This window comes from Rhinatrema bivittatum, chromosome 11 (assembly GCF_901001135.1).
Source record: "Rhinatrema bivittatum chromosome 11, aRhiBiv1.1, whole genome shotgun sequence".
In the NCBI taxonomy this organism is placed as follows: Eukaryota; Metazoa; Chordata; class Amphibia; order Gymnophiona; family Rhinatrematidae; genus Rhinatrema; species Rhinatrema bivittatum.
Window position 1 is genome coordinate 39,906,406 of NC_042625.1, and position 211,394 is coordinate 40,117,799.

The window sequence follows — 211,394 nt, forward strand, 5'->3', positions numbered from 1 at the left end:
ATATATTTTATTTTAATTTTATTTTTTTTTTAACTTACCAGAGCTCAGCCATACCTGGCTGAACACAGACTTCTCCAGCTGCAGGGGGAGAGGGCATGTGCCGTCACTGCCATGCTCAGCTTCCTGCACCCGCTGCCTTCCAGCTGCTCAAGCAGCTAAGTCCACGCCGGCTGAAAAACCAGTTTATCAGACCAAGGGACCACAGAAAATCATCTGGGGAGGGACCATTTGGTAACATTGCAGGAGAGCGGGGCATTAGTTTTCTTTCCTGAATTCTCCTTCTTAAAACTGAAAACAATCCCCACTGGGGAGATGCACGTCCACCATCTGCTAGAGATGGAGAATACTGGCTGGCTGGGGTCACTGCAGGGATATATACACTGTGATGTCAGCCTGCTCGTCTCCATCTGCTATTAGGAGTGCATAACCCACTTGTTCTGCATTCATCTGACTGGACGCTCAGAAAATTATCCATGCTGAACTGCCTTCTAGGCAAATAAGATAATTTACCTTCCCCTCCCCCGACTCCAAGGCTGTGCACATTCAAGTTTGCTAATTTAATGTCTGATGTACATTACATTTTGAAACTTAATTTCAGTAAATAAAGGTGGTATTAAAATGTTTAGTGGAAGTTTATTTTTACTTAATAGCAAATTAAGATTGTCAAAAAATGTGTAATTAAAGTGATGTGTATCAAAGTCTAACAAATATAAAAAAAAAAAAATAAAACCTATTGCCATGGCTATGCTGACCAGATTCAACAAAGTGAACACATCACGACAATCTGACTTTTTAGGAAATGTTTTTAATCAGAAAGGCGATTAATCCCACTGCCTTCAAATAAAGTGGAAACTCTGAAAGGAGAGGACCTAGAGAAAGAACCAGCATAGCCTTTGCAGTTAGAGACCTTATCCCTCTGATGAGAAGTATTACCTAAATAGTCATAAATGGTCATAATTACTTGTGCTAGAGGCTCAACCAAGTCATTAAAAAAAAACACCCCACATTTTTAAGTTACAATTTGTTGTGTCTGTTCGGTCATCTTGATTGCTGCAGAGAACCAAGGCAAGCATTCATTATTTCTGTACACCACAGCATACAGGTGGGAAACCAATTTACTTCTAGAACAACCAATACTGCATCCTGTGCTATTTGCCCTCTCAGATTTACAACTGAAAAGTTGTTACTCAGCTCCATGTTACAAAGCAACACACAATTGTTACTGATACCATTAAGTATAGGATACATGTACAGAACAGACTAAATTCTTCATATCTGAATTATACCTTTCAGACAGCCATGCATTCATTTTATAGAAACTAAAAAGATGCTTCTCCGGGGTCTGTGACAAGGAAGGCCACATAGAACTAGCCCCCCACAGCTCATGCCTGAAGTGTGGAGGCTGTAATTAACTCTGTTAATGCACCTATTGTAGAGATCCCCACCCCTGCTCAAAAAGGTAAAATGAATCCCTTGCAAGCCACCCCCACCTAGATCTGGACACGAATCCTTACAAAAGCTGTGCACAGCCGTGGCATCAGATTGTTTAGGGAATGCAAAAAAGAAAAGAAACCAAAAGCTCTCTCTCTGGCTGAGTGGCCAATTTTTGAAAGTTTCCTTTCAGCTGCACAGGGGTAGGCTTGACCCATACAGCAAGGCAGTGCTGCACTGCCCCTTCTGAGCACATATCCCCCCCCCCCCCCCCAATGCATGCAATAAGTTAATATATCACAGGAAGAACTGGACCAGGGAAAGTATTTTCTTCCCCCTTAAAAATGGATGTGAACTTAATGAAAATTATTTTAAAAATATGTAAGATAAAATACACAAAAAAAACCTTAAATATAAGGGAAAAAACAAAAGTCACTGATGCTTTAAAGATCCTACTTTAATACAGTTTTTTTTTTTGTTTTGGCAGTCTTCTCCAACACCCTCCCCCCCCCCAGTTTCCCCCCTTTGGGCTTGCAGCTGATTTGGAACCAGCCCCTATCAGGGGCTACAGCACCATGAATTTACATTCACAGGGTTTTGGTTTTTTTTTGGGGGGGGGGGGGGGGGCAGGGGTTGTCCTCTTTTATAACCCAAGTCTCCTCCCATCCCCAAGTCACCCAATTCAAGTAAAATTCTTGAGCAAGGCAGTCAGGCTGGAGATTAACAGAACAAAACTGTGCTGCTGATAAGAAATTAATCGTATTACAGCACGAAAACCACTTCAGCAGGAGCAAATCATTATCTACCCGAGGGGGGGGGGGGGGGGGGGGGGGAGAGACACGACCTGTCTGAATTTAAGAAGTGTATCTTATATTCAGAAATTTCAGTAAAATATCACTATATTGTGAAACTTTTCTAATCTTTTCCCATAATATTTCATGTTATTTCTATTTACTTTGTTGCAAAGTATCCCTTTTGTATCTTTCTTATTCATGCCGGTCATTCAACATACAGAACCTATGACTGGAAATGTCCTACATTGGAGAATTTTGAATGAGAGCAACTTCTGAGAAAAATGTACTGAAAAACAGTCCTAGGAAGCAAACAGATCCTCACCCTGACTAGCAAGGGGAGTCAGACCCTTGGGTATCCAGTTCTCAGGCAACAGCTGAAAAGCCAGACAGGATGGAAGGGTGTGCACATATTCTCTTTCCATGGACCTGCCTGGGACTCGGCATTTTGGCTGAGAGATGGTGACCCATCCAGGCTAAGTAACAGTGAATGACTGGCCAAGAGCTTAGCTGAGCTAAAATCACTGAAAGCTGAGACTGAAGGGCTTGAATCACTGAACGTTACCCAAGCCAGGAGCCCAATGGAGCTGTAAAACCCTCCTACTAAAGGGAGAAGAACCAAAGGACAGCAGCAGATCCGGAGGTGAAGTGGTCCCCCAGGAAGGTGTGGACCCCAGCAAACCCCCCCCCCCCCCAGGCCAACACTGCCAATCAGCCCAGCTGCATCTTTTCACATTGGTGAGACTTGGGGGAAAAAGGGGGGAAGATAACACTTGATTAAGCAGGGATCAAGAGGTCCCTTCTATTCTACATGGTGGTATACTGTGAGGACCAACAACCTCAAATTGCCAAATATGAAATGTTCTTTTTACCTTGTACAAATGTATATAGCTGCATGGCCTACGAGTACTAACCACAAGTAGATAATTATGCTGTTTGACTTCCTATTAGCAATGCACAATGTCATGAAGAAGTGTATATACTTATATATAGTCTAATAAACCTGTATATATTTGTAGATACTGCTAGCCTTGGTCACAGTCCCATTTGTTTTTTTAAGGTGAAGGAAGGGAAATCTCACCCACTAATACCTTCTTCCCCAGGTGGAAGAACCAGGCACCAAGAACGTGAGGACTGAGGGAATCTACCCTGGAGAGGGGGCTCCCGCCAGGTTGGCTCTGGCCCCAGGAATGCCCTACAGGGTAAGCAGTCAAGAGGACATTATATAATTTTTGGAGGCACCACTAAGAGGGATAACCAATCATTTTCTACAACCTGGGAGTAAGATTTCATGGAATGAGGAAAGCTACAGGAGACCAGGACCATAGAGAAGGCTCTCAGCCCTCACGTACCAAGTTACTGCGCAATCTAACTCTCACTACTAACTTTACCCATCTTCTCTTCCCACTAGAAAATCATTAAGGAAAAAGCAAACGGGCAGATCTAGATCAACTCAACATCCATCCGCAGCTTGAAAGAAAGATTAAGAGTTCTGTTCCGGTGTGGGCAAGGTGGAGGGTACAGGGATAAGGAAATGGGGCAACCTACAATACTGGTAACTGCATTTATTATTGGAAGCTGTTTGACTTTGTACCATGGTTTGTAAAGGAGTCTTCCACACCCCACCCATGCTGTTTCCTCCCTTTTTAATGAGAATTGTATTGCATACGGTTTTTCCCACTAGCGTCGTTGCCTTTTGACCTGCACATAGGCCTTCATGGAGATCAAATCCATCACCTCGTGCTTAGTTTGCACCGTGCACGTCTAGTAGCACTATAGAAAAAATAAGCAGCACTTGTTGATTGGGGACATCAGAGACTTATATACAGAAAAGAAATAAAACGTTTGTGCACTCTTATACCCAAAATATTCTTTAAACAAACCAAAAAAAAACCAAAAAAAAACCCAACCAGTTTATAAATGGCTAACTATTGCACAGTCATATGCATACCACTGAGCTGGCTGAAATTTTGTTTAAAAAAGGTTTTAAAAAGGAAAATCCATAATTCGTCAACAATCCTGAAAAGGTTAGCAGTCTCATTTAGCTTTTTCACTGCTGGTCAGAAATACTTTCAGGTTCACGATTCTCCTCCGTAAAGGAACAGTAGTGCAATATTGATCTGACCCATGAAAGCCAGTAAGGCACTTGCCTGTATTAAAAAGGACAAAAGGACACGCTGAAAACTGTCAGGTTGCACGCAAGCTTAAGGGTCTGGCTCCTAAGACGGGTTCCTTCAAGAACAGCTCTAAAATGGAGTTCATTTTATTCGTCAGCGCGCTGCCAGCTAGTTTACTCCTCAGCAGGGTCAGGTCCTTCCGGTGGCAGCCCCTTCATTAACCCGGGCTTTCTGGCGTTCATATCTCACAGAAACAATGAGGAAGAGTATGAGCGTCACTCCCTGAATACCCGCCAGCAGGAAAAAATAGTTGTCCAAAGAGCAGTCATTGATATTGCCTAGAAGAGAAAAAAAAAAAAAAAAAGGAAAAATGTTTTACGACATTACATAGGGATTCTCTCGTTTATTTCAAATCTGTACTTGCTAAGCAATATCATTGCCAGTGTAAAAGTCAGAGAAAACACCCAATAACCCATTCCCGTTTCTGGAACGGCAACATTTTTTTTTTTTTGTAGAAGAAAGATGTTTGTCTACCCTGTACTGCTCTTCCCTCAAACATTCCCTGCCAACTGAGAATTTTCTCCTCCCACATCCCATGTACTCAGCAATATGAGTAAATAAGATATCTTCCAAATCCAATTCTATCGGAATAGTAATTTCATACTAAATTTAGCGTCCCTGTGGGGGTGCAGTGAGGTTATTTAAAAGGAAGAAGACTGGTGGACCGTAGTAAAGACTGCAGTGAAACTGCACCTGTTTCAATAAGTAATGTTAGCTTCCGAATGCTCTGGTTCACTGCACCCTCTGATGTAGTCTAAACTTTATCTTCCAGTATAAAATTTCATTGTTCGCTTATGTGCTTCCAAGCTAGGGATATGTGAAAGTACTTGCAGAAAAAGTAAAAAGAAGGGGTGAAAAAAAACCTGTAAAAAAAAAAAAAGGTCTGAGCTAAGCAGAAGGCATCCGTAGCTACAAACGTAGTACAAGGAAACACCAGAGATCAACTGGGGGGGGGGGGGGGGGGGAGGGGGGGTCTGTGACACTGCACCAGGACACAGGGTAGATAGACTACAGAAATTAAAAAAAAAAAAAGAAAGGTTGCATTTGTAGCCATAGGATTTCAAAATGGAGAATTAAAAAAAAAACCCAAAACAAAAAAACCACACTTCAAGTTGCTCCTTACAAATGCCCCATCAAAATGGGACGTCATACACAGAAACATGGAAAACAGAATATGCAAATGGCACCAATATGTGCTCACACAGAAATTAGCTCTCTGTCCAAACAAGTTATAACAAACTTTCACATTAAAAGACTTTCAATACTAACTTGACATTATTACACGGCATCACTCGAGGACTTTTACAACCTTTTTAAACTTTGGGGGGGGGGGGGGGGGGGAGTTTATCGAGTACTTCTTGATAGCATTTTATACTAAAGGAGAATGCATTTTCAAAACAAACTGCACCCGGTATTCTGGCCTTGCGTTCCTGCTGGACAAATATCAGGGCTTTGCTGGAACCCGGCACCTGCTTCATGGAAGAGCACACACCGGGTATATTTATGAACTGAAAAAAGTTCGGGGGAAGATTACGCCATAGACTTAGTTTGTGAGAGAGACTTCCATATTGAAGGACGCCATCCTTCTTCCATGCAAGCCCTCCACTGCTATCCTGTACCATTCTAACAAAATAATGAAGCCCCCTGGACTCAAAATTTACATTAAACCAAGCGCTAAAGAAAAAGAAACAATCTGAACTTTGTTTTAGTGTAAATGAGTAGTCCCCTGCGATGCAAGACTAATTACTTCTGAATTAAGAAAATGTTGCTGATAGGTCCAGGGGACAACTCTCCATTATTAAATGAGCTTTCAGCATTGCTACACGTAGACTACAACATGGCTCATTTCCAACACATCACAACACACACACGCAGGCAGGCAATTATGCCATTAGGGTTATTATAAGAAACGAGAGGGGGGAATGAGGGAAGGGGCGCCCGTCTCACCAGCTGAATGCAGATAGGTTTCCAGACATAACTGCTTTAATTATTGAAATTGAAGGCAATTATAATAAAAAGTACAAACGTTCTTCCCCCATTTAAAAATGCAGCACACATTTGAAACCCCCCATTTATAAATAATTTATAGTCTTGCTTATTTACCAGACCCTGTTCTAGGTGGATTCCAAAGATAAAACATAACAGAGCATCTCAAATAAAACAAGGTTCCATAAACAGATGAAAAAAAACAAAACAAAAACAAATAAAAATGCACAAAATTAAGAATGCAAAGGTCAGCTTCAAAGTTTCCTAAAACTCTAGTAATCCATCATCGACCTTGCGAATAGCCAGAGAAAGGCCATCCACAGGCAAGATAAGGCCTGGCCACAAGTTTCCTTTAAATGGATTTTATTCGTATCGTGCTCAGCAGACCTCAAAGTTCTCATCAGGCGATACCATATTAACCACTCCGTAAGGTATTCTGGGCTACCTTTGGGAAGTGCCTGAAAAGTAATGGAGAGGATCTTAATTTGTATACTCTGCTTCACTGTGAGCCAATGCAGCGCCTTCAAAATGGGGGTGATGTGGTGCCGTGAGAAACTTCCAGAAACTAAAAAAAGCGCACAGCAGCAATTGCAAAGCCTTCACATGGCATTTAGGAAGGCCCAGATATTACGGTATCTAAGAGAGGCACAGGAGCTCCATCTATTACCAGTTGTGGTAGTTGGCTGGCTGTACAGGAAACCAAACATGGCCTCCATGTTTACTAAATTTCAAAGAGCATTTTCACTCACCCATTGTTTAATGGTACCCAACGTTTGTAGCACTAGAACATATATGTTTGATAGACTGTTAGTACCTGGAAATATCAACTGTGCATTATCGACATGCATCTTAAAAATAATCCCCTTCCTGTAAAACCATATATAAACATTCAAAAGGGAAGCAGACAGGATCCTTGCAGACCCCCAAAAAAAAAAAAAGATGAGTGCCAGCTGGAGGTCCTTCAACCAACGGTCAGCAAAGAAAGACCAAAACCAGTCCTAACACCAAACCCGCATCCCAATTTGTTAGCAATGCAGTTTTATTGCAATATCTAACTGAATCGAAAGCTGCCGATACATCCAAGAAATGTTACCACCAATTGCCAAGTGGATGGAAATTGTTTTAAAAAAAAAAAAAAAAAAAGAGTGATGTTTACCCAGCCCCATCCTGGCAGGAAATGTGTCAGCATTTAACATCTGCAGCTAATGTTCGACGAGGTTTCATTTCTTTAGACTGCACAGCCCGTGAGTGGAGATACGGAAATCAAAAGACTCGCACACAAGTTAAAAGAAAGGGAAATAATAAAATAAGGTTCTGGCTGGCATTATTCACTCAACCAGTGGATATGGATCCAGCACACCCCGACAGTTTTATCAATCCATTAAAGCCGGAACACAATACCACAATTACAAGGCAGGCAATCAGAATAGCCAACAGACCTTATTAGTATGCAGGTCACGCCTATCTCTTTTTCTTTATATTCACAATCTGAACATAGCACTCTGTTTTATGATGCACTTAAGCCTGCAAAACACATTATAAAGTTGGAACACTTTACTATTTTTATTGTGTATACATAAAAAGGCTGTTTCTCTTTGTAACTGCCTACACAATACGCATTTTAAGAGGAGTAAGCTTCGATCTGGCTATCAGCTTTGCATTTTTCTTTTCTACCTGCTTCAACCTTATCCTCAGCACCTGCTGCCACATCTCACAAAAAAAGTACAAACTGTCCCTACTTAATAACCCTCCTTCCTTACCAGTATCCTTCAATAACTTGGAGTATGCCGATTTGTGGCTAGAGGTATTTCTTTTTAATTCAACAGGGATAAAAAGTGGATTTCAGTAGACGTTTATTCATTCATCAATGTGGCTAGCAGGCTTAATGTGTCTGCAGGTCTAGGGAAAGCATTTCTTCTATGGCCGTCTTCTCCGGTGGTGAAGATGGGGAGTTGCTGGAGGCTACAGTCCCAACCAAAACCTTCCAGGAAAACTGGATATTTTTCAGAGCATGTAAATGCCGTTTTAAAAGCACAATCTTGTCAAAAACTCTCCCTTACCTAGGTATCCCATTACTGTGCACAATAAAATACCACGTTAAAAAAAAAAATGTAAAAATTAAAAACAAACACAATGAGCATTTTGTCTCACAAATGTATCAAACTATCTGAAAGAAAAGCAAACTATAAACGTGCCAACCTCCTCATCCATTTCCTGTCGCGTGGACAAATGTTAACATGATATAGTTGTAATGAGCTAATTTGTTTCCTAGCCATTAAGTTATCCCATTGGAATGGGTTTACAGGTTGTGTGACAGCTAAAGAGTCCACAGAGACTTGGACAGCTACCAAATTCACTCATCCATTACTCCTCCCTACCCCTTGGGTGCTGTCCTGTCAGCACCGGAGGGATGCTAGGACTCCCCAGGGGCTGCAGCAGATAACTGCTCAAGAAACATGGTCTTTTCCGCTGCTACCCAACAGCATTTGCACAACAGCAATTTTCTGGTGATTTACACATTATTCTGATTACCCAGCTGTACATTCATTTCTTAGAAGAGGCTGCTAACCACAAAAAAAAAGCACAAAAACCCACCACCATAAAAAAGGATCCCAAATGAATAACCTCTAATGATGCTTACAAAAGGCAACACTACCATGCAAAGAAAGGGTCCAACAAGGGAGGTCAACACTGCACACAATTACTTCTCTCCTCTATCAACGATCATCCCACAAGATCTATTTCATGCAAGTACCATCACATGGATTCAATTCTTGCTCTTATGGCGTCCTAAATATAATCATAGATCCAGTGCCTTCCCCACTCCTTTTCCTAGGGGGATATGATTTATTTTATTTAACATTTTTTATATACCGAGGTTCTGGTAACAATGTTATCAATCACTTCGGTTTTGATGAGTGACATACAATGTCACTCATCATGGTATATGATATACCATGATGAGTGACATTGTATGTTGTATAAAGTATTTGAACTGCATAAGAAAAATAATTGTGGGGGTGGGGGGGGGGAGCTTTAGGAGGGACACTGGACCTATGATTTTATTTAGGGCTCAGTCCGAGGCAATATATGCCCTATGTATGATGGTGCCTATATGAAATATCTTTTGTAGGGTGATCGCCAATAAGACAAGTGGCATTTGGGTACTTACTAAAAAGTCATAACAGGCCAGTTGAAAACAAGGCAAAGAGTCCTAAATACATTTAAAAAAAAAAAAAAAAAAAAAAAGGTGTCAAACATGTCCAAGATAAATCTCACACTTACTAGATTAAGATCCTTTTTCTTTGTAGCTCAAAATACAAAAAACAGAATCCTGATATGAAATCCAATGATTGTTCTTGAAATGGTGCCCCTAAGTCAGTCAATTCTTAAATAAGAATCAGCAGATTACATCTGGGAAGGAACCATCTGCTTCTACAATAAATTGTTAGATGTTCTGAGCTTTGTCCCATATGTAAGTGACAAATGGTAACTAAATATAGCGTAAGCCAGCCTTAGAAACTGCCCCGAAGACACTTCTGTTTTAAATTACATCCTGACAGCTAAATGTGACAGACAGCATATGCTTTTGCTCAAGAGGTATTCAAATTTTACATAATATTAAAAAGTTAAGTTTTACACTACTGTCTTTGTAGAAATAAGAATCAAACAAGTGTTAGTCCACACAGGTCTCCTCTACATCCTGCTTGATGATTCATTTTTTACACAATCAAGTGAATTAACACAAGCATGGCATTTTGCACCACTGTCTGAAAGAGTGGACAGGCCTAGCCACTTATACTCTCAAGTCTGAAATAGTAAAAAAGTGTAATTGCAAACCATCTATCCCTGGTCCACAAGGTCAGCTGAAAAGAACAGGTGCACACAAGGACTGTTGCAAAGGCATATAAGATACATGACAATTAGCAATACACAATCTCAAACAGTCTGAGGACACGGCTTCCCTCCTCATTTACTACATTTGGATCTTTTCAATTCAGCTGGAATCCATGGTTTGCATATTTACAAACCAATTCAAAGACCTGTATATAGCCTACAAAACCTGCAAATATTTACACTGAATTAAATCCTAATTCTGCATTGCAAAAAAAAAATCCGATTTCAGTTGAGCCATAGCTAACAAACGTTTTGGAGAAAAATGTACAGATCTGAACCTGGTTTCCAGCAGGATCAAGGGATGTACACTCACCCCCAGTTTCCAAAACAGTTATAATGCGGATGGAGCACGTAGAAGCAACTCTGCATAGACTGGTCACTAAATGCCCCTATTCATCTGTGATTCTGACTGAAAACATGGAGAGAATGCAGAAAGAAGGATCAATCTTGTAGACAAGCACTAAAACACACATTGGTGACTGCTTTTATCAAACTCCCTAACTGCCATCTACTGGTACCCATAATTAAATCTCAGTTCTAACCACAAAACAGGGCCTTTGAAGGCATGCTTGTAGCTGTCTTTTATATCTTGCCCAGCTTCAGTATACCTGCATTATCCTGCAAATGAACTCCACCAGTTCAATCACCTTGTGTACCTGGAGCAGCGGAAGGGGAACACAGGACTCATTCGAAAGCAAAATGTCGAGATCCTATTTCACAATGGAAGACAACTCTTTTTTTTTTTTTTTTTTGGTAAAAATGAGCTATGCGACGATTTTCGATGCTTAAATTTAGCTGGTCCCAAAGGCCAGCTCTTAAAAAATAAATGTGCACAAAAAAACTACACACTAATTCTAGAGAAAATAAAGTGTTTGACACACACAGATCAAACTGTATTAGAAATCCAAGAGACTGGAAATCACATGCTTCCAAGAAAAATGAACAGTACAATGTAGTAATAATTACAAAACTATTTTTTTTAAAATCACAGATTAGCTAGGATTTCTCCATTATCTTGACTACCTCCAACAAGAAGCCAGTTTTTAACCTACTTTCCCCAAAGGTGAGCCACCTTACGAGAGTCCCCAATAACTTCTGCGCGGAACTTCATTGTATATTAAAAAAAAAAAATGCATCTGTTTTAAATGCATGGGCTGCCTTCTACTGAAGATGGTCCACAAGTTCTAATTATACCAATCATCTCTGATTAGTATGTCAGCTTTTCCCTGACACTGGAACACTAATTTACAGGTGTTGCTTTATGTTCTGATTTTCCAAAATATCTAAAGTGGTCAAAACATTGTAGAGTAAATTCTTTAAGCCATTTATTTTTACTGTAAACTAAAATGCTTTTCTTACAGCATGTATTTTTTTTTTTAATTCCTATTTATCTTTACTAATTTTTTCTGGAAATTCATCTACTTTTATATTAAATTGTACCCCCCTCTGCCAGGGAAAAAAAAAAAAGATTCCATGTTTAGAATCACGACTGTAGAAAAGACCCTATGGCCCATGCAGTCTGCACATCCATCCGATTAGTTTAGCATTACAATTTCCATTACTTCCTTAGAGATCTCCTGTTTTTATCTCATGCTTTCTTGAATTCAGATATAATCAATGCACTTAAAATCTAGGAGTGCGGCATCAAAATCAAGTAATTAAAACCTCATTTGGAAAAAATGACTTAAGAGATCTATAATCCATCATTTCACATTCTATTACTAGCAAATGAAGTGGTTTGAAGGCCATATGAGTTATTGCTTTGCAGTTGGGTACTGTCCAGTAATAACTTACAATATCAAATACAAACTGATTTTTAAGAAGGTTGGCAAGCGAGAGCTGAAAGCTTTGCAGATCCTAGCTGGCTATCAGTCACGGTATCAGGGTGAAAGAAAGAAAAAAAAAAAAGACGCAGGATGCTTCAAACTGGGGCCAGAAGTAGCCAAAACATGACAGAAATGTCATGCCAGTCTCCTTAAAAATCAATCTGCAGTGACATAAATAAGTTACTAGGCAGAACCTGGCTTACAGTAATAACAGGTTTTCCCTCAAATACTATCAAACAAGGTGGCACTAATTTAAGTCCTTAGACTGTATTTATAGAAATACCGCAATGGAAAAAAACCAGAAGTGCTTCAGAACAAGCCTTTTTACAGAAAGATATACAAACATAAAAAAAATCTGAAAAAGTCAAACTGGGCATCGCTACCAGATTTGATGCCCTGAGACACAAACTACAATTTTAATTCATCACTAGCCCTGATAAAACTGCTTCATTTTATTTCCATTATGAGACGATGTTAAATGTTGGACATTATAATATTCTGGATAATCTTTTAGTCATTTATTGAATATGAGTGACATCTTTGATGAGCAATAAGCTGTAAATGTTTTGTTATGTTGGTTATTTGTAGTGCCATAAATTAGTCAATCTTGTTTTTATGAGTGTTTGATTTGGAAGTTGGCTTGTTAACCACCTAGAACTGGCAATTGTGCGGGATACAAATAATTTTAAATAAATCTGAAAACAAGCATCATGGAAAAAATGTTCCCAAAATCCAAAAGGGTCTTGCGATCACTGCATGCAGATCTCTCTCTCTCATATGCATATTTAATGCAGACATCCTGAAAATCTGATCGGTTTGTGGCCCTTGAGGGACAGAATTGCCCACATGTGCACTACCAGCAAGCATCAAAAGCCTACGTAGCTGGATTTGCCAGTTTGCACTGAAAATGGGTAACACTGGATTTTCATGGGCAAGGCATTTTGTGCAGCTCAATATTCCTTGCAGGAGAGGTCACAGAATCAGTGAAAATGGTTTATTTCCAACTATAAGATACATAAGCATTCAAATTCTGACCCTAGAATCCCCTCAGTGTGTCAAGCTACATTCTAAGCAGGCAAAAGGTTTGCACTAGAAAACGTAAGGGTCAGTGCGCATTCATGCTAATGCAGGCACTGAACATGCACTAAGAGCGTTAACTACTTGAGAGAGTTAATGCAGTTTAGTGTGTTAGGCCACATTAACATGGTTCAATGCAAAAAAAACAAACAAACCGCATTACAAAGCATGCAAATACATGCTGCGCAGCTTGTGAATAAATGCATATTAGCACAAATTACGCTAAGCACTGCAATTTTCCATTAAACCTTGGGGAGGTGACAAACTTTAGCATTAACCTTCTGTAGCTATCACAGATCTCCAATCAGCATCCCACCCTCCAAGTACTGCAGACGAGGGGATGCCATGGTCCCCTTCCCCTCTCCCCTCCAAATGGTACAGAACAGAGCGCCAATCCACTCAAAGGCAGTAATCCTGATCGCTCCCCATCCTGAGTACTGCAAACATGGGGCTCCCTGATGCAGCGCCTGCCTATCCCTTCTGAGGTCTTCAAAACAGAAGCTGGAGGCAGGAGAGTGTACTCTCCCCCCCCCACCACCACCACCACACACCTTCTAACCCTGTTGCTACCACCGAGATCCAAAATGGCGCCACGTGACCGTTGCCCCTTAAATAGCATTAACAGTATTTTAGTGCTACTTGGTATATTGGCCCCATAGTGGAAGCACTTCTAATAAAAGAGGACCAAAAAAGGGCTGCGTTAGTTTTTAACAGCTGCATTTACCGCAGTATTAAAAAAAATGGTTTTCCCTCCTGTAATGCTTGGATTTGATCTCCAAGATAAAGATTCCGCATATTAGGAATAAGCAAACAGCGATGACTCACCTAAATCAGCATGACTACTCATCCATCCAATTGCTGGAAGGGATACCAGCGCCAAGAGTCCAGATCCAACAAAGGAACCAACACCAGAAAAGAAAAAAAATAATCCCATAATGGCACTCTGCATGGATTTCGGGGCCGCTGAATATGCAAATTCTAGCCCTGCATTTCAAAAGGAAAGAGAAAAGTTGCATGAGATTTTTTTTTTCTTTAAACCACAAACATGCACCGTTGATAGTCTACAAGCTCTAACTCTGTGGCATCCCTCCTATGTGCGGAATGAAGCTGTCTTCATTAATTTTATTTTAATTTTTAAAAAATAGTAGAATACAGCTGTTCATCGCACAGATAGTCCACAGAGCGGAAACCTGTGGTACAGTCTACAATTATAACACAAAAAAGGTAGAATGATAGAAAGCCAGGATCAGCTGACCGGATAAACATATACTACAATAATTACAAAAATCGACAACAGGAGTCTGCTCTTTGAAGCAGAACGCCCCCAGCAGCATTTAATCTAGCGCGGATTATGGAGGACTTTAGTTTGTAGCTAGACAGGTTCTAGTCCGCTGACAGCTATTGATAACAATTTCATGCTACCTCAAGCAGGCCGACTGGAAATTAAACCCTCAAGCTGGTAAAGTCGTTTGAGATTATGGTCACTGCCTAAATAAGCATTCTTTGCAGAGGCTGGGGGGGGAATGTTACAAAAGATTCATAAAAGGATCTTTTTTTCCCCACACAGGGACTTAAAGTGGAACAACCGTGGTATGCGAAAAAGTATTTTCAGCATTTCTATAAATGGAAACCAAGCTTCTGCTTTTCTCTACATCAGACTTTTTTTTTTTTTAAGCAAGAAATGCTTTCAAATATTCATAAACTGGTACTAACATCTTGACACATCAATCTAGCACAAAGTTATTCAAATGTAGCAAGCTATGGATTTCAAATGGATTGCAATTTAAGCTTTCCAAAATGTTCCATAACTTAGCTGCAAATATTTTGTTTTGATTTATCACTCATATTTCACATATACACAAACAGGAGGAATCTTAAGATAGTGATCATCTGACATACTCTATAGAACATGTGGGCAAATTACAGGCTAGAGGCCTGTTCTGGCCCTCATGGATGAGAGCATGCCAATTCTGTCCAGTAGAACCCACTGTCGGACCTCCAAGGACCTTCAATGCCTCAGACTGTGAAGGAAGACACCGCCCCCCCCCCTCCCCCGGACCAGACCCCCTGCTGTGGTCCTCAAGCCAACAAGGTTTGCCTACCCCTGAACAAGAAAGTGGTTGAATGAAAACCAAGTCTGACTTGAACTGAATAAAGTAGCTCATTAGATGGAACCAAAGTGGACAGAAGTTACCCAATTACTATGTTGCAAACCAAGTCTTTTGGAGGCTCTACGTCACTTCCAGTTTTACACTCTACTCTGAAGCCCTTTAGCTCTACTGAAGAGGAGCATAACAGGTCCCGGATGAGCAAGAGAAGTACAAAGAATGTTAGCATTTTCTTTTTAAAGCAGTATGCAGGAAAAAAAAAATGCAGGCCCGGTAACTTTTCTGCAAATGGAAGAATAGAGCAGTCTGTGGCAGAACTTTACACCAATGGCTCTGGCTAAAGTAAATGCTTTACAAATTATACTAATTCTTGCCACCTCATAGGTATCCTGCCAGACCACATGTCAATATCTCCAACTAAAGACACAAAAACAGTTGTAGGGGCTTGTGTATTATGGAAGTCTATTCAACAACCACCAAAGAAAAATCTCCAGACCAGACAGCCAACAGTGGATTTCTCCAAAGCTTTGCTTCAAGGGAAGGGCAATTTTGAGAGCCATGTGTGCTGATAATCTGCACCAATTTGCACCAGTGTGGGCAGTTAGATTATTGCATTATCTTATTAACGCAAAGAGGGTAAGTATATAATCAATTTCAAATAAACTAAATACATACATTCAAAGAAATTTGTATTAATTTACACAAGTCATGTGATAATTTATACTGATCAAATAAAAGATTTTTATATATTTGTTTCACTCTTTTCTATACAAACATTCATGATCAAAACCATATCACATCGGTTTACAATGAACAAGGGGTTATAACTTTAACAAACCATTTAAACAGGAAGCAAAGTTACAATCAACAAGGTGGAATAAACTTGGGGGCCAAGATAACTGGGAAGACAGTTAAAGTAGAACTAAAAATTAAAAAGTTAAACAATTATAAAATTAAACGTTTTAAATACTTAGTAGATGGGGTTCCTAGCTGCATAAATAGCGAAGTATGGCTAAAGGACCATTTGCATGTTTCATAAAGTTTACGGGAAGGCTTGAAGGAATAGCTAGGTCTTGAGTTTTTTTCTAAATGTTAGATGGCAGGGCTCCAGTCTGAGGTCTGTAGGCATATTATTCCAAATGGCCGGGCCCGCTGTCGAGAATGCCCGTCTTTAGTCGTTGCATGGCGTGTGGCTTTGGTTCGGGGGGGGGGGGGGGGGGGCTTGCAGAGTTCCTTTGTATGCTTCTCTGATGGGTCTAGTAGGGGTGTGGAGTCTGAATGGGATTTCGAGGTTGAGCTGGAGTTGTTTGTGGATGGTTTTGTGTATTATGGTGAGAGACTTGTGTAGGATTCTGTAATTTACAGGAAGCCAGTGTAAGTTCCAGAAGATGGGTGTGATGTGTTTTCCGCGATTGGTGTTAGTCTGAATTCTGGCCGCGGCGTTCTGGAGCATCTGTAGTGGTTTGATGGTGGAGATGGGGAGTCCAAGGAGGAGAGCGTTGCAGTAGTCTATTTTGGCAAAGAGCATGGTTTGAAGGACTGTCCTAAAATCGTGGAAATAAAGGAGGGGTTTGAGCCTTTTTAAAACTTGTAGTTTATAAAAGCAATCTTTGGTTGAGTTGTTAGATTTCTTTAGGTTTAGAAGGTTGTCAAGGATTACTCAGAGGTCTTTTACATGTGTGACCTGGGTGTTGGGGTGGGTCTGGGGGAGATGAGGAGTTCGGTCTTGGCAGCATTCAAGGACCAGGTTCAAATTGGTGAGGAGGCGGGTGATGGATTGGAGGCAGTTTTCCCAGAAAATGAGTGTTTTTGAGAGGGATTCTGTTATGGGGGATCAGAATCTGCACGTCATCCGCGTAGAGGTAGTGTATTAATTTTATGTCTGTTAGCAACTGGCAAAGGGGGAGGAGATAAATATTGAAAAGGGTAGGTGACAGAGGAGCCTTGGGGTACACCTAGCGATGATTTTATGCTGGGTGATTTTTTATTGTTGATTTTGACTTTGAAGCTTCTGTTGCTGAGGAAGGAGTCGAACTATCTGTGGACCGATCCTGATAGACCAATGTCTGAGAGGCGATTTAGAAGGATGGCATGGTTCACGGTGTCGAACGCCCCCGAGATGTCTAGAAGGACTAGTAAGAATGAGTGACCTTTGTCTAGGCCCATGATGATATGGTCTGTTAGGGAGATAAGGAGGGTTTCTGTGTTGCGCGATTTGCGAAAGCCATATTGAGAAGGGTAAAGGATTTTGTGTTCTTCCAGGTACTCAGAGAGCTGCGTATTAACCAGTTTCTCTGAGTTTGGTCAGAAATGGGAGATTGGAGATAGGGCGGAAGTTGGAGTGTTCTCTCGAGTCTAAATTAGGTTTCTTGAGAAGGGGTTTGAGGGAGGCAGTTTTTAGTCTGTCAGGGTAGATTCCTTGTGCTAGAGAGCAGTTTATGATGTTGGCCGACGGTCTGGAGATGGTGTCCGGGATAAGTAACAGTAGTTTTGTTGGAATCTGTTATTCTGGGTGGCTGGAAGGTTTCAGTCTCTTAAGTAGGGACTATCTTTCGGGATGAAGTTGGTTTGAATGCGTCGAGATTGGCTCTGGAGTGAGTGGGGATGTTGGAGGTTGTGGGGGGAGAAAAGTTGTGTTGGTAGGGAGGAGTGCTAGAGTTTCTGCTATATTTGATTTGCAGATGTTCCCCTGAAGCAACCTCAGTTTGAGAGGTGAAACTTGGGCCCAGGTCAGGATTTTGTTTCTAATGATAATCCACACTTTAGGATGAAAATTTGGGGATTATCCCTTATATGAAGATCTGTGGTTTGGATTGAAGATTTGGCTGCCTTTTCAAGAAATACTGATGTATTCAGAAGTTGAACTGAAGTTTTTGGTCCTCTTTTCAAGGAGGATCTATGCCTTTTGAGTCTAGAACCCTACTGTAAAGTTGCATTTATTCAGATTCTATTTATTTTATTATTTGTGTGGATGTGGGTGTGTGGTTAAGTATGATAAATGGTAGAATATTTTCTGTCTTACCTCTATTTGTATGTCATTCTTCATATTTTGCTTTACAAATACTGTATATATAAAAATGTTTACATTTGATTGTTCAGTATAAATTTGAATGTTGGTATAAGTTATCATGAGTTGTGTAAATTAATAAACATTTTTTAATGTATATATTTAGGATTATTTGAAATTGATTATATATTTACCCTCTGTATTAATAAGATTGTTTCTAGGGGAGTAATATTTTTAGCCAATATAAAACTCTTACACAGTTAGAATAACTTATTTATGAGGCAATAATTAAGGAAATCAGAGTATTTCAGCTGTGACATTCTATTATATCAATTTTATACAATTATTACATACCCATAATAGAAATTCACTTTATCTAGATGATAAAATAAGATATATGAGTTGACCAGGGTGGAGTTTGAATCTTAGGGCAAGAAACTTCTCTGTCTTTGTGAACCTAAGACAGCAGAGTTAACCCTTAGACCGGACACAGACTGCAAGACATTCATTTATGGAAGTAAGGTCATGCTGGGTCAGACCAACGGTCCATCGAGCTCCGCATTCCCATATCCAACAGTGGCCAATCTGGGTCACTACTTGGGAGGTATACAGTTCAGGTCCCTGTTGCTCACTCCCACACCTCTATGACTAATAAGGATGGATCATAAGAGACTGCATGTTCAAGGTTAATCTTGTTCTAGTGTTCATGAAGAGGGCTGCGTGGGTAGTTAGATTACAGAACAAATTAACAGTTCCTTGCACTTCAAGTTCCCATCCACTCACAGAAATGAACCTGTGGGTTCCAGTTAGACACTGCCCAGAAAGATGCCACTTTCTCCTCCTCTTGTATCTTAGCTATTATTTAAAGCACTAAAATCTGGCCATCAAAACTACCTGTAGGTGCTCAAATCTAGGACTCTGACATGCTCCAATCATATTGCACGCCGATCTTGTTTGGAGGAAGGGTGCTATGGATAAGCCCAAATTATTATTCCTACTAAAGACAGAGCACCACTGTCAACCCTGACTTAAGTGCTCATGCCAATATACTGTAATTCTGCCGATATTTAAAAATTATCAACAAGACAAAACAACTGTGACAATTATCAAGATATACTGGAATGATTCATGAATTAAAAAAAAAAAGAAACTAAAAAATTCTCACTTAAACAAGTTAACAAGAACTGTGCAGCTGTGATGGAAAGTAATATACATATATTAAATGTGTTTCTGTATGCTGAATTTTCTTTACAAGCTTCTAGAAGTCCATTCTAGCTGAAAGCTCTTACACAGAGCAAAGCATAGAATTTTGGTGGAATTATCTGTAAACTTGAATGACTTACCTGCTTATTTGGTATAAATAAGATTTTACAGGCTTTTCCTTCAGTAAAAATATTTTAAAAAGTTTAAAATCTGGGATAAAAGATTAGGAAAGTGACTTGTTCAACAGAATCATGAATGTGTGAAACCTAGATTTTAAGCTTAGGACTTGCAATCAAATCTCAACAATTTCAAGTAATTGTCAGCAACATAAAAGTTCCGATTGTTTTTCCAGAAATTGCAGTTCTCGGATTTCTTTTAAATGCTCAAACAATTCAGTTTTCTCTTCCAAATGCAACTTGAAGGTATTTTTTTTACCTGTCCCATCAACATTTTTCTTCAGCATTTCTGCAATGAACAGCTAGGTTTCAGTTTTGCAGTACACATCTTGGGACTTCATTATACAGGCCGCCCTCCCCCCCCCCCCCCACATCTAACCTGATCCCACAATCAACACACCACCGCCTTTTCAAAAAAAAAAAAAAAAAAAGCTCATTAAATGCTTAGAGAATGAGAGCTTTCTGGCCCGAGGCAGGGCCTTCGGTCAGTGGTGGCATTAGATTCATCTTCAGAAGAAAAACTCGGTAGCAGGCAGGGGTTGAAAACAACCACAAAATGTTGCTAGAGCCGACCAGGGCCTTCTTTCTTCAGGAAGCCTAGGGGGTTGTCTTCAGCATTCTGAATTACATCACAAAATGATTTTATGCCAACATCAGCAGAGAAACTTGGCTTACTGTCAACACAGACCTAGCTCCTTGAGTCCCGAAGGACGGAGTTCATCCTTCTACAAAAGGGAAGCCCATGGGCCTTTCAATACACCCACATTTTTTTTTTTTTAGAAGATATTATCACATCACCATGTGGGTTTTTTCCCTGTAGATGTTACTATGATTAGGGGAAGGGGAAATCCCCACCCATTTGTAAGACTATCCAGCACTCTCTACTGGCCAAATATATCATCAAATGCTAGTGGGAGGAGAAAACACATGGGGGACTTAAAGAAAAAAAAAGTAGATATTTTACTGAAAGTTTGATGACTAAAATAAGCAATGTTAAAAGGAACATGACAAAGCATTGTACTTGGTAAAGAGGTCTCAGGAGGGTCTGAGTTCTTGGAACTGCTGACCACGACCACCAGATGATTGCACACCAGTGGCACATTACTGTGTGCTATCGCCACCAGCCTGTGTGGCAAACAAAAACCCCCACGGGACTCCAGACATCCCCTTTGTTTGATGCAATATGTCCATAGCATGAAGATGTCTTAATCAACAGTGACGCCTCTAACTGCTGATGTACTTAATTGAGAAGCTAAAAAGTGCAACTCGGAGATAAAATTCAAAATTCAGAACTCCGATCAGATCACCTAATCTCACCTTAAGTAAAACAACGCCTGCCAGGTTGGTTCACTGAATATGTCAGAAAAGGACCATAATGGCCATCTAGTCTGCCCAATTTCACTCCTGTTGTATTACCACTGGCCCCATCTAATCTCCGCAACTAAAGATCCTCTGTTTTGATCCTTTACTTTCCTATGTTCTGTTTTTGTCTGCACCACCTCCCCTGGGAGGCTATTCCATGCATCCACTACCTTCCCTGTGAAAAAATACTTGCTAATGTTACTATCCACCTTGTATCCTAATTTAAGTCCCCTGACACTCCCGGTTCTGGGGCAGGCACAGCTGATTATGCTCTATAAGCAGCGAATATTTTGATCTTGTTTCATACCAGCTGTGTTACTGGTAGACAATAAAGCTCTCTGCAGGGTTTGGACAGATCCATCCAAAAGGCAGACAGCAATAGTCATTTGAGGTGAACAAACATCTATAAATTGGTCAAGATTTATTAAAACAAACCAACTGAAAACAAAAGACTCCTTATACTGAGGTCTTGTTGCAAGACCCCAGGTGGAGGAGGGGGGAAGAGTGGTAGCTGGGCTGTCTCGGGACCCATAAGCTTGACTGATCAGAGCCCCACACTGTACAACCTTCCTGCCATCTCCTATTCTGCAGCGCTGTGCCCTGCAGACCCTTACTGGGCAAACCCGGTAATTCAGGAACACCGCACACAATCTGCAAACTTGCAAGCGGCATTCTTGATAGTTTGTTTCTATTTTAATACTTAAATATCAGTTATATCCTTAAATACCAACACTGAAAAAGGGACACCAAACAAAAATGTATGATTTGTTATAGAACTTAGCACTTGCAGAAACTGAGGGCAATCCCCACATGACCATTTTAACCCATATTTTTCTTCTAGAGCCCCACCCATTAATCATGTCCTTCTTAAGAGGAGGAACCAAGAAACAAATCGGTAACCGATCCAGTAAGCCGTATAGCAGAAACAGTAATGAGAATCGGATAAAAGAAAGCCCTTTATTATACCGCCCGACTCTGGCCGAGTTTCGCTCTTTTATCACAGAGCTGCCTCAGGGGCAATTCATTCAAGCAGGACTTGGAAAAGTCAATATCGTATTAGTTATCAGCGCGGATGATTTCACTCCAAAGCAGTTAGATTTTCACGTAGCGATGCTGTGTGAAGTCAGTAGCAGAATTGAATGCATTAAATCCACATAGCGAGCAGTCTTACAGCTTTGGAGTGAAATCATCCGCGCTGATAACTAATACGATATTGACTTTTCCAAGTCCTGCTTGAATGAATTGCCCCTGAGGCAGCTCTGTGATAAAAGAGCGAAACTCGGCCAGAGTCGGGCGGTATAATAAAGGGCTTTCTTTTATCCGATTCTCATTACTGTTTCTGCTATACTTCTTAAGAGGAGAGCACGAGATTGGAACCTGTATAATACTTAATGAAAAGGCTTATACGATCCACACCATACAGCCAGTGCTTGCATTCCTGCATACAAATCACACTGAACTAGACAATGCACACTTTGGGGTATGAATTGCAATGAACCTACATCACCACAGGAGGAAAAAGGGCTTTATCATCTCTCATATTTCCACATCACGTGAAGTTTCAACATTTAAATTGCTTGATTGATGTAACTCTTAATGCTTTTTTTACCCAAGCCACGCTATCAACTTCTTTCAAAAGTATTTACCATGACTGTAATTCAACACTATTTCAGAGCATCCTTATAATTTACATTTTTAAATCTTTTTCACCCCCTAAGAGAATGTCATTTCTTCCTGCAGTTACCAACTAAGAAATTTTTATGATCTCTACAGCAGAGTTCAAAGCAACCTGTTCTAGGATGCCTCCCGGGTTTTAATATGTTTATCCTGCCATGAATAAATTCATGATCAGAAGTGGTCCTTGAATATAATTGGTAAAATGTCAAAACAATTAAAGGCAATGTGCCAGTCTTCTGACCCAAGGAGCCCTACAATAATTTGGTTTCACTGTCTTGGTAATTTATTGCATATTATCTTCCTGTGTTGCAGGCAACTTATAAATAATTCCAAAAGAAGAAAAGTTATGTTAGCATGAAAAAAATCCAAGATGGCATCCATTAACAGCCATATACATTTACTTACCTGTCCCTTATATTGCCACAATTCAGTTTGTCCCAAAAGCAGAATACTTTCATAGGGTTTATAAAATTGTTTGGATATGAACCATGCAGACACATTCAGGTCCAAGGAGTACCTGCTCCCAAGTGCTTACCATCTTGGAGGAAGCTTGAGACAACAGGAGGTAAAGTGATTGCCCAAGGTCACAAGGAGCACCTGAGTAAGTGGGATTTGAACCCTGGTTTCCCTGGCTTTTACTACACTGCTCTTAACTACTAGGCTTCGCCATTATAATAGTGCTACCATCCCAACACCCCCTGAGGTAGGGGGAAGAAAATATTTCTAATGCATGCTAGTGAGAGAGGAAGAATTAATTCTCCGGTATTTTTTCTGCCTGCATCTCTCAGATGGAATCCATCTGAGCTGAGATGATATCCACAAACCTAGAAAAATCCCATCCCTTGAGAAATATGAAATATGAAAGAATGCAGTCCTTAAAAAGTTGTGCTTTAAAAACCAAAGAACAAAACAAAAACACACCCAAACTCACACTTACCAGCTATACTTGCAAATATCTCACTGATTCCTATCAGCACATACTGGGGAACCTGACACCATACCGGCAGATCAGCAGCATAGTATGTGACATTCCCGATCTTCTGTGTGATCTTATCGGTCTTTACTATCATCAGTCTCTTGTTTTCCAGGATTCCTAGCACAAAAATTAAAAAATAAATACATTTTGATTTTCTAACAGTATAGGCCCCACGTTCCCAAATTAAAACTATATTGGGATATCATTCCTAAATGGCATATCAAGCCTCATCCCGCCCCTTGTAGTTCATATTTCAGTGATACCAACCTTGAATCAGAAGTATACCAGGGATGGGAAATAGGTACGTTTTTACATTTACTGTTTAATTCTGACCCTCTTTCTTCCAGTTTCAAAAGGTCATGTTCCAAAAATTTGGAAAAGCTCATGGAAAACCGGACTGGGTCATTTCATGTTCACATTTAACCTCTCAGATATGTGCCGTTCTGACTGCTGCTGCTGCTAAGTTTCACCTCCGAACAGTTTCCATAATAGTCAGGCTAAACTTACCTCGTCCCTTCTCACCACCCCTCATCCACCATTTAAGAACAATTCTGATTGATAGGGATGGGGAGCGGGTGATAAGAGTGCTGGAAGGGAGGAGTTCAGAGCTAGAGAAGGGTAGGAAGGGCAAAAAATGATTTGAGAAAAAAACAAAAAAAAGCTGTAAAGATTAAAAGGAAAATCCACCAAGAAAACCAGGGAAAAAAAAAACAACTGGCGGAGCCTGGGAAAGGCAGCGTGTGGCTGACTGCACTGAACCAGCGGTCCATTCCCATTCCAAGATGTTTAAGCGACTAGAAAAAAAAAAAAAAGATACACCCTTATATCACAGTGCAGTATTGTTGCCTGGCATTGTGCAGCAATCTCTTAACCACACATTTCATGTGCTAGCGAGGCAGGCACTTCCTGAATACCCAAGTAAGATATCGCCATTAATCACAAAGAACTTTTTTTTTTTCTCATCATCTAATATGCTGTGGTTGAAGATGAAACAAAAAAAAGCCTTAGTTTTGGGCTAGGAACACAGAAGTAAACATCATTGGCAGTAACATTACATATTTACAGGTCTGAGGTTTGAGTCAGCCACAGTGAATACTCATGAGATAATTGCATATATTCATTGCATGAACAGTTAATTTGCACAGTTTAGTAACACCGAAAACAGTGTGTGTGTGTGTGTGTGTGAGTGTGAGTGTGAGTGTGTGTAGACCATCTCCCTTGCCTAGTCCAACTGTTTCTGCAGAGAAGCTTGGGGCAGGGCCTACTCCTTCAGCCTGCAACCACAGCTCTGAGATCAGGTCAAAAACCAGAGACAGTGGGACAGGAAGATCAAGTTATGGCAGCTGATAAAGCTGGATAGAGGCCATTAGAAAAGATGGAAAAAAAAATTTTTTTAAAAGCAAATGGCAAATTTTGCCTTCTAAATCCAAATGTTCGAATGACAGAAGCAGATAATGCTTCCTTGCAAAAAGCACCCACAAAAAAAAAAAAAAGTTCTAATTAGGGAGTCGCTCATTTGAAAGTTTCCAGGGCACATCTGAATCGCACAAATGAAGACTGGCATCTCCTTACAGCGTTCCCAGTAATTATCCCGCACGCATGCAACTAGCAGACTTTAGTTACCTGCTGCTACAACTAATATACATTATCTTTGAAAACATCTAACGTGAACACTTAAATAGCTGGAATCAATAAATTCATTAAAATCTCATTTCAATGTAATCCGGTTAAAAGAAACTTCAGAGGCAATTTCATTTAACCAACTAAACAAAAGTGCAGCCAAGAATTTAACCTCTTAAAAGTCTATAATCTATGGTCTATCATTTTCCAGTTGAGTAACCTTAAACATTGCCAGGAATTCATAACAGTGTGAAGTAAACATACCAGATGCTCATTACATCCAGTTACAGTTAGGGTCTTGTTTGATAATTATGTATTTTAAATAATTTCAAACTAGCAGGTCCTCCAGTACCTATGCAAAAGCATTTCTATCTAGCAAAATATTATGACGAACTTTATACAGCAGTTGATTAATCAGAGCACCAAAGAGCAGTAGTACACAAACAGAATTGCAGTATCATGGGAAAGGGACCATCATACAAAATAAGGGGTCGATTTTAAGAAGTCCACATGTGTGCCCATGTGCACCCGGTTCCCAGCACGCCCAACATGGACAAGCCGATTTTATAACATGCGTGCGCATATTATAAAATTCGATGGCTACGTGGGGCGGGGGGAGTTTATAACCTATGCACGGCCACACAAATGGGCCTCCCCCAGTTCCCTCCCAGTCTGCTCCAATTAAGGAGCGGGCTAGGAGGGAACTTCCCTAACCCTACCCTTCCTACCTCTTCCCCTTTCCTCCCCGACCCCCAACCTATCCTTAATTTTATTTTGTTATTTACTGCTCTCCTCTGGAGCAGAAGTAATCTGCGCGTGCCGGCCGGCTGCTGGCACCCGCTGTCCCGGTCTGCACCCCCCCCCCCTGCAAACCCTGGTTTTTACACACTCAGCCCTTTGAAAATATACTTGTATGTGTAGATCACCTCAGATTCTATTCTGAACACACCTCTTGGGAGCAAAGTAGGCGATACCAGTTTTTGTGTGTGTGGTGTCAAAAAATAAAACACACCCCCCCACACAGACTTTTCTCAAAAGATATATAGGTAGGGCCTCATGCATGAATACACATATGCCAAATAAATGTTGCCCCCTCACTATCTACATAAATTAGAAATATCTTTGTATTATATCAATATGTATAACATGTTTTCCACAATGTTCAACCCCCCTGCTAAAAGCACTAAAAGTCACAACATTCACCTTTGCATACCACACTCACTCAGATTTGAATAGAAGAGCAGGCCTATGAAAGCTCCACAACCACCTATTGTACTTAAAGACCCAGTAATTGTGTTTAGTTAACAATAAGCACTCTACGGTTTACTCTTCCATATAACAAAAACTTGTCCTAAATAACTGCTCCTATCAGCATAAAAAAAAAAAAAGTCCAGTTCATCACATGAAATCCCTCGCCAGTATATCCACAAGGGGACATACCGGGCTACACTGACGAGGGATTTCAATATATTTAAAGGTGAGCAATCAAGTTTGAGGATTTGTGTCATTTAAGGCCTAGATTCAGCAATAAACTTGAGTGCTTCTTTGGGATCATCCTGGTACAGTTTCTGGATTGTGTCATGTGGTGAATTGGACTTATTTTTAGATTGATATGAGCAGCTTATTTAGGACAAGTTTGTGTTACATAAACCATAGTGCGCTCTTATTATGTAAATTAAAAATAATTACTGGGTCTTTAAGTTCTATAGGTGGTTGTGGGGCATTCTCTTTTATTGAAATATACGAGTGAGTGTGGTGTGCAAAGGGGAATGTTGTGACTTAGTATTCTAATTGTGTAGATAGGGACTGGGCAAAAGTGACTGTGTGTGTGTGTGTGTGTATAAGAGTGTGACTGTATAACTCAGCACTTTGGTTGCCTGGAACCATGCAAATACCATGACACTCTGCTGTGTTTAGAATACATTTGTTTGCTGTATGCAGATCTTATCTTTTACCAGATGAGATAAGTGCAATCTGCTCACTAACTACTTCATGTAATACAAGTCTTTTACTATGTTTCTCACCATCAGGGACTTCCTTTTCTACTTGTGGGCATCCATCTTTGCCGGGTCTGCTAAGATGGCAACTACATAGCCTAATTAGCTGTTCAGCAGCTTAGCTTTCCCCAAACCTTGATAACCGTTCTCCTGGTCTCTCACCAATATATACTTCTGCTACAAAAACGGCCACTATTGTACGACAAACTCACAACCATAGGAAATGCTTATGGAACACCCAAGAACACAATTTAAAGTCTCACATCCGAATGTCTCAAGACAGCTCAGACAAGACAAATCACTTTTGGGCCAATACAATAAAAGTCGCGGGAGAGCGGGCGAGTGCCCGCTTTCCCGGCGTGCGCACAGGCCACTCTCCTGTACGCGCGATTTAGTATCGGCCCGCATGCAAATGAGGGCCCGCAGTAAAAAGAGGCGCTAGGGACACTAGCGCGTCCCTAGCGCCTCTTTTTTGACATGAGTGGTGGCTGTCAGCGAGTTTGACAGCTGACGCTCAATTTTGCCGGCGTCTGTTCTCAAACCCACTGACAGCCACGGGTTCAGAAACCGGACGCCGGCAAAATTGAGCATCCGGTTTTCAACCCACGAGCTGATTAAAAAAAATTTTTTTTTATTTTTTTTTTTTTACTTTTGGGACCTCATACTTAATATTACCATGATATTAAGTCGCAGGGTGTACAGAAAAGCAGTTTTTACTGCTTTTCTGTACACTTTCCTGGTGCGGGCAGAAATTATCGCCTACCTTTGGGTAGGCACTAATTTCTGAAAATAAAATGTGCGGCTTGGCTGCACATTTTACTTACTGAATCGCGCGGGAATAACTAATAGGGCCATCAACATGAATGTGCATGTTGTGGGCGCTATTAGTTTCGGGTGGGGGGGGTTTGGACACGCGTTTTTGACACGCTATTACCCCTTACTGAATAAGGGGGTAAAGCTAGCGCGTCGAAAACATGCGTCCAAACACAGGTATCGGCCTGTTTGTACTTTACTGAAGGTTTCTGAACCTTCAGCATAATGTACACTTTGGTTAATCTGTGCATTATAGTTACATATAATTACAGTTTAACTCTTAGTCCTACAAAGAGGAACAAATTAATCAAATCCCCAGTTTTATAAACATCTGTTCCTATTTTTGACACAGAGGCAGGTGGTACCAAATAGATTTAGATTTGTTGAGGCAAAAGCTTTAGAAGCACAAGAACCCGCTTCATCAAAAGGCATCCAATGCCGTGGACTCTTACCCTCAACAGCTTTAGTCTATAAAAGGTGCCACCAAGCCTCTCTCTTTCTCATTTCTGTTCCCTACAAATTCACCTGGCTGCTCCTGTGAAGTTTTTTCCCCATTTGTGTGTGGGAAGCTCTGTGTCTCATCGTGCAAAAGCACTGCAAAAAGTGAAGGTATTTGATACGTGCATTTGCATTAGCAATGTTGAAAATTCAAGTTACAAATGTGACAAAGCTTGCTCAAACAGTACTTTAAAGAGACCATGTAGGGTCAAACCACCACAACAGAAACCGATACATTCCAGCAGCTGGAGGACATCTTCATCCCAGACACTTCCCACTGTCTCATGCAAACCTTAGTCTTTTTTGGTTTTTTTAATATAAAAGTATCATGCCTTCATGCACCAGCATACAAATGGAAGATTTAGGTCTTGGCTGGCATTTCATTTCTCTGTACTCTTCCTTTTGTAGCAATTTTTTTTTATATTTAAAAGCAATGGTGCTCTTCCAATTATGTAGGAAGCAGCACAGAATTTCATATTGGCCAAGACCAAAGATTAAAAAAAAAAATAGGGATCTGAAGGATAAGCCCAAATCAGATATCTAAAATAACAAAAATAATCTGCTTAACGGGTCTGGTTCATTATGTACTTGACTGGTAAATGTGGCTAGTAACACTTTTAAATGAAGGCGATATTTGGCTCATGTTTATGGGTCCCCAGCCAAACCAGGCTGCCCCAACCCATAAGCAATGATGCAGCTGGGAAAGGGAGGAGTTCATCAAAGTCAACGGCCAGGACATCCCAGCAGTTTCTGTCCCAAGAAATATTTCCTGACTTGCACCGGTTCTACTCATCCGAGGCCCTACCCATGGTGGCAACACTCCTGGCCATGTTTCTTGATGTCCGGCGACATGAACGCCTACCAAATCCAGGGATGAATAGCGAGACAATCATAAGCAAGTCAGGAAACCTTTTGCTTGATCTTGCTCACTCCCCAGCTGCCTCAGATTCCCACTCTTACTTCTACAACATTCTAGAAGGAATCCAGGAGAATATCACTTCTAGTGTCAGACACCACTGGGCCTGCAAAATTCTGCACTTTTTTGGTTCATGAGGCTGTGGACCATCAAACTGAAGCTCTCCCAGTTTACTTATCAGTAGCCTTGGGGCAGGCTGCCCCTTGTCCCATACTACTACATGATATACGCACTGTAAAAACACACACACAAAAAAAAAAAAAAAAGAGAGAGAGACTAAGCTCTATTGAGTAGGGACTACCTAATAAGACAAACATACAAGACAAGAGACTTGGGGTATTTCATAAAGCAAGACAATGGTTAAAAAAAGAAAAGAAAGTTAGTTAATGAGGCTAAAAGCAGACAATTCCTAAGATTTAAAAGCAGCTTCAAAAAGGTAGGTTTTTAGATAGGGAAATTAAACAGTGAGAGGGGGAGCACGATGCATCAGTTCATGAAAATCATTTCCAGCGCATGGCACAGCCAGGGGGAAAGCATGAAGTCGGGAAATGGCAGTAGAGAAAGGATAGGAGTGACTTGTCTGATTAGCAGAGAGCAAGAGGAGGGGGTATAGAGATATTAAGTTGGAATGGATAATCTGTCTCAGCGCAAATTCAGTCTTCCCTCTTCTACTTCTTCTGGATGATCGGCTTCTTTGTTGACCACTGTACAAAAGATCACAACCACCCAGGTTTACCAGAATTATGGCAAGTGGGACACATTAATACTTCCCTTCCAGCAGGGCTGGTGTCACATAATCCCCCTTCTCCCAAATCAAAAGGCTCTCATTTTGAGGTGAGGCAGAGGTATTCACCTCAGCAGTTGCTCAGACCCGTTTTCTTGGCCCAGATAAAAGATCACGTAAGTGCCCAAGACTTGGATGTTACTGCTAGGAGACACAAAACCTAAAAGAATGCCTTGCCAGAGATGAAGTATGAAAATGCGATGAACAGAGCTGCCTCTGCTGGGGAGGCACTGATTGAACTGGCTGCTTTCCATAGCACAACAAAAGGTGTCATTAAAAAGATGAGTTGTCAAATTTGATTAGGTATGCGAAACCTGACTGCTTAACAAGGCCATGCGCTAGATTCTTAAGACAGATTTGGACAGGTCAGTTTGACGACTCAGTTTAAGATTTAAAAAAAAAACAAGATAAATGTGATTCTAACCATGCTAGTGCGCATGTAGTGAGGAGATGTGCCTGTCCCAATGCACAAGATGCACAGGTTTGGCTGTCCCGGCTGGATTCAGGAATGCATTCATAGAGCCAGCACATCCTCCAAGTTTCAGCAGCAGGAGTCCCCTTTGGGATGGCATTCCAGAGATGGAAGCATGCTGGAGGGGTGATCTGCTTCTGGAACGAGCATCCTGAAACAAGACCACTACGTAAGGAATAAATCAGCTAGATTACAGACAAGAAATCCCCAAAGCTGGTCCTCAAAAGCTATAACCTATTCAGTTTTCCATGACGACTATGCATGAGATATTTGCATACAAGGAGGCATTGCATGAAAATAGATCTCATGCATATTCATTGTGGAAATCCTGAAAACCAAATCAGTTTGCAGCCCTAGAGAACAGAGTTGGAGGGGACGTATTATGAATGCGCTCAGGACATTCTGTGCCAAGACTCTTCCCACACCAGACCAGTAGTCCTAAGGGGCCTTAAGGCCCTCCGATATTTTGCCATCTGCTGGGTAATGGACTTGACAATCCCACTACTGTCGGTGGTAAGATCCTCTTTATATTCACAGTTATTACACACTGAGAAGCAATTCTATCCACCTTACAAATAAAAGTAACCCTGAAGAAGCAAATGCAATACCAGTGAAGTCATCAAATTTGCAGATAAAAAATTATTCAGAGTACTAAACCACATGTGGATTGTGATAAATTGCAGAAGGACCTTGCAAGACTGGAAGATTGGGCATCCAAATGGCAGATGAAATTTAATGTGGACAAGTGCAAGGTGTTGCATATAGGGAAAAATAACCCTTGCTGTAGTTACACAATGTTAGGTTCCATATTAGGAGCTACCACCCAAGAAAGAGATCTAGGCATCATAGTGGATAATACTTTAAAATCGGCAGCTCAGTGTGCTGCAGCAGTCAAAAAAGCAAACAAACTTATTAGGAAGGGAATAGTGAAGAAAATGGAAAATATCATAATGCCTCCATATTAATACATGGTAAGACCACACATTGAGTAGTGTGTATAATTCTGGTCACTGCATCTCAAAAATGATATAGTTGTATTGGAGAAGGTACAGAGAAGGGCGACCAAAATGAAGAAGGGAATGGAACAGCTCCCCTATGAGAAAAGTCTAAAGAGGTTAGGGCTGGTCAGCTTGGAGAAGAGATGGCTGAGGGCAGATATGATAAAGGTTTATAATGGGTAAATGTGAATCGGTTATTTACTCTTTTGGATAATAGAAGGACTAGTGGGCACTCCATGAAATTAGCAAGTAACACGTTTAAAACAAATTGGAGAAAATTCTCACTCAATGCACAATGAAACTCTGGAATTCGTTGCCGAAGGATGTGATTAGGGCAGTTAGTATAGCTGGGTTTAAAAAAGGTTTGGGTAAGTTGCTGGAGGAGAAATCCATTAACTGCAAGTTGATTTAGGGAATAGCCAGTGCTAGAACTGGCATTAGTAGCATAAGAACCACTTGCTGCTTGGGTACTTGCCAGGTTCTTATGGCCTGGATTGGCCTCTGTTGGAAACAGGATGCTGGGCTTGATGGACCCTCAGTCTGACCCAGTATGGCAACTTATGTCCTAATGGTTTGGAGGTCAGAAGCATACCTCTGCAAGATGCAGAGCCTGTTAAACTCACTCAAACCTGAGCCATATATAATCTGCTTTCAATCCCCCGAGAAAGGATTCTACCTGATAAGATTACATAAGTAATGCATCTCAAAAGACAAGGGCATGCATTCTAAGGGCTGTTCTCAGCTTGATCATGAGAACAGCAATGGAAAAGCATTTTTTTTTTAAACCCCACACTGGTTAGTGGAAAGAAATACTAGCAACAGTTTTTTTGCACAATTGAATGACAGTAACAAAGCCCAAATTTGATTCTAATTTTTTATTCCTGGGATTAATATTTAATGTTCAAAAGCCCTTTCCTCCCCCCTAAACAGGGTGTTGCTGTGCTGAACTTTATCAGATCACGAGTACAATTTGATATTAAAGTCGGTAACTCTGGTGTCATTTCCCTGTGCTCAGGTTTTCCTCTTTCACTATGGACACACGTTGCCAGCACTTGACCAATGCTTTGATGTTAACGCATGCCGGACCTGCTGTCTGGTTTTCCTACGACTTTTGCTTTTTATCTTGCTGTCCGAGGCTCAGTGTGTGTTCCAGTCGATCTCCTTTTCCTTTTGATCAAATCTTTGTCAGGATCTCCCACCTCCCATGCACCTGATTTGACAGAGCCCTTCCAGCTAACCCCCAAAAGTATTACATTTTTAAAATGTGAGCATCTGCTTTATAATCTCTCAGTCACTTCTGTTCTCTACTATAGAGATATATGCACTCACCTCCCCCCCCCCCCCCCCCAAAATATGAATGCAACACAGTGGGGGGGAATCTTAAACAAGATGTGGAGCCATAAATTCATAAGTAATCCCAAGGGCTAGGTATGTCAAGTTGATATTTTTAATAACTTAATATTGCTACTTAAAAGGCGTCTGGTTTTCTGAAAGAAACCATCAAAGCCAGAGAGCAACTAGGGTATACACAGCATGCACCAAGAGATAAACTGGGCAGGCTAGATACAACACAAGAGCAGATAAGGGTCCATGTTTCTATGGAGAGACTTATTTTTCAAGTCAGTGATAACACCATGCTCGAGATCTAGAACCAGAGGTTATTTTGTAGTACATGGCCTTCAGAGGAGTCCCTGCCATGCTGAGCACTTGCTTTGAAGATACTTCATTCCTGATCAGTAATTACATTTTTGGTCTCAGTCTCTCACACACATTTTTCAGAGTTTAAAAAAAAAAAACCTACACAGACTGGAATCACAAATCCATCTTCTGAAAGCCTTCATTACACAGAATGATTTTCTTCAGTACTTCATGTAGCAAAAGCTAATGAGGACCTGAAAACAAGGACTGCTCCTCTCGTCTGAGCATCCTGCGGTACGGCATGTAGCAGCTTGAATAAAATATTACAATCACAGAGTCTACACTTTCCACTTAGATGCAACAATATGCTCAAACCATCTAAGATGATTTGCCACACGAGCTCAGAGGAAATGACAGGCAATGCAGTTAAGTCAGTCTAACTTGCTCCTCAGAGGCAACAAAAAAAAAAAAAAAGGTTAAAAAAAAAAAAAAAAAAGGTGAAAGTTTCCACATCTTGCAATTTCTAATTAGAACAAGCTAGCAAAGGGTCACAAAATTACTCCATAGCATAGCACATCTGTTTTACGCGCACAAGACATTAAAAACAGCTATCTAGGGGCAGGATTCACTAATGCCTCAAGGCATAGCGAATCCCGCCGTAACGTAGGGCTGGGGGGGCGAAGCGGGGGGGGGGGGGGGGGGGGGGGTCGGAGGGGCGGTTCTGCGCTAGCCGGCAGCGATCGCACCGCCGCGGTGCGATCGCTGCCGGTGTCGCGCCAAACACCACTATAAAAGGTGTAGTTATTCGGCATGAAACTGACAGCGATAGAGGTGCTTACCTTTCGCTGTCGGCGCAGTCTTCGCGGCGTCAGCCCCGACGACTCCTCTTCCGGGGCTGACTCCGCCCAGAGCTAGCTAACGCACGCGTGCGCTAGCTTTAGAAAATAACCCTCTACAGCCTAAGTTCCCTACAGCAATTTGCAAAGCTCTGACGAAACATGCTGCCCCTTCAAATGAAGCTGCAGCCGAATTGATTTTAGAAAGATTTATCCAGCATCAAACAAGAGCTGGGAAAAGTGAGCAGAACGGAGGTTAAGTAAGATTTGCTCAGGATCACATTAACCCAAGCAAGAGTAAAACTGGGTCCCTGGAATATATCGCCGAGAGCTTTTAACTGCAAGGCTGCACCGCCAGCCTCCGGAGCAATTAGTTAACCTTTGTTTATGCCGTGTTAAAGAAAATCACATCAGATCTGATTGGAATAACACGCCTCAGTAATTCAAGTAATTAGAAGGAACGGTTTTATAATTGTCTACAGTTACTACGTTGTATACAGAACTATGCACGCCGATCTCAGAAGAAAGCGGTGGCATTTAAGCCCTGTGCAGTGCGCTTGGCAAGACTTAACGAGGCATCTGTTCTGCAATGTCGTAGTAAGATGCCCCAGCAGCTGCCATGCAATGCCCCAGAGTCTTGCCATGTTTGAAAGATGCAAACCGCATACAATTCAGTGGTACGTTGCTGGTTCATGCAATACATATGGATCATTTGTAACTTCATAAGCAATATGGACCAATTACATTAAGAAATGTAGAATTAAAAAAAAAAAAACCCCCAAAATCCCCACAATAAACAGATTTAAACAAAAAAGAAAACACCACCACATTAATATGGCTGCTATAAGTGGTACATAAAATTTGAAAGTGTCAAATTAGGCTTATAAAAAAAAAAAACGAGTTCATTTTAAATTGATACAGAAAGCGCATTACTATTGTGTATACTTTGTAATACTTTGCAATATGGAAAAAGCTGGAATTCTCTTTTAAACCAACTCCAGACTGATCTGCTCAAGACTGGTAACAGCATCGTTCAAGAGAAGTGTTTCATATGTCGACAGGCAAAGATAACTAGTTTCTCTCATTCCCACTGGCCACAGTGTGGCAATGCTGATCCGCAAAGGAGTCTCCAGCAGCACGCAGGAGAGATGCTCATCAGATCACATAATGAAGGGTGGCTATGCAGAAAATACCACAGAGAAGAAGCTATTCAGTCTCTGAACAACTCTAAATTAAGCAAAATAAAATACAAATCCTCAAAGGGAGGCCTGGATCAGAGTCCTCTTCAGCAATTCAGACCAATAGGATTCAGAAGTATTTTGACTTCCAACTCCTATTAGTCAACTAGGGGGAGAAACCGGCCCAGGAGAAAGAAGACTGCACTGAAAGGACCAGGTATTGGCTAGAGTGTAAACTCGCTTGTAATCAAAACCATGATGGTGCAACTCTTTATGCCAGACTGGCTGATGCAGCCCTCACAACAACCTGCATTGTTACTGCTGCACAGAGCAGCATCCACTATAGTGCAGATGTGCCCAGTGTCTGATGTCAGGCCTGGAAAGCAGGTGAGTGGGGGAGTGAGGTGGGATCAGGTCATATGACACACCCAATCTCCAGCACCCCGAGGCTCAGAAGGCACTTCCAAAGTACCAGCACTGCGGCCCAGTTCAGTGCGAAATACAGGAACCACCAGTGAGATAGCTCGTATGATGCAAAGGCTCTCTTGAGGAAGGGGTTAATCAAATATGGTGCATCACCTGTGAGAAAGCTCAAACATGGTAGGTTAGTGAGCCTTCACACAATCACTTTGGAGGTGGATAACTTCTACAGGGAGCATTGAAACATCAAGGCTTCTGCTTGAGGTACATATTTTTCGTCCTTCAAATCACTCAAGCAGAATGAGAACAAACAGAAATGATGGCAGAAAAGGACCAAATGGTCCATCCAGTCTGCCCAGCAAGCTTTTGTAGTATCTGCTACGCTATGTAGGTTACCCCCATACTTATCAGTTTCCCAGACTGTAAAAGTCAGGGCCCTTGTTGGTTGAGTTCAAATCCAATTCCCCATTACCCCTTACTGTTAAGGCAGAGAGCAATGTTGGAGTTGCATCAAAAGTATCTGGCTTATTGGTTAAGGGTAGTAACTGCCGCATCAGCAAGTTACCCCCATGTTTGTTTCCCCAGACTATAAAGGTCAGGACCCTCGTTGGTTGCTATTTGAAGCCAATTCCCCTTTTCCCCCTGCCGTTGAAGCAGAGAGCACAATGATGGAATTGCATCAACATCATCAAGGTTTATTGGTTGAAGGTAGTAACCGCCGCACCAGCAAGTTACTCCATGTTCTCTTTTCTTCATTTCCATCCTCTAAGCCTTTAGGGATCCACAATATTTATCCCATGTTTTTCTGATATGTGCGCTTGCTCCATATCAAGAGCTGTTTGAAAAGGGAAGCCTGAATACCACAGAAATTGGACCTGGTACCCTCTCACGCTTCTATAGCTCATTTTAAGCTTGCAGAGGCATAAAGACTCCTGCCAGGCCTGAGCTGCTCAACACAACATCCTTGAGCAGCTGTTGCATTCACAGAGATGTGATCTTTCCTGAGGGGGCTACACCACTCTTAGCGACATCCAGTTCAGAGCCTCAGAACATCTGTTGAAACTGCGGGCCCTACTTCCTAGACATGTTCCAGCAGAAAATAACTGAAGGGACGCTGAAAAAAAAAAAAAAAAAGAAAAAAGTGCTTTAGCTTAAAAAAAAAAGTGAGTGAGCCATGGACCTGTCAACACGGTGCAAAGCAGCAGGTCTGATACAATTCACATCACTGTAGCTGCACCCTCAACACACTACGACTTCAGAAAGGAGGCAAAATGCCCAACTAAAGACAAAGAAAAATTAAATACACCTTACTGTGTTTTAGCCCCCCTCCCCCACCTTCAGCTTTTGCCCGTGTTAGTACTTCAGATGCTCCTTAACCCGTGTCTGATTCACTCAAAGTTTTATAGGCTCTTGATGCTTTTACTGGAGTGAAATATTTATGCGAGTGAAATAATGCAACTTGGGAGATTCTCCACCAGACTCAGCTGCTAATCAAAAAAAAAAAAAAAAACCTCTCAAAAATCCAATACAAAGAAAAATAAAAGCCAGAATTCCAATAATTTAGGACAAGAAAGCAGTAGAAAAAACAAACAAACCTATTACTTCATATTTTTGAGCAATAAGACTGCAACCCCCTCACACTTAAAAGTGAATTAGTACTAACAGGACACTGTCACGAGTTCAGTGTTCACAAAGGACCTTGTGTTACAAGGAAACTAGCAATACGAGATGCCTCTCTATAGAATACAGCAGATTATATTTAATGCTGAAATGCTCTCTCAATATGCCCACTGTGGGGGATTACAGATGAAGGATACCGGTTCTAGAAAGCACTGCTGAAAGATTTTAACTTCCCACCTCCGCTGAGCTTTGCTTCACAGCACTCATAGGAGGAGACGGATGTGTGGCTCCCTGCTACAAGTCAAGATTCCTTCCTTACTACTTCCCAAACAGCAGACATCATTCAAGATGAAGGGCACGCACACACACACACACACACAAAAGGAAAATCTTGCTGAATAATTTGAGTATTAGTTAATACTGGGGAAATCACAGTAAAACCTGTCACAATGACCAGGGCCATCAATGTTTAGCACTTGGACAAAACACTTAAATCTGAATGTTTAAAAAAAAAAAAAAAAAAAAAAAAAATGTAGACTCGAGTTTACTCACAGGAAAAAAAATCCCCAAACTACCTATTTTTATGTGGTGTATCTTGGTTAGCAACAGCAGATCTGTTTGTCAAATCTGCATTCTTATAACTGAGCTGGGAAGGTTCTTCTTCCCTTTCATTAGAAAAGTCCTCCCAACTTGAAATTTGGCTTACACACATAGGTCCTGCTTTAACCAAACCAGCCAGGGGTTTCCACTGTACAAATAAAAAACGAAAATGCATCGTTATGCTACGTGCACTAACCTTCCAGCCTCCCCCCCTCTCCCCAACCCGGAAACCCGCCCCCCCCCCCCCCCCCCCCCCCCAACTCCCTGAAAAATCATGCGTGTGTCTATAACTATGCCTCAGATACAAAACGCAGACACAGCTGGATTCCTTACCTGCTGCAAAAGCAGAGCACATGACAAAGAACATCCCAACGGCAATCCTCTTCAGAGAGGACGGGAGCAGACCTTTCCTCTTCAGAATGGGATCCACCAATTTATCTTTTAAAGGTATCAGGAATATAATAAGTAAAGCATCGAACATGGTCAGCCAAGCAGCTGGAAACTGAAAATGTAACACATGCATTATCAACACTTAGGTACAGTCGCACAAGATGTGAAAAAAAGGTTTAAGATGCCGTCACCTAAGACAGGACTGTTGATGCTTGCTTTCCTATGAAATTACATTAAAAGTGAGCGATTTTCTTATAAAAAGGCCTTCTAGAATTATGCATGCCCCTCCCCCCAAGCCCTTCATAATGTTCTGCTTCTTTCCAACCTTGATCATCTCAGAGCGAGAAGTCTGAGAATAAGTTCAGTAGAACAGTCAAGGCAGTAAAAGTCCGGCAATGACTTGTGCTAAACTGACCATTAAGACAAGCTTTTTAAAGCTCTCTCAAGACTTGTAAAGCACTGTTTACTAATGACACTCACAGAAAAACCATTACTTTTCTGCGTAAAATGACGGCATTAGTATTACACAGATTCCAAGGAACCCAAGCCGTGGCTGCTTTGGGCAACATTTGCAGGGAAAGGTTTTGTGGCAGTAGCAAGTCTGGTATACAAAAAGAAAAAGAGGACAGAGGCTTCCGACACTGCTGCATTTCACAGCCCAGTCCAATTACAATTTTCTAAATCAATGCCTACATAGTATTTAGCCCCCTGGGTGGCTGCAAATCAGGAAAGCAGCCCAAAATAGTTCCCTTCGATATTCAGGCTTGCTGCCTGCGAAAACAACCCTCTCTCCAGACTTGGGGGGAAGCGCACTTTGCTCTCTGTTGCTGACATGGGTTCTTCGCACTCTGCTTCTGCACTCAGACACAGCAGGGCCATCTGGCAGACCCGCCGACCAAGAGGAAAACCCTGACAGGCTAACGAGACGGCTCGCTGGAAAAGGGAGCATGAGATGCAGTGGTGGCAGAGCACAAGGAGGGAACCAGCAATGCCACGGCTACGGTGACAATTAGAACCAAAAGCTGATGTGTTACACATTCTGAAATGCAGTAAAGGCGGGGCATGGCAGTGCGAATTCAGGTTTAACATGAGGAATGCATTTAGACAGCACTTCTATTACTAGCTAAACTGCCTGCAGCCCCCTTTCATCTGGTTATTCCCACCATATTCCCACTCCCTCACCATTTTCCCTTTCCTGAAGGAGGGGAATTAGGGCACCCAGAGAGTCCATCTTGAAATTTTTTCTTTTTAGGAATCTGTTCAAGGCTCTCAAGTCTAGAATAGGATGGAGTCCGCCTGTACTCTTTGGAATCAGGAAATATTTGGAGTAGAACCCGCACCCCCGCTGGTTCAGCGGAACAGGCTCGTCGGCCCTGGCAGCCACAGGGGCAGCGAGCGCCTCCAGAAGTATTTCCTGACGAGAGGTCTGAACCCAGGAGGAGCAAGGGGGAGGGTCCAGAGGGACACCCAGGAAGTTCATTTGGTATCCTCGACAAACAATGGACAGAACCCACTAGTCTGAGGTCACAGTGGGTCAACAGTCCCGAAGAACCAAAGCCGGCGCACGTTGAGGGGACAGATAGTTGGCTTACTATTCCCTCGCAGCCAGTCAAAACCCTGTAGCAGGGCTAGACTGGAGTGCCAGCTGAGGCCCGGGGACCCACACTTGCCTGGGGCGAGCCCTACAGCTCACTTGCTGGGAACGCCTGTGAGAAGCAGGGAGGTAGTGTTTCCTCTGGTGGTAGAAGGGCTTCCTTGGGCCCAGACACGAGGAATTCCTGGCCGAGGATGACGGGTCTGTCTGAGATACTGGTAAAAAGGTGCTGGAAAGTCTCATAGTGATCCTTCAAAGGAGCCACAGCATCTCTCACCTTATCACCAAATAAGGTCTGAGAGCTTCTCTTGAACCTCTGGCCGGAGTTCAGAGGCTCAGAGCCAGGCCATCCTGCGGGCGCCTATGCCACTGCTGCTGCCGTTTCAGACACATTTGTTGGTGGAACACACCTCATATTTGCCACATTCCAGGCTTTGTTGGACATCCTGCTGCTGTTGGGGCAGGCGCCCGGACAGCTCCTGGACCTGTTTTCCATAGGTTCCAGGAATACCGTGTGTCATGTACAGCTGGCAGGAGGCAATACAGGCAAACAGGGCACCCTGAAACACCTTCCTGCCCAGTGCATCCAATGCCCTATGCTCTCGACCGGGGAGGGAGAAGGGGGGAGAAGGCGTGGATGCGGGAATGCTTGGCCTTCTTTAGGGCATATTCCACAACAACTGATGTGGGAGTTGATGCCTCTTGAACCCCAAGGCATGCTGTACCAAATACACAGTGTTCGCCTTCCAGTTGACAGGGGGTACAAAGGTGGGGTGTTTTCACATTCTAAGGACCCGGCGTAGGAGAGTCAAAAAAAAAAAACTGACAGTAGAAGTTTCCCCACAGAAAAAAAGCACGAGCTCCACAACTGCAAGATGATAGCTCTGCGGAAAAGAAGAGACTGAAGAGGGACCCTGTGTAGACATCCTGTAAACTATTTTCCTAGATATTAGTATTGCTAGTCTGTATTAAGGAACTGTGTATATTTAAAAAAAAAAAAAAAAAAAAAAAAAAAGTTGGGTATTTCTGCTTTGGGGCAGGTGACTCAGTGCATTGCATGGGGCCATTAATAACTCCTCACTCTGATTTGGATTGCAAGGAGACAGCCATAACTACAGATTTCTTGTGGCCAGTTAAGTAAAAAGATAAAGTTAGCCTTATTTTAGGCTGCTTTCTTGGCGATAATCTCCTGCATTTCTGTAATCTCACCATTTTTCTAGGTAGTCAGCTTAACTGGGGGAAGGGCTCTTCAAACTCAATAGCAGACACAGAGTCCAATGAACAGCCGTGAGCAGGTATTAACTGTTTAACTCCCTCCTGCCCTACCCCTCTACCCATCCACCCCTGGGTTTGTTCTTCTAATATAGTCTCTGCCTGGATACATAATTGGAAACAAGATAATTTGGAAATTTGGTAATTCCTTAGGTGTCCTCCATCAAATCAATTGTGCAATCTGAGAACTATCCAATATAACAATTGTGGAGCCTAATTTTGAGACAAATCATTTAGAAGCTTATGGGCTTGCCCCATTTGTTTGGAACTCTCTTCCCTGAAAAAGGAGTTGGCTCAAGTTAAAAATGAATTAGCTGCAATAAACAAAGTATCAGAAGCCACCAAGAAATCCTCACCCACTTTATGGGATTCGGGAATCATTTCCCCATTACCACAGAAAAATTAAAAGCCCAGAAAAAAAGGGGTTTATAGTGGGCTCAGGTAGGATAAGATCTGTGACCCAAAGACATCACAATTGTGCAGCCCACATGTCCCTCCCCCTACACACACTTACACAGAGTGTACAAGAACCCAAGAACGCCAGGATTCCAGTGGGCTCTGGTAGAGTAAGACCTGTGATGTGGAGACACACGCTCAAGTGAGAAGTACAAAATGCCTTCTCTATATTAGATAATGAAGAAGCTCTTGCAATAGAGATTAAAGTGGTATCTGAAAAGAAAGAAGAAATCCAATGCACACAGAAATTCCATAATACAATCAATAACCATATGAAAAAGCTCATTGTGCTGGGTGACTCAGTCACCAGAGGCACTAATTTGGGAACTCTTGTCGAGGGAAATACTACAGTTAAAAGCCTCCCAGGACCATCGGCTGATAGAAATGCTATTCAAATCGTCAAAGCGATCAAAGAAGAAAGCAGACTCTAAAATTGATATCATCCATCTGGGAACCAACGACCTTGCTAGAAAGAGCATCCAAGTGGTAGAGAGAGATTTCCAGTCTCTGGAAGGGGAAAGAGAGGCTAAGCCATAGAGATAACTTCAATGCATGGCTCAAAACTTGGTGTAAAGAGCAAAGTTTTGGATATATTGGGGGCTGGGGCCATGTATGGAACAGTAAATGCTCTATGTCAAAGATGGCTTACATCTGTCTGTGGCAGGAAAAAGGATCCCAAGAGATAAATTCAAATCCTAACCCACAAGGCATTTAAACTAGAGAGGGGTGGCAGAAGGAAATTAGAATGTCACCCCCAAATACAAAGGAAATGGGTGACGTGGATAACAAGAGTCATCTGAATAAGAAAACAAGTCTAAGAAGAGCAGTAACCTGAACGAGAAAAGCTGGAAAGCTATGAGCAGAAATGCTTGTGGTCTGGGCACTAAAATCCCAGACCTGCAAGCCTTAATAGTGGAGGTTGTTGCTGTTACGGAGACATGGTCCACAGAATCTCATGATTGGGATATGGCCAAACTGGGCCATAAATTAAGGAAGGGCAGAGGACAGAAAAGGAAGAGTAGCAGCTCTTTAAGTCAAAAATATCCAAGCAATTGAGCTGCAATGAAGATGAGGTAAAGAAGCATTATGGGCCACTCTAAAAAAATAAATAAATAAATAAAAAAGATGGTGCAGCCATTTTTACTGGAGTGGTTTACAGGCCTCCGAATCAAAACAGAAGAACTAGACAGATCTTTTTGATGTCTTCAACCAGCTGGGAAAGAAGGGAGAAGTGTTGATTGTCGGACATTTTAATCTGCCGGACGTATATTGGAGAATCCCTTCTGCGGAATCTAACAGAAGTAGAGAGATAGTGGATGCCCTGCAGGGGGCTCTGTTCAAACAAATGGTAATGGCACCCACGAGGGAGGGAGCTATACTCGATTTAGTGCTCACTAATGGGGATAATGTCTCTAATGTCCGGGTGGGTGCCCACCTCAGCACCAGTGATCATCAAACGGTATAGTCTGATATTGCAAATAGGATACAGAGAAGTCACACGAGACCCAAGTTTTGCAATTCAAATATATGGACTTTGTTGAAATGGGGATGTACCTGGAGGGAGAACTAGAAGACTGGGAGAAAATGAGAGGGGTGGAACAGTGGGCCAAACTAAAAGGAGCAATTACAAAGGCAACTAATCTATATGTTAGAAAAGTGATGAAAAGCAAGAGAAATAAGAAATCTATTTGGTTCTCAAAGGTGGCGGCTGATAAAATAAAAGCAAAATGAACAGCATTCAAGAAATATAAACATAGGAACATAGAAATGAGGGCAGAAAACGACCAAATGGCCCATCCAGTCTGCCCAGAAAGCTTTCACACTTTTTTTCTCCTCTCTCATACTTATCTGTTACTCTTGGCCTTTAGTAACCCTTTTGGTTCTATTTCCCTTCCACCCCCACCATTAAATGTAGAGAGCAGTGCAGGAACTGCTTCTAAGTGAAGTAAAGGATCCCAAAGGGAGGAACACAAGGAAGAATATCTGGTGAAACTGAGGGAGATGAAGTAATCAAGAAAGCAAAAAGTCAAATGAAAGAAAGATTTGACAAAGAGGTAAAGCAAGGTGACAAAACATTTTACAGATACATCAGAGAAAGGTCCAAAGTGGTATAGTGAAATTGACAGGGATGACCATGGAGAAGGACCATCGCTAGTTAACAAGAAAATGGAGGGGGGTGGAGTTACTCCTGGGAGAATTCTGCACTACTGCAGAACACAGAATTTGCGCAGAATTCCCCCCCCCGCGCAGAATTTCCAAATTCAGTGCAGAAAATAGAGGAGACCCTGGCATGCCGCGAATATGAAGGCCCGGCGTGCCGTTCTCAGCGAAAAGGGAAGGCCCCCGTGTGCCGTGCTCCATTCACGGTGAAGATAAAGGCCGGCATGCCGTTCGCGCACACGGGGGGGGGCCTTCCCTTTTTGCTGAGAATGGCGCGCGGGCCTTCATCTTAGCTGCGAACGGAGCGCGTCCCTTGGCATGCCGGTGACAGAGAATGTGTGTCGGGGAGGGAGAGAGCATAGGGGGGATGCCGGTGAGAGAGAATGTGTGTGAGAGAGAGGGGAGGGTGACAGAGAGCATGGTTAGTAAAAGGGGGATGGGAAGGGTGAGAGAGAGCATGGGAAGTAAGAGAGGGTGGGTGGGGGGATGCTTGAGTGTAGGTTTCAGAGAGAAGGAGCCTATATGAGGGGAGGGAGATGCCGGTGAGAGAGAATGTGTGTGTGTGTGTGTGTGTGAGAGAGAGAGAGAGAGAGGAGAGGGGGTATGGGGGAGAGTGAGAGATAGCTTGGTTGGTAAGAGGGGGGAGTGGGGGGGATGCTTGAGAGTGGGTTTCAGAAGTAGCCTATATGAGGGGAGGGTGACAGAGCAGGAGGTTGTGAGAGAGCATGGGAGGTAAGAGAGGGGGGCTGGGGGATGCTCGAGTGTGGCTTTCAGAGAGAGGGAGCCTATATGAGGAGATTGTGAAGGAGTGTGTATGTGTGTGAGAGATTGGGAGCTCGTGTATATGGGAGGGTGCTAGCCTGTGTGAAGGGATTGTGTATGTGTGACAGCCTGTGTGAAGGGCTGCATGAGAGAGCGACACTGGTAGCCTGTGTGAGGATGTATGTGTGAAAGAGAAAGGGAGCTTCTGTGGGTGCGTATGCGAGAGGGCCCTGTATGAGGGGATGTGTGTGTGTGAGGGAGCCTGTATGAGAGTGTGTGTGTATGTGGAAGGGACACTCTTACAGTGAATTTCTAGGGAAATTCTGCAACTTTAAATAATAACTTTTTTCTGTAATAATTTAAAATGTAATTAAAGACTGTCATGTAAATTGTGTTATTTTGACCAATATAACGTTTGCAGAATTTTGCAGAATTCAGTTTTTGTGCGCAGAATTCTCCCAGGAGTATAGAGTAGACGAAACTCCATTTTCAGAAGAGAATGTATGGGAAAAGTTAGGAAAACTGAAAGTGGACAAAGCCATGGGGCCTGAGGTGGTACACCCCAGGATACTGAGGGAGCTCAGAGATGTGCTGGCGGGTCCTGCTGCGTGACCTGTTCAATAGATCCCTGGAAACAGGAGTGGTGCCGCAAGATTGGAGAAGAGCAGTGATGGTCCTGCTTCACGAGAGTTAACCTCACCTCAGTGGTGGGAAATGTTAATGGAGACGCTGCTGAAGGAAAGAATAGTGAATTATCTACAGTCAGAAGAATTCTTGGGGGAGCTCCCTCATCAATCACCTCCTAACCTAAGCCCCACCAATACTGAATCTACGGCCAACTTTATGATAGAGGCATGTGTGAAGGCAAACGAAAAATCAGTAGAGTGGAAAGAGGGATGAACTGATAATTGTGCACATTTCCTAAGAACGTTCAAAGATATTTGAGAAAATTGGCAAAAAATATCATAAATTGATATTCAACCTTTTTTTTGGTGTGGCACAGAGACTATATGGAACAATACCCATAAATGATGGCCCCCTACAAGTCCCTCAAACGTGTGGTGTGCTGCTTTTTGCTTTATTCTGCATTTAACTAATGCGAAGTGCAAAAGTCATGCACACTGCAAGCAATGTAACCAAGCCAACATTACCCCGGGACAAGAAGAAATCCAGGTCAGTCAAATGGCCTGAGAATTAGAAATTCAGGGCACACCTGCAAGGGCTGCTTCCTATCAACTTACTCTTTCGGTACTACTCAATGACAGAGAATCTGTTTTTAGTCATGTGATATCAAGAGACGTGTCATGACCACATGAGCAACAACTGTACACAATCTCCTCTTTCATTTCTATTTCGCAAGAGAGTGCAGCTTGCTATTAATGGTAAACACTTCCTCTTGTACCACTAGAGATTCTGCAAAAGCTTCCTTGAGAAATGTCGTTCCCTAATTGCTGGTTTCAGTACATAGTCTGAAAACAGCGATCGGATTGTTTTATTTCTGGAACTTACCAATAGTTTTGTATCTGTGGCCACTTCTGCTTACAGGAGGCTCTTTTAAATTTGCTGATCAAAGCACAATCAAAAGGGAAAATTAAAAAAAATATATATATTTTAAGCTTACCGTATGTTTCTTATTGAAGATTTGTGGGATTTTTAAATGAAGACTCTGAAGAACATATGTAGTCTGCATCTGTAAAAGAAATTGGTACATCAAAAAAGGTATTAAAAAGCAATGCATCACTCTAGATTATAATAAAGTCGCAAGCTGCAGGGGTCACATAGATTTGCAAGCTTCTAAGCAAACGGTTTTTGAAGCTATTCCTCGATAAAAGACACTAAATCAATCACAGAAAACACACGTGATGGTTATGTTCTGAATGGATCACTTTTTCCTCAGTGTGATATTCGGACCTGCTAGCAAAATGAGTCTTTTGTTTTTATTTTTAGAAGCTTCAAGGATTTTGACAGCCATGGATTAAGCATCTGCTTAGGTGTAGTAGTTACATCTGTGGAGTAAGAGCCGACCTCCAGCATACAGGAGGCAAAAGAATGCCTAAATCTAAATGTACCCAAACTAACAAGTCTGCTAAGGGAAAGAGTGGACCAGGTACGAATTAACGGGCCGATACAGTAAAAAACGCACTCTCCTGTGCGCGCGATACAGTAAATAAGTTTATTTAAATTAGGCCTGGCGGTAAAAAGAGGCACTAGGGACACTAGCGCATCCCTAGCGCCTCTTTTCGGACAGGAGCGGCAGCTGTCAGTGGGTTTGACAGCCGATGCTCAATTTTGCCGGCATCGGTTCTCGAGCCCACTGACAGCCATGGGTTCGGAAACCGGACGCCGGCAAAATTGAGCGTACGGTTTTCAACCCGCTAGCTGCGGGCGAATTTCAAATTTTTATTTATTTATTTATACTTTTTTTTAACTTTTGGGACCTCCAACTTAATATCGTCATGATATTAAGTCAGAGGGTGCACAGAAAAGCAGTTTTTACTGCTTTTCTGTACGATTTCCCGGTGCCGGCACAAATTAAACGCCTACCTTTGGGTAGGCGCTAATTTCTGAAAGCAAAATGTGCGGCTTGGCTGCACATTTTACTTACTGAATCGCGCAGGAATAACTAATAGGGCCATCAACATGAATTTGCATGTTGCGGGCGCTATTAGTTTCGCGCTATTACCCCTTACTGAATAAGGGGTAAAGCTAGCGCGTCCAAAACGCGCGTCCAAATGCCGGCTAACAGTGCGCTCCATCGGAGCACACTGTACTGTACCAGCCTGTAAGAGGATATGCTCCCTGACAAAAAAAAAAAAAAAAAAGAGTCAAGTTTACCACAAGCCCCTGCTGGGGTTCTGACACCACGCCTTGTTCATTTACAACTAGCCAGGGATTCTCACCCTCTCCCCCCCCCCCCCCCCATTTTAATAAGTTTCCACTCTCCCTCCCAACAGCAGTCCTGAGGCTCCCTCCAGATCTCTGTATCCGGGGCTCTAAGCCCAGACACCAGATGCCCCCCTGAACAAGGGCCACGACTCCCTCCCCCTCACCACCAAGGGGCGGGAATGGTGCTGATTTGGGGAAGCAGAAGATGACCCGGCTCTGGGATTGAGCTGGGAACATTCTGCATAGCAGCGTGCAGTCCTGCAACTGAACCAGCAGTCCAGCCCAGACGTCGCCTCTCTATTACTGACCAACTGCTTTAAAGAGATCAAAGCCTCATATACTGCAACAACTGAGATCTCAGGGCTTCTGGAGTCCCTTAAAGCTCATGCACATCTTTATTTTTTTTTTCCTGTTGGGCCATTAAAGAGGGGCAACAGCTGACAACGAATCCAGATATCTCACATGACCAATAAGGATACTGGCACTCCACACATCTATCAGTAGCAAAAGGAAAGTGTTAAGGACCGGCAGAGCATGAAGAGAAAGAAGCTGAATTCTTTGGTCAGCCATCTGACGTGCTTGCAAGAAAGCCTCACCTTTCGTCAGACCTAGGAGCTGACGGCTAAAGGTTTGCAGCAGGAATTCCTCAGCCTACTCCTGACCATGGGTTACAAGTTGCAGAAATGCTGCAGAGGTTGACCCACATGGACATTTTTTTTTTTAACACATCGATCACAGTTCCCCACTCCATTGGCATTTTAAACTAAAAGCAAATAACTTTATACAGCTGCTAGTCCGTTATTTTATAGTGACATATCGTACTACAATACTAAAAAAAATAATCTCAAAATCGCCAGTAATCATAATCAAGGTACCAAGGTATCTACTGCTTTACAGCACAAGTTTGCCATACGAATTATCACGTTTACATTCAAAATGAGGAATATGAAGCGGACAGCTTGTGCCCGACGCGGTTTCTAACCTGAAAATACACTGTCCAGTAGGGAATGAGTGCCAAAAAGACTGGGATGATCTTCACAAGGGCTTTCAGGTCCTCCACCTTCTCATCCCTGAAGAGGCCTCCATTGGACGACTTGGCCATGTCCAGCAGACTGTGCTTGGGAGCTTGTCCATATAATCCATTGCTTTCCCTTTTGGAAACGAAAATGCTCGAATCAACTGACAAAACTAGGAAACACTGGTTTAGATTCACTTTGAAGCATTTAAAATACCATCTTACTAATACAATTATCTCCAGCGCAGTCGATTAATGGCGATAGGCTTCCTAGCAGAGCCAGACGCTTTGCACCTAATTTGGCAAAACAGATGTATCCATATTAATGCAAAATTTGTATAAAAGTATAAAGCAGAGAAGGGATACTCCCCTCCCACGTAGTCAAGACACAAGGCAAATAAGAGATTAGAAGTTACAGGCTAAAAAGGAACCATCTGAAACCAGTACGGTATTGTGGTTGTAGCACTGGGCCACATCCACAGGAAAATACAGCCAAAGTGCTGGCAATTTTTTTTTTTTTTTTTACTAAAATTGTTAAGCAGCTTTCAAAAGTCTCTTCCTCAGATTAGTGCAACCTGCAGTCTAAATATAGCAGTAAATTTAGGTTGGACTATAGCATCAGTGCTTTCAAAGGTGTAAAGTGGGAGCAGTGACGAGTTGCTCACAGATTTGAAAAACTTGTTTGTTGCCATTTCTACATACAAGAGCAAGACAAAAATCTGAGGAATCAAATCCCATGTGTTGACAAAAAGCCAGATGGCTAACTTGCTGGAATATTTGTCCGCTGCAACTAGCCACTCTCTAAATCGGTAGGTACAATACAGCAGGCAATTTTCAAAGCAACGTTTGTCTGACAAGCACCCTTTCCTGCTACAGAGGCTTGCCCATATTTTTAGCTGAATTAAAAGGGGGTATTCCAGGGCTGGGCGTGGGGCTTGCTGGTTTAAATTCCTGGCTCTGCTCCCCTGAGTCAGCCTGGGGGAGGCCCCTCAGACAGCAGTCACAGCTCCCCTGGGAGGTGGGAGTTTCTTCTGGCAATGACAACTAATGGAGAGGTTTAGGGCCACGCGTGCAGGGTTCTAGAAGGAGCTTTGGTGCATGGGCTCTGGCCGAGGACTATCACTGAATGACGGGGGGGGGGGGGGGGGGGGGGGGGGTGTCAAATCCCTGGACAGTTATGCATGAAGGCTTGTCCTAACAGAAACTGGTCTTCATTGAGCTGGAAGTCCAGAGAGGAGGAGGAAAGTGCCAGGTCAAAACTAAGAGGCATTCCCAGGGGCGTGTTTAGTTCAGGAGAAGACGGCAGCGTGTGTGCATGGCATTTCAGAAGCACGTGCATGATTTTTACCTTTCTTTGGCCACCTGCCCAGATGCTTTATGCCAGCTCATTTTCAAAGGCAAATCACCCTAATTCTGTCTTTGAGAATGAGCTGCAGGTACGCACGGCAAGAGAACCTGTGTACATTTATAACTACACGTGCTAAGTAACCCCCCATAAAAATCCAGCCCCGGAGTTCAACTTAATTTTATACCCAGAAGCATGAATCTAGCAGCTAAACACTACATACCCCGCATTAACTTAAATGCATGACACTTTTTCACTAAACTAAATTATTGCTAAAACTAATTGAGATTGCCCATCACTAGTCCATACAGGTAAATATTTGAGGCAGATTAATTTCAAGATGTAATACAATTTGGGGCGGATTTTCAGAGCCCTGCTCGCGTAAATCCGCCCAAAACCGGGCGGATTTACGCGAGCAGGGCCCTGCGCGCCGGGAAGCCTATTTTACATAGGCCTCCCGGCGCGCGCAGAGCCCCGGGACTCGCGTAAGTCCCGGGGTTCTCCGAGGGGGCGTGTCGGGGGCGGGCCCGGTCGTCGCGGCGTTTCGGGGGCGTGTCAGCAGCGTTTTGGGGGCGGGTACGGGGGCGTGGCTACGGCCCGGGGCGGTCCGGGGGCGTGGCCGCGCCCTCCGTACCCGCCCCCAGGTCGCGGCCCAGCGCGCAGGAGGCCCGCTCGCGCGCGGGGATTTACGCCTCCCTCTGGGAGGCGTAAATCCCCCGACAAAGGTAAGGGGGGGTTTTAGACAGGGCCGGGTGGGTGGGTTAGGTAGGGGAAGGGAGGGGAAGGTGAGGGGAGGGCAAAGGAAAGTTCCCTCCAAGGCCGCTCCGATTTCGGAGCGGCCTTGGAGGGAACGGGGGTAGGCTGCGCGGCTCGGCGCGCGCCGGCTATACAAAATCCATAGCCTTGCGCGCGCCGATCCAGGTTTTTAGCAGATACGCGCGGCTCCGCGCGTATCTACTAAAATCCAGCGCAAACAAAAGTAGGCTATTCGCGCGCCTTTTAAAATCCGCCCCTTAGTCTTTTGATGTAATACAATTTGTCTTTTATAATTAAATGAGCTGGTTTTCTCCTAGAAGTTAGAAAACAGAATTAAATCATGAGGGCAAGTCGGGCTGGTGGCATCTGGACCAGGACTCTTCGCCTGACCAGCCAAACCCGCAGAGGCAGCGATACTCTGTGACCACCTTCCAGTCTGTGATCCCTGGCCAAGGACTGTTATTGCAGTGGTTGGGCTAAATAAGCTGAAAGAGGATATAATAAATAGAGGAATGCGCCAACAGAGCTGGAAACCCAGAGCAGTGAGAGAAAACTGCGGGCCAAGAGGATCCTCCATGCCCTCCCCCCCTGCCACCCTTTATAAAAGGTTGTACCATACAGCACACTTTGAACAATGTCACAAGAGAATGCACTCACCTTTGAGAAAGACGTATTATGTCCATGTAAACAAAAAAACAATGAAATCCAACCTGGAATGACTTAATACTGTTTTAGAAGGGTTAGATTCTGTTGATTTTACATGATGCGGCGGTTACTACCCTTAACCAATAAGCTTGATACTTCACTTTTGATGCAACTCCAACATTACTCTCTGCATCAACGTCAGCTGACAAAAGCCAAAAATGGAGTGAAATGTAACTGCTGCGCACATGTCAGAAAAACAGCCACATACAGCAGCCAAGGGATGGCTGGCTTGCGAGTTACAGCTCTTTGTGGAACCAAAAAAAATGCTCTGTCCCTTGCAACATTTTACTTTAAAGAGAGAAGCAAATGCTATGGGTTACAAGGACAATTTAATTAAAATTGTACTTAGGCTGCAATCTATATACCTCAAATGGACAACTGTTTCAACTCATTGTTTCTTTAAAAGCAGGTTTAAATACATTAAAAAAAAAAAAGTCCCAAACGCATTAGAGAGCACTGACATCCACACCATATTTCTGTAATTCTGAAGCAACAAAGTGAACAGGTAGAGAGGATTATTTTTCCTCCATCATTACAAATTGGTGATATTTCTAGGCTTCAGGCACATGGGCTACTATAGTCTAAAGCTTTTTACACATCACAACTGAAGGGCAAAAAAATACACACTCCTGTACTGCAATTCAAAACTCGCCAACCGCATAAAGTAATATTTAATATTGGGCATTTATGCAAACTGCACACAGCTGCAAGCACACAGGAACTGGGAAGAGACCATAAATTTCCTTTTCAAACCAGCTTGAAAACACTACAACATAATGTAAATATTTAAATGGCTTATTTCAGAGTTTGATTTTAAATAAAAACCACTGCGTTCCATTTGCTTGGCATTTAATGAGGCCAGTATTCATATTTACAGAGCCGAGAAAAAGGCTGGGGGAGGGTCAGGCTATTATGTAGATACCTTCTGCTCGATGGCTCCACGTTTCGCTTCCGTGAACAACAGGAGTAGGCGAGAATCCGGACCATGTCCGTGAAGGCACTGCCATCTGCGGGTTTCATGATGAAGAAAGTCTGTCCGCATAAAAACACCAGGAAGGACACGCCAATGCAAACCGTGGGCACGATGTACCCGATAAAGAAGTTCACGTTCTGCTGAATATAGCCAACGCCACCCAGTGAAATAATGGCTCCCACATTAATGCTCCAGTAGAACCAGTTAAAAAATCTGCGCGTGGCTTCCGGGCCTCGGTCTTTCACCTAAGGAGAAAGAGAGAATTGTGAGATTCTGAGGCAGTCTAAATCCAAATTCTTACACAGAGTTAGAAGCATGGAACAAAGCTTCAAAGAAAATGAATACAATCAGTACATCATAAAATTATAATGCAGTGCACCTTTTAAGAACATAAGAAAGGACATGACATACTGGGGCAGACCAAGGGTCCATCAAGCCCAGCATCCTGTTTCCAACAGTGGCCAATCCAGGCCATAAGAACCTGGCAAGTACCCAAACACTAAGGGTCTGATTTTAAAAAGCATTTACTCGAGCAAAACTGGTTTTTGCTCGAGTAAATACACTTTACTCAAGTGGGCTTTTCAAAATTGCTACAATATATGCCATTGAATTGTCCATAGGATTTACTCAATAAGTGCACTTTACTCGAGTAAATAGCTTTTGAAAATTGCTACAATAGTATGTCACATTTACATGCGTAACTCCTTTGAAAATTACCCCCTAAGGGGTAGATTTTAAAAGGTGCGCGCAGGAGTAAATTTGTTCACGCAACCTGATGCGAACAAATCTACTCCCGATTTTATAACATGCGCACGCAGGGGGTCGAAGGGGCAGCTTTTCGAGGGTTACCACCCTTTGAAAATCTGTCCCTAAGTTTATTCCATGTTACTGTTGCTATTAATAGCAGTGGCTATTTTCTAAGTCAACTTAATTAATAGCAGGTAATGGACTTTTAATATAACACTTTCTAGCTCCAATAAGATTTTGCAAACAATTTTGGGTTTATATGTAACCTAAATACTGAAGGGAAAATGCCACGAAGATTCTGCCCATTTCTGGCCGCCCCCCCACCACAAAAACAAAACAAAACAGGGTGGCCCATGGAAAAGCAGCCTGAATGCACTGGTATTGGAGGCGGGCTACTTTTCCATGGGCCACCCTAGAGAACACAAAGCAATACACCAATTGCAGAAAAATCGGATAAACCTGAGGTTCGGGGCCTCTGGAGCCTCCTGTGGTTTCACTAAAGATTCCATGGTGTCATCCCCCCCCCCCCCCAAAGAAAGATACTACAAAATAGAAACAGCCATGTCCAATTGTTTAGCATAGAGAAAAACATTCATGTTGCTGTGCCAAGTAGGGGGAAATGGGGTGCGAGGCCTTAGAAGCAAAAATGCAGACACTCCCTGGGCTCCCTTCTTACTCCTGAGTAGTGAGGTCTCTGCATTTGCTCATCTAAATTAGCAGAAACAAAGGTCAGCAAGGTAAATACAAGACCACCCCACCCTGTTCTACACAGGGTCTGTAATTCCAGAATTGACACATCAGCTAACTTCGTTTCTCGTCGATGCAAGTCAAGGTCCCACATTGAGTTCCAGTATGTATTTCACTTGAGAACTGAAGCTTAGGAGAACTCCAACACAAATAGCAGGTGTGTCTGCTGAAGAGCACAAACGTACTCGGTCCTGGCGCCATGACCACAGGGTTTGGAAAGGAGCTCTAGAGCCCGGCCCTCTTGGCTGAATTGGGAGTGTATGTATGGGGGATGTAATCTCTTGTACTTCTGAAGGAAGGAAAATGGCCCAGGACTTGAAAACTCCTGGGAGCCAGATCAGCTAAAATTCGGAAAACCAAAAAAAAAACAAACCAAAACTGAAAAAGCAATAAAGTTGTTTTTTTTTTTTTTTTTGTCCTGGCTCCTTAGTTTTCAAAATATAATTCTGGCCTTATTTATGTAGATCGGTTTTGACTGTGTTGGAAGCCCAAAAAGAACAAGGGAACAAAGCAGAGCCAAAAAAAAAAAAAAACAACCTTAGTGGAGACGAAGGCCATGGCGGAGGGGATGGGATTTTAAAATTCTGCCACCCATCAGTCTTCTCATAGATCTTACAAGGTCAGAAAATCCATAGTTCATCAATATTCTATGCAGAGAAATGTTTTCCTGTCTCCAGGTTTCTTGGTAGGAAGATGAAGCCTCGTGATTTATGATCCCACCACCTCCTTCCTTCCTCCAATCTTCACTGCATGCACCAACATCATTTATAGGTAGGGGCTGCATGAGGACACAGCTTTGGAAGGGAAATGCAGGACGGAGATGGATTTTATCCAAACATTGGTCTACAACTAAAATGCCTGTAGTCAAGCTTTACTAAATCTGGATCACCGAGAATGTTTTCCCGCAATAGAGAAGCTTTATTTATTTCAGATCTCGTATTTTCCCTGATGTTTCTAGATCAACAGGTTAAAAGGAAAAGGATTTCACGTTACAACCTGGAGTTTTACAAACTGGTGCTTGCTTTTGGTTGATTTTCCCCCTGTAAACGTATTGTAAAATTCCAAGGCACAAAATATATATTTTTTGATCCCGCTTGTCCGTTCTCCTTAAGGAAGGACAACATCAAGGGGGCAGCCCTGAAGTCACCTCTCCCCCCAACTACTTAGTTCTTTGGTATATAAAGATATTCATCACAAAATCAGAAGCAAAAATAGACCCCCCCCCCCCCCCAAAATAGCGGGCTGATGTAACATTGGGGGTTTGATATTTACTTTATTGTATTTTTCTCATTTGCATTTTCTATTCCTCATTACTTTATCATATTTGAAAATGATAGCTAAAAATGGATAATTGGCTCTAGTTTGAGATATGCCACTGGGTCAAGTAAGTACAACCTTTGACTTGGGAATTGCGGAGGATAAGGGAAAATCTCAAATTAAACCACAAATAACTCTTACACATCTTGGACTGAATCTCTGAATAAATCTAGGACTGGGTTTGGACAAAACTTGCTTTTGGAGCACAACAATGAATGATGCAATGTGAAGCTTGTTCTGCATCACACATACGCATTGCATTGTATTATTACTAGAAGTCATGGATAATGCAATCGTAACTCAGTTTTGCAATCACTCTGCTAAACAAGCTGCCCTAGATCAGTGCTAGAAATCAGTGTAATGTGTCAGCGATTGATTTTGATTTCTGCCTGAACAGGATCAGAGATGTCTTACTTGTGTGAACCATGCAGATAACGCCTGCTATGTTTGTTGGGAAGTGACTCTTGCATCACTAAAGCTCAGTATAACCACTGTGGTCAAGAAAGCCTTCCACCTGTATTTTGGCTGCAAAACTGGAGATCAGGACAAGAGCTGAGCACCACCCATATGCTGCCACAGTTGTGCAACAAACCTTTGCCAGTGGTTGAACAGGAAAAGGAAATCAGTGTCTTTAGCAGTGTCAACGATTTGGAGAGAGCAGACATTTAATATGAACAATTGTTACTGCTGCATGGTAAGCCCAGAACACACACTCTCCCCCCCCCCCCCCCCCACCCCCCGGCGGAGGACGGCCGGCTCCTAATGTGCAAGATTCATTCTCCTTTGAGTCAGCCGAGGAAGAGGATGAAACTTGTGGTCCTGAATCATCGAGGTCACGAGCCAGATTTTCTGCCATCCTCAGATCCACACCTCATAACACAAAGTGAACAGAATAGCCTTGTCAGGGATTTGGAGCCACCAAAGAGTAAGGCAGAGCTGTTGGACTCCAGACTATAGCAGTGGAATGTCCCATTCCTCATGGAAGGTGGCCTTGTAGCCTGCACCAATGACTATTGCTGGACAGTGATCAGAGATGTCCCATTTAATGGATACAAGAGACAAGCCAAGAAGAGCTGAGTTGCCACTGAATAAGGGCTAAACTATGTACTAGGGATGTGTATTCATTGGTTATTAGTTTCATGTTGCGTGTAAGCTTTTCATTCCACGAGTATGGACACAGGTGCGAAATGAATGGCCAAGGAATGACCATCCATAGTATACATGTAATCGTTTTTGGCCTTTTGTTTCATAGTAACATTTCTATAATTCTTGTGCTGATTTAATTTTTACATGAAGACAGGAGAAATATGGAACCATAAATTCACAAAAAGACAAGTTTACAATTTATGATTAAAACTCTATGCAATACAGACAAAATATACAAAAAAAACCCCAACCCCTTAGTATCATGGAAACAGTAGCCAAGCAGCTAGTTTGTCATATTTGAATTCAGCACATCAACAATAAAATGGCACATACCAGTGTAATTTAAGAGCTACAAAACAATCACATGCAAAATCTTCTAAAATAGATCTAATTAGAATATAAATTTGTTTAAAAACACTTTTCCCCAGACATTTTTGATTACGATGCCCAGCCTACCTCAGTAGCCCAATTAACTTTTATGCTATACTTTTGTATCATCCAGGACAATCTTGTGTCATTCTGTTGTATCTAGGTGTGCTAGCAGTTTGCTTACTTCAAGATATGTTTGAACTGCAAAGTTCTGGGGGGCTTTTTGACACAAGAAGTTCTACTTGTCACAGCTCTGGTGAGAAGCGTACAGATGCCCATGGACAGACACTTGCTGGTCAACATCCTTAAGGGATCCACAAGACAGCATATGTCAACAGGCAGCCTGCTCCACCGTTGTGTTGATAATGCGCCTACTTAGATAATAATCAGCAGACACCGAGCCACAGCCAGGCGTTTTAGCATTCAGGGCATGCAAGCGTACCTGTGCCCCCATCCACACTCGATCACCAGTCCCCTCTCTGCTCCACGTAAGCTCAATAGAGTAGGCCTGGCAGCGTGATGCTCTGTTCACTTTTACATTTCAGTCCTTTTTAGCTGGCCCTATAAGGCTTTGCCCTCTGGGGGGGGGGGGGGAGGGGGGCTGCCCCTCCCTACTCACAACCCTGAACAATGGCACAGCAGAGGCTTTAGTTTAAGTTTCAAAATTCAGGATTTCGGTCAGAGACCAACTCTTTAGCATCCAGAGTGAGTCAAACAACAAAACTGCTGACTGTAGAAAAGTTTCAGATTTCTACTTTAATAGCAAAAGCACTTTTCAGTTAATTGCATTTTACTAGGTTTTTTTTGGGGGGGGGGGGGGGGGTTTGTAATTTTGAATTGAATTTTTGTGCAAGAGACAACACATACATCTTGGTTCTTTTTTTTTTTTTTAATCCTTCTGCGCCGAGTGAAATGTAAGAAACTTTTGGGCAGTGCAGAGAAGACAGCAACTGACAAACTGCTAGGCTTGTGACAGACAAGAAAAGGAATGAAACCAGTACCTAGTGCCTTGTTCAATAAAGATATTTTCCCAACAGGCACAAAAAAAAAAAAAAAAAAAGTCCTTTTAGGCACGTTTCACCAATGTCTGTTATTGGGGGTTCTCTCTCTGAACAGATTTTACTGAAATTTGCTATGTCTGTCTCTTCCTAAGGGGCCAGCACTTCTGCCAAATCAATGCATCAAGGAAGCCCTCTCACCACCCCAATAAATGTGGTGGGGAGAACGGGGCCATCCAAGCAGCGGGCGGAAGCAGACGCTTATGCATTAGTGCAACTGGGTGCCAGTCGGCCAACGCGATGTCCAATGGCTGGAAAACCACAGAAAGAGTTCCACCTCAATCAATCATCAACGTATGGCCTGGTAAGCAAACTAGGACTATGAAAGCACACCTGTTACATGCGTCAAGCATTCATCATCCTAATAGTAAGAGGTACTATACATCCTGCACTGTATAACCTTTATAGTATAACCTGACTCTCATAGCATTGCATATTCTGCTCTGACTAACTAGCATACACACACCTCCTAAATCTTACAACCTGCACCCCACCCCCCCACCTTATATCCTAAACTGTATTAACTGCATTGTCCAACCTGCACGGAGTATTACCTGCACTGTCTATCAACATTGTTTAATCTGCATTAACCCATATCGTCTAATCTGTACTTATCTGCTTTGCTGGTGTTCCAACTGTACCATCTGCGCTATCCACACTGTTTAACCTAAATTGTCTATTCTGTATCAATCTGCTTTGTCCAATCCGTACTGTTTAATCTGCATTGTGCTCTTTCCCTCAGCAACACACACTGAAACCTCAATCCCGTCCGTGTTGGCCTACTCCCACGCTGTCTCCTCCTGCCTACCCCTCTCCCCCTCACCCCCTTCCCTCCTCAACCACAATGACCACACAACACATCCGCCGCATTCACCTCCCCCACAACAGACGCCCCCATTTCCTCCCCCTCCGACCACCCCCCTCTTACAAGTCCCTCCTCCCCATCCTCTCGACCCCCCCTCAACCAATTTCTAGGACTCACTACCCTCTCCATCATTTTGTTCAATGCCCAATCACTCTCTAAAAAAAACCCCCATTCTAAACGACCTCCTCACTGATGCCAACCCTGACGTCTGTGCGATCACGGAAACCTGGCTCAAAGAAACTGACATAGTCCTCTTGAACCAGCTACAGACTCACTCTTATGAATTCTTATCCATTCCAAGACCTAAGAAAAAAGGAGGTGGCATCCTCCTAGCCTTCAAGAAACACCTCAACCTCAAACTTACCCACTCCACCTCACCCACCAAACTAGAAATTGGCCTCTTCAAGTCTCCGTCGTTACAGATCTGTCTTATATACGCTCCTCCGGGCTCCATTGAACGGGATCCCTCCCCCTTAATCGAATTCCTATCCGCCAACATCAACTTTGAAATACCTTCCATCATACTAGGGGATTTCAATCTCCATGTTGATGCCTCCCCCCTTGCCCCCTCTTGTGAGATATTCCTCACGGCACTCCAAGCATTAGGCCTTAGACAAATCGTTGCCTCCCCCACCCATCAAGCTGGACACTCCCTAGACCTTATATTCATCAACCATTGCTTCCTTCCTTCCCACCCCCCCACCTGCTCTCCGGTACCCTGGTCGGACCACTACCTCATAGAAGCTTTACTCACTCTTAACTTCCCCACTACCCACACCTCTACAAACAACACCACCATTACCTTTAGGAAACCCTGCTCAGGAGATGAACTAGCTCTTGCTATCTCCAATGCCTCCACTAACCTTGACTGCTCCAGTCCAGAAACTGCCATCACATCCTGGTTCAGTATAACCCTTGAAATCGCTGACAGTCTATGTCCCATCTCTAGGCGCAAACTACCCCAATCCACAAAAAACCAACAACCATGGTACACGACAGAATTAAGATCCCTAAAAAATACCCTTAGGCAGCGAGAGAGAATCTGGCGTAAAGCCCCCTCACCCCAACTCGCCTCAAGCTACAAAACCGCCCTCCACCATTATAGAATAACCACCCTCAAAACTAAACGAGACTTCTATGCCTCCAAGATCCACCAGTACATGTACAACCCGAAAGCCCTCTTCAATTATGTTGCCAACCTCACTAAGTCCGCCCAGCCTGCTATCCCTGAAAACGAAGCCACCGCCAAGAGTGAAGAAATCGCCCAATATTTCCTCGCAAAAATCGCCAACATCCTCTGCAGATTTCAACACCCATCTCCTTCAACCCCTCCTTCCCCCCCCCGCTTCAACCTTCCCCCTCTACACCCACACCTTCCATGGTACACTCTACACCTTCCCCCCCCGCCTCAACCTTCCCCCTCTACACCCACCCTCCAAACCCTCGACCTGACTTCCTCTAAAGAAGTGGAATCTATCCTTAGAAAACTCAAACCCGCATCTCACCCTTCAGATACCATTCCCACAAAATCCCTCCTCTCCATCCCTAATTCCATCTCCAAACCTATTGCAGACATTATAAACTCCTCCCTCTCTTCAGGCTCTGTCCCAGATGCCCTCAAACAAGCAATCGTTAAGCCCCTCCTAAAAAAACCTACATTAGACCCCAAAGACCCCGCCAACTTCCGCCCTATCTCTAACCTGCCCTTCCTCTCCAAAATTTTGGAAAAGATTGTGAACATCCAACTTACTGAATATCTTGAAGACAATAATATACTGCATCCTGCCCAATACGGCTTCCGTAAGTACCTCAATACCGAAACACTCCTCCTCTCTCTCACGGACCACCTGCTCATAGGCATGGACCAAGGCAATTGTTACCTCCTCGCCCTCCTCGACATCTCAGCTGCCTTTGATACTATCAATCATAACCTCCTCATCAACCGTTTAACCGAAATAGGCATCTCAGGCCTAGCCCTGCTATGGTTCAAATCCTATTTATCTAACAGAAAGTTCTCTGTCAAGATAGGAAACGCCAATTCCACACTCTACCCCCTGTCCCAAGGTGTCCCCCAAGGCTCCTCCCTCTCTCCTCTACCCTTTTCAATATTTATCTCACACCCCTATGCCAACTCCTCACAGACCTTGGCCTCAAATTCTACCTCTATGCTGACGATGTGCAAATCATCATTCCCATCCACAACTCTCTCTCAGATGCCCTTGCATTCTGGAACACATGTCTTGCCAACATAAACGATTTCCTCACCAACATCCACCTCGCCCTAAACTCCGCTAAAACAGAACTGCTCCTTATCTCTCCCCACTTCCCTCCCAAACCCCTGATCGCTAACGACCCAGCTTTCAACACCATCACGTCCCAACCCACTGTAAGAGACCTTGGGGTAATTCTTGATCAACAATTCAATCTAAAAAAACAGATCAACTCCATCCTCAAAGAAGGTTTCTTCAAGCTCAGTATTCTGAAGAAACTCAGACCCCTCCTCCACTATCATGATTTCCGTACTGTCGTCCAAGCTACCCTTTCCTCAAAGCTTGACTACTGTAATGCCCTCCTCCTCGGCCTACCCTCCTCCACTACCAAACCCTTACAAATGTTCCAAAATGCAATCGCCAGGGTCATCACCAACTCTCGGAAAGCTGATCACATCACCCCCATACTCAAAGAACTCCACTGGCTCCCTATTGCATCCCGTATTCTCTTCAAAATTTTAACTATAGTACACAAATCCATCCACTCTCACAATTCTAACTGGCTTGATGAACCCTTTCGTCCTATATGCTCTGTACGACCCATTCGATCAGTCAACATAGGCACCCTCTCCATCCCCCCTTTGAAAAAAGCCCACCTCTCCACCACTAGAGACCGCGCCCTATCCATTGCAGGCCCCAAACAATGGAACGCCCTCCCCACCACGCTCAGGCTTGAGCCATGTTATTCCAAGTTCAGAAAAAAACTTAAAACGTGGCTCTTCCGTCAAGCCTACCCTGATTAATCCCTACCTCCCCCCCCCCACCCTCCAGTTCTTACCTTCTGATCTTACTTGTATATAGACTCCAGTTAGTAACCTGCTTAAGCCTTTATATATAAGCCTTTATTTATAGACCTGTATATATATATATATACCTGTAAATAGCCTGTTACAGTTGTTTGATTGCTTTAATTTCTTTGCCCTCTGCTCTATGTATATTCCTCCCTGTTTCCCCTCCCCGTTGATTGTAATTTCAGCCTTTCAGTTACAATGTGAACCGGTATGATGTATGCTTACTAATGCCGGTATATAAATGTTTCAAATAAATAAATAAATCTCTCCAGCTCCTTTAAAAATAAGGCCTTGTGAGTAGTGTTTCTGCCAGTGTTCGAGGAATGACAAAACACAATTGCATCCTAGCATTCAGATACAGCTTTATTCCTAATCCACTATTCGAACAGTTGCAGACAGCAGCTCACGAAAGCTTTCAGTCTCTTTTCTGCAATGAGTATGGTTAAAAAAAAAAAAAGTTATAAAACACTGGAAAAAAAACAAACCCCCAACAGAAAGAGTAATAACCTAGGCAGCCTTGGTTCAATCTCCGATGCATTTCTTAGGGGGAAACTGCCAGCTCTGCCAGCTCTGCCCCTCTTCCCATGCAAACCCCTTTCCCAAAAATCACTCGCCAGTTTTGAAAAGGCCTCCAAAAGGCCCAACCACACAAATTATGGTTCACTTCGGTCCAGCTGTTTAGGGATTAAAAGAGGTGCGCCAAGACATATCTGACAATCTGATAAGGCTCTATTCCTGGAACTGTTGACTAATAAAACCACCACCACATACACGACTCTAGATAAGCCACAAACTGAATGCTCAGACAGTTCTGAATAGTTCCATTGACGTTCTCCTAATTCACACATGCCAGCATCTTCACATGGTCTGGTACACAGAATAAGCATAACCAGGATTGCAACAGATTCCCACAAGCAATTCCTCACAATACACCAATACAGCAGAATACAGGCGCAGACTGATTTTTCCCCTAAAACACTGCTTTATATGTCCACAGAAGGCACAGCAATAGCTTTCAGATCCAAATCAAATATCCACTAAGCTGCCCCTAATATCATTAGCGAGATAAAATTATATTGCAGGTCGTCTCTCCCCAGAGAGCTGGTCATTTATGCATCTCAGAAAGGTTGCAGAATGACCGCTCCCTCTCAGCTTCATAGCCCAATAGACGACAGCACTCAGAGATCAAATGGCCCGTTCAGTCTGCCCAATAATCCCTGTCCACACCGCCAAGGATGTATCCTAGCTGCCAGTTACTCCTTATCCGTGTCAGTTTTTGTCATCTACCTACTGGTTCTCTACCCACCCTGGGAAGACTAGCAGATAAATTCCCATTCCTAATTCACCAACCAGAGCCCTCCTACCTTACCAGGAAGGTTTCAAAATTAAAAAAAAAATGTTTTAAAAAAGTGAAGCTGTTCAAATATCTGGATGCTTAAGTTCCCCCCGGCCTTAGGGGACAGTATCCTGCTACCAAAAACCTGCTACCACCAAATAATTTCTTTGGCATTTGAGCCTGTTGGTTCCAACCTGATTACCCTGTAACCTACAGTATTGCCAAATTGTGCTTCTTTCATATGCCACTCATTTTCTCCTCATCTTGCTCATCAGTACCTGGTCTCAAAAACGGCTAGTTTTGCTTCCTTAAGCAAGAATATATTGGGTATGATTTTAATCTCTTAAATTTACCAATAATGCCCACATATATACACACACACACACACACACACACACACACACAATGTGAGGTGAGCTTGGAAATTCTAATCACTGTGGCACCTAAGACAAATGGTACTTTTTCCTGCATCTTTCAACCACACTGTCCTCAACTCCGATAGCATTTCTTCGTGCTCGACCTTCTGTTTCTCCAGAATATAGAACAGTCACTTGGCACAGGCACTTCTACTAGCAATTCTGGTCTTGTGTGTTCTGCCATCAAGCCTTTGATCCTATTGGTATGGGAATGCCTCATGTGGTCACAACGTCTCCGTTCGGTGAAGGCAATTTCAAATCATTTCAACCTTTGGAAAAGTGTATCAAGTCTAATCAGAAGGAGGTGCAAACTTCAAGGTGCTTTTCCCAGAGAACTGCTACCAGAGGAGATGCAAATGCTTCCAATGAAATCTGAAGCCAAATACATATATATGATTCACTTAAAGCAATAGGAAACTAAGAACCCAGTCCAGTTTGACCTTCTATTAGAAGCATCATCAGGGATACTATTGTTTTGCTTCATCTTTTTGTTTCTCTTTCATTGTTCAGCAGAACAAATGGAAGTTAATGGGGAACCTGCTGAGAAGTAAAACTCTGGCAAACATCCATTTTACACATTAATTTTACTCCTTTGACTCAAAGTGCATGTGAATACTACTACTATATATGCATTGGCAAATTCATCAGGTATTTAAAGTGTGCATACATAAATATATGAAATATTTTGAGTTTGGAGGGGTGGGGGGTCATTTTTCTGTATAACACTGCAAAGGAAATCAGGCTGGGAGGGAAGAGGAATATAAAAAGTCACAGTCCAACATTGCTCTATGCTTCAATGGAAAGAGGAAATGTGGAAAAAAAGGATTTGCATTCACAAAAAAGCAGGAGGGGGGGTAGCTTGCTTGTTGCGGCGGTTACTACTCCAAACCAAATAAGTCTGATACTTCACTTTCAATGCATATCCAGCATAGCTCTCTGCTTCAATGGCAGGGGGGGAGGGGGGGGGGAAGAGGAAAAAGAGGATTTATATTCAGGCAACAACCAACAAGGACTGAATTACATACAGATCGATACTCTAAGGCCGCAGTAGAAAACAGTGCGGCAGTGTCAGGCGCACCCTCGTTCCCCGCACGCACAGTTCTCTTCACCTACCGCTCGATACTCTCTTCAAATTGCATGCAAATGCATGCCACGGCTGCGAAGCCTTAGGCAAGCGTTAGGCCCGCGCAACCCATTTTACTGTATAGAGCGCCTATACAGTATCATGGGTTCGCGGGCCTAATGCTTCACGGCCGCGCTGGTATCTGTCATTTCAAATGTCATTTCAAATGACATTTGAAATGACAGGTACCAGGAAGTGTACAGTTATGTTCCCCGATGCTCAACAAACTTTCCCCCAGCCCCCGCTTACCTGCCCTGGCCCCGTCCGGTCTCCGGTGCAGCCCCAGTCCTGTCCCCTCCTCCCGAAGCAAAAAAAAAAAAAAAAAACGAAAAAGTAGCAAGGCTTGGGCCTGCTACGGTAGTCCCTTCTCCTCTCCTCCCGATTTCAGCGCTCAAGGCGGCCGGGTGGGCGTGCATTCATCCAGGCAGAGGGAGCCGGCGGCGAAAGCAGCCTCCGGCTCCCTCTGCCTGGATGAATGCATGGCCCCTGCCGGCAGTGAATGAATGCCTGTGCGATTTCAGCGCTCAAGGCAGTCACATGCCGTGACGTCAAGCGTCGTGACATCACGCCTTGAGCGCCGAAATCGCACAGGCATTCATTCACTGCCGGCAGGGGCCGTGCATTCATTCACTGCCGGCGGGGGCCATGCATTCATCCAGGTAGAGGGAGCCGGAGGCCGCTTTCGCCGCTGGCTCCCTCTGCCTGGATGAATGCACGCCCACCCAGCCGCCTTGAGCGCCGAAATCGCACGGGCATTCATTCCCTGCCGGCGGGAGCCTTGCATTCATCCAGGCAGAGGGAGCCGGAGGCCGCTTTCGCCGCCGGCTCCCTCTGCCTGGATGAATGCACGCCCACCCGGCCGCCTTGAGCGCCGAAATCGGGAGGAGAGGAGAAGGGACTACCGTAGCAGGCCCGAGCCTTGCTACTTTTTCGGTTTTTGTTTTGCTTCGGGAGGAGGGGACAGGACTGGGGCTCCACCGGAGACCGGACGGGGCCTTGAGCGCCGAAATCGCACGGGCATTCATTCACTGCCGGCGGGGGCCGTGCATTCATCCAGGCAGAGGGAGCCGGAGGCCGCTTTCGCTGCCTGCTCCCTCTGCCTGGATGAATGCACGCCCACCCGGCCGCGGCCTGGATCGAACACGCGCCCACCGCCCGCCAGCTCCCACCGCCGCCTGGATCCAACACGCGCCCACCCGCTCGCCGGCTCCCGCCACTGCCTGGATGAACGGGCGCCCATCCGCCCGCCGGCTCCCGCCGCCGCCTCGATGACCGCACGCCTGGGGGATTTGGAAAGTGACAGGTATTTATACATATATATAAACAACTTACGCTGCAATGTTTTTTACACTTTACAGTTTTACCCCCATTTTTTACACTTTATTCCCATTTTAATTTTCGAACACCACACTAACACCAAGTAGAGGGTAGGCGGTAAACTAACAGGTTAAGAAAATAGCGGGTTACAAAGGAGATAATCTGAGAGCGCGTCACAGTATCGGAGGGGAATAGCTAATTCCTTCATTATACAGCTAATTTGTTCATTTACATATCATATACATGCTGCGTGCGGAAAGGGTTATGCGTCTGTTTTAAGAAGTGCTAAGGACGCGTGAAACTGGAGACTGTATCGCTGGATCGCCTTACACGTCCGAATTGTGCGCTCCCAGCACGTTACAGACGGGAAATCTTCAACCGCACGTTACAGTATCGACCTGATAGTCTGGGTAAACAAATAAGTATGGGTGTAGTTTGCTTGTTATGGCGGTTACTAGGGATGTGAATCGTGTCCTCGATCGTCTTAACGATCGATTTCGGCTGGGAGGGGGAGGGAATCGTATTGTTGCCGTTTGGGGGGGTAAAATATCGTGAAAAATCGTTAAAAATCGAAAAATCGAAAAACCGGCACATTAAAACCCCCTAAAACCCACCCCCGACCCTTTAAATTAAATCCCCCACCCTCCCGAACCCCCCCCCAAATAACTTAAATAACCTGCGGGTCCAGCGGCGGTCCGGAACGGCAGCGGTCCGGAACGGGCTCCTGCTCCTGAATCTTGTCGTCTTCAGCCGGCGCCATTTTCCAAAATGGCGCCGAAAAATGGCGGTGGCCATAGACGAAAAAGATTGGACGGCAGGAGGTCCTTCCGGACCCCCGCTGGACTTTTGGCAAGTCTCGTGGGGGTCAGGAGGCCCCCCACAAGCTGGCCAAAAGTTCCTGGAGGTCCAGCGGGGGTCAGGGAGCGATTTCCCGCCGCGAATCGTTTTCGTACGGAAAATGGCGCCGGCAGGAGATCGACTGCAGGAGGTCATTCAGCGAGGGTTCCGGCGCCTCGCTGAACGACCTCCTGCAGTCGATCTCCTGCCGGCGCCATTTTCCGTACGAAAACGATTCGCGGCGGGAAATCGCTCCCTGACCCCCGCTGGACCTCCAGGAACTTTTGGCCAGCTTGTGGGGGGCCTCCTGACCCCCACGAGACTTGCCAAAAGTCCAGCGGGGGTCCGGAAGGACCTCCTGCCGTCCAATCTTTTTCGTCTATGGCCGCCGCCATTTTTCGGCGCCATTTTGGAAAATGGCGCCGGCTGAAGACGACAAGATTCAGGAGCAGGAGCCCGTTCCGGACCGCTGCCGTTCCGGACCGCCGCTGGACCCGCAGGTTATTTAAGTTATTGGGGGGGGGTTCGGGAGGGTGGGGGATTGAATTTAAAGGGTCGGGGGTGGGTTTTAGGGGGTTTTAGTGTGCCGGCTCACGATTCTAACGATTTATAACGATAAATCGTTAGAATCTGTATTGTATTGTGTTCCATAACGGTTTAAGACGATATTAAAATTATCGGACGATAATTTTAATCGTCCTAAAACGATTCACATCCCTAGCGGTTACTACCCCAAATCAATTAAGCCTGATACTTGGAATACATATCCAGCACAGCTCACTGCTTCAACAGCAAGGGGGGAATAAAGAAAAGAGGATTTACATTACAGACAACCAACAAGGACTAAATTGCACAGGCTGTGTAAACAAATAAGCATGGGAGTAGCTTGCTTATTGCAGCAGTTACTACCCCTAACCAATTAAGCTTGATACTTCACTTAGATGCAGCTCCAGCACTGCTCTCTACATCAATGGTTGGGGTGGAAGGTAACCAGAACCAAAAAGTTACTAATAAGGGCCAAGAGAAACAGATAAGTATGAGAAAAAAAAATAAGTGTGAAAGCTTGCTGAGCAGAATGGATGGACTGTTTGGTCTTCTTCTGCTGTCATTTCTATGTTTCAATACAATCAGCATCAGGTTTGGAGCAAATTCACTACCTGGTTCCTTTATTCATAAACCCAAAAATCTTTACTATACCACAAAACTGCTACAATTTAACACACTCAAATTTCCCTCCACCTACATGCACTGTATGGAAATTTTGTTTTTAAAACTAAATTGGATCATGTGCTTACTCACTGGCAAAATCTGCTAAAGTGCTTTAAGAACCACAAAACTGTAATAAAAGTGTGTACAATGACCATGTTCTGACACCTGGATCCAAATACTTCCCCTTTGTGCGCAAGGGTGGGGACAAGGAGAGGAGAGAGAGGAACTCTCAAACATGTCCAGTCTGGCAGCCTAGCTCCACCACCTACTCCCTTCATGCACAGACTGAAAAGAAGTTCCCTTTCCTGCACAAATGCAATTAGGAAGCTTGTTTTCACAGGATAGTGATATGCTCTGGAGGAGAGACCAACATTTAAATATTTTTTGTTATGATACCCATACTACCTCAATGACCCAATTCTTGCTTTCATGCTGTACTTATAAATAATCACCAGCAGAAATTGCATTATCCAGAACAGTCTTGTGTCCATTTATCTCAAGGTGTGCCTACCATGATATTTTTAGCTACCACTTTTCAACCCAACTTCTGATAATATCCCTTCTCATGTTTGCTTTTATTTTTTTTTTGTATGGCCTCTGCCCCATTCTCCATCTTTGATGCATTTAAAATATTTACCATCAAGGAATAGGAGGTTAAATATACAAGGGCCTACATGCCCAGCATTACCTGTCTAATTCTTTAATACTTTCACAGTCCAGATAGCAAAACGTATTCAGAATCCTCCATTTTCACCCTTATCAGGTCTCTGACCTGACTTGTAGGTCTTATGTTCCCAGTTTCCCCCACTTTTCTAAATCCCATCCACTCTGTGCTCCATCGGTGGTGGCAAACCTCTCTCTGCAGCTGCATCCTCGTCCCTGCTGTGCCTTGCTAGTATCTGGGTTCCACCGTCCATTTGATCCTCAACCCTTGCCACACGAAACCCACCGTGGCTCTGTTGTGTGAAGGGTAGAATTTGTTTGAACTCTCCAACTTAAGTAATGCTATGCACTAAAAGAAGAACATGTATGTAAATATAGACTTCCTTCTACATCGCTGGTGGAGGGGCAGGCACAAAGACCTTTAAATCCAACTGGAGGGATAACCCTCCCTTTCCTTTGCCTTCCCTCCCGGTTGCCACTTTACCTGATCGGCCCCGAAGGGTGTGATGTTGGCTTTGACAGTGCCCACGCCCAGGCCGATAAGGACCAGGCCGAAGTAGACGGCCGTACGGCAGTACTGGTGGTTGCTGGGGACGCAACTCCCGTCCGCGGTCCGGTTGTCGAGGGAGGAGCAGTTCTCGATGGGGGTGAGGGGGATGTTGCCGCAAAAGGCCACCCTGCTGGCAGGAGTGGCGAGCAGCGGCAGGGCGAGCATGCCCGCCAGGTAGAGGGCCATGCTGAGCAGGATGAGACCGAAGCGGCCCAGCAGCGCGTCGGCCAGCCAGCCGCTGAAGGGCGACACTAGGTAGGTGACTCCCATGAAGATGAGCAGGGCCTGGCTGGCCTGCGCCCCCTCCCAGCTGTAGGGGGGCCCGTTCAGGAAGAGCACCAGGTTGGCGGTGACGCCGTAGAAGGCGGCGCGCTCCAGCAGTTCGGCCAGCAGCACGGCGGCGCAGGCCAGGCGCCGGCCCTGGAACACCGAGGCCCGGGTCTGGGGCGGCTGGGGGGAGCCGAGCAGCGGGGTCCGCTCACTGCTGCTGGCCGGGCCCGCCATAGTGAGAACGGAGCGCCGGCTTCACCGGCAGGAAGCAAGGGAAAGCATGCACCGCGGAGGGAGGCTCCCGGTCCTCTCTACCCCCTCCCTAGGAAAGAGCCGAGGCCTTACAAATAAAAAAACCAAAAAAAAAAACCACTGCACACACAAAGGAAAAGGGAGACCGCGAGCACTGCCGGAGCCCTAAGTCATCGCGCTCGCGACTTCCTAGCTTCGGTGACTTCTCCAACCCCGTGATCCCCGCTAGCACCGCCTTCCCGGCTACCTCTGCGCTGATTGGCTACAGGGGGCGGGCGCTGCCGCCGGCCTCCACTGGGAATCGCCGCTTTCGCTGTCCTTCGGATTGCGTCCACGGGGGCGCTTCCGGTACACACGCCTTCCACGTGCTAGCTTATTCTATTTAAAAACAGGGGAGGCGTTTCGATGTGAGCGTAAACGCGGATCGTAGACTAAAATCTATAGAGCTGAGGTTTAGGGCAAATGGAATATAAACTTAGTATGTCAGGTGGGTACTGATAGGTTTAAATTAGTTTTCTGTTGAAGTCTGTTAGGTTCTAGTTCTAAAATTATTGAAAAACATACACCGGATCATCTTTGAGATATCCTTTTTTTCATTAAACCCTATTTAAAAATAAATCTAAATATAGTTCGTGAATAATAGTCATGCACTTTCTCAAGGCTATATTCGTTTCGTATTTATATTGTGGATGAAGTAATGATTGAAGACAACAACTGCATTATTTCATTGTTCCGACTTTGTACTAGTATCATGACGATCCCGAAGTATTACTACCGAAATAAACATATTATGTCGGATGCTGGAGTTATGAAAAGCGGTGCGTGTTTTAAAGTAATACATAAGGAATGCCATGCTGGATCAAATAAATACCATGATGGACCAAGGTCCATCGAGCTCAGTATCCTGTCTCCGACAGTGGCCAGTCTGGGTCCCAAGTGCAGGCCAAACCCACAATAGTTGGATCTATTTCTTGACCCTCACTCCCAAGGATAAGCGCTGGCTTTCCCAAGTTTACTTGGCCAATTACTGTTGATGGACTTTTCGTTCAAAGCAACAGAGTCTATAACTTTATAATCCGCGGGGTGAAAAATATTTCCTACGATTTGTTTTAAATCTGCTGGTTGATAGTTTCATGTTCCCTAGTCCATTTTTTTTTTTTTTGCAGCACCAGATCATTTCTGTAAACTTTTCCTCAGGCTTGTTTGCAGACAGCCTTTACTTCTGTAGCGGCTTAGGAAAAAGCTGTAACTTAAAATGACAGGAACAAAACGCAACAAATTATCTGCTGCCCTTTGTTTCCTTTTACACTAACCAAAGTCACAGGGCTTGCTAATGCAAAAAAAAAAAAAAAGTTTCCTTTCTGTCTGAATGACTAATATTTTACTACAGACTTGTGGGTGTTCCCAAGAGGATATGAAAGTAGGCTTTAAATTGTCATGTGATTAAGTGAGAGTTTTGATCAGAATTACTGAGCGGCTTTCCCAAATTGTTAGAAGAGCTGTAAACGTGCACTCGAGTTTGTATCTGTCTGTAACGACAGAACTACTTCCCTTCCCTAAATTTTATTGGTTGATTTTGTTAAGGAGGCAAGGATGCATAATTAGTCTGTATCTTGTGGAACAGTAAACCAACCATACATCCTTTTTTATTTCATGTGTAGCAAAAACAAGAGAAGCCCCCCCGCCCCTTGCGGCAGGAACCCGCTCTCGCCGTCGCTGGTTTCTGCCGGAGCTCTTTAGCGGGGAGACAGGTAGGGTGTACGGAAAGGGTAAAGGGCTGGGGGCAGGTGGCCCTCCCTCGAGGGTGGGGGCTGGGCGCGGTAAAAGCCGCAGGAGGTGCGCGCGCCGGTTTCTAACCACGGGAGGAGCCGGATCTTGGGAGGGAGGGACGAGACCTCTGACTTGGGGACTATTCTGCACGTTCCGCTATGAAAATCCTCTTTCTGGCCCCTCTCCGAGCCCAGACTGGCAACTGCACCACGGCTGAGAGAATCAAGTAGGTGCCTGGCATTGGAAAGCGATGCCACCTCCCTAGGGACCTCCGCAAGTGGCTGTTGTACCGCTGGGCGTCTTCCCCTTCTGTATTTCACACTAGCAGGGTTCCTCTTTTCGTTTTGGTCTGCTTTTATCGAGGCTTTTTATCTTGCTCCAGGCCTCAATCATCAGTGATTTGGGGACAATTTTGTGTGTGTGTGTGTGTTCCATTTATATTCTTTAATATTTTTAATGATCTTGCTAATAAAAATATTTGCATATAGAAATGTACACAAATAAGCATGTGCTTTTCTTTATTAATAGAGGTGGGGTGTTCCCAAACTAACTTTCGGGTCAATGCAATATCGGTGCATGCTTTAAAGGGGCAATCATGATTGAGTGCCCACTCCCTTAATGTGCGCGGATCCACCTGTCCGAGGTGCCCAATGTTACGTGTAAGTGGGCTGCTGTGGTAAAAAAAAGGAGACACTAGGGGAAATTGCATGACCTTATCGCTGCCTCAGCACCGGGCACCCGGCTCTAAAACTGAGCATCTGTTTTCCTAACCTGACCATCCGCACACTTTTTAAACAAAAAAAACCAACTTTTTTTGGGACATTTCTAGCTGCCCCCCCCCCCCCCAACCTAATATTGCCACAATATTAAGTTGTAGGACGTACAGAAAAGCGTGCAATAGTACAAACGTTTTAGGCACACTAACCCCCATTTTGTATCGGGGGATATGATTGCGCATCCGTCGTGGGTTAACCATGCTCTGCAGCCAGCAAACGGTATAGCCTCGGCCCATTTGTCAGTATGAGTGCCACCCTGTTTTGATTTTTTTTTTAATTCAATTTTAAAGTTATCAAACATTGCACTCTTACACCAGGTGTATAGATCTCATTAACAAAATTTACAATGTTTCTCTGCCCTCCTAGAGTCTGAGGATAAATCCGTTGGACATCTATGGAATTTATTTTTATTTATTTTCAATTTTATATTCTGCAGATTCCATTAAAAACAAGTTCAATCAAATACCCAAGGTTACAAGGGGCATTAATGGAGATGAGATTTGAACCCTGGTTTCACTTTTCCTCAGACTGGAACACTGTGGCTGAAAAGCTACAAAATATCCCACTGTGCTGATGCAAATTTTGCACATCCTTATTCCAGAATTGCTTACAAATCCAGAAGAATTAAAAGGAGTAAGAAGCATTTCCGCTGGTGTTCCAGTTTCTGCATGCCAGCCCAATCCATGCTGGGAAACTTTCACCAATCCTACGTTCAGCTTTCTTCTTACCACTTTTTATATTGGTAATGAATGATTGAGACACTTCTTTAAATTTGCTGTCAGTGAAATAATGAGAGAACCAGAGGGTGCTCCCATGAAAAAATATTCTCCCGCTGCCACTCTGTAAAGATCAGCCTTTCCAAACCATCTTCTCTCAGAACAGAACCTGGCCCTGTCCATTCTCTTCTCATCTCCAGCCTACCCCAATCATCTGTCACAGACTATAGCTCTGCAATGACAACAATTCTTTCCTGGCCTACTCTTGTGAGTTTGCTGATACAGCAGGGTCCTCTGTTCAGTAGTGAGGAGGAGTGGCCTGGTAGTTAGAACAGCAGGCTGAGAACCAAGGAAGCCAGAGGTCACAAAATGGGAGGGGAGGATGACTCAGAATCAACATCAGGAAATATTGCTTCACAGAGAGGGTGCCGGATACCTAGAATGACCTCCTAGAAGAGGTGGTGAGGACAAAAACAGTAAATAAATTCAAAAGAGCATGAGATAAACATTGCAGATCCCTAGAAGCCAGAGGTTGGAAATGAAGAAAAGGGTGCATGGAGTGGCAGTTCCAGTCTGCCCAGCAAGCTGCTTTTGGCTGTATTGGAGCACTTGGTCTTTTTAACCGCCATCATTTATTTATTTATCAATTTTTGTATAGAGTCATTCGGTGTAACCATCACAATGGTTAACAAAGCATGAGACATGCAATTTCTAGTAGAAATAAAACCGTGCCTAGTAAAAATAAAATATGACAACATTCATGATAAAAATAGGTTACAATTAAACACTAAAAGAAAAAATATTAAAAACATAGAAAAAAGAATAAAATCTTAGGATGTTAGTGCAGGGTAGGTAGGAGGGTGCGAGAAATATTACGAAGCATGGTATGTCTTAGCAAATAGCCAGGTCTTTAGCTCCTCCTTAAATGTTTTTAGACTCTATTGTAGTCGTAATTTGGTGGGAAGTGAGTTCCATAATTTTGGGCTGGCAAGCGAAATTAAACATTCGCGAACTTGCGCGAGTTGTGCAGAATGTACTGATGGAATTGTTAAAAGGCCTTTATTGGCTGATCGTACCATGGTATGTTACTATGTATATATCTTTTAATTCTACAATTCCTAACTTCTACAGGACAGCTGGGCAGCTTATTATTAAGTTGTTAAAACAGAAGAAAAGCAAGCATCACCAGCTGACCCACATGAGCTCTTTCGACTCTGCAGAGGGCCCTGAGGAGTTTTGGATGAAGGCAAAACAAAAGTCCACATCTTGGTGTGTTCAGATAAATGTATTTTTCCTTTAATTCATCACTGAAGCAGACGTGAAACAGCTCTGTTGGTGTGCATAGCTGTATGGGGGTGCATGATAACCTTAAACATACTGTAACACTCTTGAGGAGTAAAAAGCATTTTAAACAGAATAACATTTAGTGGTTATCCGGGTTATCTTTCTGCTCCTAGCTAGACTTGGCCAGACAGCTTAAACATAGAAATGACGGCAGAAGAAGACCAAATGGCCCATCCAGTTTGCCCAGCACGCTTTTACACTTTTTTTTCCCCTCCTCTCGCATACTTATCTGTTACTCCTGGCATTTAGTAACCTTTTGATTCTATTTCCCATCCACCCCCGCCATTAATGTAACCTTTTAGTTCTGTTTCCCTTTCACCCCTGCCATTAATGTAGAGAGCAGTGCAGGAACTGCTTCTAAGTGAAGTATCTAGCTTAATTGCTTAGGGGTAGTAACCACCTCAATAAGCAAGCTACTCCCATGCTTATTTGTTTACCCAACCTGTGTAATTTAGTCCTTGTTGGTTGTTATCTGAATATACATCCACCTTTCTTCATTCCCCCCCTGCTGTTGAAGCAGAGAGCTACTCTGGATATGTATTGAAAGTGAAGTATCAGGCTTTTTTGTGAATGCAAATCCTTTTATCCACATTTCCTTTTGCCGTTGAAGAATAGAGCACTGTCGTTGTCACATTAACCTTGTGTATGTCTATTGAATAAGGGTATTATCTCCAGGTATTAGCTGTCTTTCCCACAAGCCACCCTCTCTTCATTCACATCCTCTAGACTTTATGGATCCACAGTGTTTATCCCACACCCCTTTGAAGTCCTTCACAGTTTTGGTCTTCACCACTTCCTCTGGAAGGGCGTTCCAGGCATCCACCACCCTCTCCCGTAAAGAAATACTTCCTGACATTGGTTTTGAGTCTTCCTCCTTGGAGTTTCAAATCGTGACCCCTAGTTTTGATTTTTTTCCAACGGAAAAGGTTGTCGTTTTCTTTGGATCATTAAAACCTTTCAAGTATCTGAAAGTCTGTATCATATCACCTCTGTTCCTCCTTTCCTCCAGGGTGTACATATTTAGATTCTTCAATCTCTCCTCATAAGTCATTCGATGAAGACCATCCACCTTTTTGGTCGCCCTTCTCTGGACCGTCTCCATCCTGTCTCTGTCTCTACGGAGATACGGTCTCCAGAACTGAGCACAGTACTCCAGGTGAGGCCTCACCAAGGACTGTACAAGGGGATAATCACTTCCCTTTTCTTACTCGATATTCCTCTCTCTATGCAGCCCAGCATTCTTCTGGCTTTAGCTTTCGCCTTGTCACATTGTTTGACACTATCACCCCAAGGTCTCTCTCCTGCTCCGTGCACATCAGCCCTTCACCCCCCATTGAATACAGTTCTTTTGGATTTCTGCAACCCATTTGCATGACTGTGCACTTCTTGGCATTGAATCTCAGTTGCCATATCTTCGACCACTCTTCCAGCTACCTTAAATCCCGTCTCATTCTCTCCTCTCCTTCCAGCGTGTCCATTCTGTTGCAGATCTTAGTGTCATCCGCAAAAAGACAAACCTTACCTTCTATCTCCGCTATGTTGCTCACATAAATATTGAACAGGATCGGTCCCAACACCGATCCTTGCGGTACACCGCTTATCACAGCTCTCTCTTCAGAGTAAGTTCCATTTACCATCACACACTGCCTTCTGTCTGTCAACCAGTTTGCAATCCAGGTCACCACCTTGACACTCACTCCTAAACTTCTCATTTTACTCACCAGCCTCCTGTGCGGGACAGTATCAAAAGCTTTGCTGAAATCCAAGTAGGTGACATCGAGTGCTCTTCCTCTATCCAATTTCCTAGTCACCCAGTCAAAAACGTCAATCAGATTTGTCTGACAGGATCTTCTCCTGGTGAATCCATACTGCCTCTGGTCTAGCAATTCTCCCGACTGTAGATAGTTCACTATACTTTCTTTCAGCAGCGACTCCATTACTTTTCCCACCACCAAGGTGAGGCTATCCGGTCTGTAGTTTCCAGCCTCCTCTCTGCTCGCAATCTTGTGAAGCGGGACTATCACCGCTCTTCTTCAATCTCTCGGCACCACTCCCATTTCCAGGGATCTATTGAACAGGCCACTCAGCGGAGCTGCCAGCACATCTCTGAGCTTTCAGTATCCTGGGATGAACCTCATCAGGCCCCATGGCTTTTTCCACTTTGTTTCCCCAGCTCTTCCCATACATTCTCTACTGTAAATGGAGTTACATCTTCTCCACTCCCCTCCAGTTTCTTGTTAACTAGCGACTGTCCTTCTCCAGGGTCCTCTATAGTGAACACCGAACTGAAGTATTTGTTTAGTATTTCTGCCATTTCTTCGTCTCTCTCCACACATTGATCTTTTCCACCTTTCAATTTCACTATACCACTTTGGACTTTTCTCCTTTCTCTGATGTATCTGAAAAATGTTTTGTCACCTCACGTTACCTCTTTGGCAATCCTTTCTTCCGCTTGACTTTTTGTCTTCTTGATTGCTTTCTTCGTGTCCCTCAATTCCACCAGATAGTCTTCTTTGTGCTCCTCCCTTTGGGATCCTTTATATTTCTTGAACGCTGTTCTTTTAGCCTTTATTTTGTCAACCATCTCCTTTGAGAACCAGATAGGTTTAATTTTTCTTTTCTTCACTTTTCTAACAGATTAGTTGCTTTGGTAATTGCTCCTTTTAGTTTGGTCCACTGTTGTTCCTCATCTCTCTCATTCTCCCAGCCTTCTAGTTCTCCCGCTAGGTATTTCCCCATTTCCTCAAAGGTCCGTGTTTTTGAACTGCAAAACTCGGGTCTTCGTGCTTCTTCTCCATATCCTTTGTGTGATATGAAACCATACCGTTTGATGATCACTGGTTCTGAGGTGGGCGCCCACTTGGACATCAGAGACATTATCTCCATCAGTGAGCACTAAATCGAGTATAGCTCCCTCCCTCGTGGGTTCCATTACCATTTGTTTGAACAGAGCCCCCTGCAGGGCATCCACTATTTCTCTACTATTATTAGATACTGCAGAAGGGATTCTCCAGTCTACATCCGGCATGTTAAAGTCTCCAACGATCACCACTTCTCCCTTCTTTCCCATCTTTTGGATGTCTTCAACCAGATCTCTGTCATGCTCTTCCTTTTGATTTGGAGGCCTGTAAACCACTCCAATATAAATGGACGCTCCATCATCTTTTTTTTTAGGTCGGCCCATAGTGCTTCTTCATTGCCCCATCTTCCTTCTGGAATATAGGCCCCCTGGTGGGGGTGGGGGATAAGAAACAAATCGGAGGCAAAGAAATAATGGAGAATGGGGGGGATTATTATTCAGGTAGAAGTAAGTGTAGGCGACACCCCTGTCTGCATGCTTTCAGAGGTTCGGGCTCTAGAATTGAACACAACACAACACTGTTTAAATATGCTATAAACTGCTTATATAAGAGGCATGATCGCCTCCTATTTTTCTACTGGTTATACCTATCCCTCTGCACCCTGAGGGGAGGAGGAGAGGATTGCACTTGGCATGGATTTGGGAGTGGAGGAGGAAAAGAGAAAGAGGATGCTACCTAGGCAAGGGTGGCGAGAAGGAGAGTTTAGGAAGGAGGAGTGTCAGAGGACTGCCATCTGGTTGAATTGGGGTGGGGAGGAGTAGTGAGAGAGGTTCACCAGGAAGGGTGGGGGGGTGGTAGGGAATACACATGTCCTCAGGTTAAAATGCATTTACCTTGTATTCCTGCAGCGCCGCAACCCCCCCCAAAAACCCAATTTCATCATGGGCGGGAGGGCAGCAGTGGCGAGAGTGGCCTGGTGAGGAAGTCCCGAGGAAGTTTTTTGGGAGAGATGCACAACAAGCAGGGATTCAATGCTGCGCTTTGAGCTCCAGCAGAGCTGCCCTCCTGACTTGGGTTTAGCCGTTCTGTCGCAGGTGATGCATTGTTGCTTTTACTCATAAGTAGGGGCCATCTTTGGGACTGTTTGTTTCAATTGCTCGGTGATAGTTTATACGTTTTAAATGAGGTCACAGAGAGACCCAAAGTAGCGCTCGCAGATCCCAAGGACGGCTGTGAAATGAAATGCATTAAGACGGTAGCAGTTCATCCATCCTTATGTTCCTTGCGTGAGGGAGCTCATTCCATTACAGAGTTCGTTTTTTGTCCTTTCTTGAGCAGATGGGTAAATAATGGCTGGCGCATTGGATCCAGGCCTGAGGGAAAGGCCAGAGGGAAACGGGGAGGGCTCAGTTCTTTCTCTCCTGGCAGGGAGGGGACCCCAAGCAGAGAGGACAGAGACTTGAAGTGCCCCTGAAGTTCTCCATTTAGCTGCTAATGGCAGTGCTAAAGATTAATAATGGATGACTGACTCGCAAATTAAAAACCGTTAATGCCGGGCTGGCCCAGCGACTCTGCCGTGCACTGCAATTCCTGCTCCGAGTGTTCTGCTTTCTGGCTCGGCCGGGGCTGGGGGCGCTGTGGTGGCAGTGTTGATTTTTGAGGGGGGGGGGGGGATCAGTCCTTGCCTTCTCTAGCACAACCACGCGAACGTGTGCAGTGCACTGCCCAGAGGGAGGGCTCCCTGAGCCGTTTTACGTTGTGGGGGATGGGGGTCACTCATAGGTAGAGACCCCCCTAGGAGTTTACCTGCTTGATCATTCCAAGCTGTAATCCCCAGCTCAGAAGGTGGAGCTGAGCAGCAGGTGGGGAGGGTAGAAAGGGGAACCAGTTAGGGATGACTATGGTTTTTTTGTTTCATGCGGTTACTTTTTCTTATGCACAGGAAATTGAATTTGTGCATACGTGAACATGTGTTAAAAATGCCTTTAATGCCTGTTAAGTAAAGAAAAGAAAAAAAAAAAGCAACAATCTCCCCCCCCCCCCCCCCCCAAGAAAAATGAAGCAAACTGAGTTTTTCCTTTGCACACTCCTAGTGTTGGTTAGGGAGGCTGCGAGTCACATTGCTTACTTTTTGGCCCACCAGTCTGACCTTTCGTCCTCTGCCTATGCATCGTTAGGTCCTTAAATCTTACTTCATTAGAGCTTATAGGCTAAATCCTGTACTATTTTCATCTCCCCACTCTCCTCTGCATTGTTTCTGCTGTGTCTCTCTAGATCCCCCTTGGAAACATGCTTTTCAGCATTAGGTACTTCCACGGCTGCTATTTGGTCATAAGAACATACTGGGTCAGACCAAAGGTCCATGAAGCCCAGCATCCTGTTTCCAACAGTGGCCAAGCCAGGGCACAAGTACCTGGCAGGATCCCAAGGGGTAGATAGATTCCTCCAGGAACTTGTCCAAACCTTTTTTAAACACAGCTACCCTAATAGCTTTCACCACATCCTCTGACAATGAATTCCAGAGCTTAATTATGCCTTGAGTAAAAAAAATATGTTCTCTTATTAGTTTTAATTGTATTACCCAGTAACTTCATTGTGGGTCCACTGATCTTTGTACTTTTCGAAAGAGTAAACAATGTTTACTCTTTTCATTCCTCGTTATTTTATAGACCTCTATTATATCTCCCTTCAGCCATTTCTTCTCCAAACTGAAGAGTCCTAACCTCTTTAGTCTTTCTTCGTAGAGGAATTCTTCCATCCCCTTTATCATTTTGGTCATTCTTCTTTGTACCTCTTCTAATTCTGCTGTATCTTTCTTGAGATGTGGTGACCAGAACTGCACACAATGCTCAAGATGAGGATGCACCATGGAGCGATACAGAGGCATTATGATATTCTCTGTTTTATTCGCCATTCCTTTCCTAATAGAATGCTAGGGATTATTTGCTTTCTTGGCGGCTGCTGCTGCTGCACACTGAGCAGAAGATTTCAATGTATTTTCAACGATGGCACCTAGATCCTTTTCCTGAGTGGAGACTCCTAATGTGGAACCTTGCATTTTGTAGCTATAAGCTGGGTTTCTCTTCCCTAAATGCATCACTCTGCAAATGGCAAATGAAATTGAATGTAGACATTTGCATGCCCAGTCTCCCAGTTTTGTGATGTCCTCTTGCAATTTCTCACAGTCCTCTTGTGATTTGACAACTTTGAATAATTTTCTATCATCGGCAAATTTGATCACCTCACTTGTTCCCATTTCCAGATCATTTATAAATATATTAAAAAGCATTGGTCCCAGAACAGATCCCTAGCATTCCTCTCTTCTCCTTTCTCCAGTGGGAAAATTTACCGTTTAGCCCCACTCTGTTTTCTATCTTTTAACCAGTTAGCAATCCACAATAGGACGCTGCCACCTATCCCATAACTTTCTAATTTCCTAAGAGGTCTCTCATGAAGGACTTTGTCAAATGCTTTCTGGAAATCCAGATACAGTGTGTCAACTCTCTCACCTTTATCCACAGGTTTATTTAAGTCTTTAAAAAAATGTAGCAAATTTGTGAGGCAAGACTTCCCGTGGGTAAGTCCCATGTTGGCTTGATCCCGTTAAGCTGTGCTTATTTATATGTCCAGCAATTTTGTTCTTTATCATAGTTTCTACCATTTTGCCTGGCACAGATGGTCTGGCAAAACTGTAGAAACTACCATTTGATGTCACCTTTGAAGGCAAAATCTAGGCCAGAGGTTCTCAAGGCCCACAAATGAGACTGCAAATTAACCCTGCTCTTGGAAGAGGATCTGCAAGCTCCTCTGAGCATTCATTGTGGACTTCCTGAAAACCTGGCCTGTCTGCATTCTCCAGGACTGGCATTGAGAACCCCCTAGGGCAGTGGCTCCCAACCCTGTCCTGGAGACAAACCCCCCCCCCCAGCCAGTTAGATTTTCAGGATATCCACAATGAATATTCAAATTTTCTCTCATGCATATTCATTGTGGATATCCTGAAAACCCGACTGGGAGGGTCCCCAGGACAGGGTTGGGAGCCACTGCCCTAGCCCCCCCCCTCCCAGTGTCCTTGAGCCACATTGACTCACTAGCCCAGAACATTAGCCATTTGGCTACTAGTTTGATTGTTGTCATTCTAGGAAGTGCATTTATCAGGGTGCACAGAACCTGGACTGATTTTCTAAATGTGAACAGGGTGCACATTCAGGGGCTTAGCATGTGCTGTTTGTGGTTTGTTTGGCATTGCAGCAGAAGAGTGCAGACTCGTAATGAATGGTGTGCTTTTGATCTGTATATTAATTACATCATTTACATGCAAGGATTAATGCCGCCATGGGGGTAATGATGTACAACCCAAGAAGTTTTAGTCTGTGGTTTTCTACACCAGGGGAAAGCAGAATAGTTTCATGAAGTGAGCTTGATGCCAAATGAAATTTATAATATATGCAAAACCTTAAATGTAACTGCTAATGAATGAAATGGAGGATGTTTGCTGTATAATTAAAAAAGAAAAAAGAAAAAAAAAAAGCTCTTTCCTGTTCTACTGGAAGAACAATCAACAAATAAGCAGCATTAAAAGGATTAAAATTTATAATTAAAAAAAAAAGAGAGAGAGAAATTGGTGGTAACAGGTGCAGCATTTGCCATTCAATTTTACTTTTTAAACCCATTGCTTCTGTGTAACCAGGATAGAAACTATGCTGAAATATTTCCCCATGTATAGAAGCCTAGTATTCTGAATTAGGATATAACACTTCGGAGATTAAAACACATAAATGAGGGGGAGGGGAGTGTGTGTGTTTTTTTCTTTTTTTTTTTGTAGGTCCATAGCTTTAACAGTAACATAAACCAGCAGACTCCACGCTAGGTATAGCAGGTATTGCTGTCAGGATAGCAATGTAGAAGGCAGTGCTTGAGGGAGAGAAGCCCCAAACTTTCTATCCTGTCTGCCCAGCAAGCTTCTTAGTGCCTTCTGTTAAGAGCGGTAATTTGTATTTTTAGGTTTGAAGGGTGGAGCCAAGCGGTTTAATTTACCCAGCTTGGATAAAATGCCTGCGCTGTTTGATCAGGACGCCGCCTGGCAGCAGGAGAAAGGCCTGTCTCGGCGCGGCTGTTCCCCTGGTTAAACAGCTTTTTAAGTAAATAACAGATGCTGTGGCTTGCCAGTCAGATCAGAGACGGGGAAGGCCGGCTGTCCTATGCCACCTACCAGCCCCTTTCAGTATCCAGAAGGAACGAGGGATTAAACCTGCATCCCCCCGCCCCTCCGCGTCCCCTGGATATAAATCAAATGAATCTGCCCGGGCTTTGATTTAATCTAAAACTCAGGTGTTTCAGGACCCTGAGGATTAGCTCTCTCTCTCGCTCAGACTGCATTACACAGTTTAGGGCAGTGGGTTCTCAACCAGTCTGCCACCAAGGGGTGGAAGGTGTGTCACCCAAAATTTGACAGCGCAAGCCTGCGCTTTCTGTAACAGCCACCCTGGGCTTGCTGCTTGAGGAGAGGGCAGGGGCCTGGTACTTAAAATTCCCCATCACCGCTCCCTGTTCCTGCTTTTCCCTCACCCCTGGCAATCACTGCCACCACCAGTGCAAACTAGAAATGTTGCAGGTATGCTGACACCCCCCCCCCCCCCCCCCCCACCACACACACACACACACACACACGCACTCCCAGCTTCTTGGTGTTTGTTTGTCTCTGTACGCTTGTTTATAATTTATGGTCTTTTATTCTGTATTAGATAAGGGTCAGTCTGCATTCTGCATGTTTGACAGGGGTGAGGGATTCTGCTAACTAGGATGTAGATTCTGTGTAAGGATCTAGAGCAGTCTGGATTTCTTTTGCTTTCACAATAGTAAGTGTACTGTGTTCTATATTTGCAGTCTTGTTTTTTCATAGGTAAGGTCGTTGCTGTTCAGGTCCTGGGTGTTAGTGCTCTTATGGGTTGGCTGGGATGCTATATAATTTCTACATGTCTTTTTTAGCAGGTTTTCATGTTTCACAGAGTGGCTGGTAGGGAAGGGATGCTGAAGTACTATTTACTGAGGGGATACCAGAATTTGAATATATTTTTTTGTATGGTGAGTTGAAAGGGGAAAATTCCCACCTCTGCTCTGTATGAACTCCAGAAGAGGTCAGAACTTCTTGAGGTTGATAGTGAAATGCACGAGAGTTTGTCTGTATCCAAAAAAAAAAAAACCAAACAAAACCTGTGTGCTGCATATGCAAATCAGTCCCAGATTTCTCACTGATGCAGTAAGCAAAGATTGTATTTTTTTTCACAAAAATTTTAATTTTACAAACAGTTACTAAAATTAAAGAATATTCTTATCTTTCTCCTGCATCATTTTCAACAATAAAATATCTAGGATTTTTTTTTTTTTTTTTTAGCATAGCTGTGACATGTAGTGTGCAGTGTGTCAGGCATGTGAGCATCATCTGTCAGGTGACGGGGAAAAAATGTTGAGAACCACTGGTTTAGGGCATGTCCCAATTTAAAACTGGAGTCCTGCATTAGTATTAATAATAGGAATGCTAAGACGGAGGCGGGATCAGACACAGGGTGGATAAAAATGACAGTATCTGTGCTGTGGGGGGTCCGTGCAGCATTTCTGCACTAATTGTGATGGCAGTGGAGTCAGCATCCACCAGGTGCAGGAAAATGGACCTTATCCTGGTTTTGTATAAGAGAAAAGCAACCTTTTTAAATATCTAAATTGTGCTACATAATCCTGGCAGCATATTAAGTGTTAGTGAAGCTTGCTTGCTTTCTTTCATTTTTATTTTTTTTTTTTTGACCTGGCGTCTTCCTCCTGTTCCTTTGCCCTTCCAGCTCAGTTGGAGCCAAGGCCAGGATTGTAGACCTAGGAGCCTTCATTCACAACTATCCAGGGATACCCCCCCCCACCCCATGTCATTCTGGTCACTGCAGTGATGGTCTTCGACCGAGGGGGGTGTCACACAACACTGGCTCTCTCCAGAGCCCCCGCGATCATGAGTCCTAAATACAGCCACGAAGGCTCGCCCTTCAGGAGCGACCATAGCTCCTTCCCACTCCAACCCTCCTCCTTCCAGGGGCTGTAAGTGCTCTCCCCCCTGCCGTTCCCCCATCTCTCCCAGGAAGTGGAAGATAGAGATTGAGCCAGGCTGGGCATTAGGGAAGACTATGCCAGTCTCAGATGCCAGCTGCCCATATCCTTAGCTACATTTTTGGCAAGTTATTTTGTCTTGTTTTCATTTTCGTTTTTTTTTTTTTTTGTTTATTTTTTAATAATTGTCTTGGTCTGGCAATTTCCTCCTTCTCCTGCTCACTTGGGCTTCCAGCTTAAATCAGAACTGGCATCTGTTGGGTTAGGGCATCTGTTGGGTTAGGGCACCGTGAGCTTTCTTGCGCAAGTACTGGGGACTCCCTTCACCCCCAGCTCAAATGATCTTTGACCAGGAACCTCAGGCTGCAGCTTCTTCCAAGACCGAGGTAATCCGGACCCCGACACCAGCCACTAGGCATTGCCATCGAGCAGCGGCCGAGACTCCCTCCCCGTCAGCAGCTGTGAATGTTTAGTCCCGCAGGCCCGGGGAGGAGCCCCTAACGGTGAAAATAGGACCCAGGTCTGCCGCATGGCAGTCTACATTTTATGTAAACCTGCCGCCACTTGCATGACGCTGATTTACGCTAACTGGCAGGCATGCGGAATATTGGAGAAATCCTTTCCGACAACTTAATGACTAGAAGAGAACCAGGCTTATTTTCTGCCTGTGCATTTATCTTGTCCTCTTGAAGTAATCAGTTTCTATGACCGTGTAAGACTGGGGAGAGAGAGGGGGGGGGGGGGGGAATCAGGTTCCTCCTTATTTATTAGTTTGGGTTTCACACAGTGAATATAAAATAAAAATTAGTTCCTTGCCTGCGACATTAATTAATCTCCTCCAAGGGGTGAGCAGCGTACCATATGCTGTGGTGATAAGCGCGGAGTCGAGCTTGAAGATAGTGGGTCATAGCCCTCCCTAGGTATTGTGAAGCATTTTTCTGTGTTTATTTTCACAGCCTCAGGCAGTGCTGTGTTCAGGAGCGAAGACATTTTAACATTAACGTTAATAGATGTTGTGCAAAATACTCCCACAATATTGTGTTACACTGTTTTTTTTTTCTTCAGATGGGCGATTATCATATCAAAAAGCTAGCAAATGCGATTTAAAAATGTGTATGCCATAGGAGGGAGGGGGAATAAACTGACCCTTTCATAAGTAAAAATATTACAATTATGGGGTAGATTTTCAAAAAGCACGCCTTCGCGTACTTTTGGCGTATCAGGCGCAAACAAAAGTACGCTGGATTTTAGTAGATACGCGCGTAGCCGCTAAAATCCTGGATCGGCGCGCGCAAGGCTGCCGATTTCGTGTAGCCAGCGTGCGCCAAGCCGCGCAGCCTGCCGCCGTTCCCTCCGAGGCCGCTCCGAAATCGGAGCGGCCTCGGAGGGAACTCGCTTTCGCCCTCCCCTCACCTTCCCCTCCCTTCCTCTATCTAACCCCCCCCCCCGGCCCTATCTAGCCCCCCCCCCTACCTTTGTCGGGGGATTTACGCCTCCCGGAGGGAGAAGTAAATCCCCGCTCGCCAGCTGGCCGCTAGCGCGCCGAGATGCGACCTGGGGGCGGTTCCGGAGGGTGTGGCCACGCCCCTGGACCGCCCTGGGCCAAAACCACGCCCCTGGGCCCGCCCCTGAAACGCCGCGTCCCGTCCCCAAAACACCGCGCCGATCGGCCCTGCCCTGACACGCCCCCCTCGAAAAACCCCGGGACATACGCGAGTCCCGGGGCTCTGCGCACGCCAGTAGGCCTATAGAACATAGGCGCACCGGCGCGCAAGGCCCTGCTCGCGTAAATCCGGGCGGATTTACGCGAGCAGGGCTTTTAAAATCCGCCCCATAGTCTACAGTGCAAAACTACTACTAGTGCTGCTAATGCCGTAGGTGGCTCATACATGACCCATGCAGGTTTCCCACTTACATTGCTAAGGATACATCCCAGCTGTTCTTATCCATTTTTATTGCCTTCTTTGGTTATAAGAACATGCCATACTGGGCCACACGGAGGGTCCTTCAAGCCCAGCATTCTGTTTCCAACAGTGGCCATTCCAGGTCACAAGTACCTGGCAAGATCCCATGCTGCTATCATGCAGTGGCTATTCCCTTAGTCTACAGTTTATAGACTTCTCCTCTAGGAACTTGTCCAAACCTTTTTTTTAAACCTAGATATATTAACTGCCTTAACCACATCCTCTGGCAATGAATTCCAGGGCTTAATTGTGCATTGAGTGAGAATTTTCTCTGATTTATTTTGAATGTGCTTCTTACCATTTTCAGGGGCTCTTAAGGAAGATAAGGCCATTGCAGAAAGGCTAAATGAATTCTTTGCTTCCGTGTTTCCTAATGAGGATGTTGGGGAGATACCAGTTCCGGAGATGTTTTTCAGGGGTGATGAGTCAGACGAACTGAACAAAATCACTGTGAACCTGGAAGATGTAGTAGGCCAGATTGACAAACTAAAGAGTAGCAAATCACCTGGACCGGATGGTATGCATCCTAGGGTACTGAAGGAACTAAAAAATGAAATTTCTGATCTATTAGTTAAAATTTGTAACCTATCATTAAAATCATCCATTGTACCTGAAGACTGGAGGGTGGCCAATGTAACCCCAATATTTAAAAAAGGCTCCAGGGGCGATCCGGGTAACCATAGACCAGTGAGCTTGACTTCAGTGCCAGGAAAAATAGTAGAAACTATTCTCAAGAGCATATAGAAAGACATGGTTTAATGGAATATAGTCAACATGGATTTACCCAAGAGGAAGTCTTGCCTAACAAATCTGCTTCATTTTTTTGAAGGGGTTAATAAACATGTGGATAAAAGTGAACTGGTAGATGTAGTGTATTTGGATTTTCAGAAGGCATTTGACAAAGTCCCTCATGAGAGGCTTCTACGAAAACTAAAAAGTCATGGGATAGGAGGTGATGTCCTTTCGTGGATTACAAACTGGTTAAAAGACAGGAAACAGAGTAGGATTAAATGGTCAATTTTCTCAGTGGAAAAGGGTAAACAGTGGAGTGCCTCAGGGATCTGTACTTGGACCAGTGCTTTTCAATATATATATAAATGATCTGGAAAGGAATATGACGAGTGAGGTTATCAAATTTGCAGATGATGCAAAATTATTCAGAGTAGTTAAATCACAAGCGGATTGTGATACATTACAGGAGGACCTTGCAAGACTGGAAGATTGGGGATCCAAATGGAGGATGAAATTTAATGTGGACAAGTGCAAGATGTTGCATATAGGGAAAAATAACCCTTGCTGTAGTTACATGATATTAGGTTCCATATTAGGAGCTACCACCCAGGAAAAAGATCTAGGCATCATAGTGGATAATACTTTAAAATCATCGGCTCAGTGTGCTGCAGCAGTCAAAAAAGCAAACAGAATGTTAGGAATTATTAGGAAGGGAATGGTTAATAGAACGGAAAATGTCATAATGCCTCTGTATCTCTCCATGGTGAGACCGCACCTTGAATACTGTGTACAATTCTGGTCGCCGCATCTCAAAAAGGATATAGTTGCACTGGAGAAGGAACAGAGAAGGGCAACCAAAATGATAAACGGGATGGAACAGCTCCCCTATGAGGAAAGGCTGAAGAGGTTAGGCCTGTTCAGCTTGGAGAAGAGATGGCTGAGGGGGGATATGATAGAGGTCTTTAAGATCATGAGAGGTCTTGAACGAGTAGATGTGACTCGGTTATTTACACTTTCGAATATTAGAAGGACTAGGGGGTATTCCATGAAGTTAGCAACTAGCACATTTAAGACTAATCGGAGAAAATAATTTTTCACTCAATGCATAATAAAGCTCTGGAATTTGTTGCCAGAAGATGTGATTAGTGCAGTTGGGTTCAAAAAAGGTTTGGATAAGTTCTTGGAGGAGAAGTCCATTAACTGCTATTAATCAAGTTTACTTAGGGAATAGCCTCTGCTATTAATTGCATCAGTAGCATGGGATCTTCTTAGTGTTTGGGTACTTGCCAGGTTCTTATGGCCTGGATTGGCCTCTGTTGGAAACAGGATGCTGAGCTTGATGGACCCTTGGTCTGACCCTGCGTGGCAATTTCTTATGTTTCGTAGGGAGTGCTCCTTAGTCTTTGTATTTTTTGAAAGAGGAATAATTTCTTTGGATGCCTCAACACACTTTATAAATAATAGATATTGATCAACAAACACATGCTTCTATGGGAACAAGAATCCAATGCTTAAATACACTTTCCCAGAAGAATGTAAGAAAACTTGAAATCATTCTGACACCATGCCTAAACCCATTCCAGCAGCAAAAGGTGATGAGCCATATCTTCCTTTTTAAAGAAAAGGACTAAAAAAAACCCAAACCTATTCCCAAATCAAGCCCATACCTAATTTCATGGTTCTCTAACATCCTTGGGTAGATGAGGGTCCAAGTTCCCACACTTATTCTAACACCCCCTTTTCCCCATGACTTATCACCAGACTCTGCAATAATCTAAGCAGCTACAAAACTAACAAGACTGTTGCCCAAATATCCAATCACCTATGCCTATGGTACCCAGCCACCCCTTCCAGCCGACATTGACCTGGCTGGCTTTTGGAGAGTCTTCTCCAGCCATCTCCCTATTTCCTTCACACATCTCTTCAAGGGGTCCAAGAACTCCTGAGACCTCTTATGGGAGAACGGATAGGTCAGTTCCCTAAACAGCTGTCGTGTTATCGTTAATCACTAGTCAACAGTGCAAGCAATACAATAGACCTCTTGTAAAACTGCACGTAAGCTAGCTGAAAAATAAGCACAAATGTGTTGCACTAAACTTTTCAAAGCGGATTTATGCGCCTGTGTAAAATAATCCCAGCAAATCTCTTGCCCACCATTACACTTGCTAAAATAGTGTTAACATGCTTTGTATTTTTCTGCTGGAAAAGCATGATATACATGAAAATGAAGATGTACATAGAAATACTTTTGGAAAAATGTACATGCATGCTTTTTAAAATCCCAAAGTATGTGTGTAAATGCAGATCATTCCCCAACCCCTCTAGGAACGACTTTGCTCACTCTGGGTAAAATTACGCATGAAGAGAACACACGGGCGAATGTTTTCTCAACCTGCTGGGTGGACGGTTTTAAACAAAACTCCTTTCTGCGAGTAAAATATCCATTTTATCCGTGAAAATACTCTTCAAAACTTGCCCTTTCCTAAGCCTGTCCTCGAAAAAAAGTTGCAGAGCTCTGAATCACAACTACTGCTGGCGAGACTAAAACGACATTTCAGCTGTGTCCTAGAGGCCGTGAGGAAATGGGGAGAACAGTTTTTAAAGTTTTTAAAGTATTTGCTGCTGGTGAAAGAATTTTGCCTGCTTCGTTTGGCCGTTTGAATACTTCCTCCTTCTGTACGCGATTCCACAATGCGCACGCTTTCGGTGGTACTGGGGAGGGGGGCGAGGTTGGGTTGCGTTGATTTCACATTATTTGGTTCCATGCGATTTTTTTTCTCCCCCCCCCCCCCCAGCAAAATTCTACCCGTTGAAAAGCCGGCGCCAGTGACCGCACCTACTCTGTCCCTGTGACTCTGAGAATTGGTGCAAAGCCTGCCAACTGATAATGCGGGTGGTCTTTCTCCCAACGTGAATGGTTTGAACACTGTCCCCAGACAGGCTGATGCAATATCGCGCATTAAAAAAAAAAAATGTGCGTCCAGAGTGTAAGCAGGTTTTATGGATGCGTGCACATCCACCTCTCCCGAGCGCTCGATGCAATACACAAATGAACAGCCTCGCTAAAAAGGGACGCCCAATGGATAAAATGTGCATTCCTAGGGCTCTGCATTGGGCACCCAGGAGAAGTGGCTGAGCCTCCACAACAGCCTGGCCAGAGCTCCCCACCCCAGCAGGGCGGTTCCCGATTGGTCCTTGTCACTGACAAGTGTCGGTGAAAGGGCAGTCCCCTTTCAGGATAGCCTTCTGAAAGGGGATTGGTCCTGTCACTGACATGTGACAGTGAATGAACCAATCGGCAGTAAGTGAAGCAGTGAATAAATTAAGTGCCCTGTGTGTGCAGGTTACCAAAACTGGTGCTAAATTTATGAGTGTCCGTTTAATCCCGCAGCATCTTAGTTACTGGCACAATAGGTGTGGCCCTAAGCATGTATATTGTGAAAGATGAGACCTTCTTCCCACCCCTCGGAAACCATTCCCACTAAACTTCTTCTCGCCATTCCTAAAACCATTGCTACCTCACTTTCCAAAATTGTGAACTGCTCCCTTGAACAAGGTTTGGTCCCCAACTCCCTAAAACAAGCTATAGTCAAGCCCATCCTAAAAAAACCCTCTCTTGATCCCTCCAACCTATCTAACCTCCGTCTCATCTCTAACCTCCCCTTCCTCTCCAAAGTCCTTGAAAAACTAGTAAACTCCCGCCTCTCTGACCACCTTGAACAATCCAACATACTCCAACCAACACAATATGGTTTCCGAAAACATCTCAGTACGGAAACCCTTCTCCTCTCCCTAACAGATACCATTATCAAAGGAATGGACGCTGGTAACTCCTACCTCATTGCTATGCTAGATATTTCTGCCGCCTTTGATACCGTCAATCATAACATCCTTATCAACACCCTCATCAACATAGGAATCTCCGGTACTGCTCTTTTATGGATTAAGTCCTACCTCCAAAATCGTAGCTACACAGTCCTCACTGACAACTTTGTATCTTCACCTGTTAATCTCGACTGTGGTGTCCCCCAAGGATCCTCCCTCTCTTCAACCCTATTTAACATTTATATGCTCCCTCTCACCAACCTCCTCTCCAACCTTGGTGTTACACACTTCATCTATGCAGATGACGTGCAAATCCTCATCCCCTTCACAAATTCCTTTCTCACCGCACTCCAAAATTGGGACACTATTCTTTCCTCTATCAACCAACTCCTCACTGATATGCACTTATCCCTCAATCCCCAAAAAACTGAACTCCTTCTCATCTCTTCTAAACACTCGTCAATACCCATACCCTCTACCCTCTCTTCTACCACTTTTCCCCCCAACTCACGAAACTTGGGTGTTATACTCGATAACCCAACTCACCTTCAAACCCTACATCAAATCTATTCTCAGTAGCTGCTATTTCAAATTACAAACCCTCAAAAAACTCAAACCCCTTCTCTATTTCTCTGATTTCCGTACTGTACTCCAATCTATAATTTTTTCAAAGATCGATTACTGCAACGCTCTCCTCCTTGGCCTCCCCGCTACCTACATCAAACCTTTACAACGCCTTCAGAATGCTACTGCACGCATCCTCACTAATGTAAATAAGAAAGATCACATCACTCCCACCCTCATTGATCTCCACTGGCTTCCCATTCACTCACGAATTATTTACAAAACCCTAACTCTCATTCACACAAGTATTACCAATGAACATTACAACTGGCTAAACCCACCTTTCCTCCCTTGTACCTCCACAAGACCTACACGTTCTTCACTCCGTGGAACCCTAATTTCTCCCTCCAAAAAATCCACTTGACTCATTTCCACAACCAACAGAGCCCTTTCCCTCGCAGGCCCCACCCTTTGGAACTCCATGCCTCTCGACCTACGCACCGAAACCTCCACACCTAAATTCAAAAAGAAACTTAAAACCTGGCTCTTCCTCCAAGCCTACCCCCTTTCATCATCAATTACTAACCCTCGCCCTTCAGGATCCATTTCTAACACTTGCCCCCTCTAGCCCTCCTCTCCTCACTTTACTTTGTATATAAAGAATTTTATATAACCATGTATATAACCTCTTTTCCATGGGTGTTGTACATAGGGTTATATAACCTGTATTTAACAAATATTTTCGCTAAACCCTATGCATAACCTTTCCCCTGTGTGTCATTGTGTTCCCCTTCCCTGCCCCCTCCTATGTCTCTCCCAGTTGAATCCCCCATTTCTAATTTATCTAGTTGTTGCTCTGTTACTGCTTTTTACTGTTTATTGTTCTTTGTAAAGGCAATGCCTATATATACATTGGTTATAAGTTACATGTAAACCGACACGATGTGTAAACGGTTGTCGGTATATAAAACCATTTAAATATATATATATATTTTTTTTTAATGTCAAAACTTATTTTGCATGGTGCTGCTTTCTGTGGTTCTTCCTTAATATCATGAACCACAGAAAAGCAGTTTTTTTTTTTGTTTTTAAGTTGAGCCTTTGACGCGCGGGAAGATTTTATGCTTGCCCGAAGCGGGGGTAAGATTTGACGGCTTACAATGTGTGCCTTAGGCGCACAGGGATTTTTTTTTTGCATTGTGGGATAATAGCTAATAGCCTCCTCTATATGGAATTTACATGTGATGAGCGCAGTTAGCTACGCACGAGTTTGAATGCGCTGATCCCCTTAGTGTATCAGGGGTTAGGGACATGCGTCCCAGCGCTTGTTAACCTGAGCATTAGGCTCAGCGTGTGATATTGCATCAGCCCAAAAGTGACTTGCCTATGCTCTTATTAAGAATTCATTTATGAAGTTTTAGTTTTGATTTGATTTTTTGTTCTTTTCTTATTTTTATTTTAGTTTTTATTAAGTTTGTCTGGTTAGATGTCTTATATTTATTGCCTTTGCTTTTTGATGCTTATTGATTCTGTTATTTTAATAATGTATCTCATTGTGTGTGCTTACCTTGTGAACCACTGCGGGCTTCTGTAGCAGCAGCATATAAAATAAATAATGGGCGTCTTCAAGTCATGGTCCAGGGCTGCTACTGAACTAGGCCACACCTTCTTTATCTGGCTCCACCTTCCACAGGGACTGCATGTGTTACTTATGCAGTCCTATTAGCCAGAAGGACTAGGGGCTTTGAGTAGTAAAGATTTTAGCCATGGGTGGGGAATCCATTTTGAATAAGGCCGTAATGAAGTATGCACCTAGCTCTCCCATTTGGCAGGGCATATGCAAATCCCTGAGCCAGGAGATAAATGTTAATTGATTTTTTTTTTGAGTGTAACAGTTTGCTAAGAGTAAACCTTCCTCTTAACACTTCCCCCCCCCCCCCTTCTTTGTTCTGTGAAGGGATCACTTAGAAGATGTTGGCCACAAATGTGTCCTGAAAGACGTTGCTAGCTTTGGAAGTCCAGCAGAAGCAGCTGATCTTATCTCTGAGGAGAAATTTGAGGTGGCATTGACAATTCATCTTTACAAAGGGGGCAGACTTCTACTGGGTAATCTTTTTATTATTATTTTGCAAGCCCCACCGGAAAACCTTTAATTGATGCAATCTTAACAAAAAAAAAAAAATCATGTTGTTATAGTGAATAAAAACCACACAGGATGCAGTTATTCTGTTTGGCCGCTCCAACTGATCCTGGTAAAAGATGGAGAATGCTTTTCCATGGACTACTCGAGCCATTAGGGAGAGCTGTGTAAACGGAGTTAAAAAACCTCCAATGTGGTTTATAATTAAGTCACTTTGTTACTGCAAGATAAAGCACTTATGCTAATATTAAATGCATCCAAGAAATATGCTCCTTTTGAAAGGGCCAAAATAGCCTGAGCAAGGCACGGAACAAACAGAGGAAGCAGACAAGAGGTTGTTAGCTTTCCTGCTGCAACGTGAAGAATGCGTTTGGAAGACGAAGTACCCTGATGGGCGCCAGCCGTGCTGGTTACACTGCAGCGGATATTCTGTGGCAGGTATAAAAGCCGTACGTAATAACCATGGAGCTGGAACGTAAGGGTGGTGGCCTGATGGATTGTTTCTTGCCTTTTTAAGCACTGACCTTTCACGCTTGCAAAAAAAAAAAAAAAAATTAAAACAGTTCCCGCAAGAAGCCGCATCCCATCACTATTAATTATGCTCTTCTAGTCAGCATTTGTCATTAAATTTACTATTTTTTTTTTTCACATGACTTAAAAGTGCTAATGGGCTGGTTCAATCCATCTGTCCCATGGCACGACAACCTCCGCGAAGATTCACCGATCAGGTGCATTTTAATTTCTAACATAATTATTAGGCACCAGCATTTTTTGTTTTGGTTAAAAAATAAATAAATAAACTTATTCTCATTTTATTTGTTTATATTGATCAATTTTTCTTCTATTTTTTTGTTTTTATAACTTTTATACTAATATTTTATTTTACACTTTTTTGTAAACTGTTTTGGTCAATTCACTTGTAAAGGCGGTAAATAAACATTTTTAAATAAATATAGCATGAGTTTGCCACCTACCCTGTCAAAACTGGCCTTGATCTAATAAAGATGAGGTCCTTTCCAATAAAATCAAATGGTAAAAGTGATAAAATCTATGGCCAAGCATGGCTTTCACCTCTTTCCTTCGTAAGACTTGACTTGGTTAGTATTGATATTGGCTTGCAGCTCCCTTGGGAGCAAGGTACAGGTGCTTTGCTCTCTGAAACCCTCCAGCAAGGTGTTGCAGAAAGAAATGCAGGGCTCCCTGGCAGCTTCCGCAGCCCTTGCCAGCCTCAGGATGAGGAGTAATATAGAGAGTACGGGAGGACTGGCATGATAGGTGGGGGAGGGGGAAACGGGAATGTATAGGCAAGCAGGCTAGACTTCTATTTGTTGGTTATCCTACATTTATTTTGTACCCAGATTTAATCTTAATGTTTAGTATCTTCTTTTAGATTTTAATAATTCATAATATTGGAGTTTTATGTTTTAGATTCATAATCATTGTTTTGGTGTTTGATTTCTGTTTGTTAGTTGTTGAGTTTTTGATGAGATATAAAGTGTGAAGTCAGAGTTCAGAAGGGTTAAATCTGAAGCTAGTCGAACAAGTTTTGAATTTGCCACTTTTCCCAGCGATTACGTTGTAAGCGGGTAAGTTATTAGCCGGATAAAAAGGTGGTGCGGAATGTTCTGGGGACAGGGCTTTAGTTTATCCGCTAACCGGTTAAACAGGGCTTGTAAGCCTCTACTCCCTCCCAATTTAGGCTTGGGGGTTTTGTGGGATTCCTCGGTGGGTTAGGATTTGGGATTTGGGGGGGGGGGGGGACAGGATTAGGAGTGAGGTCTAGGGCAGAAGGCTTTTGTCTAATGTAGGAGGGGAGGGGGTCCCAACCTGCCATGTTTTCATATATTTTTTGGCTGGGAAGGAGGGGAGATTCCACAGGGGACAGTCATACCCCCTCCCCCATGTTATTTTCTAAACATGATGGCAGGGAGGGGAATCCTGTGGGGTCCCCTGCATTGACTACAGTGCACAATGTTGAGGAAACCAGTGAGCAGCAAAGCTATCCAGGTAACTTTAGTGGAGTATATGCAGCAGAAAATCACAGAACGTCGATTGAATATCAGGTTAAAGTTATTCGAGCAACCTTCCCCAGATAACTTTTCCATGTCGTTTGACACATTCTAAACAATGTTTTACATTGCAATATCTGCCTTGAGCATGCTTTGCATGGTAAAGCCGGGGTATAAATCAAATATATAAATAGAAAAGGACCCCGTACTAATTCAGTTATGGGAGCTGCTGTTCTAGGCATCAGAGTCCCTGCAAGTCTATGCAAAGTTCAACCCCATGTAGCCCTGGGCTGTTTTAGATGCTTCCCTGTAGGAACAGGTCTGGTATTGCCCATGTTTTTCCAAAGACAAACTTGTCTGTGATTAAAGGCCCATAATTAACTGTTGTCGGTTTGCTGTTAGTTTAATGAGCTATAAAACTGACCATTTAATTCTGGCATTGGCTACATTGCTCTTACCTTGCCATTTTTCATTCCTCCTCCTCTCATATGAGAGGAGGGCAGATCTGAGGAACGATGGGTTGTGATTTCATCAGTAACTAGATAGTATTTCATGAGGATGGGGTACTCAGCAAATGTGGGCTGCCTCTCACTTTAGGTCTGATAGAAATGAAGCTGCATAAGGCAAAAATAGGGACTGGGCCCATTAACACATGCCTAACGGTATTTAGGACTTAATTTATTAAGGTTTTGCTCTTGACCCTTTTCTAGGGGAACAAAGGAGTTAAACCTGTTACTTTTGTTGCCTTTGTTTTTCTAAATGCCAGCTCTGGCAATTGACTCCTCATTATCTAATTCTGGTTAAGTCTTGAGCAGGACCTGGGGCAGTGATGGAAGTACAGGGCTCTTTATAGGCTCCTCTGCCATGCTTCCTCCGCAGCTGAGCTCACGGATGGCCCTCGGCAGTCTCACCTGCTTTGGAAAAGAGCAGACCTAGGAGGTTAGAGGTGAAGGGTCCTATGCCTCCCGTCCCAGCTCCCTACTCCTGCTGCCGGCCCACACCACAGCTCCCATCCGTAGGTCCGTGAGGGGGTGCGACTGCCACGGGGGGGGGGGGGGGGTCTCCTTGTGCGCTCGCACCTGCCAAAAGACGGCCCTGAAGCCACCTGCAAAGCTGCTGCCGGCTCGTGGCAGACACATTATCAAAGCTTTCTCTCGGATTCAAATTAAACACGGCCATATGTTTCACATCTCCGAGACTAATGTGCTGCTTGTTCCACAAAGACTGCAAACAGTTTTGTACCGTTGATGTTGTCATGCTCTGGGTAATCTGCAGTGCTGCTAGCTGGGCTCCAGGAATAAGCAGCAGATTTTCCCATGGTTTTAATATAAACGCAGTGAGCTGCCTTGCACAGGAAATGAGGGAAACAAATGCCATGTATTCATTGTACAAAACGATGCCGTGCTGCTTCCTTCGTTGCAATGACCGAGCAAACTCGACTCAGGTGCTAGGACATAGAGGCACGGTTTTGCATTTCTTGGCAAAAAGCTCCTGGAGATGAGCCCTTCTCTTACCAAACAGGTCCCTTTTTCATTTTGTGTGGTGAAGTCACCAAGAGCAATGAGTATTTGAACCCATTAAACGCTACCAATTCATCATGACTTATTCATCAATAAAGAAAAGGATGGGAACTAAAGAGCTCGTCTGTCTCTCAAATCCATGGCTATTTATTATAAGGATGGCATCCCCAGGCCCTTCTGTGCCCACTATAGTAGAGTTAGAGGTTATGAACAGCTCCAGATGGAGAACATACTAGGGTTTTGTTCTGTTTTTTTTTTAACATTTGCGAACATGTTAAAATGCTATTAAATTCTTGTCCGTATCTGCCATCCCTTGTATTTGGTGTCCCGGCTACAGGCCCATGCATCCTTGCTCTGTCATGTAAAAATACAAAAATGAAAGCATGAGGCGAGTGAGTATTTATTTCAGACCCTTAGTACCACACAGGGCAGCTGAAGAGTAAATAAAAGGCCAGAACAAAGCTTAGTGAAAAGGGATCTGATTTTTTTTTTTTTTGTAACACAGGTCACAGAATTCCCTTTGGAGTTATCTTTGGTGGGACGGATATAAACGAAGACGTCAAGAACGAAGAGAAGCTGAGAGTGATGGGGGCAGTGGTGGAAGCAGCCAGGTAACTTTCGCAGCACGATTGATAATGAATGGTCATTGTTCAACTGGGTGCCTGAGTCATACAAACGATTGTGGTCGCGGGATGAAAATGCACAATATTAGCAAGGGGAAGAAAGTCTGCAACAGAAATCCCCTGCCTCTTTAAGGGCAGTGACTGTATAATTAAAAAGGTAATTGCTTTAGTATTAGATATACTTTCAAGTAGATATTGCATGGGTTTCCAGATTTTGCGGCTTGTCTGTACTCGGTGAGTTGCTGCTGTTCTAGGTGGCTGGTGGTGCATGATTCACTCTCATTTTTAGAGTCTGTTTGTAAATGAAACCCGCTCCGCGCTGACTAGGTCTCTTGGATACGTCTCCAGATCGTGGTTTTCACCCTGCCACCTGCTCTGTGCATTCATTCCTAAGAATCACGCTCATGTACCACTAAACCTAAAAGAAAATACACAGGAGACAAAATGTAATTTTAGTTTAGTTTATTGGTTTTTCTATACCATCACATCGGCAAGGCCTTCACAACGGTTTACAATCTGTTAAAAAAAGGAAAATACATTAGTTTGATAAAAGTAATAACAGCTAAAGTTAATAAAAAGCAGAGTACAGAAAATATATAAATTAGCTGTTAAGATAAAGTAATAAAACTAAAAACATAGAGCATAAAAGCATAATACATTGTTTCCAAAAAATAAATATTAAGAACTACTAAAACATTTATATTCAAATATTATTTCCTAAAATATAACTTGAAAAGTTAAGCCCATGTGAATTCTAATGTTGGTGCTCTGTGTATCTAATGTTCGTGCTCTGTAATTGCGCATTTAAACAACCATGTTTTTAATTCTGCCTTGAATTTTTTTTTTGTCTGCTTGTAATCTCAAATGGGTTGGTAAAGAATTCCACACTTTTGTTCCTGCTATTGATATTACACGCTCCCTTACTTGGCTCAGCTTTGCAGATTTGAACTGTCAAAAGTCCTTTATTGGAAGATCTCAAGTTTCTCTGTGGAATATGCAGATGTATAGATGCGTTCAGCCATTCGGTTCTTTCACCATAAATAATATTATGTAAACCATCTTTGCAAATCTTACAGGAAGTGTATGTATATGTGTGTATGCGTGTATTTATACACTCACATATACATATATACACTCTCATACATGTATAAATATTTTAAATTTCAGTTTCCATTTTAGACTACATGTGAGAACATGCTATATATTATCCCTGTACTTTTAGTAGAACGAAGGCGAGTGGCATTTCCTATCATAGTGCTCGCTCTCCCAGTGTGGATGATGTATGTACTGGGTGAGGTCCCAGGGCTTTGGGAGGTGCAGCATATATGAAGGTAGAACGCCCTGAGAGGTAGATTTTAAAAGCCCTGCTCGCACCAATATCATGAGCTGCGTGCACAAGTCAAGTCTCGTGCACCAAATTTTAAAAGCTGCCCAGACGTGCGCACATCTCCCTTCATTTCAAAAAGTGGTGTGAACGTTTGCGGTGTGCCCAAGAGCCGTGCGTGTAAATACTTACGCGCCCCAGCACGCACCCAGGTCCACTGCCGCGTAAATTTTACTTCTGCTATGGAGGAGGTGTAAGTTGTAAAATAAATAAATAAATTAAAAAAAAAAACCCCAGCCATTTTGGAGGGGCTTAAACGGTCTGGGGTAACTGGGGGGGCGTGCAGGCTATTAAACCAGGGGAGTTTGGAGGACCTAGCTCAACACTGGGCAAACTGGAGGATAAACTGCTGAAACATGTCATGGTGTGCAGGCACGCTGGTTTTAAAATACCCTGATGTGCGCACCCACTTAAAATTTAGGTGCATGTATGCGCGTCCTCAGGCTATTTTAAAACATGCATACGTATGTGTGATCCACTGTGAGCAATTTTTATTGAATATAGCAGAATATAATTTTTTAATAAATAATAGGCTTCTGCTCACTCTCTTTTAATGTACACAGAGTAATATCACACCCCATTGACTTCTGCTAAGTAGTATAGTAATCAGCCCATGCAGAATGCAAGTGGCAAATTAATATTTGCTCTTGTACACAGAGCCTCAGTGGATCATACATTAGCAAAGCTGCCAGAATTTTCCTCAAAATATTTAGTTACGTTTTCTATATGATCTGAAAGAAAAAATAACTTTTTTTAGGATAATTTTTTCATTAGTTTATTCTGTTGCATTTATGTGCTGCTTGTAATGGGGAGACCCTAACTTGGGTTTATGATAATGGCGCACAGCCTCACTGAGTTGCTCCAGCTCGTAAGAGGGGGGTGGTGGGGAAGAACGACTACATAAGAGAGGGCTCCCCATGAAACTTCCATATACATAGCGTCCTGGGAATGAAATGAATCCTGGGCAGAAATCTAAGGGTTCTTTGAATTTATTTGAACACAGAGAGCACAAGCAGTGCCGCTTTCTTAGCATTCAGACAGGTTAATCCACACCAGTGGGTTATGCACCTCTGCCAGCAGATGGAGACTGAGCAAAGATGAGGTCACGATATATATAGCCCTGCATTGAAATCAGCCCGCTAGTATTCTCTGTCTCCAGCAGATAGTGGACGTGCATTTCTCTGCTGGGAATTGCCTTAAAAAAAAAAAAAATTTAAAAGAAGGAAATTAATTTGCCCCACCCTCCTGTGGTGCTACTTTATGGACCTTCCCTTAGTCGAGTTTTCCTGAGGATCTGTGGATCCCTCCCTCAGCTGAGGGCCTCGGTCTGGTAGCTGGTTTTCCGGCATGAACTTAGCTGTAGACAAAGAAATAGCTGAGAGGCTAGCAGATGCAGGAAGCCGAGCGCGGTGGTGAAGGCCTTTGCCCTCTCCTCCTGCAGCCGGAGACCAACTCTATACTCGGCTGGGACTGGCTGAGCTCAGGTAAAGAGTAAATATAAAAAAAAGAAAAGGGATTCAGTTCCCCTTCTTGTCTCCGAGCCTCAGTGTGCCAATCGACATCCATTCCTGCCTCCGAGGGCACTTTGGGCATTGTGGCAGCTTGGCAGGTTGATCAGTCTTTTGGGTAGGCCCCGCTCTCAGGCTTTGCTCAGAGCCGCGTGGTAGATCACGGTGGCGTTCGCACGCTTTTCTACATGCAAGTCTGCCGCAAAACCGTGTCTGACGTTGGTTCGCGCTTACGAGCCCGGGTGGGCACCTACCTGGACTCTGTATTGGGCACCTAAATTTTGGGTGTCCTTAGTGTGCGCTTATTGGACAGAACTTGTTTTTGAGCGCCCTGTCCAGGCTCGTTTTATGTGGACGCGCAGTTAGGCGCACAATTGTCAGACACCTTTGGGGAATGTGCTGCTAGTGGGTATTTTTTATAGCACCAATAGCAAAGAAGGCTAAATGCCTTACCCCTTTGTGCTGCTTGCCATATTCGGGCATCTCAGCCTGGCTCGTGGCAGCGTTGTTTGGAGGCTCAGGGAGAGTCATCCCCCGCTGATTTTTACTGGGCCCAGCCCTTCCCAGCAAGATGCGGGAATGGGACTGGAGGGGGGACCTGTCAGAGGTTTCACCTGGTTTTGGGATTCTCCTGACTGGTTCGTCAGCTGGGGAAGGCAACTCAGTGGGCACAGGACTGATGCTCCCTGATTTTGGTGTGGATCCTTCTACCCTTTCTTGGGTGGAATTTTTTCAAAGACTCTGCAGTCCTTTCTTCAGGCACAGTCAGCAGAGCCGGCCAAACCTAAGAGTTCAGGATCGCAGACTGTGATCCCCGCTCACCTGGTGCTGTGGGTAAGCATCTAAGTACTTCTAAACCTGCTCCGGCTCATGCTGATAGGGGACCCAGTTGGCACGGATGATGAAGGCAATCCTTACTCCCTGGAGGATGGGGAAATTTCTCTGGGGTTAGAACCGTATACAACAATGTTGCTGGCTCTGCTCTCCCAGACACTGAAGATGCTAGAGGTGCCGGATGCCGATTATATTTTAGTTTCTTTGCGTAAAGCATTGTGGATGCTATTCAAGAATTGATTGATCTTGAATGGGGCGCTCCAGAAACTAATTTTAAAGGGGGATGAGGCTTGGAAGCGCTGTACCCCCTGGATTCAGCGGCGACAGAGCAGTTGTGGTGTCTGAAAGTGGGTGCGCTGGTGTGTGCTATCACCAAGCAAATGACTATCCCTGAGAAGGGGGAAGGCACTGAAGGATGCACAGGATAGGAGAATTGAGGGTATCCTTAAAGCCTTGAGGTGGTGGCAGTGAATTAGCTGCTTCCTGGTGGCTCGCTCTTGCTTGCTTCTCTCTCAGGAAGTCGATGAGTCTAGTTTGAATTCCAAGGTAGTCATGGAACCGGCAGCCGCCCTTTTAGCAATTGTGGGCTGCGACCTGGTCCACACTTCTGCTAGCAGGGTGGCTTCAGTGATAGCAGCTAGGCGTCAGCTATGGCTGAGGAATTGTGCAGCTGATACAATTTTCAAAGTCTAATCTTATGAAATTGCCCTTTAAAGTATCACTCTTGTTTTGGTAGCAAGTTGGAAAAAATGGCCAATAAATGGTGAGTCCCAGGTTCCTCGGTTACCAGAGGATTAAAAGCAGGCGCCATGCTTGTTCAGCGTAAGAGGTCGTGCTAGGGTTTTCAAATGTTGTTTTTGACTTTTCAGAGGAGCAGCTTCTCAGAGGGCTTGACCTTTTGTGTAGGTCTCAGTCCTTCGTCCCAGGCAGCCCAGACAGGGTGTGGGCTCGAGCGTTGGTGCTCTCCAACCCCCTCAATGAGGGTGTGCCGACCCACCCCCGGGAGTAGGATTAGAGGGTCGCCTGTCTCTCTCCTTTTTGTTGGAAGTGGATAGAGATCACATCAGATCAGTGGGTTCTCGAGGTGATAAGAGATGGCTATGCAGTGGAGTTTCTCAGCGTGCATTGGGATGTTTTCGTGGTGTCTCCTTGCAGCTCTCCGCAGAAGAGACAGACATTGGCTTGTATGTTGTCAAGATTCCTCTGCCTGCAGGCTGTAATCCCAGTGCCCATGTCCCAAGAAAATACTGGCTGACCTTCCATTTATTTCATTGTACTTGAGAAAGAGGGTTCCTTTTGCTCCATCCTGGATCTCAAGGGAGTCAACCGGCTTTTACAAGTGACTCATTCCCGCATGGAAACTTTATGCTCGGTGATAATGTCAGTACAGTTGGGAGTTCCTTATGTTTTGGGATTGTCAAAGGCATACCTGCATATTCTCATCCGGCTGGACTATAAACAGTTTTCTGCATTTCGTTTTTTGGAGTGACATCAGTTTCGAGCGCTACCCTTTAGTTTGGCCACCGCATCCAGAATCTTCTCCAAGGTCATGGTGGTGGTAGCGGCAGCAATGAGAGAGGATCGCATTGTGGTCCACCCATACTTAAGATGATTGGCTAATTCGGACCAAGAGCCTGAAAGCGAATATGCAGGCCTTGTGCAAGGTGATCTCATGTCTACAGGAACTAGATTGGGTAGTGAACTTGGCCAAGAGCAATGTGCAGCCATCCCAGACATTGGAGTATCTGTGTTCATTTTCGACACAAAGTAAGGCAGGGTGTTCCTACTGGAGATCTGCATTCAGAAACTGATGGCGCAGGTGCAACTACTGACAGAAACAATATGCCCTACAGTGTAATCTTATCTACAGGGGCATAGGTTGATGGCAGCCACCCTAGAGGTGGTTTTGTGGATAAGGGTGCACACTTGCCTGCACGTTGATATCTACAGTCTCAGGACTATTCGATTTGGCTTCAGTTTCCAACTGCAGTGGTGGTTGCAAGTGGATCATCCATCGAAGGGCGTTCCCCTACAAACACCAAACTGGCTAGTACTCGTGAAGATGCAAGCCTCCAAGGTTGGGGGAGCTCGCCGTCAGGAGTTGACAATGCAGTGGGCTCTGGAGTAAAGAGTATCATCTCTGGAGCATCAATTGGCTGGAAGCTTGTGCTGTTTGGCATGCTTGCAATTTGTTGACCACTTCCAGGGTCAAGGGGTCCGAATGATTTTGGACAATGTGATGACAATGACTTGCATCAATTGCCAGCAAGTGTTACAGGAAATAGCCCAACTCATCTTCTAAAGTACATCTTTAGAAGATCTCAGCCTCACACATTGTAGGAAAAGACAATGTAAGAGCAGACTTTCTCAGCAGACAGTCTGGATCCAGGAGAATATGAATTGTTAAATGAACCATTCCAGCTCATAGTGGGCTGCTGGGGCCTCCCATTTCTAGATTTGCTGACGACATATTACACAATGCGAAGTTTCCTCGCTTGCTTCAGTCACAGGAGAGATCTGAAATCTTTGAACATCGATGTCCTTGTGCAGGAGTGGCCGGAAGCCAAGCTTCTATATGCCTTACCCCCATGGCCCATGTTGGGCAGATTGATTCGGAGGATTGAGAGAAACATGGGGATTGTGCTTTGGTGGTGCCATATTAGCCCAGGAGGTCATGGTATGCAGATCTGTGGAGGTTTCTGGTGAACTCTGATTACCAGTGCACAGGGATCTGCTGTGGCAGGGGCCTATTCTTCATGAAGATTCAAATCTATTTTGTCTTGTCTTACAGTATGACCCTTGAGAGGGCCTGGTTGCTGCAGTGTGGATACTCTACTGCTGTGATTTCCACCCTGTTTAGAGTGTGAAAGTTCTCCACTTCCTTAACCTATGTTCAGGTTTAGCGAGTGTTTGAGGCTTGGTGTGAGGAATGAGGGATTCATCCTCGTTCGGTTAAGATCCTGCTCATTTTGGATTTTTTTGCGGGATGGGTTGATTAAAGGTTTGGCCCTTAATTCCTTGAAGGTACATGTGGCGGTTCTTGCCTGTTTCTAAGGTCAAGTGGATGGTGAATCCTTGTTGGTGCATCCCACTGTGGCCCAGTTCTTAAGAGGTGAAGCATCTTTGCCCTTCCTTGCGGTTGCTGGTGCTCTTGTGGAGTCTTAATCTGGTACTGGATTTTCTGGTGGGTCCCAACTTTCGACCACCTAGCCTCTCCTTGAGGTTACTTTGAAGACTGTTTCTTGTGGCGATTTGTTCTGCGCATAAAGTTTCCAAACTGCAGGCCTTGTCTTGCCAGGATTCATTTCTGCAAGTGACTCAAGGGGCAGCACTGTGCCAAACTGTTCATCCTTTTTTTGTCTAAGGTGGTCTCGGATATTCACTTGAATAAATCAATTTCCCTGCAGACACTGGACAGGGAGAGAGATGTGGATGAATATTGCCTGTTAGGGAACTTGGATGTCAAGCGGCATATCATGAGGTATTTAGAAGTTTCTAAACCTCTTAAGAAGATGGACCGGCTGTTTATACTCCAGGGTGAGCTGACGTCGCAGGCTACAATAGCCTGCTGGATTAAGGTGGTTATCGCGGCCACAAATATGGATGCTGAAGAACCATTGCTTAGTCAGGTTAGGGCTCATTCCACTAGGGCTAAGGCAGTGTCATGGGCGGAGATTAGATTGCTGTCTCCCTTCGAGATTTGCCGAGCTGCAATGTGGTGGTCCTTATACACCTTTTCCAGGCATTTCTGCCTGGATGTGCAGGCCCGAGAGGATGCAGCCTTTACAGGTGAGGTGTTTGGACCTGACCTGTTCGGGAGTAGCTTTCGTACATCCCACTGGTGTGGATTAACCTGTCTGAATGCTAGGATAGGAGAAATTACAACTTACCTGATAACTTCCTTTTCTTTAATGAAGACTGGTTAATCCACCTTCCCATCCTTGGCTGCTGGATGGTGGTGCTATTGTCCTTAGTGGCTGCGTCTGTGGGGATTACTGGTAAGTGTCAGATCCACTCCCTAGATTAGTGATATTACATTCCTTGTCTGAACTCAGTGTTTTCCTGTTAACGGAGTGTTTGAATGGTTGTCTGTTAACAGTTATGATGATGTATTGTTTAGTTGTCCACCGTTGGACAGAGAATTTTGGTGGGTTGATTTCAGTGCTGGGGTATATATACCGTGACATCAGCTTTCCTTCGTCCCCGTCTGCTGGTAGAGGTGCATAACCCACTGATATGGATTAACTTGTCTTCATTAAAGAAAAGGAAATTATCAGGTAAGTAGTAATTTCTCTGTGGAGATGTTGATGCAAAACTGGATTTATGTAGCTGAGTCAGAATGTGTGCTACTTCAGAATTTAATACCTTAGAGCAGGGGTCTTCAAACCTTTTTACAGGAAAAGCCACACAGGAGTTTTCAATCAACAAGAGTGTGAGGGGAAGGGGCATCATGTCTGGCCTATTCCTTGACTTGAAGGAAGGCAGGGGTCCCAAGAGTCAGCAATATTTCTACAGTTCTTGGAAGTATATACCCCTGCCTTCTGTCTTCCTCTGCATCTACTCCCTAAGGTCTAGGAGTGTGCATGTTGTACTTTCTCACCCTCTCATTCATATCCCTCCCCTCTCTTTCTTTACTTCCCACCCCCTTTCCTCTCCTCTCTTACTCTCTGACCCCCCTCTATTCCCTCTTTTTTTTTTTTCTTGTCACTTCCCCCTCTCTCCCTTTCTTTTTACTCTCTTCCCTCTCCATCTTGTCATCTTGAACGTCCACTGGTGGGGCCTGGTCTTCCCATCACTGCGGGTCTAGCTGGCTCCTCTACCCCTGGTGGGACCTGGGAACTCCCGCCAGCCATTCTGTTGCCGTCAGGTGCATCTGGTTCTGCTTTGGCTGGCAGGGCCCGGTAAATTCCTCCAGTCTTTCTGCTTCTACTGCCAGCATCACAAATGAAGAAAATGTTTTTCCATGGGCTGGATCTGGCCATTGGAAGAACAAGTATGGTGGACCAGAAAACTGAGCTCCGCAGGCTGGAGTCGGCCCTCAGACCATAGTTTGGGGACTCCACTACTGTAGGGTTTCTAGACTCCTTACTGTACTTCAACGTATGGGACAATAAATTTAAGCCTCCAGGTGGCAGCCAAAGGTTGTGTTTTTTAGTTGGTTTTTTTCCAGCAGTATTACTGGTATTATTCATCAATTAGTCATTAAAACCTCACATTTTTTTTGTAATGATTGGACGAGGTCAGAAAGCTGCATGCATTGTATATTATGTGCCCAGCACAATATACTAACTAATTTGATATGAAAATAATATCGAGCTGCTTGGAGCTTTTACTATGAGTATTTCATATTTTTAATCAAATTCCCTTAATTGCATTTCCCCAAAGCAGATTTTCGTACTTAAGTTAATTTATAAACGAGTAGAGCACCTTTTATTTCTTTATTTTAATTAAGAACGCAGCACTTATCTGGGAGACACATAAGTCCCAAGGTCTAGTGAGGGGGGCCCAGTACATTTCATTTGGAAGGCTTATAAGTAAAAAAAAACCCCCAAAAAACAAAAAAAACAAATTGGTCAACTGTGTAGCTTAACTCTGCTGAAGCTCTGCATATAACATCTGGAGTTAACTGTTGCCATACCAGTCCATTTGAGAAAGTAGAAACAAGGGCCAACAATCAGTGAAACCTTTTTGGTTGGACTAATGAGGGCTTGGCTCCCATCGTCAGCCTGATCGCATGAAGAGAGCGTAACTCTTGAAAGCTTAGTTGCAGATGTATTGAGCTGTCTGACCTACATCATCTGGAAAAACAAACAGCAAGACGACATATCAGCTGGGCCTGAAACCAACCAGCTTTCCAGACATCATCCCCCCCCAGGAGATCCTGCAATGGAGGGCCTGCAGTTAGGGATAGAGAGAACATCTTAAAAATAGATCCGAAGAATTCGGCAATCCCTGGAAAGATTTTGGCTTGATCCGCTGAACCTTTTCTGAAGAAACATGAAGCGGATTGGAAAAAATTACTTGCTTCAGATTTCCTAAAAAGTCAAGGCGCATTTTGGTGGGATCACTGAAACTTTTCAGATTTTTCAAATCCCCCTTCCAATGTTTTTTTTTTTTTTTAAACATCTTTCACGTTTTTGTCTAAACTTGCAAGTGGGGAAATCCAGTGAAATTCTAGCAGAGGATCTCTGGGCAATCTGAAAACTTCCAACCCAATTAAATTGAGGCTGAAATCTCCCCCCCCCCCCCCCCCCCCCCCCTTCCTCACCTGATTCAAGTTTTGATTTTTGAATTGTTTGCATGTTTCTGCTTGCTTTCCTGGCCTGTAGGTGTTATCCCTCCCCATTATACTGGAAGGATTTGATTTAAAAAAAAAAAAAAATCCAATCAGTGAGCCTCCATGTATTTACTGTTCTCTGATTGAACCCATTTTGCAGGGTCAAGGGTTATCTGGAGCAGCAAAACCCAAACAGACTGGGTCAGTTGCTCCTTTGTTCACTCTTTTTTTTTTTTTTTTTAAAGAAACTTTATCCATCTTTCATTGTCATAGCAACATGAAGTCTTAAAAATTTTACTTTTAAGTTGCCTTTCTTGGAATTGTAGTTTATGCTCTCTCATGCAGGTTTATGGTGGCTTTCACAGACAAAATGAAGTGGATGGCAGAAGTGCATTGGGTAAGTTGGTTTTTTTTTTTTGCTTTTAACCATAGCACCTGCCATTGAAAAAAACCACACTGCACAGATACTGGCCTGGTGGGTCCTGTGCTCCATTTTTTGTTCTGTATAACTTGAGTGGCAGAGAGATTTTGTGTTGCTGGGTAGTCAGTCTTTTTTTATCTTACAGAGCGTGTGTGTGTTTATAAAATGCTTTGTTTATTAAGGAAGGATTTTTTTGCTTTAAACAGCTGTGACAGATTTCAGTGCTACCCTTTGCTGTAAAAGCTCTTTGTAGTTTGGGGGGGCCTGTTTGAGATGCTATCTTCTTTTTTTTTTTTAAACTATTTTTGAGTTTAAACAATTATTGGGAAAAAAATATATATATACATATTTGAAAGAAAAATGAGGTTATACATAGAACATGATGGCAGAAAAGGCCCAAACGGTCCATCCAGCCTGCCCAGCAAGTTTATGGTAGTATCTGCCACCCCATACAGGTCACCCCCTTACTTAGTTTCCCAAACTGTCAAAGTCAGGGCCCTTGTTGGTTGCTGTCGGAGCCCAATTCCCTGTTACCTCTTGCCATTGAAGTAGGGAGCAGCGTTGGAATTGCAAATGCAAAAAATACAAAGAAAACAAATTAAGTTGTTACACACCTCAGAAAGACCTCAAATAAGAAAAACGTCTTGGGGCAAGACCTACTAAATAGAAAAGCAGAAAAATTCAGTCGCTCCCTGAATATATACTGCCTTCTCATATTAGAGCAATGCACTAAGAGGGCAGAGAGGCGACGTTGCATCTGGCATCGATGCGAAATCCCTCAACTGTACAGGATCAAAGAAAATGTATCTAACAATTAAAAAAAAAAAAAAAGCACTAAACAATTACAAGGGTGCCTAATACAGGATGCCCCCAGAGCAATGGCCTCAGGTCTCAGAGTCCAAACTTTCCTCCTCCGCTCCTGTGTCGCCCTAGCTAAATCTGGAAAGAGCCACATTTTCTCCCCCTTAAATAGAGCCTCATGATGAAGAGAGAAAAGCCTGAGAATATGATTTCCATACTGAAGAAACACAAAAGAGATCAAGAGAGAATTTTCCAGGAAATCAGACGAAGTTCAGAGGGGCGATCTGCTGGTCTCCATCTGTATCCTTCTTAGCAGATGATAAATAGAAACTTTTTTTTTATTTTTGAAGAGATGGAAATGCAGATTCAGAAATTTGTAGCACATCTATCATAAAGGATTTCAACATCTCAACAGGAGACAGCATTGGCGTTTGAGGAAAATTTAAAACACGCAGGTTCAAATTCTTAGAAATATTTTCCATAATTTCAAGCCTCTGCGAAACAGATGTTAAATCCAAACTTGCTTAATTTGCAGTTATTTAATTTGGGAGACAGAAGCCTCCCAATTGGAAACAATAGTTTCACAAGGTAAGCGCTGATTTTGATTTTGAAATTTGGAACTGAGTAACCAAGGAAGAAACAGACTGTTCAACGGTCGCCAAAGCTGACCCAAGTCTTTCCAGCATCACAGAAGCAAGCTTATTCAACTCCGGTCTAACCTGAAGAGATGATATGACCTCTTGAACCTCCTGCAAGCTAGTACCAGTGACCCCAACAGCGGAGGGACCTCAATCACTGCTCCTCCAGGCCTCCTCTCTAGCTCTTGAGGATGGCGACACTTCTGTAGCTTCCCGCTGTAATCCATCACCAGCTGAAAGCAATTGGATGCTGACAGATAATACGGCGGCAGTACCCGGGACTCTGTCGTATTTCGGCGACTCAGCCGCCACATGAGCAGCTGCACCAGGGTCCTCGGTGTCGACCGATCTACAGGGCTAAGCGAAGCTTCAGCCATCGGCAGGCTGGTAGCCCCAGAAAAGGCCAACTCTCCGGACGTGGTGAGGGGCTACATTCTTGATTGTACCAAGTCCTTGGACCTTTTAGATAGGCCTAAAGGGGATTAAAATCCAGTGAGAAGAGAATAAAGAGCTCATGATGTGTTAATGGCTAAATGATGTTTAGAAAAAAAAGCAAGCAAGTAAACCAGCCCTCTGAACGGAGTTGACTGTATTGAATTAAGAACATAAGAAATTGCCATGCTGGGTCAGACCAAGGGTCCATCAAGCCCAGCATCCTGTTTCCAACAGAGGCCAAACCAGGCCACAAGAACCTGGCAATTACCCAAACACTAAGAAGATCCCATGCTACTGATGCAAATAATTCCTCTTGTAATACTTATCTGTGTGCTACAGCTGCACTATATTTTAAAATGCCTTAGCTTGGGGGGTGATAATAAGAACAAGGAATGGTGATAACCACAGCTAAGAGCTTGGGTACTGTATGGAGGGGCGCCTGTGCAGAGCAAATGGCTTTAACCTGCTGTCTTACTGTAAGGCCAATGCAATAAGGTGCCTCCTGGCTGTGCATGTGTGTCCTTTAGTGCATACACAGCTTTACTCCTGATTTAATGAGGAGTTTAGCGCAGCAATTAGCACTCCTCTTTGCAAGTCGAGCCATTTGCTATTACTCACCAGGGCAGACAGGGGCCTAGGCTTAACACAGGTTTTCTTAATGCTCGAAATTTTACTCCTGGTCAGAGAAGGAGTAAAGTGCCTGGGGTTCTGGTGCTGGGGACCTGTGCCCAGAAAACACAATGGGGGCAACATTCAAATGGATCGATGCGTGTAAACGGCGCTTTGAAAATTGCTCGAGGGGGGGGGATGTATATGGAAAAACCATTTCACGTGTACTGTTCCGCATGATACGAAGTAGTGTTCCGGGGGGAGGGGGAGGTCAGTGGAGTAGGGCTGGGGACAGAACTCGTGTGTGTGTGTGTGGTTTTGGAAATTACGCACGTTAAGTATAGCTGCCTCCTGAGCAGCTGTGACTCTTCTGCATGTGGGATGGCGCCGGTTCTTCGTGCACAGCTGTGAATTTTCCCAGCCGATTTTTGAACATAAGAACTTGCCATGCTGGGTCAGAGCCAAGGGTCCATCAAGCCCAGCATCCTGTTTCCAACAGAGGCCAATCCAGGCCACAAGAACCTGAAGTCTGTAAGTAAAAGGTAGCTGCAGCCTTTAGCCTATGTGGGCTGTATGAATCCTGTTTTCTGCGTGCTAGCCGTATCCGTGTGGGCACATTTTGGGCTTAGCACGCCTCTTTTAAACTCCTGATGCGTTAGTATACCATTCGCTTGCCGCGTCTGAGTTAACGCCGCCTCTTTTTTTTTTTTTTTTTTTTAGTACGTGAATTAAGAAAATCTTATTATGCCGCATTCTGCGTTAGCTGAAGAGTGAAACCTGTAATTTTTTTTTTCACTATTAGTAGGGGAATTACTGTCTTCTGAATCCCCTCTCTGGGTTTTAGTAGTTTCTGCAAGCAGCAGTTGCTCATTTTCCACCCCCCTCCCCCCCCCCCCCCCCGCCAATTCCCCAAACCAAGAACCTGTAGAGGTGCAGAACAGTTGCTGAATATTAAAATACATTCTGCACTAAGTTTAGGAGACTTTCCGGGTGTCGCTGGGTAGCTCTGGAGTTGCTGGGGTGGGGGTGGGGCGGCCAACCAGCCACGAAGGAGGGCGAAGAGGAAATGCAGCTGGGCCGCTTCAAGGCAGTTAAGGAAAGCATTGCTCAGAATGAAAGTCCCAGCTGTTCTGTGCTTATTAACCTGCTAAAACGCTCCGACTGTGTACGTTCTTTAACATTAACACATGGTTCAGTCCTGCAAGACTCGGAGATCTTGATCGGGCGCTCTCTCTCTCTCTCTCTGTCTGTTTAACACTCTCTCTGAAGCCGTCTGTGAAGGCTTCACCTCCCTTCTGAAGAGCAGACGGCCTGCGCGGAGGGAGGCGGTGACGGGAAGCGCCCTTAACGCTTTCTCCATGTGGGGCCGTGGATCACCGGCTCCACCTCAGGTTATAATATACCCACTGGTTTTCTGCCACCCCTGTTGCTCGCTTTGGGGCTGAACCAAAAGAGGAGTCGAGATAAATGCCCCTCTGCACCAACAAAATGAAACCCCCCAGCACTGGCAGTGACCTTTTCCTGTTTTTCTTGTGGTAGGGAAGGGCAAGCAGTGCAGGTGTAAGGTTGACGAGCAGCGAGTCATAGCTTGGGAGGGGGGGGGGGTGTCTCATGTGCTTCATAAGAAGACTCGTCCCATTACCAGCAGCAGTAATAGCAATAATATCCCCCCTTCCCCCATGAGCTGATCATGTATAGGGAACCCACCTTCTTAAAAAAACATCCGAAGCCACTGCGCTACCTTTTAGATTCCATTTCATACCCTTACTTGGTTTATCCAGAACCCCCCTTCGCAGTTTGTTTAATGAAAAAGTGCCCCTTGCCCATCCTCCCACCAACCCTTCATTTTTTTTTTTTTGTGTTGGAAACCATGACTGCTGTTCGCTCCGGTGCCCCTTGGCACTACGGGGAATAATCAACCTCTCATCTCTTGTGGGCTTGGCTGCGTCACCTCACAAGGTGACCTGGCATCGCCGATCGCTTGCTGCGTCAGTTTGTGCTTCTGGTCCTTTATTTTCCAAATGCTTTGATTTCCTGCTCAAATAAAAAAAAATGCTATGCTGGGTGCGTACCAGCTCTAGATTATGCATTATGTGTACTGCATGAACCCTGAAGTTACAAATTGTGTGGAGCAGCAGCTGTTGGAGTACAGCACTTCATTGATCAAGTGCAGTCCCACTGAGTTAATAATATTTACCTTTTTTGTTTTAATTCTCGGTTTTTTTTTCCCCCTTTTCTCCAAGCCACATGCCAGGAATAAAATTCATGTTCAGCCTCAAGGTAAGTCTTTTTTTTTTTTTTTTTTTAATATTCTGAAAGGTAAGCACTTCAGCTTGGCATTTTGCAACCATTCTGTGTTTGTAAATAATCTATTTAAATCCTCAGTAGCAGCATAAAGTATATATATGAGGACCCCTTTAAAATACCACTAAGCTTTCGGGATTATTGAAGGGTTTCTAAACAGGCCTGGTGCTACCGGGCATGCATAGTGAGCAATTGCACAGGGTGGCACATCTGGTAGGGGGGAGGTGGCAGAAGAAGAGGCAGCCCGCAAGGCCGCCGGTGGACCCCCATCTCACCAGCAGCCTAGAAACGAGAGAGGCGCGCAAAGCCACCAGTGCACCCAATCCCACTGGCAGCCGAGAAGAGGAAGAGGTCCGTGAGGCCCCCGGTAGACCCTCTCTGAAGAAAGGAGGACCATATGCTCCTGCACCTTCTCGGTGCCGGCATGCACTGTCCAAAACACGTGCAGCTAACCTGTGCTCAATGCTGATCTTGCGATGCATGAAATCAGTAAAGAGGAAGTGCTAGCCCTGCAAGATTTGATTAGCTCTAGTACCAGAACACAAGGGGCAGCAGCAGAATGGCTCCCAGGGGGGGGGGGGGGGGGACTGAAAGAATGAGAGTGTTACTGTGCTGGGGTATGTGTGAATGGGAGCCTAGCTTGGGAGTGCGGTGTGTGTGAATGGGAACCTGACTGGCGCATGTGTGTGAATGGGAACCTGACTGGCGCATGTGTGTGTGTGTGAATGGGAACCTGACTGGTATGTGTGTGTGAAGAAAGTTTGTACTACCCCACTAATCCATGCCATACTCAGGATGACTGGATATGAAGTTTTCAGGTATGGAGAGCAGTGAATTTTCCATCTTTATTAGTTTTAATTATTGGGTGTCTGTGTCTGCCATTTAGAAATATTTTATTGTTTGGAAAATTTGTAAAGTATTATATGAGTTCTTATTTCCTCATCTTGTTGGAAATATTCTTTTTATAAGTGTGGTTTTCCTAATATGATTGATTTATATTCCTTGATTTTATTGTTTGATGGATTATTTATGAGGACTGGTGATGTTTCTCCATTGCTGCACTGCATACAGAGTCGTTTCCAGTTCATTTCTATTTATAGTTTACAGTCTACTTATTCTGTATTTGGTGAGTCTGTTCTGCATGTTTAATTGAGGTGGGTTATTCTGTGTTAAAAAAAACCAAAACAAAACAAACCCTGAGGGGGCAACACAGTAATTTTTTGCATGGGGCAAGAAAAAATGCTACTTCTAAATACAAAAAAACTATGAATTTAAGTTTTTTACCTTTTTTTTTTTTTTCTTTTTTTGGTAATGCTATGGGGCCTTCTAGATTTGACATAGTTTAGGGCCTTTGCTGGTCTTAATCCAGCTCTGATGAAGTTATAACCTAACATTCTTTTATTTCCGAAACAGCGTTACAAGTTTATTTCAGCTGCCTCTGAAAAGATGAGGAGATCCTTTAAACAACAACAAATTGTATTTAAACAGAATCTCAGTGTATGTAATAATTGTGCCCCCGAAAAATATGCACAGGATCAGGAAGCAGCAGAAATTGCTGTCTAGCTCGGAGTTAGCAGTTCAGCCCAGCCTGTTTAATCTGCAAAAGGCATGGGAGGCACAGGGCTCACCATAGCAGGAAGGAAGGTCACAACATTTAAGATATGGTTCAGCCCAATGCATTAAGGGCTGTGCTGTCTGCCGTCATGCGGGAGATGTTGCTTCGGCTTTTGCCCCTGGGGATGCAGCAGAAGTAGCGCTTGGAGTCCCCAGGCCTGCGTGCGCTTGGGGGAAGTGGAGAAGGCTGGTACTGGTCATCACATAGCAGCAGCTAGACCTGGGGTTTCCAGAAGGGAGGCACAATCTGTGGCCTGTGGCTGGGCTGGAAGGAGGGCAGCATAGGGTGGCTTACAAACTGGAAATAAATCCTAGGTAGCTGCAATGAAGACGCATGGCCCTAGAGCTCCGGTACAGGCCAGATCCAAGAAAGAGTAGTCAGGAAAAATGAAGGCTGCAAGACATGTATCTGCTTCTAGTAATATATTTTGTTTTGTAACTTTTGATGCATTTTATGTTGTGGTTCCAATCCCGCTAAGCGCAGCAGTTAAGTTCAGCAGAATAGAAGCACTGATTAAATAATGAATAGTATGCATCTAGAGTTCTGGCCACAGTGTTCAGATTGGAGGTGATTCACCTTCTTCCTTTTCTCAATTCTAGGAATTCGAACCACACCAAGCGCGGCTTTCAATTTTAAGAAGTTTCTTCAAAGTGCAGGTAACCCTTTCAGTCTTGCTCTCTGTGATTAAACCAATAGATCCAGTGACATGTAAATCATTGGGAACCGAATGGTTAGCGGTTGCCAAGGTAATGGTCTCACCCTGTGCCTGTTGTCCAACTTTTTTTGGGTCTAGCAGATTGGCCATCAAGGACACAGGCAGGAAACGATGGTACAATAAGGGCCAGAAGTGATTCTTCGTACTCCTTATCCACAGGAGATTCGTTTTAGAAACCCGAAAGGCAATACCTTCCAACTGCAAACTGAATGAATATATACAAATCTAAAACAGTTTGGCAGCAGGGTCCTCAATTCATAATGAAGCACTGCCATACAGAATACACAAATGGCCTGATTTTAAGAGGGTCACGCGCGTAAATGACAGGGTTACGCGCATGGCTGGGCTTTGCGTGCACCATGCGCGTTTTGGGAAGGGCCCATCTATGCGTGCAACCCCAGTTACATGCTAAAGGGTGGGGTGGGGTTTGGGGGGGCGGGCCAGGACAGCGCCATTCATTGCTGTCTCAGGGAAGCGCACGCCGGCAGCAGGCCAGTGCGCATAACTTCTACTTATCAGAGCAGGTAAGGTACAGAACAAAAAAAATAGGGTAGGTAGGGGTTAGGGGTCAGAGGGGAAAGGGGAGGAAGGTTAGGTAGGGGGTTAGGGAAGTTCTCTCTGTCCACTCCTTAATTGGAGCGGACTGGGAGGGAACTGGAAAAAAGGCCGATGGCGTCACTGCGCATAATTTGAAACACCCCCCCCCCCCCCCCCCCACGCACACAAGTTGCGGGTGACCCGCACATGCTCACATGGATATTAAAATCCGGCACGTATGTGTGCGCGAATATCTGATTTTATAACATGCGTCTGGCAGGAACTGTGTGTGTGTTTTAAATCGGCCTCATTCTTTTTAATCTATTACCCAAATTTTAAATGGATGAAAACAGTTTGTGGCCTATTTACACTGCCAAAGCTGTGATGTTGCTTAATAGGCATGCAAAAAAACCTTCTAATTATTACTGGCAAAAAACATCTGGTTAGAATTCTTTTCTAAGTGAAATCCAGTAATGTGCACTTGTGAATATTAATTCAAAAATAAGGATCATATGCACAAATACACCAAAAGCCTTTGTTTCACCTGTCGGATTTCATCAGGGGGATTAGAATATGAATCTCAAAACTTGTAACACATTGAACTGGTTCTCATTAAACTACAGCGTCGCAGCTATGTTCAACTTAACTTTAATAAACCTTTTGATAATCTGAGCAAGATCAAGCTTGCTTTTTTGTCACAGCAGCCTGAATGTGTATATTTATATGTATTTAATATCATTTCTTTAAGACTTATCCTTAATAATCTTCTCCGAGAACAAACTGACAATGTTCATCAAAATGAACAGAACATGTGAACAAGACTCACCTGCTTGTAGATATAACAGATGGTTACAAAGAATAAATATTCAAGAGGGCATGTAAATTGGAGTCTGTGGACAGACAGAAAGAATTGAGGAAAAACAAACAGCCAGCAGTCTCAAAATGGATTAAGTCACTTACTGTGCACTAACCAGTGATTAAAGTACAGCTATTTGATGACAAAAAGGGTCAGCTATCACTTCTGGCACATTTGACTAATTTAAATGAGGACTCTCCTGCTTGTTGTCTAGCGTGCTGATAGTGTCAGCTAGCTGGACGGTGGATTTTAAACACCGACAGGTCCATGAGCTAACTTACTCCAAACCAGCATTCCCTGCTACTGCCAAGACGGCTCTGTACGGTGCTGCCCCACAGCAGTGATGTCTGCATTTCCCGCCCTGTCTTGAGGTGACATGCCGACGGCACAAGCTAGTGCTCGTGCTGCTGATGTGTAGTGGGTACTCCCAGCTGCAGCCTTCCAAGTGAGCTTAGCTCACATCAAAGTAACATTGAAAATGGCAGCAGATAAATACCAACATGAGTCATCCAGTCTGCTGTTGAAAGTGTGTGAAGGTTTGTAACTGCCGCTCCGTGCAGGTTACCACATCTTAGCCCAGTGCTTCATTTCTATTCTTTTGGCACTGTGGAAACTAACATGCTTGAGATCCAACCTTACTGTCCGGCTGAGAGGCCTTGGCTAGAGTAGTTAGTCATCTTGAATTGTAAACATGAAAGGTCCACTGTCTCCTCCTCATATTAACATTTGTGTTGTCTCCTACTTTCCAAGACAATAGTTTGTAAATGCGAAATAAAAGGAAGACTTCCTTTTAGGTTGTTATATGCATTCCTTTTATGTCTTGTGGTAGGAAGGAGTAAATCTCCATTACTAGTTTTGTCACACATGAGTGAAAGCCGTTCATTAGCCAAAAAAAATGATAAAAATAAGGGAGTGTGAGGGTTGGGTTCAACCTGTACCACATTTCTGAATTTGTTTGGGAAGAATTCTTTGATTAGTTATCCCTGGTCTTCATCCTTGATGAGCTTTATTAACTAAGGACCTGAGGTAGCAAAGGCATTCTCCAGTTTGGAGGAGATTTTTCTTTTTTTTCTTTATTTTATTAATTTTCAAAATTTTATATACAAGCATTTACATCTTGACTTGAAATACATTGAGAGATCAAAGAAAAATTCATATATATATGAACTATTTCCTACAGATTGGTGAATAGGCCTTGAGTGAGGACTAATTATTTGAGAGAATTCTATGTTAATTAGCCTTTGGAGTGGTGATGAAAATAGTCTTTATACTTAGTAGTAACAAGTTTAAAGGAATGGAATATGAATTGAAAAAATAATTTATTTTATTTAATTCTTTTCTATACCGACATTCATAACACGTTACATCACATCTATTCACATCGAACAAGGGTAAATTAATGTTAACTTAATTGTAGCTAAGGAGCTACTGATATAGTTGAGAAAAAAAGATGAGTTACAATGAATGAGGGTTGCTGAAACTTGGATGATGGAAGCAAGTAGAGAGAAGGAGCAAATGAGTAGTCAATATATATCGAATGCTAGTGGTAAGGAACCGAATAATGAACTTTGTCATAATAACAATATACATATACATAAATGAATGAATATATAAAAAAGATATAAAATAGACACACATAGGTACGCGCGTAACCCTTTTAAAAACCCCCTGTGTGCGCCGAGCCTATTTTGCATAGGCTTGGCGGCGCGCGCAAATTTCGGGGCATTCCGGGGGCGTGGTTGAGGCCTCCGGACCAGCCCCCGGGTCAGGTGATGGCGTGCCTCTGGCAGGCGTAACTTTAACAACAATGGTAGGGGGAAGGTTTAGATAGGGCCGGGGGCTTGGGTTAGGGAGGGGAAGGTGCAGGGGGGGGGGGGGGGTAGAAGGAAAGTTCCCTCAGAGGCCGCTCCAATTTTGGAGCGGCCTCGGAGGGAACAGGCAGCACACGCAGGGCTCGGCGCGCGCAAGTTGCACAAACGTTCACCCCCTTGCGCGCGCCGACCCCGGATTTTATAAGATACACGCGGCTACACGCGTATCTTATAAAATCTGGCGTATTTTTGTTCGCGCGTGCGTAGATTTATAAAATCTACCCATGTGTTGCTTAAGAAATGCCTACCGTGGAGATTTATATTATTCTTTTTCGGGATCAATAGTCTTGAGTTATTTTATCACTATCGGAGAGGAACTATCCACTAATGACTTTTTGCTTAACAAAAAAGCAGAAAGCTGATCAGGAGTGTAGAAAACATACGTTATACCTTACAATTTGGCAATACATTTACATGGAAATTTGAGTAACATCATTGCTCCTATTTCAATTATTTTATTTTTTAAGAAGAGGAACGGTTTCCTCCTCTTCTGTCGACCTAGATAGATCTGGAAAAATATGTACTTTCATATTTAGAAATGTTGCAGAGCTGTTTCTGAAAAACAATTTCAAAACCCACTGTCTGATTTCAGGAAATGATGCCACCAAGGTAGCGGGGGCAGCCAAATTCTCCTGGGAAGTTTCTAAAATTTCTGTAAGATTAATCAATGATGGTTCAGTTGGGATCAATTTTTGAACTTCATTTTGGTTTGGTACATCTCCCCTTTTATAAGGGGGGATATAAAAAACCCTAGATGTGATAGGTAGTGCTTGTTCTGGTATTTTTAAAATTTCTAACATATATTTTGTTTAGCATTTCCTTAGGTAAATTGAACTCTGAGAAAATTGATAAATCTTAAATTTTTTGATCTCATCTGATTTTCTAATTGTTCTAATTTCAAGGACATTTGATTTTCTTTAAAGAGGTATGTGTATCCACTCTTCTTGTTATCTCTGTCTCTATCTTCTGTATTGATGTCTGCATTTCCTTTACCTTTTTTTCTACATTATCCAATCTACTTCCATAGCTTCCTATAAATTCATAAATTGGTACTAATTGGTTATATATATTCGTGTTTAAAGCCTGTAATGCTTCCCAACTTGTGTCCAATGATATGTCCATAGGTCTTACCAAAACAATTTTCTTTATCTTGACCAATTCTGAACCCACTCGATAGATGTTACAATACCTACTTTGACTGTATCTTCACCAGTCTCCAGCTGAATAGGTAAATCACTCCTTTCTCTATTACCCTCAAATGGGATATTATCCCGCTGGGTTCTCATTTGTTCCAAAATCCTGTCTTCAGCTGGGTTTACTGGCGCCACCCGATATACCAGGGACAAAGATGTTAATAGCTTAGAAGAGATGTCGGGTGATACTTCTTCCCAGCCATCTCCTGGCGAGCAAACTCCCGGTTTCTTGTCTCCACGTTCGACATGAGCATCCATTGGGCCCGTCACCTTATCCATGGAAAAGGGCAGGGTTTCCTCCTCCCTTGACCTTCTCTTTCTTACCGAATGAGGTATTTAATTAAGTGAGACTCAAATGGACACCCCTTTGCCAAATATGTAGGATATCCTTTAGGCCCTGGATGGAGGAGTTTGGAGGTTAGAGAGGGCAGATATTAATTTATATCAGATTATCAAAGCAGATGTATCAAAAGCCTTTCAAAGCCACGCACCGGCGGCACGCGCCAGTACTGGGCCGATTTTATGGGCCCTCTCTGTGTCTCCACCCGATGACATCAGGAATGGGGCGTGGCCGGGTCAGTGTCGCTGAGGCCAGGAACTCCTCACCTCAGACTTGGATGTTAAGTCTTTTGCAGGTAATTGTTGCCGGACACCCCCTCGTAATCCTCCTCCTGGAGGAGATTTTTCAGCTGTTATCAGGATCGATTGACTGATTCCCTCAGATTGTCTAGAAGCATGCGTCTGTTTACACTGCCTGTGACCGTTTTTAGAGGCTCATTTGAGAAAGCTGCCAGCCCTCTCTGCAGGTGGACTGTTGTGCGTGGGGCCTGCTTGCACGCACGCTTGCCCACAGTGAATCACCTGTACAAATTATTGGGCGCAAATGAGTGCGGGTGGTTTTTAATGGGGTAATTATCAAAGCCAGCCCACGCATGGTGCGCGGACAGTTACAGAATTGCCCCCGATGCCTATGTGCCTTATGGGGAATTTTCAAAGAGAAATTAACCACATTGTTTCCCTTAAAATATTGACCATGATGTCCCATAGGTACAAAGCACCTGTGCAGTTAGCAGTAAGGTGGGTTACTGAAAACTGCCCCATTTTAATGTTTTACGGGTTAGTCCCTGTGTGTTAAGCATTGGAGAAAACACAGCAGTGGATTTTCAGAGGAGTTCCGCGTGTAAAAGTAAAATATAACGTAGCAATTTTTCAAAAGCCCATTTACGCTTGTAAAACCTTCTGAAAATGACCTCCATGTGACATAGTGACATGTAAGGACCATACGGTTCATCTGACCTGCCTGGTGCAATGCTGTTATCCCCACCTGCCTTCACATTGAAGGGTCCTCTGTTCTCGTCCCAGACTCCCCTGGGAGGCCGTTCCATGCATCCACTGCCCTTTCTGGGAAGAAATATTTTCTGATGTTTCTCTTGTATTTACCCCTTTGAGTCTCATACTGCGACCTCCTCTTCTTCTAGAGCATTCTTTCTTCTGAAAAAAAAAAGTTAAAGCTTTTTTTTTTTTTTTTCTTTTGCCTGGTTTCAAACCAGCGACCATTCACATGTCAGGTAAATGTGGTACCACTACATAACAGAAACCCACATCCTTTAGCATACTATGGTGGGGGAGATTCCCCCCAGAATTATTCCTTACAACTGTGTACACATTTATCTAGCAGTAAGTTGTTTGTTTTTTTAATGTAAACAGCTGTTAATAAACATCTTTAAACTAAGAAATATGTGATGCCTGAAAAAAGTGGCAGATGCCATAAACTTATAATAGAGCTTTAGAATAAAAAAAATAAAAAGAACTTCCAATCTTTTATTTAAAAACCTTGTAAAGGATTAGTTTGTGTTTGGTGTGTTTTTGGGTTTTTTTTTTCTCCCCTCAGGAGCTATTTCCTGCTGTTTCACAGCCAAAACCACCCCTCCCATCTCCCCACCAGAGATTTTTTAGCACTGCATTCATCTGTCTAAGCCACGGTGCCGTGGCTGCTCGCTGCGTTACAAATGAGCTGGTGCTGTTGAATTACTTTATCACGTCTGTAAATGCAAGTCATTATTCAGGGCCGATGTTCCCATTTTAAAATTGAGCATTGTGAGGTTATTTCAATCTCAATAAATCATGGCGCAGGAGATCAGCAGAAGCCAGATTAATAATTTTCAAATGCAGAGAGATTTGTCATGCGCTACTACGGCCTCCGTGTTGATCGCCTCTGCATCTATGGTATGAGTAAAGATTTAGTCAACGCATGGAAACAAATGCCTCTATTTTTTTTTTCCTTCCAAAAATAAAAATGGGCTTTTTTTTTTTTTTTTCTGGCACTAAGATATAAGATGATAGGGGGAAGTTATAACCCTAGTATGTCCTAGTAGGACAGCATAAAATTCATTATAGGCAAAAATATGTGAGTGACATCAGCTTTATTTAAATTACAACTTGAAAAAGTTCTTAAGATTGATTTGGCATGTGTGTCAGGTTCAACAGGGCTTGAATTGGCAACCCTAGAAGGCATAAGAATAAGGAGAGAGACCAGGGAATATTTACCCTCCAGTTGCCAGGTAGACATGCTCTCAGAAGATCCCACTGGTTTAAATCAGGGTGTGTACTGACTGAGGTCATACAGAGCAATGGAAAGAGAGACATACCTCTGCTGGTGCAACAGACTCCTGAGATGTGTCCTCCAGACTCTCTGCTCTGCAGCCCTGCTCCAGAGTTACAGCTGCATGCCAGGATGCCTCCCAAACTAGGCCTGGTTTTACTGGCCTTGGCTCAACCTTCACCCGGCCTCTTCATGTAAACCTCTTCCTGAGTAACATACCATTCACTAGCAACCAGATGCCTTTTCGGCCCAGTGTCATGCATCATTTTGCCTTGTCACAAGTCGATACGCGGTCATACAATTAAAGCTATCCCCACATTTTTCCAGCAGAGCTCAGCAGTGATGAGAGAGCTGACAGCTTTTCACATCACGAGCCATAGGTTACATTCTTGGAATTTATCCGTTTTCGTCACTTGTGCTTGAAGCCCCAAAATAACACCGGTTGAGGAATCCCAGAAAAGTGCAGATGGCAAGGTAGCAAGAAGTGCTTGTGTACGGCTGTCCTTCCAGGCACGTTTCAGAAGCCGGTTGCTGCTTGCAAGTCGAGTTGTACCCTAAGAAGACCTAAGTAAACGTAGAGATTTGGAGGTGGTTTACAAAAAAAACAACCTCTCAATTTTCCCATTTTTATGAGCAACCTAGCACCTGAGGCAACCTTGCAGTGCCTGATTATTATTATTATTAATTTTTTTTTAAAGAGAATTTTTCTCCTTGGTGCTTGTTTCTGTTACCACATTCTAGCTTGCTTTATAACCTCTCTGCTAATGCCTAGGATTAGGGGGCTGCAGTGGCAGGAAGGGGAGAGACAGATTTCTTGATAAGACCCAGCAGGAGTTAAAACAGCACTGGATCATGTTGGAACACATTGCTATAAATTATTTAAAAAAAAAAAAAAAGAAAAGAAAATCTTGTTACATGCTGCTTTGTCCTTGAAAGAATGACTAGCACTGTATCATAGCTTGAAAGAACTACAAAGTGGCATTTCACCGTAGTTTAGTCTCTGATAAACTATGCTAGAAGGTTGCTTAAAACGGTGGTGTCACTGTGACAATAAGAATCGTAGCCACCGAGCAGTTCATTTTATTGTTGGAGTCTGGCAAGATCGCAGTTTACAAACAAATAAGTGCCTGCGATAACTCTGCACCTGCCACTAAAACAATAACATAAGATCGATTCCCGAAAAACGCCAACTCTCCTGATTCTTCCTCAGCCCTTAGTTTTAGGGATATAGTTCCTTTTTCATTCTGGCCACGCCCCTTGGACTCCCCCTGCAATCATAGCGCCTTGCCTTCTGTTTCAAAGACAGCACAGCAGCATCCCAGTGTACCTCACTTCAGAAGAGTAGGAGCCAGGAACTTTCAACACCAGCATCTCTTCCAGGATGAGCAATTAATGGCGTAATCTGCACTGTTAGAAGAGCTGCTAGTAGTTTTTACTTTTGAAAGGTGTGACTGTTTGTTCCGGGACACTTTTACTTAGAGCTCACCTGGACTAACTTTCATGAATGAGGAATATTTGGTTGCCATGTTAGTCCATGCAAAGCTATGGAACTACGGTCAATAAGTAAGTAAAAAAAAAAAAAAGCAAATATATTAACTTTTTTATTGGACTAAGAATACATTCTTTGACTGGCTTTCAGGAGCTAGCACTCTTTCCTCAGAACATTGACCTCATTTTATTTTGACTTACTGAAAAGGACTGTAGCTCCAGAAAGCTAGTCAAGAAATATAAGCATGAGTTTAACCTTTTTTTTTTTGGTTGATTGACCTTTATTTCTGTGTATGGGTCAAGTGGAATTTAGGCCATCAGTTGGTACATAAACAGGGCACAAGCAAGACGTGGCCAAGGCAAATAAAGGCCATTTCGTGGTCTGAAGTGCACAGGGTTGTGGGGAGGGTCAATAAAATATAAACTAAGTGGGCAGGTCCCAGTCTCACCCAGTCGGCTCCCATGGTCCCAAGGCCTCAGTGGAGTCCAAGATAAACTCAACTTGAAGATAAATGATCCTATCTCCGATGCCTAATCAGGGGGAAGGCATTTTAGGTGGTCAGCTTTGCATTCCTTGAGGATGGCTTGATTGCCTGTGAGCATGATGTTTGCTAATGCAGGATTAAAGACCTGTGGTGACATTTGGGCTGTTTGCATGAGCAGAAAGTCAGTTTGCTCTTCATCTCCAGATGAGAAGGGATAGCATAAAAAGGTTTGTTTGTTTGCACTTTATATGAAATCATAGAAAATGTTAGGCTTTTTTTGGCGACTTTATTTATTTTTTACATGTATGAGAGAAATGCTTGAAAAATTGGTGGCAGGTAAATCACAGCATCTGTTAATCAACTGGATTAAAGTTTTCAGCTAAATAATGGCCCGTGAGGGGCTAGTTTTAATCCAGCTCGTGGCAGCGAGTTGGATCCCGGCCCAAGGCAGGAAAAGAATATTCCTTCCCGCCAGGACCACCTGCTCGTTGCCACCACCCCTGACCTTAAAGGTCTTTGCATCTGTAATGGGTGATTTGACCTTGGCATTCTTCCAGTCCCTGTGAAGGCAAAACAAAGGAGGAAGTAAATGCTGTACTTTAAACAGGGATTTTCTTCAGCATTTATTTATGGATTAATGTGGACTCTGATTTATCACCTATCCCGCAGGCTTGAATCCATGCGCATTGATAACCCCCAAATATATGATAGTCAAGCACTGAATACAAAAAAAATGTCGATACAATATAATTCAGTACTTCAGTATCAAAATAAAAAGGAAGAAGGAGCCTAATAGCGCGGGCTGAATACACACACACACAGATATCTGTATCTACATATATCTGAAATTCAATTTGGGAAGACAAAATATAAATGCATATAAGAAATTCAGTTGAAAAGAACCCAGCTTAATAGGAAAAGTATAAAAATTAATACAATCAAAATGTTGGGTAAACCAAACCCAGGGGGTAATTTTCAAAAGGGTTTACATGCTTAAAATTGGTTTTTACACTCTTAAATGCCCTTTAAGTGCTATGCTGTATGCCTTTGAATTGTCAATAGGTTTTATGCACCTACGTGCATTTTCAGCCTGTAAATGGGCTTTTGAAAATTTTCACTAAATGCTACCTTTACACATGTAAATCCTTTCAAAAATTACCCTCGTTGGCATGAATAGCAAGAATAATATGTAAGAACCTACTGTTGTCTAAGAAACATCTAGATGGTTCCAGGGTATATAAATGAGAAGGAAACCCCTTAAAGCAGAAAAGTTAAACCCTGACCCTGTTGAAAGTGATTTACCCCTTAATAAATCAAGGTAATTTTCAATAGGGTAGGTGCCAAGCCAATGTTTTCTCCACCCCACCCCCCCACCCCCTAATTAATCTGAGTTTTTACATGATGTTGTGTTCCTACACAGATGGATGGATTGACTTGCTATGGCATTTTCAACCCTTGGGGGGGGGAGAGAAGCATATGCTTTGTAAATCCATTGTCAAGATGGTGATATCTTTTGTGCTGAGATAAGGGGAGGTGTCTGCACTCTGACCTGTGGCAGGTTTCAGTGGTTTGAGATCACAAACCCTCTGCTCTTCGCTAGCAGACAGTGCTACACTGAACTCATTGGTAGAGTTTTGTATTTTATTATGGTGTTAAAAATTCATATTTTGCATCAACCTATTTAAGTCCCTCTTGGGAATCACACTTGTCCAAAGAAGTCTTCAGCAGTGTGCATCAGACAAAGATAATAATCCTCACCCTGTACATTTATGTGAACACCTTTAAACTAGGGGGTCGATTTTGAGGCCGGCGTGCACACATGGATGCACCAATTTTATAACACACGCATGCGTGTTATAAATTCTGATGGCCGTGCTTGCAGGGGGTGGGATTTTAGCAAAATAAGTGCAGCGATAAAATCAGGCCTCTCCCAGTCCCTAACCCTACCTATCCCTAACTTATTTTATTTTAATACTTACTGCTCCCCGGAAGCAGAAGTAATCTTAGCGCACTAGGCTGCCAGCTACCGGCGCGCACTTCCCCTGGACAGCGGCTAACGGCGCTGTCCCACCACGCCCCCCCCCCTCCCCCGGCCTGCCCCTCTGACGCATAACAGGGGTTATGCGCATGACTGGGCCTGTTCTAAAATGCGTGCAAGGCACCCCCATTTTTTTACATACGTGGCCCTTTTAAAATTGTCTCGTATGTGTATAGTGTATGCCACTTACATGCATGCATTAAAGAATGTGATGCATCTTTCACTATCCCATGCTTTTTTCCCATGTGTTTTTAATTTTGCTTATATGCACAAATGTGTTACATTTTATCCAAACCTTTTCATTCCACATAGCAGCTGTTATGTCATCGGGTTTTTAAATTGTTTTCCCTCATGCACCAGGTGTTGTAGTTTATCTCCCACCTTAGACTTTTTTATTTATTTATTTTTACAGTTGTACTGTGGCTCACATTATTGGCAGCAATTCTGCCTTAGCTTAACTGAAATGGCCAAAATAATCAACTGCCCATGCCATTGATGTGGTGGTGGTGGTCTGTTTCTTCAGTCCGTTACTAACATCTTTCCCAATGACATTCTGGATTTACCCCCATGGCCTGATGAAGAGAGCACAACTGTCATAAGCCATCCACATATGTATAAAGTTAGTCCAACTTGTTGGATGACCCTTTAATTATACAACCTTGAAAACTTGGATCCAGTATTCCTATTTGTGTAGCAACAGGGCATCAGAACTCCATTTCCAGCATCCTTTGATACATCGCAGACAAGGCCAAACTGGTAGAAATACAGAGCTAGATTTTAAAAGGGTTGCGCATGTAAAAGCACCATATATGCGCGGGAGCTACGTGAGGTGCGCGTACATTAATATAATTGCTCCAGCTCCTCACTAGGCGCAGGAGTCGAGAGAGAGAAAGACACACACACACACTTCATAGTGCTCAGTCTGATTATATGGACCTTTGTAACATTCTAGCAAGAGGAGTTGGCTTGTACACTGTAGTCTTTGCTAGCTGCATTGTCCAAATCAACTCCTTTTCATCACTTATAAGGTCTAAAATTCTTTAATGATGTCAGTTTTACAGTGGATACCTCTGAATGTGTCTGTAAAGTCACCCACCCCAATTCAGTGCCCCCCTCACAATGGTCCATATATAGAGTATCAGACTGAGCATTATGATGAGTGTGTGTCTTTCACTCAGCACACGTAAGATATGTGTATAAAGCTGCAGACACATGCACATGAGTATTTTGATACACGTGTTTTTAGGTGCGTGCGTGGCCCTTTAAAATCTACCCGAAAGGCTGGTTCAGAGGCATGATTACGTGGACAGGCCAGCTGGTAGGGTAGGAAACGAATACTGTATCAACTTGATCGCAGATGGCGTTGCCCAAGAAGTTTAAACTGGCTGAGTTTCAGAGAATCGTGCAATATTTTGAATATATGCTGCTTAAATGCCATTAAATCCTACTGCCCATAGCACGGCTCCAGAGAAGACTCAAGGCCCAAGTGGAATAAGATTGCTTTGTTCAGCAGATAGTTAAAGCTGGCTTCTCACAGTACTTGGGGTGGGGAGAAGAGGAGCCTTGGAGAAGTTTTTTGCAAGAGCCCCCAGGAGGTAGAAAGCTTAAAGGTCATCACTTTGATGTGTACATTTCTCTCATCTTTGCTACAAAGCAGAGGGTCATCAAGAAGCAATCAGCAGTACTGTACTGCTCAGTGAGACTGTGCACATTCCTGACAGGAAGCCAGAGGTAGTTCTCCTCTATAATTTCCACTGGTAGTTTGTGCTAAGCTTTCTGCATAGCCATGAATCACAGAGCACTTAAAAGAGAGGGACTGGCCGGGGAGCAGTCATTCTAGCATGCTCTGCACATTCACAATGCAGGGGAAAGTGGAGCCATCCGTTCACACTATTGTTCAGTGCCCTTTCCTCCTCCACCTTGCATGTCACAGGCTCTCCCACATGCCTCTCATTTAAATTCGGAATCCAAAGTCCAATCTTCCCCTCCCTATGTTTATTTGATCCTTCGCTTCTTACGATCCTACGCTGCCCATTTTAAAATTCTCCCACCAAACTCCACTGCAATATCACGGCTAGTTTTATCCCCCTAAAAGCAGCATCCTGCCACAGTCTCTCCAGTCCTAACGCCTCATGCTCCCCACATTCCATTACATAAGACTTGCCATACTGGGTCAGGACCAAAGGTCCCTCAAGCCCAGCATCCTGTCTCCAGGAACTTGACAAATCCTTTTTAAACCCCATTCCCAAAAGCTAGTGAAGAGATGTTATCAATCCAATAAAAAGGTATTGCAGTACTTAATGTTTTCCTGTTTTTTGACCTTTCTGTGCATTTGTTGTTAGACATTCATCTTCTCTCTTCCGCACACCATCCTCCTGTTTACTGGTCTCACTTAACCTGATGAAGAGAACTGTTGTGTTCTAATTAGATAATTGTTAGGGAGTTTGGATGTATGCATCCCCTTCGGAGGCTAATTTTCTAACATCACTGGTAACTTAACCAGCAGGTATGCACATAAAGTTACATCAGTTTTCAAAGCGAACTTATCCGCATAATTTGTTTTGGAAATTACCCAGAATGCTGTGCACAAGCTCATCTGCATAGAGATACCTGCTGTTTTGAGGGGTGCGGCTTGTGTGGGTTAATTTTATGTGCATACTTTTTGAGAGGCTGCATGTACAAAGACTTTAGCCCAAAATTTCAAAGCAGATTTACAGCTAATAAGTCCGCTTTGAAAATCTGCGTGGGCATGATGACTGCAGCATGGCTTATTCACACCCTACTAAGTAGGTAGAAATGCGTGCGAGCAGATTCACATGCACGCTTTCTGGAACTTCCTTCCTTCAGTGCATACAACCCCCGGGACGGTTGTCAAAAGCACTTTTATGTGCATAAAACTGTTGTATGCATGTAAATGACTGTGCAAGTCAGGCCCTTTAAAATCGTGTATGCATAAATCCAATGCTGTCTCCTGGATCACCGCATTTATTTATTTTTTTGTGCATATAAAAGAATGAAATTGGGTTGTGTGTACTTCTATGCATGCCAACGCCGGGCAAGTTTATAACAAGCCATAGATAGAGGTATACAATTATCTGGATACTCGGGAGATAGTGTTCTGTGATGATCACCAGCTCCAAAAAGTTAAGAATATCCCATCTCTCACCAAAGTAGGAGAGGGTCGGAATTAAATTCTATTAGGGCAATATTTGAAGACATTTCCCCAGGTAAATTGGCCTGTCTGAAAGTTGCCACCTCCCCCATCCATCTAAAAGCACATGGGAGCATCCATGGTGTGCAAATTTATAGCTGGGGAGGGGAAGAGGAGGTGTGGGGAGGGTTTGAGGGAAAAAATAGAGCTCATACTTGGCACTTTAAAAAAAAAAATATGCATGTTTTTACCCCTCCCCCACCCCCGCTGTCCACACAAATAGGCACAAAGCAGGCAGGCGTTCATAGAGTGTATACTGTATCAAAGCTTGTTTTGAAAGCAAAACTGCCCGGGTAGTTTTATCGTTGAAAATGAACTGCAAAAGCTCACCCTTCAGTATCCATCGAATCTGAATATACAGATAACAAGATCCATCACAGCTTCTCAGATTCTCTCTGAAAATTCTGTTTACAGAAATTCTGCAGAGTTCAGAGAGTTTGCGACTTTTTCTTTTGATATGTGGGCTTCGACGAGTCAAGGATCCTCTCTACCTAATGGAAGTGTTTTCAGGTGAGTGAGTTTTTTGTTTTTTTTTGTTCAGTTTCCCTCTGATAACTGGGTACAAGGTCAGTGGGTACAAAGCATGTCCCTGGACTTTGCATGCAGGCAGGCTGCTTGATCTCCCTCTGAATGTACCGTGCATCTTCAAGAATTATTGCAGGTCGACAGGGACTATCAACACAGCGGCACACTTTTTTTTTTAATGTTCCTCAGTAGGAATGAGTACGCAACAGATTTCCAAAACTGTTAGTCCCTTCTTTCTTCTCTGGAATGCAACATCCAAAGTGAATATGGAGTAGATTAATTGGGGGTTTTTTGGGGTGGAGAGGGGCTGGGAAATAGCTTGCAGTTTTCTCCTGCTCCTTTGGGCTTTCAGCGCAGTTGGAGATGGCCTCCAGCCACGAGCCAACCTTTGTAAGCACCCTCTCTCTTTAACCCAGGCTGAGCCCCAGCTGTTGTAGCTACAGGCTGGGTTCCCCTCCAGAAGTGGTGCGTGTGCACAGGAGTTCGACCCCTGGAGGGTCTCCATTGCATTTTTTTTTTTTTTTTGTGGGGGGAGGGGGACTGAATTGCTTCCGAAGAATCCCCCAACCTGTGGAGTCAGTCTTGGGAACTGAATCTAGATGTCCCATGTGGCAGCTTGTGTGCTGCTGCTGAGCCATTGGCTTAGCCCAAAGATGTGAGAGGTTTTCGAAATGCTTGTTGACTTATTTTAGAGCGTGCTCGAGTAGTACTGCTGTGCTAATGACTTGAGAATGTTCTGCTGGGTTTATCTGTTGCAAGAATTACATTTCTTTGGCATTCCATAAAAAAACTATTGGCGTTTTTTAGGTTTGATGGCTTCTCTCTAGATCATCAGGAGAAGCTACAATTCGGAAGATACCTGCCCGAAATCCAAGCGCGTTTCCCACTGAGCTGACATCCTCTGAAAGTGCATCTCTTAGAACAAAAAAAACCAAAACACTTGGAAATGATGCAGTAAATGAATGAAATCATCTAACACTGCAATTCAAATCACAGCTAACCTATAACAAACTCCCTGCTAATTCAGATATTCTAGAAGGATTAAATACAATGCTGAGAGAGAGGCATTATTGCTTTATTTTATTATGCCAAATTGCATTAAAAATGTATATATAACCTGTGTGAGAGAAAAAAAGAATAACCTTTTTGTTCTAATTATTATTAATTTTTTTTTAGAATGGCATAAGAAGGATCCCCGGGTTTACATGATTATTCTTGGACCTGCAGTAAGTCTCTTCGTGATAAGGATTTTTCTTTCATGTGAAATACCAGTTATGTGCTGTGAATGTGTCTGTCCCTTTTTTTTTTTATTTTAATGCCTAAATTAATGCGTTCCTTGACCTTATGCAAAACCCCCAATTAAATGGAAGAGAGAATAAGAGGGAGGGAGGGGACAGAACATGGGAGGCAAGGAAGCGAGGATGAGACAAGAAAAGGTGAAAGGAGGGGGAATAGGACTGAGGATGTTGCTTTTTTTTTCTCATACGAGGCATATGTCTGAGTACAGAAGTTCAGTTTTGGGCACTGTTCTTGTAAAGAATGCCCAAATGTTAGAAAAGGTAAAAAAAAAAAAAAAAAAAAGGGGGGAGGAGGGGAGGTTGTCCTCATCCAGTGATGAGTATTTCACATGGGCACAGAATGGGGGATACCCCTAGAAAAAAGGACAAAACAGACGGTGGTTACGCAAGATGGAGCGTCCAAACTGGGGCTGTTTCCATTAGAATAAAGGCGTTTAAGGGACGATTCATGAAAGCTCCCCCCCCTCCCCCCTGTCCACACAGGGATCTAGCAGCCAAGCGTATCAGAGCAGCTGCAGAAGGAACGAGGGGGCATCCAAGCTGGATCATGTCACTCCTCTTCTTTCCGAGTGGCACTGGCTTTCCTGTGTTTCTCTCCAGATTCAGTTTAAGATCGTATGCCTGACTCTTAAAGCTCTACGTTGAGGAATACCTTCCTTCTTATCTGTCTGCACTTATCACTCCATACCATCCCTCACAAACCTTGCGTTCCTCCTCAGGAACTGTCGGTGCTTCCTTCCATTAGAGAAATTTTGCTTTGAGAAAACTCGGGAAACAAGTCTCTGGCATTCTCTTCCATTTCAGTTCATCTGGAGAAGGACTAGAAAGGCCCTTAGGGTCTACTTTTCCTCCAAGGCATTTCCCTCTTAATTTAGATTTATATTCATTTAATTTCTTTCCTCTTGTACTATTTCTGACTCTTTAGGAAAGAACATATATATTTCAGAGCTTTTATGTTTATTTTAGTTTTCTTATCTAAGCTTTTGAGTAGTATGTTTTCCAGTTTTAATCTCTATTTTACTTTGTTGATTTTAGACTCTTTATTTGATGTGAGAGTTATGTTTTTATTGCGTACGGCTCTGGTTTACTCTTTGTAATAAGATGCTATTAAAAATATTGAATAAAGAAAAACATAAGGGAAAGGGCCAGCCTGATGGATTGGTTGCAATTCCAAGGCCTTGGAATTACGGCAGAGTTACGGCAGAGGCAGTGTTCACGGCCTGTGGGGGAAGGGTGACCCGCCTTTCGCTCGGTGATACATGCTGGCAAGCATAAGGGTTCCGGTTTGTGGCTCTTAGCCAAGGACCACCACTTTAATGGCTGGACTAGGGGTGTGAGGCAGTGCCCCTAGTGAGCATGTGCAGGACCAATGTCTATGGGTGGGACTCTGTTGGGTGGGAGGTACTTGGAAGATATGCCCAGTACAGGGCAGGATAAGTTGCTGAGCCAGCGGGGAGAGGATGGGCCCTGTGGATCTCTGACCAGGAACTCCAGTGGAGCTCCAAACCTCTCTCTGGGAGAGGATAGTCAGACTTCTGGGAAGTGCCTGGTAAGCTGAGACTAGAAAGTAGCCTTTGTGTTTGCCAATCCTGATTGTGTGGAGTGTGGCACTGAAGTTGCAGCAGAATCTGAGTGGGATTATTCTGGCTGTATCCCAAGTCCTTGACCGCTCAAGGGCCAGAGGCGGGTTCTGAAAAGTAGGGCCAGAGGCGGGTTCTGAAAAGTAAGGGGGAATACCCTGGGCAGCAGTGGATGAAGGCTTCTGGTGTCATTGTGCAGCTCAGGTTCCAATTTTGCAGGAGAAAACTTCTGGGCTAAAAGTAAAATAAGATGAAGGGGGTAATAGATTTCTACCACCTTCATAGGAAGCCATTTTTTTTTCTCAGTGTGATAAAATTATAGAATATTTTGCTGCATTTCAAGGTCCAGATAGGCCTGTGCTCGATATCTTTTTATGTACAGAATCCTTCAGCCCTGTTAGATATTTACAATGTTCTACAAATGTCAACTGTCTTTCCCCTTCATTCTTACACTTTTATGCAGGTAAAATTTCTATGGGAAATAACATGCATAGATTTGAAAATACAATCTACATGTGTTATTTTTCAATCGTGTTCCTCTGCCCCCCCCCCCCTCCCCAAAACACCTCCCCACGATCTGACTAGAAGTTCTCTTGCCGTGGAAGCCCATATGTACAGTTTGCTGGATTAAGTGAAGAAGGTTTTCAGAGGGCCAGTTTACCCTGCAAATGCTATGAAACTTGCCTTCCATAGAGAGGATAGCTTTGAAAGGGACTTCTGTGAGTGAAGGTAGTGCCTTTCCCACAGAACTGGGCCTTTTAGAAAATTGTGCGGCCGATACGTGTGTAGAGTTCCGTGTGTGCACGCTGAATGCTCATACTTTTGTTTTACACACACTGGGGAGAGGTAGGCCAGAGATGAAGTCTTTGCAGGGTTGGGACATTACAGTCTAATTTATTTTAAAAAGTATATATGTAAATTCTCTCTACAAAATTATGCACACCACATAGCAGGAGTAACTGTGTGTGTCTAGTTTAGCTGGGACAATTTTCAAAGTGAACTTACACAGGTAAGTCTGCTTAGGTATGTAAGTCCACTTTGAAAACTGGTGTAACTTATGTGTGTTTTTCTAGGTTTTGTTATGTGGGTTGTTTGAAAACGCTCCCCTTTTAGTACTTGAGTTTTTGAATATTTCAATATAAGGAAGATTTTTAGACTCTGGGACTTCTTGGATAAGGTGTGCCATTTAGATTCCTCATTGCATGACTTTGTATGGTACCTTAATTTAAATACTGCTATGGTTTTGGAAAATGTATATATTTTATTGGATCTGAATTGGAGGATTTCAGACACATTAATGAAGTATTAGAATTTTTCTTTTCTTTGTCCGCTATTGTGTTGTTGTTTTGGTAATGCAGCAGCCGTATGGCTAACATATGTATTGTTACTATACAGTAGGGGTGTGCATGGGAAAAACTTTTTTCACTTTTCTTTTCATTGCTGTGTTTTGCTTTTTCTTTTCATGTCGTTTCCATATTTTAGTGCATTCTGAACTGCTTAGTTGCATCAATTTGATTTGGTGCCCTAATACAGAAACGAAATGAAAATTTGCTGGGTTTTTTGCACATGTAACGAAACGACAAATGTTTTCTCATGTTTTAAACCAGTGGTTCTCAACCTTTTTTTTCATCGTGACATACCTGACAGACCATGCTAACATGTGTGACACACTGCTCATTACAATTCACAGCAGAAAGAAAAAAAAATAAAGGTCAAGTATTATTTTTATTGTTAAGAATGACCAGGTGAAAGATAAGTACTCTCTGCCTGAACAGAAATTGCAAACATAGTAAGCATTCCATACCAAAACATCAATTTCCAGCACTCAAACAGTAACCATCTTACCTAAGAAAAGGCAACACTGAAATTATTACACCAGGTCTTAAAACACCAATACACCAATATTAGGAAAGCGGACCAAGCCAGACTGCTATAGATCCCTACACAGAAACTACATGCCAGCAGAATACCTCACCTCAATCTTATGTGCAGACCCTCAGCTAACAAAGAATAAAGAGACCATAAAGCATAACTAGAAACATGCAGACCAAAACTGAATTGGAAACCACAACAAGCCAGAGACTGTATGCAGTGCAACCAAGGAAAAAGAGAAACGTCATCAATCGTCATAAAACAAATCAAGAAATATAAAATCAACAGCATTAAAACCATACTAACAAAAAGAACAGATTTCAAAATAGCTGATGAATGGAATATCCAATAATTAAAAACTATCAAATTTCTAGATACCAATAAAATATTTCAAAATAGTAGACACAAAGACCAGGTAATCAAAAATAAAGATAAAAAATGCTTTGCTCTGCATACCTGGGACTGTTTGATATGCAGGTGTCCTGAGATTGTTTTGAATTTGCAGGATGAGGGATAGCTTGCTTGCAACTTTCTGCTCTCTCTCTGTCACACACAAGCTGTCTCTCTCACACTGGCTCTGTCACGTACATATTCACATGCTTTTTCTCTCACTTATGTAGGCTCTTAATCACACATTTACACACATGCACACTTTTCACACAGGTTTTTCAATCACACACTTACATGTCAATCATATACATGCTCTCTCACCTACACTGGCTCTCAATCACACACACACACACACACACATGCTCTCTCTCTTACTTATACACACTGGCTCTTAATTATTCATACACATAATCTCTCTCACTTACACATACGGGTCTCAGTCATACACAAACATTCCTGCTATCTCAATCATACAAGGCTCTCAATCACACGCACATACTCTTTCACCCAAACAGGTTTTCAATCACTCACATACATGCTGTCACACACACATATGCTCGCTTGCTCGCTCACTCTCTCTCCCACCACCGAACTAGCGATAGCAGCCTCCTCCACTCCAACCCTAGCAGCAGCAAGTTCCTCCATTTCCAGCCCTCGCGGCCTGAGAAAGGAGTCCCATCAGCCGCGGGGACTCTTGTTGCTTCTCTTTTGCTCCAAGCCGCGCTGCTCTTGGGCCGATGCTGCCTGCACTAGCATGGTCGTCTCTTCCCATGCGGGTGGCCGCTGCATACCACTTCCTCTTCTGAGCCGCAGGGGGCGGGAAGAAGAGACCATGCTGGTGCCGCTGACGCCAACTCTCCTGCCGCGTTCTGCCTGGACTATCAGCATTTTAAGCCCAGGGGGAGGATGAGTTCCTATTTCCCTGGGGGACCGGGAAGTGTGGGGACACACCTGCGTGTGCCTGGCAACACACTGGTTGAGAACCGCTGTTTTAAACAACTGCATATCCCTGCTATACAGCATATTACTGAAGCAATAGCTGTCATTACCCTGAATAGGATTAATGGTTTCAGTAGACCTAGTGTTGATTGGTAAAGAATTTAGGTAATAACTGTTGATTAAATTTTACCCACAGTCTCTCTATCTTGTCAGGAAAGGAAATAAATATCTCAGGAGATAGAAACAGCACATACACACAGCAGCTTTATTTTTGTAAAGACCCTTGTTGTTTTGCGTAATGTTTTATACAAAATCTTTAAATGGCGTATACTTCTCCCAAAAAGCACATTAAAATATAAATGCTGTCATTAATAGTACCAAAATGCAGAGAGCCAGTGTTGCTAGTGAAATGTTAATGCTGGTCATCAGGTTTTTTATGTCCCATCTGTTACTCGCAGAGAGTGGGGGGGATATTCATAGGTCTGTGACATTTGTGTGCTTTTATTCTAAATGAAGGTGGTAAAACCAGTGTTTTGTGCTGACGTAGGAACAAAATGAGTGCCGTGCTTCCATTTCAGAACATACATTTTCCTTAAGGTTCAGTATCCGTTTTCTCTGTTCTAGATTTCTGAACAGATTTCTTTTTTTTTTTTTTTTGGAATGGGAAGACACACAATCTTGTTCCATCCGTATCTTTCTCAGCTCTACTGCACCAGGAGGTTGTTTGAAAGCTGGGGCAGAAGACAAATGCGGATCAAGTATTATGCAGCTTGTGTTGCAGGCCTGAGTAATATGCCTGCAGCTTCAAGAAAAGGCATTGACAGCTGAACTATTTGTTTCACTTTTTTGTGTGTGTGTGTTCCATGGGAGAAAATTTGCTCCAAATAGTCATGAAAGCCTGAGAATATGAAGTAGTCTGAGGTTTCAGAAATATTTCGAATGCACCAGAGCTTAAACCTATTTTGTGACAGTGCCCAAAAAAACCAATCAAGTAGGTAATCATATCTGACACCATAGTATTGAGTCTTTATGATGGAGCAACTGCTGTTAAACATTGCTCCTGACTCATATGTAAAGTGACTGAGATTTATTTCTCTGATTCTCTGTACCTATATTGGGGCAATTCTGGTATTTGAGAAGTCAATTCTGTTGACTTGGACTGAAAATCTCAAATTTTATTATACATCTTTCCAAATAATGTTCAAGGTGGCTTATAACATTTTAAATAATTCAGGTACAATGACTCCATGTCCCAAAGTGCTTACAATCTACAGAGGTAAAGTGACAAGGAGGTCACAAGGAGTAACGGGATTTGAACCCTAGCTTTTCTGGTTCTCAACCCATTGCGCTAACCACTAGGCTACTCCTTTTCCTCAAGTCTGGAGGTGAATGACTCCACTAGAAGAATGACCGCTTGCCCATGAAGGTATGAGCTGAGAGACCACAGAAAAGTGAATTCTCAGTAGCAAACTATGAATCGTGTCCTCACATCTTGAGAATGAATGCTTGTGTAGGTTTGACTTTATTTGGAGACCCACAAGAAGTTTTTCTTAATTTTTACAGATTGATCCAGTGTTTACAGAGGAAGTCCATGCTAGCATCAAAAGGTACGCAGCAAATGTGGCACGATAACCTGCCTGGGGCTCCTGGGGTTTTTTTTTTGTTTGTTTTTTTTGAGCTTTTCAATAGGCAGCTTCTGCATTTCCCTAGGCTATCACAAGATAATATCTGTGAACATTTTTTTGTTACATTAAAAATGAACGATATAGAGGCCTTTTTAAATTCTGTAAGACAAAATGTGCATGGTTTGGTCTTTATAGTTTCGATCAAGAAAAGTATGAGTGAGAATCATCAAGACTTTAATTTAGATTTTTTATAATCCACTTTTTCATAGTGTACATCAAAGTGGATTACATTCAGATGATATAGGTATTTCCCTATCCCCACAGGGCTTTCAGTCTAATTTTGTACCTGAGGCAATGGAGAGTAAAGTGACTTGCCCAAGGTCACAAGGAGAGCGGTAGCAGGATTTGGTTTCCTAGGTCAGAGCCTGCTGCTCTAACCTCTAGGCTTCTCCTCCATTCTTGCTTCCATTCTCAAAGTCTCTTTCCACTTATACTTCCAATCACTTTGTATAATGTTCTGCAGTATAGGTGTGCAAGGGCAAAAGCTTGCATTTTATTTTGTTTTGCTGACTCATATTTTTTTTTTTTCCTTCCTTCTTTTCAGTGCACACTGAAACGTAGAAATGAAACAAAACAATGTTTTGCTGGGGTTTTTGTCGTTTCAGACTGGAAGCGACACAAAATGAAACGAAGGTCATTGTGACTTCCTTGTTTAAAAGCCACAGGATGTCTCTCTCTGCAGCAGCAGAAATGTGTTTTTGTTAAATTTCAGTCTCCTTTAATTAATTAGTTAAAGCTTATCCGGGCAGTATCTTTCCGGGATTGTTTTCACATGCTTCTGCAGGCGCTTGTATTCTGAATGTTGCAGATAAGCAAATCTGTACAAGCCAGGGTGATAGGTCCTTGCAGTTCATTTTACTCCTTCCATAACTGATGATATGTGAGATTGCATGCTGAGTGGAAGAGGGGGGGAACTCGCCGTAGGTGCGCTGTTTGTTTTAAACCAAAGCAAAACGCAATCTGTGATGCAGCCCTCCTTCTCCTGAGGTGCCTTCATCGGATGCTGTAAAACTTCATTTCTAGGACTGATGGAATCCGGCTGATGCAGGAGATGCCTCAGGAAGATCTTCATGCTGTCCTGAAGAGCTGCAGTGCTGTCGTGAACAGCTCCATTTCAGAGGGAATGTCAGCAGCACTTCTAGAGGTAACTGGAGGTTCTACCGCTAGAATCTGAAAATATTTTATAACACCAATGCAGAAACTGTTTGAGCTCTGATCCAGAACCAAAAAGCAACCATGGCTCAGCAGTTTTTGCTTTTGCTCTCATTCTGTAGGTTGGCGAGACCTCACCTAGCATGTCGTATCCAATTCTAGAGGCCCCATCTCTAAAAAGATTTGGATAGACTGGAAGTGGTCTAGAGAGAGGCTACCAGTGTAGTGCAGGGAAGGCATAAAAAATCCTGTGAAATGAGACTTAAGGGCCCAAATATGTATTATCCTATCCTGTGGCTTTCCTCCTGTTCTTTGTAAACCGGTACGATGTGCAAACGGCTATCTGTATATAAAAATGTTAAAATAAATAAATAAATAATAAATGAGTTGAGACAGGGATTTGATGTAAACCTTGAAATACCTCAAAAAGAATAAATATTGCACGGAGACAAACCTTTGTCAGAGGGAGTAATGCCCTAGAACAAAAGGTCATGGTACGAGACTCCAAAGAGAGTAAGACTCAGGAGTGACAGAGTAAGACTCAGGAGTGACATCCCAAAAATATTTCTTTACAGAAAGAGTGGTGGGTGCATGGAACGGCCTTCTGAGGGAGGTGATGAAAACAAAAATAGCAGAATTCAAGAAGCCGAGGACAAAGTGTCCTACTTGTTACTTGTGAAGGAAAAGCTGGAACTCATTGGGGGAGGGGGGAGGTGTCTATGGCACTGCACCAAGAAATACATTGGGAAGACTGGCTGGGCTTTATGGGCCCTATCTGCTGTTTCTCTGTGTTTGTCCCAAGCTTTAAAAAATGAGGTGTTTTTTTTTCATTTTTTGTTACATTTAGTTTAAAGAATGCTTCTGTTCTTTCTGAGATCTCCGTTAACAAGATGGGACAAGGGGGGGGGGGGGGGGGGGGAGAGATCATGGAACCTTTTACTGGAGTGCTTTTTATTTTCTTTAAATACAACCTGCTTTTAAAACGCCTTGCATGCTTATTTTTTATTTTATTTTTTTTCTTATTTGTAGAAAATTGTTTAATGCTGTGGTTTTGGGGGGGCTTTTTTGTTTTTTTTATAGCAAAATGTAAAAGGGTTCATTGTGGAAAGCTTAAACGACTTGAGGACCAAATTTAAGCAGTGGGCAAAATTAGAGTTAATGAGAAATGTCAAAAGCCTGAAAGTTAGTGCGCTGGCAGAGTTTTTTGTTTGTAATGTTTTTTTATTGATTTTTACACACTCTAAACAGAAACACAAGATAATAGGCAATAACATTTGCAAAAGCTTAGTACAAACCCAGCCCCACCATCCATCCTTCTCCGTTCTCTTTAGTTTGGATGTCCTCATATCTTGTATAGCCTCAGGATAGAAAGCGCAGCATCAAGCTGTGGGCTTGACTCCGGGTTGGATTCAAGCTTCTTTTGTTAGTCCAGGCAGGATTCCACTTTGTTCTTCACTTCTGAAAGTAAGTATTTTCACATAAGGCGCCCATATTTGTTGCATCTGACCTCTTACTTTCTTGGCACTTCCTCGCACCCAATGTCTTTTCTAATAAATAACATGATGTCATGATCAACATCCATAACCGATGTTGATCATGAAGGCCAAGTCGGACCTTCCAGTTCCAACTACTTTACTATGAGAAGTAAAGCCACTAAACATCCTTTGATCAGCAGCAATCTGAGAGCCAGTCCAAGGTCTAGTAGGCAGACCACCTTTGACCAAGCTGTTGTTGGTACCTTAATAGACATGAAATATGCCTCCACCAATTACCAAACATTTGTATAGGTCCACAGTCCCATAGACAATACACTAATGATGCATAGGGTTAAGAGCATTTCAGTTACCAGAAGAGGCTGTTTTTGCTGCAAAAGCTTTACTTGGCCAGAATATAGTCCGGTGCAAAATCCTAAAATGATCTTCCCACATAATGAACATTTGATTGCACACTGGACCAAAAGATCACAATCAACTCAATCTTTTGCACTGTGCCATGTGTATGATTATCTCCCAGCTGGCGAGAGGTCATATGTGTGCATGAAGTGCAAAGAGCTCCAAGCCCTCAGAGAATGAATCCGAACTCTGGAGGCTAGAGTGGAAGATCTGGAGGAGCTAAGGGAGACGGAAAGGAATATATAGGAGACCTTCAGGGACAAAAAGAAGTCCTACCTCCAATGTGGTAGCACCTGTGCTGCTTTGGAGGAGAGAGGTCACCTGGAAGGAGAGCATCAGCTTGATGAGGCAGGAAGCAATCCTGTAGCTAGGACCAGCCCTCAAGTTGATGTAGTATCCTCTCGCACTGAGGATAGGTCTCCGGGGGTATGCACCCAGGATGGAAGGGTTAGGATTGCCGTTATAGTTGGTGATTCAGATATAGGAAGGTTGGTGGCTGGTGGACGTGAGGATCACTTGGTAACTTGCCTGCCTGGTGCGAAGGTGGTGGATCTCATGCATCACATAGGATTTTAGATAGTGCTGAGTACATGTGGGTACCAATGACATAGGAAAGTGCAGGAGGCCAGGAGGGAGGTTCTGGAAGCCAAATTTAGGCTTTTAGGAAGAAATCTGAAATCCAGAACCTCCAGGGTAGCATTCTCAGAAATGCTGCCCTTTCCACGTGTGGGACACCAGAGGCAGGCAGAGCTCCAAAGTTTCAATGCGTGGATTAGATGATGTTGCAGGGAAGAGAGTTTTAGATTTGTTAAAACTGGGCTTCATTTTGAGGAAGGGGGGCCTTTTCCGAAAGGATGGGCTCCACCTTAGCCAGAATGGAACTAAGCTGCTGGCGCTAGTCTTTAAAAAGGAGATAGCGCAGCTTTTAAACTAGATGATGGGGGGGAATGCAGATAGTTTTCTGCTGACCTAATTATTTTTGCTGATTTTTACCCAAATTAAAGGTGCTGATTCCAAATATGAAGTCAAAAAATATGCAGGACGTCAAATGTTTTCACAAATGAGAAATGTTTGATTAAAGATTATAAAGTGGAATATCAAAGGTAATAGTTCTGAAGAAGCAGTAGCGCACACAATATTTGTTTCATGCAAAAAAAACGAGTCTCTAGTCTAACCAAGAGAGCAATAGTTGTGTAAATTTTAATTGTTAGGGAGAAATGTTCTCTTTTTGGATGCTCTGGAATAGTTATGATCAGGGTTGTCACGCTGTAAACACCAGTAGTAGTCTGCCATCATGTTTGTTTTCCAGCTGCCTTGATATCTATGTTCCATGGTCTTGATGTCTTGGTGGAAGCGTTCTCCTTGTTCTTCACTCATAGCTCCAAGATTTGAGGGGAAGTAGTTCAGGTGGCTATCAAGGAAATGCAGTTTGACACATGTTTTCTCCCAGTCTTTGAAAAGCAACAAATTTTGAACTAAAAGGTTATAATTTTCAGCCCTGAAGTTGACAAGAAAGTCTGTAAATTACGTCAGAAAAAAATAGACCAAGCATCCTTTTCTATGGTTTTCATGGTATTGAGGAATTCTGTCTTTGATTAGAAGCCTAATTTGCGGGCCATCGAAAATGCCAGCTTTCAACTTCTCATGGAAAGAGCAAGAAATTTGGTACACAGGTACTTGAAGCACTCACCATCTTGATCCAAAGCCCTAACGAACAGTTTCATGAGTCCCAATTTTATATGCAATGGGGGGAGCAACACTTTCGGAGGATTAACAAATGGTTCGTTCTTAATATTCTTTTCACCGAACTTAAATTTCTCTCTAGCAGGCCATTCTTTCCTTGTATAATGTTCTGCCTTTGCTCGGCTATCCCAAAGGCACAAGAAGCAAGGAAATTTTCTGTAACCGCTTTGTTCTAGAAGCATCAATATAACCTTCAGATCACCACATAAAATCCAGCAATGATCATTTATTTTTGATTTTTTTGGAGAATGATTCTCATGGATTCATAAGTTTCTTTCATATTTACCAAGTGAGCAATAGGAATGGAAGCTAATTTATTGCCATTGTGAAGCAACACACACTTTAGACTTCTCTTTGAACTGTTAATAAAAAGCTTCCATTCTTCAGCTACATCCCATTGACTCAATATGTCCTTTGACGTCGATGCACTATACAAGCTCCTCGTCCATATAGAAATATTTCAGAAGATCTTTCTCTCTGTTACGATACATAAATGTGGTACCGGGAGCCAACAGGTTCTTTTCCTTTAGCCTTGAACCCAGTAACTCTGACAACTTCAGCAGATCAAGATCTAGTACCAAGTCATTCAACTCAGCTTGAGTGAATGGCTGGCGCATTCTGGCATCAACTTCTGAGGCCACGAAATTTTCATCGTCTGAGTCTTTGGAAAAATTGGAATGACAGAATTCATCATTGTCGGAACTTTCCAAAATACTGAAGATAGGTACAAGGGACTTCGTCGCAGTGAGCAACTGGTCTTATAGCTGAGGGGGAGATTTGGATACTGGATGGAAGATTTTGTCTTTGTGTTCATGCCTGCAATAATTACCATGCAGAAGTAGCAGTCATCAACATGGTTTTGGGGTTCTTGCCACACCATTGGAACTCTGAAGCTGAGACTTTTTTTTTTCTCTGACCTTTAGTCCACTGTCCTCAGGTTTTCCTGCACACTTTGTGGTGCTCAAGGTTTGTCCTGGTCACCCAGTTTAACCCTGAAATAATCATGATAAGCTTTTCGTACAAAGTCAGATATATTTGTCCTTTGGGTGTTGTAAAACAACAACAAATGTAACAGAATATATCAGGATCATTCCGGCACCGTCCACGAACTATTCGAGTGTTGGATGACACATTCAACAAAAACAGATTTAACAGTTAAATTTGCTGCAACTTCTAAGCCTCTTGAACGACTGAATACTGCCATCTGTTTTCATGCTGCTTATATAGCCATAAAATGCCGACGTCAGCAGTTTTAAACTGTTTAATAAGCAGTCTTCCTATTGGTTATACCGATTGCGTATTCAGCATATCTAAGTAATAATGTTATGTTATTGCTATAAGAATTTGAGTAGACAGCGTTTTGTGGAAATACCAGACATGACTGGAGGAAACTGATGTGATTTTTGGATTCAGCACACTAAAATACATAAATATCACATGTTTATCTTGTATTCAGCAAAACTGATGTAGACCAGTGTAGTTGCTCAGAAGCATATGGTTCAGAATGATGTATCTTTGAAGGATACTAAAAGAACAGGGAAAATAGGGCATCCCAGTAGAGAGGTTGCAATAAATTCCAAAGAGGACCAGGTGCCTTTAAAGTGCAGAAAGATTCCAAATTACCCCATCAACTGATGAGCAGGTTGTTAATACAAACAAGAAACATACTTTTGGAATTTAAAAAAAAAAAAAAAAAATATATATATATATATATATATATATATATATATATATGCCAGATTTTTAAACTTCTGTATGGGTGTAGATTTGTTCGTGCAATCTGGCGCATGTTATAAAATCTGGGGTCGGCAGGTGCAAGGGGGTAAACACTTGTGCACCTTGTGCACGCCGAGCCCAAGGGGGAGCCCTGATAGCTTTCCCCGTTCCCTCCAAGGCCGCTCCAAAATCGGAGCGGCCTTGGAGGGAACGTTTTTTGCAATTTTTTTTCTCCCCCCCCCCCCCCCCCCCCCCCAAACCTTTTATTTCTGAAGTTACGCCTGCCGGCTCACGATCCCCCAGCACAGGCTGCTGTGCCAGAGGACTCGGGACTGCCCCCTTCCCGCCCCTTTTTTGAAGCCCCAGGACATATATGTGCATCCTGGGGCTTGCGCGCGCCACCGAGCCTATGCAAGATAGCCTCGGCACACACAGGGGCACCTTTTTGGGGGTTACGCACATATCCCTTTGAAAATCTGCCTATATATATATATATATAGGCAGATTTTCAAAAAGGTGCCCCTGCGCGTGCCGAGGCTATCTTGCATAAATTTATATAAATTAAGCGCTGGATGAAGAGGTAGATATAATTGGCATCTGAAAGACATGGTGGAAGGAGGATAACCAATGGGATACTATGATACCAGGGTACAAATTATATAGAAATGATAGGATGAATCAAATTGGTGGAGAGGTGGCACTATATGTGAAAGAGGGCATTGAGTCAAACAGGATAAATGTTCTGCAGGAAACAAAATGCAATGTTGAATTTTTATGGATAGAAATTCCAGGTGAAAAGGGAATAAAATAGCAATGGGGGTGTATTACTGTCCATCTGGCCAGAATGAACTAGCAGACAATGAAATACTAAAAGAAATTAGGGAAGCTAACAAAATCAGCAGCACAGTAATAATGGGTGATTTCAATTATTCCAGTATTGACTGGGTGAATGTTATATCAGGACATTCTAGAGAAGTGGGACAAAGTCAACATGAATTTAGTCAAGAGAAGTCTTGCCTCACAAATTTGCTATATTTTGTGTTTGAAGAAGTAAACAAACATAGATAAAGCTGAGCCAGTTGATATAATATATCTGTATTTCCAGAAAGCATTTGACAAAGTCCCTCATGAAAGACGACTTAGGAAATTAGAAAGTCATGGGATAGGTGGCAGTGTCCTACTGTGGATTGCCAAATGGTTAAAAGATAGAAAACAGAGTAGGGCTAAATGGTAAATCTTCCCAATGAAAAAAGGAAAATAGTGGAATGCCCCAGGGATCTGTTCTGGGACCAATGCTTTTTAATATATTTATAAATGACCTGGAAATGGGAACAAGTGAGGTGATCAACTGTTGTCAAATCACAAGAGGACTGTGAGAAATTGCAAGATAATATTGCAAAATTGGGAGTCTGGGCATGCAAATGAAATGTAACGTAGACAAGTACAAAGTGATGCACTTAGGGAAGAGAAACCCAAGTTATAGTTACAAAATGGAAGGTTCCACATTAGGAGTCTCCAATCAGGAAAAGGATCTAGGTGCCATCGTTGAAAATACATTGAAATCTTCTGCTCAGTGTGCAGCAGCAGCCAAGAAAGCAAATAGAATGCTAGGGATTATTAGGAAAGAAATGGAGAATAAAACAGAGAATGTCATAATGCCTCTGTATCTCTCCATGGTGCAACCTCATCTTGAGTATTGTGTTGAGAATTAGAAAAGGTACAGAGAAGGGCGACCGAGATGATAAAGGGGATGGAAAGGCGTGGATAGGTCGGGGCAGGAAACTAATGTATGTAGGCAGCATTCTCAGATCTATTAGGCCGATGCAATATAGTGAGCTCAGCCAAGCGCACAGCTTTACATGTGCTTGGATGTCCATCTAAAACATGCGTACCAAAACCCCTTATGCAATAAGGGGATTGGTGCATCCAAACCAGCGCGTAGCTAATAGCGCTCATCACAAGTAAATTCATGTTGATGAGACTATTAGCTATTACCCACCTATGCCAAAAAAAGAGTGCACCTGATGCACACATTTTTACTCTCAAAAATTAATGCCTGCCCCAGAGCAGGTGTTAATTCTTGAGGAGCCCCTAAACTTAACAGAAAAGCAGAAAATACTGCTTTTCTGTAGTTCCTATGAAATAATATTGTGTGATTATTAAGTCTGAGGAACCGGAAAAAAGGAGTAAGGTGGGGGGGGGGGGGAGGGGAAGTCACCAGCGATCAGATTAGGGAAATGGACGCTCGTGAAATTGAGCGTCCGTTTTCTTAACCTGCCCCGACAGCCACCTCTCCTGGGCACTCGATTGAGAGGAGGCGCTAGGGACGCACAATTTCCCTTAGCACATCCTTTTTACCATGGCAGCCCATTTAAATATTAAATTGGGCACCCGGGAGAGGTGGATCGGCACGCGTTAGGAGAGCGGGCACTAAATCATGAGCACCCGTCTTACGCATGCCAATATTTCATCGGCCTTTATGTGCATTGGTCTTCCCTTCTAAACCAACTTGCAGAAACGTAAACCCATGGGTTCTTTTCACCTGCTGCGATTTTTAGAACTAAAGCGCACTTTGCCTTTGAAAATTCCAGCAAAGTCCAGGGTTTGCCCTCATTATGCTTAGCTCTACTTTTGCCTGAAATTTATATCTGATCTGAAGTGTCTTAGATTTAAATTCAGACTCCAGGGGGCGGATTTTAAGAGCCCTGCTCGCGTAAATCCGCCCGGATTTACACGAGCAGGGCCCTGCGTGCCGGTGCGCGCAGAGCCCCGGGACTCGCGTAAGTCCCGGGGTTTTTCGAGGGGGGCGTGTCGGGGGCGAGGCCGATCGGCGCGGCGTTTTGGGGGCGGGATGTGTTTTGGGGGCGGGCCCGGGGCGTGGTTTCGGCCCTGGGCGGTCCGGGGGCGTGGCCGCGCCCTCCGGAACCGCCCCCAGGTCACGTCCTGGCGCGCGGGGATTTACTTCTTCCTCCGGGAGGCGTAAATCCCCCAACAAAGGTAGGGGGGGGGGGTCTAGATAGGGCCAGGGGGGTGGGTTAGATAGAGGAAGGGAGGGGAAGGTGAGGGGAGGGCGAAAGGGAATTCCCTCCGAGGCCGCTCCGATTTCGGAGTGGCCTCAGAGGGAACGGAGGTAGGCTGCGCGGCTCGGCGCGCGCCGGCTATACGAAATTGGCAGCCTTGCGCGTATCTACTAAAATCCCGCATACTTTTGTTGGCGCTTGGAGCGCCAACAAAAGTATGCCAACGCGCCGTTTTTGAAAATCTACCCCCAGGTAAATACCCTGCTCTTTCTTTTTTTTTTTTTTTTTTTTTTAAAGGGAAAAAAAAATCCAGATTGAGGAAAGACATTTTTTTTTTAATTAACATGCAAACTGGAATGTGATGTGCAGCATTAACTAAAACCATGCTGGGTTGTGTAGGCGAAGGTGTAGAACAGAAAATATCACCTGTACTGGCTTTTTTTTTTTTTTTTGCAGTGGCATAAGAATACTCAAAAGATTTGGACTTCCGTAGTTTAGAAAGCTTTGTTTACTATAGTTTTCATGTTCTCATGTTGGTGTCTGTAGTGTATTCAGGCCTGCTGCAGCCGCAGGAATGGGTCAGTTTACGCACGTGGCTGGGCCTTGCGCACACCGGGCGAATTTTCGAAGAGGCTCGGCTATGCATGTAGACGTCAGTACGTGCACGACTGCCGGACCTCTTCAAAGGAGGGGGGGCGGGCTGGGACAGCACCATTGATCGCTGTCCTGAAGATTCTTGCACCAGCAGCCGGCTGGCGCGTGTAACTTACTTCAGCTCAGGAGGAGAGGGGAAGAGGGAGGGAACTTAGGTAGGGGGGTAGGGAAGTTCCCTCCCGGTCCATTCTTTAATTGAAGCAGAGTGGGAGGGAACTTGGGAAGGCCCGAATGCGTTGCTGTGTGAAAATTGCAAAGGTCCCCCCCCCCCCCTTGTACATACCATCCACATGTAAGCACACGGATTATAAATATCCAGCGCGCATGTGTGTGCGGCCCACGGATTTTCTAACAAGCGCGCATGTTAGAAAATTGCGTCCATATGTGCATGCTGGGAAGCCCCTTGTGCTGGCAGGCATTGACTGTGCCTGGTGGAAGGTTTCTGCCACTTCCAGGGTGAGCCTGGTATGTTCGCAGACCCAATTCCACATGGGCTGCCCGTCGAAACTGCTGCCAATAGTATTCTGGGGAGTACCCCTCTCTCTCAACTGTAGCAGCCTTAATGTTCTCATAGAAAGCCCTCCCATCTGGATTAGTGGCCTCGAACGCTGCTTCACTTTTGCCTGTGAGCAAAATAGCCAACTAAGATGTCCAGCTGGTCTCTGGCCAGGCCTACAGGTGGGCAGTCCCTTCAAAGTTTATTTATTTTATTTTTTTTAGCAAAAACTCGGGTCCTCTCCTTCCTTCATCTTAAACAGGAAATGTGAAGGTAAAGGTGCCTGAAGTATTCTGGACATAGGCGCTTGCAGGGCCTCAGATAGCTGAGTTAAGATTGCGCTTTGAGTTAATTGGTCTTGTAGCTGCTGAGGTTTATCTATTTGTGTTTGTACAGCATTTTGCAGCTGTTGCTGTCCTGTGGCCAAGATCTGTATTATCTGCTCCATTTTATCTCCCTTTGGGGCCAGCTCCTAAATGGAAAACTCACTCGAGGCAGAGAAAACAAAAACACCTGCTAGCCTGACCAGCCCTAACTTACTACTTGACTCCTAACTGCACAGGTGAGGCTAGCCCATTTGGCCTGCTGTAGTAGAAATTGAAGTCAGAAAAATCCCGTTTAAGCAAAACAAATCCCTGAAAAGAGACCATGAGTAGCTTTGGCTGCAGGAATGGTTCAGGAATGCAATTAAGACTGGACCAATTTAGTTATGATGCAGGTGTTATTTACAGTGCTTCAAAGAAACAAGAATCAAAATAGTATCTCACCTTGCATCAGGCACAATTAACAGGTAAATGTCTACTGTCTAAGTGTATCGTGAGGTCCTACCAGCTCCCTGGGGCCTCCTCACGCTCTCTAGGCCTGGGCTCTTAGGGCATGGTGAAGGGCACCTCCCTTCACCCAGAATCCCTTGCGGCGTTCTGCCTTAAGGAGACCCAGGTTAAAAGCCTGAAATGGGGGAGTTGTCCATTCACTCCATCACAGTGCCATAAAAAAAATATATATCACAACCAACAGAGAAGCTGGTATTCTCTAGAATCACTATTGCTACTAGAACTTGGCTGTACCACATATAGAGGACAACATTTGAAAGTGATTTGTTTTTTTTTTAAATGGGTAAACACACTTGCTTACCTGCGTAAAAATGCTCTTGCTGCTTCATAGCGCGTGCATCTTTTTTCCGGCATAAAAATGTGGGCAGGTTTAGGTCGGGGTCAGGGGAGAGGGAAGGTAACGCACAGTGATTGCATTTTCAGATCATCGCATGGACTTTCAGGCACCTGCTTCAAAGTGTGCGGATAAGGAAGATACCCACAGTGGGCCCGCGTTTTCAGAGGGAAACTCCATAGGGATTTCTCCTTTTTGAAAGTGCGCTCCAGGTTGTATCGAAACGGTCCTCTTTCTGTCCAATTTCCAAGCTGAGAAGAGAACGAGGGAAGGGCAAGGGAGTCGTGTGCAGCAACTTTATCCATAAGCTTGTTAGAGGAACGGCAACCAGTTGTGGTGGAGTGGATTCTCTGTGTCTCACCTTATCATAAGGGGGCTGAGCGTGAGTTTAGAAGTTAGTGCTGGGTACCATGGACCGCACAGAGAGTACCTCAGTGGCAGGGAGCTAGACAGGTTCCATTCCCTGCAGACTCTGACTGAGCTGCAAACACAAAATATGTGAGATTGACGTAAATGATGTCACTTCTGCACTTAGCTGCACTCTGCTGGAGAGCGAAATATGACAAGTGGTTGTTAGGATGTCAGGATAATAAAGTAGGTAATGGGGAGCACAGTGGAGAAACTTTCTTTTTTTTTTTTTTTTTTTTTTTTTTAACTTTTTCTAGTATGAGATGATCGCTGCCTGTGAGTTATAGCCATCGGTAACTCCTGCATCCCTTTTCTAGGACACAGCTACTTTGCTTTAGGCATTCAGTTCATTTTGGTCCAGCGTGCAGGTCAGCGCATAAATCACTCTCTTCCTTTCTTTAAAAGCATTGTAAATGATGGCCAGCTCTCCCCCTTTCTCCTGCTACGGAAACAGCACCCTAAGGTTAAATTAATGGAGCATTTCCTACGCTGGCTCCCAGGGGCCTTTTTTTTCAGCTTTTTGTTATCCTTTGCCAGACAGGAGAATAACAAGTTTGTAAAGTGGAAATGAAATGCCCTTAAAAGAGAACTTCTTAAATTTAGGACCTCGTTCAAAAAAGATTTTTTTCCCCATAGGCACAGAAGGGGGATATAATCCTTTCTGAATAATGCTCCATGGGGTCTATTAAAATGATTTATGTGGCTAAAATCTGCCTTTTTAACCACATAAATCTAACCAGTTAAATTCCTTTCCCCCCCCCCCCCCAATCTTGCTAAAATCTGCCTCCACAAAATCACTCTATGCCCAGATGTAGCCAGAACGTAAAGGACCTGGGCTGGGGGTTTCAGATTCAGCCTGTGAGAACTGTCCTCCTGCTGCCGCACCAGCTTTATGCGACAGGTTTAACCACACATTCAGTTGCATCTTTAGCTGGCTAAGGCTGAATGTCCAGACAAAGAGCTAGCTCCAGCTATGATTGTCATCGATTAATCCCTCGCAGCCAAGGAAATGGGGCAATCCATGGAAGCTCACCTGTGGGTCCAAAGATTACTGAAACGGCCAATCCGGGATTGACAGACGCTGTACAATCATTTCCAAGCAAGACAGGTAGTTCTGGGTTGTTCATTTGGTCTATAATACCTGTCTATACATGAGTGTGTATATGAATTACGATTTAGGATACAATGTCTTCTACCACTGACTTTCTGTATGACCTTGGGCAAGTCACTTTTACTATGTTTGAGCCCGGGAATCAGTTGAAAACAAAGGATTTTGAATTAATTTAGTTTTCCCAATTAATAGATTAAAATCATGATAAAGAGCGCACATGCACTCTGATTTAGATAAAAATAACCAATGTCCAGCAAGGGCTGCTGTTTTCTTGCTCCTGGGTTAACCAAATAGAGATGAGATAATTTTAAAAGCCTTTATTTGTTGTATTTGGATCAGATGCAAACGCTTCATTGGCACTTAACTAGAACTTGCTGTGACTGAATCCTGGTGTGAATTGGTCTCTCTATTGAGTACACTGCTTTTATGGGAGCTGACAAACCTGGTTCCAGATAAAAATTTTAAATTGAAGACTTTACAAGGATGATGCTAGTCTAAGCAGCCCATTACGCCTCCAGTTCCAGCCAGCCAACCACTTTACATGTCTCACTTGCCTCCTGCGGGCTGTGCACTTTAAAGTGTCATCATGTGTCAACCTTGTTAAAAGCATTGACAAACAGTTTCAAGTCCTGCAGCGTTCTAGCAGATGAGGTTGGTCCTGCAGAAAGATGGGTTTCCTTGCCAGAATTGACATGCATATATTTTTTTAATAAAAAAAAAAATAGGTGGGTAAGCCCTATCCATGCCTCTCCCATATGCCTACACAGATACGAATGCAAGGTGTATGTGTGTATTTTTCCCCCCATATCAGATGGACAATTTTAGAAGACTTCTGTAGAATTGCCTTCCCTGTGTACAGGAAAACTTGTGCGGCTAGTGCCACTACACACGTAACTTTATGCATACTGAGAAAAGGCTTTCCGGGGGGAGGGGGGAATGGGGGCGTGAGAATCAGGGGGGAACTTGTATTTACATATGCACGCATTTGAACTTTCAAAAGGATGCCCTGTCTTCCAACTTTCAGGAAAAGGCTTAAAACTTGGTTCTTCAAACAAGCCTTTGCAGACCCTAACTAAATCTCAATTCAAAAACAACCACAGCCTGTCACTTTAGATCCTTGTAAATATTTGCTCATATTTATGTTAAATTCCTCTAGTCTTTTTCCTTCTCTCCCCAGTTTTGATCATCCTTGTTTTATTGTAACTTCACTGTTTCTCTTCACGTACTACAGTTTCAAGTTCTTGTTACACTCCCTGTTAATTGTAAACCAGCATGATGTGATTGTATCATGAATGCTGGTATATAAAAACTCTAAATAAATAAATAAAAATAAATATTTACTCCCGGGGGGGGGAACCCTACATGCGCATGTCAGCAGGTGTGAACGTGTGCGGGTAGGGTTATCTGAGATACATGCATGCTTTCCCTTTAAAAATAAGTGCAAAGTCCTGTGGGCAGTCAGAACCAGGAACAAAATTACCCCCTTAAGCAACATTGCAGTGTGCTGCAACTGTGATTGCCCTCTATGAAAATGCATCTTGTAGCCTTGCCAATGCGCTTAATTTCTGCCTGTGGCCACACCCTGCTGTCTCAGGACACCTGGGAATGATAGATATCTGTCTCCTAGGCCTTATTGAATTGATAGTAAAACTTGTGCATGCATGTACGGGGGCCAGGGGTGTAAATCAATTTTGCAGGTGATTTGATCATTCCTAGGCTGAGATGGATGGTAGGGCTGAGAGATTAAGGGAGAAAGCTGCTGGCCTGAGCTAAAGTACCGTTTCCAAAGCCAGCTATTTTTTGCCCAACTCTTGTGACAGCTTTTCAGCCTGGCCAAGTGTTTGGTCAACTATGTTTACTGCTATAATTTAGGTCAGGGCTTCTGAAATCTGACCTGGGGATGCCACAGCCAGACGAGATTTCAGGACATCCACAATGAATATGAATGAAAGAAATTTGCATATCATAGAAAATCAATATATGCAAATTTCTTTCATTCATATTCATTGTGGATGCCCTGAAAACTTGTCCGGCTGTGGGGTCGCCAGGACAGGTTTGGGAAGTTCTGAGTTAGGTAAATTTATAATATGAATTCTTCAAATATCAATAAGGAATACCGAAATTAGAACTGATAGTGAAATCCACTTTTGCATGATTAGTTTAAAGGCCCTTTGTTCTGTAGTTACTGGGCTTCTGTCATGTGGGATGGTGTGAGGCCCGATTCCCGGATTATGTATCTGGCCATCTGTTGTATATCTGTGTGTTCCTGATGCATCAGTACCTGTGTGCAGCTTGCAGATGGTGCATACTTCCATGTATAAGCCCTTGGTTCTGGTTTGTTAAAATACTGGCGCATGTTCACTGTGGAACTTGCTGCTGTGTCATACAGAATAATGTGTGAAAAATCAGAACGGCCAGGAATGAGGAGGCAGGAACTTACTTGAACTGGGGAAGGAATGGGGGATAAATAGAAGCTAAGCTAGGGGGATACCATGGACAAGATGAAGGGTTGATGGAGAGGACTGTAACAAGAAGCCATGGGCCTCAAAGTGTGAAAGCCAACAAAATTCTGATCTAACAGTGGCAGCTCTTGTGAGTCCCCCAAAAATTGTTCCATCAGCCGGCCATACATTAGAAACACCGTATCTCTCGCTAGCCAGGGCCAGTGCAAGGATATTAGGTGCCCTAGGCAAACCTTCTGTCTTGCACGCTCTTCCCCGGTCCAGGCCTTCATTCACTCAGACAAGCCTCCTCTCTTACACTTAAGTTCCTTGTCTCATTCACACACGCACCCTTACACAGGCTTCTTCCCTCTCTCTCCCCCTCACACACACAAGGCGCCACTCGTGGCCTGCCAAGTCTCCGCTCTGCTTGCAGCCCCACATGGCTGCTTTTTGCTGCCCCCTAGTGGCTGGCACCCCAGGCAACTGCCTAGTTCACCTACTGGGACACGCTGGCCCTGTCACTACCAGTGTGTATCCTCAGCACAGGCAGGCCAATTCCTCTGCCAGCAAAAATTGCAGTATCAGCCAATCCAAAACTCTTTGAGCAAAATTGTGTTCCTTTTTAAAATAGACGGTGTTCCAATGTTGTGCATGAAACAAGCTGAGCTGAGAATCTAACAATTCTGGTTTCCTATGCCCTAGGCAATGGATTTGGGAGTGCCTGTACTGGCAAGGAATATTCCTGGGAATGCAGCAGTGATAACACATGAAGATACAGGAATGTTGTTTTCAGATCCACAGGTAAAAAAAAAACCAAACAAACTAATCCTGGAATTTGTATTTCATCTTTCACCCTACGAACATATGAAAAAGATAGGCAAAGAAATGTAGAAATGGTGAACCACCTGGTTCACCCAATCTGCCCCTCTGTACATCCTACTGGGTTGCCACAAGGCTTTATGGCCCTTGTTCTGCTAATGTTTGATACGAGTCCAAAAGGCAGATCTGAGAAAGATGCAGTGATCTCACTGTAATTATGGTGGTTTCAGTGTGCTTTTGGTAAAATGGCAGACTCCCACTTACCTCTGAAAGACAAAGGAATAGCTACTGAGCATTACAAGATGGTAGGAAGAATCCTTGCTTCACAATTGGCTACAAGAGGTTTTGCCCCAACATTAGTGGTACTGATTACATCCTGACACTATAATAAAATTATTTAAAATAATTGCAACAAAACACTCTAGGATGTACAGTATAATGGAGTATGGGCATTTGAGTAGTTGCCAATGCAACTGAGGCATGTCAGTATTCATCACTGAAGTATACCTGCCATACCTAATTATTCAGTTTCAAAATGCATTTTAAATGCATTTATCTGACTTGATAAACAGAATGTGTCACCGGTAACAGGCAACACCACGCTTCGGTTGTGCTCTTCTACACGAAAACTTTATAGATATTTCTAATATTGTTTCATGTCATTTACCATCAAAAAAACTGAATGAAATGTTTCGTGTGTTATCACTTGTTAGTGTTTTGTAGCATGTGCTGTTAGAAAAGAACATGCATTGTAAAAATATAGCAAGAGCTAAAGCAAAATGTTTTGCACAGGAAAATGAAACGAGAGAAGCATCGTAAATCCAAAATGATATAACAACGCAAAACATTTTTTTTTACGTGCACACCTCTGTACCACACGTGTGGCGTAAAACCTAAACCATGGCGTTTTTTAACGAGCGATGAGCCAGTAAAGTAATAGGCGAAGGTCCAACCATCAAAAATGAAAGTCCAATAAAGAAAGGAAGGACATAGAAAGTTCAATTAATGGCTTAATTCTTGTAGGACGGTATAAGTCCAATCGAGCGGGAGTTTAAAGCCAAGACCACCGATCAGAGAACAGGAAAAGTTTCTTTCAAAGGTTGCTCAGGGATCTAATGAATTTATACTCCTGCTCGATTGTACTTATACTGTTTTACAAGAATTAAGTCCTTCCTTGTTTAGTTTACCTTAGACTGCCTATTTTTGGGGAATTTCACGCTCAGCCTACCATTTCCCTCTTTCTATTTTGAGTATTCAGCTTTCTGTAGGCTCCCCCCCGCCTCAGTCTTTTTGAAACACGGCCCGTGTCGGGGGACCATGAAATCACTGATATGTGTGTTTTTGACTGGATGCTGACAACCTGAATGTTTCGCGTGCTTAGAATACAAATGAAACCGTGAACTTTTTGGACATTTCGTTGAACTTTCCTATGTCCTTCCTTTCTTTATTGGTCTGTCATTTTTAACGAGCTAACATCTGATGATGATTCATACATAACACCTTTCATCTTAATTGGATCAGAAACACACTGGAAAGAGATGTGCAGCCACCTGTAAGGTTAAGGTGGATGAAGCAGCAGCAAGTTTCAAGAGCCTAGATGACGTGAATATTTTCAGAGGCGACATGAGTGCAGGAACAATAGCATTCTACGCTTGCGTTTCAATTGAGTGAAAAAACACAGAGAAAGCCAGCAGCAGAGTGAAGTCTTCAGCACACATTCCTCCTAGGCTTTCTCCAAGACTGAAGACTCAAATGCTCCTACCACCAGGCCCCACATCCTCCTGAATATAGCTTTTTTTTAAATTTAATTTTTATCGAATTTGCAAGACAAACAAAATAACCCATCCTGACTATAGCTTATAATAAGATAGGTTTCAGTTTAAATGCTCTTTTGGACTGTCCTGGTGAACATTTTATGGGTAGTCCTTACTAGGGAGAGAAGGACCTTTGGTGAATACAGAATGCTGGGTGTCAGTCACTCAGAAGAATGCAGGATTTCCAGTCCGTTATTCTAGGCTCCTGCCATGAGGTTCATGACAGCAATCGGTGATGCATTTTGAGTGGCAGAGAAAGTACGTTGAAAAAAACAGCCCAGCCATCCCGCCCAGTTGAGCTTTGTCTTTTGGTAGTTGTGCATATAAAATTCCCAAATGCGATCCACCGCCAATTTCCCCCTTGGGTCTTCTACCCAATTTCTCAACCCTCCTTTCATATCTGTCCCAAGCATGGCCAAGTCAGTCCTGGTCATCACACTTATGGCCTCCTCGTGATTTCATCAGTGCTCAAAGAAATTTATATCACTTCTGTATAGGGTTGTAACTGCCGCTCTAAATGTACTTCATTTCCATCCTCTTGTTATGCTTTCTATTTATGTTCTTCACTGCATAAAATGAAATTGTGGGGAGATACAAGAACAGTCAAACTCACTCGGTCTCTTATGTTGCCAGTTATTCAAATGTCCCCAAAACATCCCCTCTGGTCGGTTGTGCTGAATGGAAATTGCATTATTTAGCTGTTTTGCAATCTGTTTTTGCTTAGTTTGTCTATGGAGTTCATCTGGTTAAACCCATCCTCTTTATTTTATTAGGCTCTGCTGATTGTTGTTTAAACAGTTATTGAAGGTGCAAAGATTTTTCTCCAGAGAATTCTCCGCAAATGTTTGCTATGCAAACATTTTGGATAAACCCGGTCGTCATGTGAATTACTTTTCTCTTGCATGCCAGAGCATAATACTGATACTAATTGCTGGACATTCTTGCCATGTTTGCTTAACTGGTTTGTGTAAATGCGATGTCTTGTTATAATTTTTTTTTTTTTTTTAATGTCTTACTAGCTTGTCATGTGACACTAGTGTGAGATAAACTGTGCTATCAAGAAGGCCAAAGGATATTTTCATATGCTAGAACCTGATCTATTACCTGGAGATGAGGAGCTACCTTGACAAGTTTCTCTTTACTTAGGGGTGAATTTTCAAAATGTTAAATGTGGTAGTGGCATCTACTAGCGTATTCCGTATTTTATAAAAGTCAAATACCAGTGTACTTTCACTTTTGCACACGCATATGCTAGGGGTGTTCCAGGGCGGGGTGAACGTTTGCCATCTTATGCATGTATTTTTCCACCTGCTAATTATCTGGCATAAGTGATGGTAAACATGTAGTACTGACTGGGTGAATTTGGTGGACTAATTGGTAATTTCATTTTTGCACGAATGTTTTAAAATTGCCCGACTTATGCAAGTAAGTCCTACTTTACTTTCATGCATAAAATATACACATGTATATTTTTAAAATAGGAAGTAGGCATATTCAGTGTATTGCATGTATTCACGCGCAAGCCTTCATACACCTGTACATTGTGGGGTAGAGATGCGCATATTTTATAAAATAATGTGGATATATCATGTGTGAGCTATAAAATACTTGAATAGACTTGCTCGTAGCCATATGAGCGAGTATATCCTGCTATGCACATTTGTTTGAAAGCTATCCTTATAGCGTCTGTGTTCTTGACCAGAAAGTAACACATTCCCAGGGCCCCCGATCTCCTGCGATGCCATAGCAAAAGCCATAAAATGTAACCCTTCTCACAGAATTGCACAGTCCCCTATGGAATTTTGGGAAACGGGGGGGGGGGGGAAAGGTGGCATTCGGCTGGCCCACCCAGGTGCACGTGCAGGTGTATGCAGTTCTCCCATCCCTCCTGCACGGCTTGGCTAGCAGGAGCAAGAGGAGAAAGGTGGTGTATTGGGTCACATCCTCCTCCTTTACTGCCCATGGCCTGACTCAGGGTTTAAACACAGCACTTGGGTTGGGCCCTGGCAGCAGAGAAGGAGGCAGCTTGACTCGCTAGTGCTGTCGCCTTCCTACTGCCGGTTCGTCAGTGCAGGGAGAGGAAGAATTGTTAAGGGAGGGGGAGAGAAAAGGTTTAGAACTAGAAGAATTGGCAGGTAGAAGGAAATAGGGGGCAGGTAGGGGGATGTATGAGAGAGAGAAGATGGTTTAGGGCTGGGTCTGAGCCTGCACCAGGTGGAGAGGGGAAGTGAGAGAATTCACCGTCCTCCTTCCTCTTGTCCTCAATCCGATCCTTCTTCCACCTCCTTCCTGGATTCCTTACCTCTGATCCAATTCTTCCCTTCCCTTCCCATTCCCAAGATCCTCTCTCATCCTTCCTCTCCTCCCCCAGTCTCATCTCCAGCATCCCTTCTCCCTCTCCCTCTCCTTCTCCATTGCTGAGATCCTTCTCCTCCTCCATCCTTGGTATCTCATCCCCAGGCCGACCCCCTTCCTCCCAACCAAATGAACTCCGAAAAGAACAAAATAAATTACCTGGACATGTGAAACAAGTCAGAGAAAACCTTTTTAGTTTTGGAACACAAAAAATACATAAAAAAATAAAATACACTGAAAAAGAAATAAAGGAAATGTGGGCTTTTTCCCTGCATCTATTTCAATTATAACTGCAAAGAGGAATCCTATTGTACCAGCAGGGAAGCCAGTGCTGCCCTGAAACTCATAATCTAACCACCGGGCAGGTTTAACCATTAAGAAGACTACGTGTGTGTGTGTGTGGGGGGGGGGGGGGGGGGGGGGGAGCATGACAAAGACCAGCAGCAGGATTGTTCTAAAGTGATGGGGATGGGAGGGGTCATCATGACGAGTTGAGCAAAATCGTTGGGGGTGGAGGTGGGTGGGTTTGGGTCTGAAATTTTAATTGGGGGTGGAGAAGGGGCGCAAGGCTGCAGATTTGCCTAGGGCATCTAATACCCATGTATCAGCCCTGCCTGACCAATTAGGGTTTGTTCCTGAAGAGACTGTGAGAATACAGTAGGGGTGCATGCAAGGCAAGATCTGCAATGCCGGAAAGAATCCAACAGCATAGCAACTTACTTGGGAAAACCTCTGAGCTGGACCGCTCAAGGGGACTGGTTTAAGAGCTGACAAGTCTGAAGCCAGTTTAATGTCATAATCCAAGAAATGGGGGGGGGGGGGGCACTCGTTCTTTCCTGATTAGAACGGAACGTTTCCTACTGAGCCACAGATGAATCTGATATTTTTATAGATCATCCATCAATGCAATGCCCAAGCTTGACCCCACAGATTTTTAATTCTCAGAGCCCATTGTCACACAATGCTGTAACCCAGTTGACTTTTTTAGGCAACTTTTGCAAGTCAGTCTGTTGGTTACAGTTATATTTGAAGAAAAATGCATTTACAAGATTATATTTTTTTTTTTGGAGAGAAATGTGCAGGTGTGTTTGGGCTGTTTTGTTCAAAATTGTATCCACAATTGAAAATAGACCAAAGAGAATGAACTAAGAGCATCTATCAGAAGAACTAAAAAAAAAAAAAAAATCCATGCACAGGGGTTTCAAAGTCTTTTTGATCTTAAAAGCTTTCAAATCGAGAGTCAATATTGATAATTGCACACAAAAAATATAATGCAGTAATTCTAGGCCACCTTTGAAAACAGAACTCTGAACCAACCCGGCGTCTCAGTGGTAGGGCTATGCACTGCCGTGCAGTTGATGTACAGTTAATTCCTGGCTCGGTTCTGCTCTCTGGGCTGGGTGGGGTTGGACATTCAGTAGAGGCAGCACTCAGAGTCCCTGGGGAGGGGAAAGAAGGGCAGTCCTAGTCACTGTACAACAGCACCACCTGGCAATTTGAATTTGGATTTCAGTATTTATTAGCTGCTAATGCCAAGACCCAAAGCAATGTACAAGAAGAACACACACAAAAATATACAAATATACAACACAAAAATATCAGTAACAAACAGAGATCATTGTCATCATACTTCAACCATATAATCCCAGACTTGCTCCATAATTAAACCATGTTCGGGGGTACAATAAACCTTAGACCAATCCTTGGGGCAGCCAGTCAGGTTTCCATACATGAGATTTATTTACATGCACTGCCTCCACTGTATATAAACTGGCTGATGGGGGCTCAAGGTCTGGTTTAAGTACCTCTGCCCTAGAATAACCCCACTCATAGTAAGACAGTAATGACGGTAGGAAAGGACCAAATGGTCCATCCAGACTGCCCAGCAAACTTCTTATGGTAGTAACTGCTGCACCATGCAAGTCACTCCCATGTTTCTCTTAAGGGATAGTAACTGCCACTCTATGCAGTTATCCCCAAGCTTTATGATGAGGATAATATTTACAATCAAAACCAAGCAACTAACTCCATCGAATACTGCTAGCAACATTTTTACTGGATGAAGAGTCTTCATGAAAATTCAGACCCAACGTTGGCTGCTGCTGAATCCAATTCCCCTTTTTTCCCCTCTGCTGAAACGGAGAGCGATGTTGCGTTAAAAGCATCAAGGATTATTGGTTAAGGGTAGTAATCTCCATGCCTTCTGTTAAGGGTAGTAACTGCTGCTCTGTGCAAATTACCCTCATGCTTATCAATCCCCAGACCATAAAAGTTGGGAGCCCTCATTAATTATTTGAATCCAATTCTCCTTTTTTCCCCCCAACCATTGAAGTGGAGAGTGATGTTGCAGTTGCATCAAGGCTTATTGGATATACTCCATACTGAAATTCTCACAGAAATGCTTGCCCGAACAAATTAGTCTTCATCAGGCCTTTAAATGTCTTAGTACATGTGTTAGCTAAATCTATTGTGGCAGCGAATTCCAAAATATTGGTGCCATAATAGAAAAGGCCCATTCTGTTGTATCTGCCAGTCTCACATATCACATAGCTGGAACATTTAGCAGTGTCCTAGTAGGATTGTAAATCTTGAGCATATTAGCCCATGGTAGGGCATCCAACAAAAGTAACTTATGAACCAAAAGGGTAACCTTATATTTGCTCCTCCACTGGACCTGATGGGCCAGTCCTAGGGCTCTGGTGGGTGGCCCCGAGCTGAGATTGGTCACTACAGTGATTTTGCTAAGTGACTTGGAAGAGGGCAGATAAAATAGGTGAAAAACATGGGGTTGTTACAAATGAAGGGTCATGGCACCAGTCCCCAGCCCTGGATCTGATGGAGCTGGAAGCCCAAAAGAACAGGAGAAAACTACCAGGTCAAAAAAAAACAAACTGAACTTTTTATCCAATGTGTCTATTATGAAATCTTCAAGGTGGCCATGTTACCATAGAAATTGGTGGGAATTAGAATAAAGGCAATTGAAGGTCCCCTTTTTTTCTTTTTAATTCTGAAAGAGAAGTACATTAAAATTTCTGGGGACTCCTCCTCTGCTCTCCCCATAGATAGTTTAAGGTAGATGCGGGCTCTGCTGCATCAGTTGTTTGTCTTCCATTGGTGTCAGCAGAGATACAGGGCAGAAACATGAGACATGACCACAGACCCAAAGAGGAGCTGAAATTTGGGAGCATGGTGATTATAAAAATCATTTGAAAAAGTATGGAAGAAATGAGAATCTCATTAATAGACGTGTAGATCATGTTGGCAGATAAAGGTCATAAGGCCTATCCAGTTTGCCGATCTCCATCTCCCATCCTACTTCCCACAGATCTTAATCTTTGGCATTATATTTCTTTTGCTTATCCCCGGAGGTCCCCAGCACTTGTCCAATGCTGCTTTGAAATATGACACTTTTTTTTTTTTTGTCTTTGTCAACGTTGATTGGAAGTTGTTCCACGGATCTATAACAGTTTCCGTGAAGAAATATGCCCTCAGATTGCTCCAGAGTCTTTCCTTTTTCGTCCTTATCCTGAAAAAGGCCTGCCTCTGGCATTATTTCTTGGAGGTATTTGAAAGTTTCTCATTCCCCTTCTTCTAGAGTATACATGTAGGAACTTAAATCTGTCCCTATCTGTTTTGTGGATAGATTATTGCTCATTTTGGGGTAAATAATCACACTAGCCGTGTTGTTGCGAGCCCCTCGTAGTTTTTACCTGTGGTGTTTGGACCAATACTCAAAGCAAAAGTATGAAGGTAGTTTTTTTGCTTTGGATTATTATCCCTGGAATAATTACCCACACTTTTCCATCCAAAACAATACCCTTAGGTTTGTTTGTTCAAAGCTATGGGGGGTGTTATCTCCCTGACCAAAATCCACCCTTGGGAACACCTCAAAACAAGGCAGGTGGAGTATGCGCATTGTTGAACAGGCATAGGTTTACTCACATTGAGAGCTGCCTCCTGCGTATAAAACACAGTTTTCCCCCCAGGGAATAGCTTTCATTACTGCCCTCTCCAGTAACTGCCCTCTGAACTCACTCCATACTGTCTGTTTGAAGATGCAGTCTCCAAAACTGGATGCCACGCTCTAAATGAGATCTCCCCAAAGATCTGAGTGGTATTGTCACCTTTATTCTACTGATTTCCTCTCCTTGCGCACCCTAGCATCCTTCGAGCTTTTGTAATTGCAATATCACATTGGTCATTGAATATGATGATCCTCAGATCCTGCTCTTGTTTATTACACAGAACTTCTTCCCATATTTTGTACTGTACCTTTGGGGTTCTGCTACCCAAATGCATGATCTTGTACTTTTTAGCATTTGATTTTAGTTTCCAAACGCTGGACCATTCCTCAAACTTCCTTAAATCATCCTCATCTTTTCTGTGCCTTCTGGGGTGTCTTCGCTGTTGCAGATTTTAATGTCATCTGCAGAAAGACATAACTTTACGCCCCTTAGCAATGTCTCTTCTGTAAATCTTGAACAGAACTGGACCCAGGACCAATCTCTGTGCAATTCTTCTGGTACCCCGTTTCCTGGGAGTTGAACTCCATTAACCCGGGCATGATGATTGCAATCTCAGTCTCTCAGATTTGTCACTAGGGGTCTTCCAATTCTTGCATTACAATGATAATAGTTTTTCTTTCTGTGGCTTGTAGGTCTTTGCAGCTCTGAGCCACAGCTAAAATTAGGCTTGGGAATTCAAACTGACAAAATGTCATGAAAACATCTCTTTGGAGCAATGAAACATGACACATGTTCATGTGAATGGATGTTTCTCTCCTTTTTGGGAAGAACGTATTTCTGGTTGATCATCTGTAGCAAGGAGTCTATGTATCTCTTGATGACAGCTGTTCATTCTATGTTAGATCACTACTGTAAGTGTTCAGACCTAATATTTCAATTTACTTGAAGTACAGTACTTAATCCAGACAACATTTGAATCAGGAAGATTTAGAAGAGATTGGAAAAACGTAAATCATTTAAGCTAATCCTGTCTATTCAAGAAAGAAGTATTTGAGGTCTTTGCTAACATTTACTGCTGAATTCCAACTGAGTATAAAAATGGCATTTCATAAGTTTATCGGACCATCTGATAGCTTCTAAAAAGAGATGGAAAATATAATATTAGTGAAAATATAATGTAATATTAGTGAGTAACATATGGGTAAGAGGAGGCACAGTGAGAGAAGACTATGTGCAGTCACAAAAATATCTGCAGAACATCATCAAAAAGAAATTGACCCAGAGTTTTACTAGGCTCATGGATGTGGGCTGTAGCTAGTCCACACCACTTACAAAATGGATGTTTTTATGGAAATAAAATACAGTTGAGACTCTATAAGTGATCTGACAGATGTTGTATCCTAGATCCTTAAAAGCAATTATTCTTTTGCAGTCTGATTACTCTTGAGTGTTTAAGTTCCTGGGTGCATGTTAAGTCATTTCCTGTGCTAACCTCAATTATAACAGGTCTTTCACAACCAATTCTTTATAGACTTCCTGTAGAATTAATTTAATGCATGGATTTACACATGCACTCAAATCTATGCCCCTACGTGGACAAACATTGATTTTAGCCCAAGATGGACAGGAAATGGAGAACACTATTTACTCCCTATTAGATAAAGGTTGTATCTGAACTATCAAGATATTATCTTCTATTGGTGCAGAGCAATAAAGCAGCTTTTAATCTTCAGCATGGACAGAACACACATTCAAAAGAGATGACAACTTGAATCTTGAGCTTTGTTTTCAGGAAATCACTCACTGTTAGAGAGCGTGCGTGTGTGTGTGTGTATATATATTAGAAGATTGGTACAGAAAGTTACAGATTCCTGCCCTGAGGGTCTTACAGTGAAGATGAAAAGCGATATCCTGGGTTCAAATACATGAAGGGAACAGTGGAGAGTCAAGTCAGTGTGACACCCACCAATGAGATAGTAAAGAGCTGGATTGGAAAAGAAAAGGGGAAGAGATTATTGAATGCCTTTAAAATAAATGTTTTGATGACTTTATTGAAATACTCAAGGAATGTCTTCATTTTGCTCGGGTCAAGAATCTGGTTCTCTCTGTTATCTTTTGCCACACTTAATTCCCGTCTCCATTGGCTAATTATTTAAATGCCAGTTTTCAGCCTCCTCGCAGATGAGGTCAGCTCTAGACTAACTGGCATCCTGTGCCAAAACTGAGATTGGCGGCTCTAACCCCCAGCCAGAATACAAGCACAAGTAGTTACTTATTTACAAAATATATTTAAGATAAAGATGTCAAACAGAAAATAAAGCAGGTTTGAAATAAAAAAACCAAAACAAAACAAAAAAAACCCCTCATCCATCCTTCAGTATACGAAAGTTCCAGCTCTATTCCCACAGCTGGGAGGTAGCTCTGCACAAGAAAATGGTGCCAGCTGAAAAAAGTGGAATACAAGCGCTACATCAGACTTCCAAATACCGGCAGGTGGGGCAGAAGTGCCTGGAGATCGCTCCTGCCCATTTTCAGATTTTGGACCCACGGGGGTAAGATGGGTTCGAAGAGGAGGTGTCAATGCTACCACCCCTAGGTTTGCACACCTGGTAGTGTTGGGCCTGCCCAGGGCTTAAAGGCCCACTGCTACTTTTGCAGGGCCTGCAAGCTAATTTTCAAAGACGAGCTCCCTGCAGTGTTTTTCCTTAGAGGTGCCACAAGGGGCAGAGGGAGCGAAGTGATAGTACAGGGGAAAAGGAGAAGGAGGAGAGGGAAGGTTGAAGAGCAGGGTAAGAGCTGTTACTGAGGTGACCCCCCAGAATTTGAATTTTATTTTGTATGGGAAGTTAGTGAGGGGCCTGTATCTTGGAGAGTGCATCCCTTTTCCTTGTATTCAGGAATTTACAGTCCTGCTTTGCATTGCAAAATCAAGATAAACCCTAGAAAGGAAATCAGACACAAGGTACAGTAAATACAGCTCGACCTGCCTTTGTTGGACAAGACACATCTGCTTTGCCTCAAACCCTGCCCACAGCTGAGCTGGGAGTATATGGCTGGTGCAGGGGCTGGCCTGTCAAACATGAGAGAGAGTGGCAGAGAAGGGGGAGGGGGACCTCGATATAGAGCTGACCTGTACCATTTTAAAAATGATGTTGCATTCTTGCTGTATGAATTTGCAGGTTTATGGAACGTGCGACAGTGAGTTAATGCAACCTGTCTGTCTGTCTTTGTTGGGGGGATTTGTTGTTTCTTTTGTCACTTGTTAGCTAGAAGAGACAGATGAAGCTGAATGCCTTCCTTCTTGGACTTGCCTGAGCCCACCCGGAGAATCAGTGGCAGAGGGGGGGTCCTGAGCTCATGGCGCAGTTACTTCGGAATCTTGTCTGGACTGGGCCTCTCCTAGTGTGAGGGGATTGGGGTGGGAGAGGAGAAGAGTTTCTTTTAGCGTACCATACACACACACTTTTTTTTTTTCTTTATCGCCACGCTCTATTCAGCTCTTATTGCAGGCCGCCACCTGCCTGATCTCCTTTGGTGCAATTTTCAGAAGTCCTTGGGCCCTAGGACCGAAGCATTTTGGAAATAAACACAAAATGAGAGAAAATCTTTAGTACCTGGGCCCTCTTATTCCTTCTGTATATTCCAGGAGAAAGAAACTTTGCTGTGGTGAAGAACTCTTCTATTAGGCAGTCGAAAGCAAGGCCAGGTACTTAAGACTCTGGGCTCAGGCCGATAGGGACCCCACCCCAGGATTTTGATGATTAATTTCAACGGTCATGATCAGGCCCCCCGTGTCTCTCCCAAGAATGACCTATTAAAGCAGGACACTAGCGTAACCAAGATTCTGCTGGCCTTATAACGGGCAAGTTTAAACAGCCACGACTCTGCCTTTCTCACCCCTCTTCCTCATCATCCCACTGATTCTCATCCCCTCAACTCCTCTCATATTTTCCCATCTCCTCCAATCTACTTGGGTTTACTAATCATCCTCGCTATGACTCGCTCTTCCCCCCCCCCAATAACTAATTCCATAATGGGCCGAGTAGGCGCGCACAGCTACTCATATAAAGTTACACCTCCTCTTTTAAGGGCATCACTCAGACGCATGCCTGCCATTTTTGCCGCCTGGAAAGTCCATGTTTGGTTTGCATACAAGTATGCAGGCAATAGAGGGTTATGTGATTACGTTTACACACACTCCGCCCCAGGCTATTTTAGCACAGCTCTGATGGCTGACTCATTCAATGCTCCTTTAGAGTCAGAAGTAGTTCTGGAAGACTGGAGACGGGCGGATATGGTTCCTCTTCACAAAAGTAAGGAGGAGGCTGGGTGAGAACTAAAGGCTCGTTAGTCTGCCCTCTGTGGTGAGTAAATTAATGGAATCCTTGCTAAAAGAGAGGATAGTGCAGTTCTTAAATAGAATACAAGATCCTGGGCAGTCTCATCAGATGAATCTGATCAATTTCTTTGGGTGACTAGAGAACTGGATCAGGGAGAGCATTATATGTAGTGTATTTGGCTTTCAGTAAGGCCTTTGACATGGTTCTGCATTGGCAACTTATAAATAAATTGTGCGCCCTTTTTTTGGGCCCTAAAGTAACTGACGGTTAGAAACTGGTTGAGCCGGAGTGGTAAATGGAGTTCACTGCAAGGAGTGAAGCATGTGCTGCAGGAATCTGTCCTTGGATCGGTTCTTTTCAAGATTATTGAGGAAGGTCCATTGGGAAAGGTTTGTCTTGTGGATGACAGAAGTGTTTTCAACCGACTAGACACCCAGAAAGATGTGGAAAACATGAGGCAGTATCTAATGAAGCTGTCACTGTTGACAAATCCCAAATAATGATGAACAGGTGACAGGTTTCTTCGTGTTCACATTAGCTAAAAAAGCAGGGTCGTGCCTTTCACCTGCAAAAACCCAAGGGAGTGGTACAGTAAAGAGACAAAGTTCTTCTATGCACGAAACAAGAGCAGGATCTGGAGATGATCATATATGATAATCTGAAGGTGGCCAAACAGATGGATAACATGAAGGCAGAAGCCAGAAAGATGCTTTGGTGTACAACCAGAGGAGTGGTCAGCAGAAAAAGGAAGGTGCTGATGTCCCTGTATAGGTCTCTGGTGAGACCTCATTTGGAATACTGTGCACAGTTCTGGAGACGACATCTTCAACAGGATATACACACAGAACTGTGGATATAACGGTCTATAAATATTTCAAATACATTATATAGATTGGATAGAGTTGGTTGAGAAGGGTACCTACTAAAATGATCCATGGTCTTCATTGTAAAGCATATGGGGAAAGACTTAAAGATCTAAACACATGTACCCTAGAGGAAAGGAGGGTTAGGGGAGATGTGAGAGGACATTTAAATACCTCCAAGGTAAAAATGTACAGGGGGTGAGTCTCTTTTTCAAGGGAAAGTAGGCTCTGAAACAAGGGTCATGGGATATGGGTGAAAGAGGGTAGAATCTTGAGTAATCTTAAGCAATATTTCTTTACATAAATGGTGGTGAATGCATAGAATAGCCTCCCAGTGGAGATGAGGATAGTATCCAAATTCAAGAAAGCATGGGACAATCATAGTAAATCTCTGAAGGAGTGGTAGGGATTGTAGAGCTAAGCAATTATTGTGGATGGGCAGGCTAGATAAGTCATTTGGTCCTTTTTCTACTGTCATGTGTCTGTGTTCTCCTGCATGCTGCCTGGGAGGGGAGTGGCTGGCGCAAGAGAATAGGGTTTCTTCTTTTCTCCCCTCTTTCTGTTCCAACCTTACCCCCTCCCCATGGAGGGGAGGGACTAGATTAGGGAGCAGAGTAGCTACGCTGCAGTTTCTGCCTCAGGACCACTGTCTGCCCCACCTGTTCATTGCAGGTTGCCTGGAGGAGAATGGACAGCCCCCTGCTGCTTGCTCCAGCCTATGTCAGAGAGTTGAGCCACAAGCTCAACTCTCTGACATAGCCACCCCTGCAGACCTTGCCACCCTTTCAAAATCAGACTATGTTTGCAGAATGGACACTAATGTACAGTGAAATTGAGACAGTAAACTGGCTTACATGTAGGCTCATTACCTCTGCCAGCAGAAGCATTCAGGAATCTTGACTTATTACATCCCAGTGAGTGAAATTAAGCAATGATTTGGTTGGTATGAAACCATATCACATTGACAGGGAGCATGTGCACAAACAATTTTATTAAATAACTTCTAATTTTTTTTAGTTTTTGAAAGAGCATCAGAATGCCCCATTAAAACTTTTTCCATGGCGGGGAAGAGTCAAGATTGCAGCATAACAGCTCACTGCTGCGTTTGTCTGCTGCTGATTTCCTTGTTCTAAGGTGCTTCCTAAAACGTAAGGGCCGTCTGAGGATTTTCTCCTCCCAATCGGCTGCTTTAGTGCCTGGTCAGCAGATGCTTGATTTTGGGGTGATCTGTGAGTCTTGAGATGGAGTCGGGGCTTGAAACTCCAGTTGGAGTCCAGCAGCAGCGAGATCCTGACTCCCAGGGTCTCGATTTTATGCTTTTGCCCCCCCCCTCCCCCCCAGAGCACCTGCCTCCGAGGCAGCCTGCAGTACAGGGATCCTTGCTTGCTGGTCAGGTGATGGGTGGTGATGTCACGGTGAGCGGGACCGAGATGGAAATGCTGCAGGAAGGAGGCACCGCAGCGATTGTAGTATGTGGAGTGATGACCGGTGCGGAAATGCTGGTTCCCAGTGCCATCAGAGGTTCCCAGCTGGGATAACGTTCAGCTGTCAAGCAGACCACTACCACCGCTGGTACGATCCTTGGAGATTTTGCTGGACAGCACATGCTCAGTGCTCAAACGGGTAGATAATGCCATCTGTAACTGTGCTTCAGATATCTGCCTTTTGGTTAAGGGTGTTGCAGGAATGTGCAAATCTGAAATGGAAGATATTGCTGGCTTGAAAGGAAAGGTGAAAGCTATGGCCTCTGAGGTCCAGGCGATTCAGGACTTGAATTTGATGTTAGTTCAACATAAATGTTCTTATGCACCATGTTTTTAACTAGACATTTGAATTTAAGATTCCTTAATTTTCCTAAAGCTTCTTTGCTTTCTCCTTGGGGTTTACTTAAGAAATATGGTTTGTAAATTTTGGGAATCTCGGAGGCAAACTTTCTACTCTTGAACAAAGTTTTTTTGGGTTTTTTTTCTTGCCATCTGGACCGAGGTCCAGGGAAATCGCGGATTCCCCTATTGCCCCAAATTCTCAAGCTCGAGTTGGATGTTTCTGCTTTATTGCGTAGTTCAGAAACCGGTACAGTGCCACTTCTGCTTGTGAACAAGACTTACATGTGGTTTTGACATCGTTTTTCTGCAAATCTCAGGCTTTGTTTTATGGTAAAAGTTTGGGTGTATCAAACTGCACAGGCTAGGAGGAGATTATTTCTGGTTATGCTTCGAGGTGTTTTCTTTAGGCACTATATTTATTTTTTCTTAGATAATTCCAGTAAATGTGTAATTAGATAGAATCATAACTGGTTTGGAGAGAAGAAATTATTTCTTCATCAGAAACAATTAGAAGTGAGCACACAGTTGCTCCGTAACAGGTATTCTATATATTTATAAATTTGGGGCCTTTCTTGCTTCTTTTTTCTTCATTTTTTTTCCTCCCTCTTAGATTGGGGACTAATGTAATGGGACTTTGTTACAGAATATGCTTTTTTTTTCCCCTTTATGTATGATATTCTATATTTTCTTGCCAAGATTATTCTTTTTTGTTGTAAAAGGAAATTATAAAAACAAAGTTAAAAAACCCCCCCCCAAGACTTTTTACATTACTGATTTAAGTGTGCATAGTTTTCATAACAATATTTTAAAACAATGAATTTTAAATATCTGCCAAGCAAAACTAAATTGGGTAGCAGCCATATTCAAACATTAATTTTTATTAGCTTTATGATATATGGGATTCATTCAACCTAAAACGAACATGTGGTATAAAAAATGTACTCTTCTTTTTCAATCTCCAACTTCCAGCCCGTTGTCCGTGGATAATTTGGCGCACCAGGTGCCCTGTCAGCAGGACCTATGTTTGAAGAACTGATTAGCCAAAATCGATTAATCCCTGCCCCCCTTACAAAGGATGTCCTAGGTCATTTCATGTCCATAGAGTGCGCTACGCTGCCCAAGGCAGCGCCATCACTCAAATAGCTTCTCCCCCTCCCCCTCCCCCACACCCTATCCTGCCATGCATATTTTCCATCTTATCAGTATCTCTGTGAAAGGTACTCCCTGCTTGGGATGAGATCTATTCAAGGAGTGCCATTAGCAATCACATGGAAGCCATTTAAGGCCAGATCAAGTACTGCCTAATGCCAGCTGTCTGTCATCCAGGGAGCCAGTTGAACTTGGAACTTAATAACCAGTCAAGGCGTCCATCACTTCTAGATGCCTGTGTTCCTCACACAGCTTTCTGCCTCATTAGTTAATGCGCCAGTGTTGTCTTTCAGTGGAGTCCTTCAGGGACTCACCCAAGGGAGTAGGGTTTTTTTTGTTTGTTTGTTTTATTAAAGGTGAGCAATATGAAGTATTCAGAATTATGTGCTGAATCCTGCCTGTTCTTACTTGCATGGTTATATCCTGAAGCTCTCCATATGTTCCCTCCTAAAGCCGTGTTGGCCATGACTACAAAAGCCGTGCAAATATATCTGTACAAATAGCACTATTCCAATATCCTTCTTGTTATGTTTCTTTGCCCTGATTGGAATCTTTACAAGCTACAAAAGGTACTGGTGATTTATTATTTTCTGTAACCTTTTCCTTTAGGAATTTGTCTTCTTGTCCGAAAGGCTGCTGCATGATTCTGCTTTGAAAAAGAAAATTGTGTCAAAGGCGAAAGCGTATGTGAAGAATTGCCACAGCTGGGAAAGAGAGAGGGAAACCTATCAGCATCTCATCCTGCAGCTCCAGTGAATCCCCAGATAACGAAGGCCACAGCTCTAACTTTCTTATTTATCATTGCCTCAAAGAATAGACTTATTGTTTTATTTTTTAAGGATATCGGTTTACAACCCCCCATAGGAATAATCTGATGTTCGTTGGGTGACATCATGTGGCTGGAATAGGTTTCAAGCTTCTGTGGTTTTTCTGTGACATTTCCTTCTACCAATACTCTACATCTGAGTCCATTTTGCCATCGGTTATTTTCTTTATTTCCACAACTTCTATTCTGCTGATCCAACCAGTCTCAGCAGGTTACAGTCAACATCCACATTATGTTTTGTGGTGCATAAAGCTTTGTTATACTTTAAACACGCCAAAGCAACTCCAAAGCAGCAGTGCTCTACTTTTACTTTTTTTTTTAATTACATGTACTATGCATGTTGGCCTGTTATGGCTCTACCATCTGCTCATGCTGTAACCCCTGTGTAGCATATAACAGCAGCATATGTGGCACAGATGAATCAGGCTATTTTCAATATTTAATATTCTGTATCGTTACACAGCTCAACAGAGAAGGAAGAGCCATTTTCTCAACTTTTCTAAGTCATCGGAAACATACATATTGTAGGTTATAAATCTGTAGTAATGGGTTACTCAGGTTTTCACTCTTTGATTTTATTTTAGAATCATTATATGTTGGTGGTAGGCCAAAACCTTCAGAGGGCGTAATGCACGATTGCAAAACAAAAAGAGCACCAAGTGTTTTAATTTAAAGGGCTTTCTACTTAATGTGGAGGCAGTAGGGGCAGTTTTCAAACTGCCCCTCTGGGAGGCAAAGCCTCCACGTATTTTATTACCTGCAGACTTTATCCCCAGCTCCAAGGAGAAAGTGTATACATAGCTCTACTTGGAAACTTGCTGTGGATACAACATAGCTGTGGATCTTTGTACCTCCTTTGGGAAGATTTTATAAGGAAAATAACCTTCATAGACATGAAAATGTAATCGGTGGAAGCATGTTTTTCCTAGTCCTGCCCAAAACATGCCCCAGCAAACAGCTTTCCTAAATGTGGCTAAAAGTACCTGCATTATGGGATAGTGTATATAACTTTTATCCGTAGTGAGGCAAGATAGTTTTCAGACAGACAATTTCCATTGATAAATTGATATTTATCCCCCATAAATGGCTTTGGCTTTGATAAATTGGTAGCGCTGTGAAAGATACTCCTCTGAATTGCTTCACTCTTGGTATGGTCCATGGGACTGTCAACACCCCAGCTAGTCTGATCAAGTGAGAGTAAATGATAGAATAAGACTCAGAACCAATGTCAGGAAGTATTTCTTCACGGAGAGGGTGGTGGATGCCTGGAACGCCCTTCTGGAGGAAGTGGTGAAGACCAAAACTATGAAGGATTTCAAAGGGGTGTGGGATAAATACTGTGGATCCATAAAGACTAGAGGATGTAAATGAAGAGAAGAGGCAGGGGGTGGCTTCAGGAATGACAGCTACTACCTGGAGATTAATACCCTTATTCAATAAACATACACATGGTTAATGCGACTCCAACATTGCTCTATGCTTCAAGGGCAAGAGGAAATGTGGAAAAAAGGATTTGCATTCACAAAAAAGCGGGGGAGTAGCTTGCTTGTTACGGTGGTTACTACCCCAAATCAGATAAGCCTGATACTTCACTTTTGATGCATATCCAGCATAGCTCTCTGCTTTAACGGCAGGGGGAATGAAGAAAAGATGATTTATATTCAGACAACTAACAAGGACTGAATTACATAGTCTGGTTAAACAAATAAGCGTGGGAGTAGCTTGTTTATTGCAGCAGTTACTACCCCTAACCAATTAAGCTAGATTCTTCACTTTAGATGCAGCTCCAGCACTGCTCTCTACATCAGTGGCGGGGGTGGAAGGTAACTAGAACCAAAAAGTTACTAATAAGGGACAAGTGTAACAGATAAGTATGAGAGAAAAAAAGGCCATTTGGTCGTCTTCTGCCATCATTTCTATGTTTCACTGAGTTATCATGATGCTGCTATTTCGTAAGGCATACAAGGAGCCACCGGAGTAAATGACAATGCTGTAAAATTTCGGATCATGCTGAATGAAATCTATTCCAAGCTGCCACCAGTGACTCAGCGGCAATGCTATGTCATGCGGAGGGTCCCATGTTAGGTCTTTCACTCGCCCCACATTGGCTGGGAGATGCTGGGGAGGAGGGAGTCGCGCTCATCACTTAAGGGTAACACCTCGTGGCTGGATTTAGGATCAGTGAATGCAGCTTTTCTGGAAAGAGCCCTGCTGCATGTATCCCTGGTTGATATAATGACCAGACTTAACTATATAGGGGGGAGGGGCTATAAGAGGAGGGAAAAAATCCCCAGCCAAGTTGCGAATGAAAGCTCATGGCACCAGGATCCCAACCCTGGTTCTGACTGAGTTCAAAGCCCAAAAGCAGCAGGAGAAGATTACTGGCTCTTTAAAAAAAAAAAAAAAAAAAAAAAAAAGAAATCATTCCAAGGTAGACACTTCTGTGTTTGACCTACTTTCTACACCTTTGCAATTTTTATAATATTTTCTTATCCACAGTGAGCTAAATTTTCAATGAGCGTCTATCTGAAAAGTTATGCCTATGTTTCTGAGCCCATATAAAATGCGCCAACTTTCAAGCACCAGGTGCACGCCTTCAGTTGACTCTGAAAATTGGTTGCAGCTGAATGTCCGTGTTTACATCTGTGCACATACCTTTTGAAAATATAAGCTGTGTGCATACATGGAATACGTGCCCCTGAAATACCCTCTCTTTATCAGCAAAGTTTGGGTGGCATTATAATCTTTTATGCTTGCAGGGGCCTTAAAATCCACTTACTCATGTCGGGCTGACTTGTATGCATCAGTTCTGTTTTTAATCTGCATAAAAGGCAACTTAAGTCTTTGAAAATGTAGCCCAACGTCGGTAACTTTTAAACAGCTACACAGGTGGACGTGCATATGCTGGCTTGCGCAAATGGATGAGATAATTTTATAGCATATGCACACGTTGATAAAATCAGCTGTATGCGCGTACTTGTGTGCAAAATTGTATATGGGCGTGTGCATATGCGCGTAAATGCCGGCTCTACCGTGTAAAAACGCATGCCGATACAATAGCCCTTTTTCCCAGTTTGTTCCCAGTTAATGGATCGGGCTTCCTAACCCCCCCTCCCCCACTCATTATGTAGCCTTCCTTTTAACACCGCCCCTTAGAACCCTGCTGACTCGCCATATTGTTTTTTTTAATATTAGTACTTGGACGCCATCTATAGCAGAAGTAAAGTTACATGGCAGGGGAACCTGGCGTGCGCTTGTGTGCGTAGATACATGCACGTTTCAAGGCAACTTCCAGGATTGCCATGTCCTGCCCATGCTCCGCCCATTTCCCGGCCCTTTTAAAAAAAATTTTTATTTGTGTGCGTACCAGGAGAAAGGCGGTACTCGCGCGCTTTTTAAAATCCGCACAGGGCGCGCCGACCTGAGATACATGCGTATATCCCGGCTTTGGCGCGCATAGGGCTTTTAAAATTCACCTGAATATGTGCAATATACTTGGAATGGAAAAGTTTTTAAAAGCTTTATTACGCAAATTTATATGATGATTGATACAATCGTAGGAATACGGAACTGGTTCTGTAATTCAGAGTTTGATACATTTAACAAAAATCACGATAAATATCTGAAAATTTAGAGGAATTCTGAAATAATGATGTGCCATCAGTGTACATAGTTTAAATAATACTGTTAATGATAGTTTAAATGATTGTAATACCCTGTCACTTGCAATTCAAATGTAAACAGTTGGTGTATGATTTTCAAAGAGTGCATCTTATGTTCAAGGATTAAATTTCCTACATTATCTGAAAAGAAAAAAAAAATCCACAAAAAATCTTGTGCAAAAAATAAAAAAATGCAATGTGACTTTTCCTCCGTCCTTAAATCTGGCCTAGTGAAGGAAGCTGTGCAGTCATTTAGAACAACGTTGGAAACCCCAACAATGGTGGTTGTTTCATGCTATTTCCACGCTGAAATGACTCAAAAGATGTCCACATTTTCTTTTGCACATTTTAGCGCTTGCTAAAAACACAGACATGAAATCAAACTAAAAAGATAGTAAAAGAAAAGAGAAACGAGATGAAAATATTTTCTCCATGTACAGCCCTCCTAGCGAATAGAATAATAAATGGAGAGGGAGTCTTTGGCTCCCAGGACCCTATACTACCAGCTCCTCCTGGCAGGTAAAACACTTCAATTTTGCAAGGGTTAATTCAATATGAATGTGTTTAAATCAATTGTGAAAACAGACTTTAAAAACAACTGCACTTTACATAAGAACATAAGGCTTGCCATACTGGGTCAGACCAAGGATCCATCAAGCCCAGCATCCTGTTTCCAACAGTGGCCAATCCAGGTCATAAGTATCTGCCATGCGCATCTTATAAAATCTGATGGCTGCACGCACATGGGGGTGGCGACGCAACCACGGCTCCCCCAGTTCCCATCAAGTCAGGCACTTTGTATGTATCCCCGTTCATTCATGAAAAAGGCTTATTTGCGGGGCCAGATTTTCTCACAGAGAGGGGGTTGTTAACCCCGTGTCAAATCTCTGGCTGATACAGATTGCCTGACTTGTGCCTTACACACTGCACCTACCCTTGGGAAAAAAGGTAAGATTATCTGCAAATATTGGCATCTCTTACAACTACAGCCAGTGTTTAAAGAACTTTATTTATTTATTTATTTAGTAATTCTTATATACCGATTTTTCATGCGAGCATATCAAATCTGTTTACAGTAGTTATCAAATATTAATTTAATAATATTTGCATTTCCAAAAGAAGGAAGTAGATACATAGTTTCATAATGTAAATAAATAAAATAGTAAACTAAAAAAATAGTAAGCTAAATAATCATAAAATTTAAATAATTAGAGAGGCAGTATAATAAGAGTAGAGATAATAAAATAAAAAATAATAAACATTACCTTGGTATAAAATCAGTAGTTTGAAATCATTAAGTTAACAGCTCTTGGAAGTTTGTTTGAATAGCCAATTTTTAATGCCCTTTTTAAATAATTTAATGTCTGTTTCCAATTGTAATTCCTGTGGTATAGAGTTCAATAGTTGGGGTCCAGCAATATAGAGAGTTCTTTCTCTTACATTATTTAGATGCGCAATTTTAGGGGAAGGAATTGGCAACATCCCTGTTCCAGTTGATCTAGTAATGCTTGAAGGGATATGGAAATGAAGTTAACCATTCAACTGCCCCATTTCGCCTTCACACGGGGGAAGTACCTCCGGGATTTCCTGGTTCACTCGATTTTCAACAAGAAACCCCTTGGATTCAGACTGCTCGACCCAGGTACACCCCCTGTGTGGGGACTGCTCTGTCTGTCCCAACTCTATGCAGACTTCAAGAATCAGTATTACCTTGATCATACATTTTATCTCCGTTCTGAAACCACCTGTTATAAAATCTGATGGCCTTGCGACTTGCATGCAAGGGGGGATTTTATCAAAATATGTGTGGCGATGCGATCGGGCTCTCCCCCCAGTTCGCTCCAATTAAGGAGTGGACTGGGAGAGAACTTGCCTATCCCTAATCCTACCCGTCCTACCTCTTCCCCTCTACTCCCCGGCTTCTAACCTAACCCTTCCTATCCCTAATGTTTTTTTTATTTTAATACTTACTCCCCCCCCCCGGACAGAAATAATCTCCGCGCGCCGGCTGGCTGCCTGCACACACGACCCTGGGACAGCAGGTAATGACCATGTCCTGGCCCGCGACTTTGGCACGTAACTGGGGTTAGGTGTGGGGCCGGGCCCATTCTAAACTGTGCAAGGCCCAGCTACGCCCATAGCCCCCGTTTTTTTATGTGTGAGGCCCTTTTAAAATCGGGCTGAAAATGCCAATTTAACCAATGTTGAATCAGTCCTAGCCACACATTTTATTAAAATTCATACGAGTAGAATGTATTGTAAAATCATTTAAAAATATAGGATATGTTATTACCAAATATAAAACAAACGGGGAACTGTTACTGAAAAGTCATGCAGAATGCTGAAAATCCGGGGATATCATGACTTGTCTCTCCCGGTCCCCATCTGTAAAATACCACTGTTTGGATCAGCTTTATTAGGGTGGCTTCCCATGTAAAACGGGAGTTAACGGTTAATAAAATGCGGGCTTAAGTAGCGTGGTTGTCAAATTAGTGCACTTGAATGCATGGAAATAAAAATTAATAAAAACAAAAACTCTATAAGGTGATATTTTCTTTTTATTGGACAAACTAATCCATTTCTTGTCTAGTTCTCGGGAGCTATTACTGTCTTCCTTAGGCCAGAATAGAAGAGAGTATTAGCTCCTGAAAGCTAGCCTCTCTCTCTCTCACTGCGCACGACAAACGACCCCAGCTCCTCAAAGAAATACATACCCAAAAACGCTCTGTGCCTTGCCCGTACCACTTCTCATCTCATCAGTCCTTTCAAAACTGCTGCCCTTACTAGCTATTCTGTCGTCTCGCTCAGTTCTGGTGCTCTAGGTCACTACCTACCCTGCCCAATGCTTCTGCCCTGTGTTCTGATGAAAAGTCTAAAGTTAACATCAAAAACCATTTTCCTAGACTTGCACTGGCTGTAGGAAGTCCTATAAGCATATTTAAAGTTAAGTGCGATATTTTTGCCATATGGGAACCACATAAGTATTTATTACAAAATGATGTACTGCACAGTGCAGAATTTCACAAAGGAAATTGAGGGTTATTTCTGTTCTTCATGGGTTAAGTACTGCAATAATAAGTATTGTTACTTTTACGGGTCTGCAAATATGGAAAAGCTATGTCATCATTGCAGTCTCCATCCTGGGTCATACCTCATCTTTATTTCTCTGTCTGCCCAAGCAGCACATGGTCTATCTATCCTGAGGCACTTATTATGCAGCTGACATGGTTTGTGATTAACTGCAGGTACCTTCTGGGCATTCAGGTCCAGCTGAGCATGTAGGATTCGGTGCATGAACCCCACAACATATTGTCTCAAATTCAGGGAACATTCTATTTGGTCTTCTTCACTTGTCCCCATTCCACCTTCCTAGCGTCCTGTAGATTCTGTTAGTCACAGCTACACCTACTTGTGTGTCCTCCCTTCTCCAAACGTTTGGGGATTTTTAAAGCGTGCAACTTGGTCATGCCTACGTTAGGAGTAGAGAAGTATTTTAACCTGACTTTGAATTTTCCTCTGATAGAATCAAGGGATACCTGCTGCCTCACTGGGTTGATTCTGTTGCCATGGAAGCTAGCATTCCTCTTCTTGCATCTCTACATTTTACGCTTGTTTTAATTTAGGAGGGGGCTGTACTGATGATAATGGAAGTGAAATATGTTAACTTTTGACTTTTCCTCATGGTCTGGCCAGATCTACATGAGTATCTATCAACACATAAGGACATACATATGTTTATTCTCACAAATATCTCATATCCTCTTGTACTAATTATTTTTTCATTTTTTATATAATTAGTTATATTTATGGAATTACTTAATCCTATTTCGTAATACATCATAATCAATTCTCAAAATAGCATAAATTAATCTAAACAATATTCCAAAAATAGTGTTTGCTAAAAAATGATATATTAACCATTTGAATTAAATAATTTCAAATTTATTTATCTTCATTTGCAAGCAACTATCTTAACATGTGGATACCCTAAACATCCCCAAAATATTCATAAATATACATAACATATACCCATAAAATACATATATCCATTCATTCATACCATACACACTCACTTAAAATACCCACCCATCATATTGCACATTTCCCATAAACATTTATAATGAGAAAATACAGTACACGAGTATTACAAAAATACAACTTCAGACATCAATTTCATACATTTTCAATATCCATTGAACACAGCGGGATTTTTTAACACTCAATGTGTTATAAAAAGATAATAATATTGAAAATGTATGAAATTGATGTCTGAAGTTGTATTTTTGTAATACTCGTGTACTGTATTTTCTCATTATAAATGTTTATGGGAAATGTGCAATATGATGGGTGGGTATTTTAAGTGAGTGTGTATGGTATGACTGAATGGATGTATGTATTTTATGGGTATATGTTATGTATATTTATGAATATTTTGGGGATGTTTAGGGTATCCACATGTTAAGATAGTTGCTTGCAAATGAAGATAAATAAATTTGAAATTATTTAATTCAAATGGTTAATATATCATTTTTTAGCAAACACTATTTTTGGAATATTGTTTAAATTAATTTATGCTATTTTGAGAATTGATTATGATGTATTAAGAAATAGGATTAAGTAATTCCATAAATATAACTAATTATATAAAAAATGAAAAAATAATTAGTACAAGAGGATATGAGATATTTGTGAGAATAAACATATGTATGTCCTTATGTGTTGATAGATAGTTTTGGGTTAAGGACAGGTAGAGTACCCCTGTTGTAGTTACCAGATCTACATGAGACCAGACATAGCAAGGCCAGTAAGCCACAATCATTCATAGGGTGGGTATACCAGAAAACGTTGCTCTGACTCTGATTTTATTTCATGGGTGTAGGACTATTGATGTGTTTTTAAAAAGAAAACTTTGTAAAACTTTGTAAAATTTCAATAAAAAGACATGAAACACAAAAAGAGAATGGGCTGGATTTTAAAAGGATTTACGCGCGCTGGGTCTATTTTAAAAGGCCCGGCGACGCGTGTAAAACCTTGGGCCGCGTGTAAGTCCCCGGGCTTGCATAAAGGGGTGGGGGCAGGGCGAGGTCAGGCTCCCGGCACAACGGCCATATTTGCTGCTGTTCCGGGAATTGCCCGCTGGCAGTCGGCCGGCACGCACAACTTGCTTCAGCCCCAGGGCTGAAGTAAGTTTTGAGATTAAAAAAAAAAAAGAAGTCATCAAAAGTAGGGGGGAGGGGAGGGCAGGGAAGGTGGGGTGGGGGTGGGGTTGGGGGTGGGGGGTAGGAAAGTTCCCTCCAAAATCGGAGCGGCCTGAGAGGGAAAGGGGGAAGGCAGTGTGACGCGGAGTGGGCTTGGCGCGCGCAAGGTGCACAAATGTGCGCTCCCTTGCGCGCGCTGACCCCAGATTTTATAACACGAACGCACGTTATAAAATTGGGCGTACAGGCGTGCGCGCCGGGCAGTGTGTGCACATGTACGCCCGCGCGCAAGCTTTTAAAATCTACCCCAATTGTTTTAAGGAATCACATTAAATAAAGTTTAATGTCTATAACATGATTGTTTTGTAAGAGTTGCCATTTGTCTAAAGTGCAGTAGAAGTGGGCTCAGGCTTTTATTTCTCATTTCCTTCGTTTTGTTTCTTTTCGTTTACTTAAAATGAAAAAAAAAAAAAAGAAAGGAAGACGAAATAACATTTTAAAATTGAAGGAAAAACACAAGAGGAAAAACAAAACAAAAATATCAGCCTTTTCAAAGAAGGAAACTGAAAACTCTCCTTACAAAACCATATTTTCTTTCTTCAAGGGCAGGCGTGATCCCTGGACCCTTCTACCTTGCTGGCGCTGTTCCTAAAAAATGCCACTGGCCAGAGCCAGGTTGGCACCATTTTGTATGGAAGAAATAAAGGATGTCTCTGTCTGCCAGCAGCATTTTATTTTTTTTATTATCATTTATATTCCATAACAGCACATACAAACCCATTATAAACAGAACAATGGTAATAACCTTTGTAGAAGTCAAACAAAAGAAGAGCAATCATCTCTAGAAAGGTACAGGAACAAAGACCATTAAATGACCTCACTTTGGGGTAGATTTTACAAATTTGCGCACACGCATACTTTTGTTCGCGCACCCGGCGCAAACAAGAGTACGCGGGATTTCAATAGATAAGCGCATAGCCGTTAAATTCCGGGATCGGCGAGCGCAAGGCTGTGCAAAATCGGCAGCCTGCACGCGCAGAGCCTAGTTTGTCAAAACATTATTATTTAAGGAAGAAAAGGGAAAAGAAGAAACTCGGCGACAGTCCAGAATCACCTCCAAGTATTGGTTTATCAACCTTCTTGGAGGAATCTCTGGACTTAATCGAGAACAGGGCAACCCTTTTTATTACGTTTGTGTCTGAACAAGATAAAGACAAACTGTTCAGAAAGTTCTTTGTATATAAAGATGTCTCTTTTTGTGGATCTAAGGTTCAAATATTCCCGGATGTTGCCAGAGCCACCCAAGCCAGAAGGAAAACCTTTCTGGCATTAAAACATCGAGTAGTGGCTCTGGGTGCATCTTTCTTCTTAAAGTTTCCTTGCTTATGTTATATCAATTATAAGGGGAAAAAATTTGGATTCTCTGATCCAGTTCACTTAGAGACATTCTTGTTGGATAAATCAGTAAGTGAAATTGAAAATGAATGGAAAAAGGACCTTGTTAAAATAGATTGACTCCTGTCTCCATTTATGGTTGTATTGACTAAAGAGAGCCTCCTTTTTTGATTATAGGGGACTCAAATTAGACATAATTTCCTTGCTAATTGTTGAATATTCTCCCCCGTATTATGTAATGTGTATTGTGGTGATGTACTGTGATACATATTTGTTATTATTTACATGATGTAATAATTTAAAAACTAATAAAGAATAAATTAAAAAAAAGAAAATCCGGGATCGGCGAGCGCAAGGCTGTGCAAAATCGGCAGCCTGCACGCGCAGAGCCGCGCAGCCTGCCTCCGTTCCCTCCAAGGCCGCTCCAAAATTGGAGCTGCCTCGGAGGGAACTTTCCTTTCACTTCCCCCTCCCCTCCCTTCCCCTACCTAATCCACTCCCCCAGCCCTACCTAAACCCCCCTACCTTTGTTGCACAAGTTACGCCTGCCTAACTTGCATGCGCCGGGCCAGCCGCCGGCACGCGATTCCCAGGCCCAGGAGCCATTTTAGTGGCCTTGGCCACGCCCCAGAAACACCCCCGGGCCGGAAACACGCCTGCGGCCGCCGCAACACCCTCTCCCCCCCAGGAAAGCCCCGGGACTTACGTGCGTCCCGGGGCTTGCGCGTGCCGCCGAGCCTACTCAACATAGGCTCGGCGCGCAAGGGGGAATTTCAGGCAGGTTTTTGGGGGGTACGCGCGTATCCCTTTGAAAATCTGGCCCAAGTGCATGATTTGGATTTACTATTTTATGCCTATAAGTCTGATAAACCCCCACTCACACTGTACGTCCGGTGGGACAGAAGTGACCAAGGGATCGCTCCTGCCCTGTTTAAAAAAAAAAAAAAAAACAACCTATGGTAAGAGAATTTTGGAGGGAGTGGGAAGGGGTTGGGTGTTTTTTGTGGCAGTGCTGGTGCAATTTTTTTTTTTTTTTTAAAGGAAATGAAGACAAACATTGAATGTTCATTTTTCTTTCATTTAATTTTAAAAACAAATTGAAATGAACTGGCAAATATTGTAACAATTTTTTCATTTTAAATAAATACTTAGAAATGTGCCTATTTTGTGTTTGTTTCAAATTCTGTTTTTTTCCTACTGTCTTTCACCATTATATATCTAAGTAAAGTGGGGCCAACTGTAAATCAAACTTCATATGTACATTGTAAATGTAGTACACCTAACTGAAGATTATTTGAATTTATAGAAGAGTACAAGTGTTTTAGAAGAGTTGTAAAGACATATTTTTTTTAAAGTAGCTTATTATTAATTTGTTTTATTATTGTATTTGCATGTTGAATACTTTGTATGACTTATTATCCACCATGAACATGATATTAGTAATATGATGGGCTAGAAGTCCCTGTAAATAAATAAATAAATAAATATATTTATATCCCACTCAAACAATTCTTGGAGGAGACTCGAGAAGAATTTAAAACAAGAGAAGGGGTTATAATACAAAAGAGATGTAAAAAAAAAAATACATAAAAGTGTCATATAAATTATATGAGCCAAAAGAGAAAGGAGACCCTTGAATTACCATCAGAAGAAACAGAGCTTAGAAAAAGCAAATTATTATACTGAAGAATTTATCTGGTACTGCAGCTTTAAAATATTGGGAGGAATCAGAAATCCATACACCATACAGAAGAGAATACCAGAAATCTCCTTCTTGGGGTTTACTTGACAGCCTTTGGAGTTCCAGTAACTGGGCTCCAAGACAGAAACAGAAATTCCCAGGTGATGAAATTACTCCAGACAATTTAATGAAAAAATGCCCCAATTTCACTGAGCCAGTAACTGATCGACTTCCACATCAAAGCCCCTATCTCTTGTGACAAGGCCTTCAGAAACTGTTTTGTTTTCTACTTGTATGGAATTTCTTTAGGTACTCTCGACCTAGCTTGATAGGTACTCAAACTAAGTCGAGAGTAGAATGTACAAATCTCATCTTTGTGTACCTTTCCTCACTCCAAATCACATCATGTCTTCACTGATGTGCACTGTGCTGTTCGTACCTTTGACTGTGCATCTAAAACTGCCCCCCAAAACCTAGGCTACCACCAAAACCTCACCCCGAGTTGCACCTCCTACAGTGGTATAAATAGTTTACTTATATGAGACCCTTATAAGGAGTGTCTCTCTCTCTCCCCCCCTCCCCCCCCTTTTAATCTCAGGTACTATTCTTGCGAAATTTATAGCAAAATTATAAATCTAGTTCATAGTCTTTATGAGTGTGATCATAAAGTTACATTTTGATCTCATCCAAATTTTTTTGTTTCAGAAGTTTTGAGGCTTCTCTAGGTACTGTTTGGCGTATTGTAAAGTGGGCTGTTTTGTGGTATTGGTACAGCAATGGCTTTTTTCTGGCAACTCTACCATGCTGCCTATTTTTGTTCAAGTATCTCCTTATTGTGCATGCTGAAACACCCACACCACTTTGTTTCAGTAGAAGTTGCTTGTGGGTTTTTTCTTTGTGACCTGCCAAATTTTCCTGGCAGTTGTCTGAAATCTTTCTTGGTCCACCTGACTGTGACTTGGTATTAACAGAACCCATAATTTTCCTTTCTTGATCAGAGTTTGAATGGTACTGATGGACATTTTCAAATCTTTGGTATTCTTTTCATATCCTTTTCCTGATTTATAATGTTGAACTACTTTTGCTCGCAGATCCTTTAATAGTTCTTTTGCTTTCCCCATACTTCAGTAACCATGCACAAGGGTTTCTCAAGAGCTAAGAAACTCATTGAGTATTTTTACACAGACACTAATTACAATCAAACAAGGTACAGGTGTGGATATCTACCCTTCATTGCCATCACAACCTGTGTGTGTCAACTTGAGCATATATTATCAGCCCAAACATTCAAAGGTATGCAAACTTTTGAATAGGGCCATTTTATTATTTCCTTTATTACTATTGTTTGTTTAATGAGTGTGCTATTCTATGATGTTTGATTAGAAACGTATTAAAAACATCAGCCATGTTTTGTCTGATCATCCATGTTTTCTGCCAGGGGTATGTAAATTTATGATCATAACTATGTACAAAGGTGGTATTAAATAGTTTGTAAAAATATGGAAAAATCTCAGTTTAGCATTTACAATACTCTTCCCTACCTGATTTTTGGTCATCTTGCTTCCTTGACCTTTTCCACTGCCCTCTATATTTGCCCAAACTGTATCTACATTCTATCATTGTTTGTTATTAGCATCTCTGCTCTGTGGTCTATTCCAGGCACTCACCACCTGTTCACATTTCCTCGTAGCCTCCATCCTTTCATCTTCAGATCATGGCCCCTTTTTCTTGAATTTAGTTTCCTATGTAAGATTCGTTAAAGAAGAAACACATCTTAAAAACCCTTGTTGAGAAAATAGTATGCTGATGCCCTGAATGAATAAGCCTCATAATGAGGCTTCTTGGAACAGATCTGCCGGCCTGGATATTTCCATCAGAATAGTCAGCTTCTTCCAGCTCAGTATAACTATATGGTGTGTCAAAAGGTGACAATTTTTCAAACCCACACACTGGTAAGAAATACAAAGTAAGACAGAATTATAGCTCTCACAGTTCCCAGTGTGCTTGATCAAATGTCCTTGCAGTCAAGTGTTTGCTAGGTTGACAACCCTCGGGATCACTGCTGAAGACAATCACCTCTTAGCAGTCCTTTTTGGTGGGGTGAAAAAGCGAGAGGTGAAATCCCTCACTAGTGTTGTGGATCCCAGAAAATTCATGTCAATGATAAACCATATATGGACACTGCAAGACCCCACAATATAGACTTATTCTATCCTCCCTCTCTCTATCTGGCTATTTTCCCTATATATTATTTATTTTCTGTCAATCCACCTTCATACTTACCTATTCATCATATTTGTGCTTTTAAAACTCATTAAAAAAGTGCTTAATAAGCTGGACTATTTTTTTTTTTTTTTTACCACAGTCTGATAATCAACTCAGTGCCTGCTCAGCTTCAGCTCTACCACTGGTAACAGAGGTGAATGCTAGAGTTCAGTCATCATCAAGAATTTCAGAACATGCATTTAGATCTGTGGCTTTTGACCTAAACCTTCAGACTCCTCTCCCTGAGTCAGTATAGTTTTTAGGATAGCCATAACAAGGATGCAAGAGACGCATTTACATGCAGTGGAAAACTACTGCATGCAGATCTCTCTCATGCATATTCATCGTGGACAGACAGAAAATTGGACTTGCGAGGGTGTTTTTGAGGATGCAGTAGACAGCCAGTTTAGGTTGGGGTGGAGGGATGCTGAGATGGGAACACTTCAAATTAGTATATGAAAGGGAATAAAAAATTCAGAAATCTATTATACTTTAAGAAATAGTTTTCTCTGTTTCAATAGTTTGATTGATCCTCCAGTCAGCACAAAGCACATGGTGTCTGATTATGGGCAGGATACCAGGCTGAGTGGGAGGAGCTAGCATCATGACAGCAGCAGGGTACAAGCAGCCTTGTGTCTGATTATAGATAATAGAAGTACTAGGGGCCAATAAATCAGCAAGTAGCTCATTTAAAACAAATCAAAGACAATTCATTTTCACTTAGCACATAGTTAAGCTCTGGAATTCAGTGCCAGAGGATGTGGTTACAGCAGTTAGTGTAGCTGGGTTTAAAAAAGGTTTGGATACGTTCCTAGAGGAAAAGTCCATGCACTGCTATTAATTATTAAGCAATAATAGCTTGAGATTTATTTAATGTTTGGGTACTTGCCAGGTACTTGTGACTTCGATTGGCCACTGTTGGAAACAGGATACTGGGCTTGATGGACCCTTGGTCTGACCCAGTATGACAATTCTTATGTTCTTGTTTCTGAATATAGGTGGGGTTCCTAGCTTAGTGGGAGGGGCTAGCATTGTGACAGCAGCAAGGAGCAAGCAGCTTTGTGTCTGATTATAGGTGGGGTCCCTGGCTGAGTGGGAGGGGCTAGCATTGTGAGAGCAGCAAGGAGCAAGCAACCTTGTGTCTGATTATAGGTGGGGCCCCCTGGCTGAGTGGGAGGGGCTAGCATTGTATCTGATTATAGGTGAGATCCCTGGCTGAGTGGGAGGGGCTAGCATTGTATCTGATTATAGGTGGGATCCCTGGCTGAGTGGGAGGGGCTAGCATTGTATCTGATTATAGGTGGGATCCCTGGCTGAGTGGGAGGGGCTAGCATTGTATCTGATTATAGGTGGGGCCCCCTGGCTGAGTGGGAGGGGCTAGCATTGTATCTGATTATAGGTGGGGCCCCCTGGCTGAGTGGGAGGGGCTAGCATTGCGACAGCAGCAAGGAGCTAGCAGCTTTGTGTCTGATTATAGGTGGGATCCCTGACTGAGTGAGAAGGGCTAGCATTGTGAGAGCAGCCAGGGTACAAATAGCCTTGTGTCTGATTATAGGTGGGGGCCCCCTGGCTGAGGGGGAGGGGATAGCATTGTGTCTGATTATAGGTGGGGTCCCTAACTGAGTGGGAGGGGCTAGCATTGTGAGAGCAGCAAGGAGCAAGCAGCCTTGTGTCTGATTATAGGTTGAGCATAGGCAGTACTAATAACTGGGGATTTGCGTGATACTCTCAACGTTTCCTGTAGTCCCAGAAATCCTGATACAGGGAATAGCGGGAGGACAACTTGGGTCATGTTATTAGGTCCAGAATTTAAACTGAATCTCTGCCACTCTTCTGCAGTACAGCTACAAATGCAAATGCCTCTCCTGTTAACATGAATTTCCTGATCAATGGCAGCTGAATTCTAAGAGATTTTCACTTATTGAGAAATAATTCTGTTTTAGAAACATTTTGGAGTGACTACTTCACTTTAGCAATAGCGCGCACCAGCATATTAAAACAGGAACCCGGACTTCATCCAAAGTTTAAACTAAATGCTGCTTAAAAAAAAACCAGAGAGCTCTCAATTCTGCAAAACTCCCGAGCTATGGCAACAGCTGAATATTTTTATTTATTTATTTAACAGTTTTATATACCGCAGTTCAGGTAACAATGTTACTAATCACTTCGGTTCACATTTCAACAATTACAATGACAATATAACACATAGCTTATAATGTCTTACATAGAACAGGGGGATGAACTTGGAGAAAGTTAACAAAGAACTGGGAGATTACAACTTATATACAAATAGTTTAGAAGACCCATATGTGAAGTCAATAGAGCTGTCATTGGAAAGAACTAGAGTCATTGTCTAATATCTAATTAATTAATCTAACTAATAAATAATCAAATATCTAAGTATTTGGACTGTGATATTTTTCTCTCAGGTTGCTGATCAGGTTTTAAATGCAATATGGCTCCCTCCCAACGAGATTTACTCCTGATGTGCAGCGGGACCCTGTGAAAACCGCCCCCCCCCCCCCCGAAAATGTAAACAGATTTATTCTTGGGACCCCACTCAAATAAATGATCAGAGTACAATGCAATTCTGAAGAATGAGAGTGAATGTTATGCCTTTTTCAAGCTTTTACAGAAAACTGCAAAATGGATCCATCTAATATAAAGAAAACCTCTGAATGTCAATGTTGTCCTTTTGGTGAGTACAGTCTGAAAGCATTTTGAGGGTTTTAGCATGTGGTAGAGTGCTTATCTTGTTATATGAAGGTATGCTAATGAGCACTACCGTGAAGAGGAAGCTCTAGGATATGCCCGAGCTTTGAATGACACCGTCCATTTTCTGTAACAAGGTGGCAGCTGCCAGTGCCTCTGTAACCTGACTCTTGGCCCCATTACCCGTCGGCGAGCTCCACGTCTCACCCCCGCAGTATTTCCATCAAGGCCCTGCATTGCAATCTCTACCTCACTACTTTAGTGCAAATCACCTTAGACATGAGACCACGCATAACTGTAACCTTTCCACTCATTTCATCTCTCTGATTCATCACAATCAATCAGGATCCCTCATCGAACACCCTAATATACAGCAGTTTAGGAAAATTAATCCCACAACCGAAAGTTTCCCCCCTTTGATTTTTTTTTTTAGCTGGCAATATATCAAAAGCTTATATGCTTGCAATATGGCCTTTGCAGTCTGATTACTACTGCTTATCACTTCTATAGCGCTACTTGACATATGCAGTGCTGATTAAGTTTGATGTGTTCGTTCTTATCCATTTTTTTCTGTGGCTCAAGATGCCCTAATGGGAAACTACAGCAGGAGTAAGAAAGAAAAAAAAAGAGGGATAAACAGAACTAGAGATGACGGAACTGTGTCCTAAGTGAGGCCATCCTGAATAAGCATTGGCTATAACGTGTGTGGGGACTGACTCAAAGGTCAAGCCGAGTCAGGAATATGCTTGGAAGCATAGACTGAGACAGGATCAGGGAATTTGGAAAAGAAGTTTTGAATACTTTTCAGAATCAGTACATGATTGAAATACTGCAGCCAAATTCATACTAGCAGTATGAGAACGTATACCAATAAATCTTAGGAGAAAAGGACAAAACATCATGCCAAACCTTTATAAAATGCTTTAGGACTAAATGTGTTTCACTATAGGTTTTGGATTTTTTTTTTCTGAATGGCACGGTGGATCAGCGCCGGATTCTAGAACCTTCCAGTCATGTGAATGGCCCAAGTTCTCATTTCCACCCAACTGGTAAGAATCACGTTATAATGATGCAGTACGGCACTTGGGATTTTTTTTTACCTATCCCCCCCCCCCCCAAATCCCCCCATGGAGAAGTCTCCGCATTGCCATGCTGGTCGGTTATATTTGCACCTTCATTCTCAGTCTCAGCAGAAAGACTGCTTGGATAGTCTGCAGGCTGTATATGCTGTCTGTCAGACCTTCTCCAACATTGTCAATAAAGCACCACATGATACGGTAGCAGATGGCGCCAATGAATGGGTCGGCAGGAAAGCAGCGCTACCTTCCTATTCTCAGAGGCCAGAGCAAGGCTGATAAACCTTGGCCTAAGAAAGTTCATGAGGCTATCATGTGTGTCCTAAAGATGGTGGTAGCTTCGGCTGGGGTGCCGTGGATTTAAATACAAATGAACACTACCCATACCTGTTCACGCAGACTTAGGCCAGTGGCTTGAAACTATTCAGAGGTGAGATTACTACAATAGTATCAAAAGGAGCACGGAGAGATGCAAATGAGAAGAGCTTTGATTGTTTTCTGCTGACTGCTTTGACATTTTATAAACTATATTTGTGAACTCATGGATGTATTCTCCCAGGTGTCCTGTGGTATAATTTCTTCATCCCCCTGCTTCCAGCCTGATTGAGGTAATCAATACAAACGAGTCTTAAGACATTCAAAAAGGAAGGCATATCAAGATCCTTAACAATCCACTCAACCCTTATTACCTATCCTCTACAATCATTCCATGATATTTTAACTCCTTATAGTCTTGATGTTAATATTTATTCTCTTTTAGTGTTTAAATGTAACCTTGATTCTATTTGTGCTATTGATTCGTTTTTACCATTTTAATTAAGCACGGTACTTACATGTATTAGAAATTGTATATGATATGCCTTGTTAACCATTGTGATGGCTCCACCGAACGACGATATATAAAAATCAATCAATCAATCAAAGTGTGTATACTGTATGCAGCTGTGCCAGCACCGGTTTGCCAAATTTTATTTCCATTTTTTACAAGTCTGTATTGCAGCATTAGTTTAACAGGATTTTGTCTTAATATAATATAACAGAATGTACCGTTATTGTTCTATTACAGACTCTTTACAAAGTATTATTTCATGACTCCAATGAGCCAATTTATCAAACTGGCCATGCAATCATACAATTTTGAGAGCTATTGAGCTGGTACACATAAGAAATGCTATGCGGGGTCAGACCAGGAGTCCATCGAGCCCAGCATCCTGTCTCAGCGTAGCCAATCCAGATCTCTAGGAAGTATCTCGCAAATCCCTAAGAGTCAATCTAGTTCTTGTTACTCAACCGCAGGGATCAGTGGTGGATTTTCATTTCTAACCTGGCTAATAATTGTTTATGGACTTTTCCTCCAGGAATTTGTCCAAAACCTTTTCAAACTCAGCTATGCTAGATGCCTTGGCCGCAACAAATGCCACAGCTTGACTGTGCATTGTGTGGAAAAAAAAGAATTCTCTCTCTGATTGTTTTAAATCTTCTGTTAGTTTTGTGGCGTATTTTCTAGTTCCTGTACTATTGGAAATAGTAAATAACTGTTCCTTATTTATATGTTCCCCCTCGACTCCTGATTAAATAAAGATCTAGCATAAGAACATGCCATACTGGGTCAGACCAAGCCCAGCATCCTGTTTCCAACAGTGGCCAATCCAGGCCATAAGAACCTGGTAAGTACCCAAAAACTATCCCATGTTACCGTTGCTAGTAATAGCAGTGGCTAATTTCTAAGTCAGCTTAATTAATAGCAGGTAATGGACTTTCTCCTCTGTCATCTCTTGTGTGTTCAGTGCAAGAAGATGAGTGGAAATTATTTAACACTGAGCCTAGCATATGGGGACACTATATTTATGTCCTTTATTTTCCTAGTGTTATTTGTGAATTTGCTCTTAATTACTGAAGAGTGGAATACCCATAGTCTGCCATATCTCAAACATAGTGCCAATTGTTAAAATAGCATAGCTTCCCATAGTTGATAATAGGGTTCCACTCTGATTTGTCGCTAAGCTGGAGAGACACATTTTCGTGTCTGCTGGAACTCAAGGTTGGTTGCTCCTAGCTGCCTGTAACTGGCCTTCTGAGTTCTTTAAAGGACACATGCTCAGTTATCCCAATTTTCAGTGTGTCATCTTGGTGCTAATTAGGTGCAATTACCAATAATTAGACTGTATGCACATCACTAAGCACCTAACTAGCCAGAGTCCATGCACTTTCCATCCTAGGCCATGCTTTATCATTTGCACGTGGAGTGTGCATGGCAACGGATAAATATAGGTTCCAGCAGGAAGAAGAGGTCTTTCATCTGGAGAGAAACTCTTAGGAATATCTGAACACTGATTTTAAACAGGGTCAACCATGACAACCTAAATCTGCTACCCAAGATTTACATGTACATTTATTTTTTATCCAGTAAATGCAAATTATTCTTGGGTATAGGATGCTGCACTGTGCTTTCTTGTGGTTTGGTTTTGTGTGTGTGTGTGTGTGTGTTAATGTTTTGGTCTATGGGGACTTGAGAGAAAGATACATCTCAGCCTTTACGGAGCACATATCTAGCATATATACTGTGACTGTGATTATTCTTCACTCTGCAGTGGCATCTGTGCTTAGAGGTGCCCATTAATTTTATCATTGGCTATAAAAGGACTAAATACTAGTAGATACACCAGATTGCTTACCAGCAAATACAGAAATTCAGTATTGGTTCCATACGCTGAGACCACCTGTCCATAAAGATCAGATTGCTTTAATTTCCTGGTGGTCTTAATGGAATTTCTCCTTTTTAAAAATGTTGCACTTTTTGGCTTCTGTACCAGGCTATGCTTAATGTACTAAATTATATTAGCTGAAACAAAAGTATTACAAGAACGGAAAATGTTTACCACTAAACTTTATGAAATCAAATGCTAATTGCATTGAATGTTGCCTTTTAAGATGCCATGAGCTACAGTTTCTCAACTTACAGATATGCAAAACATCTCACTTTAACACATAAATACATTCTCCTACACTGCATTTGATTGCAAACTCCAGGTTGTGGTTTTTATTGAAATGTCAAAACAGCATAACAATAAGAATATTGATAATGCCTCTGTATTGCTCCATGGTGCGACCTCATCTTGAGTATTGTGTGAAGTTTTGGTCACCTTGTCTCAAAAAAGATCTAGTGGAATTAGAAAAGATACAGGGAAGGGCGACCAAAATGATAAAGGGGATTGAACGAATTCTCTATGAGGAAAGCCTAAAGAGATTAGGACTCTTCAGCTTGGAGAAAAGACAGGTACAGGGAGATACAGAGATCTATAAAATAATGAGTTGAGTGGAATAGATAAACATGAATTGGTTGTTTTTTTGCTTTCAAAAAATACAAGACTAGGGGATACAAAGTTACTAGGTGTCATTTGTTTAAAACAAATAGGAGAAAATATTTTTTTACCCATTGCTTACCTTTCTCTGAGGAAAAGACAAGACGCCACAGTAGGCGGATCCAAGGAAGTTGACCAAGGGGAAAGGTACAATAATTCTTTATGGAAAGGGTGGAAGTTGCATGGAATGGCCTCACAGTGGAGGTGATGCAGACCAAAATAGTAATGGAACTGAGGAAAACCAGGATAAGGATCCCTAGTTGCAAAGAAGTAAAGGGAGAGCCAGACATCCTCTGGAGTTTATGGGACTGTAGGGAAGTGCTTCTTAAAAATGAAAAAGACCAACCAAATTGTATATGGGTTTTTGTTTTGAAATGGCTGCATCAAAGCCCCTCCCCCGGCGAGATCCCCAGCCCCACCAGATCGCTCAAAATGCCGTCAGCATTACAAGGGTACCTTCAGGCAACAAAATGGTGCATTCCTGCCCCTTAGATTTCTGGTTGGGGCAGAGAATCTTGGGGGGGGGTTTGGTGATGGCAGCGACAGTGGGGAAGGGCGCAGATCCGAGATGTTTTTTTTTTTCTCTTTTTCATTTTAGAGAGACATAGTAAAATGAAATATAAAAAGTAACAAAATGATGCCCCCCCCCCCAGGTAGAAATTGGGCAGACTGTTGGGGATCCCTTGTGAACACACTTAACTTTGGAAAATCGAGTAATTAAATCCACAATCTGCAGCTTCACCTGCTAAGTGGCTAACACTGTAGAAGAGAGTAAGTTTAGGGGTAGATTTTTAAAAAATGCGCGTTCGCGTACTTTTGTTGGCGGCATCAGTCGCAAACAAAAGTAACGCTGGATTTTAGTAGATACCGAGGGCCGCTCCGAAATCAGAGCGGCCTCGGAGGGAACTCTCTTTCGCCCTCCCCTCCCCTTCCCCTCCCTTCCTTTACCTAACCCCCCCCCCCCCCCCCCGGCCTTATCTAAACCCCCCCCCTCCCTTTGTCCACGGATTTACGCCTCCTGGAGGGAGACGTAAATCCATGCGCGCCAGCGGGCCGCTGGCACGCCGAGACGCGACCCGGGGGCGGTTCCGGAGGGCACGGCCACGCCCCCGGACCGCCCTGGGCTGAAACCACGCCCCTGGGCCCGCCCCCAAAACGCCGCATCGATCGGCCCCGCCCCCCGACAAAAAACCCCGGGACTTACGCGAGTCCCGGGGCTCTGTGCGCGCCGGCGTGCAAGGCCCTGCTCGCGTAAATCCGAGCGGATTTACGCGAGCAGGGCTTTTAAAATCCGCCCGTTAATGTTTTCCTGGCACCTGCCCAAAAGCTGACTCTGATCCAGAGTAGTACAAGGCAAGGTAGCCACAGAGAGGAAATGAAGAGCCACAATGAAATATTCCCCCTGTATTAGAGGTGGAACCTTTACCACTGACAAATGCCTGGGAGTTTCAAGAAACCCCATACAGCCCGAAAAGGAAGTCTGCCCTTTCTTTTCCCTCTGTAGCACAAAGAAAGAACACTTTTCTTTCTTTTTTTTTTTTTTTTTAGATGACCATAAAGTATTTTTGGACAGAGAGTAGAAGTGAAAATTAAAGCAAGAACTCATCTCAACACTGCCGGTTCCTGGGCAGAATTTAAATGACAAATAGACACTGCAGGCTGGAGAATTGCTAAGAGGAAAGAAAATCTGAGATACAAAATAGTTGAGCTTACACCAACACCCTCCCTGTCTGCCCAAAACGAAATGAATAAGTAACACAGAATGCGTTTCGGCCAAAACAAAAAGGGTTATAAGAGGCCTGGTTCCTTCTAGAATATACTGTTTTATTTTATGACAAATCCTTCTACAGTACTTCAGATGAAGAGGGTCATTTCACTTTTACTCTCTGTACTAAAGATGCAGATGCAAATTGCATGCAATAATCCAGCATTTACAGAAACAGAAGGGCCATTCACAGAGGTTACAGCTTCCTGCAATTTCCCACAGAACAGTTTTGCTAACCTTTTTTAAGCAAACTGCAGAATAGATGGGTGAGCGTCCTGAGAAAGAGATGCATTTCTTAAAGCAATGCGGGGCATCCTTACATCTCATCACTATGACAGGAAAGAAAGAGTCCTTGGGGGGGAAAAAAATGAAACTTCTAAATGACTGTGACAGAACACAGCTTCTGTTGCACAATGGGGAGAGGAGGTTTGTTGATTTGATTTTTTTTTAATAGGGAAAGTCTTTAAAAAAAAAAAAAATGATCTAGATTCATTTCTTCTATCCTGTTTCCATTGGTTTTATAAGACAGAGCTTCCCAAACCTGTCCTGGGGACCCTACAGCCAGTCGGGTTTTTCAGAACATCCACAATGAATATGCAGGAGATAAATTTGCATACCATGGAGACCGTAAATGCAAATGTATCTCCTGGATAATCATTGTGAATATCCTGAAACCTGAACTGGCTGTGGGAGTCCCCAGGACAGGTTTGGGAAGCTGTGCTGTAAGGGGACAGAGCAGATCAGGGTCCAATCGCCAGCCAGCAATGTGATACAAAGGTACTCATGGCAGATCCAATATAAGTCATTGCATCTGGGTTTTCAGGATATCCACAATGAATATGCGTGAGCTGACTTTTCCATGCACTGCCTCGAGAGCATGCAAATTTTTATCTTATGCATGTTCATTGTGGATATCCTGAAGACCTGACTGGCTGGGGGGTCCCCCAAGTTTGGGAACCTCTGTCCTATGTCCTGGAGGCACATCTAACCAGTCTTGTTTGATGTATAGCTGCAATGATTGCTCCTGGGAAAGATTTGCATGCATCAAACCGTAAGCCCTCTGGGGCAGGGAAATCCCTACTGTATCAACAAGGGTTTGGGACGGGTGCGTAATTCAATCCAAAATCCAAACCCAGGGTATACAAATCTGTCTCATGCGTAATTCCCATGGACATCCTGAAAACGAGACTAGTCAGGGGCTGGGAAACGCTCACCCAGGGAAGTGGCTTGGCCGCACAGTCAAAAGCGACAGAGACAAAGAGCCTCCAAGTAAACAAAAAGCAAAAAAAAAAAAAAAGCACGACTGCTGGAGAGCACGCCAGATCGGAGGAAAAACTAAACATTTTCCTCAGGTAACTCGATTGTAGCTGCAGAAAATGCTCCAGAGGCAGAACAGTAATACGCCTGCCGAGCAGACACGCACAGAGGAATTATTCAAAAAACTATAATTTCATTTTCCCAGTGAATGACTTAGATCAGAAGATGAAGATTACAGTCATAATTTGTTGTCCCCCCCCCAGATGATACTTTCAATAAAATAGAGGATAATGGAAGAGTCGAAGACAGATGATAAACAGGCAGCAAGACGAGGAGTTGCATTCTTATCGTGAATTTCCTCTGACTTTACATAATTACAAAGTAGATGATGGAAGAATAAGATCAATAGGCCATTCAAGCTTGCCCAGTTATTTCTCTCCATGCTGCTAAGGCTATTACTGGCCCCCTCCCCCCCCCCCAGCTGCCAGCCATAGATGGTTGAGCATATGTAAGGATATCAGGCCTTATCCAAGCCTCCTCTATCCTCATTGGTTCTCTACCGTCCTGAATAGGGGAGCGTACAAACTCCCATGATTAAGCCAACATCCTGTGCTTCCCATTCCCCACCCCCAATGTCTTTACCGCCACGCTTTTTAATAATCTGAACAGCAACTTGAACTTGGGAGGATGTTGCCCGAACATCCTGCTGTCTAGGTCCCCATGGCCTTGCTGGATGTTGCTCGAGCATTACCTGCCAGTAGCAGCCTGGCTGATTTCTGGTGACGTGGAGCCTGCTGGTTTAAGTTAGGAATTGGGAAATGACTAGCAAGCACATTTTGCTTAATACAGAAGATTTGCCCCCTGCCACACCATAATTACATAGAGGACCATTTTCAAAGCCATTTTGGTGGCTAAAATGGCATTTCACTCATAGAAACGGGCTTTTTGAAAATTGACCACCCTGTATGGGTTCCCCATACGCGTACACTGACCTGTGGACTGTGGAGGCAATTCCCAGTGGTGGAGGTTAGTTTGGAAGAGGCAACCACGCGCGTGAGTTTTGCCTGGAAAAAGCTCCAGCAGAAAAAGCAGCGCAGATCTTTTCCCTGCAACAATAATCAAAGCAGAACTATGTACTTTTGTTTCGATTATCGATGCAAACCCTGTGGGCACAAAACTACCTATGATGTGGGCAGTTTAATTACTGGCCTCAAAATTATGCAAGAGAAATGCTCTTAGGCCAGGAACAGGCTCCAATGTTTTTCTCAATATACAGGCGTCCCTTCACGTGAAGGAAGCAAATGAAAATATTTTTCTGAAGACCATGTCCCCACTAAACCACAGCTCCCAAAATAGGATGTCCTCATTAGACAAGTTGCAGCATATAAACTTATGCTTAAAGTATGTGGGTCTGATTAGCAGATGGCTAAAGATTTCCTTGTGGCACGTTGGTTGCTAATTCATGGTTCCCACACCCTCTGTCACATATCCAACATTCCTGGTGTTGGAATGACTAAAATATGCTAATCTGCCTGCATCTTGGACTGGATCTATGCAAATGTTACTCATGAATATTCATAACAGGTATCTTGAAAACCATATCGGTCCGTCAGCCCATTTATTCAGTCACTTCTAGGATGGATGGTTAGAGAAGTCAGGTGCACCCAACTTATGTAAAAATTGAATAGGAAGTGGCTGAAAAGGAGGAATATGAAGTCATAGAAAAGAAGTAAAAAAAATAATGAAACGTGTACAAAGCAGCACTTTGGATGAGGAATAACTTGTTCTGAGCACGCTGGTCACAGAGTCCAACCTTTGCTTACTACAAAATTCTCTTCACTAAATTAGTACCTTTTTTTCCCTTTGATATACTTAAGTGGCTAACTGGATATATGGCTTTCCCCTTCTCACTGTATCCATACCAATAATGTTTCATTATGGTGTAGTTTTATTGTAATGTCTCTTTTACTAGCACTGTGAGACTGTTTCCATTTTTTTCCTGCCTTTCCTAGCCACGACGCATCTCCACAGTGACCCAGAGGTGCCTTTTTGCTTGCCTAGGAGCCAGATCTGGGGGCTCTGACTGTCCTCCTACACTATTCCTTTTTACTAGTTATGTCTTGGTACAAGTGGAAAGAGCTTCATGGCGTGTTTGCTTTAAGGAGAGCTGAAAGATTTCTCTGTTTGTGACTAAGGAAAGGACCCTAGCCACTGAACAAAAGCAGGGAACCCACAAGTTTGCTATGAAAATAGATTTTGTATAAACATTTTGCACCAGAAAATAAGCAGTCCGCTGTATTATTCATAAGTCTGCATGTCTTTCTACTACCAAAAAGCAAGACACCAAGGCAGAGATCTTAGATAGCTATCAAAGACCTGGAAACACAGTGTGAGAATTAAATTATTGATGGACAAAAACATTAACAAGGAAACTAAATGCAATGTAATGAAATGCTAACGATGTTGGCAAGCTGAGATTCAAAGGACAGGGTTGTTGCGTTGTTCTTTTTTTTTTTTCTTTTAAGTGTGTGCTACAAACTTGATTAACCAGCAGCAGATCTTCGGTTCCAGCAGGTCAGCAGCGCTGGCTTGCAATATTGCAATATTCTTTCACTGCTTAGCAGCAGGCATGACCCCGGGCCTCATGAACCCCTGCTCTGCTGGCAGCGAGACTGAAGAGGCACACACACCTCTAATGCAGTCAGACGTAGCCCAGCTAGGACAGCGTCTCTTCTGTTTTTACAGGAATTCAGCTGCAGCAGCACCCAAGTCAAAACACCACACTGCCATCTAGCTCCGTGTGAAACCATGAGGCAAGCGAGAGAGAAATCTTACTAAAGGGAATGGCCCACAGCACGTCCTAAAATGAATAAAACACCACGCTCCTCTGAGTGTGGGGGCTCATGACGAGGGCCCCCCGAGTTCTTTAAAAGCAACTGTGCTAGGCCCTCGGTGGGGAGAACGTAACCCAAACAGCCAAATCATCAGGTTGGCCTTTCAATAACCATGAGATTTATGGCCCCTGCAATATTTCAGCACAGGCCCTTTCCACAGGAGGAGCCGTCTGCAGCGCAATTAGCATGAAGAAGGGTTTTGGCTGCCTTTGGCTCAGGCAGATCAACAACTTGTCAGCTTTCCCAAAATTTATCTTGCTGCAGGAAGCCGTGTTAAAAGTGTTGGAACGGGAGATGTTAGCCTTGTACTTTTCTGGATGTTTATTAAGGCTGCGCTATCCGGCAAATAAATCCGAAGCAGGTATCCGCCGAAGCCAAAACTCTACTGTATGCTGTATAATGAGGGGAGTTGCCCCACACATGTGTCGCCTGTATGGAAATGACCTCCACTGCTCTCTCCGCCCCTGAAACAGGCCCCGCCCCTGCATTGCCATGATTGGCAGCAGCAGTTCACCTGTGACAGTCCAGTGCAGGAGATGCCAATGCTGCGGAAAAGAGAGACACCCCATGACAGTGCTGGAGAGTCCCCCACCCCCTGCTGCCAGAGGAGCGAGAGACCCCCGATGGCGCTGGAGAGCCGATGGGGTCCCAACCCCCTGAACATAAGATATGCCATACTGGTCAGACCAAGGGTCCATCAAGCCCAGATCCTGTGTCCAACAGTGGCCAAGCCAAGTCACAAGTACCTAGCAAGTTCCCAAACATTAAATAGACTTCAAGCTACTATTCTTTATTGATTAATAGCAGTTTATGAATTTCTGCTCTAGGAACTTATCCAAACCTTTTTTAGACCCAGTTACACTAACTGCAGTGAATTCCAGAGCTTAACTGTGCATTCAGTGAAAAATATTTTTCTCTGATTTGTTTTAAATGAGCTACTTGATAACTTCATGGAGTGCCCCCTGGTCCTTCTATTGTCTGAGAGAGTAAATAAACGATTTACATTAACCTGTTCAAGTCCTTTCATGATTCTGTAGACCTCTATCATATCCCCCCCTCAGCCGTCTCTTCTCCAAGGTGAACAACCCTAACCTCTTCAGCCTTTCCTCATAGGGGAGCCGTTTCATGCCCTTTAAATATTTTGGTCGCCCTTCTCTGTTCCTTCTCCAGTGCAACTATATCTTTTTTGAGATGCGGCGACTAGAATTGCACACAGTATTCAAGGTGTGGTCTCACCATGGAGCGATACAGAGGCATTATGACATCCACAGTTTTATTTGTCATTCCCTTCCTAATAATTCCTAACATTCTATTTGCTTTTTTGACTGCTGCAGCACACTGAGCCGACGATTTCAATGTGTTATCCACTATGACACCTAGATCTTTTTCCTGGGCGGTAACTCCTAACACTGGTAACTACAGCATGGATTCTTTTTCCCTATATGCAACACCTTGCACTTGTCCACATTAAATTTCATCTGCCATTTCAATGCCCAATCTTCCAGTTTTACAAGGTCCTCCTGCAATTTATCACAATCCACTTGAGATTTAACTACTCTGCATAATTTTATGTCATCTGCAAATTTGATCACCTCACTCGTCGTACCTCTTTCCAGATCATTTATAAATATATTAAAAAGCACCGGTCCTAGTACAGATCCCTGAGGCACTCCACTGTTTACCTTTTTCCACTGTGAAAACAGACCATTTAGTCTCTCATTCTCCCTGCCGGCAGAGAACGAGAGGTCGGAGTGCCAGTGGGGCCCCCACCTCCCGGCAGCAGAGGAGAGAGACCCGCGGTGGTGCTGGAGAGGTCAGAGTGCTCTCGAAGCACCCCCATCCTTCCACCAATGGAAGGGAGAGAGATCAAAGTCTGCCCAAGAAATAACCACCAGGTATGGGGAGGTAAAGTGAGGGAGACTATATGAAAGTGGAAGAGAGAGAAGGGAGGGCAAAAAGGAAAAGGGAGGGTGAGATAAGCCAGAAGAGAAGCATAGAGGGACGGGAATGACTCATACACTGCATTCAGAAACCACCCTTCAACCCCTGGTTTGCAAATGAAGTGCTAGACCTCATGGTACTGCCCTATCTTTGGACAGGCTTAAGTGCCAGTAGAAACATAATCAGCAAAGAGGCAGATGGATTTCTGGGAAGTGAGCGAGAACTGAAGATTATACTCCAAAAAAAAAAGGAGAGAATCAGAAATGAAGTCAGGAGGGTGGACTTGGTGAAATGCACTAGGCTCAGTCCTAGGGCCAGGGAAGGAGGAGGATGCTGGGGTTGGTCCTGGGATAGAGGGGAGGGGAGAGTGCTGGGCTCATTCCTGGAGGGGGAGGGGAACTAGACAATATGTGTGTGGTGGTGGGGGGAGGGGAAAAGAGGATGTGCACACTTCCCCTCCCTGAATCCATATCAAATCTCAGGGTTGCCATAACTCAAAAGTTCCCAGATATCAACCAATCAATCGTTTGGTTTTTTTTTTTATTACATGCTCTTACTGCAGATTAGATCAGAGGGTGTTACAAAGCTGCAGGAAAGGGAATGCACCCATAACATTTTTTATGTAAAATGTGGATACTACCACAGAGACAATGCTCGTCATCACGTAGAAAGGGTGATGAGAAGAGGAACTAACCATATGCAAAATAACATCCACAGAACATCAACTGAGAAAATGTAATAAGAGGACACCATTTCAGAACAGCAGCTATAAAGCAATCATGTAAGAAAGGTTGGTAGATGGATGATAAAGTGCGCAAAATGTCAGGCTAGAGAGAGTCCAGAATATTAAAGCAAAGGAATGCAGGCCTGCTCGAGCAGGGAGGGGGAAGCACCCTTCTGCCAAGGGACAAAAACCCGCGCGAATAACCGGGTATCCGGGTTCTGGTAGGTCAACAGATCTGGAGAGCATCTTCCGTTCAGAGGCGGGGGGGCTCCAGAGGGCGGGACTGAGCCAACAAAGGTCACTTTCCTTGGGCCCATGAGATGGGTGTTCAGTAGAGCGGGTTAGAGAGGTTACTGATTGGGGAAAGGGATCAGAGGGAGGGTTTGCAGTTTCAGGCTATAAGCAAACGTGATGCGCTGGAAATTTAACTGAACCTGGCGGAGCCCTCCCAAGTGAGGTAAATGCTGATCCCATTCACAAAACGAAAACAGAGACTGGATAAGCAAACTAACCAGCTGTGAAGGGAAAGCATACAACTGGCAAGACGCGTCGGACTCGGGACAAAGGGAGAAATCTAATGAGGGGGCTACGCGGTGGAAAGTGTTTCAAAAGCGAGCAGGTGGGCAGAGGAGCCTACTGTGCAAAGGGCGGTGGCTGACCAGAAGCACAGGCCCCGCAGTAACGTGAAGGAGGTGGAGGGGACAGAAACGTCTCCCTCCCTGCATCCTCCTTGCCCTGGAGTAAAGCAGAAGGTGGCCAACTGACCCAGTTCAAGGAGGGAGCTTTGAGGTCAGTCCTGGATTTCTGACAGCCCCATCCTGATGCATTCTGGTACCTGCAGTATCGTTTTTCAGACGGTAGAACCGGCACTGCCTTTTACGTTGAGAATAAAGCTCGAAAACAAGGACTAGCCCAACGTCTTCCTTCAGGCAGCTCTGGGTCAGGGTCTGCCACTCTCTGTTGACAGGGCATGGTTAGCCCCCCCCCCCCCCCTCACCTAGCCCCTTACCAAGATGACGCCCTGTCACCACCGGTTCTGGTTTTGTGTTATTGGATGCCAGGATTTGCAAATCTGATTTCCCAGAGCAGGGACTGCACTATCTGAGCAGGCAACCAGACAAACCCCCAGAACTGGCCCAGCCTGTGCTAGATGCTCTTTGAGCCATCCGGCAAGCCCACACTTACCTGGGCTACCAGGTCCTTAAGGTCCCCAGCAGTCACGGATTGGGCTCGACAGCTCATAGTGCAAGGGATGGGCCTTGCAGAAGAAAAGTGCTGGGAGCAGACTGCTTTACTGGACTTTCAGGGTTTCCTTCCCCTCCCAACTCCCTCTTGCAAAAAAAGAAGAGGTTATTGGAACTGAATTAATGTGCTTGTGCACGCTCCCGGTTTATTTGCCTTTTCTCTTTTGGCTACGTAAAACATTTGTTTTCTGTCCGGGATGAGAAAAGCTTAATTTGCTTGGATATTTCATGCCTAAAATGCTCCAATATGTTCACAAACAAAATGTTTCATGCTGGGTGAGATCTTCTGGATGGGGAGGGGGATCTATAAATCAAGGTAAATACCACCTATCATTCCTTCCAATAAGAAACCTGACTTCACTTTACCCTGTATCTGTGCAAGCCAGGCCTGAGTAAAATGACAGACATAGTCTATAAGAAATTAATGAGCTGACTCCAAATATTGCATCAAAATTAATGAAGTGCATGAAATATGCATGTTTTGTTGTACCTCGCCAGGAACATGTATTTAGGACTTGCGGGTTATAAATATTTTAAATGTAATAATTAACAAATAAATGATACCAGCACTCGTTCCACGTCCCCCTCCTACAACAATAACCATGGGGGGGGGGCATGCTGTGCAGCCGAGGGAAGCAGGATGCCATTCCTCAGAGCGCATTAGAAAGCGGAGAACAATGGGATGCCAGGCTGAAATACTTAATTTCAATGGCACGCTGACTTTGAGAACCCAGCAAAGGGGTGGGGCAAAGGGGGGGGGGGAGGACTTTTATTCTCTTCTAAACAGTCTGTTTTATTTGGCTTTTGATAACAGTTGGCATGGGAGAAAGAAGTGCTCTGCCATTTCAGCTCTTCAATTAACTTGATATCAGAGACATTTTTTGGATGCTTCATTGAAAACAAATTGGCAATGACACAGCTGCGTAGACTGTCTGAATTTATTATGTTCATTTTAAGAAACGATTAAGCCTCGGTTATCTGCAACTCACCACAGGTGTGGAGTTTTAAACTCCTTCAGCAATTACAGTTGAATGTTGATTGCTGCTGAATGCAGTCGGGCTGCACTGTGCAATGACCCATAATTACTGCACTGCTCAGGTTATACGAGCTGTGTCGGAATATCAGTACTGGTAGCGAGTGCCCTCACCGGGTTGCTTTGGTGCGAGAGCACTTCAGATCAAAGATTTACCTCTCCGCTAGTCATAAGTAGCTAGGACATGTCTATTTGGGCCTGAGGTGCGTGGCTGACTATGTGTCAGGGCTTGGCCTTCAAAGCCATATGTGAAGCCACAGATGAGATTTGTGACATCATCGGTAATGGACCACCAGCATACATGGGTGCCAGGGTCTGATTCAGGCAAGAACTCAAAAGGATTGCTTCGCCAACAGTTTCAATGAAGAAAAGGTTGCAAACCAAACACAAGGTTCCTGACTTACAAAAGGTAGGAGGGAGAAAACAGAACAGGCGAGTACGCTTCCCTTACCAGGCAAGGGAAGTGTGAGATCCCAGCTGCTCAATAAGGGGCTAATTTTCTAACCCTATCGCATGTGAAAAGTCCCTTTTCGCGTGCGATATCTAGATTGGGGCGGAGTCGGGGCGGCGTCAGCACCGGAAGAGGAGGACTCGGGGTGGACACCGCGGAAACTTCACTGACGGCGAAAAGGTAAGGCCCCTTATCGCCGCCAGTAGCACGCTCAATAGCACCACCTTTTACGATGGCGCTATTGGGTGCGAAAGCCAGCAGCGATAACACCACGGTGGTGCGATCGCTGCTGGCTTTCGCAGGCCCACCCCCCGATAGCGCCGGGATTCACAAACCGGTGCGAAGAAAGAAAATCCAGGCCTAAGTTCCAGCAGAGACCTTGTCAGAGCCAGCCCTACAGGAGGGAAAGAACATTGTGCCAGGGGAGAACTATCTGCTGGCTACCACTTAAAACAGGTGTTTTAGAAGGGTGGATCTACCTCTGGGCCAATGAAACAAACAACCCCCTCTCCCCAGCTGGGCACGGTCCAGCCCTCCACACCTGAACAATACCACTGCTTCCCATTTTTCCACCTTCAGCATAGCTCACCCAGGACAACTCCAGCCTCCAAATCTAGGGTCAGCCCAGCTGTATTACACATTTTTCCCAGGATGCAACATGGAAAAATCCCATGAGTATATTTGGCCCTGTGTCTTTTCAGGACAGTAGAATATACTTGGCCACCCTACAAACTTAGTGTGCTACTTTAAAAAAACAGAAGCAATGAAACCAAACACCTCCATAGCAATGAGTTGTCACTGACAGTAAATGCCTCTACTTCTCAGACATTCCTGCTTTCTTCCGTCTGCCAAAGCTCCTCGAGCCAGATCTTCCACATAAAATTACTCATACAGTAAGTGATTCAATGCATTATGCTTTAATGGAGTGCTTATTGGTGTTTACAACGCTGCATGAATGGAACATATTTGAAAAGGCACGAAAAAAAAATGTTGGCTCCATAAATAGGCATTACAAATTCCCAGGGCCTATGAAAATCCTTCCAGAAAGGCCAAAGCATCTGATAAAGAGAAAGGTTGTTGAATTAGTGCACTACTACAGAATATTCATTGGTTTTTGGCATAAGGTATCTGATGAACAGAAGTGATTCATGCGAAGACAAAGAATAAATATATCTTGTATTACCGATATTGACATGAGATTTTTACCTAGTCAATAACATTAACTGAGTTCTTAAAGCATTGGCTTCTTCACTGTTTTCTTTCAAGAATAGATTCCAAGCCAGGTATCCCAGAGTGGTCAATGACAGGGTCATACCTTCATTTTTGGATTTCCTTCCAACCTATGTCATCGGCATCATTTCACAACCACCTGGCCAGTTGGGTTTTTTTAGATCGCCACAATACAAGCACTGGAGATCTATTTGCAGCTGCGTGTGTGTATTCACTGTGGATATCCTGGAAACGTTTGAGAACTGTTGCTGTTGAGGTGACCGAATGGTGCCATCTTTCCCTTCCAACCGAGTAGCAGAATTTGGTCTTCCGTTCGCATTATTTACAGTCCATAAAACTATAACACATGGAAACCAGTTACATTTCAGTGGCCCTTTAGAATAAGCCTTGGTTATATGGATCCAGCGATGTAATGAATTGGGCCTATGTGTTTAAAATGTGTAATCTTCCAGCTTGGAGAGTTCGGTAAAAGGTCAGAGGTGTTTTGAAGTGTCGTCCTAGCTAAGAAGGTTCAAAGGGTGCATGTATGGATGTGTGTTTTGATTGAGTGACAGGGTGGTTCTTCCCCTAAAGGAGGTGGTCCCAGAAGTGGGAGGGGGCAGGCGGTATAAAATTGCCTCCCCCAGGGCACAAGAGGGAGATTGGAGACATTAAATAGTCTGAAGAGACTGGGAGTTTTTGTTGCAGTCTTTTGGAGATTTTGGAGCTGGTGCTCTCACGGGCACTCAGAGGAGTCTGGAAGAATTTTTGGGAACTGAAGTGAGTGAGCAGGAGCTGTGTTAGGAGCCACAAGGATGGCAAGAGAATGTGCAGGGACTGGGAAATGTCAGTAGCCTGAAGGAAGAGGAAGAAGCTGTCTTGGACAACTTCTGCAAAGGTTGTGAGTGATCTGGGAACGTTCCAAGAGAGACTCTGTAACTGGTCACTGGGACTGCAGAAGGTCTGGGAAATGAGGCACTTTGGAGGTGACTTTTACTGACTTACACTGTACAGGATCTGAAGTCTGGAGTGCAGTGAAGGAGTTTGGGCTATGAATGTTTGTAGCTGAACTGTTTTCTCCCTGCTGTTTCTGCGCTGGACTTTGAATTTTGCTGAACAGGGTACTTTCCAAGTAGAGTTTTCTTTTATTTAGAACACCAACTACTGTTTTGTTGTTTTAACAAGGTAATCTCTACCCAGTTGGCCTTGCAGGAGAACCTGCCCCAAGCCACAGGACCCAGAGACAGTCTTCCCCCACCCCGGATCAGAGAGCCAGGGCTTTCCGAGGCTGGGAAGCTGACTTCCGGGGGAAATTTTACAAAAAGACTAAGCTGAAGATTTATTCCACAAAACTCCAGTACATTATTTATTCTTTTTGCATTCAAATTCTGATATAAAAACTATCTAAAAAATATTGTTGGCTCTTGGCCTTCCTTTGAAGAGGGTTCAGGGTAATGCCATGGTCCTTATTTCCCCAGGATGCATTGCATGGACCTCAGTGTTTTTCACCCTACGATGATTTCATAGTCCGCACCTCCGCTGTGTTACCACTGTGTGCTAGGGCTGCTTGTTAATGCTTTGTAGATATTATATGGCAGAAAAACTGTTTTTCAATCCAACTCCCTTTCCCCCCCTCTCTCATTCTGCATCAATTCCTTTACATCCAAGTGCGCAGTAATGATATCGATGGACTTCAGTCAGCGTGGTGGGGGGGCAGTCGCCTTCCAGAGGCCACAGAACTGCAGCTGTGCGGTACTAACATGGTCTATGAGTAATGCATTTTCCCACCACCCCCATGACTTATTAAATCTTCGCCAATCCAGCTCTGGAACGAACTGCACTCCTGAATCAGATGAGAACTCATCTACTGATACCATGCCAGCCCCTCTCAGTACTCAATAAGCAATGTTTCACAAGCAAATGTTAGACTTATGGATCACAGGAAATTGCTCCTCTATAGAGATTCCTTCTTTGTTCTCTGCCTTTTGTATTTTCTGTTTCCCCCTCCTTGTAGATTAATGGGCAGAGGTCACGCACCAGGCTCCCGCCCCCCCCAGAGTAGACCTTAGTGCAGCAGCCGTGGCCTGGGTTGACTAAACCGCTTGCTTGCATCTGTTTGCATGGGACAATGCGACTAGGTCAGCCACCTTCATCCGACATAAATTTTAAGTGCATTGCCCTAGAAACCTTTCCCCAGGTCTCATGTGGGCACCTAACTGCACTTCACCATGCTCACTTACTAACAGGCCAATGCATTGGGATGCACTTTGATGCACGTTTTCGATGCGCTAGCTTTACCCCTTATTCAGTAAGGGGTAATAGTGCGTCGAAAACGCGCGTCCAACCCCCCCCCCCCACGAGACTAATACTGCCCGCAACATGCAAATGCATGTTGATGGCCCTATTAGTCATTCCCGTGCGATACAGTAAGTAAAATGTGCAGCCAAGCCGCACATTTTACTTTAAGAAATTAGCGCCTATCCAAAGGTAGGTGTTAATTTCTGCCGGCGCCGGGGAAGTGCACAGAAAAGCAGTAAAAACTGCTTTTCTGTGCACCCTCCGACTTAATATCATGGCGATATTAAGTCGGAGGTCCCAAAAGTTAAAAAAAGTAAAAAAAAAAAAAAAATTTTAAATCAGCCTGCGGCTTGAATCCCGGACGCTCAATTTTGCTGGCGTCTGGTTTCCGAACCCGTGGCTGTCAGCGGGATCGAGAACCGACGCCGGCAAAATTGAGTATCGGCTGTCAAACCCGCTGACAGCCGCCGCTCCTGTCCAAAAAGAGGCGCTAGGGACGCACTAGTGTCCCTAGCGCCTCTTTTTACCGCGGGCCCTAATTTAAATATTTTGTTTTACTGTATCGCGCGCATAGGACACTGGCCTGTGCGCTCGCCCGCTCTCCCGCGAACTTTACTGTATCGGCCTGAATGAGAGGGGGATTTTAAGTAAACAGCACAAAAATTAAACATTTGCACAGCCATTTCAACCTAACAAGCAATTTCTAGGTTTTGGGTTTTTTTTGTTAAATAAATTAAGCTAAGAATCTAAAAGAGTCATAACTGACACCAAGAATTTACATTGCAATGATACAGCAACAGCATTAGAAGCTCTTCATTTTTGTTACGGTCAAGATTGTATGCTATTTCACACTCTCTCTTCTACCCTTACATTTTAGAAAATTCCCTTGGAGAGCTCCAATTTACCACTGCATTATGAACGCTTGATCGCTAGCCTTCCCCTAGCAACCGATTGCAAAAGCTAACGATTAAAACAGTAACTTTTCACAAAGGACATTTAATCCATGGACATAAATCACCAGGAGAGCCCATTGTTCTGTGCAGCTGTAAGCTCAATTGAACCATCCTGCAGTCGCACAGCCAAATGAACACTAGATTTTATATATATACAAAGATATATATAATTTTTTTCATCCTGGAGTATAAAACCAAGGAATTTAATTTAAAAGAAGCTGGTCTTGGGTCACGGCTGACAATGCAAGAAACCCAGCAACTTAATCCTCTCTATGCCAAGGTTAAAATTATTTGTGGACCGGCCCAGTAACGAGTACCGGGCCCTGCTATGAGGAAGACATGGCTTTGATTCCTGACTCGGGTCTTAACGTTTCTGGGGCTTGGGGGTACTGTGGAGGCAACGTTTACGGCCCGGGGGAAAGGAGGGGGAGGAGTCTTAGCTATTACTCAGTGGCAACACCTAGCAGCTAGGAAGCGAGGTTTGTGAGCCCTGGCTGAGGACTGTCGCAGCGCCAGGGGGCTGGAGGCGGTGGTGGGTGGGGGGAACCCAGGTAGTTGTGAACTGGGGTTGCAGCACTGTAGAGCTCTGTTGTGGTTGAGCTGGAGCCCTAAAGGAGTGGGAGGAGTGTGGTAAGCAAAAAAAAATTAATCCCCAAATTGTTACATCTTGGTGCCAGGACTGGAAACCAGATGTTTTGTCCACCATGCAAGGCTTAAGTTCTCTTCATGTTCCTCCTGTCTTAGGTACCTTACCGAGGACAAGAATGCAGTATTATAACAGGAAGTGAAAATGGACAAACTAGAGGCACCTTGCTGAGAACTTCAGGGTCTAGTGATTTAGGCTCCAGAACCACATCCGTGATTTCACGCCCACTGACTCAGTAACCTTGTGCAAGTCCCTCATCTCCCTGGGCTTTGCTTACCTAACTGTTAGAATAATTGCCATCGTATTACCAGTTTAAAGTAAGGTCATGGTAAAATATAAAATGGGTTTAAACCATGTTTGAACAAAAAGGCATTATATAATTGCCACTGTGTATTTTATTATAGTTTGCTGATTTCTGGTGGTCATTGTATTCATTTGGTTTGTGATTACGGATTATGCAATAATCTGAAATAAAACAGAGAATTTTAACAACATTTTCCATTTCATGTTTAAAATGAAATGAAAGAAGAATGACTGAAATTTCATTTGTTTTTTGTTTCGTTTAAAAAAAAAAAAAAAGAAGAAGAAGAAGAAAAGTGCGCCTGCAGTCAGTATTGAGTAATTGAAATCTCCCATTATTTACTGCACTACCAGTTTGTTTAGATTCCCTAATTTCTCTTAGCATTTCACTGTCCATCTCACCATCTTGACCAAGTGGACGGTAGTATACTTCTGTTTGTTGCCTGCCTTTCTGACTACATATTTAAAACAAAACACACAAACACACTAAAAAATATACCCCAATAGTTTACTTCTTCCCAATACTTTTAAGTTTTAAAAAATTTCTCCAGGCAGAACTTACTGATTCTTTCCAGCCACCAGCAAGGTGATCCTCTCCTCAGTGTAGCCCATTCATATAGTCTTTTAGATTGCCTGTTGCCCATCTCTACAGTCTCTAGGGACATTTTCCAAACTTTACCCTTCTAATCTGAATCTTTCACTTAGCTTCTACCCTCCAGTAACATATTCGAATCACCACTCTCTAGTGCATTTAATTTAATTATGTGTTACACTTCTCTCATGATGCTTTGTCACAGTGCACTCTACTTACTGCCTAGCAGGTCCTACAAACACTTTTGAGCTATGATTAAAAACTCATTAAATCAGAGAGCTCGCACTATTGAGTTATGGCAGAAGCACACTGTACAAAGCTTATTCGAGCATGGGTGGGCAAAATGCATAAATATCATTTCAGCTATTCGAATCGGTCTTATGGATGACATATTATTGAGTGCTGCTCCAAGACTGTGTTCTGCATTGTGTGGAGAGCAAAGATCAGTGTTAAATCAATGCTTGGGATCTCTTAATAAGGCAAAATATTTTTAGTCCGGTCCTGGCAACTGAATGCTATTGTTTAAGGAAGGACACACAAAAATGCTCTGACCTTGAGAAACAGACCAGCAGAATAGAAGGATTGCCAGACACTAAGAGGGAAGCTATTGATTGCTTTTGTCTGGATGAATGATGAGAGAGCTGTAAGTGTTTATTAATGGTGGAGAAGAGTGCAACGATTTGGATTTTTGGCATGAAAGTGAAAGAAGAGAAAGAGGACATGTCTTGTCAGCTGAATAAAGGAAAATTTATTAAAAGAAAAAAAAAAGCAGCAACTGGAATTATTCAGGAAACCAAAGGACCTACCATTTAACTTGGGCAGAAGGCAATCTCTTTTGGAAATTGGTGCACATTGATCTTCTGTAGCAGCAAAACAGTAGTCATTTTGTACCAGCAATGTGTGTACCACAGCATTTCAAAGTGAAACTTTGCAGGGAGTACTCAGGGAGGCTGAATTCACTCCAAAATCTAATGTGATCTATGTCAGCAAAGTTTAAAAAATATGCTCAAGTATCCTTACACAACTGCCTTATTCCTATATACAGGGCCAGTTCTTCCATTAGGTGAATTGGATGGTCATCTAGAGCATCCACCATTAAGGGATGCCAAAATCATCAGCGCAAGCCGCTGCCCATAGGCGAAGCCCATCTCATCATCAGCCAAAGATGTGAAGGGAGAAGCCTAGTGGGGCCATCAGTGAATTCCATCATGCTGGTGGCTAAAGACATGAGGGGAAAGGCCCAGGGGTCGAGAGTCAGAGAGAGGGTATGTGCATGATAGTTTGAGATTGAGAAGAGAGCATGTATGA

General features: G+C 43.2%; 2 protein-coding genes across 6 annotated transcripts; one reads left to right on the forward strand and one right to left on the reverse strand.

The window, feature by feature from the left end:
* Positions 1-785: 785 nt before the first annotated feature.
* SLC15A4 (solute carrier family 15 member 4) lies at positions 786-69,928 on the reverse strand. Of its 2 annotated transcripts, none has more exons than XM_029619697.1 (8): positions 69,094-69,925; positions 52,348-52,643; positions 48,587-48,755; positions 46,340-46,408; positions 38,418-38,586; positions 23,656-23,811; positions 14,011-14,169; positions 786-4,677 (listed from the first exon to the last, which is right to left on the reverse strand). In XM_029619697.1, the coding sequence occupies exons 1-8, from the start codon at positions 69,661-69,663 to the stop codon at positions 4,529-4,531; spliced, it is 1,737 nt and encodes a 578-aa protein (XP_029475557.1). In that variant the 5' UTR covers positions 69,664-69,925; the 3' UTR covers positions 786-4,528. The 2 variants fall into 2 exon arrangements, with proteins under 2 accessions (XP_029475557.1, XP_029475558.1); XM_029619698.1 differs by lacking the exon at positions 786-4,677 and adding an exon at positions 6,408-6,843 and having other exon boundaries at positions 69,094-69,928.
* A 1,532-nt stretch (positions 69,929-71,460) lies between these two features.
* GLT1D1 (glycosyltransferase 1 domain containing 1) lies at positions 71,461-171,843 on the forward strand. 4 transcript variants are annotated; one of them, XM_029619701.1, is made up of 13 exons: positions 71,461-71,677; positions 74,075-74,212; positions 93,223-93,371; positions 97,440-97,545; positions 107,906-107,957; positions 112,708-112,744; positions 114,983-115,039; positions 129,794-129,889; positions 131,081-131,130; positions 137,547-137,590; positions 138,692-138,812; positions 154,174-154,272; positions 156,878-157,353. In XM_029619701.1, exons 1-13 carry the CDS (start codon positions 71,610-71,612, stop codon positions 156,896-156,898), a joined length of 1,038 nt encoding a protein of 345 aa, XP_029475561.1. In that variant the 5' UTR covers positions 71,461-71,609; the 3' UTR covers positions 156,899-157,353. The 4 variants fall into 4 exon arrangements, with proteins under 4 accessions (XP_029475561.1, XP_029475560.1, XP_029475559.1 ...); XM_029619699.1 differs by lacking the exon at positions 156,878-157,353 and adding an exon at positions 171,212-171,843 and having other exon boundaries at positions 71,464-71,677; XM_029619700.1 differs by lacking the exons at positions 154,174-154,272; positions 156,878-157,353 and adding an exon at positions 171,212-171,843 and having other exon boundaries at positions 71,462-71,677.
* The last annotated feature ends 39,551 nt before the right edge of the window (positions 171,844-211,394 follow it).

Bases quoted from the DNA above. Each gene is read 5' to 3' on its own strand.
- SLC15A4 (XM_029619697.1), bottom strand. From the start codon at position 69,663: ATGGCGGGCCCGGCCAGCAGCAGTGAGCGGACCCCGCTGCTCGGCTCC. The intron at 38,587-46,339 runs GTAAGCTTAAAA...TTACATTTTCAG, and splicing joins TCTTCAATAAGAAACATACG to TTTCCAGCTGCTTGGCTGAC. The intron at 23,812-38,417 runs GTAAGGAATCCA...TTTTTGTGCTAG, and splicing joins GTGCTCTGCTTTTGCAGCAG to GAATCCTGGAAAACAAGAGA.
- GLT1D1 (XM_029619699.1), top strand. From the start codon at position 71,610: ATGAAAATCCTCTTTCTGGCCCCTCTCCGAGCCCAGACTGGCAACTGC. The intron at 74,213-93,222 runs GTGTGTTCAGAT...TGTTCTGTGAAG, and splicing joins AAACAAAAGTCCACATCTTG to GGATCACTTAGAAGATGTTG. The intron at 115,040-129,793 runs GTAACCCTTTCA...TTCTGTTTACAG, and splicing joins GAAGTTTCTTCAAAGTGCAG to AAATTCTGCAGAGTTCAGAG.